The following is a 272,230-nucleotide window of genomic DNA, read 5'->3' as shown; positions in this document are numbered from 1 at the left end:
ATTGTTTATTGATGGGCAGCTAGGTAGCACAGCGAATTGAGTGCCAGAGCTGAAGTCAGAAAGACTCATCTTCCTGAGTTCAAACCTGGCCTTAGATGCTTACTAGCTGTGTGACCCTGGGCAAGTCACTTAACCCTGTTTGCCTCAGTTTCCTCATCTGTAAAATAAGCTGGAGAAGGAAATGGCAAACCACTCCAGTGTCTTTGCCAATAAACCCCAAATGGGGTCACAACAAATGACTGAACAACCAGTGAATAGTTATTCATTACGTGTGGGGAGAGAAAGAGAAGAATCAAACACGATCCTGAGATTTGAAACTTTGAGCCTGGGAGATGGTGGTGCCATCACAGAAACGGGGAAGGAGGGAAATGTCAGGATTGAGTAGTTGGACACAAATGCAACTGTGGTCCTGCTGAGTTTGAAGCCTGAAGCAGGACGTCCCGGAGATATTCAGAAGGCAGTTGGAGATGCAGAAATGGAGCTGAGGGGTGAGATGGGCCTTGAGGACCCAGGACACAGGAGGTCAGAGCTAGAAAAGAACAGGACAGCAAGCGCTTTCAGAGCTGGAGGGAAACCTGGCATTGAAGACAAAGCAGGAGAGCTAGCAAGGACCTTTGCACATAGAATATTTGAGTCCTCTACGTGAAATGTCCTTTCTCCTCTTTCCCGATCCAAATCTGACCGTGTTTCAAAGCGGAGCGCAAAAATCCCACCTCTTCTAGGAGGAATTCTATAACCATTTTAGCCCACGCTGCTCTCTCCCTGTTTGGCATTTGATTCTGCACTGACCAGCATCATTTAGAAGTTGTTCCATGAATGTGAATTTTTTTCCACAAAAGTTCACAACAAGGCCTCATTGTGGCTTGGAGGTGGCCCTGGGTTCTTGAAGGCAATGCCAGAAAAGCAAGATCCAGCATGTTCTACTAAACTGAAAAGGCTTTGAGTGCCGGCCTGGTGAGAAGCTCTGTCTTCTCTAAAGACAAAGAAGCATGTGACAAAGCAGAACTTTGGCCACTACATGATTATTTACCAGAAAGCAGACAAAAGCCTATAGTCCAAAACCACCTCACCTCTAGATCTGAATGAACACTGAGTTCAGCGTCAGACATGATGAATGATGTGTGCCTCATTTGGCTCAAGCCCCCCTCCCAGCTCCACTGGGCAATCTCTAAGACCCTCTAAACTCAAGTTTGCACCAAGCTAGTCTATCGAGCAAAATAACCTGCATTTCAAAAGTAAAACATTTAATTGTGATTACTAAAACAACTGGCAAGGAAGAGGGAAAACAATCTTGACACATACTCTCTGAGCATTAGTGTCTCATCCCCAAGCAAATAACTTAGAGAAACAATGTACTCTTGGATTCAAGTTGCCTAAATGAAGACTATTCTCTGTCTCTCTCTCTCCCTTCCTCCTCCCCTGTCTCTCTGTCTCTTTCTCTTTCTCCTCTCTTTCTGTCTCTCTCTCTCTCTCTGTCTCTCCCCCATCTCTGCCTTTCCTCCCACTGTTTTCTCCCTCTCTGTTTCACTGTCTTTCTGTCTGTGTCTCTTCCTCATCCTCTTGTCTCTATCTCAGTTCTCTCTCTTTTCCCTGTCTCTGTCTTTCTGCCTCTGTCTGTCTCTGTTTCCCACATCTCTCTCCCACTCTGTCTCTCCTCCCACTCTCTTCTTTCTTTCTGTAAGTCTCTCTCTTCTCCCCTTTTGTCTCTCCACTGCCTCTTCATCTTTGTCTCTGTCTGCTTCTTTGTCTCTGTCTCTGCCTCTGTCTCTGTCTCTCTTCCTCTCTCTCTCTGTCACAGACACCCCCCCCCAAAAGAAGGTTGATGTAGGTTTCAGTGCAGGCATCTTTGCTTGAAAACTACATCTAAACACATCAGGCTACTCTAGCTTGCCTCTGCTCTTGGCAACTGTCCCTCCTTATTCTGTGGCATCTCAGCAACATGCCTGGAGTCCTGGGCTCATGGGTGCTGTCATTTCAATATCTCATCCATGCAGGTCCCTCTTCTCAGAACTGTCTTTGTTCCAATCGGAGTCTGTGCCTCATGAAGAAATTGCCTTTTGTCACAGGCTCATGCAAAATGGAGTCCTGAGAATCTTTTCCAATGAGCCATTGCTTTCTGGGACGTGTAGTTCCTGATCAAATGAGCTTGTGTTTGCTGCGTGGCACACTGGGAAATGTAGGATTGCCTTAGTCAGACCCCTGTTAGGAGCATAGAATGTCCTCCTGCTCTAGATGGGCCCCTTCTGGCTCTGGCAATCGTACGAAAGGGGCACAAGAGGGGAAAGGATGGTAGGGATCACAGGAATAAGGATATCCGCAAACGTGAGTTTAACAGTCGGTGCTGTTAATGAATAATCTTTGTCCAAAGACATACGAGGCTGGAGGAGCTGAAGTACAAGCAAATGAACAAATTTAATATAAACAGAACCAGCAGGCATCAGGAAATTACCATCAAACGGAAGAATGGCTCGCAAACTCTCCTTGGGGAGCCAAATAAAGGAATGAGCAGAGTTAGTTTAATCATACACACATCTCATAGAGGGTTCATCCATTTTAATTTCCATGAGCAAAAACACCTTCGTAAAGACAATTGCTGCCTAATTAGCAATTATTGTTATTCAGTTGTTTTTCAGTTCATGACCCCATCTGGGGTTTTCTTGGCAGAGATATTGGAGTGGTTTGCCACGTCCTTCTCCAGCTCATTTTTCAGATGAGGAAACTGAGGCAAACAGGATGAAGTGACTTGCCCAGAGTCACACAGCAAGTTAAGTGTCTGAGGCCAGATATGAACTCAGGAAGAGGAGTCTTCCTGACTCCAGGCCTGGCACTCTATCTACTTCACCACCTAGCTGCCCCCTAATCAGCCACATGTACTGCAAATAATGAAGTAGAGAAATTCTATGAAGGACTACACCCTCCAAATCAAGTTCACATAAACCTTGATGGTTGGTGCCTTGAACGTAAAAGCAGAGGAGGCACAGAGAGGTGAAAATGATGTTGGCAAATGTGGTTCAGGATCAAGGAATGAAAGTGGCCAAAGGCTTGTAGACTGTGCAAAAACACACACTTGTACATTTTAAAGACCTTTAAGCAAAGACTCAGAAGGTATTGAGCATCAAACAATATGACAAAAATGAAGCCACCCATATCGTGACAAGAAAAATGACTGGTAAAATATTTCAGAGTCAGCTGTCCCTGTGTGGTCAATAAATCAATACCAAATTAGAAGTGCTGGTTAAAATCAGTACAAGTCAGAAGAAAGAATAATTATGTGTCCTATTATAGTAGTTTCAACCCAACATTTCTTTTTTCTTTTCTTTTCTTTTTTTTTGCGAGGCAGCTGGGGCTAAGTGACTTGCCCAGAGTCACACAGCTAGTGTTATGTGTGTGAGGCCAAATTTGAACTCAGGTTCTCTTGCCTCCAAGGCCGGTACTCCATCCACTGTGCCACCTAGCTGCCGTGAACCTAGCATTTCTAAATAAGCTCTTGGGAAAAATACATGGTAGGTCTAAGTAGGCTACAGTTTATTAGTCAATACACATGTATTAAGCACCTACCTTGTGCCAGGCACTGTGCTAAGTGCTGGGGATACAGATATGGAGAGAGTGAGACAGAGAGGGAGACAGAGAGAGAGTCAGTCCCTACCTTCAAGGAGCTTACAATCTAGTGGGGGAAAATGACACACTAAAGGAAGCTGCAAAAGTGGGAGGAAGGGGGGCAGCAAGGTGGCACAGTGGATAGAGCACCGACCCTGAAGTCAGGAGGACCTGAGTTCAAATCACTGCCTAGTTGTGTGACCCTGGGCAAGTCACTTAGCCCCAACTGCCTAACCAAAAAAAAAAAAAAACTGAGAAGAAGGGAAGGGTACCCAAAGGGGCATGATGAAGTCCAAAGCAGTACAGGGAGTGGGAAATGAAGAGATGTCTGGCCTGAGTCCTCTCCTTCCACTGAGGCTCTGGCAGGAGCTCTCTTGTCCATCCTTCATTCAGAGGGCTTCCATGGGCAGAAGGTACTGATGTGGTATGAGTACCAAGGCTGATTTGACCTTGCAGGGTGATGAGGTTCCTGGGGGCATGATGAGAAGGGACATTAAAGACACAAGTGACTAGGTGAGCTAGTCACGAGGAGAGACAAAGAGTTAAAACAGATAGCCTGACCGAGTGCTTCACTGAGATTAAACGAAGCAGGGGACAAGACTGGCTGCATCTTCTAAAGACTAATGGAAAGGCAGGGACAATAATCAAACAGGATGAAAAACCACGACCCAAATGGTGTCATGAATTGAAAAACGACTCACCAAGAATTGCTAATTAGGCAGTAATGGTCTTTATGAAGGTGCTTTTGCTCATGGAAATACAGGGCAAAATGGGTGAACCTTCTATGAGATGGGTGTGTGATTAAACTGATGGGGGGGGCCACCCATGTACCAAAGTAAAGGCTCTATTTAAGCATCCAATTAAGAATTTTACCTACCCAACTGGACTGTGAGCTACCCAAAGGAGAAGGTTGGGTAGAATATAGACTAGGGGAGGTAGGGGGGAAAGTGGAGGAAAAGGTAGGGGGAATTCAGTACAACCCACGCGTTATATTCTTTTTTATTCCATCATGATGCTTACAGTAATGGGGTGAACACAGAGCCAGCTGCTCAAACCTGCAGGATTAATTAATTGAGGCTAACACTCAGGTCCGAAGGGGTTCTGGTACAAATCCAGAATCGCACAGAGAGTTGGAGGCAGAGCAGGCTTGCAAGGGTTAACGACAGCCTGGAGGTGCCCAGGTGGGAGGTGTCCCCCATCTCCCTTTACTGAGCCCTCAGAGTGGGCCAAGAAAGGAAGTGGGGTGGGGGAAGGGGACCAGGCAGCATTGCAACCTGTTCCCCAGTTGTTCTCTGTCAGCCAGAAACTCTGGCCAGAACCGGACATTCTTTCCAGCTGAGCTATTGCTCCAGGCTGTGGATAGGCACCTAAGCCAAAGAAACCAGGGCTTGGATCCGCTGCAGAGGGAGGCCCCCTCCTCCAGGCCCCAGCAGCCCCAGGGAGAAATGGACAGAGGGCCTCGGAGCTCCTCCTAGTGGGCTTCTTGAGAATAGTAGATGAGAACTGACCCAGGGAGCTTGGAGGCGGGAGGATGGGCTGGGTAGAGAGGCCAAATGTTAGCTTTAAGAACAAAGATCGTCATCATCATAACAGCTAATATTTATCTAGGACCCACCATGTGCCAGGCACTGTGCTTTTCAAATATGATCTCCTTTACTCCTCTCAAATTAAATGCCCCAACTAGGAGGGATTTGATACTGGAACACATTTCAGAATTTCAGAGCTAGAAGGAACGGTCAGGGTAGAAATATAGTCTCCAGAATATAGAGTCCAGAGGATACTTGTGAAGACCAGTATCATTATTCAATATTTCCTGGAAAGGGCTTTGAGATACCTAGTCAAGGGGCAATGGAGAAACAAATTAAAAGGAGGGATGCAATTAGAGTGGAGGTAAAGGACTATAGGAATTCCTGGGTGTCTTCATCGATATCCATAGCCTAATTGACAATATTTCCTCACAGCAAAACCCATTAGGATGTTATGTTAGATGACCTCTTTATTTCCTTAACAACTCGACTAAACCCCGCAAGATATGCAAAGGACTGAGGATGCACAGATGACTGTGTCCCTGCCATCATGGTGCTTATAGTCTACTTAGGGAAACAACTACACAAGGCAGCTGGAAAGTCCAGGAGGGTGTATAGAGGATGGATTAGATGGAAGGAGAAAATAAGAGTAGGGAGATCAAGCTACTGCAGTGACATTAAGAAGGGATGAATGGGAGAGATTCAGTATTTTAATGCTTCAGTGGATTGGTGGTGGTGTCTGTGATGTGGATACGTCTTCCATATATGATGAAGACGGGAGACCTGGGAATGGCAGTGCCCTTCAGACTACCAGTCCTGCTTCCAGTCCCGCCCTCACAGACACCATCCAGGAAGCAAACTCCTGGGGAGAAGGAGCCAGTCATCCCCACCAGTTGCTACTCACAGGGCAGGCAAGCCATCCTAACTGAAGCAGCAGGCACCCTGAGGGAGAGAAAAGAGGCAGCACATGCCAGGAAAGCTGAACCACCACCATCTTGACCACTATTCTCCCCTCAAACCCTGAAGAAGATTTTCTAGGACCCTGAGCCCGAAGTCTTGGGACTAGCAACTTTCCCCCAAGCCACCAGACATGCTTCTAGCCCAGCGCCCAGAGCCATCGCTGAAGGGAGAAATCATTGTGGAAGAGATCACCTTGCTCAGCACCACCAGCAACAACTGTTGACCAACTGTCCCACCAACAGGCAAACGAGCTTGGGAGCAGCAGCACCTCCCAGACCACCTGTCCTGCTTCATGACCACCATCCAGGGTAGCAACTCCTGGGGCACTCCAAACGGCACTCACAGGGCAGGCAGGTATGGAGCATGGAGGCACCCCGAGGGAGAGGCAGCAAGCAGCATGTTTCAGTGAAGTCACCACCACCATCTCCCCCAGACAGCCCAGCACCCTGAACCTAAGAGCCTTTGAAGCAGAATTATTTCTAGCCCAGGGCCCATGGCCATCATCCTTGGAAGCAAACCCGCAGAGATGTAGCCAGACAACTGCTCCCACAGATGCTATAGCCACAACTACTGATGACCCTGAAAAGAAAGTTCTTGTCACCACAGTCCTTGGTGGTCCAACATCAGAAACCGATTTTATTTTGTCAATGGAAAATGTCATTAAAGAAGAGGCATCAGATGAGACACTAGTTGTCAAGTGTTTAGCATGGTGCCTGGCACGTTGTAAGAGCTGTACAAATGTTAGCTATTAGTTATCATTATTATTATTATTATTATTGGGGCAGTGAGGTGGTACAGCGGATAGAGTGCTGGGCCCAGAGTCAGGAAGAAGACTCAGCTTTCTGAGCTCAAATCTGGCCTCAGATGCTCACTAGCTGTGTGACCCTGGGCAAGTCACTTAACTTCTGCCTGCCTCAGTTTCCTCATCTGTAAAATGACCTGGAGAAGGAAATGGCAAAGCACTCCAGTACCTCTACCAAGAAAACCCCAAATGGGATCTCAAAGAGTCAGACACTACTGAACAATAAATTACAATTATTATTATTTTCATCATCCACATCATCTTCACAGGGATCTTTTTGCAAATGCTTATCATGAGTAATGCCATCCAAGACGACCACTTATCTCACGAAATGAGTTTCTTGTTGTGTTCAGTTGCTTGATAAGACCAAATTTGCTGTCTCCTTTATCCGTCTCTCTAAGGAAAATCTGTGAGCTGGTTTACCATTTAGCCACAATTTCCTTTTGTCTTCTGGGTAAATTTATTCTAAGAATGTAAAGGCCCTCCTCCCCCAGTAGCATATCCATTCACTGGCCATTGGCCAAAAGTCTCCACTTAGGGTACTAGTCACTATACTATCAAGACGGTCTAACAACTGTGAGAGTCTTAGCATTCCTTGTTCCCTTTTCCATCTCCCTACCACTTTTGTAGCAGTGAAGAAGGATGCCGCATGGGACTGAAGGCTGGCTTGAATTGTTCTTTGTTTCGTAGTTTGCTATCACCAAAGGATTCCTCTCTAAGCCTACTATTGATGGGTCTCTCGTACTTAGGCTGGTCCTTGGAAAGCAGACATAGCTCGCTATTGTAGCTGGACTAGAGGCTTTTCCAAGATGGTAGAATCTACCGGAACTCATACTCTGATGTCACAGCCTTCAAAGATTCAGAGTCACCTCCGTGTCACATTTAGGCATTAAGTAGAACTTGATGGACAGGGACAGATATTAGAGAAGTAAAAGTAACAGGATTTGGAAGCTCATTACCTGTATGGAAGAAAAGAAAGCAAAGAGAGAGAGATGATGGAGGTTTCCAGCCTGGTCAACTGGAAAGATGGTGATGACACAGCATAAAGAGGAAAGCTGGGAATAGGGGCAGGTTTGAGAGAAAATGATAAGGTAGTTGTGAGGCATGTTGAGGTTTAGGTACTCATGGGGCAGTTAGCTCTCAATGCTTCCACTCCCTGAGGGATATCTCTAGGGGGAGAATGTCATGGTCAAAAGACCACATCTTGCTCATAAAAGGCTAATAAAATTTTATTAGAGGAATATAGAAGGTACAGAAACACAGGCCATGGGGAGGCTCCTTTAAGAAAGGACACGACTTCCTTCCCCCCTTCCATTTTCAATGCTCATAGGAGACTTCTACACCCCTCTAGGAACAACGGCTAGCTTTTACTAGCATTGTCTTTGCAGATGGACTGATCTGCGTTTCCAGAAATAGCTCTGCATGGTTTTGTAGCTTAATAGCAAGGGCAAGGACAATCAAGGAGTTACGTGCTTCTTCACTTTAGATTAAATAGTTTCCAAGATGTATGTACTTATGTCAGAAGGTATGACTCCTCTCTCTCCCTCCACAAGGTGCAGAGCAATTTGATGCTTCAAACTGTAAACATCTGGCATAGGTTTATAAAAGTAATAGTCTCCCTTCCTCCCTCTCCTCCCTCTCCCTCCTCCTCTCTCTCTCTCTCTCTCTCTCTCTCTCTCTCTCTCTCTCTCTCTCTCTCTCCTCTCTCTCTCTCTCTCTCTCTCTCTCTCTCTCTCTCTCTCTCTCTGCCTCTTTCTCTATTTCTCTCTCTGTCTCTCTCTCCCCTTCTCTTCCTTTCTGTCTCTCTCTCTGTCTCTCTCCCCTCCTCTCTCTTTCTTTCTCTCTCTGTTTCTCTCTCTCTCCCCCTTCTCTTCCTTTCTGTCTCTGTCTCTCTCTATCTCTGTCTCTCTCCCCTCCTCTCTCTTCCTTTCTCTCTCTCTGTTTCTCTTTTTCTATTTTTCTCTCTGTCTCTCTCTCCCCCCTTCTCTTCCTTTCTGTCTCTCTCTCTGTCTCTCTCTGTCTCTCTCTCTCTTCTCTCTCTCTCTCTCTCTCTCTCTCTGTCTCTCTCTCTCTCTCTCTCTCTCTCTCTCTCTCTCTCTCTCTCTCTCTCTCTCTCTCTCCTGAACCTGTGCCTTCACTGATACAAGGAACTTCCTAAATGAGGAATTTTCCTCTACTAATGCAGGTCAGCAACTAGTCTTTTGGGGTGTGGGTGTGGCTGTGTGGAAAAAGTTTTGTTTTTATTTTATTTTTTAAATAGTATTTTATTTTTCCGATTGCATGCACAGATAATTTTTAACATTAATTTTTTCCATAAAATGTTGAGTTTCAAATTGTCTCCCTCCCTCCTCCCTAAGATGGTAAACAAGTTGATATTGATTATATATGCACAATCATGTAAGACACATTTCCATGTTAGTCATGTGTAACTAATTGCCTGAAAGAGTTTTCCAGATCATCCTGAAGTGAAGCGACTTGACCAGCAACGTGTGAGCGATATGTCAAAGACAGGCCTTGAGCCCAGGCTTTCCTGGTTCCAAGGCTAGTTTTCCATCATATGATACACACACACACACACACATTATGTATATATAGATATGCTCATCTATATATACATTCAGTGTATATGTATTATACATAAGTGACTTCATCTAACAACAATCCTCCGTTTTACAAATAACACATATCTATAACCTTCACATATATGTATTACACATACTTGTATATCTATATTTTTAAAAACCTTATATAGGATTGTGAAGTTTATAAATGTCTCATTTGTTCTTTACAATAACTCTGTGAGGTAAGTACTATTATCATTGAGTTGTTTCAGTCATGTCTGACTCTTCTTGAGCCCATTCGAGGCAAAGATACAAGAGTGGTTTGCCATTTCCTTCTCCAGCTCATTTTATAGTTGAGGAAACTGAGGCAAACAGGGTTAAATGACTTACCCAGGTTCACACAGCTAGTAAGTATCTGAGGCCACATTTAAACCCAGGTCCTCCTGACTCCAAGACTGGTGCTCTATCCATTGCACCACCTAGCTGCACATTTTGTGGATGAGGAAACATAAGTTTAGAGAAGTTAAGTGATTTGTCCATCGGAGCCCAGCAAATGAGGATGGGAGGAGAGATTCAAACCCAGGTCTCTCCTGGTTCCCGGTTCAGTACTCTTTTCAATACACTATGTTGTTTTTCTTTATTCACCACTTGGTCTACAGCCCTGTGAAAGGGTAGGTGTACACTAAACACACCTTAAGTTTGTTTTTCCTTGTCTGCCCTACATTCAATGCTGCCCCAAGGACACTCCTCTTTTCCTCTCTCCATCTCCTCTTTGTCTCATTCCTCAGTCAGATCTAGTTTCCTCACAGGGGTCTTAGGGTCAGATTCCCTTGCAAAGATGCAATTAGACAATCAGTGTGTACTGTTTTATCTATATGATCCTTAAGATTAAGTTTCATTGCAAACAGACAAGGAAGACGAGCAGTGCCTTATCAATTGCCTAGCTTAACTTATGTCCTTGAAAACCCCTCTGCGTGTACCCATTGGTGCCTGAGATTCCCCAGTCCTATTCCAGCAATAAAACTCATTCTATTCCTGGGCACTCCAAATCCTATCCCATCACTAAAAAAAAAAAGAGTGCCCTTATTCTGTCCTAATAGTTACATCCACTGTCCAGTAAGCCATTTGAAATGTAGACACAAGGTCATATGCAGCATCTCGCAGGGAAAGATGACATCTCATGTATTTGGGGGGGGGGGGCAAGGCTGGTCACCATAATTCTGTAGTATTCACTTTCTATTATTGTATTGTTCTTCGTTCTCTTTACATTGTTATAGCTGTGGTGCATATTATTTTCATGGGTTTGCTTGCTATACTTTGCATCAGTTCATGTAAGTCTCCCCATGCTTCTCTGAATTCCTCCTATTCACGGCTTCTTATAGTACAATAATATTCCATTACATACCCTAACCACAATTTGTTTAGCCATTTCCCAGTTGATAGGCATTTATCTACTCTGTTTCCACTTCTTTGTTATCAAATAAAAGTGCCCCCATAAATAATTTGGAATTTATGGGGCTTTTCTTTCTATCACTGAAGTCTTGCCATTTTAATTAGACTGGGAGCTCCTTGTGATCAGGGATTGTGCCTTCCATGTTTTCCTGTCTGAGACAGCTTTATATGTATATTACCCCATAGGGTAATTAGACTACTGCACGAGGAATTAGGCTAACCCCGGGGAAGAACAGAGTGAAAACGAATTGTGTTATTATGTGGAGAATAAACACTACAGAAGGTGTTAGGGAGAGATCCCTGTGGACTGGGTGAATTAGACTGCCCAGGGGAAGCTTGAAGGACAGACAGGATTTGACCAGATAGGGAATCGCACGAAATCAAAACTGAAGCCGGAGCCCAGCCGTCGCTCTGTTGGGTCTGACTCTTTGTGACCCCATTTGAGGCAAAGTTCACTGGACTGGTTTGCCTTTTCCTTCTCCAGCTCATTTGACAGATGAGGAAACTGAGGCAAACAGGGTGAAGTGACTTGCCCAGGGTCACGCAGCTAGTAAGTGTCTGAAACCAGATTTGAACTCAGGAAGACGAACCTTCCTGACTTCAGGCCTGGCACTCTGCGCACTGTGGCGCCACCTGGCCGCTCTTAAGATTTGGCCATAGGTGAGACGAGTAGAGGAGTGTGGATAGTGGAGGGTTTCATCTACCTGCACAGGTCTGGGCAGGGTCCTGTTGGAAGGTAAGAAAAAAGGCTACGTGTAATGTAGATGCGTGACTTTTGGAGCTGTCTTTCATGGGCGAGGGCGTTCAGATCTCCTGGGCTTATTGAATGCTATCCCGAGTGCAGCCAGCAGAGGTCAGTGTGAAGCAGGAATTGGGAGCAAGGATTTCGGGTGCTCCAGGCTCAAGAAAGCCTGAGTCTGCAATGTCAAATGTTCTCCACCGTCTCTTACGGCACTGACATTCCATGCTCTATATCCCAAGGTCCCTCCCGGCTCTGATGCACCACCTTGATAACCTATGATAATAGCCCACATTTAAACAGCGTGCCAAGCCTCACCCAGCTCTTTCCTCACAGCAACCATGATGAAAGGAGGCATAAGTAATTTTCTTGACCCATTTTATAGGCAAATAAACTGAGTATGAGAGGTCAAGTGAGTCATCTGTGGTTGTACAATTAGTAAGTATAGACGTCAGAACTCAAATTCAAATATCCCAAACCAAGGATTGTATAACATTATCAGTCAGTCAATAGATATTTATTAAGTGCCAGGCACTGGAGTTACAGAGAAAAGTAAAAAAATAATCTTTCCTCTTAAGGGCACTGCAGTCTAATGGGAGAGACAATATGCAAACTATGTAAAACAAGCTAGACACGGGATACACTGGAAATCACCAACAGAGGAAAAGACACTAGCATTGATAGGGATCAGAAACCCCTCTGCTCTCTCTTCCGAGGTCCCTTCCAGCTCTAATACTCTGTGATTTTGTGAGCCTAAACCAAGGCTGGAGAACCTGCAGCCTCGGCACCACGTGCGGCCTTCTTGGCCCCTGGATGTGGCCTTTTGATTGAGTCTAAGTTTTGCAGAACAAATCCTTTCATTAAGAGAACCTGGAGGGCCCATATGTCCTCAAGGCTGCAAGTTCTCCACCCCTGGCCCAAGGAACACCCAGACAATCAGCCATATAAGAGGAAGAAAGGCTTGGGCCTTCTCCTAGTGCATGACATCTGTTAGCCGGGCTTCCTTGAGTGGCTGTGAGGACACCCTGAACTTCATTCCATAAAGCCCAACCACATTCTTGTGGAAACGAGGGAAGAAAGCCTACCTAATATTTCCCTGCCTGCCTCGTGCCCTGGCCTGTGCCTGCCTGTTCCCAGTTGAAGGATGGTTGTGTCATAGCCAAGGAAGTGGAGGAAAAAACCCTCTCTAGCTGTCTCAGCCCGCCACCCAGGCCATAAAACCCCTGTTTGTTCATGAGCCTCTTGTAATTTGCTCTCATTAACTGGCCAGCTAAAGGTGAAGGGAAGGTGGTAGATGACAGGCCAGGTCATGTCCCGTTAGGTTCTCCTTCTCTGTGCTTGCTCCAGGGCTCAGGACTTGGTGTTTTGAAGTTCGTGGAAATCCAAGCTCTCTGAAATGAGCCCAATTTAGTGTCTTCAGACTCAGGCTGGAGGAGGGACTCTCATGAGAGAGTGCCATTACTCTGGGAATGATGACAAAGTATAACAGGTTGGCAACCACTTCGGGGCCGATTGCTCTGTGATCTTAGGGTGAGTCACTTGGCATCTTTGCTTCGTTTACAGTGACAATAGCTCCCAACCATCTGGAGAGGTAAGCAGAGTTAGATTTGTATTACCTAATTTTTAAAAAGGAGGAAACTGAGGCTCGCTGATAGCACACTCTCAGATTTGTGGTTTCATAGAAGGAGCTCATAGTGAGGAGACTCCCTTTACTAATGCAGATCAGAGAATTGCCCCAGGCATTGAGATGTTCAGTGATTTGCCAAGGATCACATAGCCAGTATGCGTCCAAGGCAGGACTTGAACCCGGGTCCTGTTGACTTCAAGGCAGGTTCTCTATCCACTATTCCACGCTGCCTTTCATGAGGCTGTTACACCATATTGATTTTCAATAGCAGCTCACATTACTATCCTTTTCCTAAAAACTTAGGCTAGGCAGTATAAGTGTTATATAGATAAGGAATCTGAGGCTCAGGTTGAGACCATTTACTCAGAGTCACATAGCCTGTAAGTGGCACTTATCTGGGGCTCCAATTCAAATCTAGTCCTAATCTGTAAATTACATATGGGAAAGGAATGCTCTATCTCAAGAGAGATTGAAAAACCCACTTGCACTTGAAAATGGTTGATACTAATAACATCAAGATAGCATGGGTAATCCAATAATGAATAATCCAGTAATGTTAGGGCAACGAGGTGCCCAGTGAATAGAATACTGGGCTTGGAAGGCTCATCTTTGTGAGTTCAAATACAGAATCAGACACTTACTAGCTATGTGACCCTGGGCAAGTCACTTAACCCTGTTTGCCTCAGTCTCTCATCTATAAAATGGGCTGGAGAAGGAAATGGCAAACCACTATAATATCTTTCTCAAGAAAACCCCAAATGGGGTCATGAAGAGTCAGACATGACTGAGATGACTTAACAATCCAGTAATGTTATGAGGTCAAGGCCAAAACCACTGTGGCCCCAGTGAAACCTTTGCTAAGCATTAAGACTTACCTGGTGTTAGAATGCCCAAACCACACTCTCCCCTATCCCCACGGCGCACTGACTGTCTTTTCTGAATGAATTTTGGATCTTCTCCATTATCTTTAGTGTACTCTATGTATCTATAAAAGTGACAGACATTTCTTGAGTTTTTTCTGAGGGGTACTTTTTTTAAGGAATAATACCAGAAAAATTTTTTGTATGGGTTACTAGGAAGGAAAGAAACATGCATTTATTAAGTGCCTATTTTTACACGTATTTCCTTAGATCCTCACAACATCCCTGGGAGGTAGGTGCTATTCTAATTCCCATTTTACAGTTGAGAAAAGTGAGGCAGACAGTTAAATGTCTTGCCCAGGGCTGATCACACAGCTAGTGTCTGAAGCCATATTTGTACTGGAGTCTTCCTCATTCCAGGCTCAGCACTCTACCCACTGATTCAGTCCATTCCACTTTTATACAGTTCTGATTATGAGGCTTACACTGCAGCTGGTCTTTGTTTTGCAAATTTTGCAACTGCTTTTGACCCAAAGCACTAATGCTGTGACCTGACCTGAATAGTTTGTGTAGACCACCCAATCTTCCTCCTCAGGCTAGAACACCTCCCCTGCTCCCTCTCCCCCCAGCCCCAGTTCTGACATTCTGTATTCTAAGGACCCTTTCAACTGTGCTACTGCAGAGAGACAGGTTTAAGTCCACCCTGAGGGAAAATGTCTAAAGATCTGGGCTATCTAAAGGCTGCCTTGGGAGGTGGTAGGATCCTCATCACTGCCCCTCTGGAGAACTTCACTTGGGGATTGAATGACCACCTATAAGAAATGTTGTTTGGGGCAGCTAGGTGGTGCAGCGGGTAGTCCACCAATCCTGGAGTCAGGAGGGTCCGAGGTCAAATGCGGCCTCAGACACATTACACTCACTAGCTGTGTGACTCTGGGCAAGTCACTTAACCTCAATTGCCTCGTGTCCCCCTCCCAAAAAAAAACGTTGTAGAAGAGATTCCTGCTCAGGTTGGGGTCAGATTAGACAGCCTCTGGGGTCCCCTTCATCTCTCTGATGTCCTACCGTCTCTCCCTTCTTTGACTCTCCCCCTTCCCCACCTCACCTGCTCCAGTTCTTATATCCTATTTCTAAGGTCCTTTCTAGTTTTAACATTCTCTGATGGACAGCAGGTGCCCAACATAAAGCCTGATGTCCCCTTCCCCTGCCTCAGAGTCCCTTAAATCTTCTTCCTCTTCTTCCCCTCCACCCCACCCTCCCCGTTTCCATTCCCCCCCCCACCTCAGACATGTGGGAGCAAAGCCATGGTGTAATTACTGGCTTTCTGATTGTTTACTCTTCATTAACCACTGTCTTTTCTCACTTAATTGGGCCCAAAGCTTGGGCATGAGTAACTGTGCAGTGATTTGGCAAAGGGTTAGCAGGCAGTACCTCCCCACAACTATTTTGCAGGTAAGACATCCCCGCTTGCTTGCCTTGATATTAAAACTCTGTGTATTGTTGTTAGATCGATGATGGATAGCTGATCAATACTATTGCATAGTATACTTTTGGTATTGTTCATTGTGTCCCAGCAAATATTCCACTTTGGTAGGCGTCAATACAGAGCTTCAGACCTTCCTCTGTGGGGGGAGGTATTCAGAAACACTAGCATGCTCAAAGGACCTCTTCACCTTTTCTCCCTCCTCCAACCTATCCTGCAGATGCACAGGCATTTACGGAATGCATAGATTTGGTGTTACTCCCCTGCCTAAGAACTTCCACTGACTGCTCATTACCTACAGAGCGAAATCCAAACTTTTCAGTCTGGCATTCATGCCCCTCTGTACCACAATGGCTCTCTTCCACTTGGGTACCTATAGTCTGAGCTTCCCACTGAATGCACATTCCTGCTTCTGCATTATCATAACTCATTTTGTTCCTCCTGGGATCCCCTTAACCCTGGAAGGTACCTTAAAGTATGGAATGTCAGAATTAGAAAGGACTTCAGATCATAGAATGTCAGGGCTAGAAGGGCCCTCAGAATCTAGCACATGCTATAGCAGAACTAGACGGAGAGTAGGAGCAGCTACTCCCATCCTTTTACTTTAGAGATGAGCAAAATAGAGCAAAAGAGGTAGAAGTAACTTGTCCAAAGCCATTGTAGGCCGTTCATGGTAGTTGTTAGAACTAAAGCACAGATAGGTCTTTAGCCTCCCAGACTAGTCCTTTTCTCACCACACAGGCAGTATTCCAAAGACCTCCAAGTGCCTGGGGTGGCAAGGAGAGGGTGGGGGGGAGGAAGAGCTTCTCTCCCTGGCATCCCTGGCACCTTTGGTCCGTGGGATCTTTGGCTCTGCACCTGTGGAAGCAGAGTGCAAAGGTGTATGGTTTTGCCTGCCAAGTGTAACGGCAGGTTTGATGCCACAATTTTGAAGGAATCAGCTGTACATTAAATTAATGAATTTGATAGCAGGCTGAGACAGAACGCATCAGGTTTGGGTTGGAGGCTGGGATTTGGGGAACGCAGGCCACAGCCTCTTGAAGGCAAGTTGTTAGCTGTTTCGGAGCTGGGCTCTGCCTGGGATAATTGGATGTGGATGTGGCTCTGCTGGAGTCTCATTTGAGAGATCAGGAGTGGGGGGGGGTGCTTTTCCCAGGAGCCTTTGCTTCCAAGGTGTCCAGACCCTTTCTTTAATGTCCCACCACAAAGCATCTTCCACCGGTCCTCCACTCTTTCCCAGCACAGATTCTGTCTTCTCTCTGCCTGAATATAAGTTTCTGGATTGGCAAGAAAAAAGTTCCCTCCCCCTATAACTATGTCAGCATTCTTTGGCTACAGCCCCCACCCCTCAGTGGCTTCTCCCAAGTTTGGTTCTCAGGGCTGTTCACTGCCTGCTCAGGTTAGGTGAGCCTTTCCTTTCTTTGTGTGGAAAGAGCTAAACTGTAGCGACATGCCCCGGCTCTTCCCTAGGGCAAGAAACCTGAAGCTGCCACACTTGGTTGGGGGGGGGGGATGGGGGTTAGAGGGAAAGGAGGGTGGGCGGGCATCCTCAAGCCACAGAGCTTAGAACTGAAAAGGACCTGAGAACATAAGACTGTTAGAAAATAGAACGTTTTAACACAGAAAATTAAACCAAAGGTCCGTTCCCCTCCCTCTCCCTACAACAGATGAGAACCTGGGCTTGACCCACGTACAAGGCCAATTCCTCTGGTCTACCATCTAGAACTGCCTCTGATAAGTGGGAGTATGAGGGTAATTGCCCAGGAGAACCCATTCCCCAATTACTCTCTATGTCAGGAATGAGCACTGGACCTGTGTTCTATCTAGGGTAGAGGATCATGCCCAGGGAAGCTTTCCTTTGGTTTTTATGGGAGAGTCAGGGTTGAGGAGGAAGGAAGAAGCAACAGTCCCTGAGCTGTGGTATTGTGAGAATGAACCTCAAGAATTCTAGCATTTTAAAGCAAGGCTGACTTGTGACAGGGCTTATCCTGCTCTGCTTCCTCTTTCAAAAAGTTTCACTGTTTTTTCATCAGCACATACACACACACACACACACACACACAAGTACATTCTGTATGTGGGCATGTATATATCCATATACACAAATAAGATATACTAACATACATATAAATGAGCAAGCATTATACATGTGTTTATATGTCCTGTTATCATAAACACAAACATGCACACATGTGGGCACAAATGCACAAGTATGTATCACATAAAACAGTACAGGCATACATACACAGTTGTGCTATGCATACATGTCCAGATATATACCACACACATATACATGTGCATGTATACATGCAAGGGTTATATACATGCTACATCTATGCAAACAGAGGTGTATTCTGTTAGAGGGTCAACCAGGATTCTTTGTGGAGAAATCTTCCCTTCTTTAACACAACCCGTACTACCCAATTCCTACCACTTAGTGGATGATGCATTCTGATTAGATGCTGAGACTCATGTCCATCCTCAGGGAGGAAACCCAGAGCTCCAGCTCCATACTTACCTTTGGGGCCCACTACCCCCTTGCAAAAGTAGGTTGGAGACATGGCCTCTCACACCACTTGAATGAACAGAAAGTCACCACCCGTGATCCTTCTGGTAAGACTGTGGACGACTCTCTACCCTGGCTCTACACCTTAAGAACTATCAGACCTTTCTAATTGCTCTGCAGCTGAAGCCTTCAATATGTGTTTTCTCTTCTAATTAGAATATGAGCTCCTTGAGAGGAAGAATTATCTAAACTTTCTATTTATATTCCCAGCTCTTAGTATAGTGCTTGGTACATTAATAAATACTTTTTCACTAATTTATTCCCACATGCGTACATGAATATACATGCCTATGTCCAAAATGCATATCAATACTTGCAAATATACCCATACTTTCTCATTTTCTCTCTCTCTCTCTCTACACACACACACACACACACACACACACACACACACACACACACACACACACACACACACACACTTTTGGTTCTTATCCTTCTTTCTCGAAGAAGACCAAAATGACATCACTATGTTGGAGTCAAGGTACAATGTGTTTAACTGTGACTGATCAGCCCAATATAAGCTCTTAAGGCTCTACCACAGGTCTGGCATAAATAGCCCACATGAACATTTGGAGTGGATATGTCTCTAAATTTGCTCATCTCACGTTTCTTTCGAGCTACTGCAATTCCTGCTTTGCTCATAGAGCACAGTGCCTTCTTTGATGTGGGCACGCCACGCCAGGTGGTCTTTTGCCAGTGTCTTCCACGACCCATAATCGATTACAAAGTTCTTCAGAGAGTCTTTGAGAGTGTCTTTGTATTGCTGACCTCCATGTGATCTCTTGCCTTGCATGAGTTCTCTTTTAGGCAAACATACATTTGTCATTCAAACAACATGGCCAGCCCATTGGAATTATGCTCTCTGCAATAGAACCTCAACGCTTGTCAACTTAACTCAAGAAAGAACCTCAGCTTCTGGTACCTTATCTTACCAGGTGATCTTCAGAACCTTCCTAAGAATTCAAATGGAAGTGATTCAGTTTCCTAGCATGGCGCTGGTATGCTGTCCAGATTTCATGGGCATACAACAATGAGCTCGGTAGACCTTCAGTTCGATAGGCAGTGTAATACCTCTTCTTTCTCATACTTTCTTTCAGAGCTTCCCAAACACTGAGCTAGCTCTGGCAATAAAGCATCAATCTTATCATCTATATGTACATCCTTGGAAGATATACTGCTAAGGTAAGCGAACTCATCCACAGCATTTAAAATTTCTCTATTTTCTGTAACCATTTACAGATGGTGTAGTTCTGGGTGGTGAGAAACCTGTGGTTTTCTTGGAGTTAATTGTTAGGCCAAAATTAGCACAAGTAAGAGAGAATCATATCAGCTTCAGAGGCAGCACTGAGAGCACAATCATCTGCAAACAAAACATCACGCATCAACTCTCCCTCCACTTTAGTCTCGGCTTGTAACCTTTTCAAGTTAAATAATTTATCATCTGTGTGGTAGGTGACTTTGATGCTGTTTTTGTCCTTCTTGAAGACGTCTGACAATATTGCTGAAAATATTATGCTAAAAAGCATGGGAGCAAGCACATAACCCTGCTTCACTCCATTGGTGACTGGGAAAGCTCAGGAGCATTGTCCATTATCCAGAACCTGCGTGAACATGCCATCGTGAAACTGATATGCAACATAGATTAACCTCTCCAGGAGCCCACATTTTGCCATAATTTTCCACAAGCCCTCATGACCGATAGTATCAAAGGCTTTGGTCAGATCAACAAACATTGTGTACAGACCTCTATTCTGCTCCTGGCATTTCTCCTGGAGTTGTTGGGCTACAAATACCATATTGACCATTCCTCGGTCCTTTCTGGAGCCACACTCATGTAGAAGACCATCTTCCAGGTAAAAGGACTCTGACAAAAATCTTGCCAGCAATGATTAAGAGAAAGACTCCCCATGATTGTCATAGGATAATCTACTTCCTTTACCTTTCTAGAGATGGATAATAGAGGCATCCTTGAACTCCTGGGGGATAACCTCCTCTTGCCATATAACCTGGAAAATTTCTGTCAGCTTTCGTATGAGCAATGGACCCCCCCACACACACCTTGTAAATCTCAGCTGGAATAGAATCGTGCTTTGCCACACAAAAAGAACCTAATAGCATTCAAAACCTCTTCTTCAGTTGGAAGTTCAGCTAGGGAGGGATTGACTTCAACCTGAGTAAGCAGCCAATGGCCTCATCATTCATTGATGATGGTCTATTGAGAACACTACAGAAGTGTTCAGCCCTTCTCTCCAGGATCATGTCCTTATCACTAATCAATGTGGCTCCATCAGCACCGAGTAGCTGAGAGGCACCATAGGTCTTTGGCCCATGAATAGCCTTCAGAGCATCATAAAAGTGCTTTTGATTGTTACTATCGGTGTTAAACTGAATTTCATCTGCCTTCTTACCGAACCAAACCACATCTCTGAAAGCTGCCCACTCCTTTTCTGCTCCACTGTTGCCAACTGTGTGTTGGATCAGCTTTCTGTCCAAGTGAGCAACAAACTGTTCCTCCTTGCTTAATATGATGATATCAAGTCTTTCCTTAAGGCCGCCACTTTTCTTGAATGCAACTATTTAGCTTGGAGATGATGTCTATGATCGATCCAGTGCTCTGCACCACACATCGCCTTTCTCACTCTCACATTCGGTCTGTCTCTTCTTCTTATAATGACATAGCCTATTAAACGTCAGTGTTTGCTGCAAGGACGCATCCACAAAGTTTTATTGCATTTAGGTAAACAGAAGACAGTGTTGGTGATGAGAAGGTCATGAGATGTGCAGGTCTTCAGTAGTAAGTGACTCTTGCTGTCGCTGTTTCTGACTCCATTCCTTCCATGTCTGGTAGTCTGTGCCTGCTCTAGCATTAAAGTCACCCAGAATTATAATCTTGTCCTCTTTCAGCACTCTGATGATGAGGGTCTTCATAAAACTTTTCTTTAACCTCATCAGGGGTCATCATGGTGGTAGCACGTTAACTGATGATGGTGGCATGGTGCTTTCCCGCAAGTGGCAATCACATTGTCACGAGCCTGTTCACTCCATTTGGTAGGCATACAAGCGCATTGACTAGATTAATTTTGATTACAGAACCTCACAGTGCTCTCTTTTACCGTGGTCACTCTAGAAAAATGTGTATCCAGTTTTGACTTCAGTAAGCTGGCCTTCATTCACCCACTTTGTTTCATTCAGGGCTGCTACCTGGATACCAGACATGCTGAGTTCGCTCACAAAAAGAGCTATTTGTCTGGGAAAAGTACCCACGTGTACAAAAATATTCATAGCAGCTCTTTTTGTGGTGCTAAAGAATGGGAAATTGAGAGGATGCCCATCCATTGGGGAATGGCTGAGCAAGTTGTGGTATATGAATGTGATGGAATACTATTGTGCTGTAAGAAATGATGAACAGGCTGACTTCAGAAAAACCTGGGAAGACTTGTATGGTCTGATGCTGAGTGAAGTGAGCAGAACCAAGAGGATTTTGTACACAATAACAGCCATGTTATGCAATGACTAAGATTGTTAAACTGAACGTTTCTCAGCATTATGAGACATTTCCAGAGGCCTCGGGATGGATAATGCTGTTCACATTCAAAGAAAGAACTATGGAAGTCGAATCGCTATCACTTATTTTTACCTTCTGTTGAGTTTTGTTTCATCTTTCCGATGGTTCCTCGTATTGGTTTTAATTTTTACTTACAACTTCACTAATGTGAAAATATGTTTAATGGGTATGTAAATGTAAAGTCTATATCAGATTGTGTGCCATCTTGGGGAGGGTGTGGGGGGGGGAGGAAAAGGGAGAAAAATTTTCAACTCAAAAGAATATGGAAAAAATTTAAAAATTTTTAAAAAAAGAAAAAAAAGAGCTATTTGTCTTTGAAGTCTACTGGTTTCATGTTCAAGTTGTCCACATGCACATTCTATGTACTGATGGTACAAAAAAAAAGTTTTTGTGCTTTTTTTGGTGTTTTGACCACAGGATGAGATCCCTGCTTGCCAGGTAAGCAGGCCAGGTTTAGGTGAAGCAGATAGTTTTTAGGGCACCTCTTCTAACTCCTTCCTCATGCCAGGAGGTGAACAGTGCAGTCCTTTAAAAATGTGGCTCAGACACCCAGGGGGCTGCTGAATCCCATCGCTGCTTCAGTCCAGTGGGAAGATGACCCTATGGCCTGGGCTGCCTGTGTGTAGGGCTGTGACTACAGCTCCCAGTATACCTGCACCTGCCGCCTCATCACTTGCCGGTTGCCACAGGACTTTGAGGTAGGTAAAAATGTTAAAATGGTACAGGCGATGTCCTTTGACTCGAACACGAACTGGATTTAAGTGAGGCAGAGCTGCACAAAGTTGTCAACCTTACTCTCTCTCCCAGAGGCATCAAAATCCAGCAGCAAGACACAAGTCAAGATGACTGGTGATAGCTTCGGATGCCGTGGACGACCTTGGCATCTTTCATGTCTAATCAAGCTTTGAGTACTCCCCATTGCCTGCTTCATCAGCCTTTGTGGCCATTGGAACAAATTGTTTTCATACACCCATTCCACCAGGGGAAGTCTTCACTTGCTTGGTGTAGACACCTCCTTGACTGCCTGAAGGTTTTGAAATCCCTGGAGTACCCTCAACCTGATTTAGCCCTTCTGCCAATGTAGTTTACCAGGCTGTGGTTGCTTCCCATGTCACAGCTTCTCGGAGCCACAGGTCAGAGTTGGGTGAATCAGGCGGACACCAAAGGTAGATGAGCAGCCCTGAAAAGGGCTTAGAAGCCCTTATGCCAGAAGTGCTAGATTTCTTTGAACCTACACCCCCATGTATAATATATACATATATGCAAACATATATACCCATATAGAGATACAACATATACAATACAATACTTACAGTTGATATATACATGCTTGTACATATATAATACATACACATGCAAACATATATGTCATTCTAAACAAAGGTGCCATTTACCATTAAGTAAACACCATTCTCAAGGAAATGAGAGATATTTTCTGTTGTTTAGTCATTTCAGTCATGTCCAACTCTTTATGATTCCATTTGGGGTTTTCTTGGCAAAGATACTGAAGTGGTTTGCCATTTTCTTCTCCAGCTCATTTTACAGATGAGGAAACTGAGGCAAACAGGGTTAAGTGACTTGTCTAGGATCACCCAACTAGTATCGGAGTCTGGATTTGATCAGTTCTTCCTGACCCCAGGCCTAGGACTCTATTCACTGTGCCATTTTAAAAATAGCTATTTTCACTGGGATAGGAACTAGGCTGGAGATTCCTCAACCTCCAGCATAGCTGGGGTTGCTGACTTGGGCCAAATGGTAGGTAGAAGGAGCTATTCTAGCCGGCCTCAGGTGGGCCTCAGTCCCTCTCCAAAGATCCCAACTGCTTACTTGGTTCTGGAAGGAAGGCCTGGATTGCAGGAGGAATTCTGAGGCCTGAATTTCGTCTGTGACGATCTGAAGCAGGAGAGCTGGACTCCAGCAGATTGGAGCACAAGAATGAGGAGAAGTCACTAATTTAGGTTGAGAGCACAGGAAAAAAAAAGTTGTAAATCAGGAGCTGAAGGGAGTCTGGAAATTTGGGCCAAGGGCTCAGGTTGAGTACTAAGAAGCCAGCAGAAAAAAGTCAAAAGATGGGGAAGAAACTGGTAATCTGAGTGAGCAAAATAGTAATACTCTCAGTTTAGGAGATTCCACCCAAAAGCTGAAGACTTAGAATACCAAGCTGTGTTTTCTAGGCTTGAGTTAGCAGAAAGAAGCCTGAATTTGGAATAAGAATACTTAGATTCAGGTTCGACTTCTTTCACTTACTAGTGTTCTACTTCTTTTACTTACTGTGTGACCTTGAAAAAGTCACTCCCTACCTACCTTAGTTTCCTCATTGATAAAATGAGTAGAATTATACAGGAAAATCAAATGACATAATAAAATGTTATAACAACTGTGAGCTATTATTGCTGAAGTACAAGTTATAAAATCATGGATTGGAACGGATAGGAAGGCAGCCTATTGTAGCAGAAAGAACACAGGAATGGTGTAAGGAGACCTGGGCTCTGTTCTCTTCTCCTCTACTAAACAGTTGTATAACTGTGTATAAGTCCTTGGCTTGGGACCAGAGATTTAGTTTCCTTCTCTTTCAAATTAGGACCTTAGTTTCTGGACCTCAAGTTTCCTTCTCTGTAAGATTAGGCAATTGGATTCTATATGGTTTCTATATATGGATTTCGATATATTCTACATATAGATTCTATATGGTTTCTAAAGTCCCTTCCAGCTCTGGAGTTCTGTGTTCTATATTTTAACATGAGAAGACCTGGGCTGGAATATTGGCTCTCCTACTTAGTACCTGAGGGAATTTAGCCAAGTCAGTGTCACCTCCTTGTGCCTCAGTTTCCTTATCTGTAAAATGAGGATAATAATATCTGCATTGACTCCCTCATGGGGCTTTGGGGACACTCCACTGAGATTGTACTAAAGCACTTTATAACATGCTATGTGAATATGAGCTCCTGTTAGCCTTCTCCCACACAGCTCTGAAATTCTATGTTCATGATTCTTAGGTTCTTTCTAGGATCTAAGAACTATCTGAGTCTATAAAGTGAACTCAGATTAGATTAAGGAGTGGAGTCTCCATGTAAGCCAAGCCCTGACTGGGATTCCATCACAAGCAGGGCATTCAGGACTAGGTGGAGGATTGCCAGTGGGAAGAGGCTCAGGCTTCCACACCTTCCTCCTACCTCGAATGATCCCCCGGTGGCAGCAGCCGCAGAAATACATCTCCAGTTTGGTAGTATGTGAACCCACCTACTTCCGATTCCTCCCTTCACCCTGCCCCCCATCTCCTATCCTCTAACTCCACTTAACCTGGATCAGCTCCCCATCCAGCTTAAGTTTTGTGTGCTCTAGGAAGCTGCCAGTAATGCAAGGTGGCCTCTAAGGTCACGTCAATAATATTCTGTGATTCATTGGGTTGGACTGTGTAAGACCACCTCATCTTCTATCTCATGTCTTAACTTACTAGGGCCTTACAGGAGAGGAGAGAGCCTGGAGGCCAGCGGCCAGCTAGGATATAGAAGAAACCTAGGGGAGTGTAAGGGAAAGGATATCTTCATTTCTCTACCATGTTTCCCATCAAGCCTATTGGAAAAAAGGAAGAGTATTTCCCAAAGCTCAAGTCAGCTGCCAGGTCAAGCCTCAGTTTGGGAGCAGCTAGATGCCCCAGGCATCTCAATCTGAGATCATACAACCCAATAAATGCTTCCTAACCTCCACCTAAGTCTGTCTCCTTAACTGACCTAGAATCCCTTATCTAACCAAGTCGTGCAGGTGCACGGAACCTACTCATGGAAAAATGTACTCCAATCACCTGGAACTGGAGCTGAGGGCTGAAGCTGTGGGGTGAGGTAGGAGCTGGGAGATGCCAGGTGTGCCTGGGAAAGGTGAGTACAAAGCAAGAGATTTAGAGCAGGGCTGCTCAAACTTTTTCTATTCCAGATCCCTTTTCGAAGTTGGGCAGTTGGTGCTGCATGGCCCAAGGGCATGTGCAGTGTAAAGTGCGCATGCTTTGTGTCCAGAACCAAGGCTGAAGTGATTGTGCTATGCGACATGGGCAAGTGCTGCCAGAAACACCTTGGATTCATCATGCATTTGATTTTTGACTAATTTTTGGTTGTTGCGCATTCAGAAATCTTTTACTGTTGCCAAATTTTTTGCGACCCCATATGGGGTCTCGACCCACAGTTTAAGAAGTGCTGCTTTAGAGAACTTAGTTTGTACCAAAGAGCTGGGCCCAGTACAGACCTATGGAAGTCTGAGTTTGGGGTTTTTGCATGAGAAAGTCAAACTTTAAATACAAATTAGAGAGTTATAAACTAAGTGCTATGTGAAATCTTAGGTGGAGGGGGCAGTCATTAATGACTAAGGGGATTGGACAAGGCTTCACAAAGGAGGTGGCATTTGAGTTGGGTAAGAATTCAGTGTGCCAAGAGGAAGACAGAGGACATTCCAGTCACACTGAATAGTATATACCAAGACTCAAAGGCAAGAGAGCAGAGTACTTTCTGAAGGCAGAGAGATGTCCAGTTTGGTGGAGCTGAGAGTGTGTAAAGAAGAACAGTAGGAGATAAGGTTATAAATTTGGATGGCATGAGATTACAGAAGTCCTTAAATGCCAATATGGACAGAGTGAGGTTTGGGGGCAGCTAGAATAAAGTAAAAGCCAGGAGTTTGTTTCGTTTTTGTTTTTGCTGAGCATTAGGGAGGACTATAGGTCAAGAGGTCAATGACCTTGCCTTTTTTGCTTAGCTTTTGCTCTTGCTCAAGTTAATTTTTACGCCACTTAGGAAGGCTCATGGGAGTGAGGAGTGGATCTAGCCTCCCCACACAGCTCCTGGGGGATAGGGAGGGGGACAGAATCCTCACAATAGGTTTTACAGGAACCCCATCAGGGCTTAAATGGGCCTTTCTACTCTAATAAGAGAGTAGTCTAGGACCACACACTTTAAATCAGCACCAGAAACAAGCACTAAAAAAAGAAAAGTCACCCTTAATCTGTGTATTGTGGTTAGCTTTTATGTCTGGGTTCATAGCTAGGTGTGGTCGTCCATAATCTCAGCTGGGGACAAAACAACTGTTAGCTATCCCTTTTTAGAAAGGGGCTTTCTATCATGACAGCTTAGCTGATGATAGGGAAAAGAAGCTTCACGATCGTGGCATCTATGGAGAGGCCCATTCACTTTCAAGAGCAGAGACATAACATTCGGGAGAGTAGTTGCATGCCCATTCTTAGCCCTGAAGCAACTGAGGTGCGAAATGCCTTCCCTATGTGTGCCATCTAGGCATAAGTCCTGATTGCACAGGTTTCTGCTGTATGCCTCTTCCTCATGTTCGCTGACCATATACGTTACCTGTATGTGCCTTCCATGTATGTTCCATGATCACAAGCTTTTTTTTTTTATTCTGAACTTTTAGAACACTAAATAAACGGGTATTTCCATAGGCACTGTAGAACAGAAGGGAATTGTGACTGTTATGAATATAACATGTAGCTTAATTTTCTTTTTAAGCATATGATAAATGAAACACACAAACTACAAAGATGTATTCCTTGATTCCCTATGGCCCCCCTTTTGTTCTCTTTTTCTGAGGAGCCCTAGTCCTAGCCCCTTACTCCACCTCACCCCACCCCATTAAAAAGACAAAAGAAAAAAACCCCTTTTAACAAATATGCATAGTCAAGCAAAACAAATTCCCAGATTGGGCATATCCAAAAAAACTATGTCTTCTTCCTCATCTTGAGTCCTTTGCCTCTCTGTCAGGAGGTAGGTAACACGCTTTCTCTGGAGCCATGGTCACTGCATTGATCAGAGTTCTTAAATCTTTCGAAGTGTCACAGCTGTTTTCCATGAGGGTGTCCTCCTCCACTGGTGGTATCACAATTTAAAAGAAAGTCTACTCCCTATGTGAGTGTGCACAGGGAAGGGGGAGGAGTTAGAACCTTGTCACCTTATTTGCTGTGTTGTTTGATTAAATGTTGATTATTTGAATATGTAATGGGATATGTTGTAAAAAGAAACACACGATTAGGGACTTGGTGGCTATGTTTTTCATGAGTGTCTTGAACTTGGAGTTCTCTGGGGGCTCACATGATTGGGGATTGCCTCAGGTGCTGCATTGGGTAGAGGAATCTGAGCCTATTTAGTAGGCAGTAATCAGAGGAAGAGGTCAGTCCTCTCTCCTCTCCCACAAAGGCCATGCTCTTGACAGTTGGGATCAAGGCCTGTGGGGTGTGCTACAGGGGAATGTTTTTCTCCAGTGCCTCAGGAGACCTTCTCACTGATGCCAGAACACCCAGCCTCTCATCTCCCTCCTCCATATTTATCCCCATCAGTCTCAGAGATAATCCTTTAATGAATTAAATGGAACAATTAGAGGCAAGTTGTGGGGATTTTGCTATATTCTTTTTAACCAACTTGGCATCGATGTGGAGTCTTCATACTTAACTGTCAATTGTGTGCTTAGCCTGAAGCCCCCTTTCAAAATCCTCCCCGTGCACCTCCCTGTCACTGATATGATACCTTGTTAGTCTTTCTTGCTCCAACTGTGGTAGCAAGTTGGGTCAGGAGGGAGTCAGTCAGCAAGAAGTGTTTATGAAGCACTCGTGTATGCCAGGCATGTGCTAAACACTGGGGATAAAAAGAAAGGCAAAAAAATAGCCCTTTGCCTTTAAGGTGCTTACATTCTGATGGGGGAGACAACATGTAAATGATTAAGTTCATAAAAGATATCTGCAGAGAGGAGTTCAAAGGGGAAGGCTTTAGCAGCTGGAGGTGGACTCAGGAAAGGTAGGACAGTTCAGGAAGAAAGGAAATGAGGAGACCTAGACGCTCTGATCCCAGCTCTGCCGTTAACTTGTTCTAGGATCCCCTCTGGGCTTCAGTTTCTCCAAGTGTAAAATGGAAAGGAGGGCAGGTAGGGTACAGTGAGTGGATAGTGTGCCAGGCAGGGAATCCAGGAAGACTCATTTTTCTGAGTTCAAATTTGGCCTAACACACTAGCTGTGTGACCCTGGGCAAGTCTCTTAACCCTGTTTGCCTCAGTTACCTCATTGGGTAAATGAGCTGGAGAAGGAAATGACAAACCATTCCGGTATCTTTGCCAAGAAAACACCAAATGGTACACAAGATACAGTAGTGAATGACCATAGTAACCTAATGTTTGATAAACACAAAGACCCCAGCCTTCGAGTTAAGAATTCACTATTTGACAGAAACTACTGGGAAAACAATAGGGAACAAACTAGGTGTAGACTAACATCTCACACTGTACAACAAGGTAAAGTCAAAATGGGTACATGATTTAGACATAAAGGGTAATACCGTAAGCAAATTAGAAGAGCAAGGAATAGTCTATCTGTCAGATCTACGGAGAAGCAAGAATTCATGACCAAACAAGAGACAGAGAGCATTACAAAATGTAAAACAGATTAAAAAAAGCTTTTGCACAAACAAAGCCAATGCAACCAAGATTAGAAGGAAAGCAGAAAGCTGGGCAACAATCTTTACAGCAAGGGTCTCTGGTAAAGGCCTCATTTCTCAAATATATAGAGAACTGAGTCAAATTTATAAGAATACAAACCATTCTTGGGGGCAGCTGGGTGACGCAGCGGATACAGCACTGGCCCTGAAGTCAGGAGGACCTGAGTTCAAATCTGACCTCAGCCCAAACACTTGAAACTTACTAGCTGGTATGACCCTGGGCAAGTCACTTCACCCCAATTGCCTAAAAAGATAAAAAAAAAAAAGACTTAGCAAGAGTACAAGCCATTCTCCAATTGATAAATGGTCAAAGGATATGAACAGGCAGTTTTCAGATAAATCAAAGCTATCTATAGGCATATAAAGAAATGCTCTAAATCCCTTCTGATTAGAGAAATGCAAATTAAAACAACTCTGAGGTACCACTTCAAACCTATCAGATTGGCTAATATGACAAAAAAGGAAAATGATAAATATTGCAGAAGATGTGGGAAAATTGGTTCACAAATGTACTGTTGGTGAAGTTATGAACTGATCGAACCATTCTGGAGAGCAATTTGGAACCATGCCCCAAGGGCATACCTTTTGATCCAGCAATACTAGCTCTGTATCCCAAATAGATCACAAGAAAGGGAAAAGGACCTATCTGTACAAAAATATTTCTAGCAGCTTTTTTTGTGTGCTGGCTAAGGGTTGGAAATCAAAGGGATGTCCATCAATAGTGGAATGGCTAAATAAGTTGTGGTATATGATTGTAATGAAATATTATTGTGCCTATAAGAAATGACAAGCAGGACGATTGCAGAAAAACCTGGAAAGACTTACATGAACTGATACATAGTGAAGTGAACAGAACCAGGAGAACATTGTACACAGCAGCAGCAATATCGTTCACTGAAGAACTGTGAATGACTTAGCTATTCTCAGCAATATAATGATCCAAGATAATCCCAGACCACTAATGATGGAACATAATATCTGCCTCCAAGGAAAGAACTGATGTTGATTGACTACAGACTGAAGCATGCTATTTTTCACTTTCTTTCATTTTTTCTTTTGAGTTTTCTTATACAAAATGAATACTATGGAAATGTTTTACGTAATTGCACATGTATGACCTGTATCTGATCACTTACCATCTTGGGGAGGGGGAGGGAAGGGAGGGATAGAGTTTGGCACTCAAAATTTTACATAAGAATATTAAAAAATTGGGGGAAAATGAATGGTAAAAATTGTCTTGACCTGTAATTGGGAAAAAATTAAAAACACCACTTAGAAAAGAAAAGAAAATGCCGAATGGGACCACAAAGAGTCAGACACAATTCAACAACAATGACTGATGACAACAATGACAACGATGATAATGACGACAATGACCACCACCTACTTCAGAGGGTTTGGGGGAAAGTGCTTTGTAAACCTTAAAGTGCTCCATAAATTTGACCTATTAGTATTAGTTCTTTCTTTGTAAAATAAGGGAGAATGTACCACAAAGCCTCCTGGGCTTTCCCAACTTTAACATGCTATGTCTTCTGTTCAAAGGCCCCCTTAAATAAGCACTACAATAGCATTAATATTTTATGTTCTCACATCCCTTCCAGCTCTCAGATTTTATGTTCTAAGGTATGTATCTCATTTGATTCTAACAGATATATATATATATATTTAACATCCATTTTTAAACTTTTGAGTTCCAAATTCTCTCCCTCCCTCCAGCTCCTCCCCCACCCATTGAGAAGGCAAGCAATATAATACCCATTACACAAGTGAAGTCTTGTAAAACATATTTCTATATTCATAGCAGCACCTTTTGAGGCAGGCTGGGTAGAGGTTGCTATCACTTTTTTGCACACGAGAAAACTGGGATTTAGAGAAATTAAATTACTTGTGGGGGGGTTATGCAGGGAGTAGGTGACAAAATGGGAGGGGATGGGTCTTCAATCCTCATTACCTGTTTCTAAATCCAGTGCTTTCCCTTGAACTGATAAGTTAATCAATCAATAAGAAGCATTTGATAAAGGCTTCTTCTGCACTGTGCTATGTGCTGGTGATACAAAGACAAAAGTGAAACAATTCCTACCTCAGAGAGATTACATTCTGTTAGAGGAGATAATATGTGCACATGTAAGTATGCTGTATATAAAATATATACTAGAAAAATGCAAGGTAATTTTGAGTGGAGGCACTAGCAGCTGGAGGAGATCAGGAAAGAAGAAGGTGGCATTTGAAATGTGCTTGGAAGAAAACTAGGGATTTAAAGACCTGTAAACGAGGAGAGAGTGCACTCTAGACATTGGTGTATGTTGTACAAAGGCACAGGTCCAAGAGATGGAATATTGTGTATGAAGAAGAGCGAGCCTAGTGTGCTTGCAAATCAGAGCGTGCAAAGGAGAGTAATACTTAATAAGTCTGGAAAGGTAAGTCAGAATCAGACTGTGAAGGGCTTTAAAATGCCAAAGAAGTTTGTAAGGAGCTACTAGAGTTTGCTGAACGATTAAGTGTCATAGACAGATTGGAGATTTAGGAATGCCAGCTGTGTGGATATTGGATTAGAAGAATAAGAACCAATTGATAATCAAAAGATATGAACAGGTAATTTTTTCCTCCAGAGAAAGAAATCTAAGCTATTAATAGTCATATGAAAAATTCTCTAAATCACTGATAATTAGAGAAATGCACATTAGAACAACTCAGGTTCCAGCTCATACCCCATAGGTTGGCAAAGTTGACCAAAAAAGGAAAATGACAAATACTGGAAGACTTGTGGGCAAACTGGCATATGTATGTGCTTGTGGCGGAGCTGATCTGGTTCAGCCATTCTAGAAAGCAGGTTGGAACTATGTCCCCCAAAATGTTAAACTGTGCATAATATCCTTTGACCCAGGGATACCACAACTAGGTTTATACCTCCAACAGATCCAAGAAAGAAAAAAGGACCCTCATGTATAAAAATATGTATAGCTGCTCTTTTTGTGGCAGCAAAGAATTGGAAACTGAGGGGGTGCCTCATAAATTAGAGAATGACTAAATAAGTTATGGTGTATGAATGTGGTAGAATACTACTGTTCTGTGAGAAATGATGGAGACGGTTTCAGAGAAACCTGGAAAGACTTGTATAACGCTGAGGGAGGTGAGCAGAACAAGGAGAACAGTTTACATGGTAGCACCAATATTGTAAAGATAAATTTGAAAGACTTGGGAACTCTGAACAACACAATAATCAACCTCAATTCCGAAGGATGCATGGTGGAAAATGCTACCCATGAGAGAGGTGATTGACTCAGAGGGCAGATTGAGACATATTTTTTTTGGACATGGTCTCTCTGGGAATTTTTTTTTTTTGCTTGATTATATATATTTTAAAACTGGGGGCATTTGTATTTCTTGCCTTCTCGGGGGGGGAGGGGAAAAGGGAGGAGAGGAGAGAAGGTGTATCTTTCTTTGAAAATAATCCAAAATTTAACAAAAAAAAAAAGCCACAGGTAGTCTTAGGACATAAAAGAAAGAGCCACACCTGGTTGCTGTGGTGGAACGATGACTACAACCACGAAATGAAAACAACACTAAAAGCTACCAGAATTCAGATTATCTTGGTTTTAGAGATCTGATGATGAAACATACTTTTGTCTTCAAAGTAATACAAGGGATTTTTATTTACGCAAAAAAAGTAACTCTCAAGAGTTTGGCTCTTATCATTGTAGACTAGCACATAGTAGGTACCTAATAAATGCTTGCTAATTGAAAGGAAAATGTTGTGTAGAGAAGACTTGACCACTAATACTAGAGGTATCGAGGTGGTAGAGGGAATAGAGTGTTGGGCCTGGAGTCAGAAAGTCTGAGTTCAAATACGACTTCAGATACTTATTTGCTGTGTGACCTTGGGTAAGTCAGTTAACCTTTGTCCCAGTCTCCCTAACTGTAAAATGCATATAATAGCACCTACCTCTTTTGTTATTGTGAAGATTAAATAAACTCTTATTTGTAAAGTTCTTAACACAATGTCTGGCACATTTTCGGTTTAGTCATTTTCAGTCATGTCCAACTTTTTGTGACCCTTTTTGGGGTTATCTTGGCAAAGATACTAGAATGATTTGCCATGTCCTTCTTCAGCTCATTTTACAGTTGAGGAAACTGAGGCAAACAAGGTTAAGCGACTTGCCCAGGATCATACAGCTATAAATGTCTGAGTTCACATTTGAACTCAGGTCTTCCTGACTCCGAGCCCAGTACTCTATCCACTAACTGCGCATTCGGCACATAGTAAGTGCTTAATACATGCTTATTCCCTTCCTGGTTATTCCTTTCCCTAATTGGATATAAGGGAGAGTGGCGAATCAAGAACGACTCTGATGTTGAGAACTTGGGTAACTGACAGATGGTAGTTCCCTCCACATTGATAGGGAAGCTCAGCAAAGGAACGAAGTTTGGGAGAAAAGAGAAGTTATGTTCCAGACATACAGAAGAGACAATTTGAAGTGTACAATAGGGAAGTGATGATACAGGAGTGAAGATCAGGAGAGGGTCTAGGTGGTTAGCTACATAGATTTGGAAGTTATCTGCAGAATGATGGATAATTAAATAGCTGGTATTGATGAGGTGTCCAAGAGAGACAATTAGGCTCAGGATAAAGCCTTAGGATACACATTCAGTGAGGGAGCAGGATATGGATGACAATACAGCAAAACAGACTGAGAAGGAATGATCAGACACATAGGAGGAGAACTGAGAGGAAGAAGTAGAAAGAAGAAATAGTATCTAGGAGGGGAGAGTGGTCAACAACGTAAAAAATCACAGAGAGGTCAAGAAGAGTGAAGACCACTGTGAAAAGGTGGCGGGATATGGCAAAGATCACTGGGGGCTTTAGAGAGAGTGGTTTCATTTGAGTGATCAAGTTGGAAGAGAGATTGAAAGGGTTTCAGAATCAGGGGAGAGAAGTGGAGGTAAGGAGAACTGACAACTTTTCCTAGAAGTCTGACTATGAAAGGAAGGATGATACCTTAAAAGGATGGCTGGATGTAGTGAGGGTTTTTAAGGATGGAGGAGATTTGAGTATGTTTGTAAGTAGCAGAGAATGAATCAGCACATAAGGTGAGATTAAAGATTAGAGAGTGAATAACATAATCAGTTAGGTATAGAAATCTAACTTGCCCTATAGGCAGTAGAAGGGAAAAGGGAAAAGAAAAGGGAGGGGGGATAGAAGGGAGGGAAGAAACAGTAAGGGCAAAGGGGAAGAAAAGGGAAAGGGATTATAGAAGGGAGGAGAGACTGAAGGAGGCAGTGGTCAAAAGCAAAACACTAATGAGAGGGGGAAAGGAGAAGGGAGAAAGAAAAACATAAACGGGGGGGAAAGGATGGAGAAAAAGACACAGATAGTAATCATAAACTGTGAAAGTTGAATCACTATCTTTTTTTTTCTCTTCTGGTGAGTTTTGTTTCCTCTTTCTGATGGTTCCTCCTATTGGTTTTAGTTTTTACTTACAACTTCACTAATGTGAAAATATGTCTGATGGGAATGTAGATGTATAGCCTGTGTCAGATTGTGTGCCATCTTGGGGAGGGTGATGGGAAGGAAGGGGGAGAAAAATTTTAAACTCAAAAGCATGTGGAAGTGATTGTTGATAAATCAAAATAAATTAATAAAATAAATTAAAAAGAAAAAGATTAGAGAGTGGAGGGACAATTGTGAGGGCAATCTGCTGAAGGAGACCGGATGGATTTGCTTTGTCAAAGAGAAGGATCATGGCTTCATGGGAAACTAAAATAAGAGAGAATGTAGTAAGATATCAAAGAGTTTTGAGGTAAAGTAGGGGAGAAGAAGGATATCATGGTAAATGCCCCCCTTTCAATAAATATGAGATGATGCCTTCTTCTGAGAGTGTAGAGAAGGGTGTGGAAGGCTTGAGGAAAGATGAGATGGTTGGAACAGTTACTGTGGGCAGTGTGATCTAGTCTAATTCATACATGAAAGGAGTCAGTTTGGACTCACACAGCCTGAGGTTTCAGATATTTAGAGATTATAATATGGAGGAAATTAGGGACAATGACCCTAATTTTCAGACCCCTAAGGCAGGTCTGAAAAATGACCTTGTTCTTCTTTTCCCTTCCACTGAGAATATACACTCAGCCTTAAATTTCTCACCACCCACCTTGGTTTGGCTTAGCTCTCAATTCCCTCAGTTTAGATCATTTGTAGACTTATAATCAGCGCCACACCCCTAAACAATCTAAAAGCCACCTTCATACCTGACTAGACCCCGACACACTGTATATGCACCTATGTGATCCCTAATCTAAATTTTAACTAATCTTATTTCATAGGATCTAGAGCTTGAGGGGACATTAAAGAACACTTAGTCAAAGTTCTTCATTTTACAGATGAGGGAAATGAAACCTAAAAAGGACATGCCCAAGGTCACACAGGAATAAGTAGTGGAGCCATAATTGAAATCCAGATCCTCTGTCTCCACATCCAGTGTCTTTTCCACTGAAAAGCGGTTAATAGGCAATTGCTTCAAAACCAGAATTATGACAAACAATACCTGGCACCAACTTCACTTCTCAAGTTCCCAAAGGAACTCTGCTTCTTCATAGGGATTATCATTATCATCACTTTAATAATTAGAAAGATTTGCGTGGCTCATCTGTGTGAGGGCGCTGCTCATCACTGTAGATCTGGCTCTCCATTCCTTAGTAGACTATCTTGTGAGTTTCTGTAGTAGAAATAATTTATCACCCTGTGGTCAACCTTCTACCAGCTTTTCCCAGCTTAGTTTGATCGGCCCTCTAATGACAGACAGACGATTGAAGCTTTTCCCTCTTAGCAGGACTCCACTGGTATAGGCTTTGAGAACTCAGTCCTCTATCATAGAGAGACACCAGAAGTAACATTGGAGGCAGCTAGGTGTCATGGTACATAAAGCAGTGGACTTGACAGTTAGAAAGACCCCAGTCCAAATCCATCCTCAGATACTTACTACCTGTGTGACCCTGGGCAAGTCATTTAACCCCTGTTTATCTCAGTTTCCTTATATGTAAAATGGGGATAATAATAGTATTTACCTCATAAGGTTGCTGTGAGGATCAAAGATGATCTATAGAAGTTGCTTGGCAAACTTTAAAGTGTCCTATAAATGTTAAGTATTATTATTATTGGAGGATGACTTTATGGAAAGTCATTATCATCATCATGACTTACCCTCCTACCCTATTTGCCCCGGGACACAAAAAAGATCAGGACAGAAGTAGCATGGTGGCTGATTTCAACTCAACATGAGGAAAAACTTCCCTACAATGCAAGCTGTTCACATTTGGGATGGGCTGCCTTAAAGTTTCACATCAGTGGAGGGAGGAGGGTCACTTACTGGGGAATTCATGGAGGAGATTTTTGCTCAGGTAGGGGTTGTGTCCTTGAAGTCTTTTCTTATTCTGATAATCTGATTTTATGGGTTTGCCTGCTGGTCCAGCTGGTCTGTATGGTCCAGCCCAGGGGTGGGGAACCTGCAGCCTTGAGGCCACATGTGGCCCTCTAGGTCCTCAAGTGTGGCCCTTTGACTGAATCCAAACTTCACAGAATAAATCCCCTTAATGAAAGGATTTGTTCTGTAAAACTTAGACTCAGTCAAAAGGCCACACCCGAGGACCTAGAAGGCCTCATGTGGCCTTGAGGCCACAGATTCCCCACCCCTGCTTTCGCCCCATATCCTCATGGGAAGGGTTCTGTCCAACAGCACAAGAGAACAGAGGTTCAGACATTTTTTGCAGCTGGCTTGAAAAAAATGGAATTGCCTCCACAGAGGTGGAGAAAACAATCTCCCCAAAGCACTCCATTTTTTCTGTAGGAAATTATTAGCCCTGGGAGCCCTCCAGGATTTGCTACCACTGGCTAGACGTCAGTAACAGAGTTTCTATCACTTGGGCCTGGGGCCAACTCCACAGAAGAGCGAGAATCTTATTAGATGTAAATGATAGCCTAATTCTGAAAGAATCTCTTAACCAGCCTTATATAAGCCAGACAGCTTAGCCTGAAATCCCCAGGCAATTTGGAATGCTTGCTCAGGAATTTTCCATCTAATTCAATTGAACACATATTTACTAAGTACCTACTGTGTGCAAGGAGTGGAAGGAAAAAACAGAATTCTAGGACTAGAACTAGTCTGGTGGTACATGAGGAAAATTCCAGCATTTTCCTGAGTCTGGACACAGAGAGAGTTTGGAGTTAGGAGGCCTGGGGTCTAGTCCCAGTTCTGCCACTAAAATGCTATGTGACCTTGGGCAATTCACTTTACCTGTCTGGGCCTCAGTTTCCTCCTCTTTAAAATAAGGGTGGTTGGATTAGACAGTTTCTAACAACCCCTTCTAGGTCTAACATTCTGTGTTCTGTTGTATACCATTCTACATTTCAAGGCCTCTTCTAGCTCTGTATGGTCTATGTTCAATGTTCACTATCCTCCAGCCCACACTATTCTCTCTCCCCTAATTCCTATGATGCTTATTCCGTATTATGTATTTTCAACCTCAACTGCAGTCTGCCTGGTTCTCTAATTGTACCAGATCCATGCATTTTCCTTCCCCACCAGCCAGCCAGCTGCCTTTGGATAGGGGCATCATCTTCTCTTGTTTTCCTACAGCTCCTAGTATGGGACTGGGTATACACAAGGAGAATCATGAAATCATGCAGTGTCAGAGCAAAAGGGTCCTTAGAGAGAACATTTAATCCAATAACTTGATTTTACCACTGAGGCCCAGACAGGTAGAAGGGACTGCCCCAGGAACAAACAGTAAGTTAGCATTTTTTCCCATTCTATATTCTCATCTTTCCCCATACACTACATCTGCTTCTTTACCATAAGCCCCACCCTCCCAACCCTCAATAGACCATACTTATTCCTGTTTTCCCTCCTCTACTCCTGTAGTTTCCTAATCTATTCCTGCCTTTCCCTTCCTCTTCTTCTGGAATACCCTTCATTATCCTCTTTGCCTAGCCAAATCTTACTCAACCTTCAAGGTCCACCTTCTACTTCGTGGAACAGTGTCTGTATTTCTAAGAGCGCCTGCATAAGTGTATTAAGATCTCTAAATGGGAGGAGTTGCCTAAATCCAAGGGCTACCTCACCAGTTAGACCAAACAAGCTCCATTTTGGGCCTGGGGGAACTCACCTTCCCAGGAGTCAGGGAAGCTAGTTAGTGAGTCAGTCCTCCCCTGAATGACATCAGGCTAGCCAGCTACCTGCTGGCACTGAGGTAGGGAGTGGCCTCAGAGTTATTAATTGTGGGGGCAGGGAGGAGAAGGGGGGCATCTAATTCTTAGAGGAACACTTAGGCCAGGAAAAGGGATCCTAGTATGGTGAAGGCACAGGACAGGCTGCCACGTGCTGACCAGGACAACAGTTAAATTCATAGAATCACAAAGTCTTCAAAGCTGGAAGTGAATCTTATCAGTTATCTGTTCTAAGCTAATCCATCGATGAACAAGAATGTTCTCTACCATGTCCTGGACAAGCAGTCATCTGATCTCTACCTCCAGTAATGGAGAACTCACTATGTCAAGAGGTAGCTGGTCTAGGCTTTCCCGCAGGAAACCTCTTTGGTTAGATGCTCAGCCTAGGAAAGAGTCCAAAATCCTGCAGAAAGAACTGCACAATTTTAGAGAAAAGTGAAATGGTGACAAAGTCCTTGAGAAAACATACTGCTCCCAATTCCACCATTAGATGTTTATTCCTTTGAATCAAAATGTTTTCCTTAGTTAAAATGCAAAGAGCCAGGAGTAATTATGCTCTTATTGATCTGGAGAAGAAAAGTTGGAAGTGATTTTAAAAGACAGAGATGTAGAAATGTTAAAATTGGAAATGAGCTTAAAAGATAAAACAATGTCAGATTTAGAGGGGACCCTAGAACATAGAAAGATAGGGATGAAACAATGTCAGAGATGGAAAGGGACTTAGAATATAAATGGTTAATGCTGGAAAAACTTTGGAGAATTTGTTTTCAATTTTTAAAAAAGAGCTGTTATATTTAAAAACAAGCATTTTATACTATGATACCATAGAACAAATAGCATAGATTGTGAGGAAAGGTCCCCAAAGTCTTGCTTTAGGGCACCACAAGATCTGAATCTGACACTGCCTTGGCTGGACCAACTGGGACTCTGAATGCGCACTGTGTGCCTGTTACCACTGACCTGGATAGATCTGATATCCTCCTACATGCTCACCACTGTAGCATTGTGGTCTCTGAGTATATGAAACTCTTTACCCTGAAATAGAGGTCAGTAAGGAAGAGCCCCAAATCCTTTGGCGATGGCGGAAAAGACCATGGTGACCACTGCTCCAGGTCCCGCCCCATCCACTTGATATCTACTTGGTGGTCGCCATACTGCTGTTTCAGAACCAGCCCACCTTCTTTGGGGCACAAGAGACGATGGTTGGAGTTGGAAAGAGTTGGCCCCTAGGAGACAGGGAAATGGAGCCATCAGATTGGTCAAAAGTGAGCTCACTGGAGAATCAAGCCAGTGGATACTGGGTTCCTGGGCCCAGCCTTGCTCCTTCTGGCACATGACAGCCTGTCCTGTCAGATCTGCCGGTTGGGGGTCCGGATGAGATGGAAAGATGGGAGGTGCCCAGATGCCCACAGCCAGCAGGTCCGCTGAGTGGTTGATTGCATTCCTGGCCTCCCCCCGGGGTCTTGCCTTCCCCTCCCCTGCAGGCCTTCTGTCAGCCTATGTGCTGACATCCCCCTTCCCTGGCCCCTGCTGCCCACCTTCTGCTTACCCCACTTTGGTGAAGCCAGATGGCCTCAAGCCTTGATTACTTCATCTCCCTTAAAGGCATACCATCTCTCTAGCATCCAGCCTAAGGTCTTCAAAGACTTGCTCTGTCAGGGAATTTTCTTCCTTGGGGTATTGTGGGTGACACCAGGGATGCCCACTTCCAAAGCTGCCTTGCAAAGAGTCACTAGCCCATTCACCTAAGATGAACACTCAGAGTCATAGCGTTCCTTGCAGCTTGGGTTCGAAGCCCTGCTCTAGGTTCTACTATTTACATTGGAGGAGCTTTCTTTCACCTAGATCACCCTTTGGGCTGGGGGAAATCCCCTTTGCCCCCAAGCATCCCTTTGTTCTCCTCCTGGACTCTTCCCTCTAGGGGGATTCAACTCTGAAGTACCATTTTTCCCTTTTATATAGTGAACTTAACAGCAAACTCAAATTCATCAGAAAGTCAACAAGTCTTTTTCTGATATTTATCCAGCCCTGTGCCGGACATTGTGGAAGTGATAAGAGAAAAAGACACAGTGCCTGCCCTCAGGCAGCTCACTGTCTAGTTGGAGTGCTAAGATCCAGATATGAAAGAGTTAGCTAAGGGGGCAGCTAGGTGGCAGTTAGGTGGCATAGTGGATAGAGCACCGGCCCTGAAGTCAGGAGGGCCTGAGTTCAAATTCAGCCTCAGACCAAATACTGCCACTTACTAGCTGTGTGACCCTGGGCAAGTCACTTAATCCCGATTGCCTAAAAATTAAAAAAAGAGTCAGTTAAGCAATAATACTATGCAGTGTCTTCTCAGTGCCAAAGAAAGAGACAGACAGTAATAGAAACACAGGCTATGAAAAACTAGAAGAGGACAGAGAACACAGACACAGAATGTTAGAATTGGAGGGGAGCTTAGAACATGTTACAATATTAGAACCAGTGAAGAAGAATATTTTTAAAGGGTAATTTTCTAATCATTAAAGCTGTCTCACAATAGAACGGTATTTCCTAGGAGGAATTGAGCTCCATCCCTGAAAGTTTTAAAGCATGGTTTGCACGACCCATTGTCAGGACTGCTGCAGCAGGTCACGTAGGACCTCTGAAGTCCCTTCAAACTTTTGATATTCTATGGTTTAAGCACTCGGGAATCTCTTAGATCCTTTCCAGTTGGGCTGTTTTGAAATTCTATAAAGCACTCCCTAACTCCATTGACCATCTCTAAACCATGTTCAGTGAATACCTCCAGGGGAGCAGACAGGCCTTAGGTACTACTACACCAGAATCAGACAAGGGCAAGCCCAGGAGGAAAATTGTCTCAGGTCTGCACATGAATAGTCAAAGGCCTAGTGGGTTTGCACTATGACACTTGTGGCATGCAGGTTAATCATTCATCAGGCCACAACCCAGGGACCTCAGTAGGTGGGCTCAGTGGAGCAGGTAATTGCCTGTGTATAGCAACTTCATTAGCTGCTGCATCCCTATTGGCTCCTGGCCAGGTTGCTCCTAGGTCTCAGCCTAGGACCATCATCTGACTCTTCTATCCTCATCCCTCTTGTGCCTTGGCAAGATCAACCAGCCCTCTAGCTTTGGAACTATCCAGCTGCACTTGGATACCAGCTGCTCTTCTTCCTCTCTAGATGGAAATGCCATCCCACAAATATGCTTGTGGCATCTTGGGCACGTCACTTGGCCTTATTGAGTCTCCCTCTTCTATAAAAGAGGGACACTAATACCTACCTTTTTTATTGCACAAGGTTGATGAATAATGCCTGGAATGTATTACCTCCCCTTCTCTACATCATAGAACCTCACTATTCCTTTAAAATATATTCAAGCACTAGCTTCTTCATGAAGCCTTTCTTGATCTCCCCAACTGGGAGTGCTCTCCTTTCCAAACCACCTTGTATTTAACTGCCTGCATTTGTGTTTATCTCTAGTATTTGTTCTGTACATATATGTATACATACATATATACACACGTATATGTACATACATATATGTGCGCATATATATTTGTGTGTTGATGAATAAAGGTATGTGAAAGAGATTCACTCATGTAAGTCCTCAAATGACCCCTCTGAGCTCCAGTTCAACACTTCCGGTTGCTTGCTTTTATATCTTCACAGTGACACCTTGCTAACAGCTCAAACTCAGCATACTCCAAATGCTGAATTCGTCATTTTCCCTCCCCAAAACTGCCTTTTCTCCCAACTTCCCTACTTCTGTTTGTGGCGTCACTATTCTTGGCACTACCAGTTAGCTAGACTGGAAACCTCAGAATCATCTTTGGCTCTTCTCTCTCCCTCATCCTCCACATCCAATCAGTTGCCAAGTCCTCCTGATTGTACCTCCACAGTATCTCTCTTCCCTGTCCCCTTTTCTTCACTCACACTGCTGTCACCTTGGCTGAGTCCCCCTTCACCTCTAAGTCAGACTATTCAAGTAACCTGGTTACCTGTCTATCCATTCTTGTACAAGTAGTTCGTGTTTACAAAGTATTTTAAGTTTGCAAAACACTTCACATAACACAGTCTCATTTATTTCTCACAACAACCCTGCTAGTTGACTGCTGTCACCCCCAACTTACCCTTGTACCTTTATTTCAACCTATGTCCCTTTATTGTCTCTAGGATAAAAGCTGACCCTTCTATTTGGCATTTAGGCACAGTTCTTGGCACACAACAGGTACTTAATCAACGCTTCTTGATTTGGCTTCACAACTTGGCCTCAACTTACACATATTTCCAGCCTCATTGTATACTCTATGATCTCGCCACACTGGCTTTCTTTCTGTTCCTTGCACATGACACTCATCTCTCATCTCTGTGCCTTTGCATTGGCTGTTTCCCATTCCTGGAATGCAGTGCCTCCTCACCTCAGCCTCACAGAATCTTTCTCTTCCTTTAAGATGTAGTTCAAGAACAGCTGCTAGCGTTCTCCTTTCCAAGTTACCTTGTATTTAACTACTTTGCATTTAATTGTGTTTATTCTCTTTGAAATACAAAGAGAATAGAATACAGAACAAATAGTTCTGTATGTATACGTCTGTCTGTCTGTGTGTGTGTGTGTATATGTACTTGTTCTCTCTGTTAAAATGTAAGATCTCCTACTCTTTCATACTTCGTATTTGAGAGGTAGCTAGTGTCACAATGCTGGCCGTGGAATCAGGAAGTTCTGAGCTCAGATCTGATCTCAGACATCTACTAGTCATGTGACCCTGGGCAAGTCATTTTTGCCTTAGTTTCCTCAGGTATAAAATGAGGATTATAATAGTACCTACCTGACCAGGCTGTGAAGATCAAATGAGATAATATTTGTAAAAAGCACTTAGCACAGTCTCTGTCACATCATAGGCACCATATAAAGGCTTAGTCCCTTCCCCTCTGAATTCTTAGTGCCTGGCCCATTTTAGTTGCTTCACAAAAGCTTGTTGATTGATTTATACACTTTACCTTGGACCCAGCTGGACTACCAGTTACCCCTAACTCCTTCCTGACTCAATGGATTCGCACAGGTCATTCCCCATGTCTGGAATGTGCTCCCTATTCTTCTCTTTCTTTGGCAGTCCTTCTCTTTTCTTCCTTCATGGCCTCCCCAAGTCCCTCGACGAAGCCTTTTCTGATTTCTCTTTCACTTTTCAAATTTTCTTTTGGCGGTTTGTCTGGTCCGCTTCTCAATCTGTACTCTTCTGTCTACATTCTCAGGAGCAGATAGCCCCCTCCTTATCCCTCCCTCTACATCTTTTGTGAAGTACCTCCACATTTTTTTACCCTCTCTGCAACAGACCTGTTTGGCTACAGTTGACATTTTGCTGTATCCTGGTGAAACTTTTGAGGTGTGGCAGAGGACAGCGCTGGACCTGGAGTCGAGAACACCTTTGTGGGAGCCGCTGCTTGGAGATGGAGGGAGCACATTCAGTGTGGCGGTGGGGCCCATCTCTGAATGGAATCAGGATGCTGCTGTGGGGGGGGGGCTGGACAAGAAGGTCAGTGAGCCACTGTTATGGGAGCTCTTTCTTCAGGCTGGGTTGTGGTCAACACTGACATGCCCAAGGACAGAGTCATGAGTCAGCACCAAGGCTATGGATCTGTGGAATTCCTGAGTGAGGAGGGCGCTGACTATGCCATTAAGATCATGAATATGATTGAACTGTATGGGAAGGCAATACAAACGAACAAACAGGCAGCTCACAACAAGAACCTATTTGTGGAGGCCAACATTTTCATAGGGAACCTAAATCCTGAGATCATTGAGAAGCTGCTCTGTGATACCTTCAGCACCTTTGGGGTTATTTTACAGACTCCTAAGATGATGCAAGACCCTGACACAGGCAACTCCCAGGGCTATGCCTTTATTAATTTTGCTTCATTTGATGCCTCTGATGTAGCAGTTGAAGCCACGAACAGGCAATACCTGTGTAATGGACCTATCACAGTATCTTATGCCTTCAAGAAAGACTCTAAGGGTGAATGCCATGGCTCTGCAGCCAAATGACCTCTGGCAGCACAGAACCCTTTGTCTCAGGCAGATCGACCACATCAGCTATTTGCTGATGCACCATCGCCATCCTCTGCCCCTAATCCTGTTGTGTCTTCCTTGGTATCTGGGCTTCCTCTACCAGGTATGCCCTGCCAGGCTCATTCCCACCTCCAGTGTCACCTCCTAGAGACCTTCCCCCAGGAATACCCCTAGTCATGCCTCCCCCACCTATGCCTCCTGGGGCTAGAGCTCATGGCCCTCCATCAGCAGGAACCCCTGGGGCTGGACATCCTGGAAACGTACACACATCCCCATCCATTCTCCCCAGGTGAGATGCCTTATCCTGGTATTTCTCAGATGCAGTTTACCCACCATAGTCCCCGTGGCTTGGGACACCCCCTGCAGGGTCCCCAGGCTCAGGGGGGACAGCCTCCTCCACAACCACCACCAGGAGACCCCCCTTCTATTGGAATACCACCCTGCCTTTTGGATCTCCCATGGGTCACCTAGGCCCTATGGTATATGAGGACTTCTAATAATGCCCCACCACGGATACAGCAGTACAGCAGTCCTCCTCAACCTCCACCTTATGGCTACCAAAGAGGTCTCTTCCTTGCCCCTTTCCACCCTCCAGTATCCCCTTGTGGTGCACTTCACACTCCTCTTCCTCAGTACAGCCAAATTTCTCTACAACCTATTGTACTCCTCTGAGTACTGTCACTGTCTTTCGGACCAGTCAGAGGAACTGTTGCCCCCTGGGCCTGGGGCACCCCTTTCTTCCTCAAATTTGACCTATTTTCCAGTGTAATTTTTTTCTCTCACTGGACATTTTTCTAAATTGGGCTCCACTTCTTCCCCAAATATTGACAGTGAATAAAGTTTGATCCCTTGTTTAAAAACAAAACAAAACAAAACACCTGTGTTCAATTCAGCTTCAGACACATTCTCTGCGTGGTTCTGGGAAAGTTAGTTATTGCCTGCCTTAGTTTTCTCATCTGTAAAATTGGGATAATAGCGCTTCATAGGGTTTTGTGAGAATAAAATGAGATAATTTATTAAAATGAGATAATTTGCAAACTTTAAAGCACTCCATCAATGCTAGGTACTATTCTTTCCTATCTGATGAGGCCTAAACTCTAAACTATTTTCCTCCATCCAAATCCCCCTCTCAAATATTTCTGGGTAAGCATCCCTCTTAGGGTCACTCACAACTTGCACAGCCACGTTCTTCCCGGAGTCTAAATTAACGCAACCACACCTCATCCTGCCCCCATAGCCACAGCAAAATTCCCTTTCAAAAACAAAGGGTTCAGAAGGTGGAGGAGGGTGGCTTGTCTAAGATTTTGTGGAGCAGTAAGAGGAGTAGTAGATTTGGAATTGGGGCTCAAATACTGTTACTTGCTAGCTATGTGCCCTTGGGTCAATTTCACTCTCTGGGCCTTAATTCCCCCATCTGTAACATGGGGGGGAGGGGGGGCGCGACGGCTGGATAACCTTTAAAATCCTGTCCAGCTCGGACAGTCGGAGATCTGTTCGGATATCTGTGTAGCCCTGCCAGGTGAATGTCGTCCGGGGTGAGACAGAGGTGCTGTGCCCTCGATCCTAACACCATCCAGCTGCGGGGCTGCCCACACCACCCCTCTCCACCTGTAGACCCGAGGGCGCGCTCCCAGAACCCTTCTCCCCAGTGCAAGCCCCTTGACTAACCCCCAGTCCCAACCCCGGAGGCCTGGGCTGGGGTGTGGGGGTGGAGAACGCGGGCTAGCGGGGGAGGGACCGGTGTTGGGGACCCCAGCGGGCGACAAACCGGTTCGCCTCTCCCGAGAGCCGAGGCGGGGAGCCGGGAGCAGCCCTGTCTCCTCCTCCTACTCGCCCTCTCCCTTCCTCCCTTTCCTCCGCCTTCTCCCCGGCGGGGACACACCTCCTCCAACTTTCTCAGCTCGTACTTGCTTCTCCCCGAGCTGGCCGCCGCTGCCTGCGCCTCCTTGCCCTCCGCGCCCCCGACCCGGACCCCGCTCGCCCTTCGGAGCTCGCCTCCCGTCCACGCCCATGGAGGCGGCCCGGCCCGTCCTGCCACTCCGGGTCTGAAGGTTCAGCATAGAACGGCTCCGAGGAGACGCCCTGCTCACGCTGGGCACCCGCCGGTAGGTGATAGCCTCCGACCGGGCATACCTGCGCCATCGAGGTGTGTGCGCGTGCGGGGTCGGAGCTGGGGGTGGGGGGCGGCTGGGGGGGCTGAACGTGGAGGCAAGAAGAGTTAGGCACGTACCTCTACGGGCATGGGGCAATGTACTGGAAAGAGCTGATTTCAGGAACGTGTCAGAAAACTGAGTTCTGGTTCTGGTCCTGGTTCTGTGCCTAATTAGCCCTGTGAACTTAAGCAAAGCACCACCGCCACTCCCCAGACCTCCCTCCCGCCTCAGTTTCCTCATCTTTAAAATGAAGGAGTTGGAGTGGAAGGGCTCTAAATTCTATTCCAGTTCTGATCTAAGGGCTCTTCCAGGCCTGATGTGGGGTTTTGTAAATTCTTTCAGTTTTGACATTCTAGGATTCTATGAAGATAGGAGGGTGAGGATGTGATAGTCCCAAAGAGCTTTCTCTCTCTTGGAAACTTGGAAACTTTGCAGGGAATTTGTTCTCTTAAGTAGTTTTTCTGGGGGCTAGAGTACTGAATTTGAAGTCAGGAAGACCTGGATCCAAATTCTGCCTCAGATACTCACTGCTTGTGTGACCCTGGATAAGTCACTTCTTTTGGCCTTAGTTCCCAATCTGTAAAATGAGGGTGCTGGACTCGGCCCTTCCAGCAATAAATCGACAGTCCCTGTCAGATAAATTGGGGCGGGAGTTAGGAGGAAAGAGAAAATGTAGGCTCCCTTAGGAACGTGAGGCTATGGTTGGGATCAGAAAGGGTTCAGTGTCCTGGCGGCTGTTTCTTTGAGTTTTGGTGTCTTCTTTCTTTGTAACTTTTCTTCCCCCCACTGAGAATTGACATGCCTTCCTGGTAGAAAAGAAGCTGGGATCTTTTAGCAGGATGTGAACTCCTTGAGGGCAAGAGATTGTTGAATTTTTTTGTTTGTTTATATTCAAATAGTCTTGCACAGTTTAATGCAAGTAGTAGGTGCTTAAGGATAGAGACTGGGTTTCCACTTTCATTGATACAAGGAATTCCCAAGAGGAAACTCCTGCTAAGGCAACATGTTGTCTTATAGAGTAGCCTAGAGCACCATGAGGTTAAGTGACTTGCCCAGGGTCATACATCATGTATACACATGTGTATGTATACACACACATATATACACATCTAAAATAAATATATATATATAATAAACATATACATATATGTATATCTCAGAAGAGGGACTTGAATCTGGGTCTTTCTAACTTTAAAGCCAGCTTTACTATAATACCTTGCTGATATCTTAAATAGGCACTCTTTTTGGATTATAATTAGGTTTTGCGTACCTGGTGGGGAGAAAGTAAAATTTCCTGTTAGAACTGGAAAAGACCTTGGAACACAGAGTTATCAAAACTTGAAGGAATATTAGAACACAGATTGTTAAATTTAGAAGGGACTTTAGAACACAGAACATAGACTGTTAGACCTGGAAAGGATCTGGAAACAGCTAATGCTAGATCTGGGTTTGAACATGCATGAAATTACTTGTCTCAACTGAGTGTTTCTGGGCCAGCACTCAGGGTGGGGCACTGTTGGGGGGGGAGGCATTGCCAACTTGTGTCCTCAGAGGGTTATCAGCAGTAAGTGTAGCTGGAGGAAGTGTCCAGGGGATGTGAGTCAGTGGAGAAATGTGTATCAATGTGTAGACTGGGGGGGGGGGCTATATTGTAAACTATTGGGGTTTGTAACACCAATAAATCCAACCAATATTTGTTGAGTGCCTATTATGTGTAAGACGCTATCTGCTTGGGGTGTGTGTTGGGGGGAGGGTGCAGAAGGTTTACCTGCACTTATGATACTAGGTAGAGCTGCTTGCTTTGTTCAACTAGACCAAGGCTGATTATGGCTATTGAACACTGATATGTATCTCCTATAAGTCCTATGGAGGGAGGGGACAGCCTGCAATCACAGAGTCAGATCAGTTTTCTTCTCAAGGTGGGAGATTTCAGGGAATAAGTTGAGTTATTAGATGGGACTTATTCAGTCCTGCTATTACCTGGGCTAGTTGTCTGGGCTGATTAATGTCATGGACTGTCTTGGAAGAAGCACACCCAGTGGGTGTGCTGAAATGGTCTTTTCTCTATCCTGAGCTATTGGACTTAGCAGCCTGTGTTCAATCCCTTGGGAGCTAAGGTTTGGGGTGGGAGGGGAGATTATTTATAGAACATAGAATGTCAGGGCTAGAAAGGACCTAAGAGATCATCTAACCCACTTACCCAACCCCTTTTACAGAAGAGGAAACTGAGATCCAGAAGTCTCACAATCATAAAGAATATAAAGTATTACTATTGTTGTCACTTTCGCTACATTTTCTGATGTGCTTGTAGTCGTCCTTCCCAAGCTGTCCTCTCAGATGTTCTCAGAGTAAGTTTAAGACCTGGTATACACCAAGAAGCTTGGGCTTCCTTCAGCTCCTTCCTGCCTTGCCAAGCTTCCCCAGGACTTTCCCATTTCTCATGGCTTAGACCATCCTGGAAGTAGTGGCAAGACTGTTTCCCACCCCCCCCTCTATTCCCCATAGAGCCCCTCGAGATGGTTTGGGCATAGTGGGTACCCATTCCACAGTTTTGATTGCAACCGATCATTAGCCTATCTTTAGCTGCAGGCATCTGTGGCCATAGCTGTGTAATGGTCTCTGGACTGGCTCTGTGAGTCTTCTCACTCAAGGTTAGTTGTATCAGAATTGACTCTCAAGGTAGGGTTCGGGGTGGGGCAAGGGTGATAGGAGGGGAGGTCTAAAAGTTTCAGAAAATGAACCAGGGAAGAAATGGTGAGATTCCAACTGGGATGCTTTATAGTGGAAAATGCATTGAACTGGGGACTGGAGACCTAGGTTTGAATCCAGGTCTGCTGATGACTTACTTTGTGATCATTTGGAAGCTACTTCCCCTCTCTGAGCCTTGGCTTATTTCTTCCTTTGTAAAATGGGGGTAATAATACCTGTCCTTACCTTCCTAGGGTAGCTGTGTAGCTTAAACAAGATTGGGAAGTCAAGGCGGAAAGCATGAAGTCCTATATGCAGAGTATTACTGCTATTGTCATTGTGGGCTTGCTTTTCCCATGCCTCTTACTGAACTCATGGCTGCCCTTCCCAAATCCTTCTCTAAGATGTTCTCAGAATGAGCTTAAGATCTAGTGTGCACCAAGACACTTGGGTTCTCTTTAGCCCCTTTCTTCCAAACCCATCTCCCTCAAGACTTGCCCATTTCTTAAACGGGCTTGGTTCCTCCTGGAGGTGAGTCACCCCACTGTCACCCAACTGGAGCTGGGGAACAGCTTCATCTTTGATGCCGGTGACTCTTGTTTGCTGAGCTCAGGGACTTTGTGGAATTACTTCCTTTTTGTAAAAAATACTCACCATTATTTCACAAAGTTTTGAACTAGACAATCTTCCAGGTCCAAGATTATTTGATTCCATGACTTGCTGCTAAAATTCCTCCTTAAGCCTTTACAGCCTCTTTTAGAAATGCCTTTTCTTTTTTTTAACTCCCCTGTTTCTGTCAGGGGCATCCCTGTTCCCATCATCTAGACTCAAAACCTTGGAGATACCTTTGACTTTCCTTGTCCGGTGCACCTCCTCCCATTTCCTATCGCTCACCACTTATGTCAGCTCTAACTCTTCTTGAATCCGTCTCCTCTCTACTCATGGTGACACTGAGTTAACTTAGTTCTATTTAATTCAGCCAGCATTTATGAGCTGCCTCTTAAGTGTAAGGTGCTATGCTAAATCCTAGAGACACAGGGACAAAAAAGAAAACTAGTCTCTGCCCTTAAAGCACTTACATTCTACTGTGGGGTGGGTAGTCTGTGCAACATAAAAACATACAAGTAAATACAAAATAACTTGAGGAAGGAGAGAGCCCTCACAGTGAGGGAGATCAGAAAAGACTTCTTCCAGGAGGTAACTAACACCTTAGCTGAGTTTTGAAGGAAGCAAAGAGTTGTCCCAACACTTTTACTTGGCTCTCCCTCTTAAAGAAAATACAATAGCTTCTTTTTTGTTTTTAAGTTTTATTTTCCATTCTAAATTTTCTCCCTCTCTCCAGCCTTTCTTCCACCCATTGGGAAAGCAAGAAATATGATGCCCATTACACATATGAAATCGTGCAAAACATACATCTATATTGCAGGGGAAAAAACAGGAAAAATAAAGTGAAAAAATGTGCTTCAATTTGCACTCAGAGTCCATCAGTTCTCTCTCTGGACGTGGATAGTGTTTTTCATCATGTGTCTTTGGGAATTGTCATGGTCCATTGTATTGATCAGAGTAGCTAAGTCATTTACTGTTGATCATTGTTTCAATATCGCTGTCACTGTGTACAGTGTTCTCCTGGTTCTGCTCACTTCACTTTGCATCAGTTCATATAAATCTTCCCAGGGTTTTCTTAAATCATCCCCCTTGTCATTTCTTATAGCAAAATAGCATTCCATGGCAATGATATGCCACAGCTTGTTCAGCCCTTCCCCAATAATGGGCATCCCCTCGATTCCCAATTCTTTGCAACCACAACAAGAGCTGCTATGAATATTTTGTACATATAGGTCCTTTTCCTTTTTCTTGAATCTCCTTGAGATACGGACTTAGTAGTGATATTGCTGAGTCAAAGGGCATAAACAGTTTTATAGCCCTTTGGGCATTCACTATATAGGTCTCCTAACTAGTCTCCCTGCATCCATATTGCCTACTTCTAGTTCACCATGTATATGCTGCCAAAATAATTTTCCTAATGCTGCTTTCCTGCTCAAACACTATTACTAGCTCCACGTTGAGCTTGTAGGATAAAAGACCAACTCCTTGCTTTGGCTTTCAAGGCCGACATGGTCTGGCTTGAAACCACCTTTCCAGGTTTATCTCCTATTGATTCCCTTAGCATACACTGCATTTTAGTTAGACTGGACTACTTTCCAGTCCTTAGATTCATCCTGTTTCCTCTGGACTCTGTGCATTTGTATAGCCCATTCTTTCAGCCTGGACCATACTCATTCTACATCTCTGTTTGTTGATACCCTTTTCTTCCTTTGCAGCCCTGCTCCGATGCCAGTTCCTTCATGGAACCATGCTGGATCCCAGCTCCCATCCCTCGGCTCAAAGTGATCCTTCCTCCATCTTTCCTGCCTCTCTGCCCCCTCCTATGCATTTATCCCGTTCTATCAAGTGTGGTTTGTCTACATGTCTTTTCTCCTATTATTATTAATAGGAGTAATGACAATAATTGTAGCTGACATTTACATAGTGCCTTAAAGTTTACAACATCCTCATTATAACCTTGTGAGGGAGGTAGTATAAATATCATTATCCCCATTTTATACATGAGACTACTGAGACCTGGAGAAGTTAATTGACTTGCCTAGAGTCACGTAGCTAGCAAATGGTGGAGCTAGGATGCTGAACCAGATCTTTGGACGTAATTTCTGGGGCCTGTGGGTAGCTCAGTGCCTGACACATAGCTGGTACTTCATAAATGATTGTTGACTGAGTACTGGGTTATTTTTCATCTTTGTATCCTTAGTCCTGTTCACTAAGGGGCCCTAGAAATCATTCCAACCCCCTCATTTTTCATATGAAGAAACAGAGGCTTGGAGAGAGGGAGGAGTAATAATGCATCCTCCTTTTTCTAGCTATAAGAGCCTTCCAGAGTTCAAGAGGCCATATGGCTGATGCGTTACCTGGAGGGCCAGGAACAGCTGCGTGTGTGTGTGTGTGTGCGTGTGTGTGTGTGCACATGTGCATGTGTGTGTGTGTGTGTGTGTGTGTGTGTGTGTGTGTGTGTGTGTGTATAGTGGGGAAAAGGGAGGAAGATTGGATAAGACTCATAGGAAAGGATTCATGGGAATTCCCATCAGGCTCCAAAGCCCACAGCTGTTGGCCTCCATGCGGGTAGAACAGGACTGTTCGTGCCACCTGTGTGGTGATGTTAGCATATGCATGTGGGCTTGTGTCCCCATGTGCATCCAAGCAGTTGGGTTCCCCTCAAGTCCCCCCTAATCACCTGAAGAACCAACAGGTTCCTAGGAGGGTCTTTCAGAAAGCCAGATCGCTCTAATTCAGCCCTGGGTCCCGAAGTGTGGGAGAGGTCCACTGCCAAGGTGGTAGTTGTAGAATCCTAGAATCACAGTATCTCAGAGCTACAAGGAACATTGGAGGACCTTGAGTTCCACACATACATGAGTAGGAATCTACTTTACAGCATTCTCCAAGAGTGACCATTTGGCTTCTTGAAGACCTCCACCAATGAGGGACTCATTCATTACCTTATCAGGCATTCCCATTCCACTTTGGAACAGCTTGAATTGTTCAGATACTTTCCCCTTTTGTTGTTCAGTTGTTTCAGTCTCCTTGTGACCCCATTTGGGGTTTTCTTGGCAATGATACTGTAGTAGTTTGCCATTTCCTTCTCCAACTCATTTTACAGATGAGGAAACTGAGGCAAACAGGGTTAAGTGACTTGCCCAGGGTCACAAACTAGCAAGTGCCTGAAGCCAGATTTGAACTCAGGTCTTCCTGAGTCTAGGCCCATTGCTCTATCCACTGTGCCACCCAGCTGCTCTACTTTTCCCTTTGCTAAACCCAAATCTGCCTTCTTCCAACTTTCATGGCCTGCATCTAGTTTTCCCTTCTAGGGCCACCAGAACTACTTGAATCTTTCTTCCACGGATCAGCTCTTTAAACGTCAGATCGTCTACCCTTTTCTGGAGTCTTGGTCTGGTTTGGTATGGGTCTGGAATTGTTTGGTTCCCGAAACCAACATGATTCTTCCTGGTTTTTGGAGCAATAGAGCTGGGAGCAGAACCCTGTTGTTCCATGACCCTGGGATGTTGATTTCTTGGTAGGTGGGAGATTTTAATTTTTAGGACCATGAGTATTTATTGCCAATAATATGTGATTTCTGGAATGGGCTCTGGCCCAGGAAAATTGGCATCCAAGCAACGGAAAAAGATAAGGATTTGCTGGCTGGGTTGGAGATGCTGAGGAAGAGAGAGATTACATAGATAAGTGAGGGATCCCTCATGAATATCAGGGGAGGAAAAGAACTTATTGACATATGGTATATTGAAAAGAACCCTGGGGATCAAAGTTATAGGCCTGGCTCAACCATTCACTTGCTGTGTGACCTCAGGCTATTCACTACCTCTGTCTGGACCTCAGTTTCTTTGTCTATAGCACCAGGGGGTTGGCTTTTAGCTTTTGTATTCTGTGATATGTCACTTTGGGTTTGCTGGTCCTATCTCCCTTATAAAAAAACTTCTCTGAAGTTCTCTGGAGGCATGGGACTTCAAGTATATTTTCAAATATTTATTTTTTCCCTTCCATCCCCAATTCTCCGTAGCTCTGTCCCAGAGGGACAGTGTTGGGCCTCTGAGCACAGGGACCTATTAATTATTGTTGCAGACAGGGTATCTCCTGCTAGAGTGTAAACTCCATGAGGGCAAGAACTACATTTTATCCAAAGTTTACATCTTTTCCGATCATCTAGTAATGACTTCCTCATACTATAATATACACTTGCTAAATGTTTGCTGAATAGCTGAATGAATGAAAGATGAATGAGTGGGGCTATAAACAATGACTGTTTCTTTAGTGCTTAACAGCGTACGGAGTAGTTTCCCACAATATCCTCATTGTGTAGGGAGGTGGTACAAGAATATTATCTCCACTTTACAGATAAGGAAACAGTAGCTAAAGTGGTTTAGGGTTATGGCTCTTAGAGCTGGAAGGTATTATAGAGATCATAGAGAGTCCAACCTCTCATTTTGCAGATAAGGAAATCTAGGCCCAGACAAGGGGAGTAATGTGTCCAGCCAGGCTGTCTAACTTCACATGCTATCATGTTTTGGAGCCAATATTTGAACCCTTGTCTTCTGACTTCTGGGCAGCTAGATGAGGCAATGGATAAAGCACTGGGCCTGGAGTCAGGAAGACCTGAGTTCAAATCTGGCCTCAGACACTTATTAGCTGTGTGACCCTGGGCAAGTCACTTAACTCTGATTGCCTCAGTTTCCTCATCTGTAAAATGAGCTGGAGAAGGAAGGGGCAAACCACTCCAATATCATCTCCATGAAAATCCCAAATGGGGTCATGAAGAGTCAGCCATGACTGAAAAATAACTGAACAACAGCTTCTGACTCACTCTTTTAAGGGAAACAACAACTTTTCTGAAGTCTTGGGATCACTAGGATGGGGTTCAGGATGAGGGTTCTGGTGCTAACAAAAAAAGTGTTTGAGAATAGCAAGTCAAGTCAATAAGTAAACAAACATTTATTATTAATGATAATAATAATGATGATGATGATAGCTAGCATTTATATAGCTCCTACTATGTGCCAAGCACTTTATAAATTCTGTCTCATTTGATCCTCATAACAACCCTGGGAGCTAGATGCTATTAGTTTTATGTTTTACATTTGAGGAAACTGAGTTTTACATTTTACAATTGAGGAAACTGAGACAGGAAGAAGTAAAGTGACTTGCTCAAGGTCACATAGCTAGTAAGTATCTGAGGTGAGATTTGACTTCAGGTCTTCCTTACTTCTGGCCCAATGCTCTATCTACTGGACCACTTAGCTGCCTCCCCTTACTATTGTGTCAGGCACTATGCTAAGGGCTAGGGATACAAAGAAAGGCAAAAACATGGTCTCTGCCCTCAAGGAACTTACATTCTAATAGGGGAGACCATGAGTAACAAGTTGGTAAATACAAGATATATACAGTGGAGGTGGGAGTTACTCTAAGAAGGGAAGGCTTTAGCAGCTGAGGGAAAGGAACTAGGAAAGGTCCCTTGGGGTTTGAGCTGGGTCTTGAAGGAAGCCAGGGAAAGGGAGAAGTGGAGATGGGGGGACTAGAGCATTCCAGGCAAGGGGAACAGCCCTCATGAAGGCATGGAGACAGGAGATGGTGTGTCACGTGGGCAAAGTTACAAGGAGGCTAGTATTGCTGAAATGTAGTTTGTGGAAGAGAGGAACGTTTAAGGAGCCTGGAAAGATAGGAAGAGGCCAGGAAGAGCTTTAAATGCCCAAGAGAGGAGTTCATGTTTGATTCTGCAGGTAATAGGGAGCCACTAGAGCTCATGGGGTGGAGAGAGGAGGAGGTGTGACATTTTTGTAGGAAAATCTCCTTGGTTGTTGAGTGGAGGAGGGATTTAAGGGGGAAGAGGCTTAAGAAACTTGAGACAGGGAGACTAGTTAGGAGGCTCTTCTTGTAGCCAAGGCAAGAGGGGATAAAGGTCTGCACTGGGACTGTGGCTGTGAGTGGAGAGAAGAGGACCTATCAGAGAGACATGAAGGTCGAAGCGACCTGCTTAATTCCAGTTATGCTTAATTCTTCTATACTAATGCTAGAAAATGTCTCAAAGAATAGCAATCATTGTGGATTGTCCTGGTTGGGGAAGGACTATCACGAGGAGGTGGGACATAAGATAGACCGTGTAGGATTTGTATAAGCACTGAGGAACGAGGTGGAGCAGGGTATTCCTAGAGCCAGGGTTGAGAGGGGCTCTTCCCCCCTGCCCTTCCTCCCTCTTTACCTTGATGGAGCTGGGAATCTAACCTAGGGATTGCCTGATTGGAAAGCTGTTCCAGCCTGCCTCAACCTGTTTGTTTGCCTGGGGTTTGCCCCAAGCTGTCCCAGCTCTGCTACATCCTGGCAAAGGGGAGCCTATAGGCACAACTGCAGAAAGCCAAAGGCGAAGGGTGGGGAAGAAGGGAGAGCCGGTTGAAAGCCTGAGAGGCTTTACTTGCACCCTTCTTCTCTTCCCTTCTTCCATATCTCCCTTTCTGAAAAGTGAGGTACGGTATGGGGGAGGGAGAAGAAGCAGGGAGTCCAAAGCTATAACTATAAACTAGTGAAACTGGGCTTATTCTGGGATTCAGGAACAGAAAGAGCTGAGACTGCGGGTCAAGAGACCTGAGTCCTAATCCTGAACTACCACGGACAGGCTGTGTGACCTTAGCCAAGTCACCTCCCCTCTCTACTCCTCAGTTTCTCCATCTGAAAAGAGAGAAGTGAAGTGATTTGTTTAAGGTCAGTCACACAACCCGTCAGTGGCAGAGCATGGACTAGAACCCAGGTCTCCAGACTCACGATCTAGGCCATTTCTGTTATACCAGGCTGCCTTCTCCCCAGGAAGTTTCATGACCACTGAGAGAACACTAAAAAATGACTCATGAATGTTCACACCAAGCTCTGGGTCTGCTTCTGCCATTCTTTGTCACTGACACATGCTTCCTACTGCTGCCAGAATAATCTTCATATATTTGGCCATATCACTTCTCCTTAAAAAGCTTCAGCAGATCCCTGATGCTTCCCTAACAAAATTCAGGCTCCTTTGCCTGGTATTCAAGGTCCTCTATAACCTAGCACTAGCCTCTTTTTAAAATTTTATTTCATATTATTCTCTTCAGTGCAAGATATAGAGGCAGCTAGGTAGTCCGGTGGATAGAGCACTGAACCTGGAATCAGCAAGATCTTAGTTCAAATCCTCACAGACACGTGCCATATGTATGACCTTGGCAAGAGACTTAACCTCTGTCTGACTCTGTTTCCTCATCTGTAAAATGGGATAATAATAATAACAGCTACCACCCAGGGTTGTTGTGAGGATCAGATGAGATAATATTTGTAAAGTGCTCTACATACCTTAAAAGTGTTTCTATAAATGCTCCCTATGAACTGTCCAAAATGGGAAACTCTCTGCTCTTAGAACATGACTTGCGCTTGAATGCTTCCATCCTTCTTCTCAGGCTGTTGTCACCAGAACCCTCTAAGACCACCTGCCTGGTCTTCACCTGTTGAACCATCCTTTAAAATCCAGTTCCAAAGCCAATCCTTGCAGGGACCTCCACTTGATTCCCCCAGGTAGAAACAAGCTTGCCCCACAGACCTTAGCACTTTGTTTTCTGACTATCTTATGCGAGTTCTGAATGACTGTCTTATCCCCTGTGGGAAACTCTGTGTTTCACTTATACCAAGGACAGGGGTCTGCACACAAGAGGTGGTGATTTCCAGGCTATCCCTACCTCTTAATGTACTATGTTTCATTTTCTAAGGACCCTTCTAGTTGTCCAATGTCCTTTAAAGGTGATTGGCATAGGCTTGCTAGGCGGTGGTGCACTGCATAGAGTGCCGGCCCTGGAGTCAGGAAGACCTGAGTTCAAATCTGGCTTCAGACACTTGCTAGCTGTGTGATCCTGGGCAAGTCACTTAACCCTGTTTGCCTCAGTTTCCTCATCTGTAAAATGAGCTGAAGAAGGAAATGGCAAACTACTCCAGTATCTTTGCCAAGAAAACCCAAATAATGGGGCCATGAAAAGTTGGACATGACTGAAACAACTGAACAACGCGAAGCTGATTGGCAGCTCTGACATTCTTTGCTTCTGAAGATTGGGTGTGGCGCTAAGACCCTGCTCTATTAGCACTATCCCAAGGGAAGGAGGGTACAGTGGATCCCTGAGTACCCAAGCAGCAGTGAGTAGTGGGCCTAGAGCAATAGTTTCACCTTCCAGCCTCTTCTGTTATGTCTAGTTTTCTTCTAGACTCTTTTGAATCAGGTGGAACGCCACCCTCTCCTCCCATGCCATTGGCCAGCTAGCATGCCATTGTTATTCTGCTCAGCTACCATTTTGGCCTGGGATGATGCAGGGGATGGTAGCAGGAGAGACACCCACCTGAGAGGCAGCTTACCATGCTCAATTCCTGCCAGAGCTGACTAATACATATTTGACGCAGAGCACAGACTTCCTTGATCCGTTTATTAATGTGATACCAGTGGCCAGGGAAGTTCGTGGATTATTAGCTATAGAGCTGAAAGGAAAATTGGAAGCTAATAATCCAACTACTTCATTTTACAGATGTCAAGAGGAAGACCTAGAAAGGTGAGTGAGTTATCCAAGGTCACACAGATAAGAAATAGCACAGTTAGAATTTGGTTGTAGGTTCTCTGACTGCAAATTTGGTGTTGCTGGGAAGGTAGCCTGTTATAGTGGCTAGAACCTTAGACAGGTGAGTTCTAATCTGTGCTTTGCCAATAATAAGCTGGGTGATCTTGTAGTATAATGTGAAGAACATAGGCTTTGGAGTCAGAGGACCTGGGTTCAAATCTAACCTCTGACCCTAATTGTTTGACCTTGGATGGGTCAAGTAATCTCTCAGGTCCTCAATTTACTTATCTGTGATATGGTGGGGTGGGATTAGACCTTTAAGGTACCTTCTATTGCTAAATCTATGGTCCTATGACCTTGAGCAAATAATTCACTTTTGTGGTTCTCAGCTCCTTTATTTGGGAGCCCTCTTAGTTTATATATATAATAGGGGGTAATAATGCTTGCTTGACCTATGTCACAGGATTGTGAGGTAAGAGCCATGTGAATTGATTTGTAGAGATTTGTAATATTAAAGGGATATCTGTTTCTATAGCTATCCTTACAACAGCCTCTTGAGTTTGGCGAGGTATAAATATCATTATGTCCAGACTTGTGATTTCAATCCTATAAGGAACTCCCAGAGTAGTTGCATACACTGATGAAATTTGGTAACTGGTCTCAATCATTCAATAAACATTTATTAAACACCTATCCTGTGCCAGGCACTCTCCTAAGCACTGGGATTACAAAAAAAGTCAAAAGACAGTCCCTGCCCTCAAGGAGCTTACAATCTGATGGGGGAGACACCATGTAAACAAGTATATAGAAAGCTAGCTATATATAGGATAAATAGGAAATAATTAACAGAGGGAAGTCACCAGAATTAAGGAGAAAGCTTCCTGTAGGAGGTGGTATTTTAGTTGGGACCTAAAAGAAGCCAGGGAGGTCAGTAGTTGGAGATGAAGAAGAGGAGCATTCTAGGCATGGGAGATGGCCTGAGAAAATTCCTGGAGCCGAGAGATAGATGGAACAGCCAGGAGGCCAGCATCACTGGATCAAAGAGTACGTGTCAGGGAGTAAGATATAAGAATACGGGAAAGGCAGGAGAGGGCTAGGTTATGAAGGGCTTTGAACGCCAAACAGAGCATTTTGTATTTGCTCCTGGAGACAATAGGAAGCCACTGGAGTTTATTGAGGTGGAGGTGGGGGGTGACATGATCAAACTTCAGGAAAATCACTTTAGTGGCTGAATGGAGGATGGATTAGAGTGGGGAGAGACTTGAGGAAGGCAGCTTCCCCCCAGCAGACTGTTGCAACAGTCAGGAATTGGGAGATAAGGGTCTGCACCAGAGTGGTGGCACTGTCAGAGGCCATATTCAAGAGATATTGCAAAGGTGAAATCAACAGACCTATACGCAACTTGTAGTCTCCAAGAGTGACCTGAGGTATGAGAAGTTAAATGACATTCATTCACACAGCTCTTCTGTGTCAGAGGTAGGACCTTTCCGAACCCAGGTCTTCTCAGTTCCACGGCTTGCCCTCTGTCAGGATATGTCTCTCATGTAAATATTATTCTACCAGTTTTATTGAAAAGAAAACTGACCCTCAGGGGGTGAAGTAACTTGTCCAAGGCAACAGTGGCCAGTATCAAAGGTAGAAAGTAGTAATGTGAGCTTATTGCTGGCTCAAGAAGAAGGCATTTTCTTCCTTTTAAGTGACATTTCCCATTGTTAGCAGGTCAGTGTCTGAACTGTGATTAGGCCGCCAGGGTTCTATCCCATTCACTTAGGTGCCGTTCCATTCCCTGACTGTTTTTTCACCCACCCCTCTTCCCCCTTCCTTGAGGTGTGAGTGAGATCATGTCTGTTACCTTTCTCAACCCATTTGGAAGGAAGGAGTGAGATGAATAGAAATTATTCTCATTATTTTAATATTGCCTCAAGTCGCAGCATGAGTTTTGCCTTCAGTAACTGTGTGGAAGCAAAGAGCAAGAAGGGAAATGTTGCTGTTTGGAGCTCTAGGTTTTTGGAGCTCAGGGAGAGAAGTAGGACTGGGAAGGGTATCCATAGAGGGGTGTTCTATGTTCTGTGTTCTAAGGACATTTTCTATTCTGACACTGTTTGAAGGTACCTTTCTGCTGTATTCGAAGATCCTTTCTGTCTCTAACATCCTAGGATCCAAAGAGCATAAAATAATTCTGATCGAAAGTGGTCTGGGGTTTGGCTGGTGGTTGCTAGTCCCCATTCTTCCTAAATGTTGCTATACATCTCCCCCACCTCCACACTCTCCTCAAATTTCCCTTTTGTGACTAATTTTACTCTTCGAGACTGCCATTGTAACTCGATTTCACCTGGGTAAAAAGAGTGAATGAGTGTGTGTGTGTGTGTGTGTGTGTGTGTGTGTGTGTGTAGCAAAGTGGCAATCTGGTTCTGGTTCTGTTTCATACTCAGGACCATCTAGCTTACCTGGCTGATCACTGTCACAGCCAGAGTGAATCCTCCATCTTCTTGAGGCCCTCTGGCTTCAAATATATTCCACCCTCATCTGAAAGACTAGAGGGGTCTTCTCTTTCTACTGTACCCCCTCTGCTTTTAGACCCTTGCCATAGGTAAACCCCATAAAATCTGACTTTGTCTTTGGCAACTTGAGGAAAGAAATTTTCTAGCTTTCATTTTCTGTCTCTGAAAACCTAAAACATCCAACTTGGGCAGGATAATGGGTCTGAGATGGGAGAAGAGCTCCATGGAGTGGCAAAGATGAGGTAGTATGTGGGTGGAACTGAATCACAATATTCTTGAATGCAAGATGGAGAGATGTGAGCTGGACACATATTTAGTGAGTATAGAACTAGCTAAAAGATTGAACTCAAAGATTACTAATTAATGGATGGATGTCAACATGGGAGAGAGGTTTCTAATGACAACCATAGGGCTCTCTGTACTTGGCTCAGTGCTGGTCAACATTTTCATCAATGCCTTAGACGAAGGCTTGATAGCATATTTCTCAGATTTCCAATGACAAGAAACTCAGTGGGTTATCTAAAGCCTCACATCATGGGATCAGGATTGTCAAAGACCTCAAAGGATTTGTAACAATGAGCCAATTATAAAAAGATGAAATTTAATTAGGAATAAATGTTAAGTACTTGAGTCCCAAAAATCAATTGTGCAAGATAGAGGAGGCATGCTAAGAAAGAAGTTCATGTGAAAAAGATATGGGAGTTTTAGTGGCTCCAGCCTTAAAATGAGTCAGTAGTGGGAGGTGGCAGCCAAAAAGGGAGGTGAGGATCTTAGGTTGCATTAGTAAAAAATTAATATCTAGTGTGAGACGACTGATAGCCCTACTGATGTCTGCCTTAGTTGGATTCAATCTCAGCGCTGTGTTCAGTTTAGGAGGGACATTGACAAGCTGAAGTAAGAGAGTAAGATGATCAGGATGATGAGAGGACTAGCACCTCTCAGGAGGTGTCTGGTATTCTTCATCTTTAGTTCATTGCAATCATAGTTGATCATTGCATTAATCTTAAGTCTCTTAAAATGTTCATTTTTATAATATTGTTGTTGTAATACAATTTGTCCGTAGGGTTCTGCTCACTTCCCTATGCATCATTGCATACAGATTTTCCCGAATTTCTTTGAGACCATCCGTTTTTATTATTTCTTGGGGTACAGTAGTATTCCCTTACATTCACATGCCATTGTTTGTTCACCCCATCTTCAATGGATAGGTTGCTCTTGTTGAGTCATTTCAATTGGGTCTGACTCTTCATGACCCCATTTTCTTGGCCAAGATACTGGAGTGGTTTGCCATTTCCTTCTTCAGCTCATTTTTACAGATGAGGAAACTGAGGCAAACAGGGTTAAGTGACTTGCCCAGGGTCACACAGCTAGTAAGTGTCTGAGGCCAAATTTGAACTCAGGAGGATGAATCTTCTTGATTCCAGTCCTAACACTCTATCCACTGTGCCATGTAGCTACCCCAGTTGATGGGTACCTCTTGGTTTCCAGTTCTTTGCCACTACAAAAAGAGATATTTCTCTCTCTATATATAGAACATTTTCCTCTTTCTTTGATCTCTTTGGGGTACAGCAGCACTATCACTGAGTCAAAGGTAAGTCAATTATCACATACCAGTTTAGTCACTCTGGGAGCATAGTTCTAAACTGCTTTCCAGAATAACTATACCAATTCAGAGCTCCACCAAAGGTGCACCAGTGTGCCTGATTTCCCAAAGATCCTCCAGCATTGGCATTTTAAAAAATTCCATTTGGCCAGATTCAGTCTGTGGGTGGGAGATGGTACCTAAAAGTTGTTTTAATTTGCATTTTTCTAATTATTAGTGATTAGAGAATTTTTCATGGCTATTCATAAATCGAATTTCTTCCTTTAAGAATTGTCTATTAATACCCTTTGTTTATCAAGTGGAGAATGACTCTTATTCATATAAATTTGGATCAGTTCCTTATATATTTTGCAAATGAGAACTTCATTAGAGAAACTTGCTGCAAAGATTTCCCCCCAGTTAACTATTTCCTTTCTAATCTCATCTGCGTTGATTTTATTTATGCAAAAACTTTTAAAATTTAACTTAATCAAAATCATCTATTTTATCTTCTGTGAGTCTCTCTATCTCTTGTTTGGACATGAATTCTTCCCCTATCCATAGATCTGAAAATAAGTTCTTCCTTGTTCCTCTAATATGCTTATGATTACATCATGCTTTGCATATGGTACGTTGTTTGAGCCTCACCATACATTGTCCCTGTTATTATCCCCATTTAGCAGATGAGAAAACTGAATGAAGCTCAGAGAGGTCCAAGGTTGCTAGTTTGTAAATATCTGAGGCAAGAGCCAAATCCAGAGTCTAGTACTACTACCATCATAACACACTGCTTTTCTCCTAGAGAAGAGAAGACTTAGGGAAACATAATAATTCGTTTCAAAAATTCTAAGGCCTGGAACATGGAAAGGGATTTGACTTATTCTGCTAGAGGAGAGAATCAGAAACAATGGTGGAAAGTTTCAAGGATGCATATTTCATTCAGTATAATGATAATAATAATAACTAACATTTATAGGGTGCTTACTATGTGCCAGGCACTGTGCTAAGCACTTTACAATTATTATTCTCATTTGATGTTCATTTTATCTTCACAACTGCCCTGAGAGGTAGGTGCTTTATTGTACCCATTTTACAGATGAAAAAACTGAGCCAAACGGCAATTAAGTGACTTGCCCACAGTCACAGAGCTAGTATCTGAGGAAATTTGAACTCAGATCTTCGTGACTCTGGGACTAGTGCTCTAGTACAAGGAAGAATTTTCTAACATTCAAAGCTGTCTAACAGTAGAATGGCTTGCCTTGGGAGACATTTAAGCAGAGGTTACATGATGACTTGTTGGGGTGCTGCAGAGAAGATCACTACTTTGGTTAGGAGGTCAGACTTTATGACTTTGAGGTACCTGCGAATTCTGTGATTTTGGTATCGAGGAGAACAAACAGGCAGTGTGGATGGTAATCAGCAAGGGAGTTTAGATGCGAGAGGCAAACTTACCTGGAAACCCAAGATTCCCTCCTTTGACACCTCGTGGGGTGAGCTCTGACTCTGCAAGGAGCAGCTTGATTTGGGACATGCTCTTTGGGTGGAGGCGGGCAGCCAGCCTCTCCCTGCCATGACTCTGGTGCAGAAGAAACGAACTTGACGAGATCTGGGGGACCTCTCCATTGGTTTACCAAAGAGAGAGGTTTGGGCTGTGGTATCAGGGCAGGGCCCAGGCATAGCCTTGTTCAGAGTTGGACTTAAGGATCTAGAAAACTTCTTAGAAAATTTCTACCACCTACTCACACAATCTGACTTAAAGGTTTGAGAATTCTCCCTCCTACATTTGATGTTATACTGAGTTCTGTGAACTGTCTTTCTGTTTATTTGCTGAAAAAAAACCCACCACAAATGTATTCTTCACCATTATTTAGATGATGGTGACAGGATATAGTTCTAAGATCCCTGGACAGGGAGTCAGGAAAAACTTGGTTCCAGTTTGGGCTCAGACACTTACTATCTTCAAAACCTTGGGCAAATCCCTAACTTCTTTGAGGCTCAGTTTCTTATTTAAAATGGGGAATACTCACCTCGTGGGAGTTGTGAGACTGGAGGTGAGAGTGAGGCTGAGGGCTCTGTGCTGCTCTCCCTCACTTAAATCCAATTCACTGGAAAGTCAAAGACATCACCCTCGTGATGTCATCGGTCCTCTTCGAGAATGAAAAGCAAACAGTAGCAACAGCTACCTTATCACTGTGAGAAAGCTCTAGAATGTCCTATACATGTAAGGTACTATTGTGATTCAGTCTGGGATCCTAGTTAAAATGTGTATCCGTCTCTCCCACTTCGGCTAGTCATTCACACCTCAGTGTGATGGACTTTAGGATCTTTATTTGAGAATAGTATTTGCTGGAAGTGAAAGAGAACATAGCAGAGTACAGCCTTTTTACTGATGAGGCAACTTCCACCGAAGATGGGAAGGAAGGATTTCTTCAAGGTAACATCTAAATTTCAGTCGTACAGAAGTGGTATCAAATACAAGCTTCACTTAACCTCTCTTGTGACTTTGTTAGGCCTAATATTAAGTATATCTTCTGGCCTTCTGGTCAGGGTAGATCTGCCATTAATTCAAGCAAGGAATTCAGGAACCATGGTTGTTCCATTCCTGGGATTCATAGCTGATTTTCCTCCTTAGGTATTTCCCCAGACTTACGGCAGTCCCTCTCCCCAACCTTCTCCCTTGGAAAAATGTGGCCTCATAGCACACAGTGACTGCTTGACTCTCAGCAGTATGAGCAGGGCCAGCTTTACACATGGACAAAGACTGCAACTACCTAGGTTTGAGGATTTTAGGCACACTAGGAAGGTCAATTTGCCTAAAAAATACTTGGCAATAATAAATAACATTTTTATTTATTTATGGCAAAAACAAAAAAAAATGCTTAATGTCACCTGAAATTTAACTGTCCATTCATCCTGTTAAAATTCTGTTCTATAGTCATTTTAGGAAGTGCCTCCTATAGTATATGTAAAGCAGTGTGTTCATTGTTTGGAATGATCTTTTTCAACGATGAAAAAAGACAGTGTCTGCTTTCAAGGAGTTTACAGTCTTTTCGAAGGGTTATAGGATATACACAAATAACCAAGATAGGAAACAGACCGATGAGTACAAAGTCCAGACAAAGTGCTATAAGAAATTTAAGAATAACAAATCTCATCATTATAAGTTACAATTTTAAAGCACTTTAGAGTTGATCACGCATCAAGGAAGGCATCAGGAAGGAGGCAGCAACTGAGTAGGGCATGAAGCAAGGGATTTCAAGAGGTGGAGAATGTACCCTCAGTTTAACACGATGGAACTGCTGTTGGTCCTGAGTGTCTGTGGCACGTACCCTCTCCCTTCTCCACAAATGGAGCCCCTCTGCAGTGGACTCACACATCCAGTCAGCATCAGGTTCAGTCCTGGGGGAGCCTGACCACTGACAAGAGCCTGGCTCATTAAACCCCCTACTCTATTGTCTTGGGAATTTGAAGTTTAGGTTTCAGTTCATGTCTAGGTTGGGGGGAGGTGTATGTGGGGTGGAATAAAAAGATACTTAATGTACAATTTGAATCAGGTATGGGACAGGTATTTATTTCCTACATACCAAGAAATGTTAAAAGATACAAAAGCTATCACACATTGACAGAGTGATTTAAAATGGATTTAGTAACTTGACATAACTACTTTTATAATCTACTGAGAGGCGGTTTAATCTTATTTAAACATGAATCAGTTTGCAGGGCTGCTGACTAGGCAGTTTACATTCCACATCTCCATGCTGTATTCTTTCTACTCCAAAGTGCATGTGTTTGTCCAAGGCAGACCAAAGGCTTGCTGTCTTCCTCTTGTTGGTGATTGTCTTCTCTGCTGCAAGAGCTTACCTTGTTACCAGTGAGCTCTACTGATTGGACGCATGATTTCTGGACCTCTGGAGCTCATGAGGTCACCAGTGTCATGCATGGGGCAAGGGAAGACCAAGTGACTACTCAGATTTTCATCACCATACCAAAATGGCAGCCAGGAAGTTTGTCATCCCCAAAGGGCTCAAGGGCCAAGTCCCATATGTAGTCAACAGAAAACAATTGGAATATCTGTGTATGCTCCATATGACCCACGTTATATGACTTTGTGGATTATGTGAACAGAGGCAGAGAGAGGCAAGAGGGCAGTCTAAGAATGGGATGATGAGAAGCCCAATTTAATTGTAGCATAAAGTATCTATGTTGTTAGTTGTTAGTTAATATTTCCATAACCTTCTTCTCAACAACCTTGTGAGGCCTTAGGTAGCGTAAGTATGATTATTTCCCCTGGGGCATTGTCCTTTTACTTTATAGATGAGGAAACTGCAGCTCAAAGAGAAAAGCTGATTTCTTTTTTTTTTTTTTTGGTGATACTAAATGGCAGACCCTGGATTTAAATTCAAGCATTTAAACTCCAAGTCTAATGGTCCAATATACCACTCTGAATCTCTCTTAAGGGAAAAACAATGAGATAAGATGGGAAAGGGAGATTGGAGTCACTTTACAAAGCTTTAAATGCCAAGAAGAAGTTACTCCTTAAGCCATTATCTGTCATTGACATTTCAGTGTGGATGGATTTATCCACTATTTTCCTAAGGCAAAATTCTCTAAGGGCTGATGGGAGAAAGTACTGGAGGGACCTGGACCCCTGGGATGGCATGAAGAATAGAAAACGGGTGCAGAAAGTCTAAGGTCATGGAAGACCAACTTTACCCTGATTGAGAGAGACATATAGCCTTTTCCTGCCCTATCCGGTAGGGAAATAAGGACAGTAATGCATTTTTTGTACTTCATCTGCTTTCATGACAGTATCACCGAGCCTCAAATATCTTATCTCGTTGATACTACAGCCTGGGAAACTTGGAGGAACCCAGGTTTCAGGAAACCTTAAGTGTCTGATGTTAGTGACTGTATGGGTGGCCTTGGGCAAGCCATCGGAATCATAGTTTCCTTATCTGTGAAATGGGCATAGAAGGGCAGATGTTTCCCAGAGGTATTGTGTAGGTTACTAATTAACGCCTGGGAAATAGGAAGCTCTGAGGATAGAGGAAAGGCTGTTATTACTGGTGAAACTGAGAATGACCTAGCTGTTCCTTGGCACTCATGTGAGTGATGGATAAGAATGTCTTTGCTTAGACCAGTATTCAAGATTTCTGAAACATTTGGTCAGAGGCATCTGTAACATAAGCATAGTTTGACCTTAAGTCAAGAACATTGAATTTGAAGTCTTCTGAGTTGTTTCAAATCCTGGCTCCAACTTTTACTGCCTGTGTGACTTTAAAAAAGGTTATTCAATGAATTTGGGCCTCAGTTTCTTCCTCTGTAGAATAAAGGGATTGGATTCAATATTCCTTAAGGTCCTTTCTAGTGCCAGCTAATTATTATCATCCTGTATTCCTTCTGGCAGACTTAATAGGCCTAGTGTTCTGGTAGTGACTGAGGGGTTCAGGATGCGCAGTGGAGAGGGACAGCATGAATTCCTGTCTCTTGCAGGACAATTTACAGATATAGCTGTCTTTATCTACTGCCCAGGAATTATCCTGAACTAAAAAAATCCCCAAGTTTTTAATTGGTTGAGATGCTATGTTCGATCAAACATTTACTTGCTAAACAAACAGAGGCTGACAAGGATATTTTAAAGGCAAAGAGAAGGTGCAGTGGAAAGGATCAGGAATTAGGAGACGGGGGCTTTAGTACTGACCCTGTTACTTAAGGTTGCTGTGTAACCTTGGGGAAGTCTCTCTGCTTCTCTGGGCCTCAGTTTCTCCATCTGTAAAAGAGAAGGGTTGGATTAAATGTTCTCTGAGTACCTTTCAACCTCTGAGTCTTTTCTTCAAACATATTTCCATATGGATGTTCTCAAAGTCTTCAAGCTACACATGCTTATACATAGATGTACATTCACACATATGTATGTGGTCATATAAAATACCTCCATACATGTGCATGCACAAATACCAACAGATATGCATAAAGGTACACATGTTAACCTATGTTCACCTTTCTTTCGGGGTCTGAAAAGCACACTGAGCCTTAGGCACAACCTGTGACAAGCCTTTGCATGTTGCTGCAACAGGTGGGCTTTGCTTCCTGGTATTGCCAGTGGTTGTGTGGTGGCACTTGCCAACTTAAATTCTGGCCGTAGGGCATGAGTCTGACCCTACCCCTTGTCCCCCAGGCCTCCTGCTCTGATATGTTCTAGTCATTGAGGGGCTGGTGGCCTCTGTGTGTTCTACAGAGAGAGAGGGCATCAGAGGTATGCCTGCCTGCCTACTTCCAATGGGCCTAGATATGGTTACTAAAGGGGAGTACATACATATTCACAGATGCTGGCTTATATGGACATGCAGCTCAGCAGTCTCAGGCGCTGTGTCCTCTTCCCTCCAATCTTCTACTGAGCCCCTCTCCCCTGTCCCCGCCTTCCTACACCCCCATCCTTGTAGGAACTGCTCAGCAAGGCAGGTTTGCTGTAGCAGCAGCTGGAAGTCTGAGCCTGTTGAAGCCTGCCCAATACCGCTGCTGACCTGGGTGAGTGGGAAGATTTTCTGCATACCAAGGAGGCAGAGCAGTCCAGAGGAGTCCATATGTGGGCCAAGGTCTATCCTGAGCTAGTGACAGTGTGCCTAAGACCGAGGAGCAGAGAGATGGAGGCTAAGGACCTCACCCCCAGAATTTGATGAATGGAAGAAACATCTGCTTCTGTGGTGCCATGAGACAGAGTAATAACTCCACTTGGGTGTCTCCTCACATCCCGGTACCTAGAGATTAGCCAGTGCTGCTGTGAGTTGAGTTGGGGTCATGTAGGGCATGTTACGAATATAGACTTCGTCTCTACTGATTTTCTTGGGGTTGGGGGTTTCCAGAGGGGTCCTAAGTATGAGGTGGTGGTGGTACTGGTGGTGGTGGTGTACATTTGAGGGGGAGGGGAAGGTGCATATAAGACACCCAGTCCTGCCCCAGGCTCGAGAGTATCTTTGTAGGACTGTCTCTGCCCTGACCCCCATCCCCACCCTCTGTGGCATGCTCTTGGGGAGACGGTCACTGCCAGTAGCCTCCTGGACTTGAGGCTCTCCAGTTCCTCTAGCCTGGAAATTTAACTCTTCCTGGTCTCTGAAGACAAGAGGCACCCGGAGAAACAAGTCCTTCCTGTTTTACCCAGGAATGCATTTAACACCTGGAAGGCCACTCTGTGCCAACCTGGATAAATGTCAGACCGTACTCAGAGGCAGCACCCACTTTAGGACTCCCATTGAAAACATCCCCCGAGACACTGCCCCAGGGATGTTTAGCCCCGTTCTCACACTCAGCTGCCAAAGACAGAAGATCTAGATCCTAATCTCAGTTCTGTCATTTACTGGTTGTGTGACCTTGGCCAGATACTAACAATAGCACCTTATATTGGGATACTTTGTCAGAATGGTTGCGTTATCACATTAGATTCTCACGGCAACTCGGCAAGGTTGGTGGGACAGATATTTTTATTTCCTTTTTGCAGGTGAGGCAATAGGTGCTGAGACTGTGATTTATCACAGATTACACAGAAGAATCAACAGATCCAGGACTAGAATTCCTGGTCCGATGCTCCTTTCCATTATACTGAAGGAAAAAATTTCAGAAATGGAAGAGATGAGGAGGACACACAAGAAAGATAAAGTCTCCATCTCTGGATTTTTTTCAACACAGGATTAGGTGTAGTCCTGCCTGGAGACAGCAGCAGGATAGCTTCCAAATTTTCCAGCCCCAGGATTCTGCCATGTTAATATTTGCCAGGTTTCCCTTAAGACTTTGATTTTATTTGGGGAATAGGTTTAAGTGGCATTGTTCAGGAATTCAGCTCCACAGATATTAATTAAGTGCTCACCATATGCCAAGCCTGTTCTAGACAGTGGGGGATACAAAGGTTTTTTTGAAAAAGCTTTAATATTACTCAGTTGCTTTCTTTATAACCTAATAAGTGGGGGAAGTCTATCCACACAAATAAAGTGTGATACCAAGTAGAAAGTGATGGAAGGGGGGAAAAGAAGGATTTAGACAAAGAGTGTTAAGACAATTTGAAGAGGAAGAGATCACTTTCAGTTGGCGCAATCAGGAAAAATTTCCTGGAAGAAGTAGTACCTTGAGCTGAGTCTCGGAGGAAAAGATGAATTTCAGCAGTTGAAGATGGCAGGGGGTGTTTTAGACATCTGCATGCTTTAAGTCTATCCACATATAAGCATGTGGGAGAGTATTCACAGAATTGTGGACTCAGGTTGAAAGGAGCTCAGAAGACATTTAATTCAACCCCTAAGGATTTTACAGAGATGGGGAAACTGAGACTCAGAGAGGCGGAGAGACTTGCCCAAGGTCACATAATGATTAGGTGACAGAACCATTACTCAAATCCAGGCCTCTCAATTCCTAGTCCTTTTTCTCTGTACCTTCTCTTTGCCTTTAAAGCATCCTCACTGGCCTCTGATAGTTTAGCAAGTAAGTGTTTGGTTGAACATAGCATCTCAACTCATTAAAAACCAAGGGATTTCTGTTGTTGTTGAATACAGCTGTTTCTCTTGGTTATTCTTCTCTACAAATTCAAAGAAGCAGGACATTGCAGGACAAGACTGAGAAACACCGAGGAGTCCAATGCAGCTTGAGCAGAGAATAAGTTTGTGAAGACTACTTTGGAGATAAGTTTGGACAGGTAGATGAGAAGCAGATTGTGGAGGGTTTTGAATGCTAAACCCAAGAGTTTATATTTTATCCTGTACGTGATGGAGCCAAGTTGTTCAAATGGATTTTGTAGTGACATACTGAATGTTCTTATCTCTAACATTTTTCTTTCTCTTTATTGCACTTAATTTCATGCTAATTCTTTTTCCCACTGGGGCTCTTTCCCATCAACTCATTCATACCTACTTCTGTTTCCATTCAGGTGATTCCTCACAATGGCCATCACAGTGTTGGGTTTTGTCCTTCTGCTTCGCTGCTTGTCCTGTGAGAGGCTCCAGGAGAGCCCTAATCCATCCACCTTGCACTTCACTCACCCCGTGTACAATGCCACCATCTATGAGAACTCAGCTCCCAAGACCTACGTGGAGAGTCTTGGCAAGATGGGCGTCTACTTGGCAGAGCCCCAGATGGTGGTGAGATACCACATTGTCTCAGGAGATCTGGCTAATGTATTCAAAACAGAGGAGCACGTGGTGGGCAGCTTCTGCTTTCTGAGGATAAGAACCAAAAGTGGCAACACAGCGATTTTGAACCGGGAGGTGTGTGACAGCTACACACTTGTCATTCAAGCCACAGAACAGACTGTGGGGTATGAAGCTTCAACTCATGTGCTGGTCCGCATCTTAGATCAAAATGACTTAAAGCCGTTGTTCTCTCCCCCATCCTATAAGGTTGCCATCCCTGAAGATACCCCTCTCAAAAGTGCCATCTGCATGGTAAGCGCTACTGATGCTGACCTTGGCCAAAATGCTGACTTCTATTATGCCTTCAATGCCCGGTCAGAGCTGTTCACAGTTCATCCCACCAGTGGTGTAGTGACCGTGACTCGAAAACTTAATGCCACCTGGAAGGGGAGGCATGAGCTTCAGGTGCTGGCTGTGGACCGCATGCGGAAGATCTCTGAAGGCAATGGATTTGGCAACCTGGCCTCTCTGGTCATCCAGGTGGATCCATGTCCCAAGAAGCCACCAGCTATTTCTTCAGTAGCGGTGACACCACAGGATGACACTGAGGAAGATGCCTATGCCACACTCATGGTGGATGCGAATGGTTCAGAGGCTGGGATCGAAGCAGTGAACATTGTGGATGGGGACCCAGGGAAGCATTTCAAAGTTATCAGATCATATGTTGGGAGCAACAAGTTTACATTAGTATCCATCAAAGACATTGATTGGTTGGAATATCGCCACGGATTCAACCTTTAGTCTTCAGGCCAAAGGTGGAGGAAAGCCACCTTTGTATTCCCAAATCAGGGGCATCCACTTACCTCCTTTCAAAATAGCCTCAGCCAGGTTTGAGAAGGCCATTTACAGAGTCCAACTCAGTGAAGTTTCTCCTCCAGGAAGTCATGTTGTGGTGGTTAAAGTCACCCCAGTCTTCCCAAGTCTGCAATATATTCTGAAGTCTACCTCAGAGAGCTCAGGGTTCAAGATTAATTCTCGAACTGGGCTGATAACCACCACAAGGTTGATGGACTTCCATGATCGAGCCAGATATCAGCTACATGTTGGAACCACTTTGGGCCAAGCTTCCACTACGGTAGTCATTGACATCATCGACTGTAACAATCATGCCCCTGTCTTTTCTCAATCTTCTTACCATGGCACATTTGACGAAAATCTTCCTCCTGGGACCAGCGTCCTAACTGTTACTGCCATGGACCAAGACCATGGGGAGAATGGCTTTGTCACTTATTCTATCACTGGCCCAAGAACTGTCCCTTTCACCATAGACCCCTATTCTGGGGTCATCTCCACTTCCAAACTGATGGACTATGAGCTCATGCAAAGGCTTTATACCTTCCGGGTCTGGGCATCAGACTGGGGATCCCCATTCTGCCGGGAGAGTGAGGTTTCCGTCTCTCTCATGCTCAACAATCTAAATGACAACCAACCAATGTTTGAGAATGCCAACTGCAATGGCACCGTCCCTTGGGACCTACGGGTGGGAGAGACAGTAGTGACCCTCTCAGCCATAGACATGGATGAACTTCTGAACCTGAGATATGAGATGGTGTCTGGCAATGAGTTGGAGTATTTTGACCTGAACCATTTCTCTGGAGTGGTTTCCCTCAAACGTTCCTTTAAAAGCCTTCCTCCTGGTCAGCATTATTCCCTGGAAATCACTGCCTCAGATGGGGATAACTATGCTTTGCCTACATCTTTGAATGTCACTGTAGTGGCCTCAGGCTCTCCAGTCCACGTGCAATGTGAAGAAACAGGTGTGCTGAAGCATCTCACAGAGACCATCATCCACTCTGTTGGGTCTCAGATCCAGGAACCTAGTTCTGAGGAGTTCACCTCCTTAAGCACATACCACATCAACCACTACACCCCTCAGTTTGAGGACCACTTCCCTCGGTCCATTGACATCTTGGAGGGTGTCCCCATCAATACCACTGTTGCACACCTGGCTGCTTCTGACCTTGACTCTGGCTTCAATGGAAAACTGGTCTATGTCCTTGCAGGGGGCAATGAAGAGAGCCGTTTTGATGTTGAATTGGAGACGGGACTGCTCAAGGTGGCTGCTCCTTTGGATCATGAGGCCACCAGTTTCTACATCCTCAATGTGACTGTGTATGACCTCGGCACTCCCCAGAAATCATCCTGGAAGCAGCTGGCAGTGAATGTTGGGGATGAGAATGATAACACACCAAGATTCCCCCCTGGTGGATATCAGGTAGAGATCCGAGAGGATACTGAAGTGGGGACCACAATCGCACAGATGAAAGCAGAAGATGCGGACAAGGATGACAATGGGAGAGTCTGCTATACCCTGCTGAGCCCCACAGATAAATTTTCCCTTCATGCCCTCACTGGTGAGGTGGTGGTCACAGGGTCTTTGGACAGGGAATCACAGCCTCAGTATGTGCTCAAGGTAGAGGCACGAGACCAGCCAAAGGTGGGTCATCAGCTCTTTTCTATCACAAACCTAGTAGTAACACTAAGTGATGTCAATGACAATACCCCGCAATGCATCCCAGAACTGAGTCAAGTGAAGGTCCCTGAGGATTTGCCCCTGGGGACTGTCCTGACCTTTCTGGAGGCCTTTGACCCAGACCTGGGCCCTGGGGGAGAGGTGAAGTATACATTGATGGATGATGCTCAGGGAACTTTTGGACTGGATCCACTAACAGGAGCGTTGAGCCTGGAGCGGGAGCTGGACTTTGAAAAGAAGACCTGGTATAATTTGAGCCTGTGGGCTAGTGATGGTGGAAAGCCCATGGCCCGTGGGGCATCCTGCCACGTACAAGTAACAGTTCTGGATGTGAATGAGAACTTGCACCCTCCTCACTTCGCCTCCTTTGTATACCAGGGCCAGGTGGAAGAGAACAGCCCCCCGGGGACACTAATCTTGTCAGTCACTGCCCAGGATGCCGACATTGGCCAGGATGGGGTAATCCAGTACTTCTTGCGAGATGGTACTGACCTGGCCACTTTCGGCATTGATCGGGACACGGGTAAGCATCACAATATAGTAGAAAGAGTCCTGGACTGGAAGTTAGGAGATCTGGCTTTGGTAGGTCACTTCCTCACTGTGAGCCTTAGTTTCTTGGTCTTCAAAATCTGAGGGGATTTATCTCTAAGGGCCCTTTCAACTCTAACAATATTCTTTGTTTTTTAAGTCCCTTTCAGCTCTGTTCTTGCATGTTCAAAGGTCCCTCCCATCTCTAATATTCTACATTCTATAAGTTTCCTTCCTGCTCGAGTAATCTGTGTTCTGTATTTTAAGGTCTCTTTCAACTCTGACATTCTATCATATGAGGTCTCTCCCAGGTCTAGCATTCTATGTTCCAATTCTAAGATTCCTTTTAATTCCGATATTTTATAATCCAAGGTCCCTCCTAGCTTTGTGATTCCATGATACCTAATGCAAGTCTAAGTACCTGGTTGAAGGCTTTCACTTATTTCCTAGGGATGATCCAGACCATGATGTCTCTGGACCGAGAGTTTACCCCACACTACTGGCTGACGGTGTTGGCTGTGGATCGGGGGTCTGTGCCCCTCTCCTCTGTGACTGAAGTCTACATTGAAGTCATGGATACTAATGACAACCCACCCCAGATGTCAAGGCCTGTCTATTACCCTTCAGTCAAAGAAGATGCCCCTATGAATACTTCTGTCCTTCAACTGGATGCTTGGGATCCAGACACCATCTCCAAAGGGAAGCTGACATTCCATATCATCAGTGGAAATAATTTAGGATTCTTCAAAATTAATTCTCTGACAGGTAAGGAAAATTAGCCTTACTTCTACCAACCTAGCTAAAACCTTTGGGATCCTCAGGGCATACCACTTTCCCAGGGAGGGTAAGATGGCACATTGCCTTGTTCTCTTTGGGAATTCAGCAAAGTTAAGTAACTTGTCTAGACTTAACTGGAAATAAGTGACCAAACCCAGAGAGTTAGTCCAGACCCTTGCCTCAGGCTGAACCCTAACCTATGATCCTTATCCCAGCCTGAACTCTAGGCCCTGATCCCAGACAAAGCTAGAAACTCTGATCTTACACGGAACTCTATGACTAAGCCCTAAGCCTTGTCTCAGAATAAACCCTAACCCTTGTTTCAGAGAGTCCTAAACCCAGCCAAAGACTACCTCCTAACCCTGGCCATTATTAATGCCCACAGATGTTGTTAGTATTTTTTTATTGTTCAGTTGTATCTGGTTCTTCGTGATCCCATGAGCCACAACATACCAGGCCCTTCTGTCCTCCACTATATCTTGAAATCTGTACAAGTTCATGTTCATTGTTCCCATCATACTATCTATCCATCTCATTCTATGCTGTCCCCTTTTCCTTTTGCCCTCAATCTTTCTCAACATCAGGGTCTTTTTCAATGAGTCTCATCTTCTCATATGCCCAAAGTAGTTTAGCTTCAACTTCAGTATTTAACCTTTAATTGAATAGCCTGAATTAATTTAAGTATTGACTAATTTGATCTCTTTGCTATCCAAAAGACTCTCAAAAGTCTTCTACAGCACTACAATTCAAAAGTTTCAATTCTGTGGCACTCAGCTTTCCTTATAGTCCAACTCTCACAGCCATACGTTATCACTGGAAAAACTGTAGTTTTGACTATATGGACCTTTGTCAGCAAAGGGATGTCTTTGCTTTTTAGTATGCTGTCCAGATTTGCCATAGCCTTCCTTTTAAAGAAGTCTTCATGGCTTCAGTCACCATCTGCAATGATCTTTGAGCCCAAGAATATAAAATCTGACACTGCTTCCATTTCTTCTCCCTCTATTTGTCAGAAAGTGATGGGTCCAGTTGCCAAGATCTTAGTTTTTCTGATGTTAAGCTTCAAGCCAGCCTTTATACTTTCCTCTTTCACCCTCATCAAGAGGCTTCTTAATTCCTCTTCGCTTTCTACAATCAGAGTGGTATCCTCTGCGTATTTGAGATTATTGATATTTCTCCCGGTAACTATAATTCTGGCTCTTGATTCATCCAGCCTGGATTTTCACATGATATTCTCTGCATATCAGGTGATGTTGTTAGTAATAATACAGAAATAGATGACGGAGTGTGGATGGCTCAGTGTAGCCTGTACTTACTGTTAGAGACAACTCAGAGCTTTGTGATGGTGGTCATCATAGCAAGGACAGCAGTATATGTGGTTTTCTTTGTCATCATGATCAACTTCATCATCACTCATAATTAATTCTCCAGCACTTTACAAAACCCTTTCTTCACAAAAGCTCTGTACAGGAGGGGCTGCAAATTTCCCCCCAGTTTACAGATGAAGAAACTGAGGCTTAACGAGAAGTGACTTGTCCAATTTTACATGGCCAATAAGTCAAAGATCATAGGATTATATCACAAGAGCATGGATTTACAGCTGGTCATCTTATCCAACCTTCTCATTTCACAGATGAGGAAGCCAAAGCCCATTGAGGTTAATCTTCCTACTCATGGGCACACAGGTAGCAAGTAGTGGAGCCAAGATCTTTCTCCTATGTCATGCTACCTCCTAAGAGGCAGCATAGCTCAGAAGAACTGCCTCCACCTTCCTCAAAACTCTCAGCTCTTTTAGGGACTGAATTAATGTCCTGCTGTAGGTCTTCCTCTAGAGCAGGGGTGGGGAACATGTGGTCTTAAGTCCACACACGGCCTTCTAAATCTTTAAATGCGGCCTTTTGACTGAATCTAAATTTTACAGAACAAATAAAATTTGGGTTCAATTAAAAGGCCACACTTAAGGATTTAGAAGACCGCATATGGCCTTAAGGCCACGGGTTCCCCACCCCTGCTCCAGAGGAACATGGAAGAGTAATATGAAAAGATTGGTAGAAAGTAAGCAATCAGGCTTTTTATCCTGGCAAAATATTTAATTTTACTCAGTGGGCAGTAGGGAGGCACTAGCGATTTGTGAGCAGAGGTAACATACATAGACCTATGTATAAGGAAAATTATTCTGGCAGCAGTTTAAAAGATGCACTGGAAGGAGGGGAGCATAGGGGGGGAACCTTGAGGCAATAAGATCTATAAAGTAGGTGTCAAAGAGGGCCTGTGCCAGGGTAGTGGCAGGAACAGTACAGCGGAGGGGACAGATGTTAAAGATACTTTAAAAAGAGAATTACTAGGACTTAGTGACTGACTGGATATTAGACATTCAAGAGAAGAAAGGGTTACAAAAAACAGATTTTGAACATGAGAGACCCAGTGAATAGTGCCACCGTGAACAAGAATGAGAAAGTTTGAAAAGGGATTTTTGGAAGGGAAAGATAACCAGGTCAGTTTGGAACAGGCCCTTTGGGGAGTGCTAGGCCTCTTACCAGTCTTGCTCTACACCTCCTCTTCCTCTCTTACCTGTGGAAGTGGGGAGCATTCATTCTGCTCAGCTCCCTGCAGGGCCAGGTTTTGATTACTGTTAACAGCTCCCTGACAGGAGTGTTTGGCATAGCTTCCTGCAGGCTAGAGATGTTCCTGGTCTTCATCTTCCCACCCAACTGAAGTGAGAAGAGTTAATCTTCAGAAGGATGTATGTTTGAAAATGCAATAGAATCAGCCAGGTACAAAAAACCCCAACATACCACCAAAAAACAGACTTGGAAGATTCATTGCCTGCCCCTGGGGGCTGACAAAGGAAGTGTTCCCATCCATCTTTCCTATCATCATAATGATTCAAAATCCTTCTGAATATCCACCAAGCTTATGTCAAACACATACTATGTGTAAGCTGTGTCCTCAGTAGTAAGGGGGTTATAAAGATCAGTTGGACATGGTCCCTCCCCTTGAGGAGCTCATGGTCTAGGACAGGGGGTCTTTACATTTTTTGCATCATGGACTTCTTTGGCAGTATGATAAAACCTATGGACCCCTCCTCAGAATAATGTTTTTATATGTATAAAATAAAATACCTAGGATTATAAAGGACAACAGTTCTATTGAAATAGTTATAAAAATATTTTTTAGAAATTCATGGATCCCATGTTAAGAACCCTTGCTCTAGGAGGAGGATAAGCTGTGTGTAAAATAACCATAACATGAGACAGTGAGCTAGAACACTTAGGCAGGGCATGATTTCTGGCTTCAGGTAGTGATAGGGCTACCATGGGGAAGAGAAATTAGATGTTTTCTGCTTGGCCTGAGAGTGCAGCTCTTGGACTAATTTGTCCTTGAACACTCCATACACCCCTTCAGAGCCAATACGGAGCAGTGGGAAGAGCGTTGGCTCCAGAATCAGAGAATATGGGTCCTATTCCCTCCTCTGATTGCTTATGTATGACTTGTGTGACTATCAGTACATCATTTAACCTCTGAAGGCCTCAGTTTCCCAACTTTTAAATGAGGAGTTTGTACCAGATGGCCTCTGAACTCCCTTCAAGTGCTATATTGAGTATCCCTGCTCTACTTCTTACTGTTTATGTGACTTTGGGCACCTTATTTCACCCTTCGTGCCCTCAGAGTTCTCATCTATCAAAAGATCCAGAGAAAGAACCGATAAACAGAAATACCTATAGAATGATATACATATCTGTCTCTGATGGTAGCCATCTTTAGGGTGGGGCAGGAGGAAGGAAGAAAGAAAAGAAAAAAGGAAGTTACATGATAACTTTATTATATATTTAGAAGGAATACACCGTCTTGGGGAGGGAGGGGGGAGAAAATTTGAAACTCAAAAGCTTGTGGAAGTGATTGTTGAAAACTAAAAATAAATTAATTAATTTTTAAAAAGGAATAGCAATTTTTTTTTTTTTGCTTTTTGGTGAGGCAATCAGGGTTAAGTGACTTGCCCAGGGTCACACATCTAGTAAGTGTCATGTGTCTGAGACCAGATATTAACTCAGGTCCTCCTGACTCCAAGGCCAGAACTCTATCCACTGTATCACCTAGCTGCCCCAGGAATAGCAAATTGTACATAATAGATTTGCAGTTTCATGTGCAATCATCTTTTTTTTCCTATTCTACTATGTTATGGAAATGCTTGTTTGATTTTTTAAGTTCAGAATAAAATTTAAAAAAATTTTTAAAGTTGAGAGGAAATAAATTTAGGCTTGAAATCAGGAAAAGCCTTCCTAACCACTACAGCTATCCTAAAGTGAAATGGATAACTTGGAAAGCACTCAGTGGAGGCCTTCAAGCCAAAGCTTGAACCAACCACTTGTTAGGTATGTTACTGGGGAGATATTTCTTAAATTGTGGGTTGGGCTCTATGGCCCTTGAGGTCCCTTCCAGCTCTGAGATTCTGTATTTTTGTGATTCCAAAGTGTCATTAAAGAAGCAGAAAGCAAAATGTTTTGGAGGTCATGGCCTTGCAGAATCCTAGAATTGGAAGGGACCTCCAACACCACAGCTTAATTTGTGCCTGCCCTGTAATGACTTCAGATACCAGTAAATGGTTATCCATCCTCGGGCAACTAGAGATGCACTGCCCACGGGGATGAATGGACCATCCTACTTTTGGACATTTACGTTAGGAACGTTTCCCTTTAAAAAGCCAGATTAGGCAGTGCTTCAAAGTAGCTTTGCCTGGGCAACCATGGGCCTTAGTTCCTCAAGTATAAAATGAGAGGTTTAGGCTGGGCAATATTCTCTTCTAGCCCTAAATCTCTGAGACTATCATTCTGTCCTCTAGTCCCAGTCTTTCCGTTTGGGACCCAACTAAAAAAAAAATGTCTAATCTCTTTTCCAGATGAGAGCTCTTTAGACAGTCCTAGTTCTAATTGGGTGATTTTGGCCACCCCACTTACCCTCTCTTTGTAATTCTCATCTGTAAAACATGGGGATAGAACTAGATGCCTTTGAAGTTCCTTTTGGGCTCTGACATGCTATGATTCTGTGTATGTCTCGGGGGGCTGGGATGGCATATAGATTTACGTACAGGTGTGTGTCTGTGTGTGTGTTTATATATGATGTGGTTAAACATAAAGCTGGAGTGAATGGGCAGTTGGGGAGTTGTTCTGAGGGTCAGAGGATGGCATAGGCTGTGGTCTTTTCCCCTTGCCCATCTGGTGCCATAAACATGAGGTCCTCGATGCAGACAAGGCTTGGGGCTCTTAGATGGTGATGGTGATAGCCTCTATGCCCTGATATGGCTAGGCATATGCATTTTCATACAGGAGTATTTGTGAATGTCAAGTATCATCTCCAAAGTACATTTCATCCTCATACCTGTGATTAGGAAAACATCAAGCAGGTCTTCTGTTTTCCAACCTAGGATGGCGCAGCTTCTGGGTCAGGGATAGAAAAATCAATCTTCTAAAATATAAAATGTCACATAAATGCAGGATGATCGCCAGGCTGAGAGTCAGGAGACCTGGGTTCTAGTCCCACCTTTGCAGCCAATTCACTTGTGACTGATAAATTAACTCATCTGGCTGGGCCCATTTCTTCATCTGTCTCAAAGGAAGAATGAGAAATGCATAAGATTCTTGTGAGTCTGAATGTGATTCTGATGTGATCTGAGGAAACAGAGGCCTTGTGACCCTTATGTGCCATGAAGGTGGTCTTACTGGAAACTGAATCCACCCCCTTCCCATAAGAAACAGTAGGCAAGGGGCTTTCAATTGGGAGTCTGAGGAATGGAAAGGACAAAGCTGGAGAGAGCAGAATATGGTGGAGATGGGGCCCTTCAGAGCCTTGCTCTGGGGGGCCAAGTGGAACAGAGAGAAAGTTCTCCTTGCACTTGGGAGCTTATTCCCAAAAGTCAGAGGGTTCCCAAAGTACAGGCATCCTATTGCTTTTAGCCTAATCCCCTGTTTCTCTCCCCATCCCATGCAAAAGACTCTAGGTCTTTTTCCCTCACTGGGACGACCATGGACATGACCCTTTCTGGGAGCTGTAAGCAAGTCCAAATGGCAGTACCTGAGAGACAGACAAAAGCTATGAGGGAAGTGTGTGGGGAGAAGGTGAATGAAGAAGGGAGAATGGGAAGAAAGAGAAGGGGAGGAAAAGGAAAGGGAGAAAAAAAGAGGCAGAAGGGGAGGAAAGAGAAAGGGAGAAGGGAAGGAAACAAAAGGAGGAAGAGGAAGAAAAAAGGAATATGAAGACAGAGGAGGAGAAAAGAGATGAAAAAGATAAAGAAGGCCCAGTGGCCCAAACTCAGGTTACAGAGAGAAAAGGGGAGAGTAGGAGAAAGGTGGGAAGAGAGGTAGAGAAGAAAGCATAGACCATGGAGAGGCCGGAGACGTATGTGACCACGCTGTGGAGCCCTTCTGTGGCCTCTTTCCTGGGCTGTAATCGTGCAGCTTCACGATCCCTCTATCAGCCTCCCCTCCTCCCTCTTGTCTCTTCCCCCTGTGCTCAGAGATGGGCTGGGCTGGTTTAGGTTAGCTGAGAACAATGGGCCGGATCTGTTTCAACTTGATAATTTCTTCCTTTTCCTTACTTCTTCCTCCTCCTCTAACAGTGACCCCACGGCCATGGGGCTGGCAGGGAGCCAGGACTTTGCCTCTCCCACTGCCTTCTTCACCTTGGACCCAAGTATGGAGGGCCCAGACCCCTCAAAACTGGAGACAGTGGTGGTAGTGGGATCTATCAGTCTGGAGGGCAGAAAAAATGAGAGGATTCTCATCTTAAGATATAAATAAATCCCACCCTTGACCCTTAGCCTCTGTGACCTGGCATTGAGTTCCCCATGGCTCCCCTTTATTGAACTTTTATTAGTATGGCTTGGTGGATAAAGTGCCGAACTTAGAGTCAAGAAGACCTGGGTTTGAAGCCTACTTCAAACAATAAGTAGCTGCGTAACCCTGGCCAACCTCTCTTAACCTCTCCACCTCAGTTTCTTCATCTGTAAAATGGAGGTAGTGATAGCATTTTCTGCATAGGACTGCTATGGGGATCAAATAAGGTGATGTATATAAACTGCTTGGCCAAGCCTTAATATGTTATATAGATTTGAGCTATTATTATTTTTCACTGAGCCTCCTTTCTCTTACTGAGTCCCCATACCCTTGTTGTCATCTCTGTCCTTCTGGGGGGATTCTCAACTGTTCTTAGCATTTAATCCTTTTATCCTTGGTACTTATCTGCCCACTCTCAGGACTCTGGACTCTGCAAAAAAAAAAAAAATGTGTAGCTGACCATTTGACATCTGAGGACAGAGTTCAGCCTCCTGCTGTCGTTTATTAGCTTCCTGCTCTCTTCTACCTCCTCAGCCAGGGGGTCATTAGTCATCCTGACCATTCTTTGGTTCATGGACCACTTTTGTTCAGCAGGGAAGTGAAGGTCAGTTGTAAAACACGGGATGTTGGGTACGGGCAGATGGTTTTCCTTCCATGCTTTCTATTACATCTGTGTTAGGAGATAGTATCAACTCTGCCTGGAATCAAAGGAGCTCCTTGGATTCCAGAATTTATCAAATGTGGACTCTCAGAGTTGGACGGGACCTGAGGAGTACCTGGTTCCAAGCTCTACCTAAAACAGGAACTGTTTGGTTATGTCAAAGCCTTCCCTGGAGGACAATCACCCTCGATTGCTCAGAAATACCCTGGGAGTTTACCCTCTTCTCCACTGACCAAGATGACATCCCCTCGATCAACACTCTTCTCGGCTTAGCTTGCTGCTCTGGGGGCATTTGAGCAGGGTTGCAGATTGCCTGGGCTGGTTGGATTGACAACGGGCCAAGAATGGAAGTGCTGAGCCAACCTCCCCAGGGCCTTTACCCTGGGTGCCTGATGGTGCCTGAGCGAGTACATGCATGCACTAACATTTGCACTCACAGTTACATATACGTCGGCACACAAAGCATGCTTGGAGACAGAGGGATGAAGAAGCGGTACAGTCTGTGTCACTCTTCTGCTGGAGAAATAAGGAAACAGGCTTATTATTCACAGAGTCAGCACTTTTAGGCTGGAGGTAATAGACGGCATCCTGCTTCATCTCATTTCCCTCAGTACAAAAATAGTCAACATACTTATAGAACTCTGATTGTCTATGTGCATGTGAATTCTACACGTGGGGCCCACCCATACTCCATCATCATAAGGTCATTAGAAGCTAAATGACGCAGTGGATAGAGCAATGGGTGTGGAGTCAGGAAGACCTCAAGTTCAAATCTCATCTCGTATAAGTGTCAAGCTATGTGACCTTGGATATGACCTCTCTTGGCCTCAGTTTCCTTATCTATAAAAAGAGGAGGTTTGACAAGATGGTCTCTTAGGCCCCTTCTATATATGTATGCATGTATGTATGTATATATGAATGTATATGTATATATGTAAGTATATATAAACACACACATATATAATTACTAACATTTATATAGGAGCTTAAGGTTTTCAAAAAACTTTACATATTTTATCCCATTTGATTCCCACAATAATCCTGGGTAGTAAATGCTATTTTTTTGAAAAATATTTTACAGATGAGGAAACTGAGGCAGACAGAGATTAAGTAATTTGCCTAGGGTCGTACAGCTGGTTTCTGAGGCTGAATTTGAACTCAGTTCTTCTTGACTCTAGGTCCAGCACTCTATCTACTATGCCACCCAGCTGCCTTGTTCGCATATGGTATACATATGTACATGCATGTGAAACTAACATGGGTCTTACTACTTTATAGTCACACCTTGTAAATACACATGTCCACAAAGATACCCACATATGTATGTACCCAAAGACATTCATGCAATATGCATGTGCATCCCCCAACACACACAATGCATGTATCCATAGATGCTTACAAGTACACGGTACATTTATACACTGATAAAGGTGTATTATGGAAATATATTAGGACACATTTAAGGAGATTAAGTTAGGAGGAAATGTCTGGACCTGCTTACAGAAGAAATCTGTGTCGGAGACGAGAGAATTTTGAAGACACTTAGATATTTGAAAACACTTTCAAAGAGGGAAGATTCTCAAAGAATGGAAAAAATCATAACTGATGCTTTTAATAAATTACAGAACAATACTCCAGCAAGGCTACTAATGCTACAGCAACTTAAATATAGTGAGCATTAAAAGATAACAAAATTCTAGTTGAATACAGTGGCTAATATTAGTAGCATGTTATTAAAGTCAAAGGACATATCCCTCCTTTCTGTTAATTATTTGGGGTATAGATTGGGGAGGGGCACAGATTTGTTTGAGTGCTTGCTGGGGATTTTCTATTATATCAAAACAAAATATATCAATAAATTTATAAAAGAAAGAAGATATCTAAAAAGATAGAAACAATTCCTCATTCACAGGCCTGTTTCTCAATATCAAATGTTTATGAGGAGAATGACCTATGGGAACTTGCAGGCTTTCACAGGTGATTTTCTATAGCTGACCACATCCTTTAGGACATACAGCAAACTGAGAGGTTGTAAGGAATGAGGCTGTCTTTCTTCTGTGAACTTTGGAAAGTTACCTGGGTTAGGTTACATTATTTTGATTTTGAGGTCATGGGAAATGGCCTTGAAAATAATTTTCTCGTTTGCATTTCCTTCTTTGTCACTTCGTGGAGCAGTTGTAGTCAGATTTCCAGCTATCTAAGGGTTTGCTTAGAAATATGGGATGGATCCACACACTCTTCTTGAGTGGCTAAGCATTAGCCTGCAATTGGAAGAATTAGTCATTGGACTAATGACCTGGGTTCTGAAAGCCTGGGAGGGTGAATCCTAAATTTACTTCAGAGGAGAAAATATATCTATCATAATAGCTTAATCCTGGCCTAGGGGAAATCAAGATTTCCAGGTTAAGCCTAGGGAAACTTTAGCAGAGGAAATTTAGGAAGTTTGGGGCTGCATGGTATGAAATAAAGTAGAATTTTTAATATATGTATTTCTAATGACCTCCTGGTGTGTTCATTCTGGACTTATGCATTCTCTTTTCTCCTGTGACTAAAACCTAAATTCATTGTTCTGGCTGTGAGTGGATGAAAACTAGGAATTTTGGGGTATTAGGAAAGGAAACCTAGAGTGGGGATAATGGAAGAGGAAGGATACAGTTAGGGTCAGGTGCAACAGGTCCCTTAATCAGAGAACTAAGGTGATTCTGGGATCAAGAAAGGTCCATCTGGTAGGCTTGGAATGTCTAGGTGGATTTTGAGGATCAGTGGAGTACAAGGAGACAGAGCCTTGGGCATAAAGGCAGGTCCTCTGAATGGGCTTTGAGAAGAACTGGAGCCACTGAGTAGCTCCAGGTGAAGCTACAGTCCTTGTGAAGTGGAAGGAAGAAATGGTACCCTTGGGAAGCCAAATGCTAGCTCTGACTAAAAAAGAAGGTGAGCTCTTCATGGAGCAAGAATGCAGAGATGAACAGTTGATGTTGTGAGAGGTAGCAGATGGACAGCCAAGTGCTTGACTGGTAACTCTGAGACATTAAAAGACCAAGATGAAGAAAGGCCTTCATCTTTCTGGATGGATCCTCTGTGGAGCATATATAGGAAAACACAGAAAATAACAAGATAGAATGAGATGGTATGAAGGGATTGCAATCTGTACCAGTGGATGGATGTCTCAATCTAAGGAAATTGGGTATCTTTTTTTTAATTCAATTTTTAAAAATTTTATTTTCAGTTCTGAGTTCTCTCCTTCCTCCCTCTTCCTCCCCCACCCATTGCAAAGGCAGGAAAACAAAACCCTATAAAATATGTATATTCATGCAAAACAAATTTTTAGGGAGATTTCAAAGCATATGTGTGTGCACATATAGATACATACACATACCTATGCTTGCATCAGACATAACATGTGCATGAAATATACATAGGTACACACACGTACCCATATCCATCCTCTCAGGCCTCTTTGTTTCTTCCCTGCTGATGAAAAGTTCCCTCAGCAGTGGAGTATGGCCAAAGAGGTATAGTCACTATTTCTTCTGGACCCTGTGGTCCATGACCTGTTTTCACCTCTCACTATATGGCCCAGAATCCACAGTCCCAACCATTTGCCTTCCTTTTGGCTTATTGTTTGGTGAGAGCAAGTAGGGCATTACCAGGACTCCTCAGGGAGTTTCCCCTTTCCCCCTTTTCCTTCTTTTTTCTCCACCTCCTGCTAGCACTGGCAAACCAGCAGAATTCCACATCACAGCTTGGTCTGATTCCCCCAGCAGTACCTCTATGAAGGTCTGAGGGGAACCCCCAGTGCTCACAGGATTACCCTCTTTCCCCATCTCTTCCCCACCAGGTCTCCTCTCCACAGCTCGGCAGCTGGATCGTGAGAACAAGGCTGAACATATTCTCGAGGTGGGTAATAGCAGGAGAGTAATTATAAAGGATTGATTTGTAGGATTCGCCAGAGGATGTGAAAGAAGGAGCCAGGCTAGGACATGTTGGAACCCAGAGTGGGGTCACGCAGGTCCTGAATCATCATAGCTAGGCAAAATCCTCAGGAATCCCTAGATTGGAGTGGGGAAGGACTGGGACCAGGCACCCTGGAGGCTGAGGAGGCTAGCATGATGAGGTCTCTTGGGAGAGACCCCAAAACAGAGGGAAATTTGGGAGGGAAACACAACCCATCCCCATTCACTCTCCACTGATTTTCTTTTCCCTCTCTACCCATAATGACCTTTTTCTTTGACCTGGAATATCCTGGGATCCCTTTAAAAAGTGGAATTCTCTTTCCTCGCTCTCTGCTCCTGGAATCATAAAATCACGCAGTTGGAAGGGACCTCAGAGGTCATCTAGCTCTGTAGGAGCAGAACACCTGCTACCAAAGCAAGACAAATAGTCTACCTGCTTGCATATGTACAGTGATGGGGAGCTTACCATTTCATAAGACAAAGAATAGGCAAATTAACATAGGTAGTATGTTGTTCTTATTATATTTGGCTTGCCCTATCCATGAGCAATTAATATTAACTATGCATACTTGTATAAGAAATTTGCTTTTATATTTTTCAGTGAGGTAGAAAGTAGGAGGGAGAGAAGATGGATTTCTGTTCATTAAAAAAATAGAGAAGTGGGTATGTTGCATGTACTTTCATATGAGAGCACTGTTACTACTGTTTTACTTTGTTACACAAGACCTCTCACAAAGGCGGGGGCAATATGTAAATGTTTGTAATGTAAAAATAAAACACATTAATAAGACGAAACTATAAAAATGATAAAAAGGTAAAAGCTTACCACTGAAGAGACTTTAAAAAAAATACAGGCTATTCTGCTATTGGTCTGCCCTGGTAGAATATTCTTTCTTATTGTAGAAGCATAGCATATCAGCTGGAGAGGACTTCAGAACACATGTTGTCCTCCCTGGACATTTTATAGAAGAGACCCCGGAGAGGAAAAAATAACAGTGGCAAAGCTAGAACTCATACATCTCTTCATTTACAGAAAGCATAGATTATTTTTTAGTAATCATGGGTATATAAGAAATAGTAAGTTGACAATAAGGTCAATATGAGTCAATTGTATGATGCAGCAGCCAGAAAAAGTTAGTGATTTTTTTTTTAGGCTGCTTGAATTGAAGCCTTGTATCCAAGATAAATGAAGTTATAGTATCACTCTCCTCTACCCTGGTCGGAACACAGCAGGAGGGGTTTTATGCTCAGTTCTTGGCTGGGTGCTGGATTTTAGAAAAGACGTTAATAAAGTGGAGCAGAGCAGCCAAGATGGGCGATTCGACAAGTGTTTAATGAGCACCCATTATATGCTGCACGCCACACTAAGTGATGGATGGTGAAGACGGAAAACCATTCCCTGTGAGAATCTATTAAAAGAACTAGTCATGATTTGCCTGGAGAAGACTTGGGATGGAGAAAGAACATGATAACTTGTCTTTAAGTAGTTCAAAAATTTTAGTGTAAGGGCAGCTAGGTGGCGCAGTGGATAGAGCACCAGCCCTGAAGTCAGGAGGACCGGAATTCAAATCCGGCCTTAGAGCAAACACTTGACACTTACTAGCTGTGTGACCCTGGGCAAGTCACTTAACCCCAATTGCCAAAAAAAAAATTAGTGTAGAAGAGAGATTATATTTAGGATGGTAAATTTAACATTAGGAGAGAATTAGGGGTCAACTCTCTCACTTCATAGAAAAGAAAGCTAAGGGTCAGAGGTAAGATATAGCCAATACTTGAACCTAAATCCTCTGGAGAGTAGAATTAGGAGCAAAGGGAAAACTTGCAAATGGGCATAGTAGTACTCAGGAAAGCCTGTCTAATAACTAACTATCAAAGAGAAAGGGACTACATTTGAAAGTGGAGTGTTTTCCACCATTAGAGTGCTTTGAATGAAGCAGAGAGGCTCAATCAGGGGATGAACTTGGTAAAAATGAAGCTCTCTGTCAGTGGAATCGTTCACAATATGAAGCAGTGAGATCCCCATCACTAAAGCCTTTCAAGTGGAGGTGGGAATCGATTCACCAGCTAGAAGGTTGGACTCGATGACCTCAGAGACTCTTTCCATGTCTGAGTCCTTGATTCTATGCAGTTCCCTCTATGGCTCACCCTTCTTTCTTTCCTGGGTCCTTGCTTTCTAGTTGCAAGTTGTCAAAATAGTCATTGTAGATTTGAGAATGATACAGGATAAGCTCACTGCTTTTGAACCACAGGTACTCAGTAATTATATGACTATCTGCTTCCAGGTGGCTGTACAAGACAATGGCAAACCAGGCCTGCAGTCCACTTCCAGAGTAGTAGTGCGCATCTTGGATGTCAATGACAACTCACCCACTTTTTCCCACAAACGCTTCAAAATTCGCCTACCAGAGCGGCATGCCTCCACTGTACCAGGGTCTGTGTACAGGCTGGTGGCTTCGGACCGTGATGAAGGCCCCAACGGCCAGGTGACCTATAGCATTGAGGAAAATGATGAGGATGCCTTCACCATTGACCCTGAGACAGGCGTGGTGTCTACCAGTGTCAACTTCCCTGCTGGCGTGTACAACATCCTCACGGTGAGAGGACAGGAGGGATGGTTACAGGCTCTAATCTTAGTCTACTCACAAGGAGCCCCTGAGGTAGGGGAGAGGAGGAAGAAGCCTAACCAGTCAGACCTGGAAGAGGTTTAAAAGTAGGAGAAAAAGAGCCTTGTGCATAGACAAATCCAAAGCCCACCCTTGCCCCAACAAATAGTTTTCTTTGAACCTATCTCAAGGTCTGAAATTACATTTTTAGAGCTTCTTCCTTTAGATTAAAGCAGGAGTTGGCATACTTTTTTATGGGAGAAGATCCATTTTGTGTAATATTCTTAAAATATACCTGTTTTTCAATAACATTTTAATTCCCTCCAATTACATGTAAAATAATTTTTAACTTTTTTTTTTAAGTTTTGAGTTCCAAATTCTATCTCTCCCTCCCTGAGATGGTAAGCAATCTGATATAGATTATATATGTGCAATCATGTAAAACATTTCCATATTAGTTATTTTGTTCAAGAAGACAGAGAGAGACAGAAACAGAGACAGAGAAGGAAAGAAGGAAGGAAGAAAGAGACAAAGAAAGGAAGGAGGGAGGGAAAAATAATAGGCTTCAATCTGTATTCAGACAACATCAATTCTTTCCCTGGAGGCAGATAGCATTTTTCATCACAAGTGCTTTGGGATTGTCCCGCATCATTGTATTGCTGAGAATATCTAAGTCATTCACAATTCTTCATCATACGATATTGCTGTTACTGTATTCTCCTGGTTCTGCTCACTTCACCTGATATCAGTTCATGTAAGTTTTTTTCAGGTTTTTCTGAAATCACCCTGCTTGTTATTTTTTATAACACAGTAATATTCCATCACAATCATATACCACAACTTGTTCAGCCATTCCAATTGATGGGTATCCCTTTGATTTCCAATTCTTAGCCACCACAAAAAGAGCTGCTATAAATATTTTTTGTACAAGTAGCTCCTTTTCCTTTTAAAAAAAAAAAGTAGAATACACTTTTTGAAGAACCATATTCTGTTTTATACTTAGTAGTTTTTCAATGGATACCCAAGAGACTTTACACAGATTCCATTTGTACCAGATCATCTTAGTCATTTTATTTCATTTACACAAGTTGGCACTCAATATATGTTTTGGGGGATTGCAATGACATAGTAGAAGGAACAAATAACAATTATTGACACTTAAAAGAGAGGAAATAATTTGTCCAAGTTCACATGGCTAGTAAAGGTTGGCACCAGGACTGGAATTGAACCTTTCCTCTCTAATATAGCTGAAGCTCCTTATTGGCCTAGAAAGTGAAAAAAGGGCACTGAGGAGCTCCTCCTGCCTTTCTCATCCACATGTTTGTATAGTAAGTGGAACAGATTAGCTGTTTATCACCTAGGGAGGCTGCAAGAAGCTGGCCCTGGGGAGATGAGGTATGGGGGCTGAGGCAGGAGGAGGAGGGAAGTACTCAGCCATAAACCCTGGGGGAATGGTTGATAAATGCTGAGAGGTAACTGGAGGGAAGAAGCCCAAGTCAGAATTTGTGTTTTGGGCAATGTTTGTTGGCAAAAGGATTTAGCTCTCCGGGCCTGGGCTAGTAACTTAGAGCATATTTGTGTATTAAAGAAATGAATCAACAGACTGGTAAAGACTCATTCAAATATGTATTTTGGCTAAAGGCAGTATGTATGTCAATCAGCTAGCATTTATTAAGACACTATTTTAAGCACTGGGGATCCAAAAAAAGGCAAAAACAGTTCTTTCTTTCAAGTTTATATTCTAATGGGGAGACAGCATGCAAACAATTATGTGCAAATGAGATACATACAGGACAAATTTGGGTTAGCCTAAGTATATTTAAAGAACCACATATGACTCTCATGTTTGTCTTTGCTGACCCTTGGGTTGAGGTCTTATCCCTTGTTAAAATCCTGGCTCAGTCACCTATTAGCTGTGTGACATATGACAAATCACTTAAATTCACTGAGCCTCAGTGTCTTCATCTGTAAAATGGGAATACTACTACTACTACTACTACTACTACTACTACTACTACTACTACTACTACTACTACATTACCTACCTTGTAGGTTTGTTATAGGAAAAGTGCTTTGTAAACTTTAAGGAGCTATATAAATAATGTGACCTGTTGTTGTTAAGATAGAGATAGAGAGGGGGCAGCTAGGTGGCAGCTAGGTGGCATAGTGGATAGAGTACCGGCCCTGGATTCAGGAGGACCTGAGTTCAAATCCGGCCTCAGACACATAACACTTACTAGCTGTGTGACCCTGGGCAAGTCACTTAACCCCACTGCCTAGCAAAAAAACCCAAAAAACAACAACAACAAAAAAAGATAGAGATAGAGACTGATCTTGTGATTTCATTGTCTATGGGGGAGATGTCAAACACTTAGCCCAGGCAGCGTGGGCAGACAACACTTCAGAATTGGCCCTGAACGAGGAGTGTCAAATGCAGTGATGACACTCCCAAATGTGGCCTGAACCAGATGAAAATGTAATTGGGAAATATTTAACAAGATGAAGTACAATAGAAGAAAGATAATGTTAATATGTTGTTTTTAAATCAATATGCTACTCTCAGGGATCCTTAGGTGTGGTTTAGTGACCCCTTTTCTATTTGAGTTTGACACCACAGCTCTAGAGAATCCCTAGGGAAGAAAGTCCTGCTCCCAACACAGGTCATTACCTTCCATGGATCTTTTGATCTTAGAGAGCTGCTAAGAGTGCTGAGGAGTTAAATGACCTCCCCAGGGTCACACAGGCAGTATGTGTCAGAATGGAAACTCCAGTCTCAATCTTCCTCTGTTCAAGGCCAGCTGTCCATCCCCTGCTCTGAGTGAATTGCGTTGAAATACATAAGCCTTTAGGAACGCTGCCTTTGAGGAGCAATGCCTGTAGTACACTGACCCAAGCAGGGAGCCTGCTATCTCTAGCTCCTGCTTGATAACGAATGCGCCTTTTATCCCAACCTCCCACTAGCAATCAGGAGCCTGGGATGCCAATCCTTATTTGTTGATGAACTTGCTTTGTGGTCATGGTCAAGTCTCATCCTATCTCTGGGTGTCTATTTTCTTCCCGAAAAATTAGAAAAGGTTAGAGTAGCTGGTTTATAACTCTCTTCTAACTCTGATGCGGTTTTGGTTTTTTTTATGATCTTTGAGTCATTATCACTTCTGGAGGTCTAAGTCCCTTCCACACAGAGTATGAGGAGAGGTAGGAAAAGTCACTCTCCTGCTTGGAAAAGTCTCTCCACCTGCCCTGTGTCACCCTTGGCTCTCCACCCTTACCCAGTGTCTCCTTCCATACCCCACTGGGGAAAATGGGCCTAATCCACCAGCCTGCCAGTACCGTGGCATAGGTACTTAAGCAATGAGATGGGCTGGGAGTACTTTTGTCCCTATTTTCCATATTGGGAAGCTGAGGCCCAGAAAGGTTGGATAATGTGTCCAAAGTGACAAGCAGGCCAAGGGAGCCAGAATCAGACCATTCTACTTTCCCCAATGTTTTTCCCACTGAATTTTAGGTTTGAAAGGATTTTAAGTGTTGAACTTAATTGCCCATATTCAGCTGAACAAAGATTTCTGAAAAAGCAAGGCCTTGAGCTAGGGTTACCAAGACAAGTAAACCATAGACCATGCCGTCGAGGAGCTTACAGTGTGATAGGTGTGGGAAGGACACGTTCAGAAATAAACAGAACACGAGGAAGCATGAAATAAACACAAAGGAAAGGACTAGGCAAAGTGAGGTGGAAAAACAGAGTAGGGAAAGAGCCCTCTTTCCTTGGGAAGGGTCAGGGAAGCCTTCACGGAGTTGTTGTGAACTTGTTTCCGTCATATCTGACTCTTCATGACCCCATTTGGAGTTTTCTTGCAAGGAAACTGAGGCAAACAGGGTTAAGTGACTTATGCAAGGTCACATAGCTAGTAAGTACTGGAGGCTGGATTTGAACTCAGGTCTTCCTGATTCCAGGCCCGGTACTCTATCTTTATGGAGTATGTGGCACTTAATTTGGGCCTTGAAGGAAGGAATTTCAACAGATGGCGATAAGGGGTAGTCCACTCTAGGGAAAAGGAGAAGGGACTAAATGAGTAAAGGTACCGAGGTGGAACAGGTCTAGAGGAGAATGAGAGAGAAAAGAAGTAGTCCAGTTTGTCAGTCTAGAATGTCAGGCAACAAGCATTTATTAAGCATTTACGGTGTGCCAGACATTGTAAAGTACAGATAGCGATATAATATGAGGCAAGACTGGAAAGGCAGCCTGGAACCTAATTGTAGAGGGCATTAAGAGCTGGGTAGTGCACGCATAGTAAGTCAGTAAACATTTGTTAAGTGCCTACTGTGTGTCAGGCACTATACTAAGTGTTGGAGATACAAAAAGAGGCAAAAGACAATACCTGCCCTCAAGGAGCTCACGACCTAATGGGAGAGACAATATGCAAAAAATATGTCCAAGCAAGCTACGTGCATGATAAAGAGGAGATGAGTAACAGAGGGAAAGCCCTAAAATTAAGAGGGGCTGGGAAAGGCTTCCTGTAGAAGATGAGATTTTAACTGGGACTTAAAGGAAGCCAGAGAAGCCAGCATGTGGGGATGAGGAGGGAGAGCAGTCCAGGCATGGGAGACGGCCAGAGAAAATGCCCAGAGCCAAGAGATGGAGTGTCTTGTTTGTGGAACAGCCAGGAGGCCGGTGTCACCGGATTAAAGAGTATGTGGTAGGAAGTAAGGTATAAGAAGACTGGAAAGACAGGGTGGGTATGTAGATTATGAAGGACTTTGAATGCCAAACATGGGATTTTTGGTTTGATCCTGGAGGCAGTAGGGAGCCACTGGAGCTAAATAAGAGAATGACTTGATCACAGCTGCACTATAGGAAAATCACTTTAGTAACTGAATGGAGGATGGCTTGGAGTGGGGAGAGACTGAGGCAGCAGACCCACCAGCAGCCTATTGCCGCAGTCCAGGTGTGAGATGATGAGGGCCTACATTCGAGTGGTGGCTGTGTCAGAGCAGAGAAGGGGATGTATTCGAGAGATGTTGCAAAGGTGAAATTGACAGGCCGTGGCAACAGCTTGGATATGGGAGGGGGGAGGGTGGTGAGATATAGTAAGGAATCAAGAATGACACCTCGGTTGCCAGCCTGAGGGACTGAGAAGATGTTGCCCTTTGTAGTAATACAGAAAGTAGGAGCCAAGGAGGGTTTAGGGGAAAAAAATAATGAATTCCATTTTGGATATGTTTAGTTTAAAACGTCCACTGGACATCTACTAGACAGTGCAGAGAGCACTTTACTTGAAGCCAGGAAGAATTAAATCTGGCCTCAGACTGGCTTCAGGGGGTGGGGATCCTGTAGCCTCCGAGGTCACATGTAGTCCTCTAGGTCCTCAAGTGCAGCTCTTTGACTGAATCCAAACTTCACAGAACAAATCCCCTGAATAAAAGGATTTGTTCTGTAAACCTTGGACTGTAAACCCAAGGACATAGAAAGCCACATGTGGCCTCAAGACTGCAGGTTCTCCACCTCTAGCTAGCCATTTGACCCTGGGAAAGTCAATTACACTTCTAAGCCCCAGTTTCCTTAAGTGTAAAATGGGAATATTGACAGCACCTACCTTCCAGAGCTGTTGTGAGGATCAAAGAAGATAAATATGTAAGTTATGTTATCCGAGTGCTAGCTATTATTATTATTTATTATGATTTTAAAATCTATGCTTTCTTTTATAGGAAATAGAGAGAGCCACTGGAACTTTTTTAGTGGGAGAATGACATTCTCAGAGCCATGTGTTAGAAAGATTACTTTGATAGCGGAATGAAGAATGAACTAGAGAGGATAAAGTAGGGGCAGGAAATCAGATTAGGAGATGGATTGTAATGGAAGTGGAAAGGAAGGTATGGATGTGGGAGGTTGTGTGGCGTTAGGAGACCCAGTGAGAACATCAGTTGTGTGGCAACTGATTGGCTGTTTGGGGGAAGGTTGGGTGAGAGCCAAAGACAATTCCAAGGTTTTGAGCTTAGATGACTGGGTGGATAGTGATGCATAAACAGAAATAAGGAACTTGGGAGAAAGGGCAAGATTTTGGTGGGATGATAATAAGTTTAGTTTGTAATAATAGCTTATGGTATCAGTGGGAAATCCAGGTGATTTTTAAGCAGGCAGTTAGAGTTACAGAATCTGAGCTCAGGGGAATGTTCAGGGCTAGAGTTGTTCATTTGGGAGTCATTTGCATTGAGGTGATAATTGAATCTATAGAAGCAGATGAGATCACCAAGAAAAGGATTATACAGAGGGAAGAGCCAAAAACTAAACCTCGGAGGAATTCACGTCCAGGTGTAGAGGTAGTTTGAGGAGCCAGCAAAAGAGAAGATGAGCAGTCAGAGGAGAACCATGAGGATGTGCTATTTCTGAAGCCAAGAGAAGAGAGGATATCAAGAAGGAAGAGTGGTTCGAAGTGCCGAATGCTGAAAAGAGGTCAAAGAAAATGGGGGCAGACGAATGTCACTGGGAATGCCATCGGTGACTGAAGAAAGCAGCTTCGATAGTATGGTCGGGACATTTGCCAGACTGCAAATCTTGAGAAATGAATGGGTGGTGTGGAAGAATACAGCAACAAGTATAGACTACTCTTTTTAGAAGTTCGACAATGAAGGTGAAGAGAGAAATAGGATAATAGCTTAACGCAGTGGTATCAAATTAAAATAAAAACAGTAGCTGCTAAACTGCACATAAAGTTTCCCATGGACTGAATATTGACTTAGAAAAACATGTGTACATATTTATTTTTATACAAATATACCAGTACATTAAAATAAATTAGAAACTACATTTTAATCTGGTTCAGACTGCACTCCTGAGTGTTGTGGGCTACTTGTTTAACACCTCTGATTTAAAGGACCTACAGGGTCAGAGGAAGGTCATTTTAGGATGGGGAAACCTGAAGATGTTTGAGACTTGAGGAAAAGGATCCAGCAGGGAAGGAGAGATTGAAGATGCAAAGGAGAGGGAAAGGTCACAGAACAGACAGGAGGGAGGGTGCTTCAGGGGATACCATTGTGGCAGAGTAGAAAGAATGTCTAACTGCATCTCAGGACCTGAGTTTGAATTCCAGTTCTGCCACTCACCACTCCCTGTGTAGCCTTTGACAAGTTGGTTCACCCCTGTGGGCCTGCAAAATGAGATTCTACCTTAGCCTCTGAAACTTGATGGAAGGAGAGAACTCTGAGAATTATGAGAATGAAAGGAAACAAGTTGAAGAAGATCAATTCAGATGTCTTACCTATTAGTAGAGTATTTGTTGAAGTATTCTGATGAGAGTGAAGGGGAAAGGAATGAAGTGGGCAGCTTTAGGGGGCTTGGGGAGGAAGAGGAGGCTTGGAACTTTGGGGGTAGAAATGTGATAGAGTCAATAAGAGATGAACAAAAATATAATTGTACAACAGTGAGAGGCCAGTTGAGGTTCGACAGCATCCGTTTCTAGTGGATTAGGCAAGTACTATTTTATGAATGACTCTATCAGTATTCCCCACCTCAAAAGACGGAGTGTAGGAGTCTGGTGACTGGAATTTCCCAGGTTTGAAGATTAAAAATGAAAAAGGCAGGAGGTCAAGGGTCAAGAGATTCAAGGGTGGAAGAGGAGTCCTTATTGAAATAGCTGACCAAAGGGTAAAGACTGGTTATAGAGGACAGTAAGGTCAGATCAGGCTTGATAGACTGGGAAAATAAGAAGAAATTAAAGGATCAAAGATCTGAATAAAAGTCAATCTGGTATTGAAGGTTGAGGGGTGTTGCAGATACCTGGTTTTTTCAGCTGCTCTGACATTCTTCTAGAGAATAATAATCCATTCAATTAGTGATTGGTCACATGTTATAGATAAGGAAACTGAGAGAGAAAAACCAGGGGTCTTGGGTGTCACGATTAGACAGAGCCATAGGGGCTCTCACTCTCCCTGAGGGGTTCCCCCTAACCTCCATCATTAGTTCCAAGGCCTTCCCAGTAGGTTCTGGTTATTTTCTTTCTCTCTCATACTCAGTCAACTCCAGTGGCTTCCTATTGCCTGTAGGAAAAATAAACAAACCATAAACTCCTTTGTTTAGCTGTTAAAGCCTTACCCCTTCTAGCCTCACTGAACATTACTCCCCTTCCTGCACTCTACACTGAAGGCAAACTGACCGGTAACACTCCATCTCCGTGCCTTTGCACAGGCTGGTCACATGCCTGGAACGCACTTCTTCTGTCCCTCTGCCTCACAGAGAACCTCTTTTTCTTTATGATACAACTATTGCACCATCTTCTGCAAGAAGCCTGCCTTTGCTGATCCCCACCCCCTCCAAGGGCTAATCCCCTCCTTCCCCAACTGCCTTGTCTATATTTTTGCATTTGTTATTTATGTATTTTATATAGTCTTCTTGTCTCCCCGATTAGAATGTGAGCTCTCTTCAATTAGGGATTTTTCTATCCTTTGAACTCATATCCCCCACACCTGGCATATAACAGGGGCTCTAATAAACATTTGTTGATTGATTGATGGTTCGATTTACAGATCCAGGCAGTAGACAGGGGGCAGCCCCCACGTTCCTCCAGCGTCAGACTGCATATAGAGTGGATTCCTCGGCCCAGCCCTTCAGGAAAGCTGTGGGCCTTTGATGAGCTCCACTACAACTTTGCCGCCATGGAGACTGACCCTGTGAACCACATGGTGGGCATGGTCAGTGTTGAGGACCCACCTGGCCTGCTGTGGTTCAACATCTCTGGTGAGCGGGGGTCTGGGCCTCTTTTCTACAGGCTAGCCCCAAACTTCTTGGGGACACTTCTCTCTATCCCATTCCAGGTACAGCTGAACTAACTCCATTAAGGGAAGGCCTCCATAGGTTTGGGGGTTGGGAGGGAGGGATTTGTCTCTCTCGTCCCCAAGGGATGTCAGTGAGTTTGACTTCTCCCCATCCCATTATTGCAGTATCAATTGAGTCGTTTTACAGGATAAACTTGCTGCTTTCTGGACTTCTGGGAAGGGCACTTAGGTATTGCAATGCTTCCTTGGGAGCACTTAGAATCTCTAAAGATTGTCTGCCCTCCTTTTTCTTACTCTACTCCCTACTTCCACATCTTTACAACAAAACACACACACACACACACACACACACACACACCCCTTGGGGCTGCTTGGCCGGAGTCCTGCGGGAGTGAGGAGCCTAATTCTTCCTTGACCAGAGTCTGTGGATCTTATTTCTGTCTCACTCCCCACTCCCTCCTTACACCTAGGTGGTGACGAGGACATGGACTTTGATATCGAGATGACCACGGGCAGCATGGTCATTGCCAGGCGCCTGGACTCCAGGAGGAAGGCAAGCTATAACCTGACAGTGGAGGTGACGGATGGCACCCGCACGATCACCACCCAGGTGAGAGCTGGCCGGGTCCCTTGACGGGCAGAGCTGGGTAATCCTTTCTTCTATTCCTCCTCCATCCCCCACCCCACCTTCCTCTCATCCTGCCTCCTTCTCTCAATCATCTTCTCCTCTTTTTTTCCCTCTCCCTTTGATATCTCTTGTTCCTTTTTTCTTCTCCTTCCCCCCCCCCTTCTTCATCACACTTTGCAGTGGATGAAGTACTGGACTTGGAGGTCCAATCCTGCCTCAGGCCTTTTCTAGCTGTGTGACCATGGGCAAGTTGCTTAACCTCACTGGGCCTCAGTTTCCTCATTGGTAGAATTAGGGTACTGGACTTGAGGGACTCTAGGACTCCTTCCAGCTCTAAATCTGTGATCTTCTGATCCTGTCATCATCTTCCTTTTGCTTCTCCTCTCACTTCTTCCTTCCTCCCTTTCTTCTTTTGTCTCCCTTAATTTCTTCTCATCTCGCCTCTACTGCTTCTCTTCCCCTTCACTCTTTTTCTTTTCTCCAGCTGCCCATTGGACATCTCAGACTGGGCATCCTGCACCATCTTAAACTCAACATATCCAGGACCAAGCTCATTATCTTTCCCCCCAAATCTCCCCTTTTTCAAACTTCCCTATCATTGTCAAGGGTGCCACCGTCCTCCTAGTCCCCCACACGCACAGCCTGGGCGTCATCCTTGACCCTTCACCCTCTCTCACCCCTCCCATATTCAATCTGTTGCCAAGGCCTGTCAATTTTATCTTTGCAACATCTCTCAATATTCTCTCTTCTCCCCTCTGACGCTGCCACCGTAATCTGTCCCTGGGCATCCCCCTGCCCTACGTATTCAGTCTTCTTATTCTTTAGACTCCTCTTCCTCTTTGATCCAGTGACACCAGCCTCCTTGCTCTTCCTCAGACAAAATGCTCCGTTTCCCAACTCTGGGTGTTTTCTCTGGCTGTCCCTCATGCCTGCAATTCTCTTTTTCGTCTCTACCTCCTAGCTTCCTTCAGTTCCTAGCTAAAGTCCCCCCTTCTGTAGGAAGGTTTTCCCCATCTTTCTTAATTCTAATGCCTCTCCTCTGTTAATTATTTCTTGTATATATTGTTATAATGTCTTATTATTATATTATGTTATCATACCTTGTGTATATCTTGTCTATACATAGTTGTTTTCATGTTGTCTCCCTCATTAGACTGAGCTTCTTGAGAGCTGGAATTGTCTTTTACCTTCCTTTTAATCCCTAGAGCTTGCCTCAAAGCCTGGCACATAGAAAGCACTTAAGTGTTTACCGACTGATTCTCACTTATCTTCCTCCTACTACTGCTCTTCTCCCTTTTTCTGTTCCACCTTCGCTTAATCAATCAGTATTTATTGAGCACCTTCTCACTAAGAAGTTTTTCTGCTAAGAAGGAGCATTTCCTTTAAGAGAAATTGTAGGCCGAAGTGTGGATAAAGGTATCATTCTGTTATGCACTAGACCCCTCCTCACTGTTAAAACTCTATTGCAAAAGTACTAAGTTGGATGCTGATTTGGGCGTCATTTGCATTGTTAAAACCCACAGCAATATCCACTGTCCACATTTTCATGAATATGCCACCAAGGGTCTTCCTCAGCCCCTGAGTAAGTGGGGAGTGGGAAGGATGGACTGAAAATTGGACTTCTCGAACCTTAAAATAATTTCTGAAAGATCTTTTTAAACAATATAATGCCAAAATTTTCTTCAATATCCCTCTCCTCCCAGAGAGCCATCCCATATAAAAATTTTTTTTCTTTTAATGTTACTGCTTTTTTGTATCTTTTCTTCCACGTTGTCCTTCTATTTGTTTTTCTTGTTTTTCTATTTGTTTTACTGTTCTTTCTCTCTCTCTCTCTCTCTCTCTCTCTCTCTCCTCTCTCTCTCTCTCTCTCTCTCTCTCTCTTTCTCTCTCTCTCTCTCTCTGTCTTTCCCATTGTAGATTCAAGTTTTTCTATTCTACCAATAATTTTTGCTGTTGTTCCGTTATCTCAGTTGTGTCTAACTCTTTGTGACCCCATTCAGGGTTTTCTTGGAAAAGATACTGGATTGGTTTGTCATTTCCTTTTCCAGTTCATTATACAGATGAGGAAATTGAGGCAAATTAGGGTTAAATAACTTGCCCAGGATCACTCAGCTGGTAAGTGTCTGAGGCCAGATTTGCACTCAGTAAGCTGAGTCTTCCTGACTCAAGGCCCAGCACTCTGTCCACTGTGCCACCTAACTGCCCAGTTTCTGCTGTGCAGGCCCTAAACTCTGCTTTCATGATTCTTATTTCTCTCTTAGACAATTTGGGAGCATCTTGTGGTTCCATATTCTCTTGGGGTTCCATCTATGTCTCTCACCCATAGCTGTATATCCATTTAGAATGTATTGTGGACTAGAGACCATAGAATCTTAGTGCTAGTGGGGACCTCAGAAATCATCATCATCAGCAGCAGCAGCAGCAGCATCAGCATCATCATCATAGCTAGCATTTACATAGTACCTGCTTTCTGTGAGCCAGGCATTATGTTGAGTGTTTTATAAATATTATCTCATTTCATCCTCATAACAACTCTGGGAGGTGGGTACTATTATTACCTGCAATTTACAGATGAGGAAACTGAGGCAAACAGAAGTTAAATGACTTGCTCAGGGTCCCACAGCCAGTAAGTGTCTGACTCCAGATTTGGACGCAGGTCTTCCTGACTCCAGGTCTAAAGTTCTATCCACTGTGCCACCAGCTCCCTGTGACCCAAGCTAGGTCATCTAGCTCAAACCACATTTGATCATGAACCCTTTACAAAATCCCTAGCATGCAGTCATCCAGCTTTTATTTGAAGACCTCTAGAGATGAGAAGCTCTCTTTCTCCTGAGTCAGCCCATTCTACTTCAGGACCAATTCCCAAAATTGGGAAGTTTGGTTTTGGTTTTTGTTTTCGTATGAAATGGAAATCTGCTTTGATTCCACTTCTACCTAGTGTTGCTAGTTCTGTCCTCCAGGGCTGAACAAGACAAGTCTAAGGTTGGATGAGAGGCTGCATGGTATGGCAGGAAGAGTGGTGTCAGTAAGCCGGGATTTGATTTCTGACTCGACCACTTAGCTAGCCATGTTGTAAAAACAACTCCAAAACAATGGAATTGGACTCAGTGACCTCTAAGGTCCCTTCTAGTTCTAAATCTATAATCCCTAAAGTACAGCCCTTCAGATAGGGGAAGACACCAACCACGTTTCTCTTAAGCCTTTTGTTGTTAAAGCTAAATCTTTCTATTTGCTTCACTGGGTTATGGGCATATGTCTGAGTCTCTAGGCCCCTTGTGATCCTCTTCACCCCTTCCAAGAATGTTCTTCAACTTACAAAATGCATTTCCTAAAACGTAGTACTAAGAACTGAACGATGAATTCGAGGTGTGGTGAGCAGGGCAGAGTACAGTGGGTATACCTCCCTCATTCCACAGACTGTGCTGGTCATGTAGTCTGAGGTCACGTTAACTTCCTGGCCATTAGAATTGACCCTAAAGGCAGGCCAACTGGGCCCCATGATCTGAAGGGGTAAAAGAGAATAATCCTGCATCCCCTAAAATATAGTCTCTATTGCCCTGCCACTGACCCATAAAATTCTCCCAGAATTTCTTAAAGAGAGAATCTTAGAGGCAGCTGCGTGGCACAGTGGATCAAGCACTGTACCTGGAATCGGAAAGACCCTGAATTCAAATTTGACCTGAGACACTTATTAGCTGTGCGACCTGGGGCAAGTCACTTAATTTCAGTCTGCTTCAATTTCCTCATCTTCAAATGAAGATGATAATAATAGCACCTGTCTCCCAGGATTGTTCTGAGGATAAAAGGAAAGAATATTTGTAAAACACTTTGTAGATGTCAACAAGCTATATAAATATTAACTATTATTATTATTATTACAACTAGATATTCTTTCTTTTTGGGGGAAGGCTTTGTTCCCCATTAAAACACCAGTTTTTCTGGGTAGGCTATCTCACACATTAAGTAACTATTAGTCATTTCCACCTGAGTGTAAATGTATTATGTCAGAGGGAGGTCTCTAGCGGTGTGTCCCAAGGGAAAGAAAGGGAATAATCATTAATGTAGCACCTGCTATGCACCAGGTGCTTCTTATGAGTATTATCTTATTTGATCCTCACAAGAACCCTGCAATGTAGGTGCTATTATTATCCTCATTTTACAGTTGAGGAAGTCAAGGCAGGTAGAAGTTAGGTCACTTGCTGAGGATCTGTCTTTGCCCGTGTGTTCTCAAGCATTTTTATCAATGATTTGGAATAAAAGCAAAGATAGCGTGCTTATCAGATTCACAGATTACATACGTGAAGCTGGGAGTGATAGCTAACACATTGGATGATAGATCTGGCCTCCTGAGAGATCAAATGATCAATTCTAAGTGATAGATCAAACTTGATGAGATGGAATTTAATAGGGACAAATGCAATGTCCTTATCTGGGTTCAAAAAATCTACTGGGTGAGTAGTAGACAGGAGATGTATATGAAAAAAATCTGGATTGCTGGACTGCCAACTCTTGGGCAGCTAGGTGGCATAGTAGATGGAATGCTGGGCCTGGAGTCAGGAAGACTTGCGTTCAAATCTGGCCTCAGATACTTTTGGCTGTGTGACCCTGGGCAATTCACTTAACCTCTGTTTGCCTCAGTTTCCTCATCTGTAAAATGGAGACAATAACAACATTTTTCCTCTACAGGTTGTTGTAGGGATCAAATGAGATAAAATTGCAAAGTGCACAGTGCCAGGCACAGGGTAAATTCTATGTAAATGTTAGCTATTATTATTAATTAAATTTGAGTCAACAGTGTGGCATGGCAGCCAAAAAAAATCAATTAATAGGCAGCATTAATAGAGGCATGGTGTCCACAGAAAGGGACATAGTGGTCCGGCCAGGCTGCCATATCTTCGATGCAGTACGTTTAGTCCTGAGTGACATATTTTATGAAGAGCTCTGGCATGTCCAGAGGAATATGACCCAGATAGCGAGGAGATTGGATACCATATTGCAGGAGGTAACTGAGAATGTTTAGCAAGGTGAAGAGAAATTGTGTGGGGAACATGGCGGCTGTCTTCAGGTATCCCAAGGGCTGTCATGTGGAAGAAGGATCAGCCTTATTTTACTCAGCCTTAGGAGGAAAGGGTAGACAATGCAGACACAGATTTCTGCTCAAAATGAGGAAAACTTTTCTAATGACCGGAAACATTCACATTATAGAGTAGATTCCTGCTGAAGCAGGGATTGAATTTGTTGATCTCTGATCCCTGGGATGCCACGGGGAGATTCCTGCATTGGCTGGGAGGCTGGGTTAGAAACTGTGTAAAGTCTCTCTTGGCTCCTAAGATTCTTTAATGAGTATTTGTCTCTATTTCTTCCCCCACCTTGAATTTCACAGGTCTTTATACACCTGATCGGCATTAACCAGCATCGACCTCAGTTCCTGGAAGCTCAGTATGAGGTGAAAGTACCCCAAGACACTCCTCCTGGGTTAGAGCTCCTCCGAGTCCAGGCCACAGACCAGGACAAGGGCAAGAGCCTTGTCTACACAATCCAGGGAAGTGTGGACACCCGCAGTACCAAGTTTTTCCAGCTTGATCCAAGCAGCGGCTCACTGGTGACTGTGGGAAAACTGGATCTGGGCTCAGGGCTTAGCCGCCACGTCCTGACTATCATGGTGAGTCCCCTGGGAAGTACAACTAGATGGAGCCTTGAAGGAACTGTTGACCCCTGAAGGATGTGTTTACTGATAAGAGCAATGAATATAATAATAACAATAATATAATGATCCATTATTTTGCTAAACTACTTTATGCTTTGCAAAGTGTTTTCACATCTGTTACCTCCTTATGTTAATCCTTATGCCATCTCTATGAGAGTGGAAGAATAGGTACAATTGTCCTCATTTTAGTCATGAGGAAACTGAGGCACAGAGAGGTAAAATGATGAATTATTGGTGGAGTGAGGATGGGGGCTAGGTCTTCTGCCCCACAGTTCGCTTCTCTTTCTATACCATCCTGACTTTGAGGTGAATAGTAGAACCTGGAACATTTGAGCCCAGAGCCCTAACCCAGGCTCAGTTCAAGGCAGTGGGTCTTGGAAAGGTGACCTTTAATTTTCATAAAGAAAGTAACGGTTTACTCATTAAGCTGAAGACCAGAACATAAGCCTCCTTGAAAAGCAGGGAAATCTATTGTCTACAAAGATTTATTCTCAGGCAGCTAGGTGGCAGAGTAGATAGAGTGCCGGGCCAGGAATCAAGAAAATCTGAGTTCAGATTCAGATACTTACTGGCTGTGTGACTCTGGGCAAGTCATTTAACCTCTGCCTACTTCAGTTTCCTTATCTGTAAATTAGGAATAATAATAACACCTATCTTCTGGGGTTGTTGTGAGGATCAAATGAGGTAATAGTTGTAAAGCGCTTTGCAAACCTTAAAGTGCTATATAAATTTGAGCTCTTGTTTATTGATTTGTTTGTTTGTTTGTTTGTTTATTTATTATTTATTTTGGAGGCAATCAGAGTTAAGTAACTTGCCCAGGGTCAGTAAGTGTCTGAGGCCCCATTTAAACTCTGCCTCACTCTCGGGCCTGAGCACTACCCATTAGGCTAGCTATTATTAATGTCTACTATTGTTTATATCAAGTGAAACAGACTCAGCCTTAGCCCCCCAGAATGTCCCCTCTGAAGAAGAGAAAAAAAGACTCTGGGGATTCTAAGACGTTATAATGTTTGCTGTCATTGCGTAGATTAAGGTATACAAAGACAAATGTTCCGGTTTTCTCCAAGTCACCATAACTGCAATTTGGATAAATCACCACAAGGTGGACAGATATAACCAGATATCATAGCACATTTCTACTTCTTAAAATTAAAAAAAAAAATCATATTTTTATTTAGATTTTTAAAGTTAAATTTTGTTTTTAAACTTATCGATATTCTCTACAAATAAGCAAACAGAAAATGGAGTTAATCTTCAAGTAAAATAATAAAAACTAAACTTTTTCAATTTTAGTTGGGAAAATACTAATATAATAACTTTTATCAAAACAATGTCAGTAACAATTTTTTGCCCTTTTGGTCCTTTTCCCATCTGCATACTTATAAAGTTCTCTCTCTCTCTCTCTCTCTCTCTCTCTCTCTCTCTCTCTCTCTCTCTCTCTCTCTCTCTCTCTCTCCCTCTCTCTCTCTCCCTCTCTCCTCTCTCTCTCTCTCTCTCTCTCTCTCTCTCCTCTCTCTCCCTCTCTCTCTCTCTCTCTTTCTCCCTCTCTCTCTCTCTCCTCCTCCTCCTCCTTCTCCTCTCTCTCTCTCCCTCTCTCTCTCTCTCTCTCTCTCTCTCTTTCTCCCTCTCTCTCTCTCCTCCTCCTCCTTCTCCTCTCTCTCTCTCTCTCCTCTCTCTCTCTCTCTCTCTCTCTCTCTCTCTCTCTCTCTCTCTCTCTCTCTCCCTCTCTCTCTCTCTCTCTCTCCCTCTCTCTCTCTCCTTTATATTTTATATGGTTGTAGTCAGTGTGTTGACAGCTTTTTATGTAAGAGCAGAACTATTAAAACAACTGAGCGTAGGGAGAGGAGAAGGAGGGTGACTAGACGTGTGGTTTCACTGGGATAAGAAACTCCCTCTACCAATGGAGGTCAAATGTGTCAGAGGTACAACTTACACTCAGGTCCCCCTGGATCTGAGGCTCGCTCTCTTACCTGCTACGCTCTACTGCCTCTGTAGCGATCATTAATTACCATATTTATAAAAGTAACAGAAATTCCATCAAGATTGATGAAAGGTACATGGCACTGTCTTAAATAAGGAATAGATCCTGCCTTCAGGGAGCTTGCAGTATAATAATGGGATGAGGCGTGCACACAAATAAGATGCCATACGAGAAGTGCTGAGGGGAGGGCCCAAGAAAATTCTGAGTCTGAGAAGTCACTTCTAGCTGGGAGAAGCAGGGAAAACACTTCATGAAAGACATGCCACCTACGCTGGGTATTGAGTGAAGAGAGGCTTTCTCATAGGATTTAGAACTAGAGCCTTTGTGGCTCAGTCACGTCTGACTCTTCAGGACCCCACGGATCATATCACACCAATGCTATCCGTGCGGTTTTCTTGGCAAAGATACTGGAGTGGTTTACATTTCCATCTCCAGTGGATTAAGGCAAATAGAGAATAAGTGACTTACCTAGAGTCACACAGCTAGTAAGTATCTGAGGCCGGATTTGAATTCAGGTCCTTCTGACTCCAGGCCCAGCACTCTACCCACTCGGACATCCAGTTGCCCAAAAGGGACCTTAGAAGTCATCTTGCCCAACCCCCACATTTGACAAATGAAGACACTACGGCCCAGAGAAGAGTAGTAATTTGCCCAAGTTCAAATAGATAATTAGTAACAGAGCTTGATTTCAACTCCAAAGCCAGTACTTTTTCCATTACGTTAGTGGTTCTCAAACTTTTTTATTTCAGGACCCCCTTCACATTCTTTAAGATTATTGAGGATCTTCCAACTAGCTTTTGCTTATATAAGCTATATCTCTCAATATTTATGGTATTAGAAATTAAAATATATTAGTATTATAAAAATAGTTTTGACCTTATGGACCCCCTGAAACAATCCTGGGGAACCCCCAGAGCACACATTGAGAACTGCTATATTACATCATATTGCATATCTGTTCCTGTACTCTGGGGGACAGGCTGGGGATGTTGTGGTCTATATATGAGATAAGGGACCCAGGAAACAAGAGAAAAAGAAGTGACCAGATCTAAACATGCCCTTATCTTTCTGCATCAAAGGCCTTCTAAGTATTTCCAATGGACTCTGACTTTGAGGTGTTCCTTACTCTAGGGGCTAGCCCATGTCATAGTTTTTTGTCTGGAAGTGACCCCAAATGCAGCTCCAGCATTGTAGAGCTATGCTTCTGCATTTAGGCTATGATGACTAAAAATAGATGCCTAACAATCTAGCAGGCCAAATGATGATTGCCTTTTGACCATTTTTTTTCTGACGTGCCCAAGTTTCTTACAAAATTTCAATAGTTTTAGCATTTTTACCCCTAGGAACAAGATTGTTTAGGCAGTGGTGACAACAGTGTCTATCCCTTAAACTGCCTTAAACTTCCAGTAAAGTACCTTAAATTTCCAGTTCTCTAGCTCTAAGAATCCATCATGGCTGATAGCTTATTTGGTTGGGTCTCCTCTCGTATGAAGCAGCTAGGTGGTGCAGTGGATAGAGCACTGGGTCTGACGTCAGAAAGGCTCATCTTCCTGAGTTCAAATCTGGCGTAGACACTTATTAGCTGTGTCACCCTGGGCAAGTCACTTAACTCTGTGTTACCTCATTTGTAAAATGAAGAAATGGCAAACCACTCTAGTATCTTTGCCAAGAAAACTCCAAATGGGATCATAAGAGTTGGACCCAACTGAACAATAACAAGAAGAACTTTTAGCATCAAAGACATTCAGCGTATGGCAGATGGGACGCAGAGCTGTCACAACCCTCATCCTAAACCTTCTAAGCCTCGAAGCAGCAGAATGTAATGGAAAGATCATGAGATCTGAGTCAAAAGACCTGGGCTTGAATCATGGGTCTGTTACCACTCTTGCCCACCCTCCTTCCCAACAACCAGCTTTGGGCTTCAGTTTTCTCATCTACAAAGTTAGGAGGTGGAAATAGATGATCTGTAAAGTTTCTTCCAGCTTGAAATACCTTTCTTTTTTAATCTCTTTGAGAGAAAGAAATAGCAAGAATGAAACTTGTGAGCCAACTTACAGATCTACATAGAGACATGAAAAAAAAGCCACATGGAAAACCAGGATTTCTGCTAGGCAACAGTCTATCTGTAACCCCCCGCTTCCCCCACCCCCAAACTTCCAAAGCCTGAACTGTATCAGTCCCCAACAGAAGTTCCCATGGAATCACAGACTTTGCTCTCTTCTCCCTCAGTGCATTCAACACATACAGTGTCAAGCTGTTGTTACATGAGGAAAGCAAGACCAGTCTTTTAAACCAAAAGTCAGACTACCTCTGACTATATTTCAAAGTCAAATGCAAATGGTTCTGATCTGCTTCTCTTTTCTTTTTTAACATAGAAACATACAATGTCAGAGTTGGAATATTGGACAATTAAATATTGGACGTAGAATTTAGAGACTAAGATAAGGAGAGGAGATTCTCTCTCCTTACCCCCCTCCCCTTCTCAGGTGTGGAAGACAGCATGAGGAAAGGCACAGAGATAGAATAAGGCAATGTGAGAAAGGGTAAGGGATGTTAAATGTGGCCAGACCTTTGGGCCTGAAGTCAGGAAGACTTGAGTTCAAAATGACCTCAGACACTTACTAGCTGTGTGACCCTGGGCAAGTCACTTAACTCTGTTTGCCTCAGTTTCCTCTTCTGTAAAATAAGCTGGAGAAGAAAATGGCAAATCACCCCAAAGTATCTTTGCTAAGGTAACCCTTAAAAGGGTCATAAAGAATCAGACATGACTGAAACAATTGGACAACAGGGGTGGTAAATACTACAATTCAACTGGATTATAGAATACACAAAGGTGAACAAAATCTGGAAGTAAGACTAGAAAGAGAGGCTGGAGACAAATTATGGAAGGCCTTGAACATTAGGAAAAGGCAGTTAGTCAATGGTGAGCCACTGAAGATTTCTAAACAGAGAAATTACATGCACAAAGTAAGTTTTAAAGGAATAAAAAAAAGCCTACCTACAAATAAGAGTTTTTGTCACTAACCTTTTGTTATCAATCACTGCTTAATTTAATCCAAGTTTTCACCAAGTTGTAATAGCTCTAATTCACTAGGTACTTTCTGACTTAGAGTCTCTTTAAGATTTGTTCGTTGCTACTTCAAGAACTCCTTGAGACAGCTTGCATCACGAGCTCTTGCAAGTGGTTTCTATCCAGCCTTTGATCTCTCTCTCTAGTAATATATACTTTCAGTTGTCTATTTATATCTTTTTAGAGGGAAAGCCTTTTTAATTTCCCTGCTTCTCTTTCTTGTGGCCCAGCAGAAAGAGATTTTCCTTATGCTACCTGCTATTACATCTGATCCTCCTCCTTTGGACTTCTAGGTTCGGGATCAGGAAATACCTATCAAGAGGAATTTTGTATGGGTGACTATCCAAATAGAAGATTGTAACCTCCACCCACCTAGCTTCACCCAGCTCCACTATGAGGCAACTGCTTCCAACACAGCCGCCCTTGGCACAGAGCTCTTGCAGGTCAGAGCTCTGGATGTCGACCGAGGATTTAATGGCCAAGTTCAGTACTCTCTCCAGGCAGGTGAGCGGCTTAGTGGGAGGCTGGAAAGTGGATGGATCGCCGGAGAACCAGCCAAAGGCTTGCTTCAGAATCTTAGCCTTGAGAGCAAGTCTAGAATTACCTTGAGCAAAAGGGAGCCCCAGGTAGTAGAGCAAGAATTGAACAAGTCAATGAATTTCTGAGCCAACGGTAAATTAAAGCACAAAGGCTGTCTTCGGTACCCACAGGGACTTGAATTAATACTCCTACACCAATAAAATCACAAATCCTCGAAGCGTGAAGGTAGGCACAGGTTTACGTGCATACAGGTAGGCATGCAGGCAACCCTGAGCTCTTGAAGGCTATTTGAGTGGAACACAAGGCCTGGTAGGTGCCAAAAGGGCTGGAAAGGCTATGAGTTGACAGTTACCCGTTGACAGACACTGTATCAGTTGTCTGAAGGATCAGTCAAAATAAGTTCAGAAGCATCATGTACTTCCTTGATGGGGGGGGATACCACACTGACAGAGTCACAGAATCACAGATTCTTGATGTATTTGAAATGTAAGTGTAAAACATGGACTCGCAGATACACATAGATGCATTGGAGCTCTTCCAAAGGTAGGCAGCAGGATGGTGCAGTGGATAAAGCACTGGACCTGGAATCATGAAGACCCGAGTTCAAATCTGGCTCCAGACTTTCCAGCTGTGTGATCCTGAGCAAAGTCACTTAACCTCTGTTTGTCTCAGTTTCTTCACCTGTAAGTGGAGAATAACAACAGCACCTACCTCTCAGGTTGTTGTGAGGATTAAATGAGTTAATATTTGTAAAGTATTTAGCATATTTCCTGGCACTCAGTAGGTGCCATATAAATGTTTAATCCTTTCCTTCTGAAATACCTATGTTGTCATGATTTTCACGCTAACAAATGTCCTATCTTTGCTGCAAAGATTCATGACAGCCTTGGTTTTTCAATATTAATTAGTTCATTTAGGATTTATTATTAAATATCAACTCTTTGTAGGGAATTGTGCCAGGCACTGGGGGTGCTAGAAGTAAATGTCAGATTCCTTATGCTGATATTCAAGGCCCTCCACAGTTTGGTGGCCCTTGACGTTTCCAGAACGACTTCCTATTTCTCTTCTCCATTCACCCTGCCCTCTAGCCAAAGTCAGTGGCTCTGTCTCTTGACATGCTCTGGCCCTTCCCATTCTCTACCTTTTCCTTATGCTGCTGCTCAGAATACCCACCCTCTTTCTTTTCTCCTATTGGATACTTCCTCATCCTTTAGCAATCTTTTCTCCTTGGACTTCACATAGCACTTTGCTTTCTTACTTCCATGATACCCTTGTCACGTCCTGTCCCACATATGATAGGTACTGCCATATGTGGGCATGATGGTTATCTAAGTTTGTGTCCTGTCTCTCTAATAAGCCTTGTATTTCTCCTAGCACCAAGCATGGGGAAGGGTGGTGGGAAGGAAATGAACATTCATACAGCCCTACTACATGCCAGGTATTGTGCTAAAATAGTTTACAAATACTTCATTCGATCCTTACAACAGCCTTGGGAGGTAAGTGCTGTTATTATCTCCATCTTACAGTTGAAGAAACTGAGGTAAATAGAGGTTAAGTGACTTGCCCAGAGTCACACAGCTAGTAAGTACCTAAGGCCAGATATGAACTCATGTCTTCCTGACTCCAGGCCCAGTGCTGTATCCACTGTACCATCTAGTGACCTCACTGAGCCACGGTGCTCAGTACATTATAGGTACTTAGCAAATATATGTCTAATTAAATTACATTAGGTTGATCTGAATGGATACGACACTTAGGTATCTTAGGGTCTCAGTGATGCAGGTAGAGAGAAGAGTGTTCACAGATAAATGTAATACAAATTAGAACATGACAAATGCATACAAGAAGTGTGAAAGGCATCTTGAAGGGGATCTCTCTTGAGTTGGACCCTGATGGAAAGATTAATTGTCCCCAGCCAGAGGTGGTAGGAAGAGGGAAGAAGGCATTCTGGGAATAGAGAACAGTTTCATCAAAGGCGTGGAGGTAGCCAAGTATAGGACATTTTGGGGGGAGAGGGGTAGAGTCTTGTGACATGGACTTAGTGAACTGGGAAAGACTCAGAATATTGATTGGACCTGGGAATGCTTTAGTGGCCCAGTTTACTTATGGCCTCCTCCGTAAAGAGAAGTCAGGGCTGCCTTTTGAAGGCACAACAAATTTCATGTGGTCTTATCTTTTATTTCAGGGAACAGTGAGAGTTTCTTCAGCATTGACTCCCACCTGGGAATCATCACAGTGGCTCAAAAATTTGACCTGGTGCCACAGGACCAATACATGCTAACAGTGAGGGCCGAAGACCAAGGGTCCCCCCCACTGCATGATGTGACCACAGTGACAATTCACATCCACCCCTCTGACCACAGTGCCCCCGTATTCTCCATGGCTGAGTATTTTGCAGAGATCCCTGAATCAGTCGCCATCGGCTCTCCTCTTCTCATAGTCTCCGCCGTGAGTACCTCTGAAGTCACCTATGAGATGAGAGAGGGAAACAAAGATGGTGTGTTCTCCATAAACTCCTATTCTGGCCTCATTTCTACGCAGAAGAATCTGGACCACGAAAAGGTCTCCTCTTACCAGCTAAAAATTCGTGGCAGCAACATGGCAGGGGCCTTTGCTGATGTCATGGTACTTGTGTACATAATTGATGAGAACGACAATGCACCCGTTTTCATAAATTCTTCTTTTGTAGGCCATATCAGTGAAGCTGCTCCAATCCACAGCATGATTCTGGGTGAACACAATCACCCTCTTGTGATTCGTGCAACTGATGCTGACACAGACACCAATGCCTTCTTGGTCTATGAAATTCTAGAGCGGGAAGCCTCAAAGTTTTTCAAAATCGATCCCAACATGGGGACCCTCACCACTGTGATGGAGATGGATTATGAGTATATCCCCTCTTTCAGCTTTAGCATCCATGTCCACGACCAAGGAAACCCCATCTTATTTGCCTCCAAGCCTGCCAGGGTCACAATCCATGTTAAAGATGTGAACGATTCTCCTCCAGTGTTTTCAAAGCTTATATATGAGGTGAAGGCCTTGTTGCCAATCCATCCGGGGATGGAGCTCCTTCAAGTGCAGGCCACTGATGCTGACTCAGAGGTGACTTATAGCATCATTGCTGGAAATGCCAATGATGCTGTCTTCATTCACCCGGTCACTGGTCTCATCTCCGTGCTGGACGTGGCTCTTCTGGGTCATTCTTGTGACCTCACTGTGAAGGCTTTTGATGGCTTACACTATGATACTTCAGTGGTGAAAATTAACTTGACTGAAGCTCCTATTACCACATTAAAATTTGACCATGATGTCTACACAGTAACTGTGAAAGAGAACTCCTGGGACACAAAGGCTTTGATCATTCTGGGTGTTCAGGGCAGTCAGCTGAATGATACCCTCTCTTACTCTGTCTTGAATGGAACAGACATGTTCCAAATGATCCAGTCAGTGGGTGTGCTTCAAACGAGGGGTGTGGCATTTGACCGCGAGCAACAGGATGCTTATGAAGTGGCCGTGGAAGTGAGGGATGATCGACACCCCCCAAGGGTGGCCCAAGCTGCAGTTAGGGTCTTCATTGAAGATGTCAATGACAATCTCCCTAAGTTCAAGCATTTGCCATATTATACAGCTATTCAAGATGGTACAGAACCGGGAGATGTCCTTTTCCAAGTGTCTGCCACTGACCTAGACGTGGGAGCCAATGGGGCCATCACATATGCATTTGCAGAGGATTATGTGTATTTCTGGATTGATCCCTATCTTGGAGACATTTCACTCAAGAAACCTTTTGATTATCGAGCCTTAAATAAATATACCCTAAGAGTCATTGCTCGGGATGGAGGTAACCCACCTCTGCAGGCTGAGGAAAGTGTGCTTGTCACAGTGAGGAATAAATCTAACCCACTATTCCAGAGTCTTCATTATAAAGTCCAAGTACCTGAGAACATTGCACTCTATACCCCCATCCTTCACACCCAGGCTCGGAGCCCAGAGGGACTGCGGCTGATCTATAACATCATGGAAGAAGAGTCATTGACACTGTTTACTGCTGACTTCAAGACTGGTGTACTGACTGTGACAGGTGCATTGGACTATGAATCCCAGACCAAGCATGTATTTACTGTTAGAGCCACCGATACAGCTCTGGGGTCCTTCTCTGAAGCTACAGTGGAAGTCCAGGTAGAAGACATCAACGATAACCCTCCTGTCTTCTCCCAGTTGGTCTACACTGCTTCGGTCTCAGAGGGCTTGCCTGCTCAGACCCCTGTGATCCAATTGTTGGCTTCTGACCGGGACTCTGGTCGGAACAAAGATGTCTCTTACTGGATCATGGAAGATGACTCTGAGGATTCCTCATTCTTCCAGATTGATGAAAGCACAGGCGAGATGTCCACAGCTCAGGAGCTGGATTATGAAACCCAGCAACAGTTTCGTGTGAAGGTAAGAGCTGTGGATAATGGGGTACCCCCACTCAGTGCGGAAACCCTCGTCATTGTCAATGTATCAGATGTCAATGACAACCCACCTGCTTTCAGGCAGCCTCAATATGAGGCCAATGTAAGTGAGCTGGCAACCTGTGGACACCTGGTGATTAAAGTTCAGGCTCTGGACCCGGACAGTGGGGATACCAGCCGACTGGAGTATCTGATTCTCTCAGGCAACGAGGACCGGCACTTTATCATCAACCGCACATCTGGAATTATTTCCATGTTTAACTTCTGCAGGAAGCACCTAGATCCTGCTTACCGCCTGAAGGTAGCTGCTTCAGATGGAGTCTTCAGGACTGCTGTACCAGTGTATATCAACACCACGAATGCTAACAAGTATAGCCCAGAGTTCCGTCAGCACATCTACGAGGTCGAATTAGCAGAAAACGCTGAGATAGGAACTAAGGTGATTGAGCTATTGGCTGTCGACCCAGATGATGGGCCCTATGGCACCATAGATTACACCATCATCAACAAACTAGCTGGTGAAAAGTTTTCCATCAACTCCAGGGGCCAGATAACTACCCTTCAGAAACTGGATCGAGAAAACCCAATAGAGAAACTCATGCCCATTAAGGTCATGGCCCGGGATGGTGGAGGCAGAGTGGCTTTCTGCTCAGTGAAGACTATCCTCACAGATGAAAATGATAACCCACCACAGTTCACGGCCTCCAATTATACTGTGTCCATCCAGTCCAATGTCAGCAAGGGCTCCCCAGTCATTCAGGTGCTGGCATACGATGCAGATGAAGGTGCTAATGCAGATGTCACCTACTCAGTGGATTCAATGGAGGACTTGGCTGAAGAAGTCATTGAGGTCAATTCAGCCACTGGTGTAGTCAAGGTCAAAGAGAGCCTGGTTGGGTTGGAAAATCAGGCATTTAACTTTAAAATCAAAGCCCAAGATGGTGGACCTCCTCACTGGGACTCTCTTATCCCAGTAAGACTTCAAGTGGTCCCTAATGAAGTAACTTTGCCCAAATTTTCTGAGCCCTCATATACTTTCTCAGTATCAGAAGATCTTCCTGAGGGGTCTGAGGTTGGACTAGTTAAAGCAGTTGCTGAAGATCCTATCATCTACAGTCTGGTGAAAGGTACAACCCCTGAAAGTAATAAAGATGGTGTCTTCTCCTTGGACCAGGAAACAGGGGCTCTGAAGGTGAGAAAGCCTATTGATTATGAGACGACAAAATGGTACCAGATTGATGTGATGGCTAATTGCTCCCACAAGGAGACCGGCTTAATCACCTTGGCTTCTGTCAACATCCAAGTGAAAGATGTCAACGACAATAAGCCTGTCTTTGAAGCTGATCCATACAAGGCCTTCCTCACAGAGAACATACCGGTGGGAACCACAGTCATACAAGTTACCGCCAATGACCAGGACACAGGTGTTAATGGTGAGGTAACATATAGCCTGGCTATTGAACAGGGAAATGCCGCTGCTGAGCTCTTTGCCATCAACAGTGAGAATGGCTGGATTACCACACTCCAGGAACTGGACTGTGAAGTGCAGGAGACCTACAGATTTTATGTGGTGGCCTCAGATCATGGCCGGACCATTCAGCTATCTTCCCAAGCCTTGGTGGAGGTCACTGTCACAGATGAGAACGACAATGCCCCTCAGTTTGCCTCTGAGGGCTACAGAGGGTCAGTAATCGAGAATGGTGACCCTGGAGAAGATGTGTCACCCTAAGGACCCTGGATGCAGATATTTCAGAGCAGAACAGGCAGGTCACCTGTTACATCACAGGTAAGGTCATCAGGCCTGGCTTTGAAATAAAGCAGTGTGGTGGAGAGAACTTTGGGTTAGGAGTTAGGTGACCTGGGTTCTAGTCCTGCTATTGCTACAACTTCATAATGGGACTTTGGTGGGCAAGTCTCTGAGCCTCAGTTTCTTCCCCCTGTAAAATAGGATAGTAATCTCTGCCCTGGACACCTCCCAGGTATATAATTGATGATCTAATCAGTTAATGGAAATGATAGCACTTTGCTTCATTCTAGTTAGGACAGAGCCTATATACACAGCAACCCCTACCCCCATGGTCATTACTGTTTTCATCTATGATGTTTCTCCTGCTTGAAACACTCTCTCTCTTCTACCCTCCACTCACCTCCAGTCCCTAATTTGTCCCTCTTCTCTCCCCCCTGCCCTACTTAGGTCCTTCTTATTTCTGAATTCCTAGATATCTTTCTATCTATACCTGATGCTGTGGTCTCATAGCCAGAATATTCTCATAACAAGTCTTTCAGCTGGAATGTAAGCTCCATAAGGGCAGGAACCATATCTTCTTCAGTATCCCTTAGTCTAGCACAAGGCTAATCACATGGTAGATACTTAATTAACATGACAGAAAAACTTTAAGATTTAAAGGCATGACTCTTTAGCAGTGGAATGCATGATTTTTATAGCTTTTTTTTTTAAATTCATGGTCTCATTTCTCCTTACAACTCTCATGTAAGTCAGAATCAACATTATTATCCCCACTCTTGATGTAAAGAACCCGAGACCCAGTAAGAGGAAGTGATTTCCTAAAATCTCACAGTGAATTAGTGATTCTGACTCAAACTGGGTTCTCTTGAATTCTACACCACTGCACCATGCTGCCTCCGTTAAAATACCTTTCCATTCCCTCTTGCATCCCCACCATCCTCATGTTCCACTGAGGACACGTTTCTCCCAATGTACAACCCCAGTCTCCTCAGCAGTGGGAGATATCCTCCCAGCATTGGGCCTGATTGCCAGACATGACCTGAAGATATTCCCCTTATGCTTCTCCTACCTCTTTCGACCATTACATAGACTTTGAAGGAAGGGGCATGTTCAGTGCTCAGAGAACCTCAGACCAGCATAGCTCTATCTAGACCTCTGAGTTGGGGCTACTTTGCTCCTGTCTCCATCAGCCTGACATGGTACAGCCCTCGATCTGACTTGGAATTCCCACCCTTCGAATCCATCTCAGAGATTAGACCCAGGACAAGGCAGAGTTGTCTGTCTTCAGAAAGAGGGAAGGACCCTGGTTGGGAACTTGACCTGCTCTTGAGACCTCCCATTAACAGAAATCTATTTGCCATAGTACCCAGGCATAATATATAAACTGGTGAAAATTAACCTGACAGATGTCCTTGTCACCTTGTTATAATTTGACCAGGATGTCTACATGGTAACTGAGAGAAAATTCCCAGGACACATATATGTAAAGCTGGAGGAGGCCTCAGAGGCCATCTAGGCCATCTAGAACCCCCTCATTTTAAAGATGAGGAAACTGAGGTTCACAGGAGTCGATTTGCCAAAGTCACATAGTTAGTAAGCTTTGTAGGTGGTATTCGAACTGAATTGACTTGGGTTCTGACTCCAGTCAATATTCTTTCTGTTGTTCCACATTGGTCATTCTGGGTATTCAGGGTAGTTAGATGAATGATTCTGTGTTTTTTTTTCCTTAGTCTTAAACAGAAACTCTTGAAGCTGGAAAAGACTTTTAGACCCAAATGAATGAAATCCTAATAGTAGAAGTTTAGGTACATTGACACAACCCAAAAATGGCGCTGGCAATTGACCACCTTCCTAAAGTGAGCTTAGTCTTCCTCTTTCCCCTGCTCCCCCACCAAGCATTGCTGCCTGGCTCATGAGGTCCTGTCTTGTCTCTCCAGAGGGAGATCCACTGGGCCAGTTTGGCATTAGCCGAACTGGGGACGAGTGGAAGATTTCCACCAAGAAGGCCCTGGACCGGGAACACATTGCCAAGTATTTGCTCAAGGTGACAGCATCTGATGGCAAGTTCCAAGCCTCCACCCCTGTGGAGGTGTTTGTCCTAGACATCAATGACAACAGCCCCCAGTGCACACAGGTGAGAATCTCCAGAAGGAAGAGGAGATGGGCAGAGGAGGGGTAAGAGGAAATGGAAAAGGATGGGGAAATAAAGAAAAATGAGAAGAGGGAGTAAGAGTAGGGAAGAGGGTGGTGTCTAGTGGAGTGGCGGGCTCTGTTCTATTTTTTCATTTTTATAAATGACTTGGATGAAGTCTGATATGTCATGGTTATTAGATTTGCAAGTGACATGAAGCCGGGGGGGGGGGTTGGCTAACATGCTGGATGACACAATCTGCTCCAAAAAGATCTTGACAGCCTAAAATGATGGGTCAGAGCTAAAAAGATGAAATTTAATAGAGGCACATTTTAGGTCCTCACTTTGGTTTAAGAAATCAACTGTACAAATTGCTGCAAGATGGGGAAAGCATGGGTTCACGTGGAAAAGTTGTGAGCATGCTACAAAGCTGCAAGCCTATGCAAATGACACAGAAGCCAAAATGTGAACACAATAGACTTCATTAAGAAAAAGATTTGTCCAGAACAAGTCATGCCTCTGCCCGCCATCCTGGCCAAGCCACATCTGCAGCCTTGTGTTCAGTTAGCTCTGTTTGCTGTTGCTGGGTGGTTAGCTCGGGTACCACATTCAGGAAGGAAATTGATAAGTTGGAATGGGTCTAGAGAAGGGTGACCAGGATGATTAGAGGACTGGACACCAAAATGGTGAAAGCAATGGACACCAAGGTAGAGAAAAGTAGATTGAGGGAATTGGGAATACCCTGGAGAAGAGAAGACTTGGCATGAGCTATAAGGGGAGACCTGATAGCTTGTCTTCAAGTAGTGAATAAGAGGAATCAGAATCATCCTACTTGGCCCCAAAGAGCAGAACTAGGACCAACAGGTGGGAGTGACCTACAGATATTTTAACTAAATATGAGGAAAAACTTGGCCTCGTGTGGCTTTGGCCAGCACAGTTCTTCTAACTCTTTGGTGTCAAGAACCTATTACACTCTTCTTTTTGGGGGGTGCAATTAGGGTTAAGTGACTTGCTCAAAGTTATACAACTCGTCAGTGCCTGAGGCTAGATTTGACCTCAGGTCTTCCTGACTCCAGGGTCTGTGTTCTACCCTAACTGTGCCACCTAACTGCCCCTCATTACATTCTTAAAAATTATCGAGGAACCCAAAGAGCTTTTGTTTACATAAACTATATCTTGACATTGACTATATTAGAAAATAAAACTGATACTTTAAAATATTTATTAATTCACTTAAGATAACTAATAAACCCACTATGTGTTAACACAACATTTTAAATGAAATGTAATTATATTTTCCATGAACCAAAAAAATTAATGAGGGGAGTGGTATTGTTCACAGATTTTTGCATATCTTTAATATTTAGCTTTATAGGAGACAGCTAGATTCTCATATCCACTTCTGTATTCAACCTGTTGTGATATATTATGGTTGAAGTGCATGAAGACTCTCTGGCCCTACACAGGTATGCAGCTGGAAAAAGGAGTATTTTAATAAGCAAATAGTGCCTTAATAATATTTTGAAAATAGTTTTGACTTCTTGGACTTGTCTTGAGGATCCCCTGAAAGGGTCTTGGAGGACCCCAGCGGTTCAAAGACCACACTTTGAGAACTGCTGGTTCGGATGAAGTGAGTTTTTCTTCTAGATGATCACATGATGGAGATACTATAGAGAAGATTCCTGATCAGTACCTGCTGGATTAGATGCCTCTTGGGGGGGAGTCCCTTACAACTTGGAGGTTTTGTGATTGTAATGGATGTAGCGAGAAGACTGGAGAGGAAGGAGGAAAAGAGAAGGCAGAAGAGAGAATAGGGTGAGAGGGAAGGGAAGATGAGAGGAAAAGATGAGAATAGAGGGGAGAGGAAAGGAGGGGGAGAAAGAGAGAGGAGCTAGAGCAGGAGAAAAAGGAGAGAGATGCAACAGGATAGGATGGGAAGAAAGAAGAAGGGGGATCAAGGAGAGTAGAACATTAAGAGGAGGGGGGAAAGGGAGGGAAGAGGAGTGGGACAGGAAGGAAAGAAGGAAAGGTAGAGGGGAGAGACAGAGAAAGGAAGAACAAAGCAACCAGCTAGGCCTTCTTCCTTAGAGCCTAGTTGCCTCTGTCTTCTCTTGCTCCTTGATCTCGTCTGATCTAGTGTGGCATCTTAGCTTCTTTTGCTCTTTGGGAAATTATCATGGCCTTTTGTACCCTTTGGAGCCTCTCCCTAGGCACCCATCTGCCGAGCAGTTGTCTGGGGGCCTTACCTGTTGCCTCCTTTACCCATGAACAAAGTATCTAAAGCTACTTCCCTGTTCCTCAAACTGACTCAATCTGGGACACACCTGGGAACTGGTCAGGATACTTGAGTGAGGGGAGCAGGGGTAGGTGGGAAGTGAGGAAATCCTATGTACTAGCCGAGGCCCTATCCAGCTTTCTACTGGTAAAACCATTTATCTATGTGACACCTCTCAGAATTCCTTACTCCTCTGCCTGAACTTTCAAACTCACGTTAAATGAGTCCTCCATCCTTGCCTTGAGTGCCTTTCCCCCTTCCTCCTACCCCTCCTTCCTGAACATGGAGTGTTTCGTGATTGGAAGGTGGGGGGATTCCAAGGCCTCCCAATCAGCCATCCCTGGGAAAAACAAACACAGTGCCTTTTGGGTGGAAGGGAATGGAACCTGGACAAGACATCCAAACTTCCTCTTGGGAAAGGAGACACCATGGACTTGTCGATTTATTTATTGAGTTGTTGACGAGCAGCCTCTACCTCTAGCTTACCTGGGAGTGGAGTTGCCAACCACAGGGCATGTGGAGGCAGTGGTGGTGTCCACCTTGTGCCTACCCAATGCCTACCAGATGGGAGAGGAGCCTGGCTGGCAGGCTATTTGTGCCAGGGGGGCTGATATCCAAGAGAAAATTGGATTCTGTCCAAGTTTGGCCCTCATCCCATACTGATGTCACGCGCATCTCCCTGGGCAGTGCCAATTCCTAGTGTTCACTGAGTGTGAACTCAGGGCCAGCCAGCCAAGTGTTTGGCTTTGCCATATTGGCACTGCTGAGGACCAGACCTGGAGAAAGCTGTGGACCTAAGCAGCTGAAGTTCCGAGGTAGTGAAGATGGTGGCGGGGGTGGGGTGGGGGGGGTGGAGAAGGGATTAACTTCAGGGTGGAAAGACCAGGGGAAAGGGCTTGGTTTGGAATTTCTTTGTCCCCACTCTCATGAGATATAGCTCAATATCATCTCCATCTCCACCTCACAGGCACTACCTACATTCCCCTCCCTTCTTCCTAACTCTCAAAGGGCCTTTGTGGGGTGGGTTGAAGGGTGTTTCTCCCACGCTTGGACAGAACATATTGTCATGTGTTCATCACGACATATTGGCTGGGCCAGTAATGAATGCCTTTCTATCTCCCTCCATCCTTCCCTCTCTCTTTCTCTTTACATTCTCTATTCTCTGATTCGGTCCTTATTCTGTATTTCTCCTCTCCCTCCTCCTCTGCATCTTTCATCTTCTCCTTTTGTCTTCTCTCTCTCCTTTTCTATCTTTGTCTTGTTTCCCTCCATTCTCTCTCTTCTCTCTTTTCTTCTCTCTCTCCTCCTCTCTTTTATCTCTCCTTTCTTTTTCTTCTCTCCCCTCTTCCTTTTTATCTCCTTTCCTTCTTCTCTTCTTCTTTCTCTCCTTTCTTTTCTCTTTCCTTACTCCCTTTCTTTCTCTACTCTCTTTTTAAAAATTCTTTTCTCTCTCCCCTTTCCCCTCCTCTTTCTTCTTCCTTGCTTTCTCTCCTCTTTTCTCTCTCCTTTTTCCTTCTCTTTTCTCTCTCTCCTCTTTCCTCCACCTCCTCCTCCTCCTCCTCCTCTTTCTTTTTCTCTCTCTTTATTTCAGATTCTCTACTCTAGCAAAGTTCCAGAAGACACGCTCCCAGGACACTTTATTTTGCAAGTCACTGCGACAGACCTGGATACTGGTGTCAATGCCCAGGTCACCTATTCTCTTCATGGTCCTGGTGCTGATGAGTTCAAGCTGGATTCTTATACAGGTGGGATCCCTGTGTTAGAGGGAAGTGATCTGAACCAATACTTAGGGAACACATGCCATTCGAAGCTTTGCAAGAAAAATGGAAAATGAGGACAAGACAGATTCACTGCTTTCAAGTAGTCACGGCCTTGACATATGCCCAGCTTTGATCTTGTTACTCCTCTGCTTGGCGGTTTCCTGCTGCCTACCAAGTAAAGTTCAGAGTCTTTTACTTGGCATTCAAGGCCCTCCATATCTGTCACCCCCCCCACCTTTCTAGTTTTATCTCACAGACTCCATCTATCTATATTCCAAGCAAACCAAACTACTCATTTTTCTAATAAATTCTTATTTTCTCACCGTCACACCTTCATTCACACTAGACCTTATCCCTAAAATGCCTGTGTCTGACCCTCCTTCTTTTCCCTAACTTCTTGATATCCTCCCCATCCTTCTAAAGCTCAGCTCAAATGTTAGCTCTTCCTTGTGGGTGCCCCTCACCCCTGCTTACTGCTGCCCCAGTCAGTCATGACCTTTCTTTGCTTCTTCTTTTCTTGTATTAATGATTGTAGAAAGAAGAGCTAACATTTATATGGCATTTTAAAGTTTGCGAAGAATTTTCCATATATTAACTCATCTGATCCCTGCAACATCCTATGAGGTAGATGCTATGATTCCCCCCATTTTACAGATGGGGATACATAAGGCTAAGAGTGGTTAAGTGACTTCCCTGGGATCACACAGCTAATCAATATCTGAGCACAGATTCAAACCTAGGTCTTTCTGACTCCAGTTCTAGCATTCTACCCATTGTGCAACCTTGCTACCTTATACATTTACCACATACTATTTTTTGTTATAATTATTTGTAAAAAATATTTTGGCCAGACCTATGGTTTTATTATCATAGGGAACTACTATTATAGAAACTCCAGTGATGTAAATATAATGATAAAAATAAGGATAGTTATGGCTGGTATTTCTATAGTACTTTAAGATATGCATTACCTTTTTTTTTTTAGCTATACTATGAGGTCCTTGAAGTCAGGGACCATGTCTTATCAAAACTTTGGTTCTCTATTCCAGCAACTAAAACAGTGCAGAATAATGTAGTAGGTCATTAATAAATATTTGTTGAATTGGGCAGATGAGAAATATGAATAAAACAAGAATGTGTTAATGATTAATAATAATCATAAATAAAATCTATGTGGCATCTGCTATGTTCCAGGCTCTGTGTTAAACATGGTTTACAAATATTATCTCATTTGATTCTCATAACAATCCTGTGAAGTAGGTGCTCTTATTATGCCCATTTTTACAGATGAAGAAACTGAGCAAACAGAGGTGAAGTGAATTCACCTTGCACAGGGCCAGAGAGCTAGTAAGTGTCTGGGGCCAGATTTTAATTCGGGTCTTCCTGACTTCAGGCTTAACACTCTATCTACTGCACCGCCAAGCTGCCTAATAGTACAAGACAGTACAAAGACAACATATTCTTAAGTGCGGGATGGTATGAATTGTGAATTCAGTAAGAGTCAGTGTTTTTGTTGTTGTTCAGTTGTTTCAGTCGTGTCTGACTCCTCATGACCCCATTTGAGGTTTTCTTGGCAAAGATACTGGAGTGGTTTGCCGTTTCCTTTTCCAGCTCATTTTACAGATGAGGAAGCTGAGGCAAACAGAATTCAGTGGAGGCAGAGATAAATGCAGGCTGGAATAGTAAGGGAAACCTCCATGGAAACAATAGTATTTGAAATGAGTATGATGGCCAGGTAGGACATGGATAGGTGTTATCAGTGACTCACTGTGTGCCTTGGGATGAAGCATTTACTCCCTTTGGCCTCAGTTTCCTCCCATGTAAAACTAAGGAATTGGAGTAGGTAATTTTTAAATTACTTTTTGGCTCTGATATTCTAGAGTTGTTTGATTTTATGACAATCCAGGAGACAATAGGGAGTGATTGCAGGTTCTCAAGATGTGAGGTAGCGGAAAGAACACTGGTCTTAGCTTTACCAGTTACTAGCTTTATGACCTCAGACAGGCTAGATCATCTTTCTGTGCCTCAATGTTCTCATCTGCAAGGTGAGGGGAACGTAATGAGTCGGGTGCTGAACCTGAAGCCAAGAAGACTTGGGTTCAAATCACGATTCAGTCACTTGTTAGCTGTGTGGCCCTGCACAAGTTACTTAAGTTCTCTGAGTCTCAGTTTCCTCATCTGAAGAAGAGGTGATGGATTTCAGTGACTGCTGTGATCCTTCTCAGCTCCAAATCCCTGATTCTGTATACTAGATGGCCTCCAAGTTCCTTACCAACTCTAACATTCTGTCATCAAGACAGGAAGAAAATAGTACTGCAAGAATTTTAATCTCATACCACAATTCTCCCTTTCTCCTTTCCCCTGCAATAAATGTGTGGGCTTGCTAGCTATACTAAATCAGTTACCCTTGCTTTACTGCTATTTCCTCAGCTGGAGCTTAATAACTTTTAATTTTTTTAATTTTTCAAAACTTAATTTAGTTTTTTTAATAACAAGATTTTATCTCCCTCTCACTCCCCTTTAAAAAAAGGAAACAAAACCCTCATAACAAATATATACATACATATATGTATGTATATGTAAATAGGGAGAGAGATTGAGAGAGAGAGAGAGAGAGAGAGAGAGAGGGAGAGAGAGAGAGAGAGAGAGAGGAGAGAGAGAGAGAGAGAGGAGAGAGAGAGAGAGAGAGAGAGAGAGAGAGAGAAGAGAGAGAGAGAGAGAGAGAGAGAGAGAGAGAAACTAATTCTTGAATTGGCTATGTCCCAAAATAAAACAAAAATTATCATTCTATGCCCTGAGTCTATATTTTCTCATCTTTGCTTATGGATGAGAAAACTGAGGCAACAGTTCATGCTTGCATGCCTCGTATACTTGTTTTATATTATTTTTATTATAGCTATTGATGTAATAATGTTGACGATAGCTGACCTTTACAGAATGCTTTAATATGAGCCAGCAGAGTAAGTGGAGGGAGAATGCTGTCCTCAAAACTATCTAGGCCCATTCCCCAAAAGGCAAGGTACCTGAGCTTTCAACCAGTCCTACCCTGAACAAGGACCAGGAGGACTGGTGATCATTTCCCCTCCTTTCCTAGACTTTTGTGGCATAAGCCCTGTTAACTACTGGGAAAGCTCACCAGTTCTCATTTTGCCTGCTAGGGGAGCTGACCACCCTAATGCCTCTGGACCGTGAGGAGAAGGATGTGTACCATCTGGTTGCCAAGGCCACAGATGGAGGGGGGCGGTCGTGTCAAGCAGACGTGACCATCCGGGTGGAGGATGTGAATGACAACGCCCCCAGGTTCTTCCCCAGTCATTGCTCGGTGGCTGTCTTTGACAACACCACTGTGAAGACACCTGTAGCTGTAGTTTTTGCTCGGGATCCAGATGAAGGTAAGTTTCAATGGGGCTGGGGTGGGGGCCACTCCTTTTGGGCAGTCCGTTGGTCCCAATCCTTGAGAACAACCAAAGGTCCACATTTAGACAACTTATATGCAACATGGACAAGTAACAGGTTTATCCCTTATTCAAAGGAAACAGTGATAGCTGTGGAACTAATTGGATTATAGAGAGAAAAGTCAAAAGTTGTGATACTTAGCACTGTACTAGGCAGATACCAACAAAATAGAAGTCCTCAACCTCAAGAGGCTTACAATATATCTGAGGAGACACAGATACAGGTGCAGATACACATTGCCTTAACAACTTACCCATAAGTGGAAAACAGTGTTCTAATGGGCTGCAGAGTAAAGGAGTGATAGAGGAAGTAAGTAGGCTTAGCTTAGGAAGGCTTCCCAGGGGAGGTAAAAGCTAGGTTTTGGAAGAGGGGAATGGATTGTCATAGTGGAGGGGTAAAACATTGTAACAGGGAATCTGGCTAGTGCAAAGGCAAGGGGACCGGAGATGCCAAGCAGATTGACTTAGAATAGAAGGACTTTCATAGAGAGGAAGGAAAAGATGAAATGAGAGTTATCTGGTCAGGGATGGGGGGGGGGTGTAGGAGAACCTTAATTATATGAAGAAATGGTCTGGAAGGGAAGAGGGATAGTTCTCACAGCTGAATCCCAGACCATCTCAGTGAGATTTTCCTTGTTCTCTGATACACCCACACCAGGGCAGCTAGGTGACACAGTGGTCAGAGTGCCAGGCCTGGAGTCAGGAAGTCTCAACTTCCTGAGTTCAAATCTGGCCTCAGACACTTAGCAGCTGTGTGACCTTGGGCAAGACACTTAATCTCGTTTGCTCCTCTGTAAAATGAGCTGGAGAAGGACATGGCAAATCACTCCAGTATCTTTGCCAAGAAAAACCTAAATCGGGTCATAAAGAGTTGGATGTGACTAAAACAACCGAACAATAACAACAGATACCTTTACCAGAGAGGCAGTGTGGAGCAGTGAATGGTGAAAGTCAGCCTCAGAGTCAGGAAAACTGGGGTTCAAAGCCTGCCTCTGACACATACCTGCTATGTGACTCTTGGGAGGCATTTAAAAGGCTTGCATTCCAGAAGGGAATTAAAATTTGTTCTTCTCAAGCCCCTATGAACAGAAATAGGACCACTGGGTGAAAGTAAAGAGAAGAAAGATTTTTCTCACTATTCAAAAATGAAATGGGTTGTCTCTCAAGGCGTAGTGAGTTCCCCAACACTTGGAAGTCTTAAAGTATTGGAGATCTTTTAGAGGGAATTTATGGTTCAAACAAGAGTTGATACAGATGACCTTTGAGGTCACTTTCAAGTCTAAGATTCTATCATTCATGCAGTCACTACATACGTAAGAATCCCTCCATTCCCCAAACCTGGGAAGACATTTTTTTTTCATAGAGGGCCTTGAAGGCCAAGCCTAGGCATTTGATGTTAATATAATTTCCCTCCCAACAGGTGTCAATGCCCAGGTGTCCTATTCCCTGGTGGGCTCAGCTGACGGTCACTTTTCCATAGAGGCCACCACAGGGGTAATCCGTCTGGAGAAGCCGCTGCGGGCGAGGCAACAGGAGGTCCTGGAATTGACAGTTAGGGCTTCAGATCTGGGGGCCCCAACCCCACTGTCCACACTGGGCACAGTCACAGTCTCTGTGGTGGACCTGACTGACTACCTACCTGTGTTCTTGAGCACCGAGCATAGCGTGCAGATCCCTGAAGATGCCCACCCAGGCACTGAGGTCCTCCGGTTGGGCCCGCTCACCCGTGAAGGTGCTGAGAAGACAGGTTACCAGATTGTCAGTGGGAATGAGCAGGAGAAATTCCGGCTGGACTACCATACAGGTGAGAATATAGGATCAGAGCACTCTCTAGAGACTCGGAGATCTGTCCCACTAGGGGCTCAGTTTTCTATGGCAAGGACATGGAAAAAAAAAAAACCAGACAGTGGGAATCAAGAGGCTTTTTTTCCAGCCTGGGCTCTACCTCTAACTCTGTGTAAGACCTTGGTCAACCTGCTTCCTCATTTTCTTCCCCTGCAAATCAGCAGGTTTGTATTAGATGATCTAGTCTTCTCTAGGTCTGGTGATCCCTTGCCACCCACTGACCTAAAGAGAGGAGAAAGAAGAAAAGAAGAGGAAAAAGGGAGAAGAAAAAGAGGGAAAAGCAGGGGAGAATGAAGGAAAGGCAGACAAGAGGGATTTAGAGAGGTGGATGGGGGAAAGGAAGACCAGAGGGAAGAAGAAAGGTAGAGAAGAAAAAGAAAGGGCCAAGGAAGAGGTGAGGGAAAGGAAAGAGAAGTTCCAGCTACAGTTGTCATAGGGCCAATAAGCCTTGGGTGGTAGAAGAGAATCAGACCCCTTCTTAATTCCTAGCTCATTGCTTCTCGACCATCCTGTTTCATTGATCATCTTCTCTGCTGATGAGAGAGCATCTCGCCCGGTTGTTGTTTTCCTTTGTGGTGGTCTGGGGTGGGAGTGGAGGGTGAATGTGGCCAGTGGGTGGTAATCTATAAGCTGGGCACTCCTTTCCCCCCCCCCCATGCTATTCCCAACATGGACATGACTTTGTAGTCAGTACAACAAGGAAGTGAGCATAAGGAATTGAGGGCAAATGTATTTGGTTAGGAAAAAGGTAAAAATAAGAGGTAGATTGGGGGAAAGGAGATGGGAGATAGAAATTGGCAGGTAACTTTGAAGAGAAGTTTCAAAGAATGCAGAACATTTCACAACAAATGCAGGTCTCTGCAGGTGTCATTCAGGTAAGGACTGGGCACAGCAGGGAGTGGGGAAGGAGTCTTCTCATTTATAGGAACATAGATTTAGAGCAGCAAGAGACCTTATCCAACCCCTCATTTTACTGATGAGGAAATGAGTGCCTGAAAGGTAAGTGACTTCCCCAGTCTCACACAGGTAGTAAGTGACAGAATCAGGATTCAAACACGGGTCCTCTTGTCTCCAAATCTAGTGTTCATTCCACTGTACCATGATCCTCCAGTGCCACGGTCATTGTTCATCCCTCTCCCTGGGAGAAAGGTGAGGAGCTCTTTTGTGGGGCATAGGGAGGCTGTGCCCCAGGTCAGAGAAGTTCTGGCTGGCTCCCTGAGGAATAGGTGGCTTCATATTATGTTTTCTTATCCTGAAGAAAGTGAGGGAGAGGCTTGGGGGTGAGGGAAAGGGGAAAGAGATTCCTTGGACCTCAAGAGAAGAAAAAAGGCAGATCTTTTGTAGACGGGGCATCTTCTTGGCAGCCCTGGTTGCCTTCTTAGCTATAGAATCTTCTGGGAGCAGAGCCATGAGGGATGAGTGTGGAGGAGCAAGTTAAAACAAGAAAGTAACTGAGAAGCCTTCTGCCTACATTTGAGGGTGGGGGGAAGGGAATGGGTACAATGATCTATTAACTCTTTCCTGTTAGTCCCCCTCAGAGCACCAGGGTTCAAGGACTAAGGATGAGGGGCTGAGGAAAATGAAATACTAACATCTAATAGAACACCACTGAAGTCTGGCCTCCTGGCTTCTTTCTGTGCCCCTTCTTTGGGGGCACCAAGACTCTTGTTCCAGATCTGCAGCTTGAAGTTGGAGCCTCTCCTCATCCCTCAACACTGATTGCTGTGTGCTACAACCTCCTTTCTGTGCTCCACCCCACCGGAGCCTCCCCCACACCCGCACTGAAGACTGTCAGTGATTCAACAAGCCTTTATTAAGAACCTACTGTTGTGTAAAGCTGTGCTAGGTATCGCCGGGCGACAGAGACAAAAAAAGCCCACAATCTACTCGATCTCAGAGTCTTTTTTGATAGCTACTGAAATCATTCCCCTGGTAGGGTTAGACATGTTCATCTTTCTATATGAATGCTACCCAGATACCCTCCATCTCTACTGTATCTTTCACCTCTTTACCCCTGCTAGGGGAAGCAATCTGGAAAATACTGGAAAGAATGAAGGATTGGGGAATGCGGGGGCCTGAGTTCTAGTCCCAACTCTGCCGCTGGCTCAGTGTGCAAACTTGGGCAAGTCTCTGAATTTCCTTGGACCCAGTTTTCTTCGGTGGCAAGAGAGAAAGTTGGAATAGAAGGTTCTTAATCGAAATTATCAGTCTACCATTCTGTGCTTCCGAGGGTACGAATTAACATCCTAGAACTCTAGGCCAGATTTGACTGCCCATGTCCTTTCTATGTAAGGCAGGATGGCCACTCTGAGCACCCTCAAACAGAAGGTCCTCATATTGACCAGTGCATATCAAATGGGATATTATATGTAGAGCACTTTGAAACCCTTAAAGAGTAAATACATATATATGTGGAAATATGGTATATATGGTATATATATATATATATATATATATATATATATATATATAGTATACATACACATATATAGGACATATATTATACATACTTTATGTATACATACACACATGTGTATATACCTTATTTGTGTGTTTATATGTGTGGCTATATAAAATGTATATAGGCATATATACACATACATGCGTGTATATGCTATTTATCATATATATTTTGTATATATATGCTATTTATAATTCTATTAATTATTGTATTAATGCTGTTGCCACATGAGAAAGATTAGGAGTTTTTTCTTTAGACTGCTTCCTGGGGAACACAGCCTGTCTCCTCCGTCCTCTCAGCTAACCATTTAGAGTTTAGATACCATATTAACATGAAGAAGATTCTCAAGGTACAGTCAATTCTACTCTAACACAACACATGCATTCCCCAAAAGGAGTGCACTATGCAAAATCATCCAGTACAAACCACAGGGCTAGGGGGCAGCTAGGTGGCACAGTGGATAGAGCACTGGCCCTGGAGTCAGGAGGACCTGAGTTCAAATCTGGCCTAAGACACATAACACTCACTAGCTGTGTGACCCTGGGCAAGTCACTTAACCCCAATTGCCTCACCCCAAAAAAAAAAAGAACAAAAAACCCACAGGGCTAATAGGAAAAACGGAATTGGGGCACAGTGTGTTAAAAAAAAAAGATAAGAACCTAATAAAAATGGCAGCATAGTTTTATACATGTTAAATAGTTAAGAAATACATAAATAGTGACCACGTCTGTGACCTCCAGATTAGCCTGCCTGTACCCTAAGCAGATCAGGCAGGCTGAAATTCTGGGCCTATGGAGGCCAAGGCAGAAAAGGTAGGACTAGGAAGGGTGGCTGGCTCCTCCCCCTACCCCAGCTTCACAGCTCCTACTGCATCAGAAGATAAAGTCGTCAATGAGAAACTTTCCCTTGACAAAGACTCAAAGTTTGCTTGTGGCAGTGGGCATTGGAAGGGTTATAGCCCATAAGATGTGTCGTGAAGTGGTGCAGTTTTCTGCATTCTTGCTGTTCCTGGCGAAGAAAGGTGCAGAAGCAAACTCAAAATTTGCGTTATGCTAAAAATATTCCTGAATACATCCATTGCTTTGGAACAAATTCATGTCTTCAAAACACACATTATGGCAGACTGATTGTGTAGTCTTTCTCCATGTGTAACATGAAAGGGTTAGACTAGTTCTCGATTCTTAGGGTCTAAAGTGCGTTCTAGCTCTGACATTCTGTGTTCAGTAAAGCACAGCTACTCGCCTCAGTCACAGAGTCCAGCTTTGTGGCCTTTGACGTATGTCTAGTTCTCAGCTCCAGTTATTCCCTTTTGGCAATTTCCCTTGGTCTCTAGTACCTGATACATTCTTGTTGGCTAGGCTCTTGGGGCAACTTCATTTCCAGTGAATGCTTCACTGCCCTGAATCTTTCATCTAGAAATCTTTCCACAAGTCCTCTTCCCTAGTCCCTCCTTACACAGCATAAGATTCTGTAATAGATTTCTCTCTTGTTTTTGGCTAGGTAATAGGGTTAAGTGACTTGCCCAGGGCCGCACAGCTAGTGAGTGTCAAGTGTCTGAGGCCGGATTTGAACTCAGGACCTCCTGACTCCAGGGCCAGTGCTCTATCCACTGCGTCCCCTAGCTGCCCCTAGTTTCCTCTTTCTTGACACTTTTGTGTCATGTTCTTTTCCTTCTAAAAAAAAATTTTAAATTTAAATTGATTAATTTTTCCACGTATTGAATTTATCTTTAAATTTTATTTTTTAAAAATGTATTTAATTTCTTTTTTGTTCCATTTTGAGGTCTGAGTTATCTCCTTTCCGTCCTCCCAATTCCACATTAAGAGAAGGCCAACATTTGATATGTTTTGATATTTCATATGTATGGAACCATACAGTACATACTTCCAAACATCCGTTCTTTCTCTGAAGGTAGATCCATTTTCCTTCCTAAGTCCTTTGCAGTTGATTTGAATGTCCTTATTACTCAAAATAGCTTAGTTATTTGCAGTTACTCTTAGAACTGTTCTTTAAATTGCTTTTCTTGTTTCCAAGAACATTCTTTATCTCCTCATCATTCCTCTGCCAGTTCATACTTTCTGACCATCAGCTTCTGAAGAATTCTAGAATTTCAGAGTTGAAAGAGATCTTAGAGGTCCTAGTGACTAGGCTAGTCCAACCCATATTGAGGCAGGAATCCCCTTTATGATATCCTGACAAGTCTTCCTCTAGCTTCCACTTAAAGACTTCTAGATATGAGCAACTCATCATCTAACAAGGATGTCCATCCCATTTTTGGGTGTTCTATGACATGTATTCATATTTAACCACCAGGGCTGCTATAGGCCATTTCCTTGATTCTGCTCAACAACAGGGACCAGGAGGGCAACTAGGTGGCACAGTGGATACAGCACTGGCCCTGAAGTCAGGAGGACCTGAGTTCAAATCCAGCCTCAGACCAAACACTTGACACTTACTAGCTGTGTGACCCTGGGCAAATCACTTAACCTCAATTGCCTAGAAAAACAAAAATAAAAACCAATAGGGACCAGGGAAGCAAGTTAGTGCAATGGACTTAGAATCATGAAGACCTGAATTCAAATCCAGTCTCAGATACTTCCTAGCCATTTGACTGTGTCACTTCACCTCTGTTTGACTCAGTTTCCTCATCTATAAAATGGGGATAATAAAAGCATCTACCTCCCAGGGTTATTGTAAGGATCAAATGTAAAATGCTTAGCACAGTGCCTGGCATGTAGGATGCACTATGTAAATGTTAGCTATTATTACTAGTACTACTATTATTAACAGTACCTTGAAGTTACATCATGGGTGCTCCACCCAATACCAGAAGATTTGGACTGGGGAGAAATTCCAAATTCTCTCTGGTTCTTAGAAAACTGGTGACCTCTCTCCCCTAGCTCCTCCTCTTTCATGGTAACAGTGTCTCCTTAGTCTAGGGACTAACAGTCTGTATAAATTTATCCATTAAAAGTGTGGGCGCAGACCTCAACCACTGGGAAAACCCCACTGTCTTCCCCTCAATGCTGCTATTCCATTTAGTTATGTTAGCAAAGCATAAAATCGATCACATAAGCTTGTCAGGTCTTCATAGTCCTTTAGTCATAACCATAGAAACAAAAGAAAGCAAAACATATTAAAATAACTGTCCCATTGGGAAAGGTGCCTGCAACTCTTCTCAGACACAGGCAACCTCAAACAAATCAACAAGTATCCCCTAAGCATTTCAGATGCCTACACACAGATCTCCTTACCTACTACAACCACTGGAAACTCAAAATCATCCCCCAAAGTTTTTCTGCTCATGGCTTTTCTGAGGCCCAGTTTGTTGAGGATCTCAGAATTCAGGGCATCTATCTCCCTGCTACTTTTCTTTGGGATTTCTCTGGTCCTGTCTTCTGGCTGCTGGCCTGTGTGCATGGGTCATTGGCTGGGCCATAAGAGACCCAGCTGCTTCTTGAGTAGCATTCATGGTGTCCCATGATGGGACCGTAGTCTTAGCTCAAAGGTAGGCCCAGGTGTAGACTTCTCCCTTGCCTACCATTTCTCCTGAAGCAGCTCAGGGCCTGGCTATCTCCTAGTTCACTTCCATTCCAAGCTCTTTTGTTCTTTCTATATCTTCTGCTTCGTGGGGCCATCTCCGGTTGTCCTGACCTACATCTGGCCACTGGACCCAGATGGCTCCAGAGGTGAAAGTGAGGCTGGTGACCTTGCACAGCCCTGTCTCACTTACATCCAGTTTACTTGCGGATCATGGCATCACCTTCCTGCTGTCATGGTCCTCTTTGAGAACGAAGGACAAACAACAACCACAATCTTCTTCAGAAGCTTCTGCCCCCCTCCTTCCTCCTCTTCCTGCTTGCCAGCCTAGGAAGTTCCTGCTCTATTAGGGCAAGGAGGAAGGAGATTCAGCAGAAGGAGAAGGTGGGCTACACACACGTAGCACATCTCTAACACTTTAAGCTTACGAAGCCTTTTTCTCTCAATAGCCCTATGAATAGGTAGTGCAAGTAGTATTATTCCCATTTTACAGAGAAGAAAACTGACTGAAGTGATTTAGCCAGAATTCATATAGCTAATTAAGTAGTAGAACTCCAGGGCTTCAAGTCTCCAAGTCCAGTATTCTTTCTATTATACCACATTTGCTAAGGATATTTTCCCTTATATTAAGGCAAAAATCTGTGTCTCTGTAACTTTCCTTATTTCTCTTGGTTTTGCCTTCTAAAGTGAGGAAGAACAAATCTAACTCCTCTTTCCCATGACAGTCTGTCAGATATTTAAAGCTCCTGTCACGTTCCTCCTAAAACATTCTGTCTCTAGGCTAAACAGCTACAGTTCTTTCTTTTAAAAAAAAAGCTTTTTACTATGACTTTTTTTATATCACCTAGAATTCCCCTGTATCTTTCTCCCCTTCTAGAGATCTATCCCTTATAGTAAAGATTTTTAAAAAATAAAGAGAAAAACATTAAACAAAATGGAACAACATATTGGAAAAAATCTGACTTGGTATACAATGTTCCAAGAGATGCATGACTGGAAAAAATGTGGGACAGTCATGTAGTAAGAGTGAGGGATAACAGATGGACAGATTCCATGCTTCACTGGTGCCCACATCATGTTAAAGGGCTTTAGAGTTAAAGTCACTTTGGAGGACGTAGGGGACGATGTGGATAAGAGCCTCATAGCTGCCTCATCTGTAAAATGGGGAAGCACCTTCTGAAGATCTTCTAAGTTGGGACAAGAACACCTATATTTATTTTTTTATTAATTTATTTTAATTTATCAATAATCACTTCCATACGCTTTTGAGTTTAAAATTTTTCTCCCCCTTCCTCCCCACCACCCTCCCCAAGACAGCGCACAATCTGATATAGGCTATACATTTACATTCCTATTAAACATATTTTCACATTAGTGATGTTGTAAGTAAAAATTAAAACCAATAGGAGGAACCATCAGAAAGAGGAAACAAAACTCAACAGAAGAGAAAAAAATAGCAATTCGACTTCATAGTTCTTTCTTTGGATGTGGGTAGCATTTTCTGTCATGAGGCCTCTGGAGATGTCTTAGATCCTTGTATTGCTGGGAAGGGTTCAGTTTATCATTAGTCATCGCACAATGTGGCTGTTATTGTATACAAAGTTCTCTTGGTTCTGCTCACTTCACTCAGCATCAAACCATACAAGTCTTTCCAGGTTTTTCTGAAGTCAGCCTGTTCATCATTTCTTCTAGCACAATAGTATTGCATTACATTCATATACCACAACTTGCTCAACCATTCCCCAATTGATGGGCATCCTCTCAATTTCCGATTCTTTGCCACCACAAAAAGAGCTGCTATGAATATTCTTGTACATGTGGGTCCTTTTGCCATTTGTATGATCTCTTTGGGATATAGCCCTAGAAGTGCTAGGAATACCTATATTTAGATCAGCTTAACCGAAGCCACCTGAGGAATGGTTAGAATGACCTACTGAAGTCCCTTTGCATCTACAGGTTGCTGGTGTGACCCTCAGAGGAATCACTCTGTTGCTTCCACATAATTTCACTTGTCTCATCACCCTTGTCTCCCATTTCCCCTAAACAGGAATTCTGTATGTCAGTGGGAGCCTGGACTTTGAAATGGGTCAAGAGTACTACCTGTCCATCGAGTGCATTCGAAAGAGATCCCCCTCCCTCAATGATGGGACCATGGTTGTAGTCAACGTTACTGATGTCAATGATCACCCACCCAAGTTTCCCCAGGATCTGTACAGTGTAGAGGTTAAGGAAGATGTTGCTGTGGGAGAGACCATCCTCACGGTAAGCCCACCCTTACCCTCTATGCCTGACCTTTGACCTAGGATATAGGTTTGGAGCCAGATTCCCTCCTTGTGTCAGTCATTCACATCTCCATATAGATTAGCAGATAGGAAGACAAGAATTGCCTGAGGGAAAAAGCCAGAGGGCCTGTAAACTTTGATTAGAAGGTAGATGGAATGGGTGGCAGGTCTCAATGTCTCTGGCCTGTGTCTGACACCTTGTGGTACCATAAGGTCTGGGACTTTCTTTGTGCTGGCCCTGCCAACACCAACTTGACTCTGTAGGCCAAAGCACCAAGAAATGAGCCAAGAGACCAAGAGTGGTGATGCTCTGTGGGGGGAAGGGAAAACAAGGCAGACAAAGAAAGGGGGTGGAAACTTCCCTTACTCTGGGCAGAAGCCTGTGACCCTACACAAGGCACAACTGCTCTCAGTCTCAGTTTCCTCACCTATTAAAAATGGGTCAGCCTCACAGCATTGTTTTGTCAAACGAGATGACCTGTGTAAAGCATCTTAGACCTTAAGGTGCTATACAAGTGCTAGCCACCACGAGATTACATGTTGTATTATTGGATGACTTGTAATTAGTGTTATCCAGCTGTACTTGTATATACACAATAGCTACCAGGATACAGAAGGAACAAGTAGAAGGAGAAGCTTCGTAAGATAATAATAATAATTTTTAAAAGTGTTTTATTACTTATAAAACATTTCTGGGGCAGCTAGGTGGTGCAGTGGATAAGCTCTGGCCTTGGAGTCAGGACGACCTGAGTTCAAATCTGGCCTCAGACGCATGACACTTACTAGCTGTGTGACCCTGGGCAAGTCACTTAACCCCGACTGCCTTACCAGAGAGCAAAAAAAAAAAAAGAATTATTTATAAAACATTTCATCACAATACCCCGTTAGAGGAATTAGTATCCCCATTTTACAGATGAAGAAACTAAGGCTGCAAGTTAAATGTGACTTGCATAGTCAAAGGGCCAGCAAGTAATGGATCCAGGACTTGAACCCAGGCCTTCTGTCTCATTGTCCAGTGGTCTCTTCCCACTGTACCAAGGCTATGTTATCCAGTAGTTTTAGTGCCTAGAGACAACTTTGCAATTATGCTTCAAAAAATAATTAATTGTATTATATAAACATCAGATCTTTTCTTGAGTGTGTGTGTTTGAACACACATAGCCAGGCTAAGAATAGTACATACAGAAAGAGCCAGTTATGTCTATCGTTTTCATTTTCATTTTCATTTTCATAAAGGGAAAGAAATTTATACTGTATCAACTTTTCTTTAAAGAATGTTTTATTCAGGTTTTTTAAACATTGGTGGCATGTCCTATTAACTCTCTCCTCCCAATAAAACTCTCCCTTATAACAAAAGAATAGAACTGAGTCCAGCCCTGAGCTGCACCTTGCTGGGAAGACTCACCTAGTTTCATAGGCTGGGCCTGACTCAGGCCCATTTAGTACTCAGGTTCAGGACTGGAACGAAATAAGCCATTTGTAGACCATATGACTAGTAACAAAAGGGTGTTTATTTAGCCGTGAAGTAAAGAGAATCCCCAACAAGGATGCAATGCTGGTTTAAGTAGACTCAGCCCTACTTGTCTCCATGTGGAAACTCGTTTGGTTGGAAAGTTGTATTGACTCCCACAGCCATAGAACATCCATCAGTCCTAAAGGACATTAGCTCCTCTGGAACTTTTTATGCCCTTGTGGCAGGAAAGCCATGTCAAAGTCTTGAGTCTTAGAACACTGAACCAGTCAAGTTCCAGGAACAGCTTTCCTGCCTTTTCGGGAAAAACTAGCACAGTTTCCATGGCAGGCTTGGGAAGGGGAAAAGGAAAGGTGTAAGTATTTATATAGTACTTGGTCTCTGCCACGAACTTGAAGTGCCTTCCAAATATTCTTTCATTCTATTCTCACAACTCTATGAGGTAAGTACATTATGATCCCTATTTTACAGTTGAGGAAACTGAGGCCATGAAAAGTGGTCAGTCTCTTTCCTCCCAGAAGGTCATTTCCCTCTTACAGGTATCAGCAACTGATGGGGATGGACCCCTAAACAGTGCCATTACCTACAGCCTGGTGGCAGGGGACCAACTGCGACACTTTACCATCCATCCTAAGAAGGGAGAGCTCCAAATTGCCAAGCATCTGGACTGGGAGGAGGTGAGTGACACAGTGTAATAGACCCCCTTGGGGAAACTGAAAAAGAGGAATTAACATCCCACATTCTGGGCCGAGCCATAATAGTATCTGGACCAAGGACAATGCCCTTGCTCCTTGAACAAAGGGTAAATTATGGCCATACTCAATTCATCATCATGCCTCTTAGGAATGCTCACATAGGGGGATAGACTAAATGACCTCTATGGAGCTTGGTCCTTTGGTGGAATCACCACATGGTCCTGATGAAATCCTGTATCCTAGGTGCCGTGGGTTTCAGTTCTAGGAGTACACCCAGCATTAAAGTCCAGAAGCTGGCCCCCACTCTAGATAGTTGCATCCTTAAAAAAGAGAGAGAAATCACTTAGCAGGGCATTCTACCCCCCTGCTAATATCCCCTACCCCATACCTGCATTGGGCCAGACTTCTAGCTACTCCCTGACACTTCGAGCCACAGACAGCGGGCAGCCGGCATTGTACCAGGATGTGGAAGTGGATGTGCAGGTGGCTGATGTCAATGATAACCCGCCGCGCTTCTTCCAGCTCAACTACAGCATCGTGGTCCAGGTAAGCTTCTGAGCTTACCCTGAGCTCAGTACTCCACCCACCCCATCTCTTGATAGAATGGCAGGATCTCAGACCTGGAAGGTTCCTCTGAGATCATCTCTTCCAACCCTTGCTTACTTGAAGCAGGAATCAACCCCTTATAGCATCTCCAGTATGTCCAGGCCCTGTTACAAAGAGCTCCAGAAGTGAGAGTTTACTACTGGTTCCTAATGTCCTAGTAAAGCCCGTGCCTCTTTTGAACAGGTCTAATTGTTAGTATGTGGAGCTAAATTCTGGCCTCCCTGCTTTCTTCTGACTTTTTGCCTTTTGGGGTCAGAATAAATGGAATCCTTCCTTTACATGACAGATCTTCAAATAACTGAAGATAAGGATGATGTTCTCCTTAAGTTTTCTCCTCTTAAGGCTAAAAACACTCAGTTTCTCTAGCTGATTGGTGTCACACCCCTTCATCATTCCAACCACCCTCCTCTAGACATATCCCAGTTTGCCAGTGAAATGTGGCCCTCAGAACTGGATACAGTCATCCAGATGTGGCCTGCCCAGATGTTTGTGTGGTTCATTAGTTTCAGTAGTATCTGATTATTTGTGATCCTATTTGGGGTTTTCTTGGCAAAGAATGGTTTGCTATTTCCTTCTCCAGTTCATTTTACAGCTAAGGAATTGAAGCAAACAGGGTAACGTGACTTGCCCAGGGTCACACAGCTAGTACATGTCTGAGGCCAAATTTGAACTCAGGAAGATGAATCTTCCTGACTGCAGGCCCCACTCTCTATCTACTGAGCTACCTAGCTGCCCAATTATAGTAGGATAACAATCATAAGATTTAGATTTGAAAGAGACCTTAGGTATCATCTTGGCCAACCCAATCATTTTATGGATGAATAAGAAAGACCCAGAGAAAATGTAGTGTGTTAATAGCAAACATTCAAGTAGGTAGTAAGTAGTAGAGCTATATTTTGAACTCAGGTTGTCTGATTCCAAACCCAGTGTTTCTACTATTATATAGTTTAAAAATTGATTTACTCACAATAGCCCAAGATAGGGAGGGGGTTGACAATAATAATATTTGTAGTTAATATTTATATAGCACTTTAGATCTTAAGGTTTACAAAGTGCTTTACAAATATTACCTCATTTGATATATCTCATTTGATCCTTGCAATAATCTTATGCTATTATTGTTTCTATTTCATAGACAAGGAAGCTAAGGTTGAGAGAAGCTAAGTCACTTGCCCAGGGTCACACAGCTATTGAGTATCCGAGGCAAGATTTGAATTCAGGTCTTCCCAACTCAAAGTTCAGTACTCTGTGTGCTAGATGCTATCACCTTCCTTTTGCAGATGAGGAAACAGACTCAGAAAGATGAAGAGAATTGACAGGATCACACAGCTAGAAAGGGTCAAAGCAAGGACTTGAACCCAGATCTTTTGACTTGAAGTCAGTTATGTTTTCTATTACACCATGTGAGGCTGGGGTAGAGTCAGGAGTCTGCTCCTCCCACCAAAGGTTCCAGCTGTGTGGCACACAAGAATTTAATAGGATTGTGATTTTTGTGTGTTATGAATTCCTATAGGAATTATGTAGATTCATCAGACCCTCTCTGAGCCTCAGCTTTCTTATCTATAAAATTGAGATTAAAAATCCCTGCTGTGCCTACCTAAGAACTAATATGATGATCAGATGAAATAATGAATGTGAAAGTCCTTTGTATTTTCAAATTATAAAGTACTCTATAAAGAGGTAGGGTGGGACAAGAAGGAGAGCCCGGATGGAGGAGATGGAGGCTCAGTGTCCAAAAGTGGACACTGAGGCTCAAAAAGGAAGACCCCTTGACAAGGAAGTCTCCACTCCTTAACTGCATGTCTCCTACTATCTCAGGAGAATGCTCCACTTGGCAGCAGAGTTCTGGAGCTGATCCTGAATGACCGAGACTCCCCAAAGAATGGGCCACCATACTCATTCCGTATCATCGAGGGCAATGATGGTTCTGCCTTCCGGGTCACAGAGGATGGTTGGCTAGTGACAGCAGCAGCTCTGAACAGAAGATTCAAAGAGCAGTATCTGCTTCAGATCCAGGTGAAAATCTCCTTAGAGCTCTATGTGTGTGTGTGTGTCTATCTGTCAGAATAGTCCCTACTGTTTCCTAATGTCCAGTGGAGCCCATTCCTCTTTTGAACAGTCTTCATTGTTAGTATACGAAGCTGAAATCTGCCTCCCTACAGTCTCCCCAATTACTCCTACTTTTTCCTTCTGTGATCAGAATAAATAGAATCCCTCCTTCCCATGACAGGCCTTCAGATAATTGAAGACAGGGATTATGTTCCCTTTAAGTTTTCTCTTGTCAAGGCTAAGCATACTCAGTTCCTTCAGTCAATCCCCATAGAGCATGCTGTCACATCCCTTCATCATCCCAGCTACCACCTCCTCTTGACACATCCCAGTTTGTCAATGAAATGTGGTCCTAACAACTGGATACAGATCTTGGGGTGGGGGAAGAGTAAGACGGGGTGAAAATTTGGAACTCAAAAACTTGTGGAAATGAATGTTGAAAACTACAAAAAAATAAATTTATATTAAAAAAAAATAAAGTAAAAAAAAACTGGATACAGTCATCCAGATGTGACCTGCCCAGGTGTAGAAGGCTAACAATCATAAGATTTAGACTTGGAAGAGACTTTAGGTATCATCTAGGCCAACCCTGGTATCTTGGAGTTTCCAGTCCAGCAATGGGATAAGACATACATAGAAACTATATTTTAATGTCAGCACTAAAAGGATCTGTGAGTTTGTTGATGTAGGTATACCACAGCAGATCACAACCCCTCTGCAACTTCATGAATGGTCTTCAAGAGTTGTCAGGGCTGAAAAATTTGCTATTCTATAGCCAGTGTGGTGATGAGACTTCAAACTTAGCTAGACTAAGAAAGCAAACACATAGTCAGTCAACAGACTCATACCCAAAGCTTTTCCAGCTTAACTTCCATAGCTTGCACTAAGAGCATAACTTTTGAGAAACCAGGGTTATCTCCGTAGGATAAGACATCAGAAAGAGACTTTCATTTTTGGCTGTTAAAAAAAGGATATTTATTATGAAGTTACAGCAAGGACAGAAATACAAACATTTCCTCCCCATAGCATCTCAGTCCCTGTGAAGAATAGGCAGCTACTTTAAAATAGTTACTATCAAACACTCATCCTTCCCCCTTCCCCCTGCCAAGGTCACTTCTGGATACTGTGTTTTATCAGATGCTAAGGAAGAGTTGCTTCTTCTTATAGAACCTGGCATCTTAGCTGTGGCGATCGATCAAATGCTGGGCTGGGTCTTTGGGGTTATGCCAGCAATGGGCTCCAGTTTGCAGACTCTGGACCGCCAACCTTTCAAATTTCACAAGGCCATTCTATTTCCAGTACTCCACCTAAAGGTAGGAAACGATAGACACCAGACGGAGAGAAGCAAAAGCAGGGGCATGTGCTCAAGGACCCAAGGTCCCTCTCTCTTCAAACATAAGAGAAGAAAGTTGGAGAAGGACTTCATGAAGATACACGTGAACCTAATATATACCAATACATGATAACATTGAGAGAAACAAAATAAAGTGCTATCAGAGACTCAAGTATGAAGGTCCTCATGGATCAGGAGAATCAGGGAGGGTTTTGTAAAAGGAGGTGGCGTTTGAGTTCAGCTTTAAACAATGGTAGGAATTCAACAAAAGAAGAGGGACAGGGAGGAAACTCCAGGTCTGGGGAGTAGCATGAGCAAAAAAGTGTAGAGGTGGGAAAGAGCCAGATGGTCAGGGGACAGAGAGTAGTGTGACTTGAATGTAGCATGTTTGGAAGGGAGTAATGTAAGATTTAAAGAGAGGGTGGCTGTCAATTGTGAAGGTCTTCCAATGTAAGGCTTTTGAGAGCTTTTATTTGGTGGGAACAGGAAGCCACTGAATTTTCTTGAGCCAAGAAGTGACATAAGATGGATTAGTCTGATCATGCTGTGAAATCAATTGGACTGGAGAGAGTGTGGAAATTAGAAAGACTGGGTAACAACAGTGCAAGGAAAAACAGCTTTGAAAGCCATAAGAACTTCGATCAATGCAATAATCAACTTCAACTCCAGAAGAGTGATGATGAAGCATGTTCCCCATCTCCAAACACGGGGCTGCTGGACTTAGCGTCCACAATGAGACATGAATTTTAGGTCATGCAAATATGTGGATTTGTCTTGCCTGGGAGGTAGATCCTGAGCTGAGAAAGAGAGGCCAGAGCTGGGGAATATAGATTTTATGAGTCACCCGCACAATAGTGGTAGTTGAATCTGAGGGTGGTAGTGGATGAAGAGAGGTCAGGGAAGCAAGTGATTCTAGGGCAGTAGCTAGAGAGGCCCCAAAGGGAGACCCAAAGAGGCGGATTATGGGGTCAAGCCTGCACATAGAAGAGAGAATGTAGAGAAAAAAGGGGGCCAAAAACTGAAGCACTCACATTAAGAGATTAAGAATAGAAGGAGCAAAGAAAAGAAAATCCAAGGAGCATTTAGAGATAAGTAAATAATAAGGAGAGCGGGGTGACATCTCTGAAGTCAAGAGAGAAGTCAGTGGGAGAGGGTGATCAACAATATCTGATGCTACAGAGGGGCATCTGATTAAAGGAAGCCAGGTTATAAGAACTAAAGTGGGAGTAGGTGGGTGGTATGGAAGTAGAGGGATAGCTAACATTTTCAGGAAGTATAGCAGTAAAGGTAAAGTGGGAGATGGTACAGTAGTTAGATGGAACAGAAGGGTCCGGGGAAGGCCTTTTTGATTGATGGATACAACAGCAAGTGAGCAGGAGAAGAGAAGTTGAATGGTGGTATGTGAAGAGGAAGATACTCAGAAATGCAATAACTAATGAGACTGGGTGGACCTGAAGAGGGAGATAAGTAAAATCAGAGATGTTAAGATGGACTGGGAGAATAGGAATGAAAGTGATCAGGGTGTCAGTATAGGGTAGTTGGGTCAGTGAGAGAATGGGTAAAGTAGATGGACAGAGAGGAAGTTGTGGCCAGAGAACGGAATTTCAAAGTGCTGGATCTGGGAAGAGGCAGGTGCAGTTCTAAGAGAGGGTGTGGTCAAAGGTGGGCCCATGCTGTGCATTGCAGATGTGGATGAAGAAGGAAGTCATCTCAGCAGAAGACACTGAGGGATTGTGTGAGATCAGGGACTATATTTTTATATTCGTGTCTTTGCCAGCACAGAACAAACGTGCTTGGATATTCAGGAAGCATTGGTTGTTTTCTTGAAATGGGCAATAAAATTTTATTCATATATTTTCTATTTACATCATTTACATTTCCCAATGTGTCCCTTCCCCTCTAAAAGAGACATCCCTTGTAACAAAGAATGAAATGGGGGGGGGGGGAAGAACTCCAGCAGTTCACCAAAATGAACCAGTACTTCAGAAAAAATCTGACGTTCTGCAGCGTTGCACGCCCATAGCTTCCCCCTCTCCAAGGAAAGGATAAAGCTGCCTTCTTATGTCTCTTCTTTTTGGACAAGCTTGGCCATTTAATAGCATCCATTTTCAGTTGTTTTGCTGTTCTTTCCATTTATGTCACTGTAGGCATTGCACACGTTGTTTACTTGTCTCTACTTACATCACTTCGCATCGTTTCCTATAAGTCTTCCCACGCTTCTCTGAATTCATCGTATCCATCAGATCCATTCCTAATGAATGTGGTTTGTCTTCCTTGACAGGTATCAGACAGTGGAATTCCTCCCCTTTCTTCTTCAGCTTTTGTCAATGCCCAAGTCACAGAGCAGAGCCAGTACCCGCCTTCTGCCCTCCCTCTAGAGATCTTCATCACCACGGGGGAGCAGACATTCCAGGGAGGCGTGGTAGGGAAGATCCATGCCACTGACCGGGATCCCCATGACACTCTAACATATAGGCTAACAGAGAAAAAGCCCACCCAGGGCTACTTTTCAGTGGGTATTGCTGATGGCAAGATCATTGCCAATGAAGGGCTGCCCCACGGCCACTACATCCTCAACATCAATGTCAGTGACGGGACCTTTGTGGCCTTGGCTGGAGTCCACGTCCATGTGTGGCATGCAGCTCCAGAAGCCCAGGCGCATACTGTCCTACTGCAGTTCCGTCATCTTTCTCCAGAGGAGTTTGTGGGTGACCACTGGCGCAACCTCCAGAGGTTCCTGGGCAGTGCCCTGGGTTTTGAGCGTCAGCACATCTACCCCGTGAGCCTGCAACCTACAGAAGAGGCAGCAGGAATAGACCTCCTTCTTGCCTTTGAGGACGCCCTCGGCTCTTTCCACGAGCCCCGAAGCCTTGCAGACTCCATTGCCCGCCGAGCCAGAGAGATGGAGCACTCCGTGGGAATCCACATGACCAAAGTGGCTCCTGTGGTGCTATGCCAGGGCCCAGGCTGCCAGGAACACAGCTGCACAGAGACTCTTCAACTGGACTCAGGAGCCGTGTCCACCTACAGCACAGCCAGGATTAGCATCTTGACCCCTAAATACAGCCTGAGACTGAACTGCTCTTGCAATGGTGAGAAAGCCTCCTTGTCCTTGGGACAAGACTGGAGCTGGCCTAATTTCCCAGGATTAAATCCTAGACAGGCATTAATCTTAATTCCATTATGTCCCAGGTTGTTGCACTTTCATTGTAGCAGTTAGACTACAGCATTAATTAAATTGAATCCATTTTAACTGGATAGATATTTATTTAGTTACTATTACATATAAAGCACAGAGCTAGATACCGGAAGAGATACAAAGTTTAGAGTCTCTGCCCTGATGCAAGCTTAAATTCTGGGTGGTGAAATTTCACAAGTATATCAGAAAAGTGCAGAACACAGCACTACGCGAGGTCTAGGCTAAGAAGGGGAAAGTTGTTACCATTGGGGAGAATCAGAAAAGGCCCCTTTGGTAAAGGTGGGCTTTTAAGGATGGCTAGAAATTGAAAAAGCAAAGCATGGGATGGAGGGCATTTCAGATAGAGGGAACAGTGTGAGCAAAGAAAACTTTGGGGGTGTATATAGAGTATGACAATTTGGTACTCTACTGAAACTGCTCTCACCAAGGCTGCCAAGTTTCGCCCCTATCCCTCTTGACCTCTCTGCAACTTTTAACATTGTCACTTGCTCCTTCCTAGATACTTTCCTCCCACCCTTAGCTTCCATGACACTCATCTCTCCTGGTTCCCTCCTCCCCTGTTTCTTTGACCATTCCTCCTTGGTTTCCTTTGCTGAATCATCCTCTATCTCCCTGGATGTCTCCAAAACTGTGTCTCAGACCTACTATTTCTCACTCTTTTCCTTGGTGATCTCATCTGCTTCATGAATTCAACGATCTCTGTGCAGACAACTTCCAAATCAATATATTTAGTCCTAATTTCTCTCCTGAACTGTAGTTCTCCTTAACTAGCTAAAAGCCTTGCTGGATATCCCATTCGTATCTCAAACGCAACATGTCCAAAACTGTCTGCATCCCCTGTGTCTAGCATGGAGAGATAGTGTGCAGGAGTAGAATTGTTAACGAGACTGAATGGGAGAGGTGGGAAGGGAGTGTGAGGAAGAGAAAGGGGTCATTGATGACTCCAAGATTATAAACCTGGATGGCTAGGAAGATGGTGGTGACATAAGCAGAAATAGAGAAGTTAGTTAGGAAGAGGGAAAGATGAATAGTTCAGTTTGGGACGTGTTGAGTTTAAAATGCGGATGGATTATCTGAGTGAAGATAGCTAGCTGGCAATTGGAAATACAGTACTGGAGATCTGGGGAAAGGGAAAGGGTAGAGATATAGCTTTAAGAATCATCTCCATATATATGAAATTGAATCCATGGGAGTGAGATCATCCAGGGAAAGAATGTAGAGAAAGAGAAGGCCAAGGATAGAACATTAGAGAAGACCCCTCTCTAAGGGGTTGGGAAGGAGATGAGGGACCAGCAAAGGAAATAGATGGAGTGGTTAATGAGGCAAGAAGAGAAGCAGGAGAATGTGATGTTTCTAGAAGAAAGGAAGAAAATCATATTCAATGCTACAAAGAGGTCAAGAAAGATAAGGGCAGAAAATGTCTTTGGATTTGCTGATTAGGACATTGATGACAGCAATTTTAGTTCAGTAATTATAATGGAAGCAGGAGACTGAGAAGAGATAGAGGGGTATGGAAGTGGAGGGACTGAGTGTAGACACATTTTCCTTGTAGAAAAGGCCATAGTTTAATTTCTCTTTAACCATGGCCCCTGACTGACCCCCATCCCTGGTCCTGAAGACTTGCTAAGAAATGCCCCTCAAACAGCCCCTCATTGAGCCTTGGTTTGTACCTTTGATTAACCCCAGCCCTAGTATGAGCCCTAACTCTGGCCCCAGAGAAAGCCTTGAACTACTAGGGGTCCCTACTTCCCTAAGGACAGAGAAGAAAAGTCCCGATTTACCTGACTAGGATTAAGGTAACAAAGCTTGTTGTTGCAGACACAGCTGCCAGGTTTGGCAGTCAGAGCTCGGTGCGATACCAACACCCTTTTGCCCAGGCCTGGCGTATCCGTCTGCAGCTGAAAACCCAACAGCCTCATGCTTCATTGTTCTTCCTCAACTGGTCCACAGCGGCCTTCCTGGAGGTAGGACCAATCTTTTGGGGGGCAGGAGGAGGAGGGGCCCGTCCTGCCTGGCCTTTGGTTTCCTGGCAAAGACATGCTTACAAAGACTGTTAGTGCTAGATAGTGTGTGAGAGTTAGAGCGTGTGAGGTAGAATTGGAAAATTCAGTGTCATAAGTGGAAGGGACTCTTAGAATAGCATACAAGAGCTAGAAGGTGGCTCCAACATTATCTTGTTCAACTATCTTATCATGCAGAGAAGGAAACTGAAGCCCAGGGAAATTAAGTAACATATTCAAGGGTTCCCAGAGAATGAGAACTAAGTCTTGAACAGAGATCTTCTATCTCCCAGCATAGGGTTCTTTGTGCCATACCAAGACACCTACTCAGGAGAAATAAGTTGAGATAATTATCTTGTTGTTGTTTCAGTCATGTCCGAACTCTTCATGACTCCATTTGGGATTTTCTTGGCAAAGATACTAGAGTGGTTTGCTGTTTCCTTCTCTAGCTCATTTTACAGATGGGGAAACAGAGGCAAACAAGGTTAAGTCACTTGCCCAGGTTCATACAACTAGTAAATGTGTGAGGCTGCATTTGAACTCAGGTCTTCCTGATGCCAGAGCCAGCACTTTATCCACTGCACCAACCTAGCTGACCCTCCATACTTATACTATAAATATTGGCCCTGCACAGAACACCTGATGAGGTCCTAGGCATGTATATGGGTTACAGGGAATAGTAAACCTTGGTTTTACCCTCAAAGAGTTTATGGTCAGGGTTTGCCCTAAGTAAACTAGTGAAGTAGGCAGAATACATGTCCCCTACTGGCCAGCCTAGGTGCCCAGAACCCAAGTCCAGACCTTCCTTCTTGAACTTCCTACCCATGTCTGAACATCTTTTATCCTCACCAAGCAAGGTAGGGTTCTGGGTCCTGAACTGTCAGGATGCTTCAAGGTACCTAAAGCCAATTAACAGACTCATACTATGCTTTACTGGCTGAGGGGAATAAAGCTCCCTGCCTGATGGTAATTTCTTTGTTCATGTTGTTTCTCATGTTTCTTATTAGGTATGTTCTTGATCCTCCTTCCTGCCAATCCAAATTCTATCCATCCTTCAAGGCTCAGTTCCAGAGTCACTTCCTCCACGAAGACTTCCCAATCCAAGAGACATCCCTGCCCTCCCCTTCATCTCCTTGAACCCTTACCTTCACTTCCTCTATTTCAGGCCATTTTACCTAGTTCTCTCTTGGTCTCAGGTGTGACATTCTTCTCTCACCAGCAATGACAGAAGCTCCTGAAAATGATCTCTCCTTCCATTGATATACATCCCAACCAACCCACCTTGCCACCTTCCTTATCTTGCATGATTTGTGTCCATGTTCTGAGCATCAATCCTCCACAAAGACTATCTTGGTGCTGCAAGCATTCAAAAGAGAGTAATAAGAGTTTACACTTATATGGATAGGGCCTTACCATTTACTGCTGGTCCTCTTCAAGCACAAAGAAGAACAACCACCATTTACTGTACTCTTTGAGGACTGCGCTATATTAAGAAGAAGTGTGCAGTGGAAGGAGGCCTGGATTAGGAATCAGGACACTTGAAGACTATTTCTTGCTCTGTTGCTTATTGTGTGACTGTGGGCATGTCACTTCTCTCTGGGCCTCAGCTTTCCCATCTGTAAAATGGTGTAATGATCCCCAACTTGTCTCTCTCCCAGGTCCATTGCATAGATCAAAGGGGATGACAAGTGTGAGTGGTTTTTTTTTCTGATTTTATTAATTTATTTTTAGTTTTCAACATTCACTTCCACAAGATTTTGAGTTCCAAATTTTCTCCCCATCTCATCCCCCCTTACTCCAAGATGGTGTGCATTCTGAATACTCCTTCCCCTAATCTGCCCTCCTTTCTATCTCCCCCCCCTTATCCCCTTCCCCTTCAATTTTCCTGTAGGGCAGAATAGATTTCTATACCCCATTGCCTATATATCTTATTTCCCAGTTGCATGTGAAAACAATTTTTAAATTTGTTTTTAAAACTTTGGGTTCCAAATTTTCTCCCTTCTTCCCTCCCCACCCACCATCATTGAGAAGGCAAGCAACTCGATACTGGTTATATATGTGTGGTTATGCAAAACACTTACATAGTGGTCATGTTGTAAAAAACTAACTATATTTCCCTTCATCTTGACCCACTCCACATTTATTCTATTCTCTCCTTTGACCCTGTCCCTCCTAAAAAGTGTTTGCTTCTGATTACCCCCTCCCCCAATCTGCCCTCCCTTCTATCATCCCCCCTCTCTTATCCCCTTCCCCCCTAATTTCCTGAAGGGTAAGATAGATTTCCATACCCAGTTGAGTGTATGTTATTCCCTCCTTAAGCCAAATCTGATGAGAATAAGATTCACTCATTCCCTCTCAAGTGTGAGTGTTTTGAAAGGTAGGAAGTGTTATAAAAGTACTTTACTTTGCAGAAAGTGGTGACTTCTAATGTTTGGATATTCCCTACATCATTGCAGATTGTAAATTGCTGCCCTCTTCTCACCCTGTTTGGTTCTTGTTCTTTCCATAAAATCCTCCCCAGAGAATGCACTTAACGTGCTGGAGGCCTTTTTCTGCTTCCTCTGTGAATCTGGGAACTTGGACTGTCCAACTCTTCTTGCCTCTCATTTTTGCAACCAATCCACCTCCTTTTCTGATTACCTATATCCTGGATAATTACATCTTTTTTGGACTGTCCTTTATGCATACTATGCTGTGGCCTGAGCACACCCACCACACATCATTCCATCACTCTTTGGGTTACTTGTAATTTTGATTATTCAGAAATTGTGGTGTTCTGTGATTCACAGCCATATAGAGATAGTACTGCTGCGGGCTGAGAGGTTGACAGGTTGTGACCCCTCAAAGACTGAAGTACATGGGTCATCTGGAATGAATTCACTGACTCAAGCATTCTTTAAGTCAAGGTGGCAAAGTTTTATTGTTATGCTTTTCAGCGGGCAAGGATTCTTAAAGGATCCTGCAACCTTAGAAAGGTACAGTTAAAGTTTATATAGGATAAAATGCAATAAAACATGTGCCAAACTAGGGGATTCAGGGTGGGATTAGGGAGTGGTTAAGGAGTGGTCAGTTCTTAAAAGAATATGCACTTCTTATACCTACTGCGCAAGTGTTTTACCCAGAGTTCACTAGGACAAGCCCACAAGGGGGGCCACATGGAGGTGTGGTTTTAGGCCTGCTACATCACTAAGTCAGCTAGAGTTCAGGGTAACTGAGAGTTGTCCAGTCTGCCACCAATCAACGTCTTGTTAGACAATATAGATGTAGAGAGTATACATATGTCTTAAGTCTAGAATATAGTTAATGAGGAGCCCAGGATGTAGATAATGTGGTAGGGCAGTAGGATAGTATAGTAGTGGGTAAGAATGTCTTTATGACCTAGTGCAAAGCAAGTTTAAACTAATAAATCCTTCAGGTGCTGTTTGGAACTGCACCAGGGAGAGAGATAAGGTTCTTGATGGGGCCCACTCACATGTAATTGCTAAGCACAGGGTCCTTGGGCTGGGGAGAAACTGTCAGGGACAGTGTTTCTGAGGCTAGGGAGAAACTGGGGTCCAAGTACAAGCATCCAAACGCAAGCACCCCGTCAGTACCATAGCCATAGAGATAGTACAATGGGAAACCACTAGGCTTAAAGAGGCAGGCTTTTGCAGCAGCAAGGTGCTTGGGGCCGTTGCTGTGTAATTTCTCAAATGTGGTTCAAGCCTTATCTCCTTTTATTCAGTACTAGGCCTCACTCATTTTCCGTCCAGATCATTTGTCTAAGATATTGGTATTGGCAGACCAACTCTATGGATCTATTCAATTGCATATAAAAAAAAAAGACAACACTGCATTTTTTGATTATGAATGGTTAAAAGTTTTTCCAGTAATTAATAATTTTATTACAGAGATTTTATAGTCTTCTGGAGCTCAATAAAATTAACACAATGTCATCTATTAATGAAATACACATGAAAGCCATGAAACAGACAAGATCATAAAAGCAAACCCTCATTCCTGTTATATATAAATTCAGAATATAAAGTAACTCTTAAAACCAGTTAGGAAAAATCAGCCACATATGCCTACCCTATACCCTCAATCAATTAGAAAGCATTAAGCCCCTACTATGTGCCATCTCCCTTCCAGCTCCTACTCCCAGTACCAGGGAAGTACAGAAAGGCAATAATACAGTCCACTGTCTTCCAACTGGATGGCTGGTGGCTATTGCAAAGCTGGACCAGGGACCCAGCTTTTGTGATTCCCCCACCGATGGCTTTCTGGGTTTACTTTGCAGCTGGCTGATGGGATGCCACGTCTGGAGTACCACTGTCTGGGCGGTTTCCAAGGGAACCTCTCCTCCATGTACTTTGTGAGCGACCGGGAGTGGCATTTAGTTTTGTTGGAGGTGACAGAGATGTCCATCCATCTGCAGATTGATAACAAGGGCAACGCTTCCACTGTGCTCCCAGAGCATTGCGGGAGCCCTCAGGTTGGAGGAGACCTTTTTCTGGGTGGCCACATTCGTCCTCACCTGCCTCAGCAGACTTCCAGAGCCTTTCGAGGATGTATGAAAGATGTCACAGTCAACAGAGAAGAACTGGAGCTGTTGTCTAGTAACCAGAAGAAAAGAGCAGCCTTTCTGAAGGGGGTAGCTCTCACCCAGTGCTGTCCCCAGAGCAGCATCTGCAGCCAGAACCCCTGCCTTAATGGTGGCCAATGCTCAGAGACATCCAGAGGAGGTAAGGACCCTCTCTCCCAGCTTCACCCAGAAATGGAGTAACCTAAGTCTCTCAGGTTTCCTCTAAGTCGACGTTTCTTAATGTGACACCTGTGAACTTATTTTGTTTTTTTTAAAAATCGGTAACTGGATTTAAATAAAAAGGGTTTCCTTTGTAATCCTATGCATTTTATTTTGTGCATTTAAAAACATTATGCTAAGAAGAGGTCAGTAGTCTTCACCAGATTGCCACAGTGGTCCATGAATAACACAGAAAAGACCTCAGCTCTAAGGCCCCCTAAAAGACTACAGAACATAGAATGTTGGAACTGGAAGAGATCTCCAAATATAGACTGTAAAACCTGAAAGGGGCCTTGGAAAAGAAAACATAGACTGTCAAAGCGGTAAGAAGACCTGGTGGAGTGGAAAGAGTGCTGGTCTAGGGGTCAGAAAGACCTGGATTTGAATCCCTCCTCTGACAGTTACCAGCTGTGTGACCCTGGGCAGGTCACTTAACCACTCTCAGCCTCAATTTCCTCATTTGTAAAAAGAGAGGGTCGGACTCAGTGATCTCTCAGTTCTCTTCCAGCTCAAAATATATGGTTCTGTGGTCTAGTGAGACCCTCTTATTGTACAAATGAGGAAACGAAGGGCTAGAGAGGTGGAAGTGGCACACTCAGTGTCATACAGCTAAGAAATGGTGGGTTAGGAACAAGAACCCAAGTGTCCTAATACTCAGTCTTCTTGTTGTTCAGTTATTTTTCAGCCATGCCTGAGTCTCTGGGATGCCATTGGAGGTTTTCTTGGCAAAGATACTGGAGTGGTTTGCTTTCCTTCTCCAGCTGATTTTACATATGAGGAAACTGAGGCAAACAGGGAAGTGACTTGCCCAGGGTCACATAGCTTAATAAGTGTCTGAAGCCAGATTTGAACTAAGGGAGGTGAGTCTTCCTGACTCCAGGCTGCCTCAGGAGAGATGTAGGAGAAAAGAGATCATTTTGTGTAAAGCTAAAATCCCACTCAGGTAGGAGAGGGCAGAGACAAGGCAGAAAGTGAACAACTCTCTATATCTGGACACAGATCCATGAGTTAAATGCAGAGGGAGGCCTGACCAGGATGGACAATATGCAGGGTTCCTGGAAGAGTTTGCAGTCTTGGGCTTCTTGATCATTGAACCGTTTCTCTTTTCATCCAGGCTACAAGTGCATGTGTCCAGCATCTTTCTCTGGGGACCACTGCGAGCTGGGTGGAGGGAGCTGTGAATCCAGACCCTGTCTGAATGGGGGAAACTGTCTCCCCAAGCCTGGAGGAGCCTCCTGCAGTTGCCTCTATCCATATACAGGAGACAGGTAAGGCCAGTGGAGTCAGACACTCTCTCTCCCCCTAATCACCCCGGGAAGGGGGTAGATCAGTGCCAGTCTTTTGGTCCCTTGGCTGGCACCAGGGGCAACTTGGAGGGCTGAAAGAATCTGCTGTGAGGTCCATCACATGAGGGAAACCTGTCCTGTTGGCCAATTCCTGTGGAAAGGCAGTGGCTCTTCACTGAGCCCTTGCAACGGCTCCCCATGCTGGCCTTCTTGGGGGAGGTGCTTCTACTCTAACACCGACATTCCTGTAAATCTAGAGGGGGGGGGCCCTGGTACTCTAAGGACTGAGCATCTGCTGTGTGCCTAGCATTGTACTGGGATTGGGAAAACAAGAAAGCAAAAACATAGAATATTAAAACCATAGAGGACAGCTAGGTGGTGTAGTAGATAGAGCAGGAAGACAGAACATGACTCATCTTCCTGGGTTCAAATCTGGCTCAGACACTTACTAGCTGTGTGACCCTGGCCAAGTCACTTCACCCTGTTTGCCTCAGTTCCTCATCTGTAAAATAAACTGGAGAAAGAAACAGCAAACCACTCTAGTATCTTAGCTAAAACAAAAACAAAAACAAAAAACAAAAAACAAACCCAAATGGGATCATGAAGAGTCAGACACAACTGAAACTACTTAACATGAGAGGACTTTAGAACATATAGTTAAAAAAAAAAATGAAAGTGGCATTAGGATATAGAACATTAGAGGTGGAGGGGACCTTAGAGGTAATTTAATCCAACCCTCTCAGCTTACACACGGGAAAACTAAGGTCTTTAGGTCATAACAATGAGCCTTTGGTAGAACTGGGGCATCTGCCTCCGATGGCCAACCTTCTTTCCACCATTGCTTCCCTGTTGTCTTGATTCTCAGACACCAGGTGGAGCCAGATGCTACTCCATAGAAGTGAACCAAGGGTTTCCTCCCTAGTCCCATCCTACTGGAAGGCCCTTGGAAACCTTCTCAGTTTCCCTGAGGAGAGGACTGGGTGGAGTGCAGGGGACAGAGCTCTGGAATCAGGAAATGAGGATCCAAATCCCAGTTCTCTAGAACTAGGCCGCTGATTTGTGGAATGTGGCTGGCCATTTGTTTGCTCATTCGTTTAATAAACTATTCAGCAAACAGTAAGTGCCTCCTCTAGGTGCAAAGCAGTGGAAGAAGAGGGAAAGATAAATAAGACAGTCACTGCCTTTGAGGAGCTCACAATCTAGTATACAGAGATGAGACAGGCACGCAGACTGGGATAGGTACTAGACCTGGGACTTCCTCCCAGCAAGGAACTTCCTCTACCAGCCCAGGCTGTCCTCTTCTCTAAGCTTAGAATCTTGGAGAATCAAGCGGTTTACAGCATCGAGTAGTTAAGTGCCTAGGGTCACACACGGCCAGAGAAATACAAAGCCAACCATGGTGAGTGTGTAAAAAGAGTAAGAGGTAGTGTGATGGAGTGGACAAAGCTGGCCTGGAAATAAAGAAGGGTCCAAGTCCTTGGAGCTGCTAGGTCATGCAGCGGATCGAGCACTGGGCTTGGAATCAGGAAGACTCATCTTCCTGCGTTCAAATCCAGCCATAGACACGTATTAGCTGTGTGGCCCTCGGCAAGTCACTTCACCCTGCTTGCCCCAGTTTCCTTATCTATAAAATGAGCTGGAGAAGGAAACAGCACACCGCTCCAGTATCTTTGCCAAGAAAACCCCAAATAGAGTCAAGAGGAGTCAGACACATTTGAAATGACGAACGACAACAAGGATCCAGGTCCTATTTCTGATACATAACAGCTGTGTGTCTCTGGACAAGTCACCTAACCTTACATGATACTTAAAGCAATAATCTAAGACCACAGAGGACAGAGAAGGTGACAACTTACATTGGTGAAGAGTTTCCTCTTAGGAATTCTCCATACCCATGAAATCACAGGTCTATACCCCGTTTTTACTCATAGAAAGGTCATAAAGTGCAATGAGATCAGATGAAGGAGAGATCACTCTGGGAATGATCAGGGGAGGCTGCATGGAGGAGGTAACCTCTCTTTTGAGAGCACAGAACATAGCAGATGAGGGTATGGGGTCCACTAAAGGGAAGTGAGCAGAGATTTTGCACCCTGGCCTCACTTTTCCTTTCTGCCAAGGTGTGAGGAGATGGCTGAGTGCCCAAATGGGCCCTGTGAGACCACAACCCAGACCACAGCCCACCAAGAGTGGGGCTATGGACAGCAAGAGATTAAGATAATAGCAGCTGGAGTAGCATGCACTGTGCTCATCACCATCGGCTTCATGGTCCTTTGCTACTACTGCCACCCAGATAAGACCCACAGACCTGTGGCCAAGGACGACCCTGACCTCTTTGCCAAGAGTGTTGGGGTGGACACTCAGACCATGCCTATCGAGCTCAACCCTCTGGACACTGGCTCCCACAACAACCTGGACTGTGTGGGGCCTGCGTCACACAAGGCTTCGGTGACGCCCGAGTTCCTCACCTTCGGGCCTGGCCCTGGCCAGCGGCAGCGCAGCATGATTGTCTGCAGCGTGGCCCCCAACCTCCCACCTGCCGCACCCCCTTCCAACTCAGACAATGAGTCCGTCATTAAGAGCACCTGGGCTGGAGAAGAGATGGGTGAGCCGCTTGCCCCGCCCCTCATTGTCGGGATAGGGGGCATTTGAAAGTGGGAGGGAACTTCCAGGCAAAGTGGCTGGGAGTGGTGGGGAAGATGGTAGAGGGAGGGGGACATCTATGGCCTTATCCAAGGGCCTGGCATCTTTGCTTCCTTGGAGAGTTCCTCTGTGGGTTGGCTCCCTCCTTCTCCATTTCCTATACAAAATGAGCTGATGATAATCTTCAGGGTGGGGTGAGGGTGGGACGGGAGTGGGGGGGGAGGGGGATCTCATTCTTTTTTCTATTAGAAGACAATGGAAAAGTTCTGGCTTTACCTGCTAGGGTTGTTGTGGTCATTGTGGTGGTGGTGCTGATTTTCCTCTGCTACCTCCTCTCCTTCTAACCTGGACCTTGTGACCCTGCCCTGCCTGCAGGAAGGACAGCAGGCTTCTCTCTCCTCTCCTGCCCTTTGCTCCAGAGTTATCTCACATACCTCCTATAGGGCTTGACTCCCACAGAGAACTATGTCCAGAGACTCTGGGTTGGTCCTGGTCCTCAGGGGAATGTGGCCTGGATCTTTCTTACCTCCAGCCTTTTCCCCTGATGCTTGTCCTGGCTGCTCTGGCACGGAAGCTGGAACTAGCTCTAGGTCTCCGGCCAAGGTGTATTTGTTTTGATCAGGAAAGCCAGTGTCTCAGACATCACTGAGGGGGATGGGCTATGACAAAGCCCCAGCCCCCTCATTGCCCTGTACCCCTGGCCCTGAGTGTAAGGAGCCTTGACTGGGACAGGACAGATGCAGAAGCAGGGTTTCATACAGCTGAAAGGCAACTGCATTCAGAGTCAGAAAACCTTGGTCTGAATCCTGTCACACTTCCTTACTATCTCTGTAAGGGATTTAGGGAAATCTCTCTGGGCCTCAGTTTCTTCATCTGTAAAATGTGAATCTCCTCTAGCTCTGTGGTCCTTTCTAGTAACAAATCCTGATTTCCTAAGTAGTTCATTCACATCAAGCCATCTGACCCACCTACCTATTTAGCGCTACTCCCCCAAACCCCTACCACCCCCAACCCTCCCACAGAATCTTCCAGTCTTTCTCTACTGCGGTCTCCTCACCTTTATCTTCTACCCCATCTTTCATGGTCACTTATTAGCCAGAATTAGTGAGGAGATCCAGGGCATCTTAGCCACACAGAAGTTTGGGGGGCTTTGAACTGATTGCCTTGTCTTTTCTTTCCAGTGTACCCAGCAGAAGCCACCTTCTGGGCCCCTACATATGCACCAGCTGAGCTTCAGGAATATCCCCGTTACGAGGTGATCCCGGCCCCACTGCCAGCTTCACCTCACCGTGGTCCACCTCCTTCTGTGGAACCTGAGCCATCCACCCTCTATGGAGGCTTCCCCTTTCCACTGGAGTCAACCAATAAGCGGGCCCCCATCCCACCCCGATATAGCAACCAAAACCTGGAGGACTTCCTGCCCCTGCCACCCCCCAGTCCAGACCCAAGGGAACGTCCACATAGTCCCTGCCCCAATGAATACACAGCTATCAGCTACTACCCCTCTCACCTACTGCAGCCCGGGGGCCCTCTCTATCCTACTGAGGGGGCCTACAAACGGGTGAGTGTCCGGCTCAGTGTGGCCCAACCCTCCTATGCAGACTGTGAGGTGGTACCCTGCCCACCAGGTCGCCCACTGCATTACGAGGGATCAGACATGGTGGAGAGTGATTACGGCAGCTGTGAGGAGGTCATGTTTTAGTTGCAGGGCCACAGAGGAGGACGAGAGCAGAAGGGAGAAAGGGACTTGGCCCTCTGGATACCTTCCTTCCTCTCTCAAGGGAGAGCATGGGAGAGAAGTCACATGCCCCTCCTCCTCCTGACAACATCCAAACAGATCTTTAGGCGCCACACACTTCCCCTGGGAGTGTGGGTGGCCCTGTGGGTACTATATCTTACAGCTCCAGAGATGGCCCCCAGCCCCTGAATAACCAGGAGAGCACAGACCAGTTGCCTAGGAAGTTTTTGCCTGGGTTGGCGAAACTGGTCTTGAATTCAAGCTAAGGAGGCAAGGCTTTTGGCCGTTTTTTTTTTCTCCTTGGTCTTTCAGATAGACAGGATTGGCCCTGAGTCTCCAGTTTAGCTTAACAAGGGCTACATTTTTAGACGGTCTATGGCCCTAACAGTATCATTTCTCCAGGGCTATGGTGAAGGGCATTGAGAAACCAGGGCCCATAGAGGCCTGCAAATTCTACTCTCCAAGGATAGGGTTGGCCCTGGGGGGTATGGCCCACCACTCCCTGAGCCCGCAGACCCCAAACCCATGATTGATATGAAAACTTGTCCTGCCTTTCTGGCTTGGGAGCAAGTAGGTGCATGGGGATTGCCCAGATCTTACATCCCACATTCTAGCTATCCCTGAAGAGTTCGTTTCTTCAGGAGGCCCATGAAGCCAGAATGATTGTCTTTCATATTGTCATATTTCTCCGCCCTTAGTTTCTGGGGCCTGCCCCATTCATGAAGACAGGGTCTATGACACCTACTTGGGTCAGGGATGGCCACCCGGAATCTGCCAGTAGTTTTCACCATCAGTCCAGTGGTCTGAGGCCTCACATGGCTCTCCAGAGTCACCTGCTGTTTCCAAACCCCTACTCCAGGCCTGCCAATCCCAGTATTCTGTGAGGTGATGCCACACCCATGCATGGAGGTGTCAGTGTGGGTGTGCACGCATACACGTGTTCGTATGTGTCTGGTAAATGTACATAGCTGGGAGAGGGAGTGGGGATGGGGACTCAGGCCCCTGGCTGCCCCCCACCTCCCCATCCCTCACTAGGGTCCACTGCCTTTTCGTGTATCATCTCTGGAGTTGAAGAAAACTGGGGACTTTCACAGAGCATTTGCACTGATCGCTGTGTATCTGTGAAAGTCTACCTTGGAATGGAACGGATGTGGTGTGTGGAAGTGTGTATGCTGACACGTGTGAATGGATTTTTTTTTTACAATAAAAGAGAACTTTTATTTTATTTTCTGGAACTTCTTGGCTCTTGCCTAGCTTGAGTTAGATCGGTGGGATGGTACATGGGGAGGGGTCTAGCAAGGTTGGCTGCAAGGCTATGAAGTGGATTCCACTGGCCCACACCGTCTGCTTTCCATCTCACAAGCATCCGTTTACCTTTCCTGTGGGCCCAACTTTGGGCCAGGTTCCATGGGGGATTGTTGTTGTTGTTCAGTCATTTCAGTCACGTTTGACTCTTTGTAGCGCCATTTGGAGTTTTCTTGGCAAAGATACTGCAATGGTTTGCCATCTCCTTCTCTAGTTCATTTTACAGATGAGTAAACTGAGGCAAACAGGGTGAAGTGACTTGCTGAGGGTCACATAGCCAGTAAGTGTCTGAGGCCAGATTTGAATTCAGGAAGAGGAGTCTTCCTGACTCCAGACCCTGGCACTCTATCCACTGTGCCACCTACCTGCCCTCCTGGGGGGAAGGCATCTCCAGCAGCCTGCAGTCTCACTAGGGACACAAGCACATAAATCCACGAAAAGGAAACAACAGTAGCCTGTAGTGCCCAATGACCAAAGCAGAGGAGCGCGATGGAAAGGATGGTGGCTTTGGAGTTGGAATCCTGGCTCGACCCGCTCTGCACCAGTGTGAAATTGCGTGTGTCATTTTTAATGTCTCTGGGCCTCAGTTTCCTTATCCTTATATGAGAGACGTGGCCTAGATGGCCTCTCAGATCCCTTCAAGCTCTAAATCTAAAAGCCTATGGATGAGAGGAGAGATGTGTGTGGGCTAGGAAGGTTAAAGAAGATCCCACATCTACACTGTGTGGCTCAGATAAATCCCTTTTCTGGTTCCTCATCTATAAAATAATAATACTTAACTATATCCCAGGGTTGTAAAGAAAGTGCTTCATCAACCTCAATGTGCTATAGAAATGAGCTTTATTTTTCCTTGACCTAGTCTCTAAATGATAGGCAGGATTTGGTGAGGGAACAGAATGATGGAACAGAGGCCTACACTTCCCTGGACCAGGCCTGCAAATACGAATGAGCTTCAGGGCCTGGGCAGGAGGCTGGACAAGAGGAAGGAGGCTGATGTTGCTGGAGTGGAGGGTTAGTAGACAACAGCAATGGGAATGTTGAGGAAAAAATGTTAATACTATTACTGTATTACTGCAATTCAGGCTAGTCTGCCAGAAACTATTTTACTTACTTTATTATTAATTTACACCCAAGTCATTTCCAGCTTGGAGAGAAAAATGTTCAAACTGGCAGAGTCTCTCCCCTCCTCCGCTTGCGCCACTTGATATGACTCTTTAATCCAAGACAGTTTCAGGTGACGCTTATGGGAATCTCAAACAAGGAAAAGACAAGTCAACAAGCACTGACTGTATTTACTATGCACCTACTACGTGCCAGGCCCTGTACTAAGTGCTGGAGATACAAAAAAGGCAAAACCAGTGCTTGCCCTCCGGGAGCTTACAGTCTAATGGGAGGAGACAACATGCAAACAGCGGCATACAGAGAAGATACAGACAGGATAAATGGAGAGACAGCACTGGCATTAAGGAGGACTGAGAAAGGCTTCTTGCTGAAAGGACCCCCATCCTTCTCTAGGCCCCAGGGAGAGTCTTCTGTGTGAAGCCCTGGGGAGGAAGGTGAGAGGGCTGGCTTTCGGGAATCAGAAGTGGTGCATGTAGCCTTATGTACACAGCGTACTAGATACCCTTTCGTTGGGAGCCACTGAGGCAAAGGCAACCTTTAAGACCTATGCGCCTGGGTTAAATCTGGGATACTGGTTGCTATATAACCCTCAAAGGGCACTTGTGGAAACTGTGCCTTTTACTACTATTCCAGTCCCTACTGCCCTCCCCCGGTCCTTACAACCACCATCTGCTTCCTGCGTGCCCTGATCCTTCCCACCAGCACTTCCAGCCTCTCGTAATAACATGTCCCACTCCCCAACTTGACCAGGCAGGGGACTGTTTCAGGAATTATGCTTCTGCGTGGCCCCAGAAAACAGAACAAGCAGCAATGAACAGAAGATACAAGAAGACCTCCAACTCAATAAGAAAGAACTTCCTAATGCTCAGTGCTCTCCAATAATGACAGAGCTCCCTAGGGCCCACCTCCCTAGAGATGCTTGCTCTAGAGCAGAGCCTGGATGGCCTCTCCCCTCGACCCTGTCAGGGATGCTAGAAGAGAATAATGACTGGGGTGAGGACTTGGCAAAGTTGATCCTAAGGGCTTTTTGGTGGTCATTATCGCCTCCCAGCTAGCCTGCTTCCAAGAGGTCAATGATAGGTTTAGCCATTGTGCCTGTATTCCCTTTTAGAGTTATTAAGACCTGGCCACCAGAGGGCATTCTTTAGTCGAACGAAAGAAGAATCTTCAAGATTCCTTCTCAGGTGAGCATTTTTCATCTGCATCATCACCCGTAATTTGATGCTGGCATTTATTTTGAGAAGAGAATGGTTGTTAAACTATTGAAAATTCTCAGTGCAACTGGGCTTTGGTATCTTTTCCAGGTCAGTGTTTATCAAACAGCAATCCCCCAACTTCTTAGCCTCCTGAGACCCTCTGCTTCTGGCTTTTTCTATTTTTGATGGGTTTTTGTAAGTCTGAAGGAAGCAACCCAGTCAGCAGTCCTTGGCTCAGAGCCCTGATTCTCCATGTAGTGTTGACATAGATGTTTCTAGCAAAGTTAGCCTATCACCCTAGAAGCCTCGGAGGCCTGACATATATGAATGAGGCCCAAACAACTATCAGCAGCAATGGGAAAATCAGTATGTGCTCTCTCAGGCACCAGAGCACACCTGGAGTACTGGATTCAGTTCTGGCCTACACACTTAAAGGAAACACAGAAGAGTCTAAGCTAGGGGTGGGGAACCCTGGTACGCAGATGCTATCTTTCTGACCTGAATCTAGCTGTACAGTTCCTATTTCTAGGATGCTGTAACTACAGAGCATTTTCACATTTATTATCTTATTAGACTGATTTCCTTGCTCCCAGTCTCTTCCCTCTCTAATTATCCTCCAAGAAGCCACCTTAATAATCTTCCTAAAAGTATAAGTCTTGCCATGTCACCTCCAGCATTTAAGAACTTTTAGTGGTTCCCTATTGCCTTTAGTATAAATACAGGCTTTTCATAATTTGGCTCTAATTTATCTTTAATAGATTTTTTTCACATTATTCTTTTTCACACACACTAGATTCCACCCAAAGTAGGACCACTTGCTTTACTCAAACTTAGTCTATTCCTTCCAATTCCTGGCTCCCTGCCTTGCCCTTGTCCATTTCCTATGGTTGGAATGCATTCTCTTCCTCACTGTCACCTCTTGGAATCCTTAGCCTCCTGTGAGGCTCACCACCTACAGGAAGCCTTTCCTGACCTTCCTCTAGGACACAGTATTGTCTCCCTCTTCAAATGATTTTGCATTTACTTATCTATGTCAACACTGCTTCCTTCTCAGAAGAAAGTAAGCTCCTTGAGGTGAGGGACTGGTTTTCCTTGTTTCTGTCTCCAGCATCTAGCACATCCTGTATGTGCTGATGGTGCTAAAACAGGAAATGCAATCTTCTGATTCCTAAACTAGTGTTTTTCCCACTGTAACACATTCAGTTCTCTCTTCCCATCTAGCACCCCCATCATGTCCAGAGACATGGACGAGGAACATTTGCACCACCAAAAAAAAAAAAAAAACACAACACAAACCCCCCCCAAAAAAACAAAACTACAACATAAAACAAACCATGAAAACAAAGCCAACAGCAGACACCTCTCAAAATTAAAAAAAACCATTTCATTTATTGAAAGGAAAAACGCATGATCCCCGTGCAGAATCAAACACGAAATCCCCCCACAAGGCCCTGCCTGAGCCACGTCTGCACTTAACAGAAATACAACAGGCACCAAACACTTACAGCACCAGCAGCTCCTGGCGGCTGCATTATACAGCGATATTCTGGTTACTGGGATCTGCCACCTGGCAATCTTACACTGAATTAAGACTTTCTACTCTCTTATCCATTTGGACAATGGTAAACATGATTGGTTGATTTTTCAGTTCAGTAATTGTCAGACATCAAACTTAACCCTCTGGTAATTCATTAACCTCTTCCTGATGTTAACAAAACCTAATTATTTCTAACCATGCACTCTCTGCCCCTGGCCCAGCCCCAACGCTGGTACCAAACCAATAAGGGACTTTGATGGTACAAAGATTCAGAAGAAACTTGACACCATTAGGCCAAACCACCTTGGAGCTAGAGGGATAAACTGCCTAAGCCATTCTGCCCAAGGTTTCAAAGGCAAAACATACCCTTTGACTCTCTAGTCTCCCCCTGCCTAAGCCATAGTCTAAGATGTCTGTTCACTTTGTGCTCATGGACAATCATTTGGTCCTTTCTGCAAATTTCAAATACCAGGCAATTCTGTAGTCACCAAATCAGACTATTTTCACTTTATGGCTCTCTTAAGAGAAAGTGGCAAATTTATGGCTCTTCTGAGAGTAAGCAGCATAATGTTCTGCCCAACGCCAAGCGCTGACTCTGTTACCTTATTACACAGATTAGACACTCAGACCAATTCATTTGCAGTAGTAAATAAGGAATAAAATCTGTAAACAATGAGTGGGATTTTACTGTTACACTTGAAGAAAGTATGAAGTGGGCATGTAGTGTTAAATAAAGAAGGCATTGTTCTTCCTAACAGGTTATCTAGAGAGGTGGCAGAGAGGGAGGAAAGCGATCTTTCCCAATTTACCAGCTCGCTTTCACTACCTTCAGGGTTTCACAAAACTAGAAGGTTTTCTGAAGGAGCGGATTATAGCATTTTGAAGGATGAGGTCTTGGTACTAAGCATATCCAATACTAATTAGGGTAGGGAAGTTGGATCACAGAATGGGGAGGCTATAGGCAACAGGGTCTAGGCTAACACAAAACTATTCACTTCTGCTCAGGGTTTGTGTGTGCACAGCAGTGCTCATCAGTCTACACTTGGATGGCACTAAATATATAAATAATGCCCTTGTGAAGAGAGATGTTACCAGGGACAGGAGACCTGAACCCAACATACCAGGATAGAGCAGCTAGCTCCCAGTAAATTTAGGAATTTCTCCTTGCCCCCTCTCTAGATGAGTAGGATTGTACTTTGTCAAGTAAGATTAGGAAACCCCTGCTCCCAATTCTGGCGCTGGGTGAAAAGAGCTCTGCATTCTTTGAGGTTCTCTCAGTGTACCCTTGGCTGAGATCAGCCCAACTCATCCAGTCTAGGCAAAAGAGAACCCAGAGAGAAATTGAGTCCCTTGCAGTAAAAAGCCTGGAATATTTCCAAGCAAAGAGATGCCAAGGGGAAGAAGAAACAAAGAAAGGATAGGAACATTATGGAGGTAGGTGGAGAGCCACTTCCCAGAGTGCAGGGTCTTTAGGGCTCTGATTCTCTACTCAGAGGACAAAGGAAAAAAAAAAAAAGCTCCTCATGCCTGCATGCATCCCTCTAAGCCTTTTGTCCCCTAGCTGAGGGATCTCATATAACTACTTCCCAGGAAAGTCAAGCTCAGGCAGGCAGGGCTCTTGTTAGAAGCAGTGCAGGCCTCAGAGTACTTCTACCCCATGTGGCATGAGCTACATATCCAGCACCCTTAAGAGGACAGAGCCCTTAGGTTAGTTTCTACAAAGTGCAAAGCAGAGACACTGGTCCCTTAAGAGACCTTGGAGCAGAAAGCTGACCTTATGACCTGGCCTCTGCTCCATAGCTGGGAGGTCCTGGGTCTCTGTCTCAAGTTTCTAGGCCCTGAGGTCACTGCCTAGGTCAGAGCATTGATGCAGAAGGGGTTACAAAGAAATAAGAGGAGGGAGGAAGGACTGAGGACCATTCTGGACAGACTGTTAAGCTGATATCAGGGTGGTTACATAGATTCCAGAAGCGTGGCCGATAGTGGGAGGAAAAAAAAAACCTATTAAATTCTCTTCTGAAATTTAAGAACCCAAGAACCGGAACCTCCTATCCATTCCAGTTTGCGTTTGTTTTTCAAGCCCCTTTGCTATCCCCTAACAGCATGGGATGAAAAACAAAATTCCCATTGGCCAGAACCAAGTTATAAATTGTAATCTGGTTCTAACAGGTACAGGACCAGAAAAGTCCTCAGTTTGATTGTTTTGTGTAAATCTTTGCTGCTAGAGTTTTTAAGTGTCTCTTATCTATTAAGAGACACTGTAGTACATTTAAAAAGAAATCCTTCTTCAGACCCCTGCACCTGACATCTAGCCATACCTGGTTTTGGAGGAGGAACCCCTGACATCCTGCTGATTTCAGAGGCACAGGGTGGCCTCAGCTGAAGCTTTTACCCTCAGCCACTGCACTGATTTAAGCATCGAGTGCTCACATAGAAGCCTGAGCCCTGTTTGAAGGCAAAAAGGCAAAGCTAAGATGGAGAGATAAACTTCCCTTCCCTAACCTACTCCCTAAGGCACCTGCATTTCCAGGCCAGAAGAGCAAAAAGTTATGGTGAGGGCACAGGGAAGGGTGAGAGAGGCACCGAATGGACCTTTGCTAAAACCCTCTGGGCTAACACACACAGCCAAAGAATTCACTAATGCCCTTTGGAATCACTTCCCAATCATTAAGCAGGAAGGGTGAGGAAACAGTAAAAAGTTAGATAGGTGAGACTCCTCTTCAAGAGGCTAGTTCAGCCCCTTCTCAAACTCAGGACTGGGAAGCTTCCAAAACCTTAATTTAGGCTAGCTAAGGTGGCCTCAGGATCTTAGCAACCAATGCCCTGGCACATAAGGAAGCCTCATAGGAAGAATAGGATGGGATCCCTTGTAATAGTGTTACCAGTGTGCCAAGGAGGCACGTCCCCTAATGGGGTTCATGGGAAGTGTGGGACAGAGAGACAGCTCTGGAGCCAGCAACGCCTGCACTATGTAGAACTCTCTGACTGACCTCCTTACTCAATCAAGTTCCACAACAGAATTTCACCCCACATGGTGGGGATTCCTCAATTGCTGTGTTTCTATACAACCTCAAGGACTAGGCTTTCTGACCTTGACTTCTAATCTTTGTCAATGGGATACACAACCCCCAGCCAGGAAGGAGAATGGGGCAGGGACATATGCTGCCAGTCTAACCAGACTGAGATGGATTCAGGGCTCCAATACACAATGCCAATAAGGAGCCTGCCACCCCTTTCAATTCTCATAGAGACTGAGGAACCTGGCTTACAGAATTAATTTTCTAAACTTTCAGCGACACATTTTGTCTTTTGACCTCATGTGGGCCTCAAGTCTTGTCCCAACTGCATTAATCTTCTCTTAGAAGATGGTTACGAGAGCAGCGGGCTGCTTTCCCCATTTCTATGCTAAATGTATAATAAATTACGAATTTAAATCAAGTCATATTTTCCATAGGAAGAGCAAGGGTGAGGTTTGGTAAGAATAAGCTGGGTCTAATGACCCCAGCAATTACAGACTCAGAGAGACTTCAGGAGCAGAGGCCTAACTTGAAATAAAACAGAAAGGTTTTGTACTCAGACAGTACAGAGTGTGTTCGAAGTGCTAAGTGATAAGGAACGTGCTCATATTCGTACCCCATACGTGGTAGATTCTGAGGGGAAGGTGCTGCCTACGGTGCCCCAGAAAACCTGGATCAAGCCAGGATCAAAACTGTAACTTGAAGTATTCTGCTGCCCCCCGGAAGAGTCCAGAAGGCAAGAAAAGCAGAGGTAAAAGAGCAAGGGTAGCAGACAAACAGATGGACCATGATCCTTGTTTTGTGGAGGCTTGGCCCGGAGGAGAGGAAACTATCGAGGTGAATCGCCAAAAGATGGAGAGAGTTGTGCTGCAGTAAGATCAAAGCCACAAAATGCAGGAGGGGAGGGGATGGGTGGGAAAGTGTTGGGGTAAAACAAGTACTGAGAGATGACCATCACTATTGGAATCATCCACAATCTAACCAGTCCCACTGGCCAGTCCCCGACTGACAAGTAAAAGTAGCCCCTACCTAGCCTACTCCATCCTTGGCCTTACCGGAGGCCTTGACGACAGACATTTGGTAGGGTGGGGCGGCTTGGCGCAGAGAACGTACCGAAAAGGTCACTGTACAAAGGTACTGGTAACGTTGGCAAAAGTGGGAGACACGCTTGGCTAGATCAGATCATAGAGCGCTTGGTAGGTGCCCAGCACAAACCCAGTGAAGCCCAAGACGCTAATCAAGATGTCCTTAGCAATGGTGATGGGGCTCATGCCTTCTGAGTAATACGTAGTGATCTCCAGGAGTGGAGGGATGATCAGGGCCAGGGCGCTGCTGCTCACAGAGCCCACCAAGGAGATGAAGAGGTCTAGTCGAGGGATCAAGATGGCCAAGACACCTGCAGGAGGAGAAGAAACTTCTATTTATGATCAGCCTATGAAAGAACAAGAAGAGAGCACTTGCCCCTTTTCCTTGGCATCATCCCTAACATTCTCTCCTTTACTCTGAGCTCTGATGAAGGAATTGCCTTCTCCTTTCCAAGGCCAATAACCCTTTTACACATACCTTTGATCCCCTCTCCTTTAAGTAAACTGCTCCTGCTATCATCCTTTTCTCCCTCTAATCTTCTATCTCTACCTATGTACTGGTTCCTTCCCCTACGCCTACAAATATGACCACGTTTCCCCCACCACCATCTTTAAAAATCCTCACTAGACCCTACTGTCCCTATATGCAACTGTCTTATCTTTCTCTTACCTCCCTTAGCCAAACTCCTTGAAAATGCTGTCTCTACTTATTAGCTTCACTTCCTTTCCCTTCCCCCTCTTCTAATCTCCCTATGATATAGTTTCCAATTTTATCACTCTTCCAAAGTCACCTGTGGTTTCTGCATTTCTAAATGGGATGCCCTTTTCTCGATCTTCATCCTCTTGGCCTCTTCACAGCATTTGATTCTGACCACCCTCTCCTCATGGGTATTCTTTCCTCTTCGGATTTTTGTGGCCCTATCTTCTCTTGGTTCTCCTCCCACCCACCTGGCTTTTCATTCTCAGCCTTTTTTTGGTGGATTGTCATCCACAACACATCTCCTAATTATAGGTACTCTCAAAGGCTCTGGATTTGGTCCTCTTACCTCTCTACACTCTCAGTGAGCCCATCAGCTCATAGTACTTCTCTATGCTGGTGACTCCCAGAATATGTTCTTAGCCCTAGCCCCTCTGCCAAGCTCTAGGCCCATATCACCAGTTACCTACTGGACAATTCAAATAGGAAATTCCATGGACATTAGAAACTCAATTATGTCCAAAAGAGACCTCAACATCTTCCCCCTCCCCCAAGTCCTGCCCCCACTCCCAAACATTCTTATTTCTGTTAAAGGTACCAACATCCTTCCAGTGAGTCAGGCACCACAAGCTCAGGGTTACCTCTGACTCCTCCCCACATATTCAATCAACAGTCAAATCTCATAGTTTCTACCTCCACAGTATCTCTTGAATCCACCTTCTCCTCACAACTTATACAGTCACCATCTTAATTCTGGCCCTCAACACTCGTTGCTTGGACGATTCCAACAGCTTCCAAATCAGTCTCCCTTCCTCACCTTTCCCCTCTTAATCCCTCCTTTCACACAGCTACCGAACTGATTTTCCTAAAATGCAAACCTGACCACATTACTCTGTCCTCACTAACTCCAATGATTCCCTATTGCCTCCAGGATCAAATAAAAATTCCTCTGCTTGGCATTTAAAGTTCTTCAAAACCTGCCTCTAGCCTACCTTTGTAACCTTATTGTACATTACTACCCTTCGTGCAAACTGTGGTCCAACCAAGCTGTTCTTATATAAAGCATGCCATCTCCTGCCTTGGTACTTTTGAACCAGCCGTTTCCCCTGCCAGATGTGCTTCCAGCTCTCAGAATCCCAACTTTCCTTCATGGCCACCAGCTTGCACAAGAGGCCCTTCTTGAGCCTCCCCACTGCTAGTCTCTCCCCTTGACCTCAAATCTATTTTGCCTATTCCTCTATATGTACAAGTTGCCTCCCTTCACCAGACTGTACAGTTCTGGGAGGGCAGGAACTGCTCCAACTTTTGCTTTTGTGTCCCCCGTGCCTAAAGCAGTGCTTGGCACACAGGAAGCATTTACTTAATAAACATTTGTGGATTGACTCACTTCCTGCTGAGAAAGAATAATGTATAATATAATACATCATATTAATATAGTCATTTGTGGTTTATTAAAAAGTTTCTGGTTTATTAAAAAGTTTCTTCATGTATTATTTCAAATCAGCCTGAATGGGGGGAAGGGGTTGACTACAACTGATAGAATAAGCCAAGGTTTCGTGAGGTTTAGGGTTCTGCCCAAATTCACACAGCTAGTATGTGGTGGGGTTTGGACCAGAAAGGCCCTCAATCTCCTAAAATAAGCCCAAGACTTCTTTCAAATTCATCACTCTGCATGGCAGGCTCGGTTCTAACAGACTCCCTTCTCTGCTTCGATTGCCAGAGGTTAGCACAGCACACAGTAAGCACTTTGGGATGCAGGAAGCACTTACGAGACACACTTCTCACTCACTGAGTGTGGTACAGTGAGGTACAATGCTGGAGTCAGGAGGACTGAGTTACAGTCCCATTAATTCATTCTGTGACCTTAGGCAAGTAAACCTCTCTGAATATTATTTCCCCTTCGATAAAATGGTAGGAAGACTAGATCTCTAGAGTTCTTTCCAATTCTAATACACTGCATTCAATTAAATTCAACAAACATTTATTAAGCACTTACTATGTTCTGGAGACAGCTAGATGGCACAACGGATAGAGAGCTAGGCCTGGACTCAGGAAGGCTCATCTTCCCAAGTTCAAATCTGGCCTCAGACACTTGCTAGCTGTGTGACCCTGGGCAAGTCATTTAACCTCGTTTGCCTCAGTTTCCTCATTTGTAAAATGAACTGAAGAAGGAAATGGCAAACCATGCCAATATCTTGCCAGGAAAACCTCAAATGAGGTCACAAAGAGTTATAAACGACTGAACAACAACTATGTTCCAGGCACAGTACTAGGCACTGGAAATAACAATACAAAAATGAAAGTCTTTCTCCTCAAGGAACTTACATTCTACTGGAGGAAAACAAAAGTGCACAGATAAATTAATACTAAATATATACAAAGTAATTTGGGGGTAAAGGCATCAGCCACTGGAAAGACCAGGAGAGGCTTCAATTAGAAGGTGGCATCAGAGCTGAGCTGGAGCTGAGCAGGGAGTCGTCCTAAGGTCCTTTCCAGCTCTGAAATTCTCTGATCCCAAGAAAACCAGAAAGAAGAGGGGGAAAAAGTAATTTGATGCTCTCTCTCCTAATTTTTCATTTTCTTGCCACTGGAAGTGTCTTCCACAGATTACAGCTTGCCCTAACAAAGAGAGAGAAAACACAATCTCCTTCCACAAAAAGCTTCTATACACCCTGATGGGGATGTAATCTGCAGGGAAGGAAAGTGCCTCTAATGGAAAATCAGAGATCACTGCATTCCCAGACCACAATAACCTCATTGTTTATTGCATAATTGCATTTGAGACCCAGCTGAGCTCATCTGAGGGAGGTAAAAGTCATTTTTCCTTGAACCATCTTGGATTTAGTTAAGATTCTCTGCCAACCCTTTTATGTTTCCATATCAAGCCTAGCACTATACAAATTATTAAGGAAAGTGATATTAATGGTAAAACGGAATAGTGACAATGTCTGTGTTGTGGACATATAAGGGAAGCCTCCTATCTCAGAAGGCACCTGTAAATTCTTTTTAGAAAAAATTCAATTTCATTTTATTTTCATGAAGATCTGCTTTCTCTACCTTCTCTTTCCCCCACCCCACCATCTCTCCTGTCCCCCCACTGAGAAAGCAAGAAAAACAAAACTTCTATTACAAATATGTGTGTGTGTGTGTGTGTATGTGTGTGTGTGTGTGTGTGTATGTGTATATGTATATATAGTCAAACAAAACTTAGGGTCAGCTAAATAGTACAATGCTGGTCTTAGAGTCAGGAAGACCTCAGCTCAAATCCAACCTCAGACACTAAATAGCTGAGACTCTGAGCAAGTCATTTCACCTCTATTTACCTCAGTTTCCTCAACTTTAAAATGGGAATAATAATATCACCTACCTGCCAGAGTTGTCATGAGGATTAAATGAAATGTCTGTACGGTGCTGCCTGGCACACAGTAGGCGTTACATAAATGCTAACTATTATTATTATTAATGCAAATCCATACACTGGCCTTGTCTAAAAAAGCTATGTCTCAAATCCACTTCTTTATCTGGAGGTGGGTAGCATGTTTCATCATGAGTCCTCTGAAATGTGGATGGTCATTGTTATTGGTCAGGGTTCCTAAGTTTTTCAAAGTTGTTTGTTTTTTTCCAATATTGCTGTTATTGTATAAATTTTTCTCCTCATTCTGCTCAGTTCACTCTGCATAAATTCATATAAGTCTTCTCAGCTTTTTCTGAAACCATCCCCCCATATGATTTCTGATAGCATATTCCATCATATTCATATACCATAAATTTTTCAACCATTGCACAATGGATGGGGACCTCTCAATTTCAAATTCTTTGCCACCACAAAAAGAGCTACCGTAAGTATTTTGGTACAAATAGGTCATACTTCTCTTTCTTTCATCTCTTTGAGGGTACAGCCCTATCCATTTTCTCCAGCCCTATCTTCCTCAGTCGAACTTTAAACTTACACGCTGGGTAAATTCTAACCCAGGGATGGGGAATCTGTGGCCTCCGGGCCACATGTGGCCCTCTAGGTCCTCAAGTGAGGCCCTTTGACGAATCCAAACTTCCCAAAACAAATTCCCCTAATAAGAAGATTTGTTCTGTAAAACTTGGACTCAGTCAAAAGGCCACACCCGAGGACCACAGGCCACACGTGGCCTCGAAGCCACAGGTTCCCCACTTCTGTCCTAACCCCTCCTCTAAGGGCTTCTAACTGCTAAGTGCCACGTTCTCTAGGGAAAAGGAGTCCCTTCTTATACAGCAGCTCAGTGGAGAAGAAAGAAGACCTCAGTTTGAGTCCTAGCTCCAAAATTCTTAGTTGTGTGACGCTGGGGAAGTCACTTCCTCTCTTAGGTTCCTGTTTTATAAAATGTGGATAACAGTACTTGTATTTCCAGTGTCACTGGGCTGCTGGGAGAATCAAAGGTGATGACATTTGTAAAATGTTTTGTAAACGTAACAGGGGGTATAAATATAATAGATTGTTACAGTAACTAAAATGCACTGGTCTAGCTTGCCTTTTTGCCTCCTTCACTGTCCTCAGGGGAAAAGCTTAGAATACGGAATGTCAGAGCCAGAACGGACTTTATAGAACATAGAACGGATGGACGGGACTTTTAGTTCAATGTTTTAGAGTGGAGGAAACAGGCCCAGAGAAGGGAGGTGACTTGTTTAAGGTCACACTGCTAGTAACTGAAAGAGATGTGACTAAAGCAGGTTCTATTACTGAGTTCAAGACTTTTCCTCTCCAAAACACGATACTCTTCCCTTTTCTGTTCCAGGTAGGGTAGAAGGAGAGTCTCTAAATACTACTCCCAGAAGTTCATCCCTAGATCCTCTAGTCCTCTTCCCTACTCAGAAAATGGAAAATGCAGGAGATGGAGCAAAGGAAATAAGCTTCTGCAGAGTCAAGAAGTTGGCCAAAAGGCCTTTTTACCATAGATGCTCTCATTCAGCAGAAAGTTCCCTAAATTAACGTTCCTACCTATCCTGTGGTAAAGAATTCACAGCCAACTTCAAGGCTGTGAATTAAAGAATTAAAAGGGAGTGTGGAATCTTATATGAAGCTTCACATATGCTATGGGCACATTTATAACCCTGGGCAAATTCTTTCATCTTTTCTTAATCTATTAAGCAGACAGAAAGGTAGCCAGCCCCTTCTCATGAGCTGAAATGGGAACGCATTAATAACTTAAAAGGTTCTGAGACTCCAGAGAAAAGCTTTAGAAAGAACAAAGTGTACCTTAGTCTGTAAACGGTTTCAGCCTTTCAGTGTTTCTAAAGCCTGAGCATTAGAATCACAGAATATTAGTGTCCTTACAGAGAAGCCAGTTCAAGCCCCTCATTTTACAAAAGAGGAAAAGAAAAGAGGATTCTCATAAAGAGGAAGTATCTTGCCTGTGGTCACACAGCACGTTAGTGGTAGAGCTGAGAATACATTCCCATGTTTCCAATGCACTTTCCATCTCATCATATAACATCCAATCTCTGAGTCTGGATCCAGAGAAGGAGAGGATGAAATAACTCAAGAGCCATTAAGCCAGTTTTATTCGCTGATGGCATAATGGCATTTTTTTCTCAAAAGGCTGCTGGTCAAGGAATTGGATTTCAGTCCCAAACCTAATTACTCATTCTGGCTTGGGAAAGTCCTTTGCTCGTAGCAGTGCCTCAGCTTCCCCAGCTGTCCAATTCCTACCTACCAGTAAGGCGGTGAGACAACTACTTTTTTGTAGTGGGAGATGCAGTGTGATGTACAGGAAAGAGAATTAAATTTGGAGGCAAAGGACCCCAGTCCAAATCCTCATTCTGCTGCTGTGATACCTTGGGCAGTTCAGTCAGGGTCTTTGGACGTCAGTTTCTACGCTGTAAAATGAAGATACAGAATTATGTCTGGCTCTAAATCTTAGGTTTCCAAGAAGAGTCACATTTATCCCTCAAGGACAATTCCAGGTACAACCAGTTAGGGACATATTCTGGTGAAAGTCTCTCAACTCATTTCCAAAATGTCCTGCTTTCTGAAATAACCCAGATTAGTTAAGTAGTTAATGTTTTAGTTATGGAGGGCACCTAGAGATAACCTGAAAAGGGCATACTCTGCTCTGGATTAAAGGGATCGCAGTTAGAATTTCCTTGTACCCTTTTCTCAACTGAAGTTAACTATAGAGAAGGCAAAAATAGAGTGGAGAGACTTCTCATTTCTTCTCCATTCTCACTTCCTCTTCCATTAGCTGAATGGACAGTTACTTCACTGTGATCATTATTCTAAAGCTTAGAGTTGAAAGGAACCTTAGATGTCATCTAGTCTAAGCCCCTCATTTTACAGTTGAGGAAACTCTGGCCCCAAAACTTTGTGCCCCAGGTCACAAGGGTACTAAATGGCAGAGCTAGAATTTAAATGCAGATCTTGTGACTCCAACTTAAAGCTCTCTCTACTGTATTGTGGTAAACCACTCTTGGGCTCCCTAACAGAAATGGACTTGTAGTATTGTGAAAATAGCCCTAGAAATTGGGTGTACTGTTCATTTAATTTCCACTAACATTTATTATTTCAAAACATGACCTACCAAGACACGCCAAGGATACAAAGACATAAATAACAAAGCCTCTGCCTTCATAGAGCTTACATGGAGTTACATGGCACTTAGGTGCTACAGCAGATAGAGCACTGGGCTGGGAGTCAGGAAGATCTGAGTGCAAATCCAACCTCAGATACTTACTAGCTGTGTGACTCTGGGAAAGTCACTTAACCTTCTTGCTTTAGTTTCCTCATATGTAAAATGGTGATAATAACAGCACCTACTCCCAGGGTTGTTGTAAGGCTCAAATGAGATGATAATTATAAAGCACTTAGTACAGTGTTTGGTGCATAGTAAGCACTACATAAATTTTAGCTATTATTTTTATCATTGTTGTTATTCATCTTAGGTCAGTCACAATTCTATGTATAATCTTAGGTATGACACTTGAACCAGGCCCATAATATGAAAAGACTGGGTTAGATTGTCACTAAGTTCCCTTTCAGGTTTAACATTTTATGCTAGAGGGCCCCTAACAACTTTGACATTCTATGATAGAGTCTAAAACACTTAACAGAAACAACTTTCTTAGACATCCAAACTCCGGAAGGAGATGAGGAGGCACGCTTTCTCCTCCATGGTTTTTGGGTTCACATATAAAATCAGCATGAACTCTGGCTAATCTACAAAAACTTTTTTCATTCCAAATTTAAACTGATTCAAAAGGTAAAGAAAGCACATGTAGAAATCTAAATCTTGCCGAGCTATTATCCGTCTTTATTCCTCTTCTTTTATAAGAGATAGGTAACACTACAGATCTCACATGCTGTGGCTCCTGCCAAAGATGAAAGAGAAAAATGAAAAGGATGGCTCAAGGAACCAGTTAACTGGGAAAATCCAGAACACTAGGAAGGAAAAGAAAGCAGCAATTTCCTACTTTATTTTAACCACAAAATTCTGTAAGCAGTTAGTTTTGTAAACTTTAACAACTTTAATTAGCCCAAAGGATTAGCCAAGGGACTTAACAATATCATAAAATGCTTCTCCTTTGGGTTAACAGTCACTAAGAATTTGACCTTTTAATTTCTGAAGCAAAACAGGGTAAACTGCAATTCTTCCAAAGGGGAACTAATTAGGAATAAGAAAGAGCTGAGTTACATACTCATGAAGAGAAAGATATACGTAAGAAGAGACAATTATCAAGTAAGGAAAAAACACCAGACACTTCAGGAATTCAATCTTCAAAATGTATACTGCTATTTGAGGCCTTTGGGGCGGAATTATCTTTTTGTTTGTTGTTCAGTTCTGTCTGACTCCTCATGACCCCATTTGGTTTTTTCTTGGCAAAGATACTGGAGTGGTTTGCCATTTCCTGCTCCAGCTCATTTTAGAGGTGAGGAATAGGATTAAGTGACTTGCTCAGAGTCACAGTGAGTGTCAGAGGTAGGATTTGAACTCGCACAGATAAGTCTTCCTGACTCCAGGCCTGGTCTCTATCTTCTGCACCACCTAGCTGCCTCCCTTCCCCTTCTCTTTTTTTTTTCCACTATGTCTAAAACTAGAAAAACGTATGCTTTATCACTCATGTTATTCTGTTCCTCAACAGGGTGGTGAGGGCATTGACAGACTTATAGACAAAGTATGTAAAGGAGAGGAACATACCAAAAGTATGGGAGACATTTTGAACTCTATTAATACTGAAAAAAGTAATTCAGAGACCATCAAGAAATATCAACCTATATACCTACGCCAATTTACACAAAATCTTTATGAGTCATCTATACACGAGGACAGCCTCAATAAAAATATTAGTAGGGAACGTGCAGATTTTTGCAAGTGATATTCAGCAACAGGCCACATATTTACCACTTCACAATTGTAACAAAAAGATTTAGAGAATATAAGATCCCATTGTGCCTGTTATTTTTTGATTAGATATAGCATCTGATTCAGCAGAGCAAAATATCTCCTACTGGGCTCTTTTACAAGGTGTCAACCACCCATAAAACAAAAATAATTCAAGATTCATCTGGCAAAAGAACAGTAATAATCTTATTAAACAACCCGCTGATGATAAACATCAGATGAGGAATAAAAGAGGGAGATGTATACTAACCAAATGTTATGTACTACGATGAAGGAAGAGACCTAGGAGAGAGTCCTGATTAGAAAAGTATTCCCGTTTGCGCATGACATCAAGCTAACTGCCTCAAGCCCCAGGCAGCACCCAGGGAAACTGGACAGGAAGGAGAAAGCAGGCCACACTGCCTTTGCAAAATTACAATGCTCTTTTGTTGACCCTTAAGTTTCCCGTGAAATCAGAGGCTCATCTTTTTAACACATTCTAACAGTGAAGACACTGCTGTGTCCAAAGAATTAAAAATTAGTTTCATGCACAGAATAATGCAGTGGGGCACTGTGGGTATGAGCAGGCTGCCACATGTAACCAGTAAGGAATTCCAAAGAAGAATAGGAGTAAAAGATGCCAACAAGGAACTGAATGACAGGAAGAAGTGACAGGCTGATCACACAGCAGGCATAAAGAGTAACAGGTGGAGGGTCAGAATGCTCCACTAGTAACTCCGAAATACCAGAAGAAAGCATGGAAGGTTTCCAACACATTGGGTAGGCCCTTATGGCGAACTTACAGGAGGATATGGACAAAAGCTGCCCAGCGTGGGCAGAAATGGAAGGGTTCTGATTTGCACTATTGAAAGAACTGCCGAATCAACGAGGCCACAGATCCATCTGAGTGTGGGTACTGAATCATTCTGTCTCCTGGGCTACAATACCCTTCAGACAGCGGTGTGAAGGCGCCTCTGGATTTTAAGAAAGTGACAGGAACGGACTATAAGCTCTGGGAAGGCCTGGAACATGGTACAAAGACCAACGGAGCTAAGTCTAGAGAAGCTCATAAGGACAACATTCCAGCAGGTGAGGAATTTTCTTCAGCCAGAGTAATTCAAGAGCAAAAGCTAGTATAAAGTGTGGAAGGACTGCAATTTTTGACAGTAAAGGGAAAACTCCCACTGACAGATCCCCTGCAGCAGGCGTTGTTAATCTGGGGTTCTTTAAATATGTACATATGTGTATATGTGTTTGTGTGTGTATATGTGTGTGTGTACACACATATGCATATATGTATATATTTTTAATAACCATATTTCAATAAAATTGGTTTGCTTCATAATCTTATATATTTTATTTATTCAAGACTATTATTCTGAGAAGTTCGCAGGCTTCACTAGACTGTGATATAGACTGCCAATAAGTGGCTCACAAAAAAGGTTAAGAACCCCTGCCCTAGAGTACTGACATTTTAGTTTCTGCTTACCAAGTTTAAAAAAACAAAACATTTTGCAAAAACCATTCATGACAGTGGGGATTTCTTTTTAGAAACAGAATATAAAGTCACCAGGAACATTATTTTTTAAAGACAGCAAAGACAGACAAAACCCTTAGGCAATATTAGTACCAAAACAGCTACCTTACAGAGGATTAGCTTAAAAGAAAAACAGTTGGAGAGTCGATTCAATAAACATCCATTAATGGGCCTGCTATGGGCCAGGCACTGTGCCAAGCACTGGGGATGAAAAGAAAGTCAAAAGACAGGTCCTCCCTTTAAGGAGCTTAGAGTCTAACGGGGAGACAACATGCAAACGACTGTACAAACAAGCTATATGTAGGATACACTGGAGATAAACAACAGAGGGAAGACACCTGTGGAAGGTAGCATTTTTAACTAGAACTTGAAGGAGGCCAGGGAGGTGAAAGGAGAGGAGGAGAGGAAGATCATGGAAGACTTTAACACCACAGGATTTTATGTCTGATCTTGAAGGTGACAGGGAGCCACTGGAGCTTACTGAATAAGGAGTGACATGGTCAGAACTGTGCTCTAAAAAACTGAGTGGGGGATGGACTTGAGTGGGGGAAGATCAACCAGCATTCTAATGCAATAGTCTAGGCATAAGGTAATGAGGGCCTGCACCAGGGTAGTGGCAGTATCAGAGAAGAGAAGAAGGTGTACAAGAGAGATATTACAAAGGATATATCAACAGGCCATGGCAACAAGTTAGATGGGGCAGTGGGGAGTGAGGAATTGAGGATAACACCTAGGTTCTGAGCCTGAGCGACTAGGAGGATGGTGGTACTCTCAAAAGTAAGTGGGGAGGGCTTAAGGGGAAAGATGAGTTAAGTTTTGCACATATTGAGTTTAAGATGTCTAAAGGACATTCAGTTCAACATGTCCATCAAGCAACAAGACGTAAGACTGGAAGTCAGGAGACAGGTTAGGGATGGATAAGTAGATTTAAGAACCACAGGCACAGAGATGATAATTGAATTGGTGAGATTAATGAGATCACCAAGTGAAACAGTATAGAGGGAGAAAAGAAGAAGGCCCAAGACAGAGCCCTAGGGGATACCCATGGTTAATGGGTATTACCTGGATGAAGATCTAGCAAAGATGACAGAGGAGTGGCCAGATGAGTAGGAGCAGAACCAGGAGATATCAGTGTCCCAAAAACTCAGACAGAAGAAAATATCAAGAAGAGGGTGACCCATAGTGTCAAAGGCTGCAGAGAGGTCAAGAAGCATGAGGATTGAGAAAAGGCCATTAGATTTTGCAACTAAGAGATTGTTAGTAACTTTGGAAAGAGCAGTTTCAGCTGAATAATGAGGTCAGAAATCAAAGGGTAGAGAGGTAAGAGAGAAAGGAAGTGGAGGCACCTATTGTATCTATTGTACTACACAATATCTGCCCTTACCCAGACACATTTTCCGTGGCACATAAGACAGAACAATATCTTAAGAAGTCAAGACTCTGTATCTCCTAAATACTTTCATATAAGATCAGCCTCTTCCAAATCTTGGCAAAAGGTCAGGACAGAAGCTATATCTGGATTTCAGAAGCAACAGATCAAAAGTCAGCTTAATTCTCCTAGATGTAAATACAGGAACTAGAGAAAGCTCCCAAAAGGTTACGTTATCACCCCCCAAACTGGTCTAAGCCAAATCTTTTTGTCAAACTGACAGGTCTGAAGAGGAACTTTACAGTTACTATAATTTGTTGCCTTTTCACAGTTAACTGCTAATACTTCTCTTCTAATCTTAGCTGTACTGGGTTTGCTTGTGAAATAACTTTTTAATTGTTCATTTTATCTTCGGTGATTCTCTCTATTTCTTGTTTAGTCAGGAACTCTTCCCCTGTCCATAGTTCTGAAAGGTAATTTCTTCCTTGCTTCTCTAATTTGTCTAAGAATGCAAAAAGGCAGCTCTAAAGGGAAGAAACGCAAGCTATTTATAGCAATATGGGAAAATGCTCCAAATCACTTATAATTAAGAGAAATGCAAATTACACTAACTATAAGGTTCCTCCTCAGATCTATCAGTTTGACAAAGTTGAAGAAAAAAAGAAAATGGTAAATGTTGAGGGGGCTTCAGGAAAAAAAGACCACTGATGCACTACTGGTAGACCTATGAAACTGGTCCTACCATTCTGGCAAATAATTTGGAACGATGCCCCAAAAGTTACACAGCGCGTGTCTCTGACCAGCTGTGTCACTGCTAGGCCTATACCTCAAAGCAATCAAAGAAAAAGGAAAAGAATCTATACGTACAAAAATAGTTATGGCAGCTCTTTTTCTAGTGGCAAAGAAATGGAAACTATGGGGATGCCCATCAACTGGGGAATGACTGAATTATTTATGGTACAGGAATGCCATGGAAGACTATTACGTCATAAGAAATGATAAAATGGATGTTTCAGAGAAACCTGGGAAGACTTATGAACTGATACGGAGTGAAATAAGCTGAACCAGAAGAACAATTCATAACATCTGTCTTGTAGAAGTGAACAATTACGAAAGACTGAAGAACTGATCAACTAAATGAGCAACGAGAACTGATAATAATAATGGCTAACTTTTATATATACCTACTATAGGCCAAACACTGTGCTAAAGGGTTTGCAATTATTAATTCGTTTGATCCTCCACCACCCTGGGAGGTAGGTGCTATCATTATCCCCATTTTATAGCTCAGACAAATAGAGGCTAAGTCACTTGCCCAGGGTGACAAAGGACATAAAAAAATCTCTTTTTGGAGGTGGCCAAGAGAGGAATTTATTTTGCTTGACTATGGTTATATGACACAAGGATTCTTTCTTTCTCTTTTTTTCCTTTTTCCTTTCTTTCTTCCAGTAAGTGGAAGAGGTAGAAGGGAGAAGAAAATGAATACTGAAAACTGAATTTTTTAAGAAGAGGTAAATAAATAATTAAGAAAGGGATCTACTATACAGGAGTGCAAAAATAAACCAGGAATGGGATAGGAATCAGGAGAACCGGGCTCTAATGTGTGGCTCTGGTGCCAGCTGTGCGGCCCCTTCAGCTCCTCGTCTATAAAAATGTGAATTTAGATGGGCTAGATCAGCGGTGTCAGACTCAAAGTGAAACAGGGGCCACTAGAGGATACAGAAGGATCCCTGCAGAGGGCAAACCACAAATTAACATAACGTATAGTTTACTGCATTTTTGTTTATTTAGTTAAATCTTTCCCAACTACATTTTCATCTGGTCCAGGCCACACTTGGGGGTGCTGTAGATACATCTGACCCCTCAGGACAAGATGATTAGTTCTAAAGTCCCTTCCAGCTCTAACATCCCAAGCTCTATGCTCTAAAGTTCCTTCCATCGCAGACATTCTATGTTTCAGGTTCTAAGGTTACCTCTAACTCTGACTTTGTTCTAATGGCCCTTCCTTATTTGACATTCTGTATTGTATGGGCTCCTCTAGCTTTAATAGTCTATAAACTATTAGAACCTACCGTATGCAAACTGTTGTGTTCTGCACTGGTGTGGAAAACACACTTGAGACAAGACAATCATGCTTACTCTAGTTTCGTCTTGTGGCACTGACTACATCCTTTCAAATCCCTGATAAAAGCCCCCAAATAAAAGGCAGAACACTTGAAGAGAAGCAGATAGATATTTTATAGGAGGAAAATACATTTTCTTTGTTGTTCTCTGTAGGAAAGAGGGCTTTGTAAAGCATAACCACAAAGATCATAGGAGAAGAACATAGTGGATTTAATGATCAAAGGCAGGCAATAGTTCTGAACATCATGCTATGGAAGGGAATGTGAAAGAGCTGATAAAGATGAGAAAATAAAAACTGAAACCAAAAAAATTTTAGCCTTGTACAGTGTTCACAAATGTAGGCTATAGGCTTGTGGGGGGAGAGGGGTCAAAGAGCAAAGAAATCTAGTAGGAGTCAGGATATATGTTAGTCTGGAGAACTGGTGAAGCCTATGTGTTCTCCTACAGGGAAAAGTCTAATTTTGCAGGTGTACTCTACCAAGGCTGGTAGGGGGCTGAGTTTCTTTCACTCAAAATCTTCCAGCCGACCAGCCTTTTTTCATCAAGCAGAAAAATCCCTAGAAAAACCCAAATTTTCTAAGAATCTTCATTTTTTTTTCAATTGTCCTTGAGGCTCTTGGGTACAAGGATGCATAATTCCAGGCCAAAATTCCAATCATCTAAACATTTGGATTCGGTATACAAAATGCCACCATGAGGCAATCTGCACAGAAGAAGCACACACATCTATACTGCAAGTAAGATACAGAACAGTTTCTGTGCTATACTACACAGAAATTAATGACAAACTTGGACAAATGCAAAAGTCAAAGTGAGGATCCAGGGTACCTAAAACTACTATAATATGATTTCCCAAAGTAATTTAGCCATGGAAAACTTGGGAGCCTGAGATGTATTGAGAGAGCTCACAATCTATGGGTCCTGAGGAAATTTGATAGCCAAAGAAAAAAAAAGAAATTGAGCCTATTTTTATACTCTAACTTCCCATATGTAAGGTTTTTTTTTAATAAATAAATGATTTATTTTGATATTTTAGGAGAAAATATTTGCTAAAACTGGCATTTTTTCAAGTCAAGACATGGCTATCCAGCTCCTCTCCAAACCTTCCTCTACACAGCTACTAAATTTACGTACCTAAAGCACAAATTGTTTAACTGAATATGTCACTCCTCTGTTCCAGGCTCTGATGCCTCCCTACTGCCGCCAGAATAAAACACACACTCTTCGCTCAGCACTCAAAGCCGCCTACGATCTAATTCTACCCTGTCCTTCGGGGCTGACTTCACATTATTCCCTCTCACGCTGCCTTCTAGTCAAACTGGCCCGCTTGCTGCTCCCCCACACGAGGCAGGCTCTCATTGGCCCCTCTCTTTTCAGGGGGGCTGCCACACATTCCCCCTGCAGATCCACCTCTTAGGATCCTTAGCCTTCTTGAAGCTCAGCTCAAGGGCCGCTCCTAACAAATGAGCCTTCCTGATCCTTCCTCCACCCAACTGTTGGCGTCCTCCCCCTGAAAATTACTCTGTGTACCTATTTATATTGACTTATTTGTGTCCTCATGTTTCCCTCAGTAGATTGAAAGCTCCTTGAGGTCAGGGACTACTTCATGTTTATCTTTATATACTCAGCATAATGCCTTGCACAGAAAAGGCCCTTAATAAATGCTTGTTGAATGGATGGCTAGTTTCGTGGCTTGCCATGATCAAATAATTCATTGCCTAGTAGCCAGTCTCCTGGGAATGTCAAGAGATATAGAGGAATCCCTGCCCCTTCTGCAGCACACCGAGTGGACCAATGGAGGATTTATCAGTGGTCGTACATAAGAGACAACTCTTATTACTTTAAGGTATAGACGGAATACCTGCAGGAATGAGATCCTTAGATTCACTGTCTTATCCAAAACATCAAAGAAGGTATGGCAGGACAAGGGTTTATGTGAAAAAAAATGGTAGAGATTTCAGTGGGAATAAAATATCCATTTGAGACAAAAATGTGACATCGCAGCCAAAAAAGTTAACGAGGTCTCAGGCTGTAGTAAAAGAACCAACGTCCACAAGAAGGCCCACTGCCCTAGGCGTACCCTGTCTGGAAGGCTGTGCCACATTTTAAGAGAGCACTGACAAGTTGGACCATGCCTAGAAAAGGGTGAGTATGTTGGGGAGGGGCTAGAAAAAAAATTCCATAGGAGGCTCAATTTGAAGGAACTGTCTGGATTCCAGCCCTGCCTCAGGGGCTCTCATCTGTGATTAGCTGGGCTAGTCACTCATGTTCTCAGTGACCCCAGCCCTCTAAGACTCTGAGTTACAGCAGAGTTGCTAGTCTGAACTAAGAGTTCCCCATGCCAATCAAATCACAAGTCAGGACTCCCAAAACAGGAGATGTACTACACACACACACACACACACACACACACACACACACACACACACACACACTTTTTTGGTGAGGCAATTAGGGTTAAGTGACTTGCCCAGAGTCACACAGCTAGTGTTATGTGTCTGAGGCTGAATTTGAACTCAGGTCCCTGCTGACTCCAAGGCCAGTGCTCTATCCACTGTGCCACCTAGCTGCCCCAAAAACCACCTTTTTTTTTTTTGGTGAGGCAATGGGGTTAAGTGACTCGCCCAGGGTCACACAGCTAGTAAGTGTCAAGTGTTTGTTCTGAGGCCAGATTTGAACTCAGGTCCTCCTGACTCCAGGGCTGGTGCTCTATTCACTGTGCCACCTAGCTGCCCCCAGAAAACATGCATGATGTATTTTTTTTAAATGCCCAGAATGAACACTATAAAGTGAAGGGAGCAGAACCAGGGTAACAATGTGTGCTAACAACACTGTAAAAATGAAAAACTTTGAAAGCTTTCAGAAAGACGTCTGATCAGCACACTCAGGGATCAGCTGTGACTCTAGAGGGCCAATGAGAAAACACCATGAGAAGACACACCTTTCCAAATGTGGCCAACGAGGGAATCTGTTTTGTATGACTGTGCTTATTTGTTAAAATGGGTTTTTTGGTTGTTGTTGTGAGAGGAAAAGAAAATAAAGGTTTATTTAAAAAAAATTACTGCAACAAGACTGTGACTAGGAAAGAGGCCAGCAGCACTACGACCACCTTCACTGGGCACCAGATCTCTATTCATACAGCATGTGACCATATTAGCTTTAAGGCTATGCCTGACATTAGAAATGAGGTACCCAGGGCTCTTCCCCAAAGCAGACCCTGGGCTGCAGTTATTTATTTTTGTGTTTTATGTGTTTTGGGTCCTGATCTATAATTTCCTTTGTGTAGGGAATTCTTGCTATGGAAACTTACACTCCACTCTACCCTACACTCCACTACTAGCTGACAGCCTTTGGGGTTCAAATGCTTTGTAGAAACAGAAAACAAAAGTCACTGTGCCTTCTACTCACACGTTAGGCAGACCATGACTATGCGCACAGACAAATCTACCACCAACGCCCAATGCTCTGTCACTCGGGAGACGAAAAAGGGGATGATGATCTCTGCAGGGACGTAGAACTGCAGGGCATACGTGAAAAAGATCCCAATGGAATAAAGCAGCCTGACAGACTGGTACAACCTACAGAAAGAAGCAAAGTGACTTGGTTATCTCAGGAAGTTTCTTCAACCTAGTTTTACCAATTATTAACTTTGTGACTTTGGAGAAGTCATTTAAACTCTTTTAGGCACAAACGTCCTCATCTATAGAATGAGGGAATTAGACCAGATGATTTCTAAGCTTCCTTCCAGTTCATGAGCCCAACACTGAGCTCCTTAGAAACATCTGCTGAGCAGGGCACAGTGGTGCACACCTATAATACCTGCTATCTGAGGTGCTGAGTTGGAGCATCTCTTGAACTCGGGAGTTCTGAGCTGCACAGTAGGTTAAGTTGATCTGGTGTCTGCATTAAGCTCAGCATTAATATGATGAACCCCTTGGAAAGAGAGTGGGCAACACTAGATTGCCTAAGGAGGGGGTGAATCAGCCCAGGATGGAAAACAGAGCCAGTCAAGCCTCCCGTGCCAATCAGAATGGTACTGGATCCCTGAGTTGCCTCTGTACTTCCAGCTGGGCAAGACAGAAGGAGAAAGGGACAGAGGGAGGGAAGTAAGAAGGAAAAGAGAAAGAAAGGGAAGCAGGCTGATCACACAGGATCAAGAAATAAAGGCAGCTCGTGGCATCACAAGACATTAGAGCTGGAAGGAACTTGATATCATCCAGGCCAACCCATTCATATTACAGAGGGTACAAGCATCAATGAATTAACAAGGGGACTTGGGGAATGAAAGAAAAGGTTTTTTTCTCAAGTCGATAGATAGTAGTAGCAATCAATAATCGCTTTAGTGCTTCAAGTTTGGCCATTAGAAACAATAAGCAAATCAAACCAATACAGACACCAGCTACCCTGTGCTATATGGCAATAGCACCTGTGATGCGTAACACATTTTTTCTCTTAATTTTTCCTGCCCTCTCCACTCCTATTTCCAGGCTCAGTACAGAGCTCTTAAGTGTACAAACACTGCTGATCAGCCAAAAATCAGCTCAGGGCAATCAGCAGGCGTACCTCGTTTTCTGCTAAAAGCTTCTCCTGAAATAATCACATGCTCTGAAAACTGAATGCTTGTGAGGTCAAACTTTGGGCCTAGTACGTACACCATCTACTTTTTTAGAAAGTCTTTCACTGTTGCCCAACATTAATGGATATTTCAAGAAATGGAGCAAAGTGAGACAGAAAAGTACCCAATGACTTCCCGGGAATTTCTTAGCAAGATCCTGACTCGGAGTAGAATGCTTTATTGCTTTTTCCATAGCCTCCGGTCTGCTAGGCAGAGAAGTGAGAAACCAGACGAAGGTCATTAATTACATTTTCTTTATACCTATTTTTTTCAACTTCTGGAATGATTTTGAGTAAGGAAAGCTGGATTAACTCTCTAAGTTCTTCTTCATCATCATCACTACGTAAATACCAAACAGCTTGTCTATTTTATGGACGCTGGGTGTGTATCCTCTATACAGGATTTACTAAAAGACAATGACACAAATCACAGAGGATGAGAAGGCATGGAAGGGTTGCTTCTACGTCATGGAAAAAGGCATGGAGGGAGTACTCGGAAGAGGAAATCACAGATCCACCATGGTATCAAAGTAAATAAACAAGGGTACATTTACAGACCTATTTACGACTTATATAATATCTCATTTTAATCTCACGACAAATCTGTGAGGTAGGCAATGCAAGTATGATACAGCCCCACTTTATGGATGAGGACATTAACAGTCAATGAAGATGAGCTGTCCACAGTCACATGGCTAACGACAGAACAGACTTCTGGTTTCAAGTCTAATGCTCTTTCTACTACACCAGAAGCTTAGCAATTGACGCCCCCAATACACCAACTTCCTGAGAATTACTACATGCAAGCAAAGAACAAAGCGCAGCGCGCTATCCCATTGCCAAGAAGACACACGCCTACTTGTGACTTAGCCCTCAGCCACATCAACCTTTTGCCCTAGCTTCTCCTGAAAATGCTCAAAACCACAGCCAATGGGTTTCTATCCTCCTTTATGATTTACACACCAGCAATTGGGCAGATTGAGGGTTATACTGGCTTGTATGGCTGCTCCAAACTGAAGGTAGCCCAGGCATCCCAGGCTGATGTAGACAAGGGTAACGATGGTCATCCCCACATACAGGATGACTGGAAAGTGCTGGGGCTGATTCATTTTATTTTCCAGGGGAAGCACCTGAGGACAAGATAAAAATACAAGTTAACATCAACAAAAATAGGCAACGTTTTGATCCTTAACATTCTTGTTCCCCAAATACAGCTCTGGCCTTAAAAATAGGTGGACTCCCAGTCTGATTTCTGTTCCCTGTGGAAAACAGGGAAAACGATCATCTTCATTCCTACAGGATAGAAATTATCTATACCACCCCTCTATGGAGAGTAAGGAAAGAAATCCTCTTTACTTTTAGAGGATAGAAAATACCCTTTTTCCCAATACTCTTTGCTCCAGTCATTAACTCACTATGCTTAACTTAGATTTTTTTCCCTGAGGACCAGATAGTACTAGTTGAAGACTCTTTAACTAGTTCTTGATTCAAAGTCATTGCTCTGTGTGCAGTAATATCCGTAGAATAAGAAAGGGAGCTCATTGAGGATTACAACTTTCCACCTTAGCGCCAGTTTTCTATTACATATAGTAGGAAAGGGACAAAAGCCATAAGGGAAACCTTCACACTGATGAAAGCAGTGGCAGTGAGGACCTAACAAGGCTTTTTAATAGGGAAGTCAAGTTTCCAGATTCCTTCTTGGATCCACCGGATCATGCTATCTCCTTTGCCACAATGAACACTACAACACTAGAGAGTCCTAGACTGAAAAGTCAGAAGACTGGGGCCAGAATCTTGGCCCTTCCATTACTGAGCTATATGATCTGAGGCAAGTCACTACTTTTCTGGACCTCAACTGCCTCATTTGCCAAATAGGGATGAATAAAAATACTTGCCCTCCTTTCTCCTTCACTAAGGCCAACTCTGATGCTTCATCACAGCGTGAAAGAAATCCTGCACGCTCAAGGACTTCTCAATGAAGCTTAAACTCTGGGCAAGTTCTACCAAGCTTGAAAGGTATTCAGTATAGCCTGGCCAAACACTGCATGTCTGATGTCTGAAGAGAAGGAACACTAAAAGTGGAAGAGGCAGAAGGTTGGCTGCCAGCTGATGGTTTCTTAGCAGTCACAGCTGTCTTACATTGATAAAATCACAGATCTCTTGAAACACCACCTCTCTCACATGGTTATTATAACAGAAATACTTTGAAAAGTCAAAGTTCCATAAAAACATGTGTTCTTAATAACAAAAGAACAGAACACCAGTTTGATCTCTGTAAAAGAGGAAGCAACAAAGGGCAAGACTTTGCCAATTTTCACAAGTGGTCATCTATTAGATCTGGCTCAGTAAACAACGAAAGTCAACTCAAAGCAATGATTCTCATTTCCAAGAGACAGTCTGATCGTGTCAGAATACTCATTTTCTTTCAGTACAGAGGGCATAAAAGTGAGCAAGGTATGCACTGGGTCTTCAGGGTCTTCTCTTGGGGTATTAACCCTAGGCTTTTCAGCTCCAGCTTATCCCTTGCCCAACCTAGCAAACAAGGCTGCTAAATGAAGGGTTCTTAACCTTTTCTGTGTCATGGAACCCTGTGGCAGTCTGGTGAAGCCTTCTCAGAACAATGTTTTCAAATAATTGAAGGAAATGCTAATTTCAGTTAGAGGCTAGTGAAAATAAAGATGTGATTCTGCCTCCTCCCCCCATCTGAGTTCATCAGATACCTGAGGATGGACTGACTTGCTAAACTATCACTCCATCTTCTTTCACAAGCTGTTGTTAATACAATACGTCATCAGACGGCAGTGATCCTACTTTCATACATCCTCTTGTGCCACAGAGTGAAGAGTTCACTGTCAATGACGGAAAATCTTCTGTTCTAATCAGCAGGAGACCCAGTGGTTTGCTAACTGCAAAACCAAGAGGGTTTTTGTGGAAACATCCTAGGGTGGTCCATATGATGATCGGTTAAAGAAACTAAGCACATTGAGCTTAGAAATGGGAAGACTGAAGTGGGGACATGATGATTTTCTTCAAATATCTGAAGATATGGAAGAAGGATTGCATTTGTCCTGCTTGTTCCCAAAAGGAAGAAACAATGACCAATGTCAGGAGACCAAATTTGGCTTAACATAAGGAAAAGCTTCTTAACAATTAAGAGTTGTTTAAGAAAGAAATGAGATACCCCCAAAACAGTGAGTTCTCTATCAATTTTATAATCAAGCATTTACCGGGAGACTCCAAGCAAGAACTGGATAACCTTCGGTCAGGGAGACTCCACAAGAGGTTAGTGTTTCACCAGCAGTGTGGTGAACAGAGTGTTGGGGCTGCAGTCAGGAAGACCAGACTTCAAATTCCGCCTTAAGACACTTAGTGGCTGTGTGATCCTGCACAAGTCACTTAACCTCTGTTCGCTCAACTTCCTCAACTGTAAAACGGGATAATAATTACACCTACCTCATGGATTTGTTGTAAAGTTCAAGTGAGATAATATTTGTAAAAAGTGCTTAGCCTAGTACCTGCCACATAATCAGGGCTATATAAATGGTTACTCCCTTCTCTCCTCTCTTCTGTATGAATTGGACTAGATAACTTCTGAGGTCTCTCCCAATTCTGTAATTTTATAACACTCACATTTGTGTAGTGCTTTATCATTATTATTATTATTATTATTACCCCCACTGCGTTGTTGTTCAGTTGTTTCAGTTGTGTCTGACTCTTTGTGATGCCATTTGGGCTTTTCCAGATACTGGAGTGTTTCACCATTTCCTTCCCTGGCTCATTTTACCGATGAGGAAACTGAGGGAGGCAGCGGTTAAGTGACCTGCCCAGGTCATACAACTGGTAAGCATCTGAGGCTGGATTTGAACTCAGGTCTTCCTGACTCTAGACCTGGTGCTCTATCCACTGCATAACTTAGCTATCCCTAATGTTAGCTATTATTGCTATTTTATCTGTATTTCAGATGTGGTTCCTGCTCAGATATGCATTGGTGCAGATGACCAGAGCTCTGAAGATCCTTCTAGCTTGGATGTTTTTGATTCTACACCCAAATCTGAATGTGGTAGAGAAGAGTGATAGAATGACTGTGGACTGAAGGAAATTTAGCTTCAACAACAGAAATCTGGATTAATGGGAGAAAACACATGAATAGCAGCCATACTCCTCCAGGGGATCTCATGATCACATGAGACCCGACTTAACCTCCTTCCTATACTCTTTCAGTTGCTGGGCATTTAAATCATTTCACACATGCTGGAGATACTTTTTTGTAATGTCATAGTCTCTTAATTCTCCTGTTGGCCAATCCATTTTTAATAACAGACTGAGCTGTATAGTAGGAGGGACTAGGACATATCAAATCTCCAAGGCCCAGGTACCCAGTAGGTACTTAATACACGTGTCCTGAATTGAACTGTTTAGAAGTTTAGTAATTTGCTTATGTACAATGCTTTAAAATTTACAGTGCACGTTCGGATGATTAATTTTAATTGATCCCTGTAACACGCCTATGAGGTAGGAAGAACAAGAATCATGATGCCCATTTCAGAGTTGAGGAAACGGGCCCAGAGAGGTGAAACACCTTGCCCAGGATCACACGGCTGGCAGTAAATGGTAGAATCAAGACAAACTCAGGTCTTCTGACTCCAAGGCCAGGCTTCCAACTATACTTCTTAGTCTCTTACACTCTACTCATCAATACTCTCTGCAGTGGACAGAACAACTGGCCCAGGAGTCAGAAGGACCTTAGTTCCAATCCAGTCTCCAAAAAACAAACAAACAAACAAAAATACTAATGCCATCCACTCACCCCCCGGCTACCTACCTTGAAACACAATTCCTCTAACTTCTGGCTTTTTTTAATAAAAAAAAGAGAGACAATGAAACAACTATCAAAGACTTCTAAAATCCATAAAAACAGAAAGCTTTTTTCTCTTCTTTTGCCCTCTGCACAAGCAGCATTTTTTTTCCAGGGGAGAATTTGGCATCTTCTTAAAAGGTACTATTTATGTAGAGCCAAAGAGCAGCAGCTCTCTCTTCCTGGGGGAAGAGTATAGAAACAGTAGGACCGTAAGCCAGAAGGAAGCAGGGTTCACCTCCTTCCTTACAAAGCCTGAGCTATTATTTTTTTCCTCAGTGTTGACAGAGGAAGTGTTGATATATGTATTAGAGAGCAAGTAGGTGGTAAAGAAGGTAAAACCTGAGTGTTACTAAATCAATATGCATTTTGTCTTCAAAAATAGCAGATTTACTAGATTCAATACTGGAGAAATGGCAACTGAGAAACAGATCTACCACAGAAGATCATTTCCAACAGGCATAGTCTTCTGGCATTGTCCCATGCATGGTCTGGCCTCCAGAACACTGAATTCTTCACCAGAAAAGTATTAACAGTGCCAGGGAATATTCAACTTTAATCCCAACTCAATCCTTACCACTCCGATGCCTTCAAATGCAAATATGGCTGTACCAAAGAACAGGGGGTAGGTATTCCAATTTGCTACCAAGGGCAGGTTTCTGGGGTCTGGGATTCCCTAAAAAAAACATAGATAAAAAGATGTCTTGATATCATAAAACCAGTCAAAAAAAAAAAGGCCAGATTTTTGAGTAAACTTAGGATTTCTGAAGGGAGAAAGTAGGACATCAATACATATTTAAATAAGATCAAAATTCAGATAAGACAGTCCTTGTTCTCCTGGAGTACACAGCTACCTCCCAGGGTTGTTGTGAGGATCAAATCAGATAATATTTGTAAAGCTTTTAGCACTGTGCCTGGCACATAGTAAGTATTATATAAGTGTTAGCTATTATTATTAAAACTTGTATAAACTAATGCAAAAAGTGAACTGATAAGAACCAGGAGGACAATTTATAAAACAACTAAAAAATGTAAAGGAAAACAACCACGAAAAACCATAAGAACTCTGATTGATGCAATGACCAATCCAGATGCCAGGAGCCTAATGGTAATGCATTCCTTCAACCTCTGGCAGGGAGGTGATGGATTAGAGGTGCAGAGTGAAATGTACATTTTCAGACATGGCCAGTATGTTGATTTGTTTTGCCTGAATATAATTATATATTACCACGTAGTGGTGGAAGCACTGAGTGGCAGTCAGTGGGTAGTGGAAGCAATGTTTAAAAGAAAAAAGAAAGAAAAAAGAAAAGAAAGTCAATGAATACACAGAAAAATGCAGAGGGAGACACAGACAAGCAAGGCAATTTTGTTACTATTAGGTTAAATTCAATATATACTTTAAAACAAAATTAAAAGTGAAAAATAAATTGACTACTACAACAATCGAAGTGGAAAGAACAATAACAAAAAAAACCCAGTCGAGTACTGAGTGACTACAATGACTGAGCTCCAGCCTGAAGAAGAGAGAAAATGCATTGCCTTCCCTTCTTTGAAGGGTTGAAAGCTGACAGTGTCAACCATGGCACGTTCTGTCAAATTTGGGCAATGCGTTCTTTAATTTTGTTGAACTGCTTTTCTCTCTCTTTCTTTTCTATGCTTTGTTAAAAAGGAATTTCAACCTGAGCAGAGGAGGAGAGGAATACATTTGGAAACAAAGGTGATATAAAAACAAAATATGTCAATAAAATGTTATGGAAAGAACGAGCGCACCAACCTAGGAGCTAGGAGGCCTAGACGTTTAGGCCACACCTTTGTACTCTGTCTCTAGGAGGGGACCATTCCTTCAAAGAGAGTGGAATGTAACAGATGAACAGTAAGCACTGCATTATTGCCCATTAAAGATTAAAAGAACCTAAAAGATGGTCTCCAACGTGTTATATAAATTCTCTATGTAGGCTTTATGGCAGGACAGAGACAAGAACCTCATAAGATGTGAGGCCACGGTTAAGATGCTCACACCAATGAGATCATGGATTCACTGAAGTATTAAGCTGAGAGACCTCATCATTCTGTAAAGCTAGAGTTCTTAACCCAGAGTCTATTAACAAGACTTTAATATTTTGATTTGTCAAGATAACTAATTTCCTTCATAATCCTTAGGTGTGTGTATGTATGTGTGTGTATGTATATATATGCATATGTATGTGCACATGTATACATATATACACACAGATACACACACACACACATATTTGGTGTTGTGTTTTTTTTTTAAGACTGGGCCTTCCTATCTTGTCCAGGCTGTCAGTGGAGGAGCTACCCACAGGCCTGATCCCACTATTCACTAACATGGCAGCTTTAAGCTGACGTTTTTATAACCTGGGTCAGTTTGCTCTTCCTTAGACATCCCAAATCTCCACACCCACCCCTCACCCCCACTCCCAGGGATTCACCATATCAGTGTTGAACTTAGTGCAGGCGCCCAACCGGCATAGCCTATAGCAGCTCAGAATTCTCAAGTTGAACCGACTCCAACAAATAACCACCAACCTCCACCCGCCAGGCAGCTGGGATGACAGGCGTGCACCACTAAGTCCAGCAATGCATTTTACTGGATGCATTTAAAAACATGATTCTGAAAAAAGGTCCATAGGCTTCACTCGGCTGCCAAAGGTGTCCAGGACACAAAAAAGGTTAAGAACCCAAGGGAAGGTAGAGGTACCAAGACTGTCTGAAATACAAAACTCAAAAGGTGGTGCAGTGGATAGAGCACTGACCCTAGGGTCAGGAGGACCCGAGTTCAAATCCAGCCTCAGACACATAACACTCACTAGCTGTGTGACTCTAGGCAAGTCACTTAACCCCAATGGCCTCACCAAAAAACCAAACAAACAAGCCCAAAAACAAATCATAGAGCATGTCTAAAACACCAACAGAAAAATGCATATTAAAACAGCTCTCAAGTTCTACCTTACACCCTTCACTCTGGCAAAACTGACAAAAAAGGAAAATGACAAATGTTGGAAAAGTTGTGAGAAAACAGGTACATTAATGCACTGGTGGTGGAACTATGAACTTGTACAATCATTCTGGAAAGCAATTTAGAACTGTGCCCCAAAAGCTATTAAATTGTGACCCAGAAATACCACTGCTAGAGTTATATTACAGAGAGACTAAAGAAAATGGAAAAGGACCAATATGTACAAAAGTATGGAAGCTCTTTTTATGGGCACAAAGAATTAGAAACGGAGGAACAGATGAACAAATTATGGTGTACAGGTGTGACAGAATACCACTGTACTCTAGAAAACGATGAAAGGAATGATTTTAGGGAAACCTGGGAAGACTTGTATGACTAATGCAGAGTCAAGTGAGCAGAACTAGGGGAGCAATTTATATAATAACAATATTATAAAGATAATCAACTTTGTTTTTTTAAATAGTATTTTTTTCCCCAGTTACATGTCAAGAAAATTTTTAGCATTAATTTTTACAAGATTTTGAGTTTCAAATTTTTCTCCCTCCCCTCCCCTCTTCTGAAATGGTAGGCAACATGTGCTACTGTGTAAAAATACTTCCACATTAGTCACAATTGTGAAAGATGAAACAGATCAAAAGGAAAAAAAAACACGAGAAAGAATAAAGTAAGTGAAAAACATATGCTTCGATCTGCATGCAAAGGCTATCAGTTGTTTATCTAGATATGGGTAGTATTTTCCTTCCCAAGTCTTTGTACTTCTCTTCCATCACTGTGTCGCTGAGAAGAGCCGAGTAATTCATGGCTGATCCAAAGATAATCAATCACAATCATCTAACACTCTAGTAATCCCAATGATCACCATTCCGGAAGACTCAGATGACATGTTACCTACTTCCTGACAGAGGGGTGACCAACTTAGAGTGCAGATTAAGACATAATTGTTTTGTGCCTGTTTGTAACAGGAGCTTTGTTTTCCTTGCTTTCTCAACAGGGGCAGGGGAAGAAGGGAGGTGAGAGAGAAAGAAGACGGATCTCTGTTTGGAAAAATAATTTAATTATAAAAAATAAAATTTTACAAAGGCAGGGCATGATCCAACAGCCTAAGAAAAGAATATGAGATGAAGGAAAGCCGCCACAGGCACAGTCTACAGACTCTTCCCTCACAGTCTCTTTACTATGTCATTAGTGCTAATAAGCCAGTAATCAAACCCTGCCCCAACAGCCCTAAACTCTGTGGTGATTGTTGTGTAGCTAACTGCATATCTGTAATGCTCCTATGGCACTAAATCCCCTGTGCAATATCACTGCACCTAACGTGCTTTTGTGAGATTAATTAGTAACATCGAGCGGAGTATGCCTGTCCTAATTAAGATGTCCTAATCACAGAATCATAGATTCTCCTGAGGGCACAACCAATGCATCCCCTAAGTAAGCAAGGATTCCTTCTGCAACATATCTGACCAACGATTATCCTGCTTAAGACTTCTGGAGATTCATTACGCCCCGAGATAGTCCGTTCTATTCCAGGGCAGTACTAATCGATAGAGTAAAGACTCACTATAACTCTATCTTCTGAGTCTACACCATGAGACTATTTCAAAAGTGAGACTACCTTAAGACAAACATTTTAGTATTTCAGGGGTCCAAGGTAATTAAAATACCTTCCTTATATAGAATTCTGCTTTAGAGAAGGGAAATGTTAGGATGAGTGGTCCAAGGAGTTACAAAAGAACTCGACTTTACTCAAAAAATCATAATAGCTTATATTTTGATGGTACAATATGATTTATCAAGCACTATCCTCAAAACAATCTTGTGAGGTAGGGAAAAGAGAATTATCCTTATTATACAGATCCAAAAAATTAAGCTCACAGAGACTGGACACATGGCTTCCAAGGGACAGAGCAAGGACCTGAAACTGTGTCTTTCTAACCTCAGCCCAATGCTCTTTCCACCATACCATGATGTATCTCTGATTCTTTTCTTCCTTCATTTTTAAAACATTTTTCTTTAAAGTTCTGAGTTCCAAATTTTATCCCTCCTTCCCTCCTCTCTCTCCGCCCTAAGATGGTAAGCAGACATAAGCTTACACATGCAATTATGTAAAACATTTCCACATTAGTCATTTTGTATGAGAAGATGAAGAAAAGAAAAAAATGAAAGAAAGTGAAAAACAGCATGTTTCAGTAGGTATTCCAACAGTGTCAGTTCTTTCTTTGGAGGCATATAGTATGCTTCATTAGTCCTTTGGGATTGTCTTGGATCACTGTACTGCTGAGAACAGCTATGTCATTCATAGTTCTTCAATGAACGATATTGCTGTTACTGCATACAGTGTTCTCCTGGTTCTGCTCACTTCACTATGCATCAATTCACGTGGGTCTCTCCGGGTTTTTCTGCAGTCACCCTGCTTGTCATTTCTTATAGGCACAATAATATTCCATTACAATCATATACCACAGCTTGTTTAGCCATTCCCCAATTAATGAGCATCCCTTTGATTTCCAATTCTTAGCCACCACAAAAAGAACTGCTACAAATACTTTTGTACAAATAGGTCCTTTCCCCTTTTGGGGGAAGTCTTTGGGATACAGACCTAGCAGTGGTATTGATGGATCAAAGGGCATGCAGAGTTTTATAACCCTTCAGCATAGTTTCAAATTGCTCTCCAGAATGGTTGGATCAGTTTACAACTCCACCAACATCTATCTCTGATTCTCAAGAATCTATCCGAACCTGGGAAAGTAGTTTATAAGCCTCCTACATGAGGCTTTTCTCAGTCCTCCTGCTAGTTGCTAACGTGTCCCTTCTGTAAAATGTCTTTGAATTTACCTTGTATGCCCCGTTTCTGTATGTGCATATCTACTGTCTCTTCTGATAGAATCTAAGTTTCTTGACTGTGGGGATTGTATGATTTTTATCTTGTATCCTCAGTGCCCAGTGAAGAGCTGGCTTAGTAAATGCTTAATAAATGCTTGATGACTGATTGGCCCTGGAAAGGCCCAAGAGAAATGGCAACATTAAGTAAGGCTGGAAAGGTAAGTTAGAGCCTTGATTGTGAAGGGCCATAAATGCCAGTGTGAGGGCAACAAGGAGCCACAGAGAGTTGAAGAATGACATGACACAACACATACATTAAGAAATGTATTTTAGCAGATAACATGTGAAGGATGGATCAGAGAAGGGAGACGGTTTACAAGGCTATGATAATAATTCTCCTGTGGGCCTAGCCCAGGGTGCTGGCTGTGAGAGTGGATGGATGCCAGACAGGTTGTGGAGGTAGAATTAACAAGATCAGATATGGGAACAAGGAAGTAGGAAGAGTCAGAAATGGTTCTAGGGTTAAAACTTCAGATCTTTGGAAGAGGGCAGTAATTTCAATAGAATCAAGGAAGGGAGGAATAATTCTCCTGTGGGCCTGACCCAGGGTGCTGGCTGTGAGAGTGGATGGATGCCAGACAGGTTGTGGAGGTAGAATTAACAAGATCAGATATGGGAACAAGGAAGTAGGAAGAGTCAGAAATGGTTCTAGGGTTAAAACTTCAGATCTTTGGAAGAGGGCAGTAATTTCAATAGAATCAAGGAAGGGAGGAATGGGGGAGCCTAAAAGGAAGGGCAACTCCACCTTCAATATGCTGAGAATGGGGTACAGAGAAGTCAGCTTCCCAGAGTCAGCGAGTCAGTGATGCAAGAGACTACAACTGAACAACTAGATCTGGGCATTATCTGCATGCAGAAGATAACTGAATCTATGAGAAACTATCAGATCAGCAAGGCAGCTAATCTGATTATAACGAGGCAAGGGCAGAGCCTTGGAGGACACAACCATCCTTAGGGAGCTAGAGATGAATGATGTTTCAGCAACGAAGATTGAGAAAGAGTGGTCAGATAGGTACGAAGAGAACCAGGGCACAGCAGTGTCACAGAAGCCAATATAGGAGAACACAGTCATCCCTTCTACATCGTGACTTTCCCCATCATAGTTTCAATATATCATGGGTTGGCATAAGAAATTAAATGGGAATTTTGGGGAGTTTTTCAGAAGCTGCAGACAACATGAGAAGGCCAGCAGATGAAACACAAAAAGTTTAGAAACTCAGAAATGCATGAAATATATGTATAGCATTATATAATATCAATATATTTTATCTTTTAATGCCACAATAATTCAGACTTCTTCTCTGGTACAAAGGGAGGGCCAAAAAATTTTACACAGACTTTCCAGGTTGCAGGGGTGCTGCACCTCTAGCCCCTATAACGTGGAAGGGATAACTGTATATCCAAAATGAAGGACTATCTTCATAATTAATACTTCTATAGCACATACAATACAACAACCCTATAAGTCAGGCAGTACAAATATCCCCAGTCCCATTTTACAGATGAGGACGCTTAGATCAAATATATCAGGTTGGCTCTCCCAAGGTTACATGGCTAGTAAGCACCTGGGGTGGTTTTCAAATCCAGGTTCTGTGGCCTCTTTCTCTACCGAGAGTATTTGGCTCATTCTGGGTCTGAACCACATGCAAGAATTCTGTACTAATCTAGACATGCGGTGTGTAAAAATGTCAAGGGAGAAGACAACTCCCTCTTCCCTTACCAACGTTACTAGGTAGCTGGGCTAGCAATTCACATCGGATCAGTCAGCACAGTACACTAGCCAATTTAAAGTGGTCTGAAGATCAATTATAGCTGACACTAACTCGTCTGATATTGGCAGCTCAATAAGTCAGAAACAGAGAATGCACGCAGCCATCCTCTTCCTCACATCCCTCACCCCTTGATTTAACACAGGAAAGTCCCGAGCAGCCATCTGAGGAAGTAAAATGTATACTGTCGCTCCAAAAATGCTGGTGCCTCTAAGTCATCAGACAGCAGCTTTGTGTCTTTTCACAACACAGCAGTAAACAAACGGCAGGCTAAGAGGAACAATTGGAAAGGACTGCCACTAGATCTGGATATCAGACATCTAAGGGAGTGGCCACAGGCCTGACCTGGACACGTACCTGCACGATACGCTGATAGATCATGATGAGGCTGACCATCATGCTGATGTTGGCCAGCAATGAGAAGACGGACAGGGCTCGGAGGTTTCGAACAAACACCAGCAGCACCAAGAAAGGCAGGAAGGAGAGTATGTAGAGCCGTGAGTCCATGGTGGGCGTCAGCACGATGGTCTCATTGCTTTGGCAGTTGTTGGTGGTCATATTGGCTGCTTCCACCACCTTCAGGACAGGAGGAAAAAGCAGGAAAATTCTTTCAAAATTCACCAAGTAGAATGCAGTTAGAAAAACTTCCCCAGACAGGGTTGTGAGCTTCCAAAAACAAAGCCTTGAAAGAATATATGGAATTTCTAGGAGACAGTAATTTCCTTGAAGGAAGGGGTGATGTTTTATCTATCCCTGCATTTCTTCCAACCTAGCAGAGGGCCTTGCACCCCTCGGAACTAAACTGGACCCTTTGAACAGCTTTGGGAATAACCAAGGCACCCTCTGCTGCGCATGGGCCTGAGAAGTCTTTCCTGAAGATCAGAGAATTGACTAGGCCTGAAGAAGTTCCTTCTGACCCTAATATTTGAGGATCCAAATTTCCTCTTTGCAGATGGCCAAAGGACATTGGCCCCAAAGGGACGACAGCCACATAAAAGGCTCAGCGTTTAGTCTTTTCACTAGGAGTTCAAGTGCAGAGGGTCCACCTAGTTCTCTTTCACCCTACCTGTTTAAAGTTGTCAGCCAGAAATACAAAATACACACAGCAAAAGCCCAGCTGAGTAACAATCAGGAAGAAGCTCACAATACGCCTACAGACGGAAGAGAACAAGAAGATGACTCATTTTTTAAAATGAAGCACTTCAAAGGGAGAAGAAAAATTTGTCAGCTTAAACCTTTCACTTATAAAACAATGTCAAATCAAGTCAACAAGCATCTATCACGACCTTGATACGTGCTAAACACAAGGGATACAGAGAAAAGCAAACAGTCTTTGCCCCCACATTCTAAGGGTGGGAGACAACATGCAAACAACTATTTACAAGGTAATTGGAGGCAATCTCATAGGGAAGATACCAGCATGGAAGAAATTGGGAAAGGCTTCTTGTAGAAGGTGGGATTTTAGCTGGGACTTCGAGGAATTCTAGGACAGACAAGTAAAAAATATACGGAGTTGGGAGATGAAGTGTCGTGTGAGAGGGACAGTAAGAGGCCAGTTTGACTGGATTTCAGAGTACATGGAAGGGAAGAGGGTGAAGAGACTGGAAGGGTAAGAAGGGGCTGGGTTATGGAGGGTTTTAGAAGTCAGAGGATTTCATATTTGATCCTGGAGGCAATAGCGAGTCACTGGAAATATTGAGTAGAGGATGAATGACATGGGCAGCTGTGCTATAGGAAGATTCTAAACATCAAATCATTCTTCTTTCACAGATTACACAAAGTTTGTAAACTCTCACCTTGTTCATTTTTAACTCCTATTATTTTTTCTAGCTAAAAACAAAAATCTTTTTAAAAACTAAAGGACAGTCACATGTAGGGCAGGAGATATGGAAAAGGGGAGGGGGGGAATCTACCCATATCTGTAGTTAAAACTGGGTAAGAAAAGGGTAGTAGCAGTGAGAAATTATTGGGGGGGGGCAGTGAGGAGTGAGAGGGAGGCGAAAGAATCTTCTGTAGTTTAGATTATATACACTCTCCCCCTTTCAAGACAAAACCCAAACACAACACAAAACCTTTCCTAATCCTCCAACTGCTAATATCCTCCCTCCTTAAATACCTTATATTTGACTAGTTAGTCTTTATGCCTTTGATTCTGTATATACTCATATGTGCTTACTGTACACTCCCATTAAAACAAAAGATTTTTAGAAGTAAGGAGTGTCTCACGCTTTCTGTCTGTCTCCCAGAGTGTAGCACAGCACCTGGCACACAGCAGGCAATTAATAAGAACACCAGCACAGAGCAGTGTCACAGAATCCACACTCATGTACACGTACTCAATCAAGCAATAAAGCTGTCAACAAGCAGTTAGGAATTACCTTCCCCACACGGAATGAGTCCGAAGCCAAGAGCTGGGGCTAGATTCCAGCCCGTACATCACCGTGTCTCCATAGTCCACAAAGGGTTTGTGTAGCCTGTGGAAGAGAAAAAACCCAAGCTAAGAACTGGTGTAGCCCAATTACAGGAACCTGTAAAATCAGGAGAAGGAGAGTGGCACTGGCAAAGCAGACCTGGCAATCCCTGGCACTGGACAGTCCCTTACGTGTACCAGGGTGCCAGAGTCTTGATCCAGACAGCTCTTGAAAAGCATATTATCTTGGGGGATGGGGAAGCTAGGATTCTTAGCACCACTCTAATATAGTCAAAGTTCATCCTTCCTGTCCTCTCCCTTAAACAAATTGGGAAATATTCTTAGAAGAGAAGCCCATTTACTTAAGGTCAAGAAGAATCAAACTGGTAAGAATGCCTGGAGAAGAACACATAAAAGGAACAGTACAATCACTATTCTCTATCACTAATTATTAGTAATAGCGAAATATCACACTGGCCTCCCTACAGGACTGCCCTCCTTCTCTCTATCAGGCAGTCACTATCAGCTTCAGCGTATACAGAACACAGAATTAGAATGCGGTCTCGACCCAGTGTCTTAACTAAAAGGTCCCAAAACAAAGACTATGAAACAGTCAGAAAGATATGGCTGAGTCCTAACAAATACATGGAGTATTACAACAGCTACATTCAAAGAGGTAAAGGATGTGCATTACTATAAGCTATAAAAGCAGTGAGTGTGAGTTAGAGAAGAGACAATTTCAATGAAGTTCAATGGGACTAACGTTAGTCATTAAACTCCAAAGGATAAATATTCAACCAAGAACAGAAACAAATATGTCTTACCTCTGGCAGACGTGATGAGCACACTTCACCAGGATGCCCATACAGTGCACAGCCACAATGCCCATGACCAACAGACTGAGAGGACCCATCTGGAGAAAGGTAGTGTAGGTGAGAAGAAAAGAGTAAAAATAACTTTAAAAGGTTAGTCATATAACTGATTGAAATGTCACTGAGGTATCCACTACTTTGCAGAGGTTGAGGTTCATAGGTGTGGGATGTTACATGTAACTTCCGGATGTTTTTTTTTTTTAATGTTACTTGGTTTTGTTGAATTTCTTCTTCTTCTTCTTCTTTTTTTCATGTTTTAAAAAATCTTTTTTACAAGGGATGGCTCTCTGGGAAAGAGGAGGGATACAAGGGAAAATCTAGGCAATGTAAAAGGAAAAGTTACCAATAAAATCTATTTTTTTAAAAAATGTAACTGGGGGCAGCTAGGTGGCGCAGTGGATAGAGTGCCGGTCCTGAAGTCAGGAAGACCTGAGTTCAAATCCAGCCTCAGACACATAACACTCACTAGCTGTGTGACTCTGGGCAAGTCACTTAACCTCAACTGCCTCACTAAAAAAAAAAAAAAGGTAATCAATGCCAATTCCAAGTAGAAAGTTCTTATAGGCAGTCCTAGAGAGCAGAACATGGTAAAGATTCATTCTATAACATGGAAACTGGCCTGAACTTTAGCACTCTTTTGAAAATATCTAATGTTTCAAAGAAAAAGAAAATCTAAGGTAGCAGTGTTGCGCAATGACAGGGAAAGTTAGATAAGTAAGGATCTCTGATGACTCTAGAGCTGAAATGGAAAAGGAGGTTTTAAGGGTCAGCTGAAGAGCAATCACCAGACAAACTGAGTTTCTGGGACATCCTAAAGTCTAAAGGAAATTAAGATATCTCTGAACACAAAGATCCACTCAGAGAACATCTTAAAAAACATTAAGAATCAATCATTTAGGAAATGGAATGGAATAATGGAGGTTAGAGAATAGAGAAGTTAGCCAAGAGCCTTCCTAGAAAATATACAGAATACTGATATTAAAGAGTCAGTACTCTTAGTATATCCATGCCTCCTACCCAGCAGCCCTATGTGTAACTTGTTTTCTAGCAAAGGAGACAGAGTTATTCTAATTAGTCAAAACACAAAAACAAAAATTCTTTCAAATTAAAAATATTATGAAACCACAAGAGAAGTCAGATGATACAGCAACTAGAAGGCTGTCTCTGCAGTCATAAGGGCCTGATCCAAGTCCTGAATTTGACATGCTGCGTAAGCGCAAATCACTTAACTTCTCAGTACTTCAGGCAACAAATCGCTTACGACTTAATATGAGTTACCATGTGCATCTGTGAACGAGTTTCCATATTTGTTATTCAGTTGTATCCGATTCTTTGTGACCTCATTTGAGGTTTTCTTGGCAAAGATACTTCAGTGATTTGCCATTTCCTTCTCTAGCTCATTTTACAATGAGGAAACTGAGGCAAACCGGGTTAAGTGACTTGCCCAGGGTCACACAGCTAGTAAGCATCTGAGGCTAGATTTGAACTTGGGAAAATGAGTCTTCCTGACTCCAAGCTGGCACTCAATCCACTGTGCCACCTAGCTGCCCTATCTCTCAAATTCCTTATACTAATGAAATGGCAGCCATAGATTAAAAAAAAAAAAGGTATAAAAGCAATCAACATCTCTATTCTCCCACAGTGCTGTGGGATTCCTCCCTCCTTCCTCCGTACAGATCCCTCTTACCAAGATCCCTGCATTCTTCACTGCCAGGGGCAGCCCTAGGAGACCTGTGCCAATATTCCCTTTCAATAAGTGGATCAAGGTCTGGAACCATCTGTAATGATGAAGAGAGACCATGGAGGGTTAGAGTGGAGAGATGGGTACCCCATGCTCAACTCCCTGGCTGCAGCTCCAGCACCTGGTGGACAAAAACAAAGCAGCAGGTTCAGGTGTCCCTCCAGCTACTTCAGCATTAATCAGCGTTGTCCTCTAAGCCTGTGCTAACGACTAAGCTGTGTGTTGTAGAGGCCAATCAACACAGTATCAGCCATCCGATACAAGCACCTGAAACCTAACTGGAAGGACAGTCCTAAGAATGAAAGATGAGGGATAAGAACTCTCTATTTGACAAAAACTGCTGGGAAAACTGGAAAAGAGCATGGCAAAAACCAGGCATAGACCAAAATCTCACACCATGTGCCAAAATAAAGTCAAAATGGGTCCATGATTTAGATATAAAGGCTGATATCATAAACAAACTGGGAGAGCAAGGAATAGTTTACCTATCAGATTTATGGAGAACAGAAGAATTCATAACCAAACAGGAGATAGAGAACATTACAAAATGCAAAATGGAAAACTCTGATTACATTAAATTGAAGAGTTTTTGCACAAACAAAGCCAATGCAACCAAGATTAGAAGGAAAGTAGAAAATTGGGAAAGAATTTTTACAACCAGTGTCTCTGATAAGGGCCTCATTTCTAAAATAAATAGAGAATTAAATCAAATTTATAAGAATACAAGTCATTCCCCAATTGACAGATGGTCAAAGGATATGAACAGGCAGTTCTCAGATGAAGAAATGAAAGCTATCTATAGTATATGAAAAAATGCTCTAAATCACTATTGGGTAGGGAAAGGCAAATTAAAACAACTCTAAGGTACCACATCACACCTATCAGACTGGCCAACATGACAAAACAGGAAAATGATAAACGCTGGAGAAGATGTGGGAAAATTGGAACACTAATGCATTGTTGGTGCAGTTGTGAAATGATCCAACCATTTTGGAGAACAATTTGGAACTGTGCCCATAGGGCTATAAAAAAGTGCATATCCTTTGACCCAGCAATAGCACTTCTAGGGCTATATCCCAAGAAGATCAAACAAATGGGAAAAGGAGTCACATGTACAAAAATATTTATAGCAGCTCTTTTTGTGGTGGCAAAGAATTGGAAAATGAGAGGATGCCCATCAACTGAGGAATGGCTGAGCAAGTTGTGGCACATGAATGCGATGGAACATTGTTGTGCTGTAAGCTGTAAGAAATGATGAGCAGGCAGACTTCAGAAAAACCTGGAAAAGACTTGTATGGTCTGATGTTGAGTGAAGTGAGCTGAACCATGAGAACATTGTACAAAGTAACAGACACACTGTGCGATGATTAATAGCGATAGAATTAACTCTTCTCAGCAATACAAGGATCTAAGACATCTCTAAAGGCCTCACGATGGAAAATGCTATCCACATCCAAAGAAAGGACTATGGAGCTTGAATGCAGATCAAAGCATACTGCTTGCTATTTTTTTTCTTCTGTTGTGTTTTGTGTCCTTTCTGGTGGTTTCTCCTATTGGTTCTAATTCTTACTTACAACATCACTAATGTGAAAATGTGTTTAATAGGAATGTATATGTATAGCCTCTATCAGATTGTGGGCCATCTTGGGGAGGGAGGTTAGGAGGGAAGGGGAGAAAAATTTAAAACTCAAAAGCTTATGGAGGTGATTGTTGATAAATCAAAATAAATTAATTAAAAAAAGAATGAAAGATGAACAGAGAAGATCTGCAAACAAAAAAGGAAATGCCCAAAGAGCTAATAAGGAATGCTTCTTGAATAATAAATAATAACAGCAATAGTAGAAAAACCACCTATAGGTTCCTTACCTGGAAAATGAGAATAATGCATGCACTGTCTAACTTCAGAAGGCTGTCATGAACAAAAGGCTTTATAAGCTCTCTTACCTCTTCTAGTTTGTACTTCAAAACCCTTCAATATCTTCATCCATCCTTTCCCCCTTTCCTCCAGTATCTGAGGAAGAGGTCGTTCTTTTTCTTTACTCCCTCCCCTACCTCCCTAAGACTGGTCCCTTTCTCTCACTGTTAAGTTTTCCTTCTCTATACCTCCTTCCCAGCTGTCTGTACAAACATGCTAGTCTATCTCATTCATAAAAAACCTTCCCTTGACCCTGCTATCCCCCGACTTACCCTTCTTTTAGTCTATACTGCCACACTCGTAGAACTGTGTGTCCTCACTCTCTCTACTTCCTCACTCCCCAGGCTTTTCTTAACCCACATCTTGAACTGGAACCTTTCTCCAAGGTTACCAATGACCTCTTCTCACTGATATGATGGCTCAACCTCTGGGTTGCTTCCAACACTACTAAGGACCCCTGTCTTCCTTAGGCTTCCATGCTGCTTCTGGCTGTCCTCTGATTGCTAGCTCTTCATCCATCTCCCACCACGTAAGCATTAATGACAGATGGCCAGAGCTCTTTCATGGGTTCTCTTTTCCTATTTCCCAAGGGTCAAAGCAAATTCTCTACATCTGCAGAAATCATCTATGGATGATCCCCAAATTATATATTCAGATCTAACCTCTCTTTCTGAACTCCAGTCTGATGTTAACTGCTTGCTTGAATTCTTCCCCCTATGTATCTTGCAGGCTCCAAACAGAAACCCTGTTACCCTCCCTCCACATGCTATGTCTGTTGAGGGCACCAATACACACCCAGCTCACTAGGTTCTTAACTTCAGGGTCACCTTTGGCTCTTCCTCACATATCCAATCAGTTGTTCAGCCTTGTTGATTTTACCCAAACATCTCTGGCAACCACCCCTTTTCCTCTATTCATACAGCTACCACTGCGATGTACGAAGTCTCACCTGAAGTACTGTAACAGCAACCCAATTAGTCTTTCTGCATCCTCTACCCCCAATTGTCAGCATTTTTCTCCCTTGCCCCCTGAAGTTACTTTGTAAATATTCTGTATCAACCAATCAATAAACATGTATTAAGTACTTAGGACTTGAAATGTGCCAGGCACCCTGTTAGGCACCAAGGATACAAAGAAGACTGGCCCTGCCTCAAGGACTGTACAGTCTAGCTGGGATTACCTGTGTACATCAACAGACACAGATAGAGATACAAGGCACTAGGGGGAGAGGAGACCAGCAGCTGCAGGGAGAGGGGGAAATCAGGAGAAGCCTCATGTAGAAAGGCTTGGGCTGAGCTTTGAAGTAAACCAAGGATTCTGAGAGACAAAAATGAGGTGGAAGTACATTTCCAACCTGGGGTACAGTCACTGTAAAGTCATTTAGTCAATCAACACGCACTTATTAAACACTATACAGAAAGCATTGTCCTGAGTACCAAGGATATAAAGAAAGACAAAACCCCAGTCTCTGAATTCAAGGAACTCACATTCTAATGGGGACAACCACGAAAATAATTAGCTATACAGAATGCCTTGTGAGGAACATCTAGAAGACAAGTTTTGGCTGGACGATAATACGCATGGGGAGGGGAAGGGAGGGTCGTGGAGGATGTAATGTGCCATAAGCCTAAAAAGGTAGTTGTGGCTCAGTTGCAAAGGGATTAAGTACAAATAGAGAAGTTTTTATTTAATTGCTAGAGTCAACAAGGACCCACTGGAGCTAGAGTAGGGGCTAGGGACGCCCATCAGAATACCATTTAGCATTGTTCCCTCTCCAGCCCAGCCCCCTTCTTGAAGGAAAGAGCAAGAAAGGAATGGTTCTCACTGGCACCACTGCTGCTCTAAGCAAAACTGCCTCCAAGTTTTAATTTGTAAATGTACAGTGGACAGCTGTATGGAGAGGGAGTACCAGCAGACAGTCCAAGAGCTGCACTGCTGTCTATCAGACAGTAAAAGAACCATACATTCCTACGTGCCTTCTTCTGGTCCTGCCAGGTCTCACCCCATCATCATGCTGCTCGATCAGATCCAGAAGCTCCCTTTTCCCTGCAGGATAGAATACAAACTCCTCTGGCTATCAAAGCCCTTCACAGCATGTGATCTAACCCTTCTAGTCCTGATGAATACTGCTCACCCTGCGGCACAATGCTGTGTGTGCTGAGGCCAACTGGCCTCCTCTCTGGCCATCTTCCTTGCTGAGAACGCCCTCCCAATCTCACCTCTGCCTCTTGGCTTCTCTGGCTACCCTCAGGACTCAGCTCAAATCTCACCTTCTCCAACAGGCCCTTCCCAGCTCTCCCACTGCTAGTTCACGGTACAAGGTGTTTCCTCACTGCAAGTTCCCTATGCCAGTGCAATCACAGGGCAAGCTCAATTTTTTAAAAAGCACCCAGAGCTTCATAGGATCCGCAGGCCTGGAAAGAACAAAATCTAAGAAGCAAACTAGATTCTCAGGGCCAAAGAGTTCCAAATTTGAACTTATCACTAACACAACCTCCCCATACCTCAACTATTTCGAGTGTAAAACAGAGAATAACACAAATATACCATACAGGGCTACTGATAAAGAGAAGAAAAATAATCCAAAGCAGCTTTTGCAAATCCACAGCGAGGAACAAAAGCCTCTGCAAAGTAAGAATGCCACTTACGTTGTCCCGTCGGTTTCCCCAAACCGTTGGTAGGAGCTCGAGCTGGGGAAGTCATCTAGTCCATTGGAAGGGGACTCAGTCGGGCTCACCTCCGTCGAACTGTAGTCATTGTAGCTTTCATTCCGCAGTTGCTGAGTAGACATGGTGCCTGGGGGAACAGGAGCAGGGTTAAGGCCTTCAGCAGCCGTGGCTCTTAACTCTAGCCCCTTGGTTGGCTCTTGGGCAGGAGCAGCCATGGCTGCAGGTCCTAAGAGTGGCCACTATGTATGGATTAAGTACAGCACTGCAGCCTGGCACTATATAAAACTGAGAAGGTACAAAGTACACATGGTTGGGCAAAGCTCACTGCTTTTATATTGTTCTTCCCAACTTTTTATTCTGAGAATATTCATAAATTTCTAAATTTGCCACAACACATTTAGTTAAAAGTGAGAACAGCAATGTTGTCAGATAGGAAAGAAAGAACTTTTCACTGGGGTCCACAGACAGGTATCAAACGCTTCCCCACCATACTTCCTTTTAAATAGGGGCAACTAGGGACCTCACCCCTCTGAGTGTGTAGAGCTTTTTGCTTCCATTAACTCCAGCAATCTTAAGAAGTAATGGCAGATGGCTAATATGGAAATGTTTTGCATGATTTCACATGTATAATTGATATCAAATTGCTTGCCTTCTGAGGGGGTACAGAGAATTTGGAACTCAAAATTTTAAAGAATGATTGTTTAAAAAAAAATTTTTTTTACCTGTAATTGGGAAATATTTAATGAAAAAAAATTTTTTTTTAGGCAATTGGGGTTAAGTGACTTGCCCAGGGTCACACAGCTAGTAAGTGTGTCAAGTGTTTGGTCTGAGGCCAGATTTGAACTCAGGTCCTGCTGACTACAGGGCCAGTGCTCTATCCACTGTGCCACCTAGCTGCCCCTGAAATACTTTTTTTTTAAAAGAAGAGATGGCAAAAACAGCAAGAAGTCCTATAAGACTAGAATGGAGAAGCATTGCTGCTATTCTCTCTCATCCTTTTTTTTTTTTTGAGCAGAGGTATTTGCAGAGATAAAGGGGCTCTTTTTTGTGAGGGTGAGAGAACTGGGGAAAAGGGAAAATAATGGTGTCTGCTGGAGTTAGGAAGGCAGAAGAGAAGGGGAAAGGTATAGTCCCTATGTGGTCTGCCTCAGTGATGCTACAAAGGGTGGGGGTGGGGGATGAGGGAGGAAGGCAACTATTTCTCTGAGGAACAAATCAAGACCACATCTTGGTAGTCATTGCCCTATATTCTTCCCAAAGGACAGCTTGAAGAACACAGGGGAGGTCATTGAAGCATTTGAATGGGAACAACTCCCCCAAAGTATGTAATAAGGCTCTGCTCACCAATAAAGGATAATACTCAGTCTATCTGCCTGATAAGATTCTACATGGTCTCAGAGAACTAATGAAGAGACAGGACTCATTGACTCCTAGCTTCTCACCCATGTACCTTCCACTCTCTCAACTGCATCCAACTCCAACTGCTAAAGGGAAAAGTCTACCATTCAGTCAGGAAGCCAGACCTGCAGTATCGTGTTTAATTCCATGGGCCACATATTAGGCGGAACAAGTTGAGGTATGTTTGGAGGAAGATGACTACGACAGTTAAAGGAAATAAAAATCCACACCACACGAAGATTAGTTGAAAAGACTTAAGAAGGTTAAGAATCTGAATGGCTATTCTTTTTGTTTATGCTATTGAGACATGGAGCTTATAAAACCTGAAAATAAGGTTTTGTTAGAGGTTCCAGAAGAGATAACATGAGGTCATGCTAGCCCACTGATGCATCTGCAAGACAACAAGGTTCTAAAAGAGATAGAGATATATAAAAGATACCTATCAAGTGAGAGGTTGAATTTTTGATTGCACAGATGGATTTTATCAGCAACATTTTACCAATTATAAGCATCCCAGGCTTCTTGAGTTCGACAAATAACTGATATGGTTTCAAGGTTATGTAGGACTCATTTACTGTTTCATTTTCTTCCAAATTTAGTACACTGAACAAAGTCAACTGTGATCATAAGAATAGAGAAAAGAAACCTATCTGTAAGTCATTTAAGACACATAAAGAAAAGAGGTATGAATACATACCCTTCCCTCATCCCCAGCAAGAGTCATAATGTCCAGTTTGAGGACAATACTTACAACATTAAGAATACCACCTGCTACTTAACTACATCTGAATAGGCCAAGATTCTAGCTTGTTGGGAGCTCATTAGGAACACTTTTTCTTCAAAGCTGTAGCTATCCTATGGATAAGGCCATGGAAGGCGCTGCTACAACAAGGGCTATGGCTCTTACAACTAAGATGGCTACCTGAGAAGGCACGCTGCCCGGCTCCCAAATCTCTTACTCTAGCAACAAGCCAAAATTGGCGCTACACAAAATAATAATCAAGAAATCTTTTACCCCAGAACTGTACAAAAAAGTCAGCCAGAAGGCCCTGGGCAGCAGGAAAGGGAGCAACCACAGACAGGCTAGAAACATGTGCAGTTGGCAGGGCTCTCTGCCAACAAGAGTGGTGGGCCCTCCTGCCCCGGAGGAAAAAGGGAAAAACCGCATCTGAGTGACAGAGACCCTGAAAACCAGGATAAATCAGACCGATATCAATGACGCCCATGAAACACTAAGGCTTCAACATAGCTGTCATCCCTTCAGGGATCGATAAACAGAAAATGTGGATTCCAAAATGTTAGGGCCAGAAGGAGTTGCCCCAGGTCTAGCCAATCCACTGATCTCCAGGAAAGACTATCTTAGGCCCATGCCAGGCAGAAGGCATCTTTGTTATTCACACAGCTCTTCAAACGCTCCAGTTTCGTTCATTGGATATCTATTAATTGCCTGTTTTGTGCAAAGCCCTCTGCTAAGTTGGAAGACATGGAATGATTAGATAAAATATCACCCCTTCTTTCAAGAAAGTTATTATCCCCTAGAGAGTCCATAAATTCCTTCAATGCTTTGTTTTGCAGGCTCCTAACCCAGGGTGGATGGGTTATGTACTTTGGAAAATCTAAGGGAATAGAAGAAATCAGTGTGGCATGGCAGCACCCAGACTAAGACGGCACAAAACCCTTCAGGTTCTGAGGTTATTAGTATTCTAACCTGAGACACCCTGAAGGGCCCTGATATTGTAGCACTCTGACCCTCTAAAATACAAGGGGATATAATGCCCTCGCACAGGAATCCAAAAGTAGAGAAAGATGCAGAGCCTGTCCCCGACACAAAGCCCTAGTTTAGGAACTAAGTCTGGAGAGATGAAATCAACCAAAGAAAATGCCAATCAATATAAAAAATTACTGTAGATCTAGAGATCCTCAAAAAGAGGAAGAGTTAATTAACCCCACAACAACTATAGGTAGAGACTCAAAGGAAAAAAAATGAATTTTCCACAAGAAACTACATGAAAACATAGAAGAAACTAAGCAAGAGACAAAAAATTAAATAAAAGCTCTTAAGGAAAGAGTGAAAAAAAAATAAACAGCTAGGAGAAAATATAATGAACCCCCAAATAAGAGATTCTCTGAAAACTAGAATATTAGAACAAAATCAAAAGAAAAAAACAGAAGAAAATGTAAGGTATCAGCTGTTTAAAAAAAACACCCAAACACACCTAAAAAAACAGGTCAAGGAGAGAAAATCTAAAAGTCATTGGATTCCCTAAACATCATGACTTTTTTTTAAAAAGCCTGAGCATTATGTTTCAAGAAATCATAAATGAAAAATGCCAAAATATAGCAGAACCAGAAGAAGAGGTGAAGATAGAAAGAATCTACCACTCATCTCCTTGAAAGAAACCAAAAGGAAATGTCCAGAAATGCCATTGGCAACATTCAAAGCTCCCATATCAAAGAAAAAATACTGCAAGGATCCAGAGGGAAGGAGTTCAAATACAAGGAACCACAGTTAGGATTACCCAAGTCCCAGCAGCTTCTACAGTAAATGGAGGAAACGTCATTATAAAATATTTGAAAATGCAAGAGTTAGAAACTAACAACCATGAGTAACTTACCCTGAAAGGCTGAGCATAATCCTACAGAGGGGGCAAAAAGACCCATATACTTAATTGAATAGAGGTCTTTCAAACATTTCTGATGAATAATCAGAGCTGAGTAGGAACTCTGAAATGCAAAAACAAGAATCAAGAGAAATCTAGAAAATTAAATTTATTTGAGCAATTGGAAGAAGCTGTATGATGTGATGCTAAGATTCTAATAGGGGAGAAGAAACAATTGTCCCACAGAAGACTTGGGCATGGACTGGTTCTGTTCTGCGGGTTTGAAGAAAAGAAAGCGAAGGGAAAATAAAAAGAGGAATCCACTGATGTAAAAAAAGAGGAAGAAGGATGAAGGAAGAAGGAGGAAGAAAAGGCTACTTCTCACAGTTGTGTTGCAGGGGAACATGCAAATATGGAGGAAAGGGGGAAAGTAGCCATCAGATAAACCTCACTCTTGTCTGAAATGGACAAAGGACGGCAGAACATACACAGTTTGCATAGAAATACATAAAACTCAAAAGGTAAACAAGAGGATGGAGAACACGGGTGTGTGTGGGTGTGGGTGTGGGATGGATGTAAGCAGAAGGATAATGCCAGGGAAAGAACAGTGGCAAGAAAAACACATTTCCTAATTCTAAGAGAGGGGAAGGGAGGGGGGGAAAGAGAAGGGAAGGGAATGAAAGGAAGAAAGACGAGGGGAGGGAAGAATTAGAATCTGAGGAGGTATCCATCAATCAGGGAATGGGTGAACAAACTGTAATATATGGATATAACGAATGGACTATTACTGCCCCACAAAGATGGTGAGACAATTTCAGAGAACCCTCGGCAGCAAACTGGGTAAACAACTTAAACAAGGATAACACTCTGTAAAGAAAAATAATCTTAAAGACTTAAGAACTCAGATCAGTACAGTAACTTATCATGTCGACACTCTGTAGAGTGTACCTATGAGGACACATGCTATTCACTTCCTGACAAGGGATGGATTCAAGGTACAAAAACAAACATACAAAGAGACATACATGGCCACTGTGTGGACTCGTTTTGCTTCACTATGCTTGTTTATTACAAGGGTCCCCCCACCTTTTAGTTCTCTCATTTTTTTAAGAGTCAGGGACTGGTAGGGAGGGAAAGCAATAATGATGCTCCCAAAAGAAGCTCATTGAAATGTTTTGTTTTGTTTTGTTTTTTAAAACACATGAGAACAGAAGGAAGTTGAGGAGGAAGGTCCTGACAAGTGGGACAGTTTTGAAAGTATTGTAAGCAATTTATTATATGCTTTTTAAAAAAACCTAAGTGTCATTCTCTATTCCTTATCTTTCTCCTTATCTGTATCTAATCTGTTGTCAAGTCTTATCTACTATCTACATATATTCTACTTACACAAGTCTTGTGACACTACCACCAACCTGGCACAGGACCTCATCACTATGGGCATGTGTGGACTACTGCCACAGCCTTCCGGCTGGTTTATCTGCACCAAGTCTCTCCCTACTCTAATCTAGCCTCCATTCAGCCTCCATGGTGATTTTCCCAAAGAGATGTCCACTCTCCTAGTCAACAAACTCCAGTGCTCCCTATCACCTCCAAGATGAAGCACAAATTTCTCTGTTTGGCTTTTAAAGCCTCTATAGCCACGCCAGCATTTTTACCAAGAAGATCCAAAACGGGCTCATGAAGAGTCAGACGCGACTGAAATGAGTGAACAACAAAGCTGGCTCCTTCCTTCAATGCCAACCTTCTCACACTTTACTCCCCTCTGTATGTAATCTAGAGGCACCAGCCTCCTTGCAGTTCCCTTCCCTTTCCCGAATCCATCCAATTTCACTGGCTGTGCCCCGTGCTTGCAATGCTCTCCTTCCTCACCTTCATCTCCTGCTTTCCCTGGATTCCTTAAAGTCCTAGCTAAAATCTCCTCTTCTGCAAGAATCCTTCCCCAGCTCCCCTTAATGCCAGCGCCTTTCTTCTGTGAGCACCTCCAGTTTACCCTGTACGTATCTTACATGTACAAAGTTGACTGCTTGATGTTTTCCCTGTTAGGACATGAGCTCCCTGAAGGCAGGAACTATTCTTGCCTTTCTTTGAAGCCCCACTACTTAGTACAGTGCTGGGCATGTAGTAAGCATTTAATAAATACTTGTTGACCGACTGAATCTGAAACAAGAGATTCATGGTTTCATGAATAAACCTCTTTTTGTGTTCTGCTGTATACATTGAAATGGATTTTTTTGGGGGGAATGTGATGTTTTAAATTAAGAATAAAAAAATTAACTAAAAAAAAGTCTCTGTGAAGGTACCCTCTATCCATACTGGCCCTCGATCCCATTCCCTCTCATCTTGTCCAGCCTTTTGCAACCTGGATTCTGCCTCCTAGCTCTGCCTCTAACTCCCAGGATTTCATTCCTCTGCTGACTTCTCACCCTGGAACATCCCTCTGCCATGCTGCCCCTTCTGCCATTATGGAGCCCAGGCTGGCCTGCCTTCATTCCTCTCCCAGCTCTGCTTCTGACTCTTTGGACTTCAATACCATGCCCCAAGTAGGTACATTCTTTGCCCCACTATGTCCCTCCAGCCATAAAAAATCCTCACTTAGACCATCTTCTATCTCTCCTCTTGTTTGTAGCTAAACTCCTTGAGAAGGTCATCTACCACAGATGCCTCCACTCCACTCCTCTCTTTTCCTTTGCCTCTAAATCTCTGCAGTGTGACTTCCAACCTCATCTTTCAGGCAGGCAATGGGCATTTGTTAAGTGTTTATTATGTGCCAAGCACTGTGTTAAGTGCTAGGGATATAAAAATAAAATGAAAGACAGTCCTGTCCTCAAGGAGCCTACATTCTCAAGGGGGAAGATAATACATAAAGGAGCTAAAACTCAGAGGGGAAAGGGAAGGAGGAAAAGGTCCCTTAGAGCATGATGGCTGAAGGGCCAAGAGTCAGAAGCAAAGCTGTCAGGGATGAACCACAGTGAGCCTGTGCCCACCTCAAAAACGGGGGCAATGGAAGGAATTCACCAATAGGAAAAGGAGGCCGGGGTGGCATGGCCAAGGGAAGAAGTTTCAGGGTGAAAGGGCCCAATGCTTAGGGGGAAGTTCTATTCAATTTAAACAGCTCTCTCCAAAGTTACCAATGCTCTTTTAATAGTCCAATCTAACAGCCTTTTCTCAGTCCTCATCTAATACTCTTCAAAACTGAGCCAGGCTCTACATTTAATTAGCTAATGAGAATTTGTTGTAGCCTGCAGTCCACCAAACCATAGGCAGTGCTAAAACTGTTTTTCCTGGGTAGAATCATCTCCCTTAAGGAAAACAGAAACCATAAGAAACCTTTCCTATTAGATGGAAGAAATGAACTATAGCTCTGGATTGGGCTTCCTTCCAACATCAAATATTATGGAAAAGAATACCACCACTATCATATACAGTATTAGGCAGTTTCTAATCTGACCTATGTATAAGGCTCCATCATATCATAACACTGCATGAAAGAGAGGGCAATTATGAATAGCTAGCCGTGAACTCTCCAATATATGATCTCATAGTATGGGGTACTCCTCCCTATAAGATTAACACCTTTTGCAAGACAAGGTCCTAAAAGTGATAAGGATATACAAAAAAGTACCTATTAAGTAACGCAATCTGCATTTTTGGTGATAGGAATGGATTTTATCAGCAACCTTTCACCAACTATGGCTATCAAAGCTTGTTAAGCTTGGCAAACATTGGGTATGGTCTTAAGGTTATTTGGGGAGCAGTTATCATCTCATTTTGTTCCAAAGTTAGTACAGTGAACAAAGTCAATAACCTATAAGTCTTCTCAGACATTAAAAGAGAGATGAAAGCACACCCCTGTTCTCACACCTATTCAAGAGTCATTACAACCAGTATTCATAGTACTTATGACATTGGGAGTAGTCTATTATTTAAATAGATATCCATAGGTTAAGATTGCTTGTTTGGATATTTCAAATCTGTTAGGAAGGGGAAAGAAAGGAAAAGGAAGGGGAAGGATATCAGAACTGGAAAGGGTCTTAGAACATAAAACCTTGTAAGAAAAAGTAACCTGAGAGCACATCTAGTCCAATCTCATTATCTTGCAGATGACAAATAAGAGGCCAAAAGATACTATTTGACTTGTATGTAGTCAGACAGTCAATAAAGAACCCAGGCCTCCTAATTCTTAGATTAGTAAGCTCAGTTTAGAATCAGTCTAGAGTATCCTTGCAGTCACTTCCAAAAACTGAAGATGCAGAATGATCTCAGTGGCATTTGGCAGAGAAGAAATCTAACATACAAATATACACTATTTCTGCTGAACTTTTCGCCTTTAATATTTTTTAGCCCTAAGTCAGTCATTAAACCTAGACTTGGTTATCTAACGAGAATCTGTCATAGCCTGCAGTCCACTAAATTATATGCAACACTAAAATTGTTTTTATTGGATAGAATCATCTACCTTAAGAAAAACAAAAACCATAGCACACTTCTCCTACTAGAAGGAACATAGTCAAGTTGACATAGGCAAATTGACCAAGTCAAATTGATATAGTCAGGTCAAGAAGTATTTATTAAAGACTTGTTATGTACATATAAGATATAGATATAGATAATATTTGATAAGTTGAAGATGATCTCAAAGGCAAGGTACTAGCATTAAGAAGTGCTGGAAAAGAATTCTTGCAGAAGGTGAGATTTTAGCTGTGTTTGAAGGAATCCAGGGGAGCCAGGAGGCAGCAGTGATGGGAGAAAGAATGAAAGGAATGGAGTACAGCTAGTGATGGATGGATTTGCAAAATGGAGATTTTTTGTGAGGAACAGTCAGGAGGCCAGTATCACTGGATCAAACATGGAAGGAGTACAATATAAGAAGACTGGATAGGTAGGAAGAAACCAGATTATGAGGAACTTTAAATGCCAAATAGAGAATTTGATCTTAGAGGTAATAGGGAAGCAATGGAGTTGATTGAATAGGGGTGACATGGTTAGACCTGTTCTTAAGGAAGAGCACAAAGAGAGAGAGCTGCATCTGGACTGGAGTGGAAAAACACTTCAGGCAGGAGACTAACCAGGAAGCTATTGCAATAGTCCAAGCTAGAGGAGGTGAGGATCTGCACTAAGGTGGTAGCAGTGACAAAGGAGGAATCCTTCCAGTGTGAAACATTATGGAAATGAATAAAAACTCTATGACATACAGCATCATCAGGTTTCTAATATGATCTATGTATGGAGCTCCATCATTTTTACCATTCCATTAGACAGAAGACAGTTATGAACATCCAGAAGTGAACTCTCTAATATCTAATCTCACATCATTCTGTACTCTTCCTATCTATGATTCATATTCAGAAGGACAAGGTCCTAAAAGTGACAGAGATACATAACAGGTATCTATCAAAAAACACAGCATGCATTTCTGGTGATAAGAATGGATTTTACCAGCAACCTTTCACCAATGACAGCTATGAAGCTTGTTAAGTTTGGTAAACATTGGTTATGGTCTCTAGGTCATTTGGGAACAATTACTATATTGATTGTTCTAAATGTAGCCCACTGAACAAAGTCAAATTCAATCACAGGTAACAAGAAGTGGAAATTCAACTATAGGATTAATAGGTAGCAGTACAACGTGCTGCTAGATCACATATTGGAGAGATCACTTCCAGCTGTTCAATGTTGCTCTCTGCCTATTGGAGTGGTACAGAATGACAGCCCTCTACACATCAGATTAGAAACCACAATGCCCTTTCTTTCCCTCTCAGCTGAGAACCTTGCCTCATATCTCATTGAAAAAATTGAGGGCATTTGCCCAGAGTTCCCTCTTCTCCCCTCCCCCTCATCTCACATTCTTAGATGCCTCCTGCCACTGTCACACAAAGAAACAGCCCTTTTCCTTGCCCAAGGCAAACCCTTCCTTATGCCCAGGTGATTCCATTCCATTCTATCTTCACCAGCAGATTATCCTCATCCATCATTTGCATTCTCTCATTTATCTTCAATATTTCTCTATCAATGTTGGCTGCTTCCCTAGCACCTACAAACATGCCCATGTGTCCTCCATCCTCAAAAGACCTTCACTTGATCTATCCATTTCCACCAGTGACTGCCCCATATCTCTTGTGCTCTCTGTGGCTAAACATCTTGAGAAAGCTGTCTACAATAGGTGTCTCCACTTTCTTTCCTCTCACTCCTGTCTAAGTCTTTATAGTTTGCATTCCAACTCCATCATTTAATCAAAACTGTTCTTTTTAAAGTTAATATTAATCTCTTAATTGCCAAATCTAATAGTTTTCTCCCAATATTCACCCCTCATGACTTTTCTATAACCTTTGACACTGTTAATCACCCTCTCCTTCTTGATACTTTCTTGGTTTTGGTCACATTACTCTCTCCTGCTTCTCCCCCTACCTATCTGAGTGTTCCTTCTCAGATTCCTTTGCTAGGTATTCATCCAGGGTCACACCTGCTAACCATGGGTGTCTCAAAGAGCTCTGTTCTGGGCTCTCTTCTCTCTCTGTAATATTTAATCTGGTGATTTCATCAACTCCCATGGATTTAATTATTGTCTCTGTCCTGACAATTCTCAAATCTACTTATGTGACCCTAACCTCTCTGCTGACCTCCAACTGTCTATTGTATATCTCAAGATGGATATCCTATAGGCACCTTAAACTCAACATGTCCAAAACTGAATTCATTATCTTTCCCCACCTCCTCCCAAACTTTCCTAGTACTATCAAAGGGACTACCATCCTCCCAGCCACCCAGGCTCAGAACCTAAGCGTCATCCTCAATTTCTTGTTCTCTCTCACTGCCCCACCCCCATATCTAATCTGTTACCAAGGTCTGTCAAATTTTGCCTTTGAAACATTTCTCCCTTCTTTCCGCCACCCTGCCACCACCCTAGCACAGGCCCTTATTACCTCACACCTGGATTTTTACAACAGTATGCTAGTTGGTCTCCCCACCATAAGACTCTCCCCACTCCAGGCTATCCTCATCTAAGCCGTTAAAGTGATCTTCCTAAAGGGCAGGTCTGACCAGGTCACTCCCTTACTCAGTGGCTCCTTATCACATTCAGAATCAAATATAAAAACCTCTGGCATTCACAGCCCTTTATAACCTACTACCTTTCCAGTCTTCTTATAACTTATTCACCCCTGACCCCTCCACATACTCTACAGACAAGTGATACCGGCCTTCTTGCTATTCCCTGAACAAGACACTCCATCTCCTGACTCTGGGTATTTTCACTGGCTGTACCCCATGGATGGGATGTTCTCCCATCTCATTTCCCCTAGCTTCCTTCAAGTTGCAGCTAAAATTCCACCTTCTACAAGAAGCCTTTCTTAATTCCCTTTACTTCTAAAACCCTCCCTCTGCTGATTATTTTTAATTTGTCTGGTATATAGTTGTTTACATGTTGTCTCCCCCATCAGACCGCGAGCTCCTGACAGCAGGAATTGTCTTTTACCTTTCTTTGTAGTTCCCAGGGCTTAGCACAGTGCCTGGAACACAAAAGGCTCTTAATAAATGGTTATTAAAGGGGCAGCTAGGTGGCACAGTGCATAGAGCACCGGCCCTGGAGTCAGGAGGACTTGAGTTCAAATCCAACCTTAGACCAAATACTTGACACTTACTAGCTGTGTGACCCTGGGAAAGTCACTTAACCCCAACTGCCTGGAAAAAACAACAACAAATAAATGGTTACTGACCGACAGCCAGATTACTTAAAGGTCTTTAATGCCAAGATAAGAAGTATGGGTTTATTTGGTAGGCAAAAGAGGGTCACTGAATAATTTTGAACAGAGAAGTGACATATTTAGAGCTATATCTAAGGATGATCAATCCAGTGTAGGACAGATTGGGATGGGAAAGACCTAAAAGTAGAGAGAAATATTAAGAGGCTATTTCAGAAGTACAAGCTTATATTGGAGTGATAGGGTTGCAACAGAAGGAGGGCGCAATGAGATCATATCAAGGTAGAATTAACAGGATGTGCTAACTAAATATAAATAACTGGTCCCTTAATAATAGTGGGGCCATTATAATAGGCGGGGGGAGGGGGGGAGAGAATGGGGGAGAAGGTTAGCCAGGCACAGGTTGTCTAAGGATGGGGCAAAAAATAATAAAGTCCTCACAAAGCTGAAGCTGGACCTTAAATATCCCATCTTCTAACCACAGCTGCTACAAGGGATCAGCCCAAAGAAGAGTTGTATAGCTCAAAGGGAAAACCAGGGCAGAAGGAGAAGGAAAATGAAAATGACTGAAAAATGACTGCTAAATGGAGGGATACTTGATATTATTGTTAGGACAGCCTCTATTATACCCATCACCAAACACGGAAATCCAGTTTACTACTACCAACCCCTCCCTCATAGGTACAAGCTTCTGTACCCAAAGTTTTTCCTAAAGTTCATGGCTTTAGAGCAAAGCAAAGCAGCTTCTGAATACAAAAAAAAAAAGCTTACTAATCATTGCTAACTGGCTCTTATAAAATTCCTAAATAGAATCCTGATTATATTTAAGAGCCATACAAAATAATATCTAGTTTATCTAGTTAAAATGATGACTGAAAATAATACAGAGAAAAGAGTACTTAGGAAAAGTACTGTATTCAAAGTCTGGAGATCCCCAAATGTGCTTTTGTTTCTGACACTTATTCGGTACATAATCTTGGACATTTAACATCTCTGAACCTGTTTACTCAACTGTAAAAGGAGATGGTTCAAACTGATCATCTCTAAGGTCTGTTTCCCTTTACAACTCTATAACCCCAGGTAAAAGAGCCAATTCTAGGACAACTGGCTAAAAATCTACTGTCAAGTCCTGCTTTAGCATGATTAATAGTATAGCAGTGATAGCTCTTTGTTTGGATAAATAAAACAGACCAGGACTGGAAGATAAATCCAGGTCTTCTGGCTGACTTCTAGTTCTGCACTCTTTCTACATCAAGCTACCATGATCTTTTCATTACTAGATTTCAAGGCAACCCTATCAACTTAAAATGTAAGGGCATGTAAAAATAGCTACAGCTTTTACCACCTTCACCAAAAATTGGATTACTGAAGAGAATGAGAAAGTTAGTCCTAGAACTATAAACCATCCATATTTTAAAATTATTTGAATACCTTTCCAGACTTATTTAACATTACCCCGTTTCACACACTTCATGTAGCTACCAAGTTGGATGGGGGGGGGGGGTCCATGAACTATACATTCTACCTCCAGATCCCTTGCATTTGTTTGAGCTGTGTCTCTGGTTGTGAATGCACACATCTTGCAACTCTGACATAGTGAATCCTTATTTTTTCTTCAAGGCTCAAATCAAATGCTACCTCCTTCAGGAAGTCTTTGGTGATTTCCCCTAATTGAGAGCTCATTTCAATTCAACAAGCATTAATTTTGTAAAAGCCAAAGTAGAATCAAAATTTTAAAAAGGAAAAAAGTCATTCACTGCCTTTAAGGAGTACACATTTTACAAAGAGCTACAACTTGTAAACAAAAAAGTAAATGCAAGGTCATTTGAAGAGGGAACAAACACTAACAACTAGGGAGATATGCTTCCCCTAAGAGGTAACAGCCAAGAAGAGTCTGCTCCCTGAGGAGAGGAGCCATTGCATCTTTGTGATTGTATTCCCTAAGCCTCCAACGTGGTAGTCACTGAATAAATACTTGGTGAAACTTTCTGTCAATATTGAAGTTATTCTCAAAACGAAATTTCTCCTCCGCCCTTTCTGATGTTCAACCTTCAACTGAAAAACATAATGAGACCCCCATTATAATAAGGCTTATCAGAAAAAATATCAGGAGAGAGTGAGCAAATGAAATCTTCAGAGTGCTGAGTCTACAGGAAATCACAGTAGTTGCTTCTCTTCATGATAGTAAGGAAACCACAATCCCGAATGGTTACAATTCAAACACTGCAAGAACGACTGCGTAAAGTCTGGAGAGAAGAGATGGGGAAAGAAAGCAATGTTTCCTTCAAGCCACATCCGATGACAAGTTCTTGGGCAGAAAGAAGCCCAGTATAATGGAAACAGATCCCAGTGACCGGGTTCAAATGTCAGTTCTACCACTGACTCACTGTATAATCCCAAACAAGTTACTGCCCCTCAGTTTCCTCTTTAAAATGAGAGGGCTAGTCTGAAACTGTTCTAAGGTCCCAAGGACCCTCATGTTTTACGATTTACACAAACATCTTCTGGTTACGGGGCTGACGGGTGTGGCAGTGATGAAGAAATGCTCCAAGAAGCCAGCACGAATGCAGCTTAAGCAAGAGACAGAGCTAAGGGACCTCTTCCTTTAGGGTTTTCCTTCCTTCTTCCTCTGCCCTCTCCTACGACAGCACTAACTCCTCTCCAGCCTCCCAGTATCTCAACAGAATTAGTCCTCTCCAGACACGCTGCTTCAACTCCGTCCCCCTCAAATGCACACACAAAACAGTCACTCTATAAACCCAGTCTCTCATACCGAGAGACCCATCGACACGCGCATGCGACAAAAACAAAAACACAGACAAGACGGCCTCAGTGTGAGCCGCGTCCGTGCACCCTGGGACACAGACGGTCACACAACCACGGACACAGTGTCGCGCGGACACAGCCTCACACAGACACGGACACGGAGACACCCACAGAGACAGACAGACGGACACACACACCCACACACACCCAGTTCCCTCCCTCCCTCCTTTCACCAGCCCCGCCCCGGGAACAACCTTTGTTTCCGCTCCACGGACTGGCACCAGGTTGGGGACCTTGGCCTGGACCCCATCACCCCGGGACGGATGCCAGCCCAGCGCACGCGCGTTCCATCCCACCCCGACTCACCTTCTCCCGCCTCCAGACTCCGGCTCGGGCTCCAGCCTCACCGAGCTCCCTTAGAGCCATTCCCGGCGCCCCTTCCGGCCCCGTCACGTGACCCCGGCTGCCGGCCGGCCAGGATCACGTGCTGCAGCGCTCAGCTGACAGGACCCCGCCTCCCCCGCCCTCCCAGTCTCGGCTTCCCGTGCCCGCAAGTGCTGCCTCCTCTTGCGCCTCCTGGCGACTGAGTCCTGCATTGCAGGAGGTACTTGGGAGCAAGAGGGAGGAGGACGGAGGAGGGAGAATAGAGGAGAGGAAGAGGAAGGCGGGGAGGGAGAAGAGGAGGAAGGAGAAGAGGGGAAGAAGAGCAGGTGGGAGAAGAGGAAGAAGGAGGAATGGGAGAGAGGAGGAAAAGAGGAAAGGAACGAGGAAGAAGAAGAGGGGAAGAAAAGGAGGAGGAAGAGGAGGAAGGGAGGGAGGAGGAGGAAAAGGAAAGAGGGGAAGGGGGAGGTGAAAGGTGAAACCTTGTTCTGTTTTTACCCAGAAACTTCCAAGGAAACTGAGGACGTTCAGCCCGGAGAAGACTTTGAGACGGACATTGACAGCTGTCTCCAAGCGTCCGTAGTGTCACGCGGAAAGAGGATCAGGCGTGTTAAGTCTGTCCCAGAGCACACAGAATCAGAGCATCCAGTGGAAGTTGCTAAGGGCCACATCTGCGCTCAACGCCGAGGAAGTCTTCCGTAACAGTCTAAGCTGCCCAGAACTAGAAGGGGCTGTCCCCGAGCTAGGGGGTTGGCAAAGAAGGCTGGATGACCATTTGTTGGGGAGCTTGTCCCGAGGCTTTCTCATGTGTGTTTGGGTTGGAGGAGCTGAGCTCTGAAAACCTCTCCCGTAACTGAGGTTCTGTGGGATGGAACAAGGTTCTAGGGAGGGAGGAGGGAGGTATGACCTTGCCAGGAAGCCTTTAGCAACCAAACTCGGGCCCTGCAGTCACCCCACTGAGCTGCGCCTTATTCCCAACGAACAGCGACTGCAGCTTCCTCTGTCTTGTCCCGTCCCATTTCTTGATCAGTTTATACCAGAGGACCTGGTTCTCCTGCCCCCACCATATAGGTCTGCCTCAGACAGAAGTTTAGTCAAGGTCAGGAGACATTTTGTATCCATCAATAAGTCAATCAGTAAGCATCTGTTCAGTGCTTTCTATGAACTAGGCTCATTTGATATTGGGAGAGACAGTTCGTGCACATATAGTCCAATGTTTCTGGGACTGGAGTGCATGAAGGGGAATGCTTTGTGAAATGTAACCCTTAAGGCAGAGGTTTCCACCCAGAGGCATGTTGGAGCCAGCTCCTACCAGCTGGTGAACAGATTGTTTAATTTTCAGTGTCATTTTTTATACCTTGAAATTGGAAAAGCTGCAAATCAAAGTGTGATTTATTGTTTTGTTGATTGTCTAGACTTAAGAGGATGATGGAGAAAATGTTAGTAATGAAAATTAAGCTTAAAGGTATATCGGAGTACCTTTTTACCCCCAGAGAACTAATTGTTAACCATTTATCAACACACTACTGTTCCCATTTGATAAGAAGAACCTCTAAAGACCCTTCATTTCTCTGGTCTGTTGCCACTATTTAGGTAGAAATGGAAACTTCAGCATCTGTGTTTCCCCAGTGCCAGCTAAAAGCTCACCTTACAAGCACTCAGGCTCACAAGATTTCAAACTGTAGAAAAGTTTCATTTACATAGTAAAACATGTGCAGAGAACATGTACCTGAGCCCACAGAGAGTCACAGGACCCCTTCAATCTCCATAAATCCATACAATCTCTATGGCTTGTCATGTTGCTCTCCTCCTTAGGCATTGGTGTGCTGGTAAATGTTTAACAACTGGCTTTCTAAAAAAAAAAAAACAAAAAACCCCATGTACCTAGGACACACTTTTAAGTTTAACCTGCATTATTAATATTTCTCTATCCTTTTCTTCAGTCTAGACAAGCAACAAAACAATAAATTAAGCCCTGATCTTATAGCCTTTGTTTGCCAATTCCCAAAATGTAAATACACTGGAAAATAAGCTAGCTCCAAGATTCCCCTGGCCCTAGCCCTAGCAAAGGAGGTTGAGATCATTTCTCCCTTTAAGTCCCTTTGTCTGAGTCACGTTTTGTTCTTTTGCTGAAAGCTCCAGTTACTCTACCTGTCCTCCACGGTTCTTCTTAGATTTTTTTTTTTAGGCTTTACATTTACATTCCTATTAAATATATTTTCACATTAGTGAAGTTGTAAGTAAAAATTAAAACCAATAGGAGGAACCATCAGAAAGATGAAACAAAACTCAACAAAAGGTAAAAGTAAGTGATAGTGATTCGACTTCCATAGTTCTTTCTTTGGATGTGGACAACATTTTCCATCCCGAAGCCTCTGGAGATGTCTTAGATCCTTGTAATGCTGAGAAGGGTTCAGTTTAACAATATTAGTCATCGCATAACGTGACTGTTATTGTGTACAAAAGTCCTCTTGGTTCTGCTCACTTCACTCAGCATCAGACCATATAAGTCTTTCCAGGTTTTTCTGAAGTCAGCCTGTTCACCATTTCTTATAGCACAGTAGTATTCCATTACATTCATATACCACAACTTGCTCAGCCATTCTCCAATGGATGGGCATCCTCTCAATTTCCAATTCTTTGCCACCACAAAAAGAGCTGCTATGAATATTTTTGTACATGTGGGTCCTTTTCCCATTTGTTTGATCTCTTTGGGATATAGCCCTAGGAGTGCTATTGCTGGATCAAAGGGTATGCACATTTTTGTAGCCCTTTGGGCATAGTTCCAAATTGTTCTCCAAAATGTTTGGATCATTTCACAACTCCACCAACAATGTATTAGTGTTCCAATTTTCCCACATCTTCTCCAACATTTATCATTTTCCTGTTTTGTCATGTTGGCCAATCTGATAGGTGTGATGTGGTACCTCAGAGTTGTTTTGATTTGCATTTCTCTAATCAATAATGATTTAGAGCATTTTTTCATATGACTATAGATGGCTTTAATTTCTTCATCTGAGAACTGTCTGTTCATATCCTTTGACCATTTATCAATTGGGGAATGGCTTGTGTTCTTATAAATTTGTCTTAATTCTCTATATATTTTAGAAATGAGGCCTTTATCAGAGAGACTGGTTGTAAAAATTCTTTCCCAATTTTCTACCTTCCTTCTAATCTTAGTTGCATTGGCTTTGTTTGTGCAAAAACTTTTCAATTTAATGTAATCAAAATTATCCATTTTGCTTTTCATAATGTTCTCTATCTCCTGTTTGGTCATGAATTCTTCTGTTCTCCATAGATCTGATAGGTAAACTATTCCTTGTTCTCCCAGTTTACTTATGGTATCAGCCTTTATATCTAAGTCATGAACCCATTTTGACTTTATTTTGGTATATGGTGTGAGATTTGGGTCTATGCCTAGTTTCTGCCATACTCTTTTCCAGTTTTCCCAGCAGTTTTTTTCAAAGAGTGGGTTCTTATCCCAGAAGCTGGGGTCTTTGGGTTTATCAAATAATAGATTACTATAGTCATTGACTACTGTGTCTTGCATATTTAACCTATTCCACTGATCCACCTCCCTATTCTTAGCCAGTGCCAAGCAGTTGATGATTGCTGCTTTATAATACAATTTGAGATCTGGAGCTAGGCCACCCCTTTGCATTTTTTCATTAGTTCCTTTGATATTCTGGACCTTTTGTTTTTCAAATGAATCTTGTATTATTTTTTCTAACTCTATAAAATAAATTTTTGCTAGTTTGGTATGGCACTGAATAAGTAAATTAGCTTAGGTAGGATTGTCATTTTTTATTATATTAGCTCGTCCCCATGAGCAGCTGATGTTTTCCAATTATTTAGATCTGATTTTATTTGTGTGAAAAGTGTTTTGTAATTGTGTTCATAGAGTTCCTGGGTTTGTTTCGGAGGTAGACTCCTAAATATTTTATAATGTCTACAGTAAGTTTAAATGGGATTTCTCTTTCTATCTCTTGCTGTTGGGCTTTGTTGGTAATATATAGAAATGCTGATGATTTATGTGGGTTTATTTTATAGCCTGCAACTTTGCTAAAGTTGTTTATTATTTCAAGTAGTTTTTTACTTGATTCTCTAGGATTCTAAGTATATCATCATGTCATCTGCAAAGAGTGATAGCTTTGTTTCTTCTTTGCCTATTCTAATGCCTTTGATTTCTTTTTCTTCTCATTGCTAAAGCTAACGTTTCCAGTACAATATTGAATAACAGTGGTGATAATGGACATCCTTGTTTCACCCCCAATCTTACTGGAAATGCTTCTAGCCTGTCCCCATTACATATAATGCTTGCTGAAGGTTTTAGATATATGCTATTTATTATTTTAAGGAAGACTCCATTTATACCTGCTTTCTAGTGTTTTTAAAAGGAATGGGTGTTGTATTTTATCAAAAGCTTTTTCTGCATCTATTGAGATGATCATGTGGTTTCTGTTGGTTTTGGTGTTGATATGCTCAATGATGCTGATAGTTTTCCTAATACTGAACCAACCCTGCATTCCTGGTATAAATCCTACCTGGTCATAGTGTATTCTCTTCTTGTGATAAGTTTCTGCAATCTATTTGCTAGTATTTTGTTTAAAATTTTTGCATCTATATTCATTAGAGAAATTGGTCTATAATTTTCTTTCTCTATTTTGACTCTTCCTGGTTTAGGTATCAACACCATATTTGTATCATAAAAAGAATTTGGTAAGACTCCTTCTTCACCTGTTTTTCCAAATAATCTATATAGTATTGGAATTAATTGCTCTTTAAATGTTTGATAGAATTCGCATGTAAATCCATCTGGCCCTGGAGATTTTTTCTTAGGGAGTTCATCAATGGCTTGTTCAATTTCTTTTTCTGAGATGGGGTTATTTAAGTATTTTACTTCCTCTTCGGTTAATCTGGGCAATTTATATTTTCGTAAATATGTATCCATTTCACTAAGATTGTCAAATTTGTTGGCATATAGTTGGGCAAAATAATTCCTAATGGTTCTTCTTAGATCTTATAAAGTGTTGTGACACCTGTTCCTCAGGATGGCTGCTGTCCTAAGGTGCCCTTCCAGGTGAGTTTGTTCTTTTTGCTCATGCTTTTGCTCAGCTCTCCCTCACCATTCCTCAAAGGTAAGCTCTACTCCAGCAGTGTTGATTTTTTTTAAGTTTATGGAAAAAATTACTCTGGTGCCTTAGCCAGCAGTTTCAATTTTGTCATCCGCCTAAGCCAAGGTGCTTCTAGCAGTTTGAAATTTCATCTTCTTTTATACCCACCTTCCACACAAAAGGCCTCTTCTGACTAGCAGTCTTAATACCTTCTTCTTTGACTGTTCAAAGAGTTTGTTTTCCCCTTGGCATTATTAAGGTATGGTGAGTCAGTCCTACTTGCACCTGTTTTCCCATTGTGCCTAACCAGACTGCCTCACACTTATGTCCCTCTATATTTGAGGGTTCAGAGTGGGCCCATGCACTCAACCTGCCTTTAGTCTTCCATCTTCCTCTGTGGCAGGTGGACTGAATTATGCAAATTACTGCAGACTGCTTCTCCCAAAATCAAGGAGAAAGGAACAGAACTAACATTTCCTAAGAGTCCATGTAGAGACTTTTGAGGTTTTGTGCCTCAAAGACAGAGGGGGTAGCCTTCCTGTGGGGGCAAAAATGTGTGCCCTTTCTATAGAAACTGGGATAGGGGGTAAAACACTAGATGTTTCTTTTTTTCTCCTATAGGCAAGAGGAAGCCGCTGAATGTTGTTAACTAGGACAGTGTCATAGACATGTCTTGGGATGATTGTTTTGGCAGTGGTGTCAAGGATGAGCTGCCAAAGGAAGAGACGGAAGCCGTGTGACCAATTGGAAGGCTATGGCAATAATCCAGGTAAGAGGAAAAGTCAAATAGAGAGAATCAGAGGAGAGAAATGTACAGAAGTCCTGGGAAGAGACACCGTCCGAAAAGAGAAAGATGGTCAACAGTAGCCAGTGCCACAGAAACTTCAGGAAGGATAGCTGGGGGTGGGGGAGAAGCCTTCAAATGCAGCAGTTGGTGACCTTTGAGAAAGCAGTTCCCAAAGACTGCTGGTGTCTGAAGCCAGATTGTATGGGGTTGAAAAATCAGTGAGTATAGGGATTGAGGAAAGAAGTAGAAAGGTTATGCTAGGCAAGGAGACGGACACTCTCATCCTCTGACAATGGAAGAAATGATGGGGAAAGATCAAGAAAGGTTTAGAATTATGAAGGAGGAAAGTTAAGAAAATTCGTGATAGATAGCCTTAACCTTCTCAGTACAGTAGAAAACTATTATATGCTGAAAGAAGGGAGTTGATGGTATAGTTGGGGGCTTGAGAGGGGGAGATTTGAAGTAGCTACTGGGAGGAATATAATAGAAAGTCAATCAGATGAATACAATATTGCTATGCAGTAATGAGGGCCAGGTTGAAATTAGATCACATGGATTTGTAATGAAAACACTATACATAGTTTCATAATTTCCTATGGTTGTGCTCAGCAGCTAGGGAGTTAAATAGAGAAGGTGGATGGTAGAGTTGAATGTTAGCAGTGTTCACGTAGCTGAAGATGAAGGGAGAAGGGATTTGATGGTAGAGGTTGGTGCCCTGTTGAACTTGTTAACAGTAAATTAGAGACTAGAAAGGATAGTAAATGGAAATGAAGCCAAAGCAGGGATGGATGAAAAGTGTGCAGATTAAGGGAAGGATGAAGAGGAGGTTTTAGAGGAAGGAGGCAAGAGAGTCACAGATTTAGAGGTGAGGTAGAAGGCTCTTTAATCCAGTGTCCTCATTTTATAGATGAGGAATTGAGGCTGAAGAATTTGGAAGCAAGATTCCGAAGGTCAGAAGTAATCAGCATTTTTTTTTTTACTCAGTCATTTCAGTAGTGTCTGCCTCTTCATGACATTTAGAGTTTTCTTGGCAAAGATCCTGGAATGGCTTGCCATTTCCTTCTCCAGCTCATTTACAGTTGAGGAAACTGAAGCAAACAGGATTAAGTGACTTGTCTAGGATCACCCAGCTAGTAAGTGTCTGAGGCCAGATTTGGACTCGGGAAGCTGAGTCTTCCTGACTCCAAGCCTGGTGCTCTATCCACTTCACCATGGAGTGGCCCCAAATAAGCATTAGAAGTAGAATTCAAACCAGGTCCTCCACCTCCACAGCCAGTGTTCTTTTGAACAACAGCAACGATCTTTTCACTGCACAGTGTTGCCTCTCGGAAGTCATCTGGAAAGTCAGAGATTGAGATCAGAGAAGGAAATTTCAAAGGTTGAGATCTCAGACTTTATTCAGTAAGTCACGATGTACTGAAGGGTTAATTTTTTTTAATTGACGCTTTCTGTATTTACATCATGTTCATTTCTAGAAAGGGGGAGGGGAACCCCTCCCAACTCCTCGATTAAACCTTCCTTAGGAAAAAGGAAAAGAAAAACAACCAATACAATGACAATTTGACAACTCTTTACCAGAGCTTTTGCTTTTTTTACTTTCTGCTTTTTTTACTCTTTTACTTTCTGCAACTAGAAGGGAGGTATTAGGGGTGGGCCTGACACTGGCACCCTGTTATTTAAGGTTTGAGTTGAGATAAAATGAGGCATTTGGACGTCACTGAACAGGGCTAAGATTTATTTAGCCTTAACATGGCGAGGATATTCAGCAAGGATACAGTGGCACTTAGCTTGGGTAGGCCTGGTCCCCCTCAACTGCATATAGAACCGTGTCTGGACAGCAGGGCAGGGTATTGTGACTCTTGTGGTCTACACAGCCATCAAGTTGGAGGGGCCCGAGAAGCCGTGTAAGACAACCAGGGGCCACCAGGAAACTGTAAGGAGAGGCAAGTCCTGGCTTTGCTGCCTTTGCAGAATCCATGATGGCAGCTGAGGGGGTGGAAGAGGGAAAACCCTGGAACATAGTGGTCCTCTCACTGGAGCTGTGTGTCATTTTCTATATTCTATTCTATTCTATAACCTGAGGCCTCAAGGTCACACAGGGCCCTCTAGGTGCTCAAGTGTGGCCCTTTGACTGAATCCAAACTTCACAGAACAAATCTTCTTAAAAAAACTGTAAAACGTGGACTCAGTCAAAAGGCTGCACCGAAGGACTTAGAAGCTACATATGGCTCGAGGCCTCAGGTTCCTCACCACAGCCTTATTGCCGGTTTTTTATTTGCTTAGAGTTTAGCTTCCTTTTAGTTATCTTTTCATTTACTTTGGAGTCATTACCTACATATGTATGCATATATATGATTCAGCTTATTTCCTTTGTAATCAAATATTTTTGTAATATAAAACTTGTAATACAAATATTCCATGCTTTTAAAAATTCCTCATTATTCATCTTTTTTTACAGCACAATAATATTCAATTGCATTTGTATACCATAGGTTTTTGAGACATTCACCTATGGATGAGTTCCCATTTTATTTCACAAAGAACTGTGCTATGGATATTTTACTGTATGTTGGAATTTTGTTTCTGTCTTTGACTTCCTTGAGGAGTATGCCTGATAGTGGGATTGCTAGGTTATAGATACTGAAGGGGAGTGACGTCATTAGATTTGTGCGTAAGGAAAATCCTATGAGTCATTATGTGGCAGACAAAAAATCAAATGTCATTTTAGGCTACTTTAATAGAAGTCCCGTTATCTCATAAAAGAGAGTCAATAATACTATTGCACTCTGCCCTGGTCACATTACATCTGCAATATTGCATTTGGTGTGGAGCAGCCCATTTTACAAAGAACATTGAGACACTCCAGTGGGTCCAGAGAATCAATCAATTAACACGTTAATCACCTATTATATGCTAAGCATTCTTCTAGGCACTGAGGATACAAAGGCAACATATGAAATAGTTTGTGGACTATTATATAAACTATATAAACTCTACAATCTCTTGAGAATATAAACTCTCAAAGAATTTATAGTCATTGTGAAGGGGACAGGAATACAACATGTACATATATGTACATATATATCGATGTATATGACCCAAGGTAATTTGGGGAGAAGGCAGTAGCAGCTGGGGGTGGAGTGGAGTCACAAAAGGCCAGTTTTGAAGGTGGCACTTGAGCTGAGTCATGTGACATTGAACTTTCAGGTTTTCCAAATGCTTTGCATGCATTATGTCATTTGACCCTAACCACAGCCTGTGAAGTAGGTCTGACAGGTATTATTATCCTGCTGTAACAGATGAGGAAATAGAGGTTCAGAAATGAGGTAGGAAGGATCAAAGGGAGGATTAATAATCAGGTCTCACTTGATTTGTAAGTTTGGTATTCTTTCCATTTTACCATGCTTCCTCTCAGAGGATGGTGAATAAGATGGTGAGAGTAAGTCATGACTACGTCATATTCAACAAGTTTATTATTTAATAGGCTTATAGGCAGTGGATAGCACTGGGCAAGTCCCTTCAGTTTCCTGTGAAAATCTGTGAAATGGGCATAACCTACCCACCCCAGGATTGTTGTGAGGATCAATTGAGATAATATTTGTCGAGTTCATTACAAACCTTAAAGCATTATATTTGTTGTTATTATTCGGTTTTTTCAGTTGTGTCCAACTCTTTGAGGACTCCATTTGGGGGTTTCTTGGCAAAGATACTGGAATGGTTTGCCATTTCCTTCTCTAGCTCATCTTATAAATGAGGCAAACAGGGTTAAGTGACTTGCCCTGAGTCACACAGCTAGTTAAGTGTCTGAGGCTGGATTTAAACTTGGGTCTTCCACACTCCAGGTCCTGGTTCTAAACATCATGCCACCTAGCAGCTTCTCTAGATTTCTTCAATGATTCCTTCCGCCTCTGTGATCCTAAGATCTAGTGTAACCCGTTTATTTAACAGATAATGGAAGGAACCAAAACCCTCCCAAGAACGAAGGACTTGTCCAAGGTCACAAAGGCAACAAGCAGCAGAGTCATGATTCAAATCCAGGTCCTTTGACTCCAAATCCAGTTCTCTTCCCATTACACCACACTGCCTTCTTATTTAATCCTGAACCTGAGCTCTTTCAATAGCACAGAAACCCAGGGAGGAAGTGAGCAGTGCGCAGACCTTATCTCTAATAAAATTAACTCAGATTCTGGTAATACTATTTTTGACACAGACCTTTTCTCACAGCAACTATTTGAGGAAGGAAGTGTAAATATTATTACCTTCATATTGCAGATGGAAAGCAGGCCCAAAGAGCCTGCAACTGGCACAGAGCCATACAACTGTTAAATGAGGAGGAAGAAGGCAGGCAAGGGGTAAGAATTCAAACCTCGGTTTTGACTCCTAGAACTGTGCTTTTTCCAGTACCCAAGACACTCTCTTTAACACTGTTCTCAACATTGACCTTAATACTGTTCTCTGCTTGAGGCTAACAGATGAATTAACTCAAGCAAAAATGTGTGGTAGAAAGAAAATGGATCATTAATCCCCCAAAGACACTTCTGGTTCCAGGTCTGTTTTCATCAACTGCAAAAAGCACAGGCAGTACTCATAGTTTTCTTCTGCTTCCAGAAGTGCCTGATGCTGAGAAGCTTGCTCGTTGTTCACCAGGGGGATTGAATTTCAGGGAAAGCAAATGAGGGGAGGAGAAGCAATGCCAGAGTGTTTATTCTCTGAAAGATGATAGACCCAGGACAGAGCTGCACCCTTCCCATCTTATCTTCAGACAAAATGTCTGTGCATGACATTGTGTGTGGGGGGAGGTGTTTAGAATCTGCCCAAGGAACAGTTGTGTAGGTGGGGTGAGGTATGGTTATTCACCACATCTGAGAGATGAAGAGGGCCCTCAGAATGTTTCTTGTCTAACCCTACTTCCTGATACAGGCATCTACACACACACACACACACACACACACACACAGAGTAGACCTAACAGTTTCAATTTCAGGAAGGTGGCTTAGCACAGAGATCATTCACGTTGGAGTGATAAAACTACCATTCAAGTCCTGACTCCAAGACCTGTTAGCTGTATGTAACTTCGAGTAATCTACTTTACCGCTGATTCTCAGTTTCTTCTTCTGTAAAATGGGAATAGTAATACTTACTTGCCCTGCTAAAAGTACAGACGTGGGGAATGAAGAGGTTTACAAACACATTGTAATCATAAAGTTGCTGTTGTTGTTGTTGTCCTTCATTTGCAAAGAGGACCGGTGACATCGTGGGTGATGTCTTGACTCATGGGTGAAATGGATTTCAGTGAGGCAGAGCTGCACAAAGTCATCAGTGTCCCTCTCTCTTCCAGAGTCATCGAAGTGTGGCAATGCAAAAATCAAGACAACTAGTGATGGCCCCGGGGGACAGTGGATGACTTTGTTGCCTTCTGTATCTGACCCAGCTCTAAGCTCTACACAGTGCCTGCTTCAGCCACCTTCATGACTATTGGAATAAATCGTTCTCATCTGCTCATTCTGCCAGAGAAAGTCTTCACATGCTTCACCAGTGGCATGAGGCCTGTTGATTCCCCTCAACTTGGTTTAGCCAGTCTGCCAAGATGGTTTACCGGATGTGGCTGCTGCACATACTACAGCTTCTTGGAGCCACAGGTGAGACCTGGGTACCTGGTGGACACCAAAGGTGGATGAGCGGCCCTGAAAAGGGCTCAGCAAGCCCTTACACCACAGATGTTAGTTCTCCTTGAACACCCCATACACCACTAATCAAGGGGCTATTTTGATGATTACAGGGAGGCAGATTTCACGCAATATAAATAAGAAACCAGGTCTTGTGATCCCACCTTGAGAGGCGCAAGGCACAGTGAACAGAGAGAGCCATCTTCAGTTAGAAAAACCTGGCTTCAAGTCCTAAGACTTAACATCTTGGCTCTACAAGCCTGAGCAAGTCATATAACTTCTCTCAGTGTTCTAGGCAACTCTCTAAAGAAACTATGAGTTGCAGAGAAGGTTCTATCCTGTATTGGTAGAGAGAGTTCTCTATACCAGTGAAATCATAGGTCCAGGCCCTATTCCTAAAAAGAACTTTCTAGCAACTAGAACTGTGCAGAAATGTAATGGCTGCCTCATGAGGTTGTAAGTTGCCAGTTCTTGGAAAGTTTCTAAACAAATACGAGATGACATCTCTTCTGTATTTGATACCTTGAAAAACCCTCCTTCCTTCTCCCACTCCTTTTTAAAACATCTGCTCTCTAACCTCAATAGAATACTGTACTATCCTAGCTCTCTTCATACTAATTGCTCCTGTTTCATTTTCTTCTCTGTCTCCTCTTCTTCCCCATGAAGGCTCAGTCCCTGATCATCTCCTTTCAAGAATGCTATAGAGAAATTCCCACATGGGTCAAAGACTACATGGGTTAAACTAGATATCCTCTAGAGTCCCTTCTAATTCTAGGATTTTAGGATTTGATATGTGGGAGCTGGATTCAGTTTTTGCACTAAGCATGGGCCTAAACCCTGGCCTATGGATTCTGAGCCTAGAAATGCCTGACCTGTTTCAGGAAGTGAAAACTCTAAATTTAGCCTTGCCAAAGTCCCTGTAGAATGCAGAAGGTTCAGTAAAGCTAGAATGTTGTTGAAGAGATGGGTAAGGGACTCCTGGAGATTGAGGGAGTCCTGGCTTCCCTTCTTTAGGGCTCTTGGAGAGCCTGAAACCAAAAGGCACTTCCATTGAGTGTCTTCAGGAAGTCAGAGTAAGAATCAGGCCAAGAAAGTTGAATGAGGCCTTATTTAGGTTCATGAAGAGAGCTCTTGGAGGCATAAACAGATGAGCTGGGATTGTCCATCTGTGACTGGACACCTGTTTGCCTCCAGGCTGGGCATTCACTCTGTACTTAATTGATACTTTGAGACCAATTGCTGGAATCTGCAGTCATAGCTACTCCAAATAAAGATCCCTCTGGGGGCTTAGAGCTAAAGGCCAAGGCCACTGTGACCTTCAGTCCTAACCATGCCACCTTACTGGATAGGACCCAGAAGTTCCAGGAAAAGGACTATAAAACAGGTAGAATTCACTAGAAGGGAGCGCCTCTGATGGATTTCACAACTTTTCACAAGTCTCTTGCCAGTATAACTAAGTGCTTCCTTGGGCCTTCCTTTAGTTCTTCTTTCCAAAATTTGAATATATAAGTCTCCTGTTCAGCCATTCTTCCTTCTCTTTTTCCTAATCCTTGAGAGATGCATATCTTATCTCTTCGTTTTACATATGAAGAAATCAGCTGTATGACTTTAGGCAAATCACTGCACCTTTTCCATTCTTAGTTTTCCCATTTATAAAACGAGAGAGCTAGATTAAATGGCATCTGGGGTCCTTTTAAGCTCTTGTATGACTCTATGCAGTGGTCCACGCAGGGCATCTCCTTAGGATTCTGCTCTTTCTGTGGCTCTCCATGGTTTCAATTCCCTGGAACTTCCTTTGTGCCTTGGAAACTTCAACTAGATCCTTCTGTCTTTTAAGATCTGTTTTGCTGTTACTCCCTTCAGTTCTCTCTAAAAGTTGCTTTTCTTATTCCATTGTCACTAGAACCTTTAGTGTCTTCATCATCCTAGTTTTTTGTACACATCAGCTCTCAATGTCATTGTGCTCTTGGCTATTAGTTGGGGCTTTAGCTTTTTGTCCAGTTTCTTTTCTAATACAACAAACATTTATTATCTTTACTTGTTATAGAAGGAAAGCTTGATTTAGAAAGGACCTTTGAATATAAAACGTAGAATGTTAAAGCTATCAGTGACCTTAATCCATAGAACATGAACTTTAAACATCATCTGGTTCAACCCCTTCATTCAACAAATAATAGGAGAATTGGACTGCATGATCTCCACCACCCCCCTCCCCGGCCCCCAGGAGACTGCATATAATCAGTTGAAAGTGTGGATACTCATAAAGGAATTGGAAAATGGGTGGGGCACACAGAGGAAACGTGTGTAGCCAGATACACATGTGTGTAGGGTCACCACATAGAAAATATGTGTGGTTGGGGCAACTGGGTAGAGCTCTAGCCTTGGAGTCAGGGGGACCTGAGTTCAAATCCAGCCTCAGACACTTCATATTTACTAGCTGTGTGATCCTGGGCAAGTCACTTAACCCCAATTGTCTCAAACAAATAAACAAAAAATAGTAACAGCCATATTGTGCAATGATTAACTTTGATAGACTTAGCTCTTCTAAGCAATGCAAGAACCTAAGACATCTCCAAAAATCTCGTGATGGAAAATGCTATCCATATCCAGAAAAAGAACTATGGAGTTGGAATGCAGATCGAAGCATACTATTTGTTTTTATGTTTTTTTCTTCTGTTTTATTTTGTTTCTTCTTTCTTGTGGTTCCTCCTATTGGTTCTAATTCTTCTTTACAACATGACTAATGTGAAAATAGGTTTAATAGGAATGTATATGTGGAGCCTATATCAGATTGCATGCCATCTTGGGGAAAGAGGCAGGAGGGGGAGAAAATTTAAAACTCAAAAGCTTATGGAAGTGAATGTTGAAAACTAAAAATAAATTAATAAAAAAGAAAGAAAGAAAAAAGAAATTCAACCAACTAGATTAAAAAAGAGAGAAAATATGTGTGGCTGACATGTGTAAGTGGAGGAGCCACTCAAGACTCAGCACTGCAGATATACCCATGTTTTCTGATAATGTCACCGCTCTGACTCGTCTTCATGCTGGCGCCTGTCTCCTCTGCTCCCCTCTAGGCAGGCAGGAGTCTCACCAGCTGTCTGCCAAACGCTCTTGCCTGTGGCATATCCTTCTGGTTTGCCACCTGCTTCAGTGGTACTTGGTGAGGGGCAACGAACTTTTCCCAGTAAGAGGCAAGTTGACTTAACCATTTCTCTCTTTCTGTCTGCCTTTGCCTCTGTCTCTGTCTCTCCCCCCACCCCCACCTTGTTCTCTTTTAGCTTTTAGTCAGTCAACAAGAATTTATTAAGCACAGTGTAGCAAGCCATTGTGCTAAGCAATGAGAATGCAAGGAAATGCAAAAGCACGATCTCTGACCTCAAGGAGCTTATATTCTAAAGGAGGAAACACCATGTAAATAACTATGGGCGTACGAGATACACTGAGTCAAGGAAGGTGATCTCAGAAGGAAGGCACTGGCAGTCAGGGGAATCCTTAGAGGTCTCCTGCAAAAGATAGAATGAGTTCACACAGCAAAAAGGAGCCACAACAAATGAAAACATCCAGATGTTGCACTTGGTACTCGACAAAAAATGTTAAAGGCCTCTAGTATACTCGATAGATCTGTTGGGGATTTGGGGAGAATGTGGATGAGAATTGCACAAGATGAGACACCATGGATGGGTTGTGATCTGCCCTGATGGAGGGAGTGCTCGTGGCGACGAAGACCGAAAACCACACCAGTGTGAAGCGTGAGTTACGCGTGCACGGCAGCGTGCTGAGTGCCGAGGATTCGGAGACAGACAGAGTGACGAGGATTACAGCGTCGCGGGCACGCCGGGCGGAGGCCGTCTTCGCTCCAGATCTCTTGAGCCATGCTCACAAAGTTACTTTGTTGCTGATAATGCTGTTTAGTCATTTAGTTGTGACCTACTCTTCATGACCCCATGGACCATGCTGTCCATGGGGTTTTCTTGGGAAAGATGCTGGCAGTGGCTTGCCAGTTCCTTCTCCTGTGGATTAAGGCAAACAGATTAAGTGACTTGCCCAGGATCACACAGCTAGGAAATGTCTGAGGCCACATTTGAATTCAGGTCTTCCTGATTCCAGGCTCAGCATTCTATCCACTGAGCCATCTAGCTGCCCCCAAAAGGGAATTACTCTGCTCTATTGGGTCTGGCCCTTTGCTGGACCTACTCCATGCACCTTGGTCTTGGTATTCCTAACTGCTAGCTCTTTGCCACAGCCATCTAGTAGCAACTCCTCAACTATCTTCTGCTGCCCTCAGATGGCCAGACAAGATGTGAGTAGGTTGAGGAACTGAATGGTTAGGGAGTTTTAGGGAGGGTCAATATGTATACCAAAGTCTCTTAGTATGAGGGCAGGAGGTAGAGAGGAGAAAAAAATTGTGAGCCATATACCAAAGTCATTGAGAAAGTAAGGGGAGTGACCTAGGGTTCTGTAGACAATAGCTACAGGATTTTGATTGGGTAGTAGATATGATTAGCATGACCCTCAAAGGAGAAGTTTACTGAGTGATGGAAGAAAGGGGAGAACCTGGAAGTAGCAATGGAGAGCAAGGAGTAATCCATCTCCTTCCCAGTGAACTGAGGGGAATGAATGAAGGTGCAGCCAATACTTAAAAAGAGTGGTCAGGGAGGCTGTGTCATTGGAGGAAACCAGGTTTCAATGATAGCTAGTAGATGGGGGGAATGAGATAGGAAAAGATTTAAGATGAAGGGAACTTTGTTGCCTATGGAACAGATATTTCAGAGGACACAGTAGAAAGGATGGCGTTTGGTTGGAACTTTGGAATGAGAGGGTTGAGAGGGATGAGAAATAGGATTCTGAACCCCAGTAGGGTTCATAATCCTATGTAAGGTATGACCAGGTATGAAAATGTTCGTCATACATTGGAAGGTACCATTCCTCTTCCCAAAAGACTCTGGAGATCTTATTGCACCCTAATTGCTAGGAATCCATTACTAGTAACATTTAACCATTAATGTTGATTTGTTTTTATAAAGGGATTTTTTCTTTAAAGATACAGCAAGTGTGTATAAACATTTTTCCCAATACCTCCAGGACATACTCTCCCCTACACCACCTCCATCTCTCAGGGGAAGTTCATGAAAACTTACTCTCCGCATTGCATTGGTCCCACTAAGTTCATATCCAAAACTGGCATTCTTGTTATATGAGACTTTCCCGGGGCTAAGATGGGTCCTGGAGATCATTCTCAAAAGTCATTTAGGCAATGATGCTTGTCCAGCTGCAACATCTGGTCTGGATTCTGACTCCTGGATTCCTATGATAGAAAAGACCAATTGAAAATGAAGGAGATGTCATTTCTCAGGGGCCATGTAGCCTCAGAGAGAAAGGGTCTCTCACTGGAAGTTGTCATACAAGAGTGGTGTGAGTCAAAGAGATAGCTGAAACTGACTCAGGCTTTTTTGAAGACTGGCTGTGCAGCCACTTGTAAAAGGCTTTTTTCCCAGCCATGTGGCCAGCCAATCAGAACCAGGTGCAGACTCTCATATACATTATGTCAGAGTATACACGTTACACAGGCATGTCCATGCATGCTCCACAGTCTCTCCATGCACTTCCTTTACATGAAATTATTGTTGTCCCAGAAGTAGGTCCCTAGCATCCTCCACATAGAGAGATTCCATCTGAGCCAGCAGATGAGATTGGTACATGTGTTAAACCTTCATTGCATCAGCATGATAGTTCATTAGTCAACAAGCATTTATTAAGCACTTACTATGTGCTAGGCATTCTGCTAAGTTCTAGGGGATAGAAAAAAAGGCTAAAACAATCTCTCCCTTCAAGAAGTTCCCATTTGAATGGGGAAAGCAATATGCACACCATTATGCACATAAAAGATACATACAGGATAAATGGGAGAGGGAAAGCATTAGTGGGTCCAAGGGGTGGACCAGGAAAGACCTCTATAGAAGATGAGATTTGAACTGAGTCTGGAAGGAAGCCAGGGAAGCCTGGAGGTAGAAGTGAGGAAAGAGAATATTTCAGATTCCAAGCGTGGGGGTAGCCAGTGGGAAGATACAGACTTGGGAAATGGAGCGGCCTGATTGAGGAATGGCTGAATTGTAGAGACCATGGAAGGAACCATAAGAAGATTGGAAAGATATGAAGGGGATGGACTGTGAAGGGCTTTAAATACCAAACGAAAGACTTCATATTTAGTTCTATAGGTAATATGGAGCCTAGGTTTACTGAATAGAGGGGTTAAGTTAAGACTTCAGTTAAGGAAAATCACTTTAACAGCTGAAGGGAAGATGGATTGGGGTGAGGAGAGACTTAAAGTAGAGAGACCAGTCAGAAAGCTATGTGGCATAATAGTCCAGGTATAAGGTGATGAGAGCCTGCACCCAGGGTGGCAGCTGTGTGAGTGTAGAGAAGGGAACATATAAAAAAGATACTGTCAAGGTAGAAACAGCAAGATTTGGGCAATGGATTGTATATGTGCAGTGAATGTGAATGAGAGCAAGAAGTCCAGAATGACACTGTGGTTGTAAACTTGGGTGACAGGGAGGATGGTAATACCTTCCAGAGTGATAGAAAAGGGGGTGAAACAAGCATGTCCATTATCACCACTGTTGTCCAATATGGTACTGGAAACGTTAACTTTAGCAATAACAGAAGAAAAAGAAATTGAAGGTATTAGAATAGACAAAGAAGAAACAAAGCTATCATTTTCTGCAGATGATATAATGATATACTTAGAGAATCCTATGGAATCAAGTAAAAAACTACTTAAAATAATAAACAACTTTAGCAAAGTTGCAGGCTATAAAATAAACCCACATAAACCATTGGCATTTCTATATATTACCAACAAAGCCCAACAGCAAGAGATAGAAAGAGAAATTCCATTGAAAGTTACTGTAGACAATATAAAATATTTGGGAGTCTATCTGCCAAAACAAACCCAGGAACTACGTGAATACAATTACAAAACACTTTTCACACAAATAAAGTCAGACCTAAATAATTGGTAAAATATCAGTTGCTCATATAATAAAATATAATAATATAATAATATAATATTATGTAATATAATAAATATACTATAATATAATAGCTAATATAATATGTCATATTATTATATTATATATAAGAGCTAATATAATAAAAATGAAAATTCTACCTAAATTAATTTACTTATTCAGTGCCATACCAATCAAACTACCAAAAATTATTTTATAGAGCTAGAAAAATAATAACAAAATTCATTTGGAATAACAAAAGGTCCAGAATATCAAGGGAATTAATGAAAAGAAATGCAAGGAAAGGTGGCCTAGCCATACCAGATCTTAAATTGCATTATAAAGCAGCAATCGTCAAAACTACATGGTACTGACTAAGAAATAGAGCGGTCGATCAATGGAACAGGTTGGGTACATAAGACACAGTAGTCAATGACTATAGTCATCTTACTGTTTGATAAACCCAAGACCCTAGATTCTGGGATAAGAACTCACTATTTAACAAAAACTGCTGGGAAAACTGGAAAAGAGTATGGCAGAAACTAGGCATAGACCAGAATCTTACACCCTACACCAAGATAAAATCAAAATGGGTACATGATTTAGATATAAAGACTGACAGTATAAGCAAATTGGGAGAGCAAGGAAGAGTTTACCTGTCAGATTTATGGAGAATGAAGAATTATGACCAAACAAGAGATCGAGAACATTATGAAATGCAAAATGGATGATTTTGATTACATTAAATTGAAGAGTTTTTGCACAAACAAAGCCAATGCAACCAAGATTAGGAAGAAAGCAGAAACTGGGAAAGAATTTTTACAAGCAGTGTCTCTGATAAAGGCCTCATTTCTAAAATATATAGAGAATTGAGTCAAATTTATAAGAATACCAGTCATTCCCCAATTGATAGATGGTCAAAGGATATGAACAAGCAGTTTTCAGATGAAGAAATTAAAGCTATCTATAGCCATATTAAAAAAATGCTCTAAATCACTATTGATTAGAGAAATGCAAATCAAAACAACTTTGAGGTACCACATCACACCTACCAAATTCCTTTTATGAAGCAAATATGATACTGATACATAAATCAGGAAGAGTAAAAACAGAAAAAGAAAATTATAGGCTAATTTCATTAATGAACATGAATGCAAAAATCCTAAATAAAATACTAACTAAAAGATCACAACAACATATTACAAAGATTATACATTATAATCAAATGAAATTTATACCAGGAATGCAGGAATGCATAACATAATTGATTACATCAAAAAGTTTTAAAAATCATGTGATTATATCAATAGATGTAGAAAAAGCATTTGATAAAGTTCAACACTCATTTTTATTTTTAAAAACACTTGAAAATATTGGTATAAATGATTTTTCCTTAAATTGATAAAAAAAAAAACCCATTTTTCTAAAACCATCAGCAAGCATTATTTGCAATGGGGATAAACTAGAAGCCTTCCCAGTAAGATCAGGCGTGAAACAAGGATGCCCACTGTCACCAATATTATTCAGTATTACATTGGAAATCATAGTTATAAGAGAAGAAAAAGAATAGAAGGAGAAATATTAATTGTTCATGGATAGGCAGGAGCTATGTCAAAAATGGCAATTTTACCCAAACTAATTTATATATTCAATGCCATCCAAATGAAGTTACCAATTTTTTATTGAATTAGAAAAAATAATAACAAAATTCATTTGGAAAAACAAAAAGTCAAGAATATCAAAGGAACTAATGAAAAAAACATAAAGAAAGGATATTTAGCAGTATCAGATGTTAAACTATTATAAGGCAGAAATTATGAAAACTATCTGCTATTGGCTAAGAAATAGAAAGGTAAAACAATGGAATACAAATTGCTGAAGCAAATAAATATAATTACCTTATATTTGACAAGTGTAAAAACATAAGATTTGGGGATAAGAATTCATTATTTGGTAAAAATTGTTGGGAAAACTGGAAATCAGTATGGCAGAAATTGGGCATAGACCTATTATCTTACACCATTTAGCACGATAAGTTCAAAATGGATACAGGACCTAGATATAAAGAAAGATTTTACAAGAAAATTAGAAGAATATATAGCATGTTATTGATCAGACTTATGGATAGATGAACAATTTATGAATAAACAAGAGATAGAGAACAAAGTTAGGTGTAAAATGGATAATTTTGGTTACATTAAATTAAAAGGTCTTTGTATAAATAAAACAAATATGGCCAAGATCAGAAGGAACGCAGAAAATTGAGGGGAAATTTTTATAGACAATTTATCAGATGAAGATCACGTATCTAAAATATGTAAAGAACTTTGTCAAATCTATAAGAATATGAGTCATTCCCCGACTTATAAATGGTCAAAGAATATGAACAAGCAGTTTTCTAATGAAGAAATCAAAACAGTTTCTAATCATAAGAAAAAAAATGGTCTAAATCATTATTGATTAGAGAAATGCAAATTAAAACAACCTTGAGATACCATTTTACACCTACCAGATTGTCTAAAATGATAGAAGGGGAAAATAATGTTGGAGGGGATGTAGAAAAATTGGAACACTAATTCATTGTTGGTAGAATTGTAAATTGATCCAACCATTTTGGAGAGCAATCTGGAATTATGCCCAAAGAGTTATTAAACTACCTATATCCTTTGTCCCAGCAATACCTTGGGACAAGCAATACTACTTGGTCTATTTCAGAAGTTAATTAGGGAGAAAGGAAAAGAACCCGTATGTTCTAAAATGTTTATAGGAGCTTTCTTGTGGTGGTAAAGAACTGGAAATTGTGGGGATGCGCATCAGTTGTGGAACGGCTGAACACGTTGTGGTACATGATTGTGATGGAATACTCCTGTGCTATAAATGATCTTAGAAAAACATGGAAAAACTTGCACAAAATAATAAAGAGCAAAATGAGCAGAACCAAGAGAACATTGTATACAGTAACAGCAATATTGTTTTAAGAACAACTTTGAATGAATAAGTTATTTTGACTATTATAAATACCCAAATTAACTATAAAGGACATATGAAGAACGATGCTATCTGCATCCAGAGAAAGGATTGATAAATAAAAGTGTGTATAGAATAATTTTACACATATTTTACCTATTTGTATCTAGTAGTAGCTTTCTCTAGGGCTGAGTGGGGGAAAGAAAGAAAGAAATTTACATGATAATTTTGTTGTATATTTGAAAGGAATAGCAAGTTGTGCATAGTAGATTTGTAAGTTTTATTGCAATCATCTTTTTTATTGTACTGTTATGGAAATGCTTGTTTTATTCCATAAATTTAAAAAAAATAAAAGTTCTATTTTGTATATACTGAATTAGAAAAGTCAACAGGACATCTGATTTGAGATGTCCAGAAGACAGTTGGTAATGCAGAACTATAGATCAGGGGAAAGATTAGGGCTGGATGTCATAGAACTGAGAATCATCTGCATAAACATGATAATGCTGCCCATGGAAACTGATGAAAGCATTAAGTGAGATAGTATCCAGGAAAAGAGAAGAGGACCTATGATAGGGCCCTTAGGGACATCCTGTGCACTGGATGAAAAAAATCAGCAAAGGAGACAGAGGAGGAGCAGTTAGACAAATAAGAGTAAGCAGTTTCACAAAAACCTAGAGATGAGAGACTATCCAGGAGAAAGTGATCAAGAATGTCAAATCCTGCAAAGAGGCAAAAAAAAAAAAGATAAGGATTGAAAAAAGACCTAATGAGATGATAGCTAAGAGATCACTGGTGACTTTGGAAAGAGCAGTTAAATGTTGAGGTTTCAACGCCAGTTATAGAGGGTTTAGCAGCTCAGTAAGAGTAAAGGAAGCAGAAGGAATTAGGAGAAATGGCTTTCTCAAGGAGATTAGCTGAGAAGGGAAGGAGACATAGGAAAACAGCCAGCAGGGATGAAAGGATCACGTGAGGGCCTTTTAAGGAATGGGGGAGCAATGGGCACATGACTATAGTTTTCAGGGAAAGAGCCAGTAGATAGGAAGAGACTGAAGATGAGAGAGTGGCAATGAGAGTGGGGGCAACCTCCTGGAGAAGGCAGGAGGGATGGGGTCTAGGGTGCATGCAGAGGGGTGGCTTTGGCAAAGAGCAAGTCTACTTCTTCTGAGACCAAAGTGAAGGAAAGAGTAAAGATACCGGAGTGCTATGCAGGAAGTGAGGAGAGAGACAGAACAGCCTCAGCATTTTTGGTAAAGTATGTATGCAGTGTGGTTCTCCAGCGAAGAAGGCGTGGGGAGGGCAGAGGGGATGCTATTGAGGAGAGAGAAAAAGGCTGGAAATGGCCACAGTGGAGAGTGAGATAGTGAATTGATTAGAGAGTAGAGTAATTGCCTTGCTGCAGTGAGGGCCCAGTTGAGATTAGATAACATGTATTTGTAGTAAACCAAATCAGCATGATTTTGTGATTTCCTTCAGATCTGTACATGAATAGATGCAAAGGAGGCATTTGGTGGAATGGAGAGCTATGATCAGCATATTCAAGGATTTATTGGTGCATGTTTAACAACAGGTAGGACATACTCTAAAGTTTATCTACATCATTAATATTTCTCCATCCCTTTCTAAAGTCAAGATGATCAACAATAGATCAAGTCCTAATCTGTAGTGTTTGCAGATTTCCCTGTTCCTACTGAAAATGTGACAGTGAACTGTGTTGGATGGAGCCAGTACGGACTAGCCCTAGCACACCCCTCAACAGACTGGGCGAAGGGGCAAGGAATTTGAAAGCAGGTGATAGTGTAGAGGCGAATTGGTTCACCAAAGGGTAAAGATAGGAAAGGGAAGAGAATGTAGTCAGTGCGATGTCCTTAGCCTCCATAAAGAATTGAGGAATGGAGAGAAAAGAAGTCATAGGGAGGATAAATAATGGGTTAAAAGTTGTAAGGCACAGGGGAAAATGGAATGATAAGAGATTATGATCAGATAAAGAAATTTCAGAGTTCATGAACATGACAGTGGAGCATTGGTGGGGAATAGCAAGAACAAGGTTGTAATCCCTGTTGTAAGGATGGGAAAGAGGAGAGTGGAATAGAAACAGGATATATTGAGGAACTAGGAATTCAGGGTATTTGAGGGAATCTCCCTCTCTCTCTCTCTCTCTCTCTCTCTCTCTCTCTCTCTCTCTCTCTCCTCTCTCTCTCTCTCTCTCTCTCTCTCTCTCTCTCCCTCCTCTCTCTCTCTCTCTCTCTCTCTCCCTCCCTCTCCCTCTTCCTTTCCTTGTCCCTCTCCCTCTCCCCTTCTAGGAGAGCAAAGACAGTAAGCCAGGCACTCATTAAGCTAATTAAGAAATGACAAAAAATGCCCTGAGGGTGTGTATGTATGTGTTTGTGTTGTGTGTGTGTTGTGTGTGTGTGTGTGTGTGTGTATATATATATATATATACATATATATATACACACACTATATATACACAATAATATATATACTATATATAATATATGTATATGGAGATTACTTAGGACATGTTTATTGAATGAATGAATAGAATTATTTAAAAGGATTGTGCTTTGTAAACTATAACATGTAATACAAATATGAGCAAATCTATTATCCTCTTTTTAAAACATCTTTTGAACCAATCCCTCCTCTCTAATCCCACTGCCATCTCCCTACAACATATCCTCATTACCTTCCACCTGGATTATTATAATGTCCTCCAATCAGATCTTATCTCCACCCTCATACTATGTCTCCCTTCAATCTATCCTTCATAATCATGCAAAGGTTATATCACCACCACCACCACCCACCCATCCTTCCTGCTTCAAAACCCTTCAGTGACTCTTTGTTGCCTACCAAATAAAGTTCAACCTCTGATTTGACATTCAAGGTCCTCCAAAACCTGGTACTGCACTACCTTTTTATCTTTATTATTCCCTCTTGGGTACCCTACACTTCAGCCAAATTGAAAACTGGTCTACTCACCATCCCCTAATCCCCTGCTCACCATCCCCTAATCTCCTACTCACCATACACCCTTCTCCTTGCCTTTCCTCACACCGTTCCCTTTATGTGAAACCTCCACCTAGTCCCCAATTCCTACACAAGGCAAATTCAAATGTTACTTTCTCTAAGAATCTTCCTTGATCTCTGATCCTCTTCTTCTAACCTACCAACAGCAAATAATTACCTGCCTTTCACTCAGATTTTATATAGCATTTGATCTGAACTTCTCTTATGTACCTAATTTTTATCATTTTCCAGTGTGATTGTTTGTATGTATGTCCTGTTCCTATCAGACTTGAAGATCTCTGAGAGCAGTAGCAAAGTGTCATCTAAATTTCCTCTCTCCTCTATCATGCAGCACGGTGTTCTGCAGGGTAATAGGCATTTAATAAATATTTATAAAAGTGAGGTGGATTGTTGAGAAATATCATTAGCATCTTGGCAATAGTACTACTCATGCCTTACTTATATAGCTTTTCATTTTAAAAAATGCTTTTATTCATGGCCTTTGTTTTGACATCACGTTTGTTTCCAATTAAATGCCTTTTCCACCCCCAATGTGGAGTCTTCATAGGATTATAGATCATCTGAGCTGACTCCCTCATTTTACAATTGTGGAAACTGAGGCACAGAGAAATTAAAAGACTTGTCCAAAGTCACAGAGGTACACAAAGTAGCAGAGGCAGGATTGAATCCAGGTCCTAGGATTCCAAAACCAGCACCTTTCTACATTTTCCCTTTAACAAAGATTTTAAAAAATTAGGCACAACTAAGCCAACTCAACTGCAGCTGACTATTGCTACACACAATGTTCCATATCCATCCACCTTCACAGATTCAATGAGAAAAAGCCATTTTCTTAACTCTTCCTCAGGGCAAAGTTTAGTCTTTACAATTACCCAGTGTTCTGTTTCATTATATTGTTATTTTATTTACACTATTATAGTCATTATCTATTTTGTTTTTTCGAGTTCTGCTTACCACTAGATCCCAATTAGTACAAATAATGAATCCCTTTGAAGTGGTCAAATGTATTCAGATTTTCACTATTAGAAGTTTTAATTATGTAAACTATGGTAATTGGTTCCAGCCCAATGGAAATATGCAGTGTGGATCTGAATACAGTAGGAACTTTAGGGGAAACCTCTTATTTGCACTAATCAAGACCTAGCTAGTGTTCTATGAGCCCACATTAATTCATATGGGATTCCTCTTGCTTCTTAGAATTTTTAAGGTACTGATAAATAGAAATATGTATAGAATACACACACACACCTATTTGTGTCTAATGGTGGCCATCTCGAGGGGGGTGAAGAGGGAAGAAAAAAAGGGAAAAAAGTTTACATGATAATTTTGTTGCGTATTTGAAAGGAATAGCAAGTTGTGCATAGGTGATTTGTAGCTTCATGTGTAATCATCTTTTTATTATACTATGTTATGGAAATTCTTGTTTTATTCTATAAATTAAAAAATTAATTCTTTTAAAAAAAGAATTTTTAAGGCACAGTAATTTTCCATTATCATCATATTTGACAGTTTATCTAACCATTCCTTAATTGCTGGGTACTTATTTTGTTTCCAGTTCATTGCTACCACAAAAATTGCTGCATTATTATTTTGGTACATGTGGGATCATTACATATTTGACCACTTTGGGGGTATTGGCTCAAGAGTAGAATCTCTGGGACAAATGGTATGGATATTTTAGGCATTTCTTTTTTCTTTTCCTTTTTTTTTGTGAGTCAATAGGGGTTAAGTGACTTGCCCAGGGTTACACAGCTAGTAAGTGTCAAGTGTGTGAGGCCAGATTTGAACTCAGGTCCTCCTGACTCCAAGACCAGAGCTCTATCCACTGTGCCACCTAGCTGCCCCCCATTTTAAGCACTTCTTAAAATCAAAATTTCAAATTATTTGGTGTTTTTCCTTTTATGAAGAACTTCTTAAAAATTTAATTTTTTAATTGAAATTTTTATTGAAATTTTTTAAACAAAACTTTCATTTCTGAATTTATCACTCCCATTTCCACTCTGCACATAGTCATCCCTTGTAATAAAGGATAAAATAGAGAAAGGGAAAAGACAATTCAGGAATATTAATCAAAACATTAACCAAGTCTGCAAATGCAGTATTTCACACCTAGAGCCCCCCACTCCGGCAAGGAAGGAAGGAGGTGTGGTCAAAGTACCTGGAAAAGTATTTTTGCCACAACAGTATAGAGAAGGTATTTTGTAAATACAGAAAGATTTAAATGATAAGCTTCCTCTCCTCTTCTTTTAAAATGAATGATTCCTCTTTTCTTCTCTGCCTCCCAGGTACCTAGTGGGCTTCTTAATTGTTGACTAGCTAGGATTTATGTTTCTGGCTGGCAATGTTAAACAGGTGAGGAAGGCCCTTCAGGAGTGAGATAAATGGACTGCCTTTGATTCTCTCTTTCAAATTAACCAGCAGTGGTGAAAGGCCTCCTAGTTAAGCATTTACACCCTAGCTTTTGTTTGATCCTGGTGCTTGTCCAATCTTAGAGACGTATTAGTGACGATTGAGACAGCAGATCCTGGAGTTTAATGATCCTCAAGTTGTCCGGTCCAGGAGTTCTTAAGCTTTGTTGTGTCATGGACCCCTGTGGCGATCTGGTGAAGCCTTCTCAAAATAATGTTTGTAAGTAATTGAAGGAAATGCTAAATATAAGTTAAAGGTTAGCGATCATAACAGTATAATTTTTTTTCCCTCTCCAAGTTTATGGATGGACTGGAATCTATCCATGGTACCCTGTTTAAGAAGCTCTTATATAAGCCACTCTCTACCTGGGGTAGGCAGGATTCCATTGAATCCTACCCAGACACCTAAAGACCTATATTATAGAGCAGATTCACAGAAAGTCTGATCTAACCCCGTCACACGTGTTACCACTGGAATGCATTCTTTTGATTCCGTTTTGGTCACCCAGGTGCTCTTGGTTTAGGTGAGAGAGCAACCGAAATAGACAGCTGCCAAGGTAGCAAGAAGGTGGCCCTGATGCCCATCACAAAGTTATGGGTGTACATACTCACCTTCCTGTCCTTCCTGGTACTTCTGGTGTTCATCTGCAGTCTCAAAAGCCTGACCATCTTCTCTGTTTTTGTCAATGTCAGATGTTTACAGTCTACCAGTACATCATCCAGGTCTGGGCCCCGATCCCATACAAATGGGAAGGTTGCTTTTGTGACAATAATTCAGTCAGTAAACATTTATTAAGCACCTCCTATGTACCAGGCACTGTGCTAAGTGCTGGAAATACAAAAAGAAGCGAAAGACAATCCCTTCCCTCAGAGAGCTCATAATCAAACTGAGGAGACAAGTAAAGAAATATGTACAACCAAGCTATATACAGGATGAATAGGGAATAATTAAGAGAGGGAAAGGACTAAAATTAAGAAGGGTTGGGAAAGGGTTCCTGTAGAAGATCAGATTTAGTTGGGACTTAAAGGAAGCCAGGGAAACCAATCAGCAGAGATGAGGAGGCATAACATTCTAGGCATAGGGGACAGCCAGAGAAAATGCCTAGGGCAGAGATGGAGTGGCTTATTCTCAGAACAGTGAAGAAGCCAGTGTAACCACTCAAGGAGTATGTGGTAAAGAAGAAGATTGGAGAGGTAGGAGGGAGCTGAGTTATGAAGGACCAAACAGTGGATTTTGCATTTGAGGAGCAGGGTGACATAGATTTGCACCTTAGGAAAATCACTTAGGGATGGAGGATAAACTGAAAGGGGGAGAGAGTTGAGACAAGTAGACCCACCAGCAAACCATTTCTGTCATCCAACCATTACGTGATAAGGGTCTGTACGAGAGTGGTGGCAGTGTCAGAGGAGAGAAGGGGGATGGGGTACTTGAGAGATGTTGCAAAAGTGAAATTGACAGACCTTGGCAACCAATTAGATATGGGAGGGGTTCGAGAGATAGCAAGGAGTCGAAGATGACTTCTAGGTTGTGAGACTGAGGGTCTGAGAGGATGATGTTGTCCTCTACAGTAATAAGGAACGTAGGAGGGTAAAGGAGAGTCTAAGGGGAAAGACAATGAACTGTGTTTGGGACATGTTGAGTTTAAGATGTCTACTGAACACCCATTTTGAGGAAACTGGGGTAACTCTTGCCTTTTAGCCCATGTACACATTTTTCCAAGTCAAGTTATTGCTGAGAGTGGCCTCTCTAGAGGAACATATGTAGTACGACTGAATGGACCTAGGACCTCTACAATCAGAGTACTGAGATGTCTTCATAGGCACGTAGGCAGCAAGGTTGTATGATGGATAAAGCATGGGATTTGGAGCCAGGAAGATCTGAATTGAAATTCTGCTTCAAACACTTAATAGCTATGTGGTCATGTGCAAGTCACCTATCTCAAGTTTCCTCATCTGCAAAATGGGGATAATGATAGCATCTACCTCATAGGCTTGTTGTAAGGATCAAATGAGTTTACATATGTAAAGCTCATTGTAAACCTTAAATTTCTCTATAAATGCTAGCTAGTATTGTAGCTATTTTTTTCTCTTTATTTTCAATTAACAAAAATTTATTTGCTCTCTTTCCTACTCTCCCTTTCTACAACAGAAAAAGAAAAAAGAAATAAGAAAAAACAGCACCCTTGTAACATATGCCTTAGTCAAGTGAAACAAATTTAGGCGATCTTCACTTACCTGTTCGTGAAAGTCAGCGTTATTCCACAAAACCTGGGTGTTGATCCCAAGAGCAGTGTCATATCTCTTTTGCCCAGGTGAGCAGAGTGCTTTAGATCAGGACCCTCCTGTGTCACCAGAGAAGTAGAGATGGTCTCTCTTGGATATACTTGGAAAGAGAGGCGCTGATAATGAGTCTGTCCTGGATTTGGCAGGTTGCCTTGTCTATGAATGCAACCCTGCAGCACTCACAGTTTTTGCCTTTTGAACAAATTTGTTTCCTCTGCCTTAACAAGGACGCAGGGACTTCGGAAAGGTCAAGATTAAAATTCATGTTTTAACCAGCCAAGAGCTAGCTATGTTGAAATCAGTTTTGGTCACTGTTTCTTCTCTCCAGAGGTCTCAGACCGAATTGTAAGCTCTTAAGGAAAGGGAATTTGACATTTAAATATATGTTTCGGTCGTCATGGCCTTGCATTCAATAAGCATCTCATGAATTTTTGTTGAATGAAGATTACTTTGATTTTGCCCTTTTTGGTGTGTCAAGTCTTCATGGTTAAAAAGGACCAGAAGCCAGTTTTCAAATCCCAAGTTATATGTGTTTTTCTCTTTTAGGGAATACTGGCTCCTGCTAGCCTGTTTCTGGTGACAAACTGAAAGGCATACTCTTCTTAACTGCTATCTTTGCACTTGAAGGTATTGGCGTGGTAAAATTTGAATTGGATGTCTTTCTGCAGAGGAGCCAGGAGTTCTGAATTTCAGGGAATTTTAGAGGAAAAGGGAGGGAAGGGAATAAGCATTTATTAAGTACTTACTATATGTCAGGCACTGTGTTAAGAGCTTTACAAATATCTCATTTAATCTTCAAACAACCCTGGGAAGTGTATCCTATTATTGTAGTTGAGGAAATTGAGCCAGAAGTTAAGGGACTTGCCCAGGGTCACATAGCTAGCAAGTATCTAAGGTCACATTGGGACTCAGATCTTCCTGACTTCAGGCCAGTGCTTTCCATTCACTGTACCACCTGGCTGCCCAAGGCTAGCTATACCTGCTGACATATCTCTTGGCCTGGTCTTTCTGGTAATTAGCTAGAACACAACACACCTGTAGCCCTAACGATAACAAATGGTGATTACAGTCATTCCTTCCACATCAAGGAGGTTATGGGGCACAGCGGCCCCATGATCTGGAAAATCTGTGTAAAAATTTTTGGTTCTGCCTTCGTGTCAGAGAAGGTCTGAATTATTATTGTATTGAAAGATGAAATATGTTGACATTATAAAATAACATACATATATTTTATGCATTTCGAGTTTCCGAACATCTGCTGGCTTTTGCATGTTGTCTGTGGCTTCTGCAAAACTCCCCAAAGATTCCCATTTAATTTCTTATGCCAACCAACCATATATTGAAACCATGATGGAGAAAGTCATGTTGTGGAAGGGATAACTGTAGTTGTTCTTTTCTACTTCTGTACATAAAGTCTATATTGATTTGGAAGCCCTTAGATTCCAGCTCTTCTGTAGCTCACTCCCGAAATATCTATTTGACACAGTGACTAGACAGGCTGGGTCGCCTCGATGGGGAATGCTCCTTAGTGTTTACACTGGCAACTTTATACTGTAACTAAAAATTAAGTGTTTTTCCTCCAAATACTTTGGCCTTGGGATCACAGGTTTTCTCTCTGATTTCTTTACAATACTCTTGGAGGATGGATGGTCATTCTGATACTCTGTGACACATTCAGCACAACACGCCATCAGCCATTAGGGTATGAGATATAATCTTGCTGTAATATGAAGAGATAATAGAGAATCCATGAGGTAGATGGGACCTTAGAGGTCATCTAGAATGTAAGCTCTTTGGGGATAGGAGTTGGGGGCAGAGACTTTCATTTTTGCCTTTCTGTCCCCAGCACCTAATACAGTACTTGGCATATTGTGCTTCATAAATGTTTGTTGATTGATAGATTATTTTATCTAGTCCTAGCCTCTGACTGATGCAGAGGCTACAATATTCCTAACAAGCAGAAAGTATGAAAAGAAAGACTCTCCTTCCTTTTAACTTTTTGTTTGTTCTTTGCCCGATCTTTTCCTCATTAAATAGGTTCTACTATTTGAAAATAGAATGAAGGACCGTGAGCACTTCCAATCATCCTTTAATGTGGGGGAATGTCCATTATTACTGTCTTCTACATCAGCTTGGGGTTCCTGAGCTACCTAAGGTTTGAAGTAGCTATCCATGCTAGCATAACCCAATTGTGGGTGAGTTTATTACCATCTTTATTATAGTAAAAATGATAATAACAGTCATTAGCATAAAGTAGGCACTTAAATGATTATTAGAGATGTTATTTTTTTAAATGGTTTGATGTGTGAATTGTCTTGATTTCAAGAACTATACAAAGGGGAAAAAATCAAGAAGGAGTAAAGTGAGGCTCACTAATTGTAGGTATATAAAAGCTGTCAGCTGTGAACTTTCTTTTGCATGTTACGTAATTGATCATATTGCTGTAAATTCTTTTTAATAGTTTAAATTGATTGCCTTAATGTATTTTTTAGAGTAATAATTAGTCATGTGACCTTAATCTGGTTGTGATTTTGGCTGAACCCAATCCATTTTTAAGATTAAAAACAACCAACCAACCATAGCTATTTATGATAGAGCACTGATTTTGTAAAACAGACAACAGCTTAGCAAGGAACAAAGTTAATGACTGGGATAGAGAGAGGATGATTCCAGGAATATCTAATGAGGATTGTTGTTTTCTCTACTGTTTTCTTTATAGTTTTAATAGTTTTAAATCCTTCTGTGTATAACAGGATGTGGTCATTGGTGCTAGATGCCATATTTAAAGATGCATTTAGTGACCAATGCAGCCATCCTTGGCTTCTCTGGCTGTGGGCAAAGTCAGATTGATTGGGCTGTCACATGATTAATCAGTAATTTAACTTGTGGTGTGGGAGGTAGTAAACTATTTGGCCACCAGATGGTGTTCCAGAAACCTGTGAATAGCCTATTCTCCCCTCCCCAGCGTCCAATGCCTCTGCTCCCTACCCCCACCCCACTGCTCCCAGTACAATGGCAGTCTAGAAGGGTATGTTCTAGAATATACTTGGGTATTGCCCAAAACACAAATTCTGTCTTCCATTGGTTTGAGCCACCATTTTTCCTCCAATGGGTAAGGTTCATCCATTTTCAATCTTGCCCCCCTTAATTCACAGAATGAGACAATTCAGTGTTGATGGTGATAATAATAATAATAACAGAAAATTAATAATAACACTAATTAATAATGACGCCATTTATATAGTGCTTTAAGTTTTACAAGGCGTTTTACAAATATTACCTCATTTGATCCTCACAATAATCCTGGGAGGTAGGTGCTATTATTATCCCCATTTTACAGATGAGGAAACTGAAGTAAACAGATTTTTTTTTTAAAGTGACCTGCCCAGAGTCACACAGTTAGTAAGTATCTGAGACAGGATTTACACTCAGTTCTTCTTGATTCCTGGGATAGCACTCCATCCACTGAGCCACCTACAGTAAATGAAACTAGACAATTAAAAAGCTTTCAAATAATGGCTTTCAATAATGTCGTAGCTGGGCAGTAATCATGCGTGAGAAGGAGCACTGTTTTTAGGATCAGAGGATCTGAATTAAAATCTTGACTCTGTCACTTCCTACCTGTGTAACCATGGACAAGTCACTTAACCTTTCTAGGCCTCAGCTTCCTCTTCTTTAAAATGAGAGGAATTCAACTACATAGGCTGTTTATATCAGTCTCCTCATTTGTAAAAGGCAGCGGATTGTACTAAATCAGGGATTCTTAACTTTTTGTGTGCGTGTTGCAGACCCCTTTGACAGTTTGGTAAAGCCTATAGGACCCTTCTCAGAGTAATATTTCTAAGTACATAAAATAAAATGCATAGGATTATATTGGAAAACAAATATATTGAAATATAGTTATCAAAATATAAAAATAGTTTTAAAAATTCATTTTAAAATGTTAATATGTATACACTGATCTGTGGGTCTCAGGTTAAAAATCCTTGGACCAGATGAATGCTAAGATCCTTTTTATCTCTAAAGCAATGGTCCTATATCCTAAGTATTGCATCAAAGAAAAGGAAGAAGTTGGTTTGAAATGATGAAAGCAAAAAAAGAAAAAAGACTCCAATGCAATGAATAAATATTATAGACTAAAATTAGCCAAAGAGAAGATACCAGATTCAGTAACAGCAGCATAGACTCTGGAAGTGAAAGTGGATCTACTTGCAAGACATGTCAATGAGGATAATAAACTCAGTAAGAGAAACAAAGGAAAATCTATCATTTGCAGCAAAATGAAACTAAAATTAATAAAGAAAGAAGAAAAACCCTACAAATCTGAGCTTCAGTGGCTTGCACTAATCAGTGGAGGATTCTAATGAAAAAGTGGATTCTCTGAGAAATAAAATGGTTCTTATCCAAGATCAAAGTCATAAATGAAAAGACAAATAACAAAACCCAAAAAAAAACAATGCAACAGAAAAAAATTGATAATTGTATAAGTAAAAATCAAATAAATCAGAGTCAAATTCTTTAAAGAGGATAGCAAGTTTGATAAGCATCAGTTAATTTTAGTTTTTAAAGAGGAGTAAGCCAAATTACGAAAAAAAAAATTAGAAAGGGAAGTTATAATGAAAGGAGGATTAAAGGAGTTATGTACAGCGATTGTACACAGTAATCTGATAGACTGCGGTCTTGGCTGCAGACACTGTCAGCCAGCCTAGATAAGCACGACGAAGCTCATCGCTAGCAGGCTGATCAATTAGTGGTGAGTTCTTTGGTGGTAGCAACCCCCGAGGCCTGACCCTCAGCCCTGGGTGGCACGCTTGTGCTTCTTCAGTGACAGCGGCAGAGCGTTTCCAAAGGGGACACGCTCTAAATCTGTGCTACTTCTCCAGTGGTGCGCGAATATGTCACCGGAGAACTGCATTGTATCCATCCTTAGATGAACGAAACCAGAAGGAGAACGTTATAGCTAGACGAAAGGATGGCTCACTTGCCTTGGAAAGGCAAACGGAGAAATGTCAGCCTTGGCTTTGCCATATATCCAGAGTCAACAAAAGCATGATTTCTTGGGACGCTGGGTCATCGTGTATTGCAGTGCTAATGATAAGAATGAACATATTGGAAGCTAATGCATCAACATCTATAGCACGGGATTAAGAGGTAGGCATGGGGAGGATGACAAAAACATTATTAGAAAACAAGGTTTAGGAGTAAGAAACAAGAGAGGTGCTGGATGCCGTGTTAAAAGGTGCACTTGGCAGAGGCAGCTGGGTGGCACAGTGGATAGAGCTCCAGCCTTGGAGTCAGGAGGACCTGAGTTCAAATCAGGCCTCAGACACTTGATGCTTACTAGCTGTGTGACCCTGGGCAAGTCACTTAACCCTTATTGCCTCACCAAAAAGCAAAAATAAAAAAGGGACACTTGGTGACCACTGCAACCATCCTTGGCTTCTCTGCTTCTGGGCAAAATCAGACTGATCAGATTGTCACCTGCTCAATCACTTGTTTAGCCTGACATGTGAGAGGTGATATGCTCTTTGGCCAACCAGACAGTGCTCCTGCAACCTGTGAATAGCCTATTCTTGAACATGTCACTGGAGAAACGGAAGGAGTTAAAACTAAACTCTGAAGAAAAAAGAAGAGAAAACAAAAATTAAATTGCATTTTAACAAGACTAGCTGTGGGGGAGGATTTATGAACCAGCAATATGTACTGTTAGGCCACTGACAATCATGAGGGCAAAGAGCACGAACAATACTAAGTTAGAAGAAAGAATACAAATATGAAAAGATTTGGTACATAATTGAAGCAACTTAAAGCTGACCTATTCAAGTAAGCTGTTGAGCTTGAAAACTTGAAAATAGATTCAAATTCAGATGTCAGTACAGACTTTCCCTATTTGTTAAGGAAGTTTAACCAATGTAAGTTAATCACCATGATAGGAGCAAAAAAGCCTGGAAACTACCTCAACCAACAAACATTTGATCTCCTTGCCAAGCCAAGAGATATCTTAGCCAAAGACAACACTAATTTAGAATATAAATTCATTTTTTTCACAATGATAAATTTTTATTTTTCAGTCTTTAAAAGTTCTTAGACAAATCTACTTTTGTGCCTGTTTCATCTCCTGAAGATTTTCCAGAGCCACCACCTTCACCATGCAGTTCCATTAGCTTTCCCAATTCAGATTTGGGCTTCTTGAACATCTTGACTTTTCGGACAAATAAATCATGGAGAGGGCAAATGGGCAAGTCTTTTCTATGTCTTTTCCAATGCTGTCTGGAATTAGTTTATTGACAACTCCTTTCAAGCCATTCGTCTACGCCTCTCGGGTCATGAGCGCCATCCTTTTCTTGTGAATTTGACGGACCTTTGGGTGCTGGACGTGAGAGGTCTTGCGGATCTGGTTGCTGCCCTTTTTGGTAAAACCAACACAAAAGAGGCGGAGCAAGGACCCATCGGTAGTTTTGACATCAACACGGGCTTCAATCATGGTCTGCCACTTTTCGACCACGGAACACATCTTGTGTCGGGTAAGGTCCGTTCCATGGAAGTTAGTCAAACAATTTTTACCCTGAACATCTTCAGTAATAAACTTGAATTTACCAAAAACAACTTCATCATTCTGCAGATCGGCAAGGCTCACTTCAAAAACTCCAGCCTTGAGACCATCAGAGGCAATTTTTGTTCGTCGGGTCCTTGTAACAGTGTCTTGCCAATATTGTGAATGCTGAACAAAGCTCCTTCTTTGGAAATGGATCAACCACTTTCTCCTTAGCTCCTTTTTTGCTGCCTTAGGTGAGGTGCTTGTCCTTGCCCACCGCCATGATGCCACTCTGAAAGCCAAAAGCATAAATTCATTTTTTAAATGCTATGGGGAAGAATGATGGAAGATTTTGAGCAATATCACCTCGTAGAAGACCAGCAAAGGCAAAAACATGACAGAAAGCAAAAGAGCCAACTAAACGAGATCAAACCAGTGGTGTTTAAATAGAACTGAAAGGAAGACAAAAAATGGGAAAGATCTTTAAAGATTTCTATAAGAATCTCTTTTTTCCATCAATGAGAGTAGAATAAACACATTTTGACTGAGACATCTTAATCTCTGATGTGTTACATAAGGAAGCAGCTGAAATAGATCAAGTATGTAGAAAGAAGGGTCCTGCTGGAAGCCGCATGGTTTTGTGTACATTGGGTGATTGATTCTCCAGAGATACAAAAAAGGACATATATATATCGAGGTTGGACCTTATTATTACCCAAAAAATGGTAGCCAATAAAATATCAATAATTGCCAACCCATACACCTGCTTTCCCATGTCCAGAAAATCTTTGGGAGAATCTACGTGTGGATCAAAGTCATCCTTGATGAAGATGTGAGAAGAAAACACACCGGGTTTCACAAGTGATATTACATATACACCACGTATCCAGGCTGACAATGATGAGGCAACCAGACATTCCTGTTTGGGAACGTCGTGGTGCTAATTGTACCAAGCCCTTGAGCATGCTGAATGAGACCGTTCATCACTTTACAGAGATCAGCTCAACTAACTGCGCAACAAAAACCAAGTGGTCGAAAAATGCCTACTGTCAGGCAGCTAGGTGGCGCAGTGGATAGAGCCCTGGCGTTAGAATCAGGAGGACCTGAGTTCAAATCTGGCCTCAGACACTTGACACTTACGAGCTGTGTGACCCTGGGCAAGTCATTTAACCCCAACTGCCTCACCAAAAAGCAAAAAAAAAAAGTAAAGAAAAATGCTTATTGTCCAGGTGATTATATCCAATTGGATGGCGAATACACAGAACTAGTCTACCAGTACATATATCTTGGACAGATGCTATGGAGAGACAGCAAACTGGGGTCAGAATTGAATTAGAATAGTCTGGATAGTCTTTAGAAATTGCAATGTTTTGGGGCAGCTAGATGGAGCAGTGGATAGAGCACCGGCCCTGGACTCAGGAGGACCTGAGTTCAAATCCGGCCTCAGACACATAATACTTACTAGCTGTGTGACCCTGGGCAAGTCACTTAATCCCATTGCCTAAAACAAAAAACAAAAACAAAAAGAAATTGCAGTGTTTAAAAATGTTTTGAAATTGGTATCTCAAAATTTCCTTTCCTTCCTTCCTCCTTTTCCTCCCAGAGAGCTATTCCATATAACAAATAATATTTTTAGAAGAAAAAATGAAAGAGAACAAAATGAGTAAATGATTGTATGATCAATAACCAAATGATCAATTTGATCAAATGATCAATATGATTGTATCAGTGTGCGTGGAATTAAAGAAGAGGTATTACCATGTGTTTTCTTGCTTAACTCTAAGGATCCTGGGACCTTTCCATAAGACACACAGATGAATAATCTTATAGACTATATATTCTCATATTATATATTATGTTATAATATATATTCTTATAGAATATATGTGTATACATACACATACATATTCTTTATTAGTCCTATTTAGAAGATAACCTAGTCTTTCCCCTTTAGTGTATCTTTTTGTTTGATTCATCCCAAACTGAAAGAAGAGCATTAAAATCTCCTTCCATTATTGTATTACTATCTATGTCTTCTTGCAGTTCAGATAACTTTTTCCTTAATGAATTTAGCTGGTAAGGCATTTGGAGCATATATGTTTAATATTGATTAATATTAGTATTTTAATAAATAATTTAATATTTGTTGTTGTTGTCAATGATCCCTTTCAGAATAATGTAGTTTTCTTCTTTTTCTCTTTTTAAATTGTGAATTCTTGGTTTTGCTTTGTCTGACAGCATGATTGCAACTCCTGCTTTTTTGGATTAATCTGATATATAGTAAAAATTGTTCCAGATGCTCATTTTGAGTCTGTGTGTGTCTTTTTTTAAATGTGTGTTTCTTTTAAGCAACAAATTATGTGATTTTTTTTTCCTTTCCAGTCTATTACTCTTTTTCCTTTTAGTGAATTATTTAATCTATTCACATTTAAAGTAGTAAGAGTTAGGTTTATGCTTCTAAAATTAGGATTATTTTTACTCTCTTCCTCTGTAAAGATAGTACTTTGACTCCAGTTATTTTTGCTTAATCTATTTTAAGGCAATCCTATTCCCACCAGCTTTCTCCTTTTCATTCTCAAGCCCCTTCCTCTTTGTCCCCTACCCTACTAGCTTTGCAGTTTTGCTTAACATTAATTCCTTTTTCTTTCTTCCTTTTATCTAGGTACTTAATTCTTCCCCCTTTTTTTCCTCTCAGTTAAGTAGTTGATTAAAATCCCCCTTCCTCTCATTCCCTTCAACTTGTTTTATTTGCTTTTTTAAATTCCATTTTATGTGCCTTTTTAAAAAAAAAAGATTTCTTCACCTTCTTTTCATTCATTTCTCTTCCTTTTCTTTCAGTTCTAGACTTCTATTCTTTGATTCATACCCCTTATTCTGATTTATTCCTTATTTAGTGTCTGCGATCTTAAAAATATCAATTCCTGCAGAATATTGTTCCATGGTGGTAATTTTCCTGTGACCCCAATTATACAGGTAATTACTACCCCTTACCTTCCCTGGAATAACCCCCTTCCCCCATTTAACATGAAATCTTCTCTCTAGCTCCATACCTTCCCACTCTTTTGATATTGGTTGCCCTCAGGAATTCTGATTTCCTTTCTCTTGAGGCAGAATGCTGTCAATGGAGGCACAGTACTCTCTCAGACGTAGTGTTCTCTCTGAGCACCAAAGCACTGAAAATTATACCCATTGTAAGACATCCATCTCCCATTACAGACTATCTTTCTCCCACATAGGAGTATTCTTTGGTGGGATTCCTCTCCCATCTCCAAATTAAGATTTTCCCATTTGTTGCTATTGCTCAATCATTTCAGTCATGTATGACTCTTCTTGACCCCATGTGGGGTTTTCTTGGCAAAGATACCAAAGTGGTTCTCCATTTCCTTCTCCAGCTCATTTTACAGATGAAGAAACTGAGGCAAATGGGGTTCAGTAACTTACCCAAGGTCACACAATTAATAAGTGTCTGCGACCAGATTTGAACTCACAAAGATGAGTTTTCCTCACTCCAGGCCTGGCACTCTATCCACTGTGCCACTTTTCTTTACCCCTGTTTTGATTCCTCCCTTTACTACCTTACCCATTCACCTGTAGTCCCTTTTCTTCCCTAAAGACTACTGGAGTTCTTTTCCCTTCATTGTTTGCTATTCACTAATTTGAGTACATCACACATCCGTCTTCATTCTCTTCCTTCTTCCTTTTTATGTATCCTGCCATTCTTCTTTAGTCCTACAAAAAATAATGATTCACCTGTAGGCCGGATGTGACAAGGTTTAGTCTGTGATGTTTTAGTCTTGTTTCTTCACCATCAATTATTCCTGCTGTATTTCACTTTCACCCTCATTTCCTTGTGTACTTTAAAGAAAGAAATTTCTCAATAGTTCTATTGTTTTGTTGTCTTTATCATTGTTGTTTTTAACTCCTGAGGGGTCTTTCATTCTCTAGGGTTTTTTGTTCTCTTTTTTTTCCCTCTGGGGTAATTGTTTTCCTGTGTCTTCCTTCATTGCTGAATTTTTTTTTTACTTTTCTTTTATTTTTGTTGTCTAGGCTATTTGCAAATCAAATAATCTGCTTATGTCTGGCTTTCTTTAAAAGAATGTCCTTTTTTTATTGAATGTCCATCTACTTCGTTGATGATTTGGCTTATTTGGTAGAGTATGTTACTTTGGGTTGTATCTTGAATGTCTTTGCTCTTCACAACGTGTTATTCTATTCCATTCTACAGTTTGTGGTGGGTATAGAATAATCTTGTATATGAATTTCCCTTCCTTTATATTCAAAGGTTTTTTCTCTTAATATAAATTTATTTTTAGTTTTCAATATTCACTTCCACAAGTTTTTGAGTTCCAAATTTCTCACCCCTCCCCCCACCCCAAGATGGCATGCATTCTGAATACCCCTTCCGCTGGTCTGCCTTCTCTTCTGTCTCTCCCCCCTCTCTTCTCTTATCCCCTTCCCCTTCTATTTTCCTGTAGAGCAGGATAGACTTCTGTACCCCATTTCCTGTATTTCTTATTTCCCAGTTGCATGTGAAAACATTTTTTTTAAAAACATGTGGGTTCAAAACTTTGAGTTCCAAATTTTCTCCCTTCCTCCCTCCCCACCCACCCTCATTGAAAAGGCAAGCGACTCAATATAGGTTGTACATGTGCAGTCATGCAAAACACTTCCTTAGTAGACATGTTGTGAAAAATTAACTATTTTCCTTAATCCTATCCTGCCCTCCCATTTATTCTATTCTTTCTTTTGACCCTGTCCCTCCTCAGAAGTATTTGTTTCTGATTACCCTCTTTCCCAATCTGCCCTCCTCTCTATCACCCCCCTACTCTCTTGTCCCCTTCTCCCCCTATTTTCCTGTAGGGTAAGACAGATTTCCATACCCAATTGAATGTGTATGTTATTCTCTCCTTAAGCCAAATCCTATGAGAATAAGATTCCCTCATTCCCTCTCACCTTCCCCTGTTTCCCCTCCACTGTGAGAGACTTTTTTCTCTTTTTTTTTTTGTGAGATAATTTACCCCATTCTACCTCTCCCTTTCTTCTTCTCTGAGTATCATCCTGTCTCATCCCTTAATTTTATTCTCCAGATATGACCCCTTAATCTTCCACTCACCCTGTGCCCTCTATCTATCTATATGTACATACATACAATTTTTTTCCTTCAACTACCCTAATACTGACAAAGTTCTCATGAGTTACAAATATCATCTTTCCATGCAGGAATGTAAACAGTTCAATCTTAACAAGTCTCTTATGATTTCTCTTTCCTGTTTACCTCTTCATGTTCCACTGGAGTCCTGTATTTGAAAGTAAAATTTTCTGTTTAGCTCTGGTCTTTTCATCAGGAATGCTTGAAAGTCCTCTATTTCACTGAATGACTATTTTTTCCCCTGAAGGATTATACTCAGTTTTGCTGGGTAGGTGATTCTTGGTTGTAATCCTATCTCCTTTGCCCTCCAGAATATTATATTCCATGCCCTGTGGTCCTTTAATGTGGAAGCTGCTAAATCTTGTGTTATCCTGATTGTGTTTCCACAGTACCAAAGGTCTTTTCTCTTTGTTGTTTATAGAATTTGTTGTTTGTCTTTGGAATTGTTCAATGTAATTACAAGGATCTTGGAGTTTATGACACAGGGACTTTTTCTGGAGGTGATCTGTGGATTCATTCATCTATCGCTTTGTTTTCTGTGTTGAGAAGTTCTGGAAAGTTTTCTTATGTTATTTTTCATATTATGGTGTTCAGGTTTTTTGACTAGTCATGTTCTTCTGGGAGAACTTTAATTAGGTTGTCTCTATGTTTCTTGTCTTTGAAATCAATATGTTTTGCTTGTGTAGAGATTATATACATATATGTATGTATGTATGTATGTATGCATTTAATGATATTGCCTTTTGTTTCTTTTCTTCCACATTGTCCTTAACTTTTGTATATTTGCACTCCTAACCTATTGTCTTCTCTCTCTATCTCTTTTTTGTGTGTGTGTGTGTCTGTGTGAGAATTCCCACTATCGATTCTTTTTTCTATGCTGCCAAATTATTTCTCCTGTGCAGGCCATTGATGCTGCTTTTATGATTCTTATAACCCTCTTGGAATCATTCAGAAACATCCCTACTGTGGTTCCATAGTTTCTTGGGGAACCCATAGGGTCCTCTGCCTCATTAGGTATTGATTTATTTTCCTTTGTCTTGCAATATTTATTCATAGGTATCTGGACTCAGATCATTTGGAGAACGTAGCTTGCCTGTTGGTTTATCTGCTTGTACTCAAGGCCTTTAGCTGAAATTTCTTACTCCTGAGATCTTTGGTAATTTCAGTCTTTTTTAACTTATATTTCTCTACCCCAGACAATGAGTTTTCTAGCACAAGAGCCATGTAGATCACCTTGGAGTCTTATTTAGTAATTATGAAAGGGAAGGGTAGAATGTGTTCTCTTTGTCTGCTTTCCTATAGCTATGTATAAATTGCTACTTTCCTTAACATATTAAAACAGGAAAAGCGGAGTTAGATAACAGTGGTCAGAATGATGACAACTGAGGCAAACCATCCACCATTGCTATTATTCTTGTTATTTCTTAACTAAATTCTTATTCTGATGCCTCATTGTGGTGTGGCAAGGAACCTCAGTTCTTGATAGTCATACTAGCCATAACCAAGCTCCAGCAAAGCTTTGGAACAGAGCTATGTCTGTTATTCAAAGATCAGCCTAGCTAAGTTACAAGGGGTTCATCAACAGAAGGCTGGCTACAGGGGTGTGCTGGATCTAGCTCATACCAGCTTGTAAATCTAGTTTTAAACTTTCAGTGTGAACACACATGCGTTAAATGGGCAAAAAATACAAATCAGGGCTTGATTCATTGTTTGTTGGTTGTCTACACTTAAGAAAATGATGGAGATTAAACTTAAAACTGTATCATGCATACACTTCCTCTCTAGAGAGCCAAATGTTCAAACAATTACCAGAATACCCCTGCCTGGTTGGAGACCAGCTGATGATTTTTTCAGCCATAGTAACTCATGAAGATGACCTGCTAAGTCTTAGATTATGATCTACTTTGGTGGAAGGAGTACCCACACTAATGAAATCATGGACCCCTGAAATAGTGAAGCAAATATTTGGTTACTCTATTCCTGAGGACTTGCTCTGATGCCTCGCTCTGATGCCTCTTTGGGGCTGGGTTCCTGAAGAATGTGCCAGCAGAACATCGTTTCTACTTAGCTGAAGAGACTTCACATACAGACCCATCAAGTCTTTTTATCTGAGAACCAGCCTAGCTAAATATGGAGAGACTTCTCTCCAGGTTGTCTACAGAGTGATGAAAGTTTTAGCCACAGCAATTCTGAGGAGAGGGCTTAGCTGATCAATGTTTAATAATTGGCTCTCAAAAAAAAAAAAGGATGAATACTATACTTTTAAGTTTAATCTGCTGTTCAATTAACTGCTTCATAACAGTTTTACCACCACCCTCTTAATTCTAGACAAACAAACAAACAAACAAAAAACCCATAAAACAAATCAAGCCCTGGTGTAGATTGCTGATTTCTGAGGTATAAGCACTCACACTGAAAATTTGACAATCTGACAATCAGTAGCCACAGAGCCTGCTCCAACACATCCCTGAGGGTACCCATACCAATGAAATTATATATCCTTTCAATATTGAGGTGTTGTGGCTATTTGGATAATATAAGCTTAGAGAGATAACTGGCCAATCCAATGCTTACCTTGTAAGCAAGGGTATTTCTCATAACAGATGAGCAACACGTTTATAAAGTCTCAATCACTAGTTACATTATCTCAGACAAATTATTTCATCATTTCTGATCTTCTGTTGAAGATTCTTGAACGGGTACACCCAACAGGAGTATTGTGAGGAAAGTGCTTTGTAAATTATAAAACTACATAAATGTGGGCTGGTAGTACAGTAGTAATAGTAATAGTCACTTAAAAATTGCCTTTCTTCCTTCTCCTTTATGATTACAGCTGGGCCATGAAGAATAGATAAGTTCCTAGAGAAGCGAAATGATTTTGCCTTTCTTTATATCCCCAGTGCTTAGCACACAGCCTGGTTCACAGGAAGCCCTTAAATAAATGCTTGATGATTGAATGACTTAGGGGAGTGCAGGTTGTGTAGAGGGACCAGCAGGAGCTAAGCGTTAACCTCCAAGCATCATTTTATTGCTCTTTAGTGATTTTCCTTCACCCTAAATGTGCCTGCACCCTTCAGATCCTGCCCTGGGGATTGGGTGGATGTTACTAAAGTCTTAAAAATAGTGAAAGGCTGGTCAATCTTCAGGCTAAAGGCATACTTTGTACTTTCTGAAGCCTTTCCTTAAAGCCCCAGAGCTTTAATAAATTCCTAGTCCAACCCCAGAGAAGGGGGGTGAGGGAGCTACCCTGATGCTTACCACATTGATAAGGAAAGATTAAGGGATTTGCTCAAGGGTACAGAATAGCTGGTGGAAGATCTGAGACTGGATGCTGTGGCTTCCTGGTACTTTTCAGGCCTTGGATTGCTTCGTCAATTTCAGCAAAGGAAGAGACCTCAAACATAGCATTTTGTACCAAAAGAGGCCTTGCCTAGCGGGAAGAAAAAGGAAAATGTTATGGTCAATTCAGCAAATTAGTTACTGATTTTCCATTTGAGATTATCCAGGTCCTTTGTTTCTCCTCTTCCCTCTTGTCTTTTTCTTTTCTGAATGTCCTTGCAATTTAGAATCTCCTCCATGTAACCAGAGGGAAAAGGGGAGGGAGGGAAGAAAGAAAGCTTAATAAATAATACTAACGGTCTGCCAAATACTGAACATAAAGAAACCACAGAAGCACAACTTGACCCAGGATTGTTTCTATTTGAACTCCACTGAATATAAGATAAGAAGAATGAGGGCAGCTAGGTGGCACAGTGGGTAGAACACTGGCCCTGGAGTCAGGAGGACCCCAGTTTGAATCTGGCTTCAGACACTTACTAGCTAGCTGTGTGACCCTAGCCAAGTCACTTAACCCCCATTGCCTCCAAAATTAAGGGGAAAAAATGAGATTGATGATAATGATGTAAATTTTAAGATTTCCAAAGTATTTTACATACTCACTGATCCAGTCTGTTGCATCTGCTTTTCCTTTTGAGGCCCTAGTGGATTTCTATGGGAGAAACAAATAAACCAATAATGCTAAAGCAAAAGTTGTTTGTTTGCTGTTTTCAGTGGTATTTTTTTATATCATATAAGGGAAGGTGCTTAATTTGGTTAGCATGAGAAGGCAGGGTAAGGGAGAATATGGCAAGGATACATTGGGACCACTGCTACCTGAAAGACAAAGATAAAACTAGACATATAGGGAAGATAAGATAGATAGGTAGGGGTCCAGGACTTTGATGGATTGATCATCAGACTTGGCAAAAACAGGATGGAGATCAATGATCCAAACACAGGGTGTTCTATTGCCCTGGCCTAAACTCTTGGTCAATCCTCCAGTCCTTTGTTTCACAACACTTGGGCTGTCCCACACAATAGACTCAGAGAAAGAGAGATGCTGATGAGAATCAGGTGTTTTATAAGGAGGACTAGGATCTGGGGAAAACAATAAAATTGTAAAGAGTATGAGAGCTTCCATCAAGGAAGATTCCAGGTATAGGAGTTTCCAGAGAAGATAGTATGAGATAGGAGGAAGAAATATCTCTGGAACATAAACAGCCTGTTGGAGAAAAGCTAGATGCAGGAAATGTCACCATACATACATGAGGCAGATGCTATTATCTTCATTTTATAGAGGAGGAAACGGAGGCTCAGAACAGTTAAATGGCTTACCAGGTTCACATAGCTAGTAAGTGTCTGAGGCAGGATTCAGACCCAGGTCGTACTGACTCTAAGGAAGTGTAGACCAACATAATTTCATAATAATGTCTAATGAGGCATTTAATAATATTTTTATTGAACATTAACTTAGTACATTAGTATGATGAAAGGAATAAATATTGGCTCTAGAGTCAGAAGACCTGGGTTCAAATCCTGTCTCTACTCATGTGTGACCTTGGGCAAGTTATATCACTTTCCTGAACCTTGGTTTTCTCAAGTAAAAAATGAAATGATTACACTGGATGGTCCCTGAGGTCCCTTGTAGATTTAGATCTAAAAGCGTATTGTATCAAACTCTATCCTAAAGGCAGAGTTCTGGTGCTTTGGGAAAATCCCAGAAGCTCAACCCAAGTAAAGCCTTGTTTGGAGCCCAGGTGAAGCTTTTGTTTCTTATGTGGGTTGTTTAATATCCCAGAGAGCTCTTGAGCACTTCACAGAAATAGTTCACTGAGAAGGCCCAGGCACATTTCACGAGCAGCCAGCTCACAACAAAAAGGCTGAAGGTGACTCCATCTAATTATTTCTGAGATTTTCAAAGCCATTTTCAGATTTTTGCAAGCTCAAAGCCTTGGATGTGTAGGTTAGCTGCTCCTCCAACCTCTTTTTTATTTTCCTTTAGCATAAGTCTCCCAGCTGGAAGTTCAGAAGCCACTTATTGGCATCACTCCACTGCTGATCAGCCCAGAAGTTTTGATCTGCTCCATTTCTGACTGGGTGCGTTGGCCCTGACTTAGGCCAATTGGCTCTTTGATATTGCTGCCAGACTCAGCAGGAATGCCCAGTCAACAAACCATACTGCTTGCAAATGATTCACCAGCTCTGGCTTCCCCTGGTAGCAGAGATCACAGTCAATTAGCCACCATAACTGTCTGCTCCAGCCTTTTGAAGAAGGAAGGGTAGGGACAGAGACGCTCATTAGAATCAACCTCCCTTCCCTTCCACACGTTGTACTAGGCCTCAGTCTTTTCTAGAGCCTATGGAAATTGTACTTTTCCCAACTGTGGACAACAGTATTTTTTATAAGATGAGGTTTTTATTGCTGTTTTTGAGAAACAATGGACCAAATGCATCTAAGAATTGGAGACTAGGGCTAGATTTTTGATGCATAAGATGGTGGTTGGATAGGAGATGAGGCCTTGACTGGTGATTGCACTGGTATAGGAAATCCCCTCAACCAATACACTGCCACACTTTCTTTGTGATGAATAATCTAAGAGAATTGCCTGTCCATCGGAAGGTTTGATTGCTTAGGTCGGGGCTTGAACCCAAGTAGTCCAGCTTCAAGGACAGCTCTCTCTCTACTTGCTATACTTTGCTCACCATCATCTTTACTAACAATAGGTAATTTTATATGGAGCTGTCTCACCACAGGGAAATAATTCACTTTTCTGGAGGTTTTAGTTTTATGAAGTCCCTTTTTCCCGATAACCGTGTGAAGTAGTTAGTTAAGAACAAGCATTACCAGAAGTGTTTAGGGGACTGAAGTAGTGGACCAGTGTCCCACCTCTAACAAATGCAGAGCTAGGACCCAAATCCAAATCTTCTGATTCTGGGGCCAGTATTCTTAACATTGTACCTCTTACCCTTAATATCAATTTATAAAAAGAGTAAGGCCCTTGGCTGCAATGTAATAATTTTTTCCTGGTTAATTACCATTCTAGCCCCTGGTAAGATGGATAATATATGAAGTATTATGCTAGAGAAAGGTTATCATAGGATTTATTTCATAAGATCATCATAGAAATTTGGCACTGTAGACATTACCTAGTCCAACCCCTTCAGTCAGGAGACATGGGTTCTAGTAGCTGTGTGACCTCGAGTAACTCACTTCCCATCACTCAGCCTCAGTTTTTTAAAAAAAAAATGTATTTAATATTTTTCTTTTTCCCAATTACGTGTAAAAACAATTTTTAACATTAATTTTTAAAATTCTGAGTCCCAAATTCTCTCCCTCCCTACCCACCCCCCTCATTGAGAAGGCAAATGTTTGATATAGGTTATATATAGTCATGCAAAACATATTTCCATAATGTTATAAAAGAAAATACAGACAAAAAAAACCCCAAGAAAAGAAAAGAAAAAAGTATGTTTGATCTGTATTCAGACTCTATCAGTTCCTTCTCTGGGGATGGACAGCATTATTCATCATCAGTCCTTCAGAGATGTCTTGGTCATCGTATTGCTAAGAATAGCTAAGTCATTCACAGATGATGATCTTACAGTAATGCTGTTATTGTGTACAATATTGTTCATTTCATTTCGTATAATAAGGAAGTCTTTCCAGGTTTTTCTGAGAGCGTCCTGCTCATCATTTCTTGAAACACAATAGTATTCCATCACAATCACATACCACACCTTGTTCAACTATTCCCCGAATTGATTGGCATCCTCTCAATCTCCAGTTCTTTGCCACCAGAAAAGAGCTGCCGTCTGTGTTTTTGTACATATAAATTCTTTTCCTTTTTATTTTTTATCTCTTTGGGGATACAGACCATAGTGGTATTACTGGGTCAAAGGGTATGCATGGGGGTTTTAAAGCCTTTTGGGCACAGTTCCAAATTGTTCTATATGTTGGTTGAATCAGTTTACAACTCCACCAACAGTGCTTTGTGTCTCAATTTTCCTTCGTCCTTTCCAACATTTGTCCTTTTCCTTTTCGTCCTATTTGCCCATCAAATAGGTATGAGGTGGTACCTCAGAATTGTTTTAATTTACATTTCTCCAATCAGTCATGATTTAGAGCATTTTTTCATATGGCTATAGATAACTTTGATTACTTCATCCAAAAACTGACTTCATATCTTTTGATCATTTACCAATTGGGGAATGGCTCTTATTTTTATAAATTTTACTTAGTTCTCTATGTATTTGAGAAACAAGGCCTTTAGCAAAGAATCTTGTTTCAAATTTTTTTTCACAATTAATAATGATTGCTAACTGTATTTCCCTCCATTCTGTTTCCCCCTGTTTATTCTATTCTCTCTCACCTTTTACCCTGTCCCTCCTCGAAAGTGTTTTGCTTCTGATTACCACCTCCCACAATCCCTCCTCCCTTCTGTCACCACCATCCCCTTTCTCTTTTCCCCTTCCCCTCCTACTTTCCTGTAGTGTAAGATAGATTTTGGTACCCAATTGAGTGTGTATGTTATCCCTTCTCTGAGCTAATTCACCACCTCCCCCATCTTCCCCTCTACTATAAAAGCTCTTTCTTGCCTCTTTTATGTGAGATAATTTACCCCATTCTACCTCAGTTTTTAACATCTGTAAAATAAAAGAATTGGATTAGCTAACCTGTAAGGTTCTTTTCATCTCAGATGTTACATGTTCTTTTTTTTTTAATTATTTATTTTATCTTGAACTTAGGAAATAAAACAAGCATTTCCATAACATAGTAGACTAGGAAAAAAAAGATGATTGTACATGAAACTGCAAATCTGATATGTACAACTTGCTATTCCTTTTAAATCTATAACAAAGTTATGTAACTGTCTTTTTTCCCCTTTTTTCCTCCTTTCCCTTCCTCTCCTGCCCCGCACCTCGTGCTCTTTCCAGCTCTAGCACGCTACACTATACTTGGGTCCCTTACAATGCTGTCACTCTGCAGTTCTATTTGAACGTCTGTTAGACTAGCTTAAGCAGTCCAGAGCTGTTCTTCTTTTTGTTTAGAGAAGCTTTTCCTTCTGAGGCTTCTTGTTG

At 42.7% G+C, this 272,230-nt stretch overlaps 2 protein-coding genes, 2 long non-coding RNA genes and 2 pseudogenes across 4 annotated transcripts; 3 read left to right on the top strand and 3 right to left on the bottom strand.

The window, feature by feature from the left end:
- Positions 1-39,508: 39,508 nt before the first annotated feature.
- Positions 39,509-44,969, top strand: LOC110192871 (splicing factor 3B subunit 4 pseudogene; annotated as a pseudogene).
- A 26,511-nt stretch (positions 44,970-71,480) lies between these two features.
- On the top strand, positions 71,481-159,230 carry FAT2 (FAT atypical cadherin 2). Its single transcript, XM_020964281.2, is given in 25 exon segments — positions 71,481-72,474; positions 72,476-74,732; positions 75,188-75,502; positions 86,841-86,899; positions 89,238-89,549; positions 98,076-98,286; positions 98,795-98,934; positions 104,336-104,614; positions 110,004-110,214; positions 112,436-116,422; positions 116,425-116,490; positions 118,389-118,585; positions 122,449-122,602; positions 125,776-126,009; positions 127,493-127,876; positions 135,966-136,180; positions 138,211-138,348; positions 138,769-138,912; positions 140,791-140,988; positions 144,636-145,446; positions 147,372-147,517; positions 151,833-152,277; positions 153,451-153,604; positions 155,740-156,224; positions 157,444-159,230. Coding segments are annotated over 25 exon segments (13,050 nt in total). The 5' UTR covers positions 71,481-71,487; the 3' UTR covers positions 157,965-159,230.
- Positions 159,231-162,986: 3,756 nt separating this feature from the next.
- LOC110192849 (proton-coupled amino acid transporter 1-like) lies at positions 162,987-222,975 on the bottom strand. Its single transcript, XM_020964250.2, has 11 exons — positions 222,867-222,975; positions 208,019-208,166; positions 203,402-203,492; positions 201,667-201,755; positions 200,811-200,906; positions 199,499-199,583; positions 198,790-199,008; positions 191,381-191,479; positions 186,912-187,078; positions 184,743-184,912; positions 162,987-167,573 (listed from the first exon to the last, which is right to left on the bottom strand). Exons 2-11 carry the CDS (start codon positions 208,159-208,161, stop codon positions 167,350-167,352), a joined length of 1,383 nt encoding a protein of 460 aa, XP_020819909.1. The 5' UTR covers positions 208,162-208,166; positions 222,867-222,975; the 3' UTR covers positions 162,987-167,349.
- Positions 222,976-231,964: 8,989 nt separating this feature from the next.
- Positions 231,965-252,672, top strand: LOC110192863 (uncharacterized). Its single transcript, XR_002320287.2, has 3 exons — positions 231,965-234,421; positions 245,902-245,995; positions 252,016-252,672. It is a non-coding gene; the product is annotated as an uncharacterized LOC110192863 (long non-coding RNA).
- LOC110192864 (uncharacterized) lies at positions 237,849-252,186 on the bottom strand. The gene is made up of 3 exons (XR_002320288.2): positions 252,102-252,186; positions 239,587-239,753; positions 237,849-238,458 (listed from the first exon to the last, which is right to left on the bottom strand). It is a non-coding gene; the product is annotated as an uncharacterized LOC110192864 (long non-coding RNA).
- A 5,551-nt stretch (positions 252,673-258,223) lies between the features above and the next one.
- LOC144455713 (small ribosomal subunit protein eS1 pseudogene) lies at positions 258,224-258,967 on the bottom strand (annotated as a pseudogene).
- Positions 258,968-272,230: the final 13,263 nt, after the last annotated feature.

This window comes from Phascolarctos cinereus, unplaced genomic scaffold (assembly GCF_003287225.1).
Source record: "Phascolarctos cinereus isolate Bilbo 61053 unplaced genomic scaffold, phaCin_HiC Scaffold_2;HRSCAF=192, whole genome shotgun sequence".
In the NCBI taxonomy this organism is placed as follows: domain Eukaryota; kingdom Metazoa; phylum Chordata; class Mammalia; order Diprotodontia; family Phascolarctidae; genus Phascolarctos; species Phascolarctos cinereus.
This window is presented reverse-complemented; position numbering and strand designations above follow the sequence as displayed.

What these genes read in the sequence shown, in the direction of transcription:
- LOC110192849 (XM_020964250.2), bottom strand. Translation starts at nt 208,161, where the DNA reads ATGTCTACTCAGCAACTGCGGAATGAAAGCTACAATGACTACAGTTCG. An exon ending in TGGCTGACAACTTTAAACAG is followed by an intron (nt 199,009 to 199,498) that starts GTAGGGTGAAAG and finishes CCTGTCCTGAAG; the next exon opens with GTGGTGGAAGCAGCCAATAT. An exon ending in TCTATCAGCGTATCGTGCAG is followed by an intron (nt 191,480 to 198,789) that starts GTACGTGTCCAG and finishes TGTTTTTTTTAG; the next exon opens with GGAATCCCAGACCCCAGAAA.